Source organism: Equus caballus, chromosome 9 (assembly GCF_041296265.1).
Source record: "Equus caballus isolate H_3958 breed thoroughbred chromosome 9, TB-T2T, whole genome shotgun sequence".
NCBI classification, from domain to species: domain Eukaryota; kingdom Metazoa; phylum Chordata; class Mammalia; order Perissodactyla; family Equidae; genus Equus; species Equus caballus.
The window spans coordinates 11473450-11761807 of record NC_091692.1 but is presented as its reverse complement, the minus strand read 5'-3'; the positions used below and the strand labels follow the sequence as shown (position 1 = coordinate 11761807).

At 36.4% G+C, this 288358-nt stretch overlaps 1 protein-coding gene and 1 long non-coding RNA gene across 2 annotated transcripts; both read left to right on the top strand.

Annotated features, from left to right (window-relative positions):
* Positions 1-60075: 60075 nt before the first annotated feature.
* On the top strand, positions 60076-106922 carry CRISPLD1 (cysteine rich secretory protein LCCL domain containing 1). Its single transcript, XM_001491067.5, has 15 exons — positions 60076-60649; positions 61625-61944; positions 87037-87155; positions 87499-87631; positions 88653-88768; positions 89482-89582; positions 91177-91317; positions 91487-91547; positions 91657-91723; positions 91928-92058; positions 93763-93806; positions 93897-93969; positions 99275-99350; positions 103024-103154; positions 105818-106922. Exons 2-15 carry the CDS (start codon positions 61687-61689, stop codon positions 105867-105869), a joined length of 1503 nt encoding a protein of 500 aa, XP_001491117.1. The 5' UTR covers positions 60076-60649; positions 61625-61686; the 3' UTR covers positions 105870-106922.
* A 9202-nt stretch (positions 106923-116124) lies between these two features.
* LOC111774918 (uncharacterized) lies at positions 116125-242687 on the top strand. Its single transcript, XR_002810242.2, has 4 exons — positions 116125-116547; positions 118115-118273; positions 240861-240965; positions 242031-242687. It is a non-coding gene; the product is annotated as an uncharacterized lncRNA (long non-coding RNA).
* The last annotated feature ends 45671 nt before the right edge of the window (positions 242688-288358 follow it).

The window sequence follows — 288358 nt, the reverse complement described above, 5'->3', positions numbered from 1 at the left end:
GTTTTCCCCTCTGAGTCGTGTTTCGCTGACATCCAACTGCATCGAACGCACCCAGTTCAAGACCTTGTCTAACTCTCAGCACAGCTAACATGGGTTTAAAACTGTAAAGCTAATCAATTACTAGGTGAAGTTACGGTGGCATCCTTGGGGGAAACTATCAATGGGCTGTGGCTTTGTCAGAACCTCTGACCTAGGGTGTATTTTGATTATGGGAGAATAAAAACAGTGCTAAAAAGGAAGTCTATTAAAGAAGCGTTTTCATACAAAACGTTTGTGTCCACCTCTACTTGATATGGGAGGTATCTTAACTGTCCAGTATCAAACTCTGCCCAAAACTAACAAATAACTAAAAGAACGAATGTTTCTTAAAATTGCCAAAAAATATGCAGAGAAGAAACGTATTCTTTTCACACTTAGACATTCAACGATGACGTCAGGTTCTAAGTATGCAAAGTATTTTGATTTGATCGCTGTCTTTCTTTATGATTACATTTCAGGGGGAGGCTCTTAAGTCCGTCTTAAGTTTGTCTTAGTCACCTAGTGAAAGATCTCTTGGTTGCTTCCAGGTTTTGGCAATTACACATAAAGCTGCTGTAAACATTCATGCACAGGTCTGTGTGTGGGCATAAGTTTTCAGTTCAAATACCTAGGAGTGTGCTTACTGGGTTGTATCGTAAGGCTATGTTTACTTTTGTAAGAAACTGCCAAAATGTCTTACAAAATGCCTCTTTTACTTTATAACAGTTGCTTATTATTTAAATGCCACCTTAAATCACTTTTAATCCAGTCATTAGAAAATGTTTATTTTTATGTCTATTCTTTCTTTGTGAATTGCACAATCATATGTGTGCGTCATGTTGTGTGTGATACACTCCACACAGCCCCTCCTTCTCCCCTCCTCCCTTCCCCCTTCCAGATCCCTTCTTGCACCACAGCTGGAAAATGAACGTGCATCTTACACAATTATGTGTAATTGCCTAATTGTAACTGGTTACAATTAGGGAGAAGAAAATATGTAAATGAAACTCTTTCTCTCATAACTGATTACTTCTCACTTTAATAGCTGCTTGATTTAATTTATGGTTGCAGAACATTAGAATTATTAAACGGTTAACATTTTGTATGTTCAGCCTGACAAAGTGATTGGGCTTAATCAACATTTATTCAACAGCTACTTGATGATTTCCTACATGTCAAACATCATATATTTGTCCACCCTTTGATGCCTGAGATTAAATGCTAGGGTGTTGTAGGACTCTCTGTTAGTCTCCTACAAAGCAAAAATAATAATTATGATAAGTAGGGATACAGTCTACTCTACCAATTCAAAATGTAGTATTTTAAACCTGCATATAAGCATAGATACGCTGTAGTCTTGTATAATATACGAACAAAAGAAGTTTTGTTCACACTGTTCACACAATACACCCTGTGGTTATTTCAGTGGCATTAAAACATGTGGAAGTCATGGGTTTTCTTCTTGACACTTCCTCCTCTCTTGCTGTTGTCTCTCCCTTCCTCCGGCCACTCATCTGTGACGTTCGTTGGCCTCTCTTCCTCTGCCTCTTTTTAAATACGTATTGTGTTTCTCACAATTCTTCTCTTCGTATTTCTATTCTCTCTCTCAAGATGATCTTATCCATTTGTCCAAATTCTACTGCAGATGGAAGAGTCACTAGCTGCTTAAGTCTAGTTTCTTCCTCTTTCTCACCCTCTAGACTGGAATTCCATCTGCTCACTGAACATTTATGGCTGGAGGTCCTGTAAACAGCATATATTTAACTGGTCTAAAATTTAACTCATTACCTTCCTCCAGTGGCCACTTCTTTCCTTCCTCCCTCCCTCTCTTCCTTCCTCCCTTCCTTTTCTTTCACTCCTTTTTTCTTTAATAAATAGTTCGTAAATATGTTAAAAACAAAATGCAATCAATACAATGTAATTCTTCATTGGCAAAGATTCTTGACAGTTACTCGTGTATCCTCCCACATTCAATATAAATAAAAACCTGTATTTGTGTCTAAATAAATTTTATTTTTGCCACAAATTTATGCCACAGTTATGCCACCAATGATGACTTGTGCACAATGTCCTGCATCTTGCTTTTACTTATTGAATATATTTTGGAAATTTGTCCATGTCAATAAACACAGACTTGACTCATTGCTTTCAAGAAGTGTAAAAATGTACACAGTTACGTGGATATACATACCTATTGATGGACTTTTCAGTTGCTTCTGAGACTTGTTTCTATAAAAATGCTAAAATGAATGTTGAAATGCATGCTGTGCATTTATCTATAGGCTGAATGTATAGAAGCAAAATCATTAAGTCAAAGGGGAAGTCCATTTAAAGTTTTAACAGATATCGCTTAACTTGTCTCCAGTCTACAGCCGTACCCCGGTCAAAATGTTATTTTTGTCAATAATTTTTATTTTTTGCATATTTGATTAGAGAAAAATGATATTTTTGTTTCTCATCTTGAGGGTGGTTTTTAAAAGTAATAAAATAATTTAAAATGTTTATCTGTTTTCCTGTTTGGTTATTGATATTTTGGCTTCTACATTTGAATAACCTCTTTGATTATTAAAAATATTAGTTGTTTGTCTGGAATGTCTATTAAAAATGTCTTTTTTTCCAGTTTTTTGCAATTGTTTTTGGCATTGTTTTCATGCAGAACTTACTAAATTTTTATGAAATAAAACTTATTTTGCTATATTTTCATAGCTTTTAGTGCCAATATTATACTGGATTTATGAAAAAATGTGAGTTTTCTTTTTTGCAATACTCTGAAATCATGTAAATAATATAGAATTACCTATTTTAAAGTTTAGATAGGAATTATCTATTTTGCCATTCGGGCCTCTCATTTGTGGGAGAAGTAGCTCTTTAAATATTTTTTATGCAGTTCATGATATCTTTCAATTTGCCAGCTCTTCTTGGGTAGTTTTGGTTGAAAATCTTTACTAATTAAACTTTCTAATATAATTACATGACTTTGAGCAAGACAATATTTTATTCTTCTTTTAATTCCCGAGTGTATGTGATTACTCCTTATCATTTGTATTTTGTGTACTCGTGACACCTATGCTGTTAAGATTACCTATATTTTTAACATCTTTTGGCATTTTCAAAAACCACTCTTGGAATTATTATATTTTTGTTGCTTTTTAAATTCATTAATTCTATTTTTATCTTCACTTTTTCTTCTGTACTTTTTCTTGATTTTGTTATTTTTCCAAATCTTTTAGTTGAATTTTTAATTTTTATGCTTCTTTTATTTACATGAGTAATTAAAGCTATTAATTTTCTCTGATTTCACTGTATCTGTTAGGTTTTGATCTGTAGTTTTCATTATTGTCAAATTCTATTAGTTTCTTATTTAGTTTATTCCCACTTTTATGTATTATTTACGAGAACATTTTCTTTTAAAATTCCAAATGGAAGTCTGTGTATTATCTGTTTTATCTCACTTTGCTATTAATTCCTACTTCTATTTTCTTATGGTTAGAAGAATATGCATACTGTTTCTGTGCTTTGAAAAAATGTAAATTGTCTTTACCACCAATTTTTAATAATCTGTTGTGTGTAACTACTTAACAACTCTGATTTCTCCCCGAAAACCCCATTTCTTTCCCTCCAGCATGGGGTACGTAGGAGAATTATGATGTATCCTGAAATAATTGTGCATGGATGAGCAGAGTATCTGAAGAAGGTGCTATGAGTTGTTTTTCCTGACCTTCAGTAGGGTGAAGAACTGTCCTCTAAATCTTAACCATTAGTCATGGTCCTTAGTGTTCTTAGTGCATTTTTGTTGATATCCATAGTCTTGCCATGGTTTCCACCTGTTTTATTCACATATACTGTGACCTTTCTCATCCCCACTAAAGGATGTGATTGAAAGTGATTGATTTACTTGAAACAGCTAGTTTGCTTAAACATATATTCATTCAAGTATATATGTATATTCAAGTATGTATTTACATATATACAGTTTCAGCCTCTCTCTATATATATACATATATATATATATATATATATATACAGAGAGAGAATATATCATACAAATTGAAATAGAAACACATCAGTTCAATGGATTAATAAAGAAATATAAGTATGGATCCATAATGATACTTAAATACAATAGTTAACAGTTAGTATCTTTGCATTGAAGACACATTGTTTTTAGTAACCATGAAATATAGCCGTGGACAGAATAAACAAGAGCTCACAAACCCTTAAGAACTAAGTTGTGTTCAATCGGAGAAAAATAAAGAACAATTCTAACGGTTTAAGAGAGAAAAGTGTGGCTTTTTTCTATATGGATACTGATTTTTATGAAGAAAGCGGGAGTTCAACATGGCTCCTGTGCCAGAGTTGCTAAGTTTATGGGAGGTGTCTAGACCATGGGCTTACAAGTTTCAGCCTATGCCAGTAAATTGTAGGGAAAACCCTGGGGAACTCTAACACCCTTTGAGCAAGGTATGGAAATAGCTTTGAGAGCCAGTAGTGAAGAAGTAAGCACTCACTTGGAGAGAGGAAGATGTGTGACTCTAACGTGTGACTCCAGGAGGTGGGGTCTGTGGCAGGACTATGCACCTTGGTTGCAGAGGCACTGGGAATTGAGGTCACTGAGCAAGACGGGGGCGGTACAAGCTGAGACCAGCGAGGGTACGTGCGGACCACAGAATGGGCACACTTCCTTCGATGTCGGGGCAATTCACAAGCCACCCCATCTACCTCTCTGCTTCCTCACTAGGTTTCCTGAACCAGGAACCCAGATCATTCCCATCCCCTGGTAATAAGGGAAGGAGAAGAGGAAACTTGAGAAATCCTTAGAGAGTCCAAATAGTTACCCAAACGTGACTGAGATCTACTTGGGTCCTTTGAGTTACATTAGAATAGCAAGGTTACATTTTTATTAAAACTGGAATTGAAGTCTTATGAACAAACGTGATTTCAGTCATTGAGAAATAAAGAAAATTACCCCTAGCACATCTGAATTTCTGACTGTGTAAAGTATCCCCATGCCAACGCTCTGGGTGTGCCACCTGCTTTGGAGAAACACGTGTTCTATTGATCCTTTCAGATATATGCAGCCACGGAATTCTCTCTTCCACTTTCTTAGTTTCAGTTATATGGGTCACCAGCCTCTCAATTTCCCTTGTTAGAAAGCTTGGAATTATCCCAGAATATGTTCCTCATTCTCCACATCCAATTTTTCATGAAGTGTTACTGATTTTATCTCAGAAATATTTCCTGAATTGGATTTGTCTCTATTTCCACCGCCTCTGTGACCCTCATCATGCCTCAAAACTATTGCAACAGCTCTTTATTATTCTGCATTCCAAAATTCTTTCTCTTCTCTAGTTTGGTGCCAGGTATCTTTCCAAAAACTAAATTTAATTTTCTTTCTCCTCTGTTTACAACCCAAGCTAGCTTCTTACTGATCACAGCGTAAAGTTCCAACAGCGCACCGTGATATTCAAGGTCTGTCACCACCTGCTAGCTAGTCTCCCCAATCAACACCTTTTGATCCCGCTACAGGGAACATCTCATGTTCCTTGTCCACAAAATCTATTTTCATGACACCAGGGCTGAATATCCTCTGAGTTTTACATGGCTAATTGTCTGCACTATCTGTTCCGTTTATTTAACAGTTAGCCACAGTGACCAAGTGACCATATGTCTGAAGTTTGATAAAATGTTTAAGGAATTTTTATTTTTTTTTGGAATTTATTTTTACCAAAAATTTCATTTTACCAAATGTGGGCATTTGATGAAAAAGATGAACATCATTAAAAGGCTTATATTAAAACAAAACAGAACAAAATCCTTATGATCTTGCTCCACAGAGAGAACCACTTTTAACTTTCTTTTCTGTTATTACTGTTATTTACCTCCGTTTTTATATAACCCGGTGTAGTGACTTTCTGTTATGGAACACTTCCCTTTCCTGAATCATCAAGAAATAATTATATCACATGTTTTTGTTAGATGGAGACCAAATATATTCTTGTTATAATGTGAATGTTAAAAATGAGCATCAGATATATATATATAGTTACATTTTATTTCTTGTAAAACTACTTTATTATTTTATTGGTTTAATTTTTGATGCACCTAAAATTAATTCTTTAAATTATTCCAGGAGATCTGTCAAATGTCCAGCGATACGTTTTTCAAATAGTCCTATTCATCTGATAATCTCTTCTTTCTTCTTCCCCTCCTCCTTCCTCTTCCTGTTCCTGTTCCTGTTCCTCTTCTCTTCCTTCTCCTCCTCCTCTTCCTCCACTAGCACTTCCCCCCCCTCCTTCTGAGTCCCTGCCTCGCTCAGACCTTCACACATCGGCTCCATCCGGACTAGCTGCACTTTAAAACTGGCCCACTGTTTGCTTCTATAATGGTCTCGACTGTTCTCTGTATTCCACGACTGCCTTCTTCTTGCTTTATTAACGTATTTGTTGAAAAACTTATTCAAAAGCTTCTTATGAGAGTGCAGGAGAGGAATACTTTTTTGAGCGCCTGTATATTTTTTCTTGCATTTAGGTCCTTATTTTTCATCATTGATTTTTTCAGCTTTATTGGGATATAATTGACAAATGAAATTGGAAAATATTTAAAGTGTACAGCGTTTGTTTGGTATGCATATACGTTGTGAAAGTATTCCCAACATCAAGTTTGAGTTACTTAACTCGTCTATCCCCTAGCATATTTACTTTTTTTTTCTTTTTTTGTGAGAACGCAAGTTCTACTCTCTTAGTACATTTCAATTATGCGTTATATTATTATTAACTAAACAATCATGTTATACATTAGATCCTTGGACATTATTCATCTTATAACTGAAAGTTTGTCCTCTTTTACCAACCTTTCCCTATTTCCCTCAACTCCCAGCCCCTGACAACCACTATTCTGTTCTGTTTCACTGAATTTGACATTCTTTTTAAGTTCCACATAAAAGTAGTACTGTGCAATATTTATCTTTCCCTGTCTGGCTTATTTCACTTAGCATATGCCCTCCAGGTTTATCTATGTTGTCACAAATGCAGGATTTCCTTCTTTATATGGCTGATTAATATTCCATTGTACATATATATGTATCTCACATTTTCTTTATCCATTCGTCCATTGAAAAACACTCACGTTGTTTCCATACCATGGCTATTGTGAATAATGCTTCAACGAACACGAAAATGCAGATATCTCTTTGAGATAAATGATTTTATTTCTTTTGGATATATACCCAGAAGTGGGATTGCTGGATTGTATGGTAGTTCTGTGTTTAGTTTCTTCAAAAACCTCCGTATTGTTTTCCATAGCAGCTGCACCAGTTTGCATTCCCACCAGTGATTCACAAGGTTTCGCTTTTCCCCACCCTTGCTTATATCCTTGTTACTGCTTGACCTTTGGATAATAAACATCCTAAGAGGTGTGAGGTGATATCTCATTCTGGTTTTCACTTGCATTTCTCAGATTGTTAGTTATGTTGAGCACCTTTTCATATGCATGTTGGCCATCTGTATATCTTCTTTGGAAAAATGTCTGTTCAGGTCCTTTGCCCCTTTTTGAATTGAGTTATTTGGATTTTTTTTTTTTTTTTTTAGGAATATTAGCCCTGAGCGAACATCTGCTGCCAATCCTCCTCTTTTTGCTGAGGAAAACTGGCCCTGAGCTAACATCCGTGCCCATCTTCCCCTACTTTATACGTGGGACGCCTACCACAGCATGGCATGCCAAGCGGTGCCATGTCTGCACCTGGGATCCGAACCGGTGAACCCCAGGCCTCCGAAGCGGAACTTGCAAACTTAACTGCAGCACCACTGGGCTGGCCCCTATTTGGGTTTTTTTCCTATTGAGTTGTATAAGGTCTTCCTTGTATAATTTGGATATTAACCCCTCATGAGATATATGGTTTGCAGAGATTTTCTCCCATTCCATAGGTTGCCATTTTGTTGATGGTTTCCTTTGCTGTGCAGAAGCTATTTAGTTTGATGTAATCCCACATGTTTACTTTTGCTTTTATTGCCTTCCTTTTGGTATCAATTCCAAGAAAACATTGCTAAGAATGATGTCAAGGAGCTGGCTGCCTGTTTTCTTCTAGGAGTTTTATGGTTTCAGGTCCTACAGTCAAATATTTAATCCACTTTGAATTGATATTTGTGTATTGTGTAAGATAGGGGTCCGGTATCATTCTTTTGCTCGTGGCTGTCCAGTTTTCCCAACACCATTTGTTGAAGAGACTGTGCTTTCCCCATGGTATATTCTTGGCTCCTTTATCAAAGATTTATTGACCATATATGCATGGGTCAATTTCTGGCCTCTCTATTCTTGTTCCATTGATCCATATGTCTGTTTTTATGCCAGTAACAAACTACTTTGATTACTATAGCGTTCTTAAAAAGTTTGAAATCAGGAAGTGTGATGCCTCCACCTTTGTTCTTTCTCAAGATTACTTTGGCTATTCAGGGTCTTTTGTGGCTCCATATGCAGTTTATGATTGTTTCTTCTGTTTCTATGAAAAATGTCACTGGAATTTTGATAAGGATTTCATTGAATCTATAGCTCACTTTGGACAGTATGGACATTTTAGCAAGATTAATTCTTCTGATCCATTAATACTGAAAACTTTCCATTTTTGCATCTTCTTCAATTTGTTTCGTCAATGTTATATAGTTTTCAGTGTACACATCTTTCATTTCCTTGGTTAAATTTATTCCTAAGTATTTTATTCTTTTTTATGTTGTTGTAAATCACATTGTTTTCTTTTATTTTTCAGTTTTCCTTTATTGAGGTGACATTGGTTTATAACTTCATATAAATTTCAGGTGTGCATCATTATATTTCAATTTCTGTGTAGATTACATCATGTTCACCACCCAAAGACTAATTACCTTTCATCACCATACACATGTGCCCTGACACCCATTTTACCCTTCTCCCTCCTTTCTCCTCTGGTAACTACCAATCTAATCTCTGTATCTATGTGTTTTGTTGTTGTTTTTATCTTCTTCTTATGAGTGAAATCATACGGTATTTTAGTTTGTTCCTCTGTCTTACTTCACTTAGCATAATACCCTCAAGGTACCTCCATGTTGTTGCACATGGCAAGATTTCACCTTTTTTTATAGCTGAGTAGTAAACAATGGAGAAAGGAAAGTCTGTTCAATAAATGGTATTGGGAAAACTGGAGAGCCATATGCAAAAGAATGAAAGTAGACCATTATCTTATACCATACACAAAAATTAACTCAAAACGGATTAAATACTTGGATGTAAGACCTGAAACCATAGAACTTCTAGAAGAAAACATAGACATTACACTCTTCAACATCAGTTTTAGCAGCATCTTTTTTAATACGCTGTGTCATCAGGCAAAGGAAACGAAAGAAAAAATAAACGGGACTACATCAAACTAAAAAGTTTCTGTACAGCAAAGGAAACCATCAACAAAATAGAAAGACAATCTAACAATCAGGAGAAGATATTTGCAAACCATATATCTGATAAGGGGTTAATATTCAAAATATATAAAGAACTCATACATCTCAACAACAAAGAAACAACCTAATTAAAAAATGAGCAAAAGATCTGAACAGACATTTTTTTCAAAGAAGATATACAGATGGCCAAGAAGCACATGAAAAGATGTTCAACGTCACTAATTATTAGGAAAATGTAAATCAAAACTACAATGAGATATCACCTCATACCCGTCAGAATGACTGTAATTAAGAAGACAAGAGATAACAAGTGTTGGAGAAGATGTGGAGAGAAGAGAACCCTCCTACACTGCTGATGGGAATGTAAACTGGTGCAGCCACTCTGGAAAACACTATGGATATTCCTCAAAAAACTGAGAATAGAACTATCATATGATCCACCTATTCCACCACTGGGTAATTATCCAAAGAATATGAAAACATGAATGAGTAAAGATACACGCACCCCTATGTTCATGGCAACATTATTCATAATAGCCAAGACTTGGAAACAACCTAAATGCCCATCAACCGATGAATGGATAAAGAAAATATAGTATATATACACAATGACATTGTTTTCTTAATTTATGTTTCTGATAGTTTGTTGTTAGAGTACAGAAATACAACTGAATTTTGTATATTGATTTTGTATCCTGCCTATTACTGAATTCATTTATTAGTACTAATAGTTTTTTGGTGGAGTCTTTAGGGTTTCTGTATATACAATCATGTCATCTGTGAACAGAGACAATTTTTGTCCTTCCTTTCCTATTTGGATGCCTTCTATTTGTTTTTCTTGCCTAATTACTCTACGGCTTCCAGTAATGTGTTGAATAAAAGTGGCAAACGTGGGCATCCTTGTCTTGTTCCTGATCTTAGAGAAACAATTTTCAGCTTTCCACTGTTGAGTATGATGTTAGGTGTGGGCTTATCATATGCGGCTTTTACTATGCTGAGATACATCCCTTCTATATCTAATTTCTTAGGAATTTTTTTCATGAAAGGATGTGGAATTTTGTCAAATACTTTTTCTTCATCTATTAAGATGATCATAATTTTTATCCTCATTTTATAAGACAATTAGAAGACTGTATTTTTCTCTTCTAAGACTCCTTTTTCCTCTAAGAGTTCTCAAATGCTTGAAATTTTATAATCTTGTGCTGATGATAGAAGATCTAAGGACCTTGAGTGCCATAAATGCTTGAGATCTTGCTGCCTCTACTTCCCAAATATTCCATTTAGTCTGGTCTAGAAATATAGTGTTGTACAATTTTAATCTTTATAGTTAGACAGCTAAATAATTTAAACATACAATAATAATAATAGCATAAAAATGTTCTTTGTAAAGTTACTCTCTTTTAGAATCTTGCCTTCCAGGATTCTAAACATTAAATGAAATAACGTGTTTTAAGGATTAAACATGATGCCTCCTACATAGTGACTGAATAAATGATAGGAACTCTGTCTTTATGACCAAATCTTGATAGTCCACTGTACTCAGATGGAAATAGTAGATGGACTCTTTTGTCTCAATTGACCTATGAAGCAGAAACAAAGGCCAGTATTCGTGACATTGTATTTTTCTGAATTGGCTAAAGTACCTAGTCCTTTTGCTCACCTAGATCAAAAGTATTCAAGATAAAGTCATGTTGTTCAAAAACACATGAAGAAAAGTGCTTCTTTTCATAGAGTAGTATTTTTCAGGTGGAGATTTTTCACTAATAATTCTTGGAAGATTTGTTTTTAAATGATAGTTTACATTTTACTAACTTCTAACATCCACCCAGAGCATCGCTTCTCAAAACATTCTCCACTGAGAAAAACAGTGTTCCACGATGAAATGATTCTGGGAAATGCTCCACACTTTATCCCCACCTTGGATATAAACATCACACACTTAAAACCCGAGAAACTCTGCAGTTTAACTTTGATTAACTCAGTTTCAAAAAACTTATTTCACCATCAAATCTTTTCATGTAAACATTTTTTCACATTCTGATAATTTGGCACGTACTGGCTAAAGAGTATGTTTCAAATAAGCCAAACAGGGCAGCAAGATGTGGAGCAGAAGTAAGGGCCCAGGGAATAAGAGAGACTGTGTGGAGCCGTGAACACAGAGGTGCCTAGGAATTCAGCGAAGAGTGATTGGAAACTTAGGGAAGGAAACTGGGGACCAAGAATGGAAATATCTTCCATCTCCAAGGTTGCTGAGGGAGCCGAATGGAGAAATACGCTCAACCTTGGAACCGGAGTGTAAAAATCAACGTGTTCATAGCCAGAAAGTAATCCTGGAGGTCGTTTCTGAGAGGGTCTATGATTCACAACAGCTCCGGAAGCTATTTCAGTTCGGGAGTCTCATTATCCTTGAGTTTCAACCAAGTCAAATCAATGGTTGAAAGAACCGGAACTACAGGGCGTGTCTAGTGTCAGCCAGGAAGCCTGAGGCGACTTGTAAATTATCTTAGCAGGGCAATTCTGTGTTCTGTAAACTAGTGTTTTGTGTTTTTGTAAAATATTTTCTTTATTTCAATTTGTTTGCCTCACTGTTTCACTAGTAAAATCTTTTGAAAACTGCCAGTCTACCTAGCAATAAAAGGATATAATTTTTCTTTAATAAACTGACTCTAGAAATACTAAAGTATGTGATGTCATTAGCAGTGGACTTACCAATTTGATTCTCCCCAAAACTGGTAGAGCTCCGGGATATTTTTTATTGAATCCTTTAAATCTGAATTATTAGGAAGGGTTATCTGTCTTCCTCCCACAAGGATTGGTTTGCTGTATGTTTCTCTCTAACTTGTGGGTGAAGTACACACTTATATCCTCAGTTAAAAAGTATATAGCTGTGGAATATTATTTCACACATGCTGTGTAACTGAAAGTTTCTATGTTCCTACATGTTATGTCCTAAAGATAAAATTTTTTAACATGGAATATGTATTTTTAGTGCTAATCACACCTTTAGGTACCACATGTATTTAAATAAGACTAAAATAGAAGAACATATTTATTTCTCTGTCAATAGACGTCACAGAGTTTTTTTGAAAAATGCTCATACTTTTGGGGGAGAGAACCAAAAAGTGGAACTCCTTTTTATGTATAATAAGACTCTTGGAAAAATTATCCAATATAAGAAGAAAGTAAAAATAAATAAATAAATAACCCACACAACCTCCAATTTAAAAACGTACTAGTTTGATTTCCAATATAGAATTTGTGTTCATATCTTTATTTAGCAGCATTACGGTTGTTTTTTTCCATTTGCTGTCCTCATAATTTAGTAGTTAACCTTCTTGTTTTTAAAAAGAAGTTCTGCCAAAATATGCTGAGCAAGTTGTTTGTTTCTAAACCCCGAAAAATCAAAAGTAGCAAGTAAACTTTATTATTATGACATTTTAATTATGAGTGCATTTACGTATTTTTTCTTTTGATCTTTGGATCACCTTATGATTCTGGAGTTTAAATTTGTGAACTTAGCGGATCATAATCATTTAACTAAAGAGTAATGCTAACCCACGTTTATATATAAATAAAGTTATGTAAATAAAGCTATCCCTCTACTTTTCAAAATAATTTTAAACTTTACGTTTATGTTGTGTCAGGGTTTTCATATATATAATTTCATCTGATTACCCAATGGCTCCTGATCCTACCAGATCAAATATTGCTCTCCCCAGGGCTTCTTGTCCCTTTGGGTTGTTTGTTTGCTTGTTTGTCATTTACAAATAAGGAAACTGAAGCTTACAGATGGAAAATGATCTCTCCAGAGTCATACAAAATAGTAGGTGGCTGCTCTGGATCTAAAGCTAAAAATTCATCGCTCTTTCCATGACACTGGGCTCCCTCTCAGTATATAAACAGTTTAACTCCGAGTTGAAAAGAGTGGGATCAAAAATGTAACTGCTCTTTCTTAAGCTGGTTATTAACCAAAAGAAACCTTTTGAATGGGTGGCAGAAAGGAAACGAGCAGCCCTGTATTATAGGATGAGAAAGGAATGAGATGGAATCGTGGAACGTTGGTGCCATTTCTTTCTCAACAAATCATTTCCACAGGAGCCTGTTGAGTGAGCACTGTGCACCCAGCTGTATTCCATATGCTCAGGATAGAAAGATAATATGACACGAACCCTGGAATCGAGAGGGTCACACTCTACATAAATACAACCCATATGTGGATGAGTATCTATGATAACGTGGTAAGTTCTTTAGTCTCTACAAAGTTCTATGGGGCAGTAGCAGGACAGATCTGGTTTTGTCAAGTGTTCTGGTCTGAATGTTTGTGTCTCCCAAAAATGCGTACTTTGAAATCCTAACCCCCAATGTGATGATATTTGGAGGTAGGCCTTTGGGAGGTGATTAGGTCATGAGTGTGGGGTCCTCATGAATGGGATCAGTGCCCTTATAGAAGAGACCCCACAGAGCTCTCTCTCTCTGCCTTGTGAGAACATGATTAAGAAGAGAGCCGTTACCAGGAACCAAATGGGCCAGCACCTTGATCTTGGACTTCCCAGTCTCGAGAAATGTGAGAAATAAATGTCTGTTGTTTAGGTGACCCAGTATGTGGTACTTTTGTTACAACAGCCTGACCTGACTAAGACATGGGGTCCGGAGCTCATGCAGTCTGATGTGTGTATGGAAATGAGGGGAGGGAGTAAGAAAAAGACTACAAAACGGTAAATATAAAATGAGATACAGGGTCTTGGAAGGGGCCCGAGCAAAGGAAAGTGCCTGAGTTTAAGCTTCTTTAATGTCACAGGAATTGTAATAATAGAAGAGAGAGGAGCCTGGTGGAGACTTTTGAGCAGAGTTATCTAGAGGGAGAAGCTGGCCAAGTGGGAAGACCTGGCAGCAACTGCGGCTAGCAAGGACCCCAGCTGAGAATCCCAAGGAGAGGAAAGAAAACAAATCGGTCTCTCACAGAAAAGGCCTCAATGACTCTGTATACAGACCCCTAATGTGCTTCCCTGTCATAGAAATTATTCTATAATGTGTTTAAAATAAGATGGATAAATTTGAGCAACTACAACCATTTTCCCAGTTAAAAAAAAGGAATTTTTGCCACTATATGATAAGATATAGTTTTAAAAAGTGATATCCTCAAAAAGAATTTGTCTTTAAAATGTGAATTTAAAATAAGTGGGGATGGCTTGTATATAACAAAGAACAAAGTCTTGTTGCAAGAACATGATGAATGCAGCACAAATAGGTAGAGAATGTAGCACTGGGCGAGCAAGCAACTCTGAACCTATGACATTAACTCAAAAATAGAGCCGATAAAACGGAGAATATGGCGTTTCCTAATATTACTCCTAGTTAAGAATTCATTAGTTAATTTATTTGTTCAACAAATAGTCATTGAATGTTTACTAGGTGACATGAGCCCTTCTAAATGCTGGAGAAGCAATCTTGAAGAAAACATAGAAGAATAAAATCTTTGATTTCATGAAGCTTATGTTATGGACAGAAAACTGTATAAGGATAACAAATAAATGAGTAAAACATACAGTATGTTAGATAGTGATAAATACCTTAGAGGAGCACTAATAAATTAATCAATAAAGCAGAAATCGGGGTGAGAGTATGCCAGGAAGATGAGTGTTGCTATTTTAAAGAGCACAATTGGGGGAATCCTCATACATAGGAGAAGATTTGAAAAGAGGGAGTAAGCAAAGGGGCCATTCCAGGAGAGGGAACAGCTAGTGCCCACATGCTAGAGTGTCTTACAAATTCCATGGTAAGAACATTCTAAAAACAGAATGCCAATGCATTTAATTTGCGGCTTGATAGTTACATGTGTGTAGGTTATAAACATATTATAATACTGAATATAACTAATACTTTTTTATAATTATAATTGATTTGTATATTTTCATTTTTTTTAGTTACAACTGACAAATAAAATTGTAAGGTATTTACAGTGTACAATTTGATGATTTGATATATATACACACATTGTAAAAGGATTTCCCCCATCCGGTTGGTCAACACATCCATTTAAATGATCAGAAATGATTCAAGTCCAAATAGGTGAATTCCTTTAATCAGTCAAATTTATTAATTTGGTTGAATTATATTTAGCAACCTAGGAAATGTATTCCTTAAATTCCCCAAGTCTATCTCAAATTTTGTTTTATTCGGTGATGAATAGTTTAATAATAGAGACTCTCTTCCAGATATTTTAAATCTTTAAGTAATATGGATGTCCATTGGGGTCACTCTGTCCTTTAGGATTTATAAACAATTAGTTTAATTCTTTCTGCCATATTCCTTGGAGGGTTTGATCTCCCCAAATGTTACACACCTTGTGATCTTTCTCAAGGTCAGCTCGTTATTCAGCTTCAAGTCTCCCCGAGTTCCCAATCTGAATGGCGCCTCATTGATCCCACCAGCTGATTCCATTTTTTTCCCCCAAGACCAGATATGGTTCCCAATTGTCCCTTATGCTTGATTTCCCCAGACAACATTCACAGCAGGGATTTCCATGTCTATGAGACTCTATTACATTTTGGGACAGTAAGATTACCTTGAGGTGTTTTTAGAAATATTCAACACTGGAATTGCTCTATCTTGGTGTTTCTTCACAGATCTCCATGGCCACCCACCTCTTCATTAAACATGATGTTCATGGTCCCTCCTGTGTTATCCCACACCAACCTTCTTTCTTCCGTGCTCTCCTTCACTCCAAAATTTCCTTTTATTTTCTTTGTGCAGAGAAATTTAGTTCTCTTTGTTTTCCATTCTGCAAATTATCCCTTGAGTGTTTCATATTCTTTCTTCTATAGGTACAGATAAAATCCCCTGGAAAGAAATCATACACTCCCCATTTTCCTCTGTTTTGAATTTTAAAGATCATTTTTCTCCCTGTACACTTACTATAACTCTTCAAAACAAGAGTTATTATTTTTTGTTTGTTTTTCAGAGGTGAAATCTAAAGCTTGAAGGAGTTAAGTATTTTGTCCAAGGCCACACAGTGGAGTCTAAACTTGTCTGTTCCTGAGCCCCATGCCCTATCTGAACTCAACAGCACCATCTAGCAAAGCCATGGCCAAGCAAAATGGGCAGCATCCTTAGATAGGATGCTGGAAGAGAATATTCTTATTATTGTGCATCTGGAATATTCTGAGCAGGTCATGGATGGCATAAAACAACTGGACTCATTTTAGGGAAGTGTAATTAATATTATAAAATGGGTAAAGTGTTCTATGTATATGATATCAGGTTTTTTAAAACAGGATCCCTCAAAGTGCAAAAATTTCAGGGCATCAGTGATATAATCCAAGACTGTAAACTCAGAGATGCTATGAATTGCGAAAATTTCAGGGCATCAGTGATATAATCCAAGACTGTAAACTCAGAGATGCTATGAATTGCGTGGATGTTCTTTCCCACATTTGACCACTATGTGTTAAAATTAGTATATGGGAGTGGAGATAAATCTTGAGAAATTATATTTAGACCAAAATTTAAGGAATACTGTATTATATAGCAATTAATAACATTGATAGCCTCATGATTCCAAACAACAGTGCCATGGGCTTTCACTGCAGTTTTTAAACCTTTAAAGTAGTTTTGATTAAGGCTTGACATCACAATGTGCAACCTTCCTCTTCCAAAAAGCATTCCTAGAATGAATTTACTGTTCTGACCTGTGATTTCTTGTCCTTTTACATGTTATCATTAGATGGACACTATCATTTTTCACAAAAATTTTCTAATTTAATAAATATTTCAATACAGAAAAATCTTCTGCGACTGGCTAACAAATGCAGAGGTTTTAATGCATTTCATATAACACCTGGTGCTGTTGACAATAGATAATTATGCTGAAGTTAATTCAGACATGAAAATGAGCAGTGCTTTCTAGTATCTGGTTATTTACCAGAGTATCCTTAGGGTGTGAAATTCTTGTGGGTTATTCTGTGCCAAAAATTAAGCCAAGGCTGCCTTGGAAGTAAATGATAAATCTCAAACCTGAAACACATTTTCTCTAAGTCAGAGACGGTATTAGATATCTACTGATGCGTAACAAATCACCACAAACGTAGTGGCTTAAAACAACACACAGTTGTTATCTTACAACTTCTGGGGGTCAGGAGTCCAGGCACGGCTTAGCTGGGTTCTCTGCTTCAGGGTTTCTCACAGGCTGCAGTCAAGTTATCAGTCAGGCTGTGGTCTCCTAGAAGCCTTGACTAGGGAAGTACCTGCTTCCAAGCCTTTGTGGTTGTTGGCTGGATTAAGTTCCCTGAAGGCTGTTGAACTGAAGGCCTCATTTCCTTGCTGGGTGTTGGCTGGAGGGCATCCTCAGTTCCATATGCCCTCTCCATATGGCAGCTTACTTCATCAAAGCCAGCAAGGGAGACGGTCTGCCAGAGAGATGGAAGTTACTATCTTATGTCATCTATTCAAGAAATGGCATTCTGCCAGTTTTCCTATAATCTATTTGTTAGAAGCAAATCATTAGGCCAGTGCACACTCAAGTGGAAGGAGTTAGACACTGGGACCATTTGGGACCAGCTTAGTGTCTGGTCACTGAAGAGACATTGAAAGATAGAACTTGCACCATGACAATCATAAGAGGAAAGGCATTTCACACTCTTCTACTCTTATGCCATAGCCAGTTGAGGCTAGTTCTTGATATAAGTAAGATAATGATGTTCTGTGGAAGTAAGAAACGGAGCTGGGCAAGTCATAGACACCCAATAGTTGTTGGGTGGTTGGTTAGTTGCTTTTATATGTTGTAATTCTGAGATTTTAGAGGTTATCTGGTAGGCCTGATCTAAAAGCTACTTATCTCCTTTGAGATTTTGTTTCAATATCTTTTTGTTTTTGTTGCTATTGCTATTGTATCCTACTAAAACTCGTCTTGCAACTTTGACAAGTTATATCTTTCTGTGTCTTATTTTCTTAGTCTATATCTTTGTTAATTTTTTTTAAAAAACCCTTTCTTGTCTTATAGGAATATTAAGAATGAAGATGAGGTAAGATAAGTGAAATTAGGTTAAACTCAAAAGAGTGAGACACTATGTAAATACGAAGATCTCCTAGAGTATAATAAAAATTACAGTAAAAGTAACACCTACTTGAAATCATTTTAAAAGAGTGATGATAGTAAACCTCAAATGCACACTTAGGTCTCTATTCTGATATTGCTTACCTATGTATAGTGTAGTAAACACAAGGGTGACCTTTAAAAATGGTACTTGAGAGGAGAAAGACAAATTAACCACTGTGTGGTCATCAGCAGACTGCGCAGCCAGGAGCTGACACCCACACACTCACCGCCACCGCGGGGAACAAACACGGTTGAAGCTCTTTGTGCTCTGACTTTGGTCACTCTGGGGACAAATTCTATTAACAGCTTTGCCTTGGGCATGATGTTGGGTTGCAAGTACTGAACGCTGACTTGTCCCTAGTAAGGAGTTTTACTATGTCAACATTCTAATTAGCATCCACGAGGAAGGTGCTTGTTATCCTTGGCTTAGTTGCCTCTGTAATCCTGACAAACCATTCAATTGAAGAGTACTGTTGATGTAGTGTATAGCAGCCTGTGGCTTTCTTTGAAAGGGTATATTAAAGCTGGATCCAGATTACAAATGTTTAACCTGGCAAACAGCACTATGACCTCTAAAACAAATATTGTGTCATTAATATAGCAGTGTCCACAGCTGGGACAGGCAACCTAAAATGTGCTGTCTGTAAACATTTTCAAATTATATTTGAGGTCCTTAATTAACCCCATTAGGCTTACCGATTGGAACAACCACCCAATCAGTATAAAAGGACAACTGAATAAAGAGAGAGATATGGTTATTTTTATACATACATTATAAATTCTCTGGAGTCTTTGGTATTACATCAGATTTAATGTTACCTGAAAATTATCTTTTTTCCCTCTAAGTGGTCAAATTTTTTAACATGTCAGAACAAAATGGAATTAAGAATAATGACACCCATCATTGAATCATTTTAGAGTAAGTTTAGAGGAAGTGAGTTTCCATTGCATCTAAGGAAGTTACCTTAGAGCTCCTCTAATACCAATCCGCCTCAACTTACAGATGAGAAGACTGAGACCCAAAGTGGCTAAGGGACCCAGACACAAGTGGAAATCGAGACCCACAATTGTACTGCTATGCTCAATAAACTGTCAACATATATTAAAATTTTTTATCATGGACTTTTATATCAATGGGATAGTTTTCTTTCCAGCAATGAATGTAAGCCGATGTTTGGTACTTTAACCTAGTGTTATCTAAAATTATACTGAAGAAATAAGTCACATTATCATGAAAACTAGGGTTGTTGCTAAAAGTTCAAATCACCTATAGACAATTGCATGTCTTTGTTTTATGTTGCGCTTTCCATCTGAGACTGATGGACTGGATTTAATTGTGATCTCTCCACTGTTCAGAAGTGTTTTCCTCACTATGGTAAAGACTGTTAAAGTCCTCTGGTTTCTGGTAGTAGTTATTCATTTGCATAACCTGGCATCTTTTACAGTTCTGACTTTTTATCTGGACTCTCCAGTCTTGGCCTGCCCTGTGCTGGTCTCCAGCAGCGGTTTCCTTGCAGACTTTAATTATGGCCCAGGATATGAAGTTGTGCTTCAGTGTTTCTTTAAACAGTGGTTCTTTTCTCTGACTGCCCATCCTCCTTATGTCTGATAATGATTATTCACAATATAGCAGCTACCTGACGTCTCCTGCCATCTGTTATTCATAAATGTTTATATCAGGAGAATATTATTGCAGTGGGCTTTACCACAACAAAGTATAATGTATTACAGTTTAAATTTCTCTTACCGTTCATTCATTCATCTGTCATCCAGCCATTAAAAAAAAATTATGGGGCCCGGCCCTGTGGCAGAGTGGTTAAGTTCCTGCGCTCCACTCTGGTGGTCCAGGGTTTCACCAGTTTGGATCCTGGGCACAGACCTAGCACCGCTCATCAAGCCACGCTGAGGTGGCGTCCCACAAAGCATAACTAGAAGGACCTACAACTAAAATATACAACTATGTACTCGGGGCGCTTTGGGGAGAAAAAGAAGAAGAAAAAATAGAAGATTGATAACAGATGTTAGCTCAGGGCCAATCTTTAAAAAAAACATTAATGAGGATTTATACATTCTTGATCAAAGAATTACCAGGTTTAAACATCAGAGGAAGTGAGCCATGGTTGGGGGTATAGAAGACTATTAGATTGTCTAATAGGAAACACATGAAAAAGTCTCAACCCCTTCCTCCTTCTCTACATATCTCAACTTCTGGATTTCCCCTGCTTCATCTATTTTCTGAATCAGTTTGAACAATTGTCATGTCAACATATTACTTCAAATATTGTTGAAAAGGCAGTACTTGGGAGAATGTATTCCAGAGAAATCTGTTCCTTTAGCTTCCCCCATGCTCTCTCTGTATCTCCTTCTCAATATCTAGGTATAGCAAAACAAACAGCCAAAACCAAAACCAGCCAACGAAACGGAAAACCAAGCAACCCAAATAAAGTCCCTCAAGACAAGGAGCTCTCCATTTAGAAGGGGAGACAGCAAACTTGACACACAATTACACTACAAATGCACACATGAATGCAGAGGTCGCTACAGGAGCATGGCGGAGGAACTTCTTAAGGAAAGGGAGCAATAAGCCAAGTGGGCTTGACAGGAGCCTTCAACCACATGGAAAAAGAGGGACGGGCATTCCATGTATCTACAGAAATGTATACAAAGATACAGAGGCATGAAAAAGCACGGCATGTGTTCCGAGCAGGCTGGTATTGCCAAAGACGAGCGCATTATGGATAAGTAGAAACTTGAGTTGGAGAATTGGGCAATCGCCATAATGGCCTGGTGAGCAATGTTAAGCAATTTGAATTATATCCTGAAAGCAAAGGAAAACTATTAAAGGATGTTGAAACATTATTTTCTGATTTTATAAACTTTCTGATACATAAAACATTTACTGTAGAAATGCAGGGAAATACAGAAATGAGGAAATTGGGAAGTTTTATATTCTTGTGAGGTTGTTAAACATTTTGCCCAATAAGGAACTGTGCATTATTAGAAAAATCAAGACTGAAATTACTGAAGTAATTTTTTCCTAGGATTAAATGCATTTATCCTTTTTCATAGCTGATCATCCATTTCGAGAGTTCTTGCTAATTTTCCAGAATCTTCTTCAGATAGGAGATTTTCCGTTTTAATATAATCACATTTCACTCAGATGTGATTGTTCAAGGTCCAACTTCTTGAGTTCTAAATGAACTTGATTAGCTTCAAGGTAAAATTTCATTTCCCATGAATGCTATCTCCAGAACCAAAATTGAAGACGTAGAAATGCCAGAAATGCATTTTCCCTCCTTCTTTTATTTCTTTTCGTCCATTTGTTCATTGCGTAAGCCTTCTGACTGCTCTGTGTAGAATGGATGGTGTGAGCCCCCAGAGGCAGACTGGGCAGGAGGCAGTCGTAGGCGCCTTCGTTGTTCTTCTCCCAGTTCCTGGCAGGGAGTAGCATCGAAGCAGTGAAAATATTTAAAGAGCAAGAAGACGATCTTGTAACTGTTTAAACAACAGCACACCAATGTTTGTCTTCTGTACTCACCACGGGTCCTTTGAGCTACACCAAATAGTAAAAAGGATGAGCCGTGCGTGCCATTTTTTGTTTCCCCACCACAAAAATGCCCCAGGAGGACGTGGGTTTTTGTCTGTTCGGTTCCCTGATATATCCCAAGTGCCTGGGAGACTTTATGACACGTGGGGAGGCTCAATAGATACTAATTGAATTAACAAAAGGTTTTTATTTTGTGTCCTTTTTCTTTCTGAAACTTCTCTTTGCTTCTGACGACTTCTCTAATTTACCAAATGGGGCTGAAGTAGGTACCAAAGGTGGGAAAACTGTTGGAGCTGTCTTCCTGCCACCCCATAAGGACAGTTCCCAACAATGCTAGATCAAGACACACAGTGTCCTTTGCATTTGTGTATTAAGATTTCTGTCAGCTTAGGTAGCAAATAAATGCATTTATTCCCCATAGTGTTTGTTTATTTTTATTTTAACTACCATTGTTTTCTTTTTTCTTCCTTTATTTTTACTTTGACATCCTTTCCACAGATATCTCTCTTCTAGCCATTTTCTAAGATTCTTCTCTTAAACTTTTTTTCCCTCCACTCCACTTGAGGCCAGCAGCTTCAAAGGGTCTTGATTAGTTCCATATTGTCATTAAGAAGCCGTTTCCAGAGGTAGTGATTACAGAGAGAACCAAGCCTGTACATTGTTAACATGCTTCATTCTGTCTGGAGCCTTGCTAGAAAAGTTTCTGGTTCAATACTATAATTCTAACTTTAATCTCGGCGACCGGCAAAATCAATTACCTATAAGAAGTTAATGGTTAAAGGGAGGTAGCTATAAAGATGGTTAGGGAATTAAATGAGTCAAGGAAGCTCTATATTCAAAGCAATTAACCCAAAAAGGGTCATCTCAAATAACAACACCTTTAGTGCACCTACAGAGTGCAGGGTACTATGTTCAAAATGAGTGTGTATGTATGTTTCTGAGTTTAATTTTGGTAAGTTTGATTCTTTATATCTATATTTTTTAAAATTTAATTTTCTTTAGTTATTACTACCTACAAATAGAAATTGTTACATCTATCTTCGAGGCAATTATAATTCGTAGGTAAATAGGACACACACACACACAAACAGCCTTCCTTAAAAAAAAAGAAGGGGCCAGCCCCATGGTGTAGTGGCTAAGTTCACTCACTCTGCTTTGGTGACCCGGGATTCACAGGTTTGAATCCTGGGCACAGACCTACACACTGCTCATCAAGCCATGCTGTGGTGGCATCCCACATACAAAATAGAGGGAGATTGGCAGAGACATTAGCTTAGAGACAATCTTCCTCAAGCAAAAAGAGGAAGATTGACAACAGATGTTAGCTCAGGGACAATCTTCCTCACCAAAAAAAAAAAAAAGAAAGAAAAAATATTGAAAGCCAATGTTATCAAAGACATAGCAGAAGAGAGAATAAAAATATTTGAAATGCAAGAAACATGTCTGTAGAAAAATATTTCTTGAATCAAATTTCTGTAATAATTGGGTAAAATTGAAGATGAAATTATTTGGCCTTTCATGGTAAAATTAAGCATTTATTTGATAACAATAAGTTAAGAAGAAGTGTATCGTGAAGCGTAGATAACCAGTTTCACAAGCCACATGGCCACCACCCTGAGACTTGCTGGGAGTTCCTCTTGGGGAGCAGGAGAGACACATTTGGACTTTAACTCAAGCTCAAGTCATTCCTTGGGATCACTGAACTGATAGAAGAAGTTGTGATAAGAGGAGGATTAATTCGTCAGTAGTGTTGAGATGCCCCGGCTCCCTCCTCCCGACAAGAATACTAGGAATAGTTTTAGGGTTAGTGAGACAGGAGGAGCAGACGGAGAGGTCTGGGCACTGGTCCAAGAGAACATCTGAAATAAACACTGGGGATGAAGGCAGAAACCCAGCCAGACGGAATGGTCCTGATTATGATCTAATGGTCCTAATTAGTGTGGGTCAGACAGAGAAGCCACAATTGATGCTCTCACAGGTAATCTAGGATTGAATCCTTGTCACTACAACTACCTTTTAGGGATATTTGGTTTAGAAGTAGAGGACTGTCTCCAGACCCCTTTCAGCAGTAAGGAAGAGCCCCACATATCTGATCAGTTCTGATTTACATCAGAATGGTGCTCTGCCTTAATCATTATCATTGGCAGACGGACAGGACCGCAGTACACAGAGGCTGGCATTTGGGCAAGAGGTTGATATATGACGTACTGAAGGATTGTTGTAGAATCCACAATATTGAAGCTATAGTCCCTTCTATGTCAGTGTTGTGTTATAGTCCATGCTGTGAATACACTGCCATCTATTTTACCCCTTCCATTGATGGGCATCCAGCTTATTTTATTATTATTATTATTATTATTATTGTTAACGCTGCTCTGAAGACTCGTTACATGCTTCCCTGTGCACACGTGAAAGATTTTTTCCTAAACTAAGAGTCAAATTGCTGGGTTACAAGATGTATATATCTTTGCCTTTCAAGGTAATGGCAAATTGTTTCCAAAGTGGTCATCCAATTTGTACCCCCAAAAGTTGTGCACGAGTTCCTGTCGATCCACAATCTTACCTACACTTAATAGTGACAGATTCTTAATTACTTTTTCTAATCTGGTGTATAATAGTATTCCATTATCATCTAATAATTAATAATCTGCTGATTATTCTATATCCCTTATTACTATTACTAGCAGACTGAGCATCTTTTACACTTTTTTGTCATAAAAATGTTCTCCTATATTTTATCTAAAAGTTTCTAAGATTCACCTTTTATATTTAAGCCCTTGATCCCTTGACCCACCTGTAATTTATGTTTTTACTCCCTTTTCAAATTCCGGATTAAAATATCTCAAAGAATGAAACTTTAGAATTCAAAGACAATGTCAATATCTCATTATGAAATCTTCTAAATAATGCATCAGTCATTCCTATATTATGTGTGCAAAATAGTATCTGGCCTTGGCTTGATTGCTTGCAGTGACAGGAGCTCATCATTCCAACTATGATAAGGTTCTTCCCAAAGATTAGCTGATAGCTGTCTCTCTGCAATTCCCAACTGATTAGAGGTTTTTTTTATTTTTGGAGAAATCCCAGAGAAGGCTATGTTAGATTGCAAAAATTCCCCTGATCCTTCACACTTCCCTGTGTCTACATCTCCTATACCTCTTCCCATCAAGGAATGGGAACTATTTCCTGACCACTTAAATCTGGGCTGGTCTTGTGACTTACTTTGACAGGCAGAAAGTGCCAGAAGTGATGGTGTACCAATTCTGAGCCTTGACATTAAGAGGCTTTGTGTGCATTGGCCAGCTGTCATGGGACACCTCCCGGGCTGTGAGAAGAAACCCAAACTGGCATGCTAGAAGGTTAGAGACCACCTGGAACCGAGATGAGTCATCCCAGCTGAGCCCATCCTAGCCCATCAGCCTATAGCTAGTTATCGACACGTGAGGAAGTGTGGTGGCGATCACTGAAACCAGGAGAACTGCCTGTTTGAGACCAGCCTAAATTGACTGACAGAATTAAGAACTAAATAGTTGCTCTGAGCCACTAAATTTTGAAGTGGTTTATTATGCGGCTATCACTAACTGATATAAAGACAAATTTCCTTTCTCTATATCAATCTTTACACCTATGCTGCAAAAATATAATTCTATGGCGACTTTTCAGAAAACTACCCAATTCAACAGCATTACCTTTCAAATTTGATGATACTAACCTGTATTCGTCACCATGAACGTCTTTGAATGAATGATGTAATCGTCAATGATGAAATTTATGAATCAATGTCGAAATAAACTACCACCGTAACAATAAAATAAAATCAAGTTCCACAGATGAAGAATCAAAGAACACACTCAAAAGTAGTCAGACAAATATTAAACTTATAGAATTATTTAAAATAAAATATTGGAAATGTGGTGATTTAGATGTAATTCTAAAACTATGAGGTAGGTTGAACTGGTATCATCCATTTTACATGTGAGTTAACTCAGGTTTCAAGAGATTAAATAATGTGTAAAAGCTCACTGAGCTAACAAGAGAGCAGAGCACCAATCAAACCCCAAGCATCTCTGATCCCACAGTCCCTGGTCTTTACCACCATGACAGAGGTTCTCAGCCCTGGCTGCATATTAGAATCATTTGGCGAAGCTTTTTTAAATGTCAGTTCCTAGACCCCTTTCCAGAAAAATTAAGTCAGCAACTCGGGGGGCTGCAGGAAAATGGCCCTTTTTTCAAAACTCCTCAAATGATTCTAGAAATGAAGAGTTAAACTCCATTGAATTATACTTTGCATTTCTAATGAAATTGTTAATCCCTGATAGAGCCTAGATGACCCTTCATGGCTTAACCCCAGCCCATCTCGACCCTTATGTTGCATCTCTTCTCCACGCATGGATTATTAGCATTAACTAAATACAACTTTAATCTTTCAAGAAAAATCCAGCTGTGAGATGGATTTAGAATTCACACAAGGACCATTGAATCATGTTGATTCTACACTTGAATTTACCACAAACTTGCTTATGTAACCTCAAACAAGTCCCTTCATCCCACAAAGCCGCAGCATCCTCATGGACCCAGTCAGATGGGAGCTGTTTCTTATCCAAGACCTCACAGTATTTTAAAAACGTAATATGATTCTGAAGATATTCCACAATTTATGGGAGTTTTTAATTGGCAATAGACTAGCAGCTTACCACCGAAAGCAATCACGTAAGAATTCAAGACTCAGTGAATTTTTTGTATTTCACTGCCATCTGTTGGATTTCAGTTGTATCCGAGATGCTTTAGGTTTTTCACATACAGATCAATTCACATTTAACAGTCCCGTGCACCTTGGGGATGAAGGTATGTGCTCTGTTGAGTAAAATCAGATTTCCTTGCATCATCATCTAAGACTAAGCCTATTGGAAAGGCTAAATATTCTATTCAGGAAATATATCTACAGACTTCCATTCTTACTACCTGTGATAGTTATAAGTTCATTCACCAGAGACGACTCAGACCAAAATGATAGGATTACAAAAATTAAAAAAACACCAACCAAGTATCTTCCAGGTCAAGATCGAGCTGAAAGGTGTTAATAAGGTATTCGTATATTTAAGTTGTTAATAATTTAGGCAGACTTGCCAATATTGGCGCATAGATTTTTATTTGGGAGAAAGATGTAGGTAGGGGGCTAGAACTATGAACAATGGAAGGAATCAAAATATTGACAAACTATTTTTGAAAATCATTGCATACAGTTTTTCTGATGGGCTAGTGTATGCAACAGCTGTCTGCAAACAATTTGAGAGGTATCATGCAGTAATCTGGGGTCTCCATCGGAAGATAAACCAAAAAAAAAATTTATTTTCTTGCTGCACATTTTTTCCAAATTATAATACATTCTGAAGAAGAGAATTTATTCTTAACTGAAGATAGATTGTAGCTGATAGTCAGCATCAACTTTTTTCAGCATTATATGCAAAAAATTCAAACAATAGTTGAAAGACTTTTACAGTGAACATTTATCCATAACCTAGATTTAGACATTAATATTTTACTATACTTGATTTATCGCATATCCACTCCTTTATTCATCATTGCTCTATCGCATTTATCTCCTTTTGTTGATGCAGATATCAGTATGCTTCTCCCTAAATACTTCAGCATTGGTATTGTTAGCTGGAGTTCAAAATTTCCTTAAAATTATGGAAAATTTACATACAAAATGCACAAATATTAAGGGCAAATTTGCTAAGTTTTGACAAATGAATACACCAAGGTAATCCTATTCCTAACAAGATATAGAACATCGTGATAATACCAGGAAATTTCCTCAGTATCTTTCCCAGTCAGTCTTCAATCTTTACCCCAGAGAAAACCACTCTTTTGACTTTTCCATCTGAAATTGGTTGTGAATTATTTTTTAGAATTTCTCATAGAGACATACGGCGTATGTTATTTTATGTACTACTTAGTTCACTAAGCATGGTTTTGAGATTCACTCATGTTTGTTTTACGTATCAGTAGTTAGTTCCCTTTTTATTGCTTAATGCCATTCCACTGTATGATTATATTACAGTTTGTTTATGTATTTTCCTGTTGATGGACACGCTGGTTGTTTCCAGTTATGGGCTATTTTGACTAGAGCTGCTAGGAATGTTTTTGTACAAAACTTTTGTGAAAATGTAGTTTCATTTTTCTTGGGTAAATATATAGGAGTGAAATTGTTTAATATTAGGGAAAATGTAATTTTAGCTTTATAAGCCACTGCCTGGTTTTCTCAAAATGGTTGTATTATTTTATATTGCTACCAACAATGTATGAGTGTTCCAGTTGCTCTAAAACTTTGTCAAATATTTGACATTGTCAGTCTTTTAGATTTTAGCCTTTCTTATTATTGGGCTTGTGTTAGAATCTACAAGTCAATCTGGGGACAAGAGGATTGACATTTTAGTAATACTAATATTTCCAATCCATGATTGTGGTATGTCTCCATTTACTTAAGTTTTCTTTAATTTCTGTCAGTAATATTTTTATAGTTCTGAGCATGCAAGTCTTACACATATTTTGTTAAAATATTTATTCCCAGGGATTTTTAAATTTTATTTCCCTCCATTTTTTCTGCCATTATGAAAACAATAGATTTTCATATATTAACCTTGTATCTTGAAATTTTTCTACATTTACTTGTTCATTCTAGTAGTTCTGGAGTTATTACAGGAATTTGTATGCAAATAACTATTTGCTTTGCATGTGTAGACAGTTTTACTGCTTTTTTTCCTGATATTTATGATTAGCGTTTCTTTTCCTTGCCTTATTGCTATGGCTATGACCATGATGAATAAAAGCGATAATATCTACATAAAGTATCTGGAATTCTGCACAGGAGATTTGTCACTTTTCCCCTATTTATTAATTTATTAAATCATTTATTTATATAAGTACGGATTCACAGGTATTTATTTTATGTTTTAGGTTGTAACCTATAATACTTTATTTTGTTGCTTATATTGTTTCTGCCTTGGCCAATCTTTCAATTGGCTTCTGTCCCTCTTTACTATGCTTTCATCAATGTGGGAGTGTTTTTTTTTTTCCTTTGAGCACTTCCTTACTTTGTGGCATTACAAGATGATCCAGCTCAGCTTGTATATCTCCTGCTCCAGTTGTAGAATCATCCATTTCTCCTAGGTGTCCTGGTTTCTTTCATTGGAGAATACTCATAGAAACTGAAAGCTGGGTACTTGGTATATTCATCACTACTGGGAAGTTATTGATTTTAAGCCCTTGTTGCTACAGAACAAGGAAATATGTATGTTTATATAATCACTTGCCGATATACATACATGTATGAATATTCATATATGTAACTATCTATATCTCTGGTAAGCTAAACATGAGTTCATACTGATGTCTCTAATTCTAATATGTTACCACATGGATCATTCTAGATTTTTACCCTTGCTTATCTGGAGGCTAATTTTTTACATATTGCTGAAAACTGTTCCACTGTATGAATTGCCACAGTTTGTTTATCCGTTTAGCTATTGAAAGTCATCTTGGTTGCTTCCAGTTTTCAGTGGTTATAAATAACGCACATGCAGGGTTTTGGGTGGGTATAAGTATTCAAATCAGTTAGGTGAATACTTAAGTGCACAGTTTCTAGTTCGAACAATAAAAGTATCTTTAGTCTTGTAAGAATCTGATGAACTGTCTCCCAAAGTGGCTGTACCATTTTGCACTCTTACTCGCAACGAATGAGTGTTCTTATTGCTCCACATCTTTGTCAGCATTTAGTATTGTCAGTGTTTTGGATGTTAGCTATTCTGGGAGGACATATATCCACACAAAAACTTGTACATAAATTTTCATTGCAGTACTATTCATAATATCCAAAAAGTGCAAAAAACCCAAATGTCCTGACACTCATGAAAGGATAAATAAAATGTGGTATAGTGACACCATAGAATATCATTTAGGCATAAAAAGGAATAAAGTACTGATACATACTATGACATAGATGAACCTTGAAAACATTATGCTAAGTGAAAAAGCCAGACACAAAAGACCACAGAGTGTTTGATTCCACTCAAAGGAAATGTCCAAAATAGGTAAATCTGTAGAGACAGAAAGTATCTTGGTGTTTGTCATGGGATGAGAGAGGAAAAATTGAGAGTGACTCCTAACAGTTATGAATTTCTTTTCAGGGTGATGGAAATGTTCTGGAATTAAATAGTTGTGATGGTTGCACAACCTTGTGAATACCAAAAACCACTGAATTGCATACTTTAAAATGGTGAATTTTATGTAATGTAAATTTTATCTCAATTTTTTAAATAAAAAAATAAAAATATATTAGGGCCAGCCCGGTGGCACAGTGGTTAAATTCACATGTTCTGCTTCAGTGGCCTGGGGTTCGCCAGTTTGGATCCCGGGTGCGGACGTGGCACCACTTGACAAGCCATGCCGTGGCAGGCGTCCCACATGTAAAGTAGAGGAAGATGGGCTCAGATGTTAGCTCAGGGCCAGTCTTCCTTAGCAAAAAGAGGAGGATTGGCGTCAGATGTTAGCTCAGGGCCAATCTTCCTCAAAAAACAAAATATATATATGTATATAAAAATCAGGGAAATACAAATTAACCACAACACATGCTACTACACTTCCACTAGAATGGATAATTAAAGCACTGATTAATAATGATCACTGGCAATGATAAGGCTTTCTGGGAACTCCCACACATTGCTGGTGGGAGAGTAAACTTGCTCATATACTAGGAAAACTCTGACAGTATTTACTGAATATATAGATATGTGGATTACTATACACAGTAATAAGTCTAATAAAATATGTGAAAGATATTCATAGAGAAATGTATAAAACTTTACCTAAGAACATGAAAGTAAAACTTGAGAGAACACAGTATTATAAAGGTACTGACTCAAGTTCATTCAACCAACATAAAAGCACCAATACAATTTTTCATGTAAATTTAAAAACTAATTTTAAGATTCATATTAAAACAGACTTGACCAAAAACTATCAGGAAAATTTTGAAGAAGAATGAGAAGCAAGTACTTGGTCTACCAGAGAGTAAGACCCTAAAATTAGTAGTAATTAAAACAGGGTGATATTTGTGAAAGAAGAGGCAAATAGACCAATGAAATAGAAAAGAAGTTAATAAACAGATTCATAAATATATGTCAAAGATGATATTGTAAAATCGTAGGGAAAGGTTAAATGTATCAATTTCTAGATGTATTATACTACTAAGAATGAAAAATAAAAATTTAGGATGTTTAGAAAAAATTTCAAGAATTTGTTACTTTGAAATAGACCCCAAAAGCACAAATCGCAAAGGAAAAGATTGATGAATTGATTTCTTCTAAATGTAAAACCATCTGTACAATAAAGACATCACTAATTAACTTTAAAATGTGACAGACGGGGATAAAATATTTGCTGTATTTTTTAGGAAAAGTATTATTGTTTTAATACACATAAGAACTCATAAATATCATTCAGGGAAACACAAACGTCAATAGAACAATGCTACAAGTCAAAAATGAATATATGCCCAGCCTTACACTAGTAAGTAAATTTTTAAAAAATAGGGAAACAAAAGTTTGGCAATTCCAAATATTGGTATTCTTGTGAGGAAAGAAGGTCTCTACGACTGATGGGAGTGTAAATTGCTAAAACTCTTTGGAAATTAATTTTTCTACTATTGAAACGTTGAATGCCCTAAAACAAACTATTCCGCTTCTAAGAGGGTATCCTGGAAAAGTTCACACCCATGCCCAGAAGATGCATAAGAGAATGGTCATTGTTCTGTTCCTTCTAAGAATAAAAATCTGGAAACAATCTTCCTTCATTATAGGAAGAAGGAAGAGTGTATGGTTATTCCTGAAATGGAAGACAATAGAGCGATTAAAATGAATGAGTGAATGGTGCTACAGTTATCAGCAAGGAGAGATGTTAAGAATATAATATGTGGGAAAAAAAGCTGGTTACTCAAAGATATGTGCAGTGCATGATGACTTATGGAAAATTTTATATGATGAAACAACACCAAGTATAGTATTTAGATGCATATGTAAGTGTATAAATGACAAAAATCATGGATTTGAGAGCTACATATTAGTTAGAATTGCGGTTGCCCCTGAGGAATGAAGGAGGGGAATAGTGTTGGTAAGACTAGAAAAAGAACTTCACAAAAGGTTTTTGTAATTTTTTTTTAAAGGAATTCTTGGGGCTAGCCTGGTGGTGCAGTGGTTAAGTTTGTGTGCTCTGCTCCGTAGACCCGGGGTCTGCAGGTTTGGATCCCGGGTGCAAACCTACCCACCGCTCATCAAGCCATGCTGTGGTGGCATCCCACAAACAAAATAGAGGAAGATTGGCACAGATTTTAGGTCAGGGACAATCTTCCTCGCCAAAAAAAAAAAAAAAAAAAAAAAGGAATTCTTATTTTAATAAAAGCAGTTTCAATTGCATGGTAAAGCCGTGCTCTTTTACTTTTCCCTTGAACAGAGTAAACAGTGAAATCAGAGGCAAAAGCACACTTTCACTGCTAATAAGAAGTCTCACAAGGCAAACTGAGGTCATGTCTTTCAATAATTGAGCAACATAAGCAGATGAATAGACCAGCTGTGGCTGAGGTGGAGAAAAGCAGCTGGCAGATGTGAGAAACTGGAAGGACTCTGAAAAACACCTTGACGAGTGAAATATCAACGAATGGGCAAGATAAGTCCTAAGCAGGAATTTGTAAAAACAGGTAGAGATAGTTAGAAAATGCCCTCCTTGCTTTGAAAAAAGAAGGTCAATTTATTTGGAAAGTTGTCTATTTGTCAATCCCATAATTCCACACCTATTTGTCAGAAAAGAGCTTTTAACCATCTGGTTTTCATTTTTCCTGTCTGCCAAACGTTCTCAGTTCTCTTACTGAAGGCATCTCACGAGATGACCCATAAGCCTAACAACATATTGGTCTTCATTACATATTATTCTTTATTACTTTTTCACTATGTCACTGAAATCTCCTTATGGAACCCTTTGATCATGTGATTATAATAAACACATTTCTATGAAAGCAGATGGGGAACCACCGAAAGCCAGAAGAGGTTTGTTGGTAGCAGAGAGGTGAAAAAACACTATTCCACTCTCTCTCTCTGTTGTTGTCATCATTAGAACAGTTCCTTCCCATGAAATTCTGAAAAATAAAAAGCTGATTTCCTAGGACTTCAACGACCACCGTGAAAAGTTGAAAGCTCCCATTTAAGACAATGATTACTAAATGAAGGTAAAAAGTAAATATTATGAGTCATATACGCCCTCCCGCTGTTTAAAGTTGAAATGGGAACTCATAAAATTACTGCCAAAGAAAATAAAACCCGCATAAATGATGTTTTTACACCGATGCCACTGCATGAATGTCCTTCTGTAATTTTCAGATTATAAAATCTTTGCAAGGGACTAAAGAACTCAGTAAATATATGCATGTTTGCAGTAATGCAAAAGAAGCTGGTTTGTCACATCTGTAGCAAAGTCCTGTGGATTTTTAGGGAATTATCTTCATTTGATTGGAGTCAGCCAATTAATCAGGCTCTCTTTTTATTTTTATTCTCATCATTCCTTCCAAAGGACATTGGCCAAGACCTAAGGAACTCATACCACCACAGACTGCTAAGGATTCCCCCTTTGGGAGCAATCTTGGTTATGATGATTCAAAATGAGACTGCTCACACTTTTACGTGTAAGCACACCCTGGCGACATCTTCAATCCTTAGTGTGTTAACCGGGCATGCTATCTAGATTCCATTTACTACTGGGAAATTGTCTTTGTGTAACGTGCCCATAGAGCTTAATTTTTGGTACACTTTTCCATCTACATTTTCTGCCTTGAAGATCTCATCACATATGAATAGCATTAAATGTCATCTATTTTCTCGTAAGCTCAAAATTTGTATCTCCATCCTTGAACTCCTTGCTGACTCTTGGTTTATTTATTCAACTGCCTCCGCTTGGATGTGACATTTATAATTTAATAACTGAGCTCTATAACTGAGCTCCTAATATCTCCCCCAAACTGCTCTACCTTTTACCTTCCCGGTCTCAGTTGACTCTGTCGTTGAAGCTGCTCAAAACGGAAAACTTGGGGTCCATCTGGACTCATCTTCTTCACACATCCTACCTCCAAACTTCCAGGAAAATCTCATGACTCTACCATTGAAATACATCCAACATCTGACCAGTTCTTATCGCCTCCACTGTTGCTAACCTTGTCCAAACCATCATTACGTAAGGCCTGGTTCTCTGCCATTGCCTCCTACTGTATCCCCCAGCTTCTATCTTTATCTACCTGCAGTCCTTTTTAACACAGCAGTCAGAGTGGACCCTTTTAGTATCTAAGCCATGTCACGTTACTTCTTCCAAAACACTGCAACGTCTCCCCATTTCACTCAGGGTAAAGCCACAGTCTTTCAAAGGCTGACAGGGTCCTCAGGATTGGGCCTCTCTTCACTTGTCTTGTTCTCTCTTGCTTCTTCCTCCCGATGGGCTCTAGGCTCGTTTCCTCTTAGGACCTTTCCTCAGACTCTTCCCAATACCTACCCAGAATCCCTTTTCCACAAATGTCCATTAGATTAACCCGTCACCTCCTTAAACACTTTGCTCAAATCTCATGTCCTCAATGACGTCCACTTTATTAACCTATTTAATATTACAACTCGCTCCCTGAGCAGGACAGCTAGTCTTCCTATCCCTGATTTATGCTTTTTTTTAACATAACTTTTGTCTCTACCTAAAGTACTATATAATCGACTTATTATATTATTTATTATCTGTGTCTTTTTTTCTAGGATGTAATAATGTTGAAAGAAGTTAAATTTATCTGTTTTATTCAGTGCTGTAGCTCTAGGTTACTAGAGCAGTTCCTTGCATATGGTAGACATTCAATAACTATTTGATGAATGAATGAATGAGTAATCATCTCTATCCTGGTGCTCTCATAAAAGCAAATGTTTCTATCACAAATGCCATGAATCACTTAGCTCTATCATTGTCCAAATATCTGGCAATCTGTCCCTACTCAAATAGTAGATGTTCATTAATGGAGAATAATTACAAAGGGATGCATGACTAGGTTTAGGCACTGGAAAGACATAGAGTATCTGGAGAAGGACGAGCTGTTGAATGGCATCGGAAGTTACCTGCCCTACGCATACGCATGGGTATAATCTGAGAAGCCTTGGGTTGGGTTTCTGACCCAAATTATGTTCCTTCCCATTTTATAATTTCAAATACAATACTTACTAATCTCTTTATTTCTATATAAACACACATTTATTACGTGTTTATTATTTGCCATGTGCTATACAATCTACTGGAATGTGTATATATGTATATATATAGTATTGTTACCACTTTTTTAAGGAAGCTGTTATCTACATGATCTAATGAAGAAAACCAACAGGAACACCTGTTATCTGGCAGGTGCTTTCACAGTTTGTTTACTCCTCACCACAAACCATGAGGGTGTGATTTATTTTACCTATTTTACAAGAAGGAAAGTGAGGTACAGAAAACCCAGCTAGTAAATATAATACAGAACTGTGACCTTAAGTCAAACATCCTGACTCCAAGACCAGAGTCTCAGAGATGCTCTGGTACCATCCTCCACATTCTACCACCTAATTCCTCTCGTACTCCCATTGGAATGACGTGCAGTGGAAAGTAATAAATGATTACTCTGTTCCATTTAGTCGTCTCTTGTTAACCACACTAACAATAAAACCTTTCATGAAATGTTATAGTTGTTAACTCTTTGGGACTCTGATTTCCCATTATAATTAATAACTAACTCTCTAAGGGACCTCACACTGGAATAAATGTTACCTCATGCATGACTCAGAAATATATCAGAGAACATAAAAAAGATTATTAATAATATCTAAGACAGAAATGGTTTTCCTTCAAATTTTGGGGCACAATTCTAAATAAACACCAGCAAGTCCTGAACTGAGAAAAAAAGACTCAAAGCCAAGTAAAATTTATGATCAAAGTAGAAATATAGCATGGTAGTTTCAAGAGAAAAAATCAGGCTCTTTTATGATTAACTAATACACAGTTTTCCTAGAAATAATTCTTAGGTGGCGCTCTTTGAAATTTAAGTTATAAGAAGGTAAATTATAGAGCTGATTATCTTATCGGTTTCCAGAAATTTCCTCAGTCATCTCTGAGTGACGATGAATTTCTGCCTCCCTCTCCTGGGTGAAGTGAAAAAATGACCTACCTTGATTGCTGAACTTGAAGACATTTCAAAATACCTATTAAGTACTATACACTTTAAACAACAAATATTTCATACATTTTCTCTGAGTCCCCCACACTGTCTTGTAGGTTTGAACAACTATTCTGTCTAGTCATCCAAATACTTACAGAGCTTCCCTTAAACATTTCCAATTTTTGCTTTTCAACATTAACATAAACATAAAAATTGTCAATTCTTCTAACATTTAGAATCACTTGATAAGATCAAGATAATTTTGAGTATTTCAATCCATATTATCAAAGAATTTATCAAACAACATTTACTTGAGGATCCTAAAAAATTAAGATGAGCAGTTTTAAAAATAAATTTGGAAATAAATATATTTTTCAATATGCTATGATTGGAGTGATCTATCTTAAAGAAAATCTGATCCGTCAAAAGTTAAACATAAAATTATCATACAACCCAGAAGGAGATGCCCAGAATTAGATTTCTACCCAAGAGAAATGAAATGTGTGTTCACACAAAGACTCATATATGAATATTAATGGCAGCGTTATTCATAATCACCAAAAACTAGAAACAACCTACATGCCCATCAACTGGTGAATGGATAAATAAAATGTGGTATATCCATAAAATGAAATACTATTGAATAAGAAGAAAAGAATGGGTGATGGCCCTGTGGCCTAGCGGTTAAGTTTGCATGCTCCACTTTGGCTGCCCGGGGCTGTCCGGTTCGGATCCTGGGTATGGATCTAGAACCACTTGTCAAGCCGTGCTGTGATGGCATCCCACAGACAAAATAGAGGAAGGTTGACACAGATGTTAGCTCAGCAACAATGTTCCTCAAGCAAAAAAAGGAGGATTGGCAACAGATGTTAGCTCAGGGCCAATCCTTCTCACCAAAAAAAAAAAAAGAAAAGAAAAGAATGAATTATTGACACTTGTTACACCATGAATGAACTTCAAAACTATTGTAAGCAATGAACAAAGCTAGACACAAGAGACTACATCTTATATGAGTCCACCAGATGAAATGTCCAGGGAAGACAAATGTACAGAGACAAAGTAGATGAGTGGGTCTTGGGATGGGGATGGGAAGTGACTGTAGTTGAGCGTGAGGGATCTTACTGGGGGGGATGGAAGGATCTAAAACTGAGATAAGGCGACATCACTTGGTAAAGCTACTAAAAATCACGGAATCATACATTTAATGGGTGAATTTTATGACACGTAGAATATACCTCAATAAAAGCTGCTTTAAAACTCTGATCAATGAGTCTCAATTACTCTTAGAACACAGTTCAAATTCCTTCAAGTGACTGAGAGAGCCTCCAGCTTTCTCGTGTTACTCTGGGCCTTTTCTCCCACTCTTTTCATTTCTTTAACGTATGGTCCTCTTTAACCACTTAGCTTTCTTAAGAGGTATGCCCTCAGCTTGACATATGCTTCTCACTCCTATTTCCTTCATCGTCTGTTCTTATTTTGCTAAATTTGTAGGTTTCAGCTTGGATGTCACTTCCTCTTGTGTCAATAGCTCAAGACAGCAAGTACTAACACAGTTATTAAAGCATGGGAGATACTCAGCAAGTAATTGCTGAACAAATCAGTGACTGAATATATGATCATGTAGGTCATTTTTAAAGGATACTCTGTACATAAAGCTGCTTTGATGATGTGGATATAATAATGTTTGAATGTGTAAATTTGAAATTCTCTATAGTAGATGCTTGCACAATTTGCTCATATTTTAGCCGTCATTTTCTTTCAGAAAGATGTTGCACTGTGGTAAAGATATTTATACACAGCACCAATTAACAATTAACATGTTATTTCCTTTTCATCTTTTCTTTTCGGCAGAGCTTTTTTTTTTTGGAAGAAGTTGTCCAAACTCAAAAAGCTTTCCTTCACATATCACGATTTAAGATTATTATCTACGAACTAAAACGCAATATATTTGAAACACAAGCTGAGCTGTTGTTTTAGACCTTGTCCACCAACGTCTGCAATCCTGGGTGCCATTAATTCAATGAGTAGAAAGCTACCCTACAACAGAATTTATAGAGAATTGATGAGATATCCATTAAATTTGTTAAAATGGTATCTTTACCCTTAAGAGCAAGATATAGGAAAAAGAAGTGGCGATAGTGAAATCAAATGGAAAATTATTCTTTTCTTTCTTAAAACCTGAATTCTTCATTTCTCTATTTTATTCAAGGTGTTTAAAGCTCTCATGCTGAAGCTAGTTTAAGAATCCTGAAAGCCGTCACCTCTGGTCACATTACATGACCTTTAAATGGTAGAATTCCTCTGTATTGAGTCATAGGCCCTCTTCCCTTCTCATTTTACACACACACTGTTCACACTTCCCACACATGTTACATACAAGCTGTTCACACTTCCCACACGTTAAAGTCTCTATCCTTAAGCGATGCCATTATTCTTGAAACTTCAATTCTGTCTATGTATGCCCGTGACTGGGAATCAATCTAGGTGAGAATATTTTGAGTTCCAAGCCTTTCCATCGAACATTCTCCTACTCTCTTTTTCTCATCCCTCAAGATGAGGCAATAACAAATAGAACTTAGAAATTTTCCTAATCACTGTTGGAGCAGGAAACAACTAGAATTACATTTCATGTGAATATGAGAGAATTGGTGTCAATAGAACAGTACCAAATCTGAAAGTCAGATACTCATAGGCTGAGTAGATGCTCAGGAAACATTTGCTGAAGGAGTAAATGAATGGGCGGGCACCTAAATCACTATTGCCCATACCCTCTTGGCTATTTCTGCATGCTGGTTGAAAACTGGAGAAGAAAGTAGTTTCAGTTTGGTAAATTTCAAATTACATTAAAAAGTGACAAAACATGGTTCTTATAGAAAATGTAAGCTCTATAGTAGATTAACTCAGACAGAGAGGGTCCACTCTTTAATTCTGCCCCAAATCTAGGATTTGTTAAACAAGCGCCTATTTACTTAACTTTTTTCCAATTATCAAATGTGATCTACATATACTTATTGATAATATTTTCTTACTATAAAAGATAGCTTTTCAAAATATGTCCATCTTAATAAATATACCTTATTATAAGAAGTTAGGAATAGTCCAATGGCCTAAAGGGAAAAAAAATCCCCTAAAATTTGAAGCTAGCAATCCCTTTATACAATTTGGAAAAACAAAACTTACTTAAATGTAGTTTGGAAAATTAAGTGATTAGAGAGAACTTGAAGAAAGAAGCACAAGTCTTCAAAGCTTTTTAGCAATCCGAGGTTTCCATTCACACCATTCCATCATTTAACACCTGTGAGATAAGCAGATGGTGACAATTTTAAGTAAGGAAATGCAATATTTGTAGCACAAAGAAATCTATTGTCTCAACTTTTCTTGCCAAAGGTAAGCCTTTGTAATACTTCCAACATGTGTACTGATTCTGATTGGGATCACAGTGGTGAAAAGATGGTGGTTCCATGGGTGCCCTCTGATCTACCGTGTGCCCCATTCCAATACTTCTCACTACATCCCTTAGCCTAGAAATAGCAGGGGAGCCTTTTATCGACAAAGCAGAGTGTGCCAACACTAACATCCTTTTATGCATTGAGTAAAGGCAAGCTACCATACTGTCATTGTGTAGGGGAGGCAATTCTCAACATAACAAGCTGTTCTTGCTCCTTTCTTTAATTATAAAGAGAAAAAGAGAGAGAATATGTCACACATAAATGTAAGTTAATTGTAATATGTGGTTCAGCAACGGCTAGACAGCACTTAGTCCCTGTCTTTCTAAAAACATATTCAACGTTTCCTACTGTAAATTTCTCGCCTCTTTTGTCAGAAAGGCGAAGCATTACTCCAGTGGCTGCCTGTAAATTTATGAGTCTAATCCTGTATTTCAAAACTCTGAATTTTCCCTAAACGCACATGATGTCAAAACAATACCCTAAAGCACTGATTAATCTAGGAAAGGACAATAAATAGGCTGTGGAAATATGTGTTTCTTGAAGAGCAATGATGAGACAGCCATTACGACAGCATATGGTCTTGGCTTGAAGCTGTGGGTGTTTGCATCATGTGTAAAAGATATTGCAATCTGTATTTATACTGATGGTGAATGAAAAGAAAATCTTCCAGACACTCCGTTAGTATTCAATGATGGATAATTACATCAAAGCAGAGGATTCATTAGTTCACTTGAAAATAAAGTATGTAACAATTTTTTGAGGTTTTACAGGATAGTTTCAGATTTACAGAAAATTACAAGTGTTACGGAATAGTTTCAGATTCACAGAAAAGTTGCAAAGATTGTGGATAGAATTCCCACATATGCTTCAGTCAGTTTCCCCTAATGGTGACATTTTACATAAGCAAGGCACATTTGTCAAAACTAAGAAATTATCATTGACATAATGCTGTTAACTGAACCACAGGCTTCACTATTTGCATTTCCCCAGTTTTCCTGTAATGTCCTTTCTCTGTTCCGGGATCTTCCCCCAGGATACCATATTGTATTTACTCACCATATCTGCTTACTCTCCTCTCATCTGTGACAGGTTCAGTTTTTTCTTGATTTTTATGATTTTGAGAGTTTTATGATTTTGAGCTCTGATTATTCCGATCAGAGTACTAGTCAGATATTTTGTAGGATGTCTCTGTATTTGAGTTTGTGCAAAGTTTTCTCATGATTAAGTGGTATTATGGATTTTGGGGAAAAGTACCATGGGGGCGAAGTGCCCTTCTCATTGTGTCTTATCAGGAGGCACATGATATCAACATGATTTATCATTGGCGATGCTAACATTGATCAGTTGGTTAAGGTAATATATTCCAGGTTTCTCCACTGTTAAGTTATATTTTCCCCTTTCCACACTATTCTTTTGAAGCAAGTCACTAATTCCAGCTCACACTCAAGAGGAGAAGAGTTAAGCCCCACCTCATGGAAATGGGAACTACGTAAATATTTTATTGGGAATTTTTCTGTAAGGGAGATTTTCCCCTCTTACTCTCTTTTATTTATTTATTCGATAGTTTGCTTTAAAATTGTGAATATTTATTGTATTCTTTGAGTTATAATCCAATACTGTCATTATTTCATTGCTCGAATTGTCTTAGCTTTGGCAGCTGGGAGCTCTCTCGGGTTGGCTCCTGTGTCCTTCTGACATACTCTCATCTATATTTTGTTGTTGCTGTTGTTGTTGTTTGAGGGGAGTGCTTCCTTGCTTTCTGGAAAAACAAATGCCCCCAGTTCATCTTACATTTACCTTGTTCTAGCCTTTGATAAGCCATTTCTCCAAGAAGCCTTAATTCTTTGCATTGGATTACGTTATTTAGAAAATAAGATCTATAAATTAACATATTTTAAATAAACATTTTATTTAAGAAGAGTTATTTTTTAATTCAGGTATCATTGGTTCATAACATAGCAGTTTACTATGTGCAGGAGCACCCTCCACATTAAAGAATTTTTTAAGATCATGCATATCTTTCAAATACCTTTCTAGACTTTCGCATAAGTGAAAAGAAATCTGTTTATAATTATGTGAACTAGAATCTGTCTTTTTGATCAAAAACACAGAATTATTTTCACAGTTTTAGCATACACTGAGTTTTCCAGGAGTGCCACTACCATATAAAATGAGGTTTTATGTAAAATGAGGTTTGTGTGTGAATTGATCCTTGTTCATTTTCATTGTTGGTTATTATCCCACACATTTAGTTTTAACTTGAACATTTAATGATTAAAAATAAATATGGTGTCCTTGTTATAACAGCAAATAGAAATAAGAGGAAAGTAATTCATGATAAAACTCTGCATTCTCTCTCTCTCTCTTTTTCTTAAGAAACAAGGCCACACATAATGGTAAGGTTCTGAACTCAAGTTAAAAGACTAATGAACATGTAGGTGTAGTAAATGCAGCTGATTGAAGAAGTAATTGTTGTAACATCTGGAAGTAGAGACATGTTTTGTTTAGAAAAATACTTTGAGAGCTCATTTTGAATAAGGGCATTCATGGTTGTCTAGCATCCCTGGCCGCTGGCCACGCCAGGCCGGGAGCATCTTCCCCATCCCCTAAACAAACCATCTAACTAAATAATTCCTCAAACCCCAAACCGTAACAAATTTTGAGAAGGATCCTTTAGAGGGCGCCAGCCTTCTCACTACCTTAGAGCAGTGTTGGAGACAACAAACGGCTTTTACAAAACAAGACATTGCTTTCTCTGAAGTTCTTTATTCTGCTGACTCTGGGATGCTCACTTTGATCACCTTTTCCCCAAGGTTCTGGTCTTCTGCTGTCTTCATGCTATGCATGGGCCTTCTCTTACGGCTCTCCCAGTCCCTTTATTTCATAGCACACAGCACACTTCTCTTTTTTTGATGAGGAAGACTGGCCCTGAGCTAACATCTGTTGCCAATCTTCTGCTTTTTTGCCTGAGGAAGATTGTTGCTGAGCTAACATCTGTGGCAACCTTCCTCTATTTTGTATGTGGGACGCCGCCATAGCATGGCTTGAGGAATGGTGTGTAGGTCCGTGCCCAGGATCTGAACCTGCGAACCCTGGGTCACCAAATCAAAGCCTGCTACTAAACCACTACACCATCAGGCTGCCCACAGTGACTTTTAATCTGGTGTGTCTTTGCAAACTAAACCCTCAGGGTTATAGCTAGCTTTTCCTCCTCCACACAAGGTATTTCCCTGAATCTTCCCTCTTCATACCAAGTGTTAAAATAATAATTTCTCTTTTCTCCTACATTACATATTTGTTAGGCTTTTTAATAACTAGTAAAGAGGCTAACCACCATTTACAGCCTTGATTTTCTGAAAACAAGATTTACAAATTCCAAATCGATGATTTACAAATTGACTTTAGACACAGTTCGTTCATAAATGAACGACTCTCAGTAATGATCAAGAGTCTAACAAGACGGAGGTAGAAAAAAACAACAGAAAGTTCATTTCCATCGTTTGTTCTGAAGTGAGCACCTGGTTTGCTGTCTTTTGATTGTAACACGTTCTGTCACGTGATCCTCATTTCCTAATGTGCCCTGCTGAGCAAGAGGCGGAACTGAATAAATTAAACCTCAGGGGAAAGGGAGCCGTGGTAATATCTTCTTTTGGATCTCTTTATGAAGGCGCTGAAAAGCATATTTCTGCTTCAGTGGGTTCCTCTCTCATCTACCCCGCCCCCATACAGTGCTTACCAGACATCTCGAATTTCAACCTGAATCATAATCATATGCAAGAGTAGTGGCCAGAGAATAAGTAAAGTGTTTTTAGGGTAAAAAATCTTCACCAACCAAAGGCAAGAAAACTTAACGTTAGTCCTCAGAGATCCTATTTTAAAGCTACCCTCTAATGTCTCAGTTTGGGGCCTTTTCTAATTAATTGTAATATATTTTAGTTTACAGTAACATTTATTTCTTTGAATGATTCAAACTGCTCTAAACACAATGCCACACATTCAATATTTTATATTTGAAATATATTGATTTACCAGAAGAGGGAGCAATCTATCTAGTCTCTAACTACTCAATCGGTGTACCTTTCTGTAATTTGTATAAACATAAAACCTTTGAAAGCTAGCTACAGTTTTACTTGAATGTGTTTTGGCACTTTAAAATTTATTTTGTATTTAAATGAAAGGTAAGAAAAATTAGTGTTTGTAAATTGTATTAAGAAACTGCAATAAATTTTGGGGAACAAATCATTTTTTAATTACCTATCTTTTCTGAAGAAATTAAATGAGCTGTCGACACAGTTAGGATGGAACCATAGAAGGAAGAGAATGCCAAAATAGAGTTTAGTTACCTCAGGCTAGTTATTGCTGCTCATTTCTTTTGTCCATTGCACTGATGCCATTTTTACCATTTAACCATTAACAGATTGAGCAATGTTAGATGATGTTTTTGATCTTTCACTTCTTGTTTTTACGATATCTTAATAAATATAACAAGTGGAAATGGATTGATGACTGATATAAAATTATGTTGGACTATCCCCTTGAAGATTGGAAGAAAGCGATAATACCACATATAAATTTTCCTTATTTTTTTCACTTTTTATTGCCAATGATAATATTCAACATATAGTCTTAGATGAACTGGTCCAAAAACGAGTCAAGGATTATTTTTTAACTTAAATGATGATAAAAATACTTATTTCAGTCTGGTTTGTGTCATGCCTAGACTGTTGTCCATGGTAGATAAGATGCTTTTGAGATTAAATTTTTCTGTAAACGTCCTTAAAATAATGAATGGCCTGACTTTATTAGGTATTAGAATTACGGAAAATATATGAAATATAGAACCATCGATATACAGATGTAACATAAAATGCACCTGTTATATTTAAATGTAGAGCTGATTTTTCCAGAGGCTGTATTGTGGGAAGGTGAATTTTGATGACTGTCTGTCACGGCTATACTATCTACACCCGAGTCCTATGAATCCGGAAGAGCTAACGTGCCCTTCACAGTTGTCCACCTGGCTCCTCTGCCCACAAGAACCAAGAGCTTTGCCATAGTGCTGAATCTGTTCTTCAGAGTCTCTTTTCAGCAAAAAGGCACTCCTCAGCTCATTCAGTCTTGGGAGAGCGCCTTGGGAAGAATGGATGCAATCCAAGGGTGTTACTGGAATTAGGGCTCCACAGGGCCAGGTTAGTGTGAGCAGGGTTGTGGTTTGGTTTTAAGGTTGTTTTTGTTTTTTTTTTTTTAATTTTTTGAGTTGCCTTGTGAAGCTGTCCCCATTTGAACCTCCAGTTCCCTCTTCCTTGTGGCCTAGATGGAAAGGCAAAAGAGAGCTGGATTTTGCATTGAGCCCTATTTCCCTCTATGCCAAATATGCCCTGTGGTTATAAGAGCATATATGTTATGTCACTCGACAATGGCAACCTGGACAGACAGTGACTCTTTAAACCGCCAGGCTTCCGTGTCGCGCATGGAAAGAAATGTTAATGGTGACCCAGTAGGCAATCTGATTCACATGTGTTACATTCACAACCCACCCCCCCGTCAGTGCGCAGTTCAGTAACACAGAGTTTTAATAGTGCCAGTCAGACCTTTCTAGCCTCAGTGTTGAAGCATCTTCTGAATACTTTGTTGTGGAGTAACGAAATCCTCTCCAAAGGTAATAAAAGCCATTCTGTGAGGCTAAGTTACTTTAAACATCAACGAAATGGCATTTTGATTTTAATTTCTTTACCAGTGGGAGAGCATGAGTTTTGGCAGGAAGGTGGTGTTCTTCTCTACAATTTCCACTGGAGAGGAGACTTGAAATTCTGGCCTGTTGTCAGAGAGACTTGACAACTAAGATTATTAGGATGCCAACAGGAACTAACAGGACAAAGACCGATGCTCCTGTTCTCCCTGAGCCTTTATTACCAACTTCCTGATTTTGCACTCCCTCGGCATATCTTAGTGGGTGGGGGGCAAAGTGACTAGACTAGAAGAAGATCAAGCTTCAGGGTTTGTGACCTGCAAGAGCCCTTCCGGGAACCCAGGAAAGGCACTAGCAATGTGTCCACATGGTCATACGCTTCTATAAAATTTGCAAAAGATAGTACTTTGACTTGTATTCGATTAGTTAAGCTCTCATCTCCATCACACTTTTCCTCTCGCAAACGGATGTTGACGTGGTCTCAGGGATTGCTGGGTAAATAGGAGTTGAGTTGGGCAGTTATCCATCTGGTTTAAAAGAGAGGGGATATATTTATATAGTTCACAATCTCTTCTAGGTATGGTTAAATTATTGCCAGCTTTGTGCATTAGAAGTGGTTTCTTTGATCAGCCATCCTGGAGGAAAGACTAAATATCTTTCTATTATCTCTTTAGTAAATATTACAAGATTGTTGTCATATGAAGAGGCAATCAAAGACTATTCACCTAAAGATCAAAAGATTAAGTATTATAGAAGTGTTTCATATAGCAATTGATAAATGTATTATGTTATTTTTCTAGACTTTTTGATATTAGTGGTGTTTGTTAGTGGTGTTTTTTAAAATGGCATTTTGTTGTGGCTTCTAATTTATTTTCCAATTTTAAATAAATATTCACCATAGAATGATTTTTGTTTCATAATTTTGTTTTCTTTTTCTTAAATAAGGCCCTGAGATTTGTCTAAGCTGACAGTTTGTCACTAAAGCTGACTTGGGCCCTGATTCAGAGTCCCCAAGTGGACTCCTGACCTGGTGAACTGGCTGCCTCCTGTCAGAACTTGGGCACCTGTACCGTGCACCTTGTCACACCTAGGTATTTTTCTCCTGCCTATAACTTCATAGACTTCCTGATGTTTCTGGGTTTTCTCCAATGACAAGCGGGCAAGGAAGAAAAGCAAATAGGTGCATGATCTGTGTATCCTCCCAGTCCTGTCTTTTCCTCTCTCCCTGGGATCCTCATAGGCTCCCAGCAAGACATCCTTGGCTTGCTTCTACTTCCTTTCTATTAGAATGACTTTTAACAAACTCATATATGTCAACCTGGGATCCTTTACTTCTTTATAGGGTAACGTGTGTATATGGGACTTTGATAGAGACCTGCCAGTTCTGGTTGACTTCTAGGGTCCTGTGTGGACTAGTCAACAGCACCACCAACAAATGTTTATTGAATGCTTACTATGTTCAAGCACTGTGCTAGGCAATGGGAATTTGGGGATTGCTAATTCCTAATGAGAAGAAATTGTTTCTTTTTCTGAAGGAAACTCTCTGTAGCTTTGTATTGATAAAGTACATTATATTTAGCATGATATTTGACCCTCACAACTCTTCACAGTAGGTGTTACGATTTCTTCTAGAGATGAGGAGTAAACTAAGGCTCAGAGAGCCTTACAGAGCTTATGCATCATCTCCAAGTTCATGCTGCTAATAAATGGCAGACGTTGGACTGGACCTCCTGTCTGGACGCCACACCACATCCTTCCCTCTGTGCCACAGATGCTGCCTACCAGTGTGTCCCCTGGCTCAGTGTTAGTCATAGCTGGTGGAACGCCTTGCCAGAAAATTTTCTTGGAGCATATCAGAGTGGGGTTCTAATTCTGACTCCCTCTAATTGCTAGCTTTGAGCAAGGCAATGAACATCTCCCAGTTTCTGTTTCACTGTTGAGTGGAATAATAATAATTATCTTAACTTGCTGTGAGTATTTATGGAGATACTAAGACTGAGACTGCTAAGGTCAGAGGTTAGGAAGCTGCAGAAGGCACACAATCTAACAATTATTCTCTTGGCTCAGATCTCTCTCTCTCTCTCTTTCTCCCCACTCCTTCTCTGTTTTTCTCTCCCCCCACCCCCTCTCTATCTCTCAATTAAAATGTAACAGACAGACACAGACGAAGCTTCTTTGGAACTGTATTATCTGATTACATTCCTCTATTATCCTCCCTAAAGGCAACTGCTACTGGAAACTGGTGTTTATCATTCCCATGCATACTTTATAATTTAACTATATTTAAATTTGTGTCAGTAATAGTGTGTGCTTAGCAGAGTTTCTGGAAAATAGTAAGTCTCAATGTTAGTATAAGAGTCCCTCTTTTTCTGCATCCTGGTCAAATAATGATATTGCCAATACGATGAATTTAAAACGGTATTTATTATTTTAATTTGCATTTTCCTTATTACTAATGTGGTAATACATTTCATAAGTTTATTAGCCATTCAACTTTCTTCTTTTGTTCTTTGATCATGTTCTCTGGTTTTTCTTAATAATTTTTGAGGTTCTTTGGTTATTCTGAAAACAAATCTGTGAGTTATGCAAGATACAAATATCTTCTCTTAATCTCTGATGTCTTTTAATGTTATTAATGGTTCCTTTATAATATCAAAGCTATTTTTTACCATAGTTAATTGTATCAAGTTTTCTTTTAGATATTGCAGTTTTTCTATCTTGTTCAAGAAATTCTTTCCTCACCACGTATTAAAAAATTTTCCACTTCTACTTATTCTACAAGTTTCAAGCTCCCCCCAATAAATGTCTAATGAAAATAATGTTGTTTTAGTTTGTGATGTGAAATAAATATACAAATTCATTTTTCTACAATTTTCACAACACCATTTTTGAATGATCCAATCCCACTTCTTTATATACAATGCCACACCTGCTCTATGCCAAATTTCCAAATACGTATGAGCTTACTGTGTTCTGACCCATTGGTCAAACAGTCAATCCCTGAACCAACAGACATTTTTAATGACAGGTAGAGAGGACTTTCTTAATGGAATGTAACTAACAGGAGTCTCTGTAGCCAAACACCTGGACAGCATTGGATATTTTTCTTTCAGGTCACACTTAAAGCTCTTTACCTACCTCACTTCCACCGTGCAGAAATCATCACGGGATGCTAGCTACAAAGAGTGGCTCCCTGCCAACAGTGCCACCTTCGTGACTTGCTGACCACTTTAATGAGTATTAAAATCCTTTAAAAAGACACATGACAATGACCCAACTGAGCTGCCATATCACTGATTATGGCGCTCACTTATAGATGTGATCCCTGAAAGAAAGGTGAACTTGGAGAGAGAGAATCATAGAAAATTAGCTGGAAGTCGTCCTTATTAAAACAAATTCCACCAAGCTTTGCCAACCATGGTGTTCCCACTTGTAGCAGTAAGCGTTGCTTTTCATAATATCTAATTTTTTTGTAAATGTCTTGACCAGAAGATAAGTGTTCATTTAAGTTACCTCCTTTTGGTCATGACTGAGCTTGTTTTCTCCTTTTTCCAAAATCCAAAACTTCAAAATCTTCTGAATCTACAGCTAGAATCCTTCCATTTCTTCAAGGGTTGTCCTCAGGAGAGCTGGCGTGTGTGTAGATGTACTTTATCCTGCTCTGGGCTCAGAAGTTAAAAAGAATATGACTTTGCTGTGTGGAAGGTATTGAAATCCTCATACATTTATGAAACTTTCACCCCCGTAAACTAGGCTCAATAAAAAATAATGAAAATATATCTGAAAACCTTCCACCTAGATAGAGTAATGGAGTGGAACCTATTGGCTCCAGTTTTATAATCAGAGAGTTTATCCATCAACCTCATCGAAAACTGCAACCCTGCAGCAATGTTTCCACCCCTTCCCTTTACTGTGAGCACCTGTCGCAGGTGACGTGTCTGGCCCTGATAGTAGTCAAAAGGCCACCACTCTCTCAAGGCATGCCTAAGAACCTATCTAGCACAGCCTCGAGGACTAACACTCAGATTTTGTCCAACATAATGTAATAATTCCATTAGAAGCTCAATCAAGTGGAAGGTGACTAGAGTTCTAAGCATTTAACTTTTGGACAGAATAAATACAAAGTTGCTTATATTTGTAAACTTAGTCTTCTATTTAGAAAAGGAATACCTTGGCTATAAAAAATAAGAAAGTGTATAGACAATGTCCATGTGTGCTGAGTCCTCCATTTTTGTGAACTCATTCAGTTATGTTGGTTAAACTATAATTCTATCAGACTTGAGTCCAGAAGCAAAGGTTATTTCTTGTACTTGAAATCTAGAAATAGTTGTGAACTAAAAATATTAAACAGTCTTAGTAAAGTTGGAAAAATAGGTGGAAATATTATCTCAGGATGTGGAACCAGTGTTGTTAATTGTCCTTAGCAGGCGTGACGGCCTTTGAGTTTTCCATATTTAATTAAATGCATATAATAAGGAATTGATATTTTGAACACTTTTGTCTTTTGAGATATTATCTCCAATGGTTAAACCTCAAGACTAGACTGATCTTTGGCTTTTACTATTTTCTAATAGTCATGAAAGACATGATTCTTATATTTGAGAACAGACGAAGCCAAACCAAATTATGGCATTTTCCTGGCAGAAAACTTCTTAAGGTAGTGAAGTTTGAATTTTTAAAAATTGACAATGCTTTGCCAATAACTTAGCTTAGTAAATGTATATGCATAAACAACCGTAAATGATTATTTCTTTTACTTGAGCTTACTTTTCAATAAACGTGAATAAAGAAAATTCCTTTTAATATACCTTTTTATATATCATTATGCCAAGAATAATTTGAAGTTGCTCATTTTTATAATCACCCAAAGATATTTACTATATTATTATAAAACAGATGAGTAAGCGAAAACCAAACTAATAAATAAAATACACTTCCAGAGTTTGTTGAAGCTCTCTGTAAGTATTTTCATGGTGTTGATCACTGATGGAAAGCGACCAAAGTCATGTAGACTTATGAATCAGTAAGTCGTAATTACTGAGTATTCAGAAATGCCAAGACAGAGCTATTTCTGTTTAAGGATATTATATTCTCCCTTAGACAGCCACAGTAGTACAGCGACGCCAGGATTATGCCACAAACTGAAGATCAATGGCAAGGTATATTTTACCCAACTAAATAGCTCAAAAAAAAAAAAATCTGAAAGCGACTTTTAGTTAAATGCATGATTAAGATATAAACATGTTAATATTAAAAATAAAGTGGAATGTCACAAAAAGAAGTTGTCTTTTAGAAGAGATAGTAAAAAAGGGAATAACAGACAGAATAGCAAAAAGGGAAACAGTGAAAGAAAGAGTATATTGTACAACTTTGAATTATTTTTCTTCATGTGTGCATTCCTTTAATTCTATTCCTATCCTTTGGTTTAACAAAGGAAGCCAAAGGCATATTTTAAACAAATTGTGAGAAGCCAGAAGTGGAACAGGAAACCTGGTTTGATAAAGTGTAGGCAATTTGTGCAACATGTGGGAGCAGCTTCATCCTGTTAATAGATGGTCTGTGAGCTAAATTGTTACTAACAGATAAGCTATTAATTTAACATAGAAATTGAATCCATCTTATGGGATTTGCAGAAGTAATGGTTTTTCTTACATATTCCTTTCCAGATTTTTTTTTTTTTTAAATAACTACAGGCAATCTTAATTTTCAAATATTCCAAATGTATAATTAAAGTTAGTTTCACCTCAAATTCAAAATATTGAATCTTGAATAAACTTGGATAGACTGCTGCTTTGGCAAAATGAGAAACGTGTCTTGAATTCTTCTGATTCCTCCTTCTGCCGTCCTGTCTGCCATCTGGATAACAGCCATTCTTCACATCTCAAAGCACACACACCTACTTCTTCCTTCCTGGCACAAGCATGACCCTACTTTTCAGAACATAACTTCCTTTATAGAATATTGTGGAGGGCAGAAAGCTTTTGTCCTTCATTGTCCCTTTTCCAATATCAAGAAATATGTCTTACCTTGGACTTAAGCCTATACACTTCCTGTTGTTCATTTCTTCAGTCAACTGAATACACTTTTTTGCACCATCGGACTCTTTTAAACTCAAGAATCCTGCTCAGGATTGAACCAGTCTTTCAAGGCTGTTTTTCTATCATGTAGAAACACATGCTATCTTAAAAAATATAACATTATTATTTCTCAAACTATAACATTGTCCTGGGATTGACCAAGACAGAAATTTATCTAACGAATTTTTAAGTCAAGAAATTCTTTAGAGAAGTGATAGAATTCTTCAAAAGAAGAGCAATCTTTAATTTTAACTAATAGTGGAGCATCATGATAGCAGCTTTCATCGTGTTACTCTTAACATTTAAATCACATAGGCACTGCTACTTATACACATTTGCCCTTTTGTTAAGATACATCAATCAACATTTTGTCAAGTCTCACCAAAATGTGCTCATATGTTAAAAGTCACAAATGAGAGTATTTAGCCGCAAGCAAGAATTAGAAACTTCAAAACAAAATGCTTGGCACATGTGTTCTCTCTTGGTTTGCTACTTCTTATCTTCTGTTCCCTACTTCCAATTTTTGCATTTTCAAAAGATTCTTTACTTGCACCTGAAAAAAATAGGAGCAATGGTGGGCAGGGCCAGTGGAGTAGTGGTTAAGTTTGTGCACTCCACTTCAGCAGCCAGGGGTCTGTGGGTTCGAATCGTAGGCGTGGATGTACATGCCGCTCATTAAGCCATGCTGTGGCGGCATCCCACATACAAAATAGAGGAAGATTGGCAACAGATGTTAGCTCGGGGCCAGTCTTCCTCACGAAAAAAAAAAAAAGAAAAAATATAAGAGGAGTGGGGGTGGGTAGGCTTGGTGGCAGGGAGAGGGATGTCTTGGTAAGGACATTAGCCTTGAGGAAAAAATTTATCATCAAATTCTGTGCAGGTCACTTAACCTTTCTGAACCTCAATAATATATATTTCACAGGCTTGTTATAATGTTGATACAGTAAATATAAGTGTATTTATCAGTCTTTGGCTGTGATAGTTTTTTGCAGCACACAACATTAAAATCTTGGAGGTTATTGAAATATTTATTGGGTGTTCGGAGATCTGACGGATTGGCTCTGCCTTGGCTGGCCTCAGTTGGGTTAGGCTAGACTCCAGGGTTTAGATTGGGTCCGTCCTACTTAAACCAAAGGAGCAACAGCCGCATGGACAGGCTCTTCTCATAACAGAAAGCAGGAGCTCCAAGAGGGTAGGTGGAATTGCCAAGCCTCCAAAGGTCTTAGGTTCCACCCTCATTCTATTGAGCAAAGCAAGTCACATGGCCAAGGCCAAAGTTAATGGCAAGAGAAAGACTTCTGGGCAAATGATTCAATCTAACTAACACCAAGTGGAATATGCTTGGTTTTCAATGAGTGCTTTAAAAAAAAGAAAAGAAAATCCACTTCCTTAAAAATGTCACATTTTTACATCTAAATTCTAGCACAAATTAAATTTAATTTTGCTTACTATGAGTTTATAATGAGTTTAGATTGCCAAGTACGTCTTTTATATAAAAGAGTTTATATTCTAGAGATTCTAATATCTGAATCACCAGTGTAATTAACTCTTCCACTTAAAGAATAGGGTCTTCTCAAGTCTAAAAACATAACCTCGGCTTTCCTTCAAGGTTTTAGGGTCTAGGGAGATTTTAGAGTATAGATAGAACACTTCTATATGATGACAATTAGGACAATTTCTTGGTAGAATTAGAATTTGAGATAAAATCTTGAAAGGAAAGGGCAGAGAGTCACATGCAGCAATTGAGAACGATGCTATAATTTTGGGAAGAATTTGGGCAGAGGGCACAAAGACGGGAATATTTAGGAGGCAGTGACACGCCAAGAATGGATGCTCCAGCTAAGGGAACAGCATGAAGCAAGATAGGAGCAGAAGGGAAAGGCATCTTCTGTGAACAATGCAGTTACACACTATTGAGCTTATGAATGTTTCAGATCTGTTTGTGAAAGCTGTTCATTTAAACGTATTTCCCGTTTGTCCATGTGCTCTGTTTATTATTTATAAAGTCATTTGCCAAAGCTGTTATTTTGTAGTTTTATAAATATATATTTTTTAACCAAAGCATTTCTAAAATCTCTGTAAATTCTTGGGCTTGTTCTTAGGAGAATAGCTTGAGGTGACATATGGCAAATGAAAAGTTGCATATTTTCTTCCATATTTGCAGTGTTTTCCCCTACAACTTATTGAACAACATTAAATTTTCTTAGTCTTTCCCGCTGTCTAGTGATATAATGTGTTTAACGTTCAAATACTACACAAACATATATACATTTATATACTTTATATATATAATTTTTATATTTCATAATTATCTATCTACATTGTTTAATTGTGGAGGGCATGTATTTGCAGAAAAACACCAGAGATTTTAATTGTTTCACTTTTGTTAAGTATGATTCTTTAAAATTACCATTAAAGTATACTGCAGGGTTTTTGCCAACTATTTCTTTATGGATCAGCTACAGATAGTTGAGAAAGTTTCCATCTTCCTTATATTAGGCTGGAAAGCCTGTCTCTGACATTAATTCTGTAGATGAAAGAGTAAATACTTTTCCTTTGATAATGCTCGTCTTTCAACAGCGCTTCCTGCTAAACCTTAAAGGCGACCTCTAACCCAGACACGTGGTGAAGCACTTCCACAGATCTACAGGGAAAAGTCCAAAGATGATATCAAAAGAGGAAGCTGCAGCCAAATTCCTTGGTCTCCCCAAACGTGCTTCAGAGATGCATCTGTAATTTTAAAAGTTGTTAGCATTACCCACTGTTATGGGTATTCTGATTTAAAGAAATTAAAATACAGGGTTTCATCGTGAATGGAGAGTCTTATATCAACGAATAGCTCTTTTCAGTTTTATGTCGATGGCCCCTGCTGTGATTGGCAATGCTGCAGATGCTAACACGACACATGTGCCAGATCTTCATAGGAGCTATAAAGAGGCTCACGGGAATATAAGACATCGGTAGACAAAAATACACAGTAGAACATCAAGCAAGCAGAGCATCGCTCTGAAATGTAATTTTTAATACATATTTGACTTCCCTCTCCTTACTTTGGAAAACATTTTCCTATGAATGTTTAGAAATGATATATTGAAAAGAACAAATGATTTAGAAGTTGGTTACACTCTTCTTTTATTTAAAAAACAGTATATATACATAAATTTTTTCAATAAATGGCATAGGGCAGTACTCCTCAAACTTTTCCACTGAAGAACCACTAAGGGGAGTGGGTCTGGAGATATTGTAGAGAACAGTTGTGCCATGCTTGGTTTTCATTTTAAAATTAATCCCAATTGCCTGTCTGCTTTATAGATCATTTATGACATAAATGTTTTTCACTATGAGATACTTTCCCTCAAAAGAAAAATCTCCAGGTGAAAATCATCTCCAGCATGATGGGCTTTCTTTATTTTGCGGATTCTGGAGCTCCTGCCCCCAGGTTTGTGCATCCAGAGACATGTGTGTAGTCTTCTGAGAAATACAGAATATTCCAAAAATCCAAATTCAATTGTTCACTTAGCATACACTGTGGGTAATACAAAGGTCACGTACATGTGTTCTTTTGTATCAAGGAACTCTTAACATTGTTGGAGAGATAAGACAAGGACATAAATAGCTATAATTTATATAATAGAAATTGATAAGATTTAGAGGAAAATGAAATAGAGATAATGGCTGGCTGGATCAGTGAAAATCTTTGTGTAGAAGAATGGTGAGAGTGGGGATACTCAGAAAAGAATGAACGGAAGAAATTTCAAGCAGTGAAAACAGTATCAAGAAAGGCACAGGAGCACGTACGGAAATTATTGAAAAGTTTTTCAAGTGCATAGAGGGCAGCATTGGTGGTAGGAGATAACTTAAAAATGAATCACTGCATTTAGTGATTGCAGGTTAGTCAAACTTCAAATGGACAACAAAATAGGACTTCTGCCAATTTAAAAATAAGACTAAAATAATTACTTTCCTAGACATTAGGAAACAGGTTAAAGATTTCAAGTTATGGCATCAACATGGATCTAAACATTTACATTTTTTAAAAATCTGATTGAAACATCATAGTAATTCTAGATTAAAGAACAAAGACATTTTTCTATTTCTTAATTTTGAAACTTATACTTTTTCCAGAACAAATTCATAAACAGTTTTATAGTGATGATTACAGGAAAAGCAGGCTTTTAATATACTTATCGCAATCTTTCTTTAAAAATTCAATTACTCTCTTGTCATAACATAACACAAAAATCCATTCCAGATGGATCAAAGACCTGATTATAACATGCAAAATAATAAAGCTAGAAGATAATGTAGGAGATTTTTCTTCATGACTTTGAGATAGGCAAATATTTCTCCAACAGGTCGTACACATCACTGAACATAAAGAAAAGACTGAAAAATTGGACTTCATTAAAATTAGGACATTCTTTTCATCAAGAGACATGATCAAGAAAGTGAAAAGGCAAAGAAAGGAGAGGAATAAGAAATTTATAACATACTTTATATCTAAAAAGAACACACCCCCAACAGTTACAAAAATTCCTACAAATCAATGAGAAAAAGATATACAACCCAGTTTATCTACTCAGATTGTAACTAAGTATACGTTAGGACCTGGCAGTTATATTCCTAGATATACAGCCATTGAAAAAAGTGTGAATATGCGTACAAAAAGACATGTACAGAAAGGTTCTTAGTAGCATTATTTTTAACAGTCCTAAACTAGAAACAACTCTACCATTCGACAACAGAATGGGTAAATAAATTGCGGTATGTTCCTCAAAGGAGAACAACAAATTACTGTTACATACCACAGCATGGAGGAATCTCACAGACATATTAAATAAAGGAAACAGGACACAAAAGAAGCCAGGCAAGGGAATCATCTACTGTAAGATTCCATTTAAGCAAAGATTAAAAACAGAAAAAACTAATTTTATATAAGAAGTCAGAATATTCCTTACTTTTGTGAAGGACACATTGGGAAGGAGGCACAAAGGAACCTTCCAGGAGATGGTTGTGTTTTCTATCTAGACTGGAATGGTTTTCAAACAGGTGTGTTAACTTGATAACGTTTCATCAAGCTGTACATTAAGGCTTTTGCCTTAACTTTGATGTGTGTATGCTACATTTCAATAATAAAGTTTCAATAATAAATTACATACTTTTAGAGCAGACAGACTATCTGTGGCATTCATATATCTATATATCTATATCTATATCTTCAGATCTTGAGGCAGAGACAAATGGCTGCTTTGGATAAGAATGGAAACTGTGTCTACAGTAAGCAGAACAGAGTAATATATCAGCTATGAGGAAAATTCACTACACATTGCCAGAAATATTATAGATGGTTTTTTACCACATATATAGTCAGTTACTTCTATCTTCTATTTAAAAATTAAACTTTTTAACGGCACAGTACTTTGATTAAACCCCACTGAGCTTATAAAATAGCAACTATACAACCTCTACTTCAGTTCTTATAATAATAATATTTAACTCCTGTTGAGTACTCTCTATTTATACAATTTAAGTGCCTCCATGTATTAACACATCTTAATACACAAAGTGAAAAAATAAGATAGCTACTATTATTATTTCCCTTTAAAAAGGAAGGATCCAGGGCTCACAGAGGAGAGGTAGCATGCTCAAGGTCCCACGACCCACGACTAGTTACACATCCTGAAACTACCTTGGGCATCTTAACTTAAAATTACATGCTTTTCCACAACTAGAAGGACCCACAACTAAAATATACTTGTACTTGGGGGATTTGGGGAGAAAAAAAATTACATGATTTAAAACATTGCACTAGACTAATTCCACCTCCCAAAACACAACACAAATTCAATTCTTACATTCCCCAATGGAGGACAGACTTACCAACAATGTGGTGAGAGAATAGCCTGTTCTTCGGCTTGAGATTGAGGTTTGGGGTCATGAAACTATACAGTGGATAAAATGCCTAGAGGTGAATATAGACCCAATTTTGCAAGTACAGGATGTGTTATAGAAAAAACACATATGAATATATTTAAAGATGGCTCCTACGTATGCACAAGCAGAAAATAATAGCAGCAGTAGCATGGAGAAAATGCGACATTGCCAGAGGAAGGTATCTTCTTTGTAGAAATGTATCCGTTAGAATGCTTTGAGCTGCAAGTAAACGAAAAACCAAGTCAACGTGACTTAAACAATTCATTTATTATGTCTTATAGCCAGAAAAAGGGAGGCAAGGTGTTCAGTGACTGGTAATGGCAGGAGACTCAGGCACTGTCTGTCCTTCTGCTCAGCCAAGACGACAGGCCTCTGTCCTCAGGCCCGATGCTTGTCCTTGGCTGCATCTGTAAATTTCACAAACTAACCCATCAGCACCTGAAGAAGCATTTATTCTTTCTGTATCTCTTTATCACAAAACTCCTGCCAATCCTCCTCCTCACCCCCCAAAAGCAGATTTTTTCCTTCCTTTCAGGAGCCAAAGTTGTGCGGCATGTCCATGCTAAGGCAATCGCTGGTAGCAGAGATGGATTGTGAGGACTGGCTGTGACTAACCAATATTCACCTCCTAAGGAGACCAGTTTGACAGCATATGACAGGGTGAACATCACCAGGAAATTGGAGGCTGGGGGCTTGGAAGAAAGGGGTGGAAGGCTGGTTTTGGTTAGACAACCAACAACGTCTGCCACAAGAAAGTAGTACTGCTAAAAACAGCCTTGGCTTTGCAAGTAACAACCTTAGCCACACACCCAAGTGCCACTTTTACAAGAATTCTGTGTGGAGAGGACGTTTTCTTCTGTCTACAAACAGATTTCTCAACAACAAATAAAAATGTGAACAGTATCATCTTTGAGTATTCAAGAATACTGTTTGATTACTCTTCAAAATGGCATTTCCAGCATATATATTAAATCAAGTATGACAAACTGTATTATTGAAGTGTTAATGTTTAATATAGTGAATGTTCAAATCATTCTTTTATATAAAAAAATGACTCCCGATACCAAATTGGAAGCCAATAGAAACACTGAGAGAAGCAATATAAACTTTTTTTTCTTGCCAGGAGAAAGGTTTGGAAAGAAAACTTTAAAATCAAATCTTATTTTCTTTAATGTAAGCCTTCAGGTGTCTGATTTGTATATTGTGTGGAAAGGTTTATAATGGAAACATTCAAGAGTCAATGCATTTAACTTCATTTCCTTATCATCTTAATTCCCATCTTCCCAATTTAAATTCTCTTTGAAAATGTTTCAAGTAATGGTATTACTTTTAACAGTTTTTTATTTGATACTCAGTATAATTTTAAGTACCACATTAAAACTGGAGTATAGAAACATTTTCTTCATCTGCTGTGACAAATGATGGTCCTTTTATCACAAACTTTGGGGTATTCCATTAATTTCCAGGAAGATAAGCCAGTTTTCTGAACTCTGTAAGAGTTAATAACTACTTGAAAAGCACAAACGTGTAAGTCTTTTTGCACTTAAACTGCTATGAAATTTAAAATTACACCTTCTATGAAAGTCACATGTGCACCAAATCCTTTGACTTTCTATGCCCTTCATATAGGTGATGCTTCCGTTGTCTTCGGTGTGAGAGGAAGCAAGGTCTCATGTTCACCAGAGGCTTTGAGGTTTGATAAAGTGTAGCTGGGCGGTGGAAAGAGACAGGTAGCAGGTTGGGACGATTTGGGAGTTACTATCAGAATGTTTATTTGATCATATGCTATATACTCTAGCATTTAAAAATAGAGAAAATGGAAATCGTGCCTCACTACAGAAAGGAAGCGAAGATAAACGCTTCTCAATAAAAAACCTACCCATAGAAGCAGTATCCTGGGTGAGCCTCTGTGAATTTAAAATCAGAAATTTTCCTACTCCAGGTTATCACTTGGACAACCGAGAAACTGGCTCTCATTTCACTATCAACTCTAGAACTGGGTTTTGAGTTCCTGTCAACCTAATTGAAATTAATTGAGGGTGCCCTGTACATCAACTCCAAAGATGTCTACATCATTAGGAAAAAAAGGGCTGTGGCCACCATTGGAAGAGAATACCACGTATTTTATGGATCAAGTGGAACTCTCAACTGTCAAGCAATCCCGAGTCACAGATCACCCATCATTTAATAAAACCCCTTCCCCATCTGGTCATCAACAAGGTTTAACGGAGCCCAAAAGAACAACAACTCAATTCTAGACACGGGGCCCCGGAAACAGAAGCATCCCCTGGAGAAAATAAAAGGAAAAGCTTTTCTCTCTCTCTCCGTCCAACCCCCCACCCCAGTTCTCCAAGATCAAAGGTGTTAACCCCACCCCCTCCGCCCCATGCTCTCTGGGGCAGCTCCTTTTCTGTAAGGGTTGTTCACCTCCTTTCAGCATCTCGTGAGGAAGAAATTAGGAGGAGGATTTCTGAAAGCTGGGGAACTGTGGTGGGCGGGAGCAGATGGGGCCCTCCTTGCATTCACCTCCTCCAGGGTCCAGACCTTCCACTCCCGGGTCTCTGAAGCCCAAAACACGCCCACAAACGCCAAGCGTCCTGGCTTTGCTGGGCAGGGGGAGAAGCAGGGCGGTCCTCCGCGCTTCGGCGCCGGGCGGCAGGCCCGGGCTGGGTAGAGGTGGGGGTGGGCGAGGAGGGGCGCTCACGTCACGTGCGCGCGCGGGGACCGCAATAAATGCCCCGGAGCTCGCGGGAGCGGCGGAAACGCTCGGCGCCCGGCTCTGCGCATCGTGGCTGCACCAGCAGGAGCGCGAGGTCGCCCCAGCCCTTGCAGCCGAGCTCCGCTTCGTGTCCCCGCCCCTTGCTCCTGCAGAGGACGCTCGGAGCCTCCGGGCGCCCACCCTGGCAAGCTAACTGGGGATCTCCCTTTCGGCCCCAACTTCAGGCTTTAAGTTTGGAGCGCTCTGCCCGCTACTTCTTCCAGGTCCAAAAGGAGCCGCGGAGGCCGAGTCAGCACCCTCGTGGCCCAAGGACGCGCCTTGCCCTGGTCCTTGCCGAGCGGGGCTCTCTGTGCGCAGTCGTGTGTGGAGGCGGCGGGCGGCTGCGGGAGGCTGGCCGTCTTGTTTGGCCCGGCTCTCTTAGGGAACTTCACACTGGAGAGGTAAGAGCATTTCCCAAACGCAGCGCTGGGTCCTCGAGCTCCCACCTTTTCTTGTCTACCTTTTTCTTCTTAAACCTTGCTTTTAAAAAAAGCCAGCTTGTAAAGACCGGTCAGACAAGGAGGGTGGGCGGACTGCTCGGCCAGCAGCAGCGATGGAGATTAGCGGGAGCCTGCTCTTGTAAGTGACTTGTGGGTTTCACCTCCTTCTGTCGCCTGCTTTACGTTTGCATCCAGGGAACAGTGTGCGCCTGCGGCGTGTGGGAGGAAAAGCTCCAAAGTTGCTGGTGGACCGTTGGCTTTATCGAGTGCGGGCCACAGCTTAGGCACATACTTTCCAGGAAATAATGATTGAGTTCTTGACCTGCGCCTGCGTAAGAAGAGGCTTCCCCCAGTGCCTGGAACCACTCACTCGCACTGGTTCACTGGGCCCTCCAGATGTACCCCTGGCTAAATGTATAAATAACATTTTGTACTTCTTTAAAACATTCACCTGAATTGCAGAATGTTGTGGACATTCTGAATGCCTGTGAACTGGATATGGGACACCGGGATAAAATAATAATTTAAAACGTCGAAACGTGGACCTCTAGATTGATATACAATATTCTAGGTAGATAATACCATTTGCAAGCTGTATGTATTATGCGGGCACTTAAGGCCTCGTAATTCAGAAATTATTTTTTAACTCTGACTCTTCTGGGCTACTTTTGTTATTTATGTTTGGCCTCATGCATATTATCTTGGAAAATATGGTTGTCTGTTTTGTGGAAACAATGCATTGTGAAAAGTCGTCTGAAGGAAAAATTGGTTGTAGATAAGTTATTTCAAAAAGCGCATGTTCAAAACGTGAGAGTGCTATAATGTATAGACAGATCAAACTGGGACGCTCCCTTTGTAACTGTTGTTTTACTTTTGTTATTAGACAATTAATATCTGCCTAGATTTTCACCTTAATCACACTGCATGTCGTTATAGCCAAAAGGAGTGGAAGAGCCTGTCTTGGAGATTTTCCCGGGGAAATCCTGAGATCATTCATTATGAAGTGTACCGCGCGGGAGTGGCTCAGAGTAACCACAGTGCTATTCATGGCTAGAGCAATTCCAGCCATGGTGGTTCCCAATGCCACTTTATTGGAGAAACTTTTGGAAAAGTACATGGATGAGGATGGTGAGTGGTGGACGGCCAAGCAAAGAGGGAAAAGGGCCATCACAAACGATGACATGCAGAGTATCCTGGACCTTCATAATAAGTTGCGAAGTCAGGTGTATCCAACAGCGTCTAATATGGAGTATATGGTAAGGAAATTTTTCAGATGGTATGTACAAAGAAACGTTTGTTGATGCTTTTAGCCTCTGTCGTTAAATTCTCTCGTGCTATTATTTAATCTTTACTATTTGTCCTGTGTAAAATAAAAAAAAAAGATTTTCTTCGAGAGTATCTTCCTCTGCATATTCTTTTGTTAGTGTTCTTTTCATTTTAAGAGCTCTTCAAATTTCAGGGTAGAATTAAACGCCTTAGATGCAATATTCCTACTAAGTGCTGTAAATTCTACTCTTACCAGGAAGATTCCTATCCTGAGAATGCTGAACAGCTGGTGTGTTTACTTTTAAATGATTTAGTAGAACACTTACTTCCTACTTCCTAACTGATGGAACCTTCTTATGACCGGTGGATCTGAAAAATGAGGGACCAATAATTTGAAGAAGCTTTCTGGATTGCTGACTTTACATACACACACACACACACGCACACACACACGCCGGTATACATATAAATATATAGTTTCTAATGGGCCCTTCTTTCTTACAAATATGTAAATAACATACTGTAAAGGGTACATTTCTCTGGTTGCTTTATGTTAAGGAATGCATTGGCAATGGTTTTTTTTTCTCTTCTGGATTTATTTGTGAACCTTTAAGTATGAAAATAAGCCTGGGCAAAGGATTAAATGAAAATATGTGACTTATCCTTAATAACCTTATACTTACTCTTAGAGCAAATTACCAAGTTGGGGCAACCATATTACTTTTTTAAGACTATTAGCGTCCAACTCATTAATATACTACTTCATACCCTAAGTTACGTAGAAAATTTTTCAAAAATCTATTTTACTACTTGCATGAATTAGGAATGCACTAGCAAAGACTGATAATAAATAGTCATTGGTGATAGCAGACTTATTTAATGAACATTGGGAATAACGTTTCTCCTTTGGATACATTGCAGGGTGCAGTTAATGCGTGCTAGTTTTTCTTTTTTTCTGCCTTCACATTAGTTTTGATGGATATTGTCTATTTAAATCCTTTCATGAAACGTGGAAGTTCTATGTTCACATTACCCTTGACAAAATATGGCATTATATTATTTTAACTTTTACTGGAAAAATGTTTTACCTTAAAGAAAGTAGGTGGTACTCAAGAGAACTCATCAGAGGTTAAGATTTGAGGCCTGGTGGTCAGGCTGTCTGAGTTTAAATTCTGGTGTTGATACCCACTAGCTATGGGGCTTGGGGCAACTTATTAATTTCTCTCTGCTTCGGTCTCCTCCTGTCTAGCGTATGTACTCACCTGACAGGTTGCTCTGAGGGTTGAATGAGATAACCTATGTAAAGTTTAGCTCATTATCAGGCATATTGCAAAGTCCTAGTAAATGTCACTAAGACATACAACTAATTTTATGTCTCCTCCTACTGTTTAAATAGATCATTTGAGGAAATTTAGCTCTTTTCAAAACTGTGTGCAGGATATGACATCTGTAATGTCTCATATTTCTGCTTTTTGTGTATTTTAAAGTGTTTGTCCAAAGGAAAAAATTCTATGACTTCTTCATCTGTGAGCTTTCAAACAGAGCCAATTCTGGAGACTTTCCAACTAGGCCACTCTGTGCTTATTCCATGTGGATAGGTATTCAATTGCTTTTTATTTAAAATAAGGAAGAACGTAGGAGTTCAAACCCACAAAAAGAAATCTTAGAATATTTGTGTGTGTTTTAAGTAATATGGAAATAATGAAAGCACAGTTCTGTGATTCGTTTTCGTGTTTGGCTTCCAAAGAAAATAACTGCCTATTGTATGATGTCTGGTCTGGGGTGTGTTTATATGAGTTTCTTTTTAGTTTCACTGGTTTTATTTTATCCTTGAAAAGTAGATTCAGAAACCAGTCAGGGTTTACGTTGTGTTGCCCTTAGATACTATTAACACTGGAACCGCATCTTGGCCATTACCTGGGCTGCAGAGGAGTTCATTGCCCAACTGTAATACTGGAGCACATTTTCTAGAATACACATTTAAGGGGAAGTCTGAAAGAACAATACTATTTTATTTGAAATCCTGTTGATTTATGCATTGCCTAATAATATAAGTACAGATGTTGATCAACCTTGTGAAAACATTTATTCAAATAGTTATTTAAGATGTGTTTATTCTGAGAAAACAAAATTAAAAACTGGTGAAGAACTGTTTCCTATAAAATCTGCAAAGCCGTATGATAAGTGCCACCACTTTGGGCCAGTTGTATACTGTATGTCACATTACACTACATCTGGTGCTTATTTTAGTCTATTCCTTGCCCTGAGCCTGGGGCAGCCAAGCCACATCCACATTTATTAACATTACATCCCTACACCGACCCATGTATGCATTTGATTAAGAGGGTTGAAAATTGATTCTGGAAAGCCACATCTTTCCTTGAAGAGCTTATGGTCTGATTGAGAAGGAAGAAGAGACATATTTGAAAATGTTCAAGTAAGCAAGGACACAAAATTCTTTGTTTATGTGTACGAATAATGCCAAGGGAGCTCAGGATAATGGAATATTCCCAAAGGGGAGAGTTAATCCATCGGTAAGATGAGGTCTGTGTTGTTCCTGGAAGGTCAGGACCGTGAATGGTGGCGAAGAGTGGAGGGCATATGTCATTTAGAGGAAGAGAAATGGACAAATCTGGGGTGGCTGGCTGGTTGTAGGAACTAGAAGGAGATTAGGTTGATGAAAGCACAGACCTGTGGCAGAGTCAGGAAGGAGAGAAATGAGCTATTTATTATAGAAAATCAGTGATCCAAAGGAAAGAGAGTACCCGCATTTAATTTAGGGTAAATTGAGAAACTGGAACTTGTAGGTCATCGGATGCAGCAGCTGTTGCTGAAGAGGCACTGGATTTTAGAGGAAAAAATACTAGCTTTGCGCCTAGATAGCTGCAGGTTCACATTTTATCTCTGCTGTTTACCGGTACAAACTGACAGTTGGCAACCTTTTTGGGCATTGTTTTTCTTATTGGTGAAATCGGAGTAAACATATAAACCTCACAGGCTGTAATGAGATGAGAGATTTGAGACTGTTGAGCATATTCTTTTTCTTCAAGCCTTTCTTTTCCATGGCTTTTAATCCCATTGCTTGGTTCTTTCCTTATTCTGCATATTTTGTCAACACGTTCTTGTTTCCTGCTCATCTCTTAAAAGTTGGTTCCTCACGTTTTTACTTTGGGCCTTCTTCCTTCCCACAGGACCTTCTCTACGCCTTTGGCTTTAAATACCCTCCGTATATTGATGGCTCCATAGTCGACGTCTCCATCCAACAGTCCTCTTTGAGCTTCATTTTCGTATTTCCTACTGGGTCTTCTCTGTAACGTTATGCCACAGTTACTTCAAGCTTAAGATGTCTGAAAAGAAAATGAACTGCTTTACCTTTTCCCTCCACCTTTTCCTTGATCCTGCTTCCCTTCCTGGATTCTTTCTCAGTGAATGTCATCAACATCTGCTCAGTCCTCTCTAAGCAAAAACACCCCAGAAAATTGGGCATGTTCCCAATTCCCGCCTTGCTTTCATTCCCTCTGCCCACTTCCCCATAACGTACACACGCAAACATACATATACAGTTCCTTGCAAAATTCTGTAGACTCTGTCCCAGAAATATCTTTTGAATCCTCTCTTTTGTTTCATCCTCACCTTTGCCCATTATCTCACACCTAGATTGGTACCCACCCAGCACACTATACCCGTCTAGTCCTACTTTATTTCTACTTTAGTCTGCCTTCCTCACTGTAATGAAATCTGTCTTTTCCCTCAAACAGATATGTGGTGGGTACTCAACTGCACGAAACTTCTGTTAACTCCTGGCTGCTCAACCTTGATTAACTTATAAAGCCCACCTTGATTAACTTGAGGCATGTCCGGTCCAATACACCCCATAGCTCTCAACTCCATGCATATATTTGAATCTGTGTTCACATTGAACTAACTACTCACTCTTCTTAGAGATGGCCGTGCTTCCTCATGCTTCTGTGCTTGTCTGCGCATTCAGTTTTCTCTGTGCCCAGAATGCTCATGCTTCCTGTCTCCTCCTGACAAACTCTTACTCAAGAGTCAGCTCGAATGTTCTCTTTCTGTAAAGCTTTCTCTGGTGCACCCATTCCCCTGCCCCACTCCTTCTGTGCTCCTAAAATATTTTATTCAAGCCTATTTATAGTATTAAAATTTTATTGCAGTTAAATATTTATATGTCTCTTTTTTCCCCCAAGACTTTGGATTCCTGGAAGGGTAAGGGTTGTACTTTATTTATCTTCATAACCCCGCGCCTGATGCATAGCAGTATTACTAAGTAAATATTTATTGATTGAGTATTAGTGAATGCTCAATAAATATGTGTTGAATTAAGGGATGGATGGAAGAATAGGTAAGATTATATATGAGATAAGTATGAAGGACAGGTAAGAAAAGGAATTAAAATAATAAAAGTTCTGGAAGGTAGGCTCTCACCAACAGCAAAGATACTAACATAGAAATTGGAAATACTAGAGATGAAGGAATAAATGCTTGAAAAATTCAGGATTTTTTTTCTGTTTTTTAAAATATTCATTGTATACTAAAAATTTTCCTGTAATGTAGAGCTACTGAGATAATAATCAAGATATTCAAATATCCTGGAATTTAAATAATAAAATGAATTAGTGGGTATTTACCTCTTTTTATAAATTTTTAACATAGAGCCTCTAAAACATTATAGATTGACTAAAATACAAAATAGTTCACTGTGATACAAAGTGTACCTAAGTCTAGAATGTGCTTCAGCAACCAGGACACTTTACCCAAAAGAACACATGGGCCAACTGTATAAGCCATTTTCCACTATTGTGACTATTTCCATGTCTTTTAGAGAACTGTTGACAGACACTTTCTGGGAGGGTTGATGGCTGTGCCTGCTTGCTCTCACCTGACATATGGGTGAGACTGTGGGCAGAACCTTGGCACAGCACTTTTCCAAATGTAGAACAAAACACATCTGGATGCCTCTCCTTTTGCTACGCGACCACAGGCTCTGAGCCAAACAACCGGTGGTACCCTCGGTCCGTGGTGCATGTTGATGCAAACGATGGCTTGGTTCCAGTTTGTTACTTACCTTCTTTCTCACGCTTAACATTGGAAATCAAGTATTTTTTTCTTTTGTGCTTTAGTAACAGCAGATAATTTCAGAAACTGGACCTGGGACAACCTAGTTTGCTCAACAGGGTGCTGCTAGTCTGGATTCTGCCCTGTTTCCGACTGTCTGTAGTCTGAATCCAAACCTGAAAAAGTCATCTTTAGCTTCCACGTTGCTCTGGTTTACTCTCATAAATCCATGTTTTCTGATGTTATTTGCCACCAGTGACATATCCAGAGTAAACGCAGGTAATGAAATGATGATCTTATAACTCGTTTACCCCAAACTCAGTGTTTACACATTTCTTATCTTGCTAAAAATGTCAGGAATTCACCGCAATTAAGTTTTATTGCAACTCTTGATTCCTAAAACGATGGTTTTCTCTCTGCATACTGGCGCTTGCCTGGTAATTTTAAAAAATTAATTATTTACATTTTTTATTGGTATGCAGTATAATCCACATGCACTTAAGGGTACATAAGATATCTTTCTTGGTTCAAAGAATATTACCACTGTTTAAAGTTATTAAGCTTTCTTTATTCTGTATTTAAAATAGCTTATTTAATTTTCGTGGAGTGTTTTTATTTTACTTTAATAATATTGTTTAGATCCAATAAAGTTATGTTTTGTTTTAAGTATCTTGGTCTACAGAGTTTAAAAGTTTGCAAAACTTTAATTTGAATAGATAGTTGGTTTTTTAAAAAAGACGTTGACACTTCAAATTAATATATTTTTCTTTTTGGCAGTTGCACTGTAGATGGCAATACCCATAGGGGGAAAGTGACATTGCAGCCCAATTCGATTGAATTTAGTAATTACCCTGGAGTTCTGGGAGATTAAAGATTCCTCCTTAAATGTAAGCAGCAAATCTAGGATCTTAGAAAGGCAAGAGAAGAGAAGTAGTTTCCATAGGAGAAATGAAGTACCCAAAGCCTGAAAAATGCTGCAAAATTTTGAAATTGCTATTGTTCTTTCTTCCTTCATTAAACAGGTATTAGGAGTTTACCATATGCCAGGCACAGCGTAAGGCCCAGCAGTAAACACAACAAGCATTCTTTCTTGCCTGGAATAGGTTTGAAGACCCTCAGTCTCCAAACACAGCAAGGGGACCCATGTGGCCAATACAGAGTGTTCATGGGAAGTAATATAGGAAATGAGGTCCAGGTCTGAGATTTAATTGAGGAGGACAGTTACAGGTTATTGTAAAGACTCATTTTCAGTCTAAGTGATAAGAGGCCATTTGAGCTGTTTGAATAGAAGAATAGCATGATTTTACTTATTCAGAGTCATTCTAGCTTTCTGAGAACAGACTTTAGGTGGTGGGAAGGGGGGCAAAGGTGTGAGCAGGGAGACGAGGCTATTACAATAATCCTTCCAACAGTTGTTGGTGGCTAGGAGTGGGGTGGTAGCCGTGAAAATGGTGAGAAGTGGCAAGAGGGTGAATATACTCTCAAATCCCTTTTTAATCAGCACATCTATCTTGAAAAATTCAAGGGAGCCTTTTGGCAAGATGAGTTGACTTGGCCAGCCCGGCAGCCAGTAGGCTGGGCGTTCCTTCATCTGGTGCAAGATCTAAATCCACTCAAGCCCTGGCTGCTGGTTTTTGAAAACTGGAGGGAGTTTCTATTCTGGTTTAAATATCAATGAGGAACTCTCAACTTGTAGTGACTTCCAGAATGGTTACAGAGATTCCAAAAGTCACCTCTTACTTCATGCTCATTTTGCCAACCCAACTCCAAGAGATTAGAGGAGGTGGAACCCACCTCTGCCTCCTCACTTCCCAGGATAAGAACGTCTGCTGTTTTCCCACGTGGTCTGCCTTCCCCTCCCCAAAGCCAGTCTACTCTCTCACTCTCTGCGTAAACAACAGAAGATGAGAACTTTAGCATGAGAAGCAGAACAGGACAGTGGCCCAGTTCCTGCCCAGTAATCACCAGTTGCACTATCATGGGGTATTTCATTGAGATTTTATTTCATTTTGGAGGTAATGCAGACATTTTGGATGTGGGATGTGGCTGTACAGGTTTTGCCTGAGGAACTGGAAATATTGGAGCTACCATTTTTTAAGATAGGAAAGAATGTGGCTAGACCAGCATTTGGTAGAGGAAGCTGGAGCTCAATTTTGGACATATTAAAGCTTAAGATTTAGCTTAAATATCCAAGTGAATTTGTCAAGTATGCAATTAGACATACGTGGTCTAATCTAGAACATAAAGTTAGGATTCATCAGCATTTGGATGGTATTGAAAGCCTTGAGGAGAAATGAGATCATCAAGAGAATGAGAATAGATAGAGAAGAGACATTTAGGAAGTGAGCTCTTGACACACTTTACAGTGGGAAGATGAGGAGGAAGAGCAAAGGGAATTGAGAATTAAAAAGAAAACCAGGGGAGCATGATGTCTTGGAAGCCAAATGAAGGAAGGCAGAAAGGATGATCAACTCTTATATACTTATAAAGCTTATCTAATCTTATAAAGCTCTTAATGCTGCTTCAAGATCAAGTAAAATGAGGGCCCTTGAATTTCACAATATGGAGGCCACGTTGGAGGTCTCATAAAACAGTTTGGGTGGAATCGTAGTGATCCAAGAGTGGTTCAGGAAGAATGGGATGGGAGAAATGAGCGTGCTTGTTCATCCACTTATTCATCAAACATGTACCATCCCCTGTGGGCCAGCTGGTATCTGTAATCTTAACCCTTCTCCAATTAAAAGTTTTTAATTTAGTTTTAGAAGAGGTAATTCAATTAGGGAACATACCCCAAATTTATAATGATAGGCAATAGGAAAATGCTATTTTTTTGCATGATTTTTGTAGTTACTTTTACTGAATGCCTTCATTCATTAAAAACAGAATATTCATTTATAGTTGTAGTTAACAATGCCATTTAGCTCAGGAACATTCTTGGCTATTATTCAGTTTATTCTTTCACATATTCCTTTCAGGAATTTATACAACCGAATAATTGTACATGATTTAAAATTTAAATTCTTTAAATCCATTAAATTTTTAATGATTTTTACTAATTCAGTTAAAGCCAGATGTTTACCAAACTAAGATATATATGTTTTATATACTCTTATGTATAATTTATACATGTATTATGTGTGACATATATATAATATTTAGTTTATTGGAAGAAAATATGAAAATTCAAGCGGTAGTAAATTGTCTGATGAAGGTATTATAGTAAGTATGTCTAAATAACTCCTTATTTTCCTGAATATTTGTTGCCTTCATAATTTTAAGGAGTTACAGAAAGGCTTTTATAATTGATTAAAACAATTTGTTAGTCTCATTAATAAATTTGTGTTTAAGAGAGCATTTAATTCAACGCTGATTGAGCGTTTTTTGTGCCAGGCACTGTTCTTGATGCTGGAGAATACATATGTGTGTAAAAAGTTCAACAAGTTAATGAAAATAAGCAGAGAGATGATAGAGAATGATAGAGGTGGAGCTAATCATATTGGGTAGTTGGGTAAGACTTCTCTGAGTGGGTTGCTTTTGACCGAGAACTGAATTGCAAGACAGACTCAGCTAAACAAAGATACATAGATGTAGGCAGAAGGAATACTAGGCACAAAGTCTTTAAATCAGGAATGAGGGTGGGAGTTTTCATGGATTATAAAGAAGGCTAGTGTGGCTGAGTTTTATTCAGTAATGAGGAAAGTGTTAGAAAATGAAGTAGACATATAAGCGTGAGCCAGAATTCCTTTTGGGCCTTATGGGTGAGGAAAAGTTTGTATTTTATTTTGAGTGAAATAGAAAGCCACTGGAAAATTTCTTGCAGAGGATTGACCTGGTCTTATTTCCAGTTTCCTTTAATTACTCCATGTTATGGAGAGTGGTCTGAAAGAGGACTAAGGCTGAAAGCAGAGAAACAGTTAGGAAGCCATTGCTATGTTCTCAAGGAGAGATGGTGGTGGCCGGGACCGGGGTGACAGTGGTAAAGATGGAGACACATGCGTGGTTTCAGGGTATGTTTTCATGGCATTGCTGATGGTTTTGTTGATTGCTTTAAAGTGCAGGGTGAAGGATAAGGAAGAATCTGGGTTGCTCTTAGGTTTTTACTTAAGCACGTTAGTGAATAGTTGAACGTTTGTTGAAACAGGAGGAGAAACACAAGGGGAGGTAAGGATAAACTCAGGGGTTTCTTTTTGACCAAGCTTAGTCTGTGCTGTCATATCATCCTCAATTGAGTTTAATGGTCAGTAGGGAGGTAGCATTTGAGATAAAAATTTGGAAATCGTGTAGGTGTTATTAGGAACTGTCTTACTGACTGAACAAAGTCACCCAAGGAGATTTTCATGGACGAGGGTTGAATGCTTTGGTGTGAGCCCTGGGCTCCAGCAGTATGTGGAAGTTAAGCAGGAAGGAGAAGCTAGCAAAGGAAGTGGAGAACAAGTGCTCACCAAGGTTGGAGGAAAAGACAGGATAGACTAGTGTCTCAGAAGCTGGGAGAAAAAGAGTTCAACAGGGGAGAAGTCAATGCTTCAGTATTGCTGAGAAGATGAATAAGATGAAGAAGAAAAGTCAACAATGGTTTTGTCAACATGGAGTTTGTTGGTGACTTTGCTAAAAGTGATTTCAGTTGTAGTGTATGACTGAAAGTCTTACTGAAGTGGGAGGAAAAGAACGGTAGGTGAGGAAGTAGAGAAGTAACTAGGTAACTCCTCAAGATGATGTTGCCGTGAAGGAGATCAGAGAAATGGAGCTAGCTATTGCTAAAGGAGAATATGAGAATGCTTTTGGTTTGGTTTTGTAAAGAGCATATTTGTAGGTTGACGGGAATGAATGAGTTGAGAAAGCACTCAGAAGAAGAGGAGAAAATATCCCTGCAAAGTCGGTTTATTTATTCTAACAAGAAAGACTGAGGCTGTAGGTGCAGAAGCAGGTAGTTTGGTGTATTTGATGAGGTAAAGAGAAGAGAATTTTCATGTGGATGCTTCTGTGTTACCCAGTGAAGTACAAAGCAGCTGAGATGAGGGGACAGGGAAAAAGGGATGTGAAGACGGACATTTATGAAATGATAATTTTGGATATCCTGCATGGGGATCTTTGTGGAGTCAGACATATGGGACGTTTTGAGGTGCTTTAAGTTCACTTGGTTCAAAATGCTTTCAGTTAAAAAATCTAACAGATGTGGAAGAGGTTTGCTATAGAAAGTCAAGGTATTTCCAAAAATCAGGCAGATTTAACGTAATGATCCTCCTCTGGTTTCCCATATGTCACAGCACTCTTTCCAGCCACTTCATGTGGGGTCACCTGCTTGGCCTCTGAAGACATTTCACTAACAGCTCCTGGAGATGAGAAAGAGATAATCAAAGACACGTTAGTGGGGATTTGATTTTTCAAGTATTCAGATATTAGATAATACAGAACACGTACAGATATAGATACAGATCAGATAGTGTGTTTGGGGTTCAAATTGCAAACTAAATGCTAAATACAGATAGTTGTATAGGAACTCAAAAAATTAAGTTATGGAACTTTTGACCAAATATGTAACTTGAACTAGTGGGTGACCAAACTTCCCAAAGAGAAGAATCTGGAATTATGATCTGGTGAATCTTACTTTTCTTTTTTCTTTCTTTTAACTATTTAAAAATCGATAAGATGCCATTAAATCAACTACTTATGTGTAGTATATTAGGGAAAAGGCAACACATTTTTTTATATTGATAGCTCATCAGCCTCAAGGGAAAAATATGAATATGGACACAATCAGTTTAGTAGGTTATGCATACTTTATATCTTCAGTTTGTAGGCAAAGAAAATTTTGGAATCAATCATCAGAATATTAAAGATAGTAAGTATTTTTCATGGAAAAGCAGCTAGGTATGATTTGGGGGGTTGAAGTAAAGGGTGTTTTAGTTCAGCGCAACTCGAACTTTAATGTGCATATGAATCCCCTGGGAATCTTGTTACAATACAGATTTTAATTCAGTAGGTCTGGGGTAGGCCCCAGTATTCTGTCTTCCTAACGGGAGCTCCCAGGTGATGTGGCAGCTGCTGTCTGGGAACCCACTTTAAGCAGAAGACTTTACGCTTCTTGGGAAGTGAGGTCTAAATTGAGACATGAATAATTGTTGACTGTAGAATTCAGGTCCTTTTTCCCATCCTCAGCTGTCGCATTCACCTTCTCCCTTTTTTTGTAAGGTAGCACCTATAACTATTAGTGCAGGAAAACAGAAACAACTTTTACTCCCTTTCGAGAAGAACTTAGAAACCAAAATGATGAAGAAGCTTGAACAATAAGATTCCTCAAGGCCTAGTGTTTAAATTTACTGACTTAGAGGAGGAGTGGAAAATGAAATCTCAAAATTAGCTAAAGGCACAGTTCTGCTGGAAAGTGAAAAGTGAAATGCAATCAAGGACAGGATAAACTCAAAAGGCCCTGTGAGTGAGAAGGGAAGAAGTATGGGGGATGGGTGACTGGATAATAGGATAATGAGCTGTTAGATAAGAGCCAGGAATGAGCATGAGCGGAGTTACTATTGAGAGACCCTGCCCTGTATGTTGCAACTCCAGCAACACAAAGTAACCACGTGAACAGGGGACCATCCAATAAAGGTGATGGGAGTAAACGTGAAACTATGTCTTATACTTTCTCAAGACATGGCAAATCCATGTCTGAAATACTGAATGATTGACTGATATGCTCAAGGAAACTACAGTGAGATCCAGTGTTGTCTGGAGAAAGGAAACCAAAGAGATAAAAGAGAAGTGTTGGGGGCAGGGAGGCTGCTGAATGAAGAGGGACTAAGACATCAGAACTCCTGTCTAGAGAGAAAGGGTTGACAGGTCTGCTAACCAAGAGTTCTCTGAACACAGTGAGTACGACCTAAAGTAATAAACAGGACCATCTATTCCACAGGACCATCCATGCGGTTATTCCGCATGCCATGGGAGTTTTGATGCTGTAGGAATCTTGCGAAACTCGCTTGCCTTTGCAGATGTTAGAATGCTTTGTGCCCTCCTTGTTTTCACTTTAATGAATTTCTCCTCTTCCTTCAAAACTCACCTTCCATATAAAGTTAGGCCCACTCCCACCCCAGTTCCCTGGCTTCCAGGGCATTTTATGCTTGCTTCCGCCTCTGTTATTTACATCCTTGTCCCTTTCTGTAGCCTTGCCTTCCTTTGTGGGAAGGGACTGTATTTTAGCTATTTTTGCCTTCCCCCGCTGAGTGGCTGACAGATACTTTAAGCTCAATTTATGCTCCTTGGAAGGGAAAAAAATGGAATGAATGGATGAAAAAATGAAAAGATGACTAGGTTTTCAACAACAATTTTCAAGTGGGCAGAATGAAAAAGGATTTCATTAATTCTGTTTTGCCGAAAAATGCTATTAAAAAATTTGCAAAAGCATTCTTTTCAGTGAGGTATTGTGTTTGTTTTACTTAATTTTATATTTTTAAGTACAGTAGCATTTTGGTTGGATACAATCATTCTTTAATAAGTGCGACAGGAGGCTAAATTAGCATCGTATTTCAGTGACATTGGGTAACGGACATCTCTGTCTCATGAAGTGGGATGCCCCAGACCCCTCAGCGGATAGAGAGACTCTTCCAGGAGATACTGTGGTCTGAATGGTAAGGCTTTTGCTGGAGAACTGTTTCCAAGCTGTAAATCACAATGTGGTAAGAAATGCAAATTAATATATGTTAAACTACGTATAAATCTAAAATAAAGTTCAGAATAAAGCAGTAACCAGGAAAGGCTTCTGAGATGAAGCACATTTTGAAATAGTATTTGAAGGAAGGTATAGTCATTGTGTGGTGGGAAATGTGGATGATGAGACTCTTGTTGATAAGATGTTGATATGAAAATCTGTGTACAGCTGTTTGGAAAGGGAGCACGTGGCAGTCACGATCTCTGAAAACTGATAAAAAGATGAAACGATGAAAAGAACCTTGTTCTATCAAATGTGGCTCATGGCAGACTTGAGCAGTGTAGCCCTATTCATTTTTCTTCTCTGCATACCTATAGAAATGTTTCATTTGACATAATTTGGCAGTATTAGTTTGAGTTTTGTGAGTGAAACAGTTATTACAAAGGATTTCCAAACTTTGGGTTTACTAACACTTTTTAAACTATTCCTCTGTGTGTATGTATATATGTATATATCAATATATAAATATTGTTGTCGCCTAAACCACAGGAGTACTCACTTAGAGGCTAGAGTGGAAATATCATCTTGGAAATTTAATGTGAGAAAAAGTCTTAAATTAGAGCGTTTATTGTCAATAGATTCAAAGCAAAGCTGGGAATGACTTACTCTGAAGTTTGTTTTGCAATTAATTTTGTGAACTCTAAGAAAGTTACTTTTTCATTGAAACTTTAAGGGGCAGTGATTATCTTATTTTTTAATCATTCAAAATTTTGGATTTGGATTTCCTCCCTCGTCACATGAATATCAGCAATGTTCCATAAAAAGGCTCTGTGAATCACAGGAAATCAAGCGGATTCTTAAAGTCCCAGGGGAATAAGAGAACTTTCCTTAAGATCTAATAGGTATCAGGTAATGTGTTAGGCAGTTTGCTAATACAAATTCTGTGAGATATTTTTATTCTGAGATATTATTTCTCATCAGGAAACAAATGACACAATAACAAAGGTTCAACAGAAAAAAACTAATGAGTCTGTATGCAGAGCTGTGGACAGGGCTGAGGCCAGCCTCAAGGGATAGGCGACATGGTAACTTGAATGGTAGTATCACAGCCTGGGGAGGATGAGAGCTGGCTATAGGGCCGTGTGAAAGGACACAGTCACCATCACAGTGAGGCAGCATACTCAGAGGGGATGCGTGGGAACGAAGAGGGGTAATACATACCTAAATTCACCTCTCACCCTCTGACTTCCTGTCCATGTCTTGCATTGGCCAAATTCAACTGGAATCCAGGAGCCAGGAGAGCCCGAAGTAACTCAGTACGTAGAGTTGAGCCTTTTGGGTCCTAGAGTATGGCAGCAAGGGGCTGAGAATGACTGTGTGGGAACAAATGAAGAATATAGAGCACAATATTCCTTCTCAGATTTTCAAATAAGGACTTGAAAACCATATATTTTTTTAAATCATCGTCTCAGTCATTGTTTGAAAGAGACAAAGCTAAAGGCATATTCAAAAAGGACACAAAAATCTGATTGAGTACATGATGGTTATTAAACTGGCGGAGCTTCCTGGTAGCCAAGGAAACCATATGATGTACATAACTCTCAGTAACTGTTTGGAAGCCTAACAATTTAGCATTCTTGAGGCAGGAATTATTGTGAAAACTTAACACCGAATTCTCAATGTAGGAACAATGAGCAACTTAATATAACAATTTCCTTAGAAGTATGTAGACATATGCATTTGAATATTTTCTGTATTAGTTTTGGCTTAAATGGAAGTTATGGTGTTAAATTGTAGGTTTTGTTTCTATTTGTTCATAAGCTTTACTAATTTGTTAAGAAAGTTTTTCATTTGTTAACCCTTCTTTTTAGCTTTTTTAAAATTAAAAAGATATCCCCAAGTACAATAAATAAAATCAACTAATATTTTATTTACTTTCAAAACTTCCTTTTATTTTGATTTTTAAATATAAAATATAAATTACAGTCATGCACCACGTGACTGTAATGTACATTGCTATTACTGTAATGTAATGACGTTTGGTCAACGACGGACTGCATATGTGACAGCGGTCCCATAAGATTAGTACAATATAGCCGAGGTATGAGTAGGCTATACCACCTCGGTTTGTTTGACTTGTAGGGGAAGTGGGAGAATCCCCCCCAACACCTTTCCCTTAAGGTTCTTATGGCTGGTCAAATAACTGAAAAGGCAGGTTAGCAGGAGAAAATCAAAGTTTAATAACGTGTACATGGGAGAAACTCGGGAACAACTGAGTAACTGCCATCTGGCTGAGGCTGCCTGTTTAAACATCTTCAGCCATAGACAAGGAGGATGTTGGGGGTGATGATTTGGGATTTCAGAGGGGAGGAAGACAATTTACATGGAAATGGAAATGCAAATGTTTGTTAAACAGATTTTGCTGGGCCAAAAATATGGGTTTGTTGGTGTCTTTCTACCACACCTATTTTTCATTAGACTGTAGCTATCTATGGTTTGAGCTCCTTCCCGGAACAGGCCTTCTATGTTTAATTGTTTCAGGCAGTTCGTAGAGGAGATGAGGGGGTGGGGGAGGGGGGAAAAATCAAATATTCTTCCTGAGTCTTCTGAGCCTTTGTCTTTAGCTCAAAATAATCCATATACCAGAGTGGTGCATCTTGGGGCAGCCTGCCCCGAACCCCATCAGAGTACACTCTCTGATGTTTGCACGATCCTGAAATGGCCTAATGACACATTTCTCAGAACCTATTCCTGTTGTTAAGTGATGGATGGCTGTAAAGCATAAGTAAATACTGTAAAGTGATTCATTATGAGAGTTTGTCTACCCTATCATGCATTGTTCTAGGCCTGGTGTTTAGATCAATCATGCATCTAGCCAAAATTTTCAGGCCTTAGAAGAAACAGAGTAAAATGGTTACCAGGGGATGGGGGGATAAGAGAGATGGTGTTTACGGGTAGCAACCTGTAATGAATCGTAAGTAAGCCGTAGAGATCTAATGCACAGTATAATGAATATAGACAACATATTGTACTGTAATTATGTGATGTAATTATCGCTACATTGGCAATCATTATATAAATGTATCAAATTAACACGCCATACACCCTAAACTTATATAGTGTTACACGTCAAGTTTATTGAATTAAAATAAAATTTATGGCCTGTAAACTAAAACACAGGTGCTCATTCTTATAAATGGACCCAGTATCCATAGATCAAGACTTAAAGAACTAATAGATGGTACTTTTACTAAAGGATTTCCTTAAATATTGAGATCTCCTCAAACATCCAGAATATAGTCTTGAAGCATAACTACTCCTCTCCTAAATGATAATAAAATAATGAAAGCAATGGGGCCTGCCCCGTGGCATAGTGGTTAAGTTTGCGCGCTCCACTTTGGTGGCCTGGGGTCCACAGGGTCGGATCCTGGGCACAGACCTACACACCGCTCATTCAAGCCCCCATGCTGTGTTGGTGTCCCACATGCAAAAAATAGAGGAAAATTGGCAACAGATGTTAGCTCAGGAACAATCTTCCTCACCAAAAAAAAAAAAAAGAAGTTAAAGGATTATAGTCTTAGATTTATCAGAAAGTCAATACAAAACTATGACATTTACAAAAATAATCCAAGTTCAACTTTTCAAGGATTTACCTCTTGTTTAGTCTAGGTATATTGTGAATCCCCTTTTCACCTTAGTTTATATCACACGTGTAAGTTTGAGGCAGAGAATTTAGGCTCCTGCATCTCTAATCCAAGTTATTGCCCAGGCCAGGCCAGCTGTGAGAGTAGAGATAATCAGTGAGTGCATATTGGCAATGTATTATATGCCAAGTTTTATATTGGTGACATGGGAAACACACAAAAAGTACGAGACACAGGTTTTGATTTAAAATTCTAGTTTGGGAATTAAGATCCAGAGCAATAGAGAAGATCCAGGAGAGCAGACGTAATTTGTGAATGGTGTGTTTAAGATGGTTCAGAGATGGGGGAGATAAATGGAGTTTTGTAGATGGAATGACTTCCAAGAGGAGAGAGAGTGTGAACAGGACTTTGGTGAAAGGATAAAGTTTAAGTAACCAAGGAGGGGAGGCGAGAAAGAACAATCTGGTTGGGGACAATTCTGATGGATTCAGTGACTGAGAAATAGGAATGGACAGGTGCTAGAACTTTGTTCCTCAAAGCGTGGCTATTCAGTGTAGGGTCCTGGCACCAGGTGTTAGAAATGTCCTCGCTTGGATTTCTCTTAACCCACGAGATCAGGTTCTGCATTTTAACCAGATCGCCTGGTGATTTATAAGCACTTTAAAGTTCCAGAGAGTCAGCAGTGGCGAGCTCGTGTTGAGGAGGGGTGGGCCAGAAGTGAGGTAGGTAAGTGATGGCCAGACTCGGAAGGTCCTTGGCAGGGCATAAGATGAGCTGAATCAGTAGGCATTCTGTAGAAATGCAAGGATTTTGTCAAATTAATGATTGTGCTGCCCCACAAGGACAGTCTGCCCTCCGTGATGCAGTCCATCTAGCTGCATAGTATTGAAACGGCGGGTTTACTTGAAATCATCTCAGTTTATCCACACATTAAATTTTTGTGTCGAAAATTGTTTTAATAAAATGAAGAACCAATTCCCTAAATTATTAGGTGGCTACTTTTTTAAGGCTCTATTTTAAAGTCGATTTCAAGGGAAGCACTGCCCCATTTGCCTCACATCCCTGTGACTTCCAGGAGACCCTAATATGTGCATTGCCCAGAGGTAATGCTGCTGTCTGAGTACCTGTCAAGGCTTTATGCCCGGTGACACAGGTGTTCCTTTGAAATCGGAGCCTCATGCATTTTCTCTGTAACTACAAAGTCCTTTCATAACAGGTGAAGCACAGAAATTAAACACCTGAGGTAATTTCCAGGTTGTAAGGAATGAACTGCTGTTTTCCACAGTGCTTTTTATGCCAGATGACTTTGTCACAAAGCGTCATCTATTCTTCAGCATAGATTGATTTGCTTATTTGTTTGTTCCATCGATGTTTGTTTCTTTCTTGTAGTTCTGATAATACCACCAATAGGGAGGAAAGAAAGTGGCTTTAAAGGCTTCATAATGAGGCCTTGTATTTGGAATTTGAATCTCAAGTCTCCTGAACTGTCGAGTGTGTTACTTTCATGGAATAAAAAGTTCTTTCTTGGAGGTTAAGTTATTGCTATTGAAAGGATTCCATTGACAACTCACTCCATCGCATTTTTGGATTGCACTTTCTGATTTAAATAGGAAAACACAACAGTGATTTGTGGAGGGATTAATTTTGACGGATAATGAATAATTTATAAACCTATTTTTCCAGTAGTGGTGGCACAGCAAGAATTATCTTTTGAAGGTGGTGTTTAGAAAGAGATAACTCTAGATATGTTTCATTTTCTTCAACCACTGCTACATTCATGAGCTGACTCAAAAATCCTAGTGTTCCTTTTCACCATGCAGAAAAATTACCTGGAGAAGCCTATGCCTTATTTCAGAGGTTTTACCGTTGAGTTTTCAGGACGAAGCTGAAGAGAGGCTTGGTTTTAGCTTTTTATTGAGAATATCTTCTTGTCTTATTCAATTAATTTAAAGTTTTACTCAAGGTTCTCAGTTCTGTTTATCTGTTTTGGACAATATTAAAACTTTCTCGAATAGAGAGAATTCAGAAACCATTGAGCTCTCCTCCAGGTTCATAGAAGATCTGAGACCTTGGTTTTGCAATCTTGAAAATCACAAAACAACTTTCAGTTCTTCATTAAGAAATGCCTTTAATTGTCACCAGAGGTATTATTTTACAGTTTGTAAATTCTTATGAGGTTCTGCAAGCTATACAGGGAATTCTATAAGAGACTACAAGTACAAAATAATAGAATTTTAAAGCTAAAAGAAGTTTAAGAGACTTATTCCAGCTTTCTAATGTTACAGATAAGGAAAAAGAAACCAAATTTGACATAATCAGAGACAAATTTTAAAATACACAATTTAAATAGGAAAGAAGACTCTTCCAGGGTGTATCATGTATTTTAATTACTCACAGTTTGAGTAATTTGAACAAGTGCAAGCTTACTTTTATCTCTAGCTATACTATGTAAGAAAATGAGAGGAAATTGATCACTAACGACCTCGTTTGCATACGTCCAGAAGACCTAGCACTAGCAACTGGGTGTTTCCAATACCCCTGAAAGCTAGAGTGTGGTTTTTGTTTCTGACAGCCATTGACTGCTGGGAACTGAGGTGGGCTTTGGAGATAGGAGGCTGGTATTCCTAGTTAAGTATGCGGATGCGTATGTCTCGAAAGAAGAAGGATTGTAGAATTCATTTTTCAAAATTGATGGTAAATGCTTAGTTTTTAAAAGTAATTTCATCGTGTTATTTATAGTTTTCAGTGGTAGGAAGGTAAAAACAGAGCTTCCTGCATAGATCCGGGCTTCCAGTGTGACTGCCATTTCAACACCACTGAGCCTTCACAAGGTTATTACTTTGCCAGAGAGCAGCGCATATTTTAAAAGTCCATGTTAAATTGCAAATCGTGTCATGGACTGGTGTTTGTCATTTAATTAGGATACCTAGTAGTCTGATTGTCAAAGACCGGTTATTTTTTGCATTTTTCTTGGAAATTCATTAAAACTATACCAATTTTACAAAAGGGCATAATGAATTAAAACGTTATTTCTATACTATTTAGATGCTCTTTCGAATGGTTAGATAATTAACTACAACATTAATTCCTATTTTCCAATTTTTTGGGGAAAAAAGTTTATCTTAGCTATTTAAAGACATTTTTCTCAGCCTGTCGTTGAAAAGATCTATTGTAGTTTCATCCACTTAGATGAGGTTTTCTAGAATGGTAGAAAATCTTGCAATCCTATTTCTCCCTAATTATTAAATTCTGTGAGAGGTTCCAGTCAGTAGATTATTTCTGTGTGCATTTAAAGATGTTAGAGCATGCCAGACAATTTCCTATTAAAATTTCTTTATTTACTCATTTGTGTATTTTCTTCATTGTTGAATGTAACTCTATTAAAAAAACTACTTAACTTCAGTGTCCCCTAAGGTATTCCCTTTGGTAGACTAATTATGATACCTTCGCTAATAAGTGCTTACCAATAACTGTGGATAAATGGATGCCTATCATCACCATCCCCACCACCACCAATCTTTGAGGTAATTTATGCGTGAAGAGTCTTAATCACACACATTTCCATTAAGCAGATACAGGCACACCTTGGAGATTTAGTGTTGGGTTCCAGACCACTGTGATAATCAAATATTGCAATAAAGCGAGTCACATGAATGTTTTGGTTTCCCAGTGTGTATAAAAGTTACGTTTACACTGTAGTCTATTAAGTGTGTAATAGCATTATGTCTAAGAAAACAATGTACACACCTTAATTTAAAAATAGCTTATTGCTAAAAAATGCTAACCTTTGCTTGAGCCTCCAGCATTAATAGACTTGCTTGACGCAGGATTGTCACAAACCTTCAATTTGCAAAAAACATGGTGTCTGTGAAGCACGATAAAGTGAAGCATGGTAAAAAGAGGTATGCCTGTAATGTCACAAAACTTTACTCCAGCTTCTTTAATACAACCACAAGCAATAATGATTTAGTTTTTTGTACTAATATCTTTGAAGCCTCAGTTCTAGGAAAATACTCCTCAGACAAATTCTTACTGACCAATTAACATTGGCCTTTGGCTCTTGTTTAATGTACTACAATAATAATTTTGAAACTATAAAGGTTAAACAATTCCCAGGATGTGAATTTTCAAACTATGTGAATCTGGAAAAAGCTGTAACTTTACTATGGTCAAGAAAATATATTTGAAAATATTTGATTCTTTTTGAGAGAGAGATTTCTCAGTATCAAAGAGAAAGAAAAAGTTAACATTACTAGTGACTGCTTTTGCCTAAAGTACAGCTAGCAATGCTAACTTTGTAAAAATCTAAATTCTTGAGTGATTTCCAGCTGTTATTGACTGTCCATTACTGGAGCAGAATAGAGGCACTCTGGTAGGAGTAAGAATTGTGTATGCTCATTCATGTTTCCCAAAGGATAGCAATCAATGGAATTTTCTGTACGTGTCTAGATAGCTACATAATTTCCAATTTCAACAAGTACAGTATTTTAGGGCCAAAATTACTATATATTTCTAAGTTTCCTTTTGAAAGTCCTTTGTCATGATTTAAGATTTCTCATATGCGCGCATGAGTGTGCGCGCGCGCACACACACACACACACACACACACACACACACACACAGGAAATGATAGATCCTCCATGTTGAACTAGCTTAAAAATAGCATCGGAGACCAAGTATGTCAATAATACTCTAAATGTTCCTTTTAGTAATAAAACTCCATTGATGACTCTAGTATGCTCTAAGAAGGAACGGCTTAAGGATGTAGTTGGAAAACAGCATGGTTTTCATTTCTATACACCTCAAGAACCCATTTTATAAAGAAATGGTAATTTTAAGTGTGGTTTGGCTTTAAATTAGTGCTGGGTGAAGAGTTCAGAGAGAAACGATGCCAGTTAGGCCATCTTGATTTAATTTACAAACCTGAATTTAAACAGAAGTGTGTGGAGACTAACGTACATTTAAATCAGATGAATATGAATTATTGGCAGGCCTAATACCTGAATTAATATGTTGTAGCATAAAAATATACCTTCTGTGCTGTTGTAATGTGATGGTATTTCTTCCAGGACAGCTATGTTTTCAGTAAGTTTTTTTTAAAGAATCTTCTGGATTTGTGTTATTAAACTTGACCTAAACACCTATGCTTGATTAGATACTTTAAATAATTACTTTTAAAATTGTCACTAGTGTTTATTGATAGTAAATCTTAGTTGCATGCCCGTCTGCCTCAGTTTTTATATTAAAATAATATATTTACCTATTTTAGCATTATTATAGTTTGCTTAATATGCTTCCCCCCCATTTTTAATGGATTAAGTAGAAAACTTGTCATGCTGTAAAAACAGCTTGTCTATAATATGTACTCAATAATTGACTTTTAGTTCATGAAAGGTACTGAGTTATCATCTATTTCAACTAACACATTTTACAAATGAGAAAAACTAGCCTCTAAAGCATTTGAATGATATGCTTTAGATTTTATTCCAGCTTCTAAACAACAGATGTATAAAGGAACTTTTAAAATACAACATATTTGTGAATTTGGAACCGGTTATATATCCTCTCTAAAAAAGATCCATCTTCAATTCATGGGAAAAACTGACATGTAACCTTGTAGAATTGTGTAAAAAAAGAGTAAATTGATCTTGAATAAAGGTCCTGAGGACTCTTGCAAGGGCTCAGCTGGGTGGTTCTCACTCTGGGTCTCTCACAGCTTTGCAGTGACCTAGACGTGCAGAGTCACAAGTCTCCCGCCTGGGTGAGGAGAACTCCAGCAGCGGGAACTCCTCCATCCCTCTCTGTCTCTCTCTGGTCTTTCCACAGTATCTATCTGTGTCTCCACAGTATCTTTTTATTACCCTGAAGAGGTAGCTGGCCTCCTCATTTGTTGGCTCAGTTTGTCAAGATATATGTCTTAAAAGAGAAAGAGCCAGATAGGAAGTGTATTTCCTAACCTAGCCTTGGAAGTTTCACGGGGTCATTCTGTTTATCAGAAGGAAGTCACTCTCCAGCTCAAATTGAACAGGAGAGGGAAGTCAGTTCCACCTTTTGTGCGAAAAGTGTTTTTAAAGCCTTCACAGTGATTTCAAGGCATTTTTGTTTTTTTAGCGTCTAGGAACTGTTTATGTTTTTCTTCTGGTTCCTGGCTGCTCTTTGAGTATGAGGTTGCTAGATTAGAAACCTCTGGATAAGTGTAGTTTCGCTGTGCGTGTGACTGAAGTACTGTGCAAGAACCTCACATCCAAATTGAAGACAAGAATTTGTTTGTCACTTAAGGACAACCTACTTTTGAGGGAATTCTACCTGCAAACATACTTGCTTTTGAGAGATGACTATCTCCAACCTCTGGAGAAAATTAGCATCTTGATCGTTTTCTGTGTACCTATGTTCGGGTAAACAATGGTAGCAACTTGAATTATACCTTTGTATAATTATATAAAATATGTAATTGTAGAATTAGGTCTAATTTAAGCAATGAATTTAGTTAATGGTTTGTCCGTATTTGGCAAATAAAGTGCTTACCTGATAAATATTTATTTATAGCAAACGTTTCCGATGTTTATCTCACAAAACCAGTCCTCTTGAATATTTGATATTAATTCAAAGTAAAATTAAAGCTTTTGTGAAAATCAGCTACTTTTGCTGCTCTTAATTTTTTAGTTGCATGTAAATATACTTTTTTGTAGTTTTGCTAGGTAATAAAGATGCACTGTAATAAGAATATACTTATTCTAATTTTGCATACGTTTTACTTTTTGGCTTTGAAAACATGATTTTATGTATTTCAGATCCACAACTGAATGACGAGGAATGTTCCTTTGTAAAATATTATGTGAATGAATGAACTTCCCCTCCGCACACACACCATTTTTTGTTTTGTTTTGTTTTGGTACTTCTTTCTGCATACTGTCTTTTCTTTTCGGCCTATAATCATGATTAGGTTTTTCCATCCTTTAAAAAATCAAAGCAAGCAAATGGATTCTCCCTAGAGCCTGGCATCTTACCTTTCTAAGCTTTTGTCCCATCTTTGTTCTTTGTCTCTAAAGTATTAACAAAGTAACGCACACTCGCTGTCTCTATTTCTCTTTCCAGTCACTTATTAACCCTCTGTGTTCTGATTTTCTACGTAGCATTGATCTGAAATTGAAATTGCTCTTAATCCTGAATTAAAACTTAACCAATCTCATCTTTCTTGACTTCTCTGTGGCATTGGAACCGCCTGCCCACTCTCTACTCTTGGAATCTCTTCTCTTATCACTTCTATAATGTAATCCTCTTTCAGTTTTCCCTTAATCTTTCTGGTCTCATTTTCCCTAGTCTATTTTACTCACTCATTGTTTTTTTTCCCCTTCAATTTTGATAACCCCAGAATTTTCTTTTCGTTCCTCTTCTCATTCTGTATCATCTTCTTGAAGAAATTCTTCTCTAGGTGAATAACTTCAAAATTCCTATTTCAGAGCATATCTCTTTCCCCAGAACCCTGGTCATATACTTCCACTCTCCACTTGGCTTAGATACTGCAAGTACCACAGACACCTCACACATCACCCTTGAACTATGCATAGAAATAGGTAGACAAAAATTGGTACAGCAATCTATTTCTTTTTCACCTTGTTTTTTCTTTTACCACCTGCCTCAGTCATCCATCAACTTCTAGGAATTTAAATTTCCAAACATTATTTTGGTCTGTCTGCTCTTCTCCAGTTCATTGCTATCACCTCAGGTTGTGTCCTCATGTTTTAGTTCCAGGACTATTTTTCTATTCTCTTAACGTGCTCACAGCCCCGTAATTGTGCCGAGATTGAACCCAGTTCTACCTAACTGTATATTTTCCCACCACACTTACTACTCTGCCTGTTTCTCAAATTAGCAAATTGAATATTAAATCCAAGACATGCAAAACTGTAGCAGTAATAAATTTGTAATTTTAAATATTTCTTTATAAATTATTTTAAAAGTATGAATTAATCACCCTCATTGAAATTTGTATATAAAATTCATATATATTTTTTAGGACTCAGATTGTTAATCATTCATGTATTCAACAAACATTTATTAACCACCTTGTCCATATGACAGAGCCAGAAAATAGGCCGAAAATGCCAGCATGAAATAAATATCTGCACCCAAATAATGCACAATGCCGTGAAAGAGCTAGACATGTAGACAGATACTAACACTGCAGTGTCATAGCTGCTAAACAAAGGAGCATAACAAAGCTTGAAGAGCCCCAAGCAAGGAATAGCTTACAAGTGAGAGAATTGAAAAGGTGTCAAGAATGTGTTATGTAAAGCTGGGGTCGGACAAATACTTGGGAGAAGGATGTTTTAGGCAAAGGAAACATTGCCAACAAGAACAAGGAATAGCATGTTTTATGACAGGGAACAGTGGGACCAAGGATCTTGGACCTTATGTGTATGGGGATTTGCTGGATTAGGCAGAGGACTCACTCAAGCATCTTTGTGCCCACTTAGGTAATTCCAAACACTTGTGGGGCGGATTGGAGGGGTGAGAGATGGAGGCAACGAGATTAATCAGGGGTCTAATGCAAAAATCTAGGTGAGAGATGGTGAGAACCCAAACTAAGATGTTGACTTGGCAAAGAAGAAAGAAGGGAGAAAACATGAGAACTGAGCAACACTATATTCTGCAGAAATGTCCAGACTCAACATATGCGTTATGCGTTTGTATCTGTATTTTGTTTTTGTCTTAAACTGTAGACATGGGACGTAGAACTGGAAAGATCTGCAGAATCTTGGGCTGAAAATTGTTTGTGGGAACATGGACCTTCAAGCTTGCTTCCATCAATTGGACAGAATTTGGGAGCACACTGGGGAAGGTAATTTAATGTGTAATTCCTTGTTTCTGAAAACATAGGTGTCTGAAATGAAATACTTATTAATCCATCACTGCAAAATTTCAGAGGCTTGGTGCCTAAAAAAAAAAAGAGTAATCAAACCAACAGACATAATAAAAAATAAATGTCGTACCAGAATGATAAACAGTATTTTAGACTTATTTTTGTTTTAACTCTTCATTGGTGTATTAGTATTGTAATGGGCATAAGTATTTAGGATTTGTAACTTACACAAAAATGTATCTCTATCGGTGTGTTTTGCTATATCCAGTTTTACGTTTTCTCCAACTTTACGCGTTATTTGTGGTTATTTTCTTTCAAATAGATATAGGCCCCCAACATTTCACGTACAAGCATGGTATGATGAAGTGAAAGACTTCAGCTACCCATACGAACATGAATGCAACCCATATTGTCCATTCAGATGTTCTGGTCCTGTATGTACGCATTATACACAGGTATGTTTTGGGTATATTACATTTCATTCCTTTAAGTTGAGTTTGTATAACTATGGGAGAACTTAGGCTACTGAACATGTTTCTTTCTTATGTCGTTTGGTATAGTTATTAAAAAAAAAATCTCATAGGTAGTGATTTATGTAGGCTAGGCTTAACAAATTTCTGTAAACAATGAAATTAATTATCAGAAAAAAGTCAAAACATCTACTTAAAAATACATTATTTCAGTGATTTTACATGTGAAACATTTTTAATATGGCCCCAATAAATGCAAATGGGGAGAAATTTACCATCTTCAGAGTCAGGTGTTGTAATTTTTTATTTTCGAAAGAATAAAAATATAGTTTTATTTAACAATGACATTATTTATCTGTGTGCAGCATTTATCTCTTTTTTTTAATATTCGGTGTTTGTATTTGGTAATGAATATGTTCTAAACGTCTAAATCAAACAACTGAAGTCAGATTCAAATAGTTAAATGTCACCGCAGATCTGAGTTCCTAGAATTTCTGTGGCCGATTATTAGGGAATGTAAAGCAGATAAATTGTTCTGTGTGCCTTTGCATGTGACAAGATTAAGATCAGCACTGATGTCCCTAATAACCAGTAGCACAATGAAAATATCATGTTGTGTAAGAAATCTGAACACCTAAATTTTTGCTCCAGTCCTTTGTGTTTGAGATGAGAACTGTTCCTTTGTTGGGTAAGTTTCTTCATAGACACATTAAGGCAGCATTTAGGTTTGTGTGGATGTAACTCTGAATATTTAGTAAATTTGTATTTTGAAGATGCTCACAATTTATATCCAGAAAGAGTTATTTACCTGTGGATCTCTTCTTTTATTTGAATTAAGCACTTTCCAAAGTCTCAGAAAAAAATATCCTTTTGACATCGTTTCATGTTGTTTTAAATGATGAGTGTTTGTTTCTCGAGTTCAGATTTTCTACATTTTTCTCCCAGATATTTTGTCTTATTTCGTCTTGGCCTGCCTTTTCTGAGCCTTTTCTTTTCTCTAATGTAGGTGGTGTGGGCAACAAGTAGCAGAATAGGCTGTGCCATTAATTTGTGCCATAACATGAACATCTGGGGGCAGATATGGCCCAAAGCTGTCTACTTGGTGTGCAATTATTCCCCGAAGTGAGTACATGAAACATTACTCTCAGATGTAAATTTGTCTTAACAACATAAGTATGACTTCATATTCCTGATTTTTTTTTCATTTTTACTGTGTATTATTGAGTAGTGTATTGTTTTAACTCACTTTATTTAATATGGTAACTATTATGGTTGCCTGATGCATAAAATCAATGCTTAAAAGGAATATGAAAAATAAAAATACGATCTTTGTGAAGACAGGAATCATATTTTTACATCTTCAGTTTTACTCATTACACTATTATTTTTATAAATATCTAATAATTTCGATTTATTAGGGATGAGCAACTATAAACTGAGAAATGTATTTTCACCTGTGCAAAGACCACTTGAATGATTGTTGAAAATAGTACACAACCGTACGTAGGATCAAATCCTAGTCTACAATCTGTTCTATTAAAACAAACGGAATATAAATGAATATCCCATAGCAAATTTTGATGTTCTGCAGAAGTTTGATTTTGTCATTTTTAACAATATACATTGCAAATTACTTAGAATATTTTCAAAAGAATGAGGCAGCCATTCTATATCTAAACCCAGTAGTCAAAAGGACTCTGTGATGAAAGATAGAAATGTCTTAAGTCTACACACCAAAATCATTATTTTGAAGAGTCTTATATAGTAATATTTTGCAATGTCTTATAAGTTATGCTATTAGACTACCTCTTAATAGAGTGGATCATCTCTTTAAGGGGAAACTGGTGGGGCCACGCCCCCTACAAACATGGACGCCCCTGTTCTGCTTGCCCACCTAGTTTTGGAGGGGGCTGTAGAGAAAATCTATGCTACAAAGGTATGTGCTATTGTGTTGTAATATTCAGTTTCATTTATACTTCAATCCAACTTCTGAATTAACTTGTGTTAAAAAAAAGTGAAAAGCACATTTAATTATTACCTGAAAAGGTTCCAGAACTTTATTTTAAATATTTGGAAGAAGCCATTTAAAATATATTTTAAATATTTATAATATTAATAAGTCTACTATACCAATATGTATTTACAGGAAAGTTTCATGATTATTCCAGAAACCGCTTCTAATTCTGCTTTGAGATTATCCCAGAGTGACAAGTATATTTACATTCTTAAAAGCCATCTTGGTGTATTGTTGACCAAAGTTATTTCCATAACTGTCATTGCTTCTGAAGGATTTAGCAGTTTAACACAATTTATTTTCAGCACTTTAAAAGTTTCTGCCAAAGTACCTATCCATGAATCTTACTGAACCATGCGAGGTGGATTATACTGATCCTCTGCTTCTCACTGCAGAGTGTACAATTTCTTATGCCAAAGAAAAAAACTATAATAGTGTTATAAAACTCTTGTAAAAGGAGTGCTCTCAAATGTGTTTGATGTCCTAAATATGTTGTCCTGTTTATAGCACATATAGATAAGATGAATAAGGCGAAGCTTTGTGAAACTCTTGCTCTTTTTGGACACCCAAGGGAACAATTTTTACTCCCTTGCACTTTTCACTTAATGATGATTAAATGAACATTAATTCAGACTAAATGTATTAGAAAATATATGAATAAATGCAGCCCTTTTGCAGTACTCATAGAGAGATGTGTCTTTTTTTCCTTAATGACTGAATGCTCATTAGCTATAAAGAGCAGACAAGAAATGACCATATATTTCATTATATCATATGAGCCATTTTTAATTCCTGGAAGCATTTGCAGCATTTTTCATTCTGTATGAGTCTCTCTGTTTTCTGTCCTCCTAACCCCCAAACTTCCAACCTACCTGCCCCTTCACGAGTGGCCATTGTATTTTACTTAAAGCTGACTTTCCTCTGCCTTCATACTTCCCTTTTCTAGGTTCTGAGTTCTTGGACACACATGAAAATAACACACCTCTCCAAAATGTGGCACTGTCAAGCCCTTGATATAAGTCAACCTAGAAAAAAATATTAAATTCAAAGTTTGAAATTATTCTCCATTTTCAAGTTTAAATTTCTGCACATTGAATTTGCTTCTGAAAGAGAAAAACCTGTCCATGGAAACCAATATTGTAGTAAATAACAGGGCCTGTCCTTCTTTAGGCTGAATTTCCTTTCGGGAGAATTTTAAATATGATTCTCCTGAAAGTGTTCAGAATATGGTTTCATTTTGGAAAGCAAATTCAAATTCACTAAGCCCTGACTTCATTAGATCACTGTGCAGACTTCATGGTGTCATTATGAAAACCAACCCCTGATACCACATTGAAATATAAGCAAAGTTTAGAAATGACTCTATTTAATTCTAGCCAAACAGGTAACATAAATGAATCACGGGCTGAACGGCTTATGTGTGTGTTTCTTTTACTCCTTAAAGTATATCATTGTTCAATAATTTGCGCACATTGAAGATGGAATTCATGCTTCTTAAATCCATTCTCTCTTACAGAAGGATCAGACAGGTATTACACTCCTCAAGAAGAAGAAACAAATGAAATTGAGCGACAGCAGTCACAAGTCCATGACACCCACGCTCGGGCAATAGCAGATGACAGTAACAGAAACGAAGTCATCAGCATGCAGCAAATGTGTAAGACGTCTGCAATATTTACCAAAATTTTAAAGTTTACATAGATAGTGTCTCCGGCTATATTTTATTAATTTGAACATTTTTAGAATGGCAGAAGCTTGGCATTAGACTATATGTGATGGATCATAGCAGCCTAGATATTATCTAAATTATTTTCTTTTTGTTTTAGCCCAAATTGTTTCTTGTGAAGTAAGATTAAGAGATCAGTGCAAAGGAACAACCTGCAACAGGTAATATTTATTCTTATTATTAAAATTAACTCACAAACTATAAGAAATATTTTCATTTTGTACTGGCATTCAAAGAAACTAAATTTTGTTTGCAATTTCTTTCTTTTAGATATGAATGCCCTGCTGGCTGTTTGGATAGTAAAGCTAAGGTTATTGGCAGTGTACATTATGAAATGGTAAGTATTATAAGTGTAATTATTTGGGCATAGAGTCCTTTCATATCATATTTGATTTTTTAATGTGAAAAATAATTGACATAGGTATAGACATTTTTCTCAGAAATGTTTGATTAATTAAAGTTGTATAAATAATAACTAGTCCTGTCCTATGCAGAACTCTGAATTTTTTTAACATCCTTTTCTCCCCTCCTCTTCTCCAAGCAATCCAGCATCTGTAGAGCTGCAATTCATTATGGCATAATAGACAATGATGGCGGGTGGGTAGATATCACTAGACAAGGAAGAAAACATTATTTCATCAAATCCAAAAGAAATGGTGTTCAAACAATTGGGTAAGTATCCGAATGATCCTTTGGACCAGAGATTTTACGTTGGAACAATGAGTTAACATATTTTTTTTTAAAGCAAAACATAGAAGAATTTAATTTATAAAGAGAGAAAGTCATTTTTAAGGCTCATTTCAACTACATAATTTCCATTGACAAAAAGAAGGAAAAATGTTTAAATTCAAAGTTGATCCCTTTTGCTTAAAAAGAGTATGCTAAAACTCCAAATTTTCTAGAGTTTTATTAATAATGCACAAGTTTACAGTTTTTCCCAATGTGGGGTAATAAATTTTTCAACTATGACACAAAATACCCCAGAGAAGGCTAATTGATTTGCATATTCTTCCTGTGCTGTTTAGGGGAGAATAGTTTATTTCATGCAACAGTAACTTCGTTAATAAGATAAATTAGATTACTAGATAAAAGAGCATTTTGAAAAGTCTCTAAATATGTAATATACTATGTCACCTGTCTTTAGTTCATTAAGTGTAATTTAACCTAACGTAAAAGCATTGATTTACTGTTGAAATGTTTCTCACATTAAATATACAAACTATTATTCTAAAGCACTATATACTTTCATATATACTCTATAAAAAGTAGAAAAATATGGGCTTTTGAAATATCTTTGTAGTGTCTCTTTCTTCTATGTAAAAAAATAAAATTTTCTTAGGAAATATGACATAGTCTCTTTACTTTGTGACCATACAATTGCATGAAACTCCACAGTAGGGAATTTATAATGATAAGAAAGAATTTATTAAATATCCTTGCAAATTTACTGGAATGACTTCCTAAGTATACAATTTTGTTCGAAGGCTTGATGCCTGGTTTTCAGACGTTAGCGATTACTCTCTTAAGTAAAAGCTTATAGAAACATTTATTGATTAACTTATTCATTCAGCCAATGTTTATTATTGCCTTCAATAAATAATAAATATTAGTTATTAGCATAAGTAAGCCAAACACTGGATGTTGCATTAAAGAACATTTATCTTATTATTTACTTTTGTTCTCTTAACTTAGTTTTTTATTGTGTTTATTGTAGAAACTCTCTTGAAACTTGAAGACCGTTTCATATTAAAGTACCATCACAAATTACCTTTTGCAATAGAATTTTTTCTGAAAATCTGGGTATAGATAAATCGATTAAAATTTTGATATGCAGTGATATATCTATTCTTATATTCTTGCTTTTTAACAATGCATATAATGAGAAAAAAATCATTCATTTCTTGTAGACATTTTACTAGATACTAGGGGGAACAAAAAAATGAATAATGTGTACTCCTTTAAGGTACTTATTATCTGGTAGTCTTTTTACACTACCTATATTTACTATTGTGAAAGCTTAAATAGTTTGGTTCTGTGGTGACAGGTAATTAATATATTGAGAGTTTCAATTTTAACAGGAAACAAATATATAGATACAAATATGTATTATTTTATGATATCTATAAATTTTTGAGATTAATAGTGGAAAGAGATCATTCTCGAATATCAAGAATGGTGTTGATTTGGTTCATACTTGAAGATAATATGGATTTAGCATAAAATAGATGATATATTCTTACACTCCTACATATCTAGATATTTAAATGAGTGTTTAAGAAGAAATAAAGTATTCATAGACCTAAAGAGATACCAGAAACTACGTGGGTGATGATGCATATAAGAAAATGATTGACATTTTTATGTTTTTATCTTCAGCAAATATCAGTCTGCTAATTCCTTCACAGTCTCTAAAGTCACAGGTTAGCACTTTTTTCATGTTTTCTTACTACTGTGTTGCATGTTATTGTTTCCAAAGGATTTGCTTATTGTTTTGTGTTTCAATTCTTCAGTTCAGGCTGTCACTTGTGAAACAACTGTGGAACAGCTCTGTCCATTTCATAAGCCTGCTTCACATTGCCCAAGGTAATGTTTTCAGATTTTCTCCTCCTTTTTTCCATCAGTGAATATATGTGGGGCTTTGCCCTGTGATAACTGTTTTTGCCTGAAATTGTGACATCCCTAAGGTTCAGAGGGTGTATGTTCTTGATTTGCTCAGCAGCAGGGAGCAATGGGGCGTCACAAAATCCATGCCTCCAGGCACTCCTCCTGCGCATTCTCCAAAAAAATTATTTTTTGTCTCTATAATAATTTTTATTTTAACATTTAAAACAAAGAATCAATGTTCACGCTGACTGCTTTGCCAGGCTTGGCCTGGCAACAAGTTCCACACACACTCAGGTACTCGTCCTGTCATTGCACAGCTCTGTAACTGATCCACTGAGGGCACTGCAGCCCGTTTCCCAGCAGTCAGACTCTGAGTTCATCTTCCACATCGATGCCTTACCCGAAACAGGCTGTGGGGCGCCTGCACTTGGACTTGCCTCCACATTCTGAAACGAGTAAAGTTAGCACAATTCTCGTGGCGACTTTCACCTCAGAGTGTCATGTTTATTGAAGTGGGACTTTGAATGGGGAGGTGGAGGTACTGTCTGCTCTGTAAAAAATTGACATCTTCCGTAGCTCTCTAGATTGCATGCAGTCAGAAGTAAAATAAAGTTCAGCAGTGAGCACTTCCTCCTGTTCCCTCATAGCAGGGCTTGTGCATCCACTCTGTCTGTTCACATGTGTTGGGAAGGGTTCTGTCTTCGTCCGCTTGGGCTGCGCTTACAAATACCCCGGACTGGGTGGTGTAAACAACAGAAATTTATTTTCTCACAGTTCTGGAGGCTAGAAGCCTGAGACCAAGGTGTTGGCAGGTTTGGTTTCTTCTGAAGCCTGTCCTTGTTGCAGGTGGCTGCCTTCTCTCCGTGTCCTCACGAGGAGGGGAAGGCTGGGGAGGAGGGGAGGGAGTGGAGAGAGGAAGAGAAAGAACACTCTTCTCTCTCCTGGGATCAGGCCCCACCCTTCTGACCTCATTTAACCTTAATTACCTCCCTAAAGGCCCTATCTGCAAATACGGTCACGCTGGGGATTGGCCTTCAACATATGAATTTTGGGGACACAAACATTCAGTCTATAATAAGTTCTTACTATAGAAACTAAAATGACATAATTCATATTTTTAAGGATTGTCATCTAATTCCTAAATTAGATAAATCTTGTTATGATTGGTGAGTCAAAAAGCCCATCTTCTGCCTTTATTTTTATTTTTGTTCTGTATACGCTTTTTAAAAAACTTATAATGGAGTTTATCTGCTATAAAATAATGAAAAATGTTTCATTTATCTTGACCGAGCTAAGGTGAAAACAGTTAGAAGTATCATGGCCGTCGCCATAACCAAGAGTGAAGTGTGTTCCTACACACCCAGACTTAATTCCGGCCACACCACCTCCGTTAATGCAAAGAAACCCCATTTTAACTCTAAAAACCAGTAATGAGATTTAGAGATATAATCAGAATGGATCAACTATAGTTACTAAAAAATTAAGAGAGCTCACTTTTTATGGAAAAGTTTATTTACTTTGGAAAAGGTTCATCATTTGCCCTTTGAAAAATGAAGCGGTGTTTCACTTAAAGAGTAAGATTGGTTGTTCCCGAGGTAATAATGACTGTGATGTTGATATAAGGAGTAAGTACTTCATTTTCTATCTCATTTAAGGAGTTTCTTGATTACAAATGCGATGATAAAACCAATCAGTTCCTTCACTTAGAAATAACTAACCTGTTTCCTTCTAAAAACCAAATCTGCTTATTTCTACTCTAATGCAAAAATACTGTTGTAATATTTTTGGTCGGCTAACTTGGTACATGCTGATTTGAAGACTTTTAAATTCTTCCACATTTATTTTTACTGGAATCAGTGCGTTACACAATGTGTAGGATAGTTTGAGTTTCCCCTGCTGTTTGAAGTGCAGCTCGTATGTTTTTACCATCTGGTCACTGATGAATTATGCCAAATACTTTTGTATAAAAATGTAATCTCCTCTTACTGGAGCTTCACTAATTATGCCCTTATAAGGCTCACAGATTTAATTAAAGTCGTGGTTTGTTTTATAATCTTAGAAAATTTTGTAAAATTTTTTTTTCCAGATTTCTCAAACCCCTCTGCTTACACATTGTATTTTTATAGAGAGAAGAGACATATTGCTAGTTGAGACTGTTAATTTTAGCATTGTGATATGGTGAAAAAAAGCAAGAATTTTAGAATTATCCATTTATAAATATTTATTAAATACCTGCTATATACCGTATTATGGTAGGCCCTAGCCGTGTGACTAGGCTTCTGAGGACTAATTTCTGGGGATAATCTCTGTGAAGCATTCCAGTAGAAAGCTTCTGTCTAGTAGATACTCAGTAAACGGTAACTTTAATATCTATGGGATCTATAGCGATATTGTTCAAAGAGGGAAAAAACCATTTGAGTAAAATATTGATAAATGTTTCCTATTTATTGGCTTATTCCGGGAAGGGAAATATTCCTTTAAAAGGGAAATATCTAAGTGTTTTAAATTTAATTTTAACTTTTACTGTCACCAATGTAACAAATCAGTGCAAATAATGATTTATACATAGTTTTGACCTTAAGTGGTCTGGAAAGCTCCCTCCTGTTTTCTTTTATAGATTAAATGAAGCAAAAGTTATCTTTTCTTTTGTCATATAAAACTTTTAATAGTTTCATAAATTAGGTTATAGTAGTAGTATTTATATGAAAATTTCCAGTTTTTAGGAAACCGTATGGTTGGTGCATCTGTTTTAGAATTTCTTATCATTTAAATAAGTTGAGACATAAATCTATTCTGGAGAAAGATGCCAAGAGCAAATAAATGGAAGAAAGTAAGCGCAGGACGAGCAGGAAGAAACAAGATTTTCTTGTACAGTCTTGTCCTTGAAAGGTTCCATAGCTGGTAGTACCGCCCAAAATAAACTCTCTCTATTATTTAGGACCATAACCTTGTAAAAATTGTGTGTGTGTTTGCGCGTGCTATTGGAAATCTTTTTTTTTTTTCCAACTTGGGGATGAGGTATAGGCAGGTGGAAATCTTATCCTGATATTTAGAAACAATTAGATCTTTAAAATCGATTGAATGCTCAAGATGTAAAAGCAGGTGTCATTAAAATGTGTCAACATTTTTATTCAAAGCTTAGAAGCAAATTGTTGATAAAGGAATGTTTACTCCATCACTATCTACATTCTCAGGAGTCTGTAACACGATGTTCAAATCAGACATTAGAACACAAACAAGCCAAAACCTCCTCCAGTCTTTCTTTGACCGGAATTTACCTAAGTAGAAATGAACTCGGTTTCGAGCTGCTGACCTTGGCTTTTCACAAACCAAGTATTACATATGGTCAAGGTGGAGCCACACAGCATGATCCTAAGGGCAGAGCACGTGGTTTTACTACCACTGGAGGGATGGGGCATGGCCAGCAGTTCTCAAATACAAGGAGAAGATTTTACAGTCGACGGGGACACCCTTCCTCCTCCTACAGAAACCTTTGACAGCATCTCTTATAAAAATCAACCCTTTAATTTAATGTTATAAAAACTCAGATTCATTTATTAGTTATATTTAAATGGCTCTGGTTTCGATATAAGAAGTATATGTACTCTCTATATAGAGTGTTATATAAATTTTATCAATAGAATTTTTTTTTTTTTTAAAGATTGGCACCTGAGCTAACAACTGTTGCCAATCTTTTTTTTTTTCTGCTTTATCTCCACAAACTCCCCCGTACATAGTTGTGTATCTTAGTTGTGGATCCTTTTAGTTGTGGCATGTGGGACGCCACCTCAACGTGACCTGATGAGCAGTGCCATGTCCGAGCCCAGGATCCGAACCCTGCACCACCTCAGGGGAGGGCGAGAACTTAACCACTCGGCCACGGGGCCGGACCCCAATAGAAATTTAAATAAGAAACATAGCTATTTTTTACAAGCTATCTTTAGGAAGAGCTGCTTCAGTTGGTAAAGGTAGTTGCAACTGAAGTTGTTTTAGAATGCTTTTAGGAAAATTATTGATGCCTTCATTAAACAATGATTTTCGTGTAGTCATTTTGTTGAGACTCTGGTTTATAATGTAAAATGCATTGTGTTTTCTTCAGTGTTAGTTTTTAATTTCCTTTTAGTGAATGAGAGTGTGTGTGTATGTGTATGTGTGTACGTGTGTGAATTCAGAACAGCCAATTAATTAAAAAAACGTACTGGGCGCTGACCCCGTGGCCAAGCCGTTAAGGTTCTGTGTGCTCCGCTTTGGTGGCCCCACGTTCCTGCGTTCAGATCCCAGGTGTGGACCTACTCCGCTCATCAGCCATGCTGTGGAGGCATCATCCCACATGCAAAATAGGGGAAGATTGGCACAGATGTTAGCTCAGGGACAGTCTTCCTCAAGCAGAAAAAAGAGGAAGATTGGCAATGATGTTAGCTCAGGGCGAATCCGCCTCACCAAAACAAACAAACAAAAGTACCACTTGACAGTTTCTTAAACTCTGGGAGTGGATTTTTTGAAATATCATTGATTGATTGAACACTGATAATTGGATCTTATGTTTAAATAAAAAGTTTTTGGAACCTTTAAGCCAGTCAGATGTCAGCAAGGCAATAAGATATCTGGAGAAAGAGCATTCCATGCAGAGAACAAGCTAAGCGCCAAGGCCCTGAGGAGGCGCCTATTTTGTATGTGTGAGAAATACATTAGGCCAGTGTGACCAGAGCTGGGTGAGGAAGTGGAAGAGGAGTAGGTTATAGTCAGAGAGGTAATGGGCGGACAGAGTGTGCAGGGCTTATTGGCCGTTGGAAGGATCTTGTCATTTATCGTAAATGAGATGGGAAGCCACTGGAGCATTTGGAGCAGAGCAACGATGAGATTGGACTTGTGTGCTTCACTGTAAGTGTGTGGAAAAAATAGTTTGGAGGGAGCAAAGTTGGAAGCAGAGAAATCAGAGGAGAGCCTATTGCAGTGAGCCAGACATACTGAGAAAGGCGTCCTGATGTTTCTTTCAGCTATAAATCCCCAAATTAGAAAGCTTCCTGGCTAAATTAAAAAGCTCAAAGAATTTAAAAAAAAAATAAAAAGAAAAGAAACATTTGTGCTAAAAGCTGGAAGTGGATAAAGTAAGCAGAAGCAGTTGTGTCCACTGCCTGGCTTATACAATTGAGCTATTTCAGGAAAAAAAAATGGGTAGGGTCTAGAAGGCTGAGTTTACTTTTGTGTATGCATATCTATGGTCTTCTTAATAAGAAAGACTGAAGTAACCAGCGACTGAATATTTTTATGTATATTTTTTCAGAGTCTACTGTCCTCGTAACTGTATGCAGGCAAATCCACATTATGCTCGTGTAATTGGAACTCGAGTTTATTCTGATGTAAGTATCTTAATTTATGCAGCTCTCAGTATTCATGTGGGTGTGTATATTTATACACACACATATATATATATAAGCCTATGTATACATATACATTTAAGTGTATATATGTACACTTATATTGAGAATAAGGAAACAGATTCTCTGTTGACGTACATAGTCTCAGAAGAGTTAATCATCAGTAACACTGAAAAATGAATACCCATATATGCAAATATGAGTGCATAATAATTTGACTAAATTTTTCTTCATATCCTACCCATATATCTTATATCAGACACGTAATGAAATGGTCTGGAGGCATTCTTGAGAAGGAAAATGCATTTTGCTTTTCTTTAATCCTCCTTTGGCTTCTTCAGTATTCGAAGAGTAAATTGGATAATTAAGAAATTGTCAAATATATGAACAGCATCTTCACCGCCAAAGGAGCATTTAAAAAGTAGCAGAGAATCAAGAACAGATAAAACATTAAAATACGTACAGAAGGAAACCAGTTGAGGGATGTTGCAGTGGATGACATTACTGGGGTTGGACAAGGAATATTAGCTGTGAGGGCTTCAGTACGTATAAGCGCTTTTTGAGCCAGGTTTCAAATGTGGGTTGGTAGAGAGGATTAGGGAACACATCTAGGTGGGATGACCGGCATCTGCAAAGATAGGGAGGTGAGAGCAAGAGAGCTGTATGCAGGCATCACATGGTTTGCTTGTCTCTGAGCTGGTGAGAATTGAAGCTAAAAGGGGCTGTGGCCAATTTTGAGTGAGGGGTGAAGGGATCCAGCTCTTGAAACCTGTGAATGGAGGGTCTGAATGCATGCTGATGAGTTTAGATTTTATATAGCAGTCCTTTAGAAACCATCACAAATTCCTAAGCCAGAGAGTTACAGAAACAAATCAGGAAATATACTCTTGATACACAATGCAGTAGAATACTATGGAAATATGATTGTGGAAAGATACCTGAAATATGTGTCTTACCACCCTGTTTCTCTTGGTGAAGTTCATTGAGGTCCAGGTTTTTGCAGTTCAGCTTTACCTTTGAGGTCATTCTCCAAATCTGAGTCTCTCCCAAGCTTCAGCTTTGCTACATTCTTATCTGTACGTTCATCATACTACTGGTATCTTAATTTGCTGGTCCTCATGTTTGTGCTTATCTTCTTGTCTCTATTTGAAGACGTCCTTTTTCTAATTTCTCTGTGTGTTAAAATCATGATCATTCTTCAGATCCTAAACTATTGCCACTTTGTGAACTGTCTTGCTGGATCTCCTAATGCAAGTCTGACGTCACCCTTCTTTCAACCCCTATACCTTTGTAGCGCTTAGCGACTTCTGTTAGGTACTATGATTGTTTCCCCACCTCTTTTATTCATTTTTAAGTTTCTTGAGGGCAGCAGCTGGGCAATTCATGCATCATTTTTTCATCAACAATTTGATGGGTGCCAGGCTATGAACATGACAGGCTTGCTTCCTGCCTTAACAGAACTTAATAGCACACAGTGACATCGGACATTAAGCACATAGGTGTTTGTTGAAAAAACGAATAAATAAATGTGTCTGAATGAGCATATCTAGAATCACAGAGATTTCCAAAGAAATCATTCCTTCTAGATTGTCCCTTTAAGCACCCAAACTTTTAATTTTAGTCACGTGTGGTGAAAATCTTTCAAAATACCCTACACATTTCTATACTTATAAGCCATCTCCTTGCTAGAGTTAGGTTTTGTTAGAATTTATATCCTGAGGTCATTATATTTTCCTACCTCAGTGAAATGGGTAGGTAATTATGTATTATTATATGGATCCTTCTAAAAGTAAGTTGGAAATATAAAGTTTACTATTAAATAGTAAGTACAGAGTCAGAGATTCAGTCATTGACTGACAATCTTCCAACCCCCTAAAACGTCCATTATCTTTTTAAGTACAAGATATGAAAAGATGAGGACCAATCTACCAAATTCCCCCCTTCTCTTTCCTTCCCTCCCCTTTCCTGTGTGTGTGTGTGTGTGTGTGTCTCTCTCTCCATTTACAGAGTTACAATTTGTACATTCTCTTGCTTTGAACTTTTATTTCTCATTTGTTACAGATAAAGTTAATTTCTGCATTCATTTAAAATGTTCCACTGCTTTCGCAGATAAATTCTTCTTTCTTTAATTCATAATATATTAATTCTTGTCAAGCCTGTGTATGAAAAGAAAATCTCTTCTGACCTTTGAACTCAAATAGGAATGCCTGCTGACTGCATAGTTATGGGCCAAACAATAGTTTCAAAACATATTAAGTGCTTGGATTTAGTGAATGTTACATCTAAGCACTTTTCCTGCCTTCGGAAAAATGCTGATAATAGTCCTTTAACAAAGTAAGATAAATACTTGAAATATGTACAGAATTATTTTTAATTCCATCTGTTATGAACCATATTGGATACAAATGTTAATTTAGTGAGAGACTTTAAATGGTGAATAAAATGCTTCCTCAGAGTAAGGAAACGAGGTTCTAGATATATGGCATTTTGTGATATAGAAAACATGAGAAGGATTAAACAGCTTGGCATTCGGGCTCTCTGATCTAATAAATACTGACTGAAGCCACAAAGTTCAGAGCACAGTAATAAAGCAAGGTCATATAAGAGGCACATGCTTATGTGAATGTAAAAAAGCACATTAAGTCACTCACATGTGCATAGAGATAAGAAAAGAACAGACCAGTGGGATCAGAAAAAACCCATGGGGCTATGAGGTGGATTGCTTTCTACTGAAACAGTTCAAGTGTTTCATTTTGTAGGATTTCCTCAGGCTATACTCAGCTTTGGACAAATTTTCGTAGAACGTTCGGATTAAAGCAAATGTTAAAATCTAGAGAAGACTTGCATGGGCCAAAAGAAAAGAGTTGACTTCTAGAAGTCAGTAGTTTTAAAAACATGAGAGTGTTGTACTTGAAACAATAATTTTCTCCTCCTTAGAAATCCCATTCAATTCAGATTATGTAACTGGTACATTGTAATCATAGAATTTTCCTAGTGCTTCATGTCAGACCATTCAAACCAGGGTGAGAGGCACTGTAAATCGAGGTAGCGGTTATGACTATTTGCCATGTTTCTCTTCTTGGGGTCATTCTTTCAGGCAAGTTTTCTGGGCATAGATTATATTATTTAATAGGAAAAAAACTCCCCCATTTAATATAATCCTATATTTTTGGGAAAGGGATGGTAGACATAAACAGAACTGTTTGAATTTTTTCTAAGTCAGAACTGAGCATAAACGAGGTGCAGATAATCCCATCGTGAACATTCGGCCAGAGTGGCTCAGGAGGGACTAGCAAAAGCTGAAATTTAAGAGTGATAATCAGGCCCTTGAAGAGATAAAAAGAGCTGATTTGCCCCTTATTGCCTCCACAATAGAAAAAGCCTGCTGTTTGGATAGGCAAGTACTTGCTGGATTAGATGGTGAAGGGGTTTTACATGGCAGCCACCCTTAAGATGGCCCTTCAGACTTGCTTAGCAGTGGCTTTGACTTTGTGACTTTGGAAACTTTCCTTCATGCACAAAACATCATCCAGTAGCTGCTCACTGAGTATCCATATAGAGACAGATGGCAGCGACTTCTTTCCAGTAGAAGAGTAGGCTGGACAAGCTCAGCAGAAATTTCCTATTAACGGCAGGTTTTTCCTTGCTCCCTCAGCTGTCCAGTATCTGCAGAGCAGCGGTCCATGCTGGTGTGGTTCAAAATCAGGGTGGTTATGTTGACATTATGCCTGTGGACAAAAGGAAGACTTACACTGCTTCTTTTCAGAATGGAATCTTCTCAGAAAGGTAAATTAAAAAAAAAGAATGTGTGTATTTATATACTCATATATATACATGTATATACCATCTATCCCTTTATGCTTGCGTTACAACCAACTCACTTTAGTATGGATTTGAAGTCATGTGGCTGAGCCAGTCTGTTTCCTTAGCACACCGTGTAATAGTCGGTCCTCCAGGGATGGGGGAAGCTGCAGTACCAGAGGCGCCTGTCTGCTGCAGGCTTATAAAAATCAACATGAAAATCGGATTACGAGTCAGAACCACTCTTTTGTTAATTGATTTTATAATGAGCAAATTTCTTTCATCCTCTTTTGGATTTTCTAGATTAGTTTTTATATGTAATTCTTTCTAGGTAAGCAAGGCACAGAGTATTTCTCTAATCCAGTTATTTGACAAAGTATTTGACCAAAACAATGAGTCTGATTTTCCCCTGAACCAAATTCTCTTTTTGATTGGAAGTTGGATGCCTAGTATGATATAAATGAACTCTTTCTGGTCATCTCATACTACTTCGTCCATTAGTATCATATATTTTACTGGTTTGGGAAAATTCATGTGACTTACTTTATCAACTATTAATAAAAGTTAGGAGAAGAGAACCTGTAGTCATTTTTCAAATCATTGGTACTTGTGGAACAAATATTCAGTCCCGTGTATTTTGTATGGATACAGAAAAATCCCTAGCTTTTAGACTTTTACTGGGTTCTTCAAAATGTCAATGGAGGGTTGACATATACAGTAAAGTTTCTCTAAAGGACACCAAAGGATGTGACATGCAGGGTATCCAGACGACCTTCCACTTAACCATCTGGGTTCCATCTTCACAAAAAGACAGACTTGTATTTAGCATCTATTTTCAGATGAGACTACATCAAGCCATCATTATTAAGAAGCTGAGTTCTCTACCGCCTGCCTCTTCTGGCTCATAGCACTACTCTAGATTACTAACTTATTATTTCCTAAGTCTGACAAAATTTAAATTCTATTGCTATCACACTTATTAATACTTTTAAACATCTGTGGTTTCAAGAAAAATTTTAGAAAGTAAATTTAATGGTCAAATCTGAAAGATCCTAAGAATTTCTTCACTGAAACACATACACACACATACGGAGCTCTCAATATATATGACTGACATATATATATGTAAAAAATATTGTATGATATTTAAAATAGATATGCTGTATAAAATAGATCCTTCAGTTATAGAGTCTGATATGCAATTCTATAAGCTAAACTGAGTGATGTGGTTTCATTTACTTGTCATATTTCTTAAATTTATTCCAAAACTATAAGATGACAGATGATATCGTACAAAAACTGGGAGCACCTACCATGAATTTTCCAGATACTGCTAGGCACTTTAAGTGTATTGTCTCCACCAACAGCTCTATAAAGTTGATTCCATAAACCCGAACTTAATAGATGTGTTAACTGAGGCTCAAAGAGGTTAAATGATGTGCCCAAGGTCATCTAACTTGTCCGTCTCAGAGCTTGGGTTCAGCTCTAGGTCCGTAGGCTCAGAAATACGCATTTTTCCCAGTGCCTCACTGTGTTCAAAGAAGACACACCACCAAACACATTCACTTTCTAGGGCACTTTGTGAATCTGTTGCCTACAAAAAAAGTGGCTTCGACTGGCTATCTCCTTGTATGAAACCTGGTGCATGTGTGTGTTTATTGTGTGCATGTCATGTGTGCACACTTGTGATCTTCATACTTCTTTCACTCTAACACTTTCCCCTTTCTTTTCTTGTACATGAACAAATATATAAGACGAACTCTACCTTGTCTCCTCTTAGCATTTATGGTGTTATCTCCAAAAGCCTTTTATTATTCTTAGGAAAATAAAACTTTGTGCAAAAATGTAAAGACTTCAAAGTTTACATTGGATTAGAATAAATAATGATTAATGGCATTATCAGTCTGTTTTAACTTTTAGGCACTTAAATGAAACATACCTTGATTGATATTGCCAAATGAAATATAAATAATTTAGGAAAGAATAAAGTATATGATTTTGCATTGCTTTTAACTTCCGTTTTGAAATACTTCCAAAATGAGATTGAGCGCTTCTCTGTGTGTTTCCATTTCAGTGAAGAAATTCTTAGGACCTTTCAGATTTGACCAAATTTCCTCAGTAAAATTTTTCTTGAAACCGTGGATGTTAAAAGTATTAATAAGCATAATAGCAATATAATTTAAATTTTGTCAAACTTATGAAATAATAATAAGTTAGTAATCTAGAGTTTTGCTGAACTCTGTCTTTTTAACTTGCAGTTAACTTTTAACCATGCCAGTCAGTTGTAAATCTGGATCTCAGTATTCCCCAGGAAAATGGAATGATAGCTGCCTAATTCTGCTTTATTAGAACCAACGGTGGTAATATATGAAAACATGATCTAGAATCTGTGAAGTTCTATACAAAATACTGTTATTACCACTCTGCCTCTTAAATTTCTTTGGTAAACTTACAGCCCAGCATACAACCAAGGTTTAAGGAATTATGTCATTTTCACTCAAGCTTTCCAATAACAATAAATTATAGTGACCTAAGAATTGACCATCTGGATTCACAGAGCTGCTTTCTTGACTGTCATAAGAAAATACGATTTATTTGAAGGATTATATATGTAGATGACATCAGTATACTTTTTGTATTTTTTGCAGTTTACAGAATCCTCCAGGAGGAAAGGCATTCAGAGTATTTGCTGTTATGTGAAATGGAACACTTGGAACACGTAAAGACTATTCCAAATGCCATATTTCTGAAGTTTGTATAGAACTGTAACATTACTGTACAGAAGATATCAACTATTTTCAGCCCCCCCCAAAAGTGCCAAATGCATATAAATCTTGATAGACAAATTCTGTAAAATAAAACATGGGACATTAGTAGCTTTGGGAAAAGTAATGAATATGTAATGGTTTTAGAAATCCTGTGTTAAATATTGCTATATTTTCTTAGCAGTTATTTCTACAGTTAATTACATAGTCATGATTGTTCTACATTTCATATATTATATTTTATGGTGCTTTGTATATGCCACTAATAAAATGAATCTAAATATTGAATGTGAATGGCCCTCAGAAAATCATCTGGTGCATTTAAAAATAATCATCTAAAAAGATGAAGGAAACTATATTATCACGTTTTCCCCAGTTCAGTACTATGCTCTTACGTCCAAATAATCTCAAATTATTTTCCACTTAATATCTGTATAGTTTTTCTCTTCTGTTAAGTTGGGGCTTATAGAATATTAAGTCCTGATATTGCACTTCTTATTTTGTATAAAATAATTCCTTAATATCTAAATGAATCTGTTAAAATGTTTGATTCCTTGGGAACGGCCTTATAGTAAATGGAATGAAGTCAGAGTAGTGGTATGAAAACATTTGTAGTGATCATATAGTAAATATAGGGTTAAGCGTGGGCAGCCAGAACTTTGTATTGTTGAAACTGAGGTCACACATTTTCTTTCGTATCCTGGCAAATACTCCTGCAGGCCAGGAAGTATAATAGCAGAAAGTTTAACAAAGATAAACTAATGTATTGCATCACCATTGCTACTGATTTTCTTAATGGTAAATGGCCTTGTGTATAAATGTTGCCATATTGTGGTACCTATGATGGTTATATATTAGTTTCTATGAAAAATATATTGTGCTTTGAGACTAAAAATATATAAAATTTTAGTTTTGGTATTTTTTTTTCCCTGCTGATGAATTTACTCTTTCCCTGTAAACATATTAAAATTAATCATGTTTCAAAATATTCTTTTCAGTCCCCTTTGCATCTTTATTTTGATTTAGAAATCATTTTAAATTAACAGAATTATTGTAAGTCTTTTAAATGTGGGTTATTGACATTAATATAAATAGCATCCTTAATACCAGAAATCTGCAAAATCAACTTGATTATTTAGGTATTTGTATATGAACAAGAAGATGGACAATCATATATTTAGAAGCATTATATGAAGGGAAAATTTGAATAAAAAGAGATTAATTTATAAACAAGAAGGAAAGAATCTGAAAGATATAAAGTGATGATAAAAGAATTGACAAAACAATAAATACTTCAAATATTTTTAGAAAGTAAAAGAGTAGGTGTTTAGGAGCAGATAAAAGAGTGATAAATTACAGGCAGGGACTGGGCAAAGTAAGAGAGCTGGATAAAACAGAAAATGAAAAGAAAAGGTGGGGCTCACATAACAGCTGCTGGAGAGCAAATTGTGAAGAAACTAACATCAGGATCAGTTCTCAAGTATTGGCCAGGAATTAAACAGTCTGAAATATAGGTAACCAAAACTTAACCATTTATACATAAAAAGTTTCCAAATTTAAAGCAAATTTTGTGGGAACATTTTTTTCCAAAAGCCACCTTACACCTTCTTAAAGAGTATGATTGAAATTCATGTTCTGTTCCTCACTGGCCCCCAAATGGGGAAGCCCCATCAATTCTGTCAGTATAAGGATTCACGAATTTGCCCCTAGTTTAGCTATTCATCGCTGGTTTCCCTTACTATTGCAGTGTCTCCAGCTGGAGCCTCCTCATTTGTTCTTCTCCATTCCTTTTCAGTGCCTCCTTAATTTTTTCACTGGAATTGCTCTCTTCCATAACTTGCCGTTATTTAATAAAACCAAATCATCTTAGAAAAGCATTTAAGAACCTTGTTTTGTTCCATATTCCTCGTCTGTGCTCTTCTGCACAAGATGTGGCCTTGAATAAGTCGCTTAACTTTCTATGCTTCTATTACCCCACCTGAAAAAATGGGGCAAATAATACCTCATTAGGGATTGCTCTAAGAATTAATTGAGATATTCTGTATAATATACTGAAAAGAACATCAAACACATAGTATGTGGTCAATATATATTTTTATTAACATCATTATAATCATTTTTGTTATTACCTTGGGGAAACTATGCATCTATTATACTACACTGCTGATCCTTCAGCATTTAACTAAGTGTGAAATCCTCTAGGAATTTTCCTGCAATTCTCCTGGTAAGAATTAAATAATGCTCTCTAATACGCCCTTTCAATTTGACCATATTAAATTTTTAATTTTGCCTTGTATTATATTTAGTTCTTTAAAACTTAAGGATAAGCTCCTTGAGATGTTAATACTCTTATCTATCCCTCTACCCCAGAGATACAGTGATTTTTACCCTGTATAAACAGTGGGTCAACATCGCTAAATGAATATTCTAGCAATCCCTAGTTTTATTCGTGATGACAAAAGTGACTGTAGTTGTATATTATCACAGCATAAGATAAAATACACCTAATGAAAACAGCTTATTGGTAAACAATTCTAAATGTGGACTTAGAGGTTAATGCTTGTAAAATAGTATTCATATCATTATTTTAGCTTTCAAAGTTTATCAGACTACGTGTTAATTATTTCTTTAATGTTCTGCATCTAATAAAAGTAATCCGTGTATTTCAAGCAAAGCAGAGTTCTCCAAAGAAAAATCTCTCCTAATCTGTTAGATAATGGGCATTTACAATGTATGCTTTTCCATTCGATGTTGAATATTTTGAAATCTTGACTGTTCTTTAGCATTTCTAAAATGTTTTTAAAAGAAATGTAAAGTCTTTTGAAGAGCAGGGTGAGCTAAAGCAAAGAAACAGAGCTATCATTTTTGTAAACATACCAAACTTCAGATTTGGGGTTCAAGCTAATTTATTACACAAAGAATTACATTGTTTAGGTTGATTTAAAGCACTTATGTGAGTTGATATTTCAGCCCTGGCCCCATAATATTCAAAAACTGAAGAAATAGTTTAGCCAAATAATCTGATCCTCTTTCACTAATTTGTTGGAATTAAAGGCTAAATTATATCAGTCTGAGATTTTTTAAAAGGCTAGCAAACTCTTTAGAACTCTGCTATTATGCTTAGCAATTAGATAGTCTCTTTTCCTCTTATCTTCCAATCCTTATGTCATGTTTCACAAAATAGAGTGCAAAACAATGCCTATAAGCAAACATCTTTGTACTAGGCCATTAAATTGTGAAAACTAATTTTTCAATGATTACTAAAAAGTGTTTTCTAATTAAAACCAGAATTAATTGTTAATTACATTTATGAATATGCTGATGAAGATGAAAAGCAGAGAGCCTATACAAGGCTGTATCTGCTAAGCTCAATTTTAAAAAGGAGCATGTATAGAAGATGAAATGGAAATCGAAGATAAATATTTAAAAGTGCCTGAAGTGACCTAAAATAATATCAGAAATGTTCAACCCCAACCTGATTGAGCTCTTAACTTATACTAATACAAAGATTTTTTTAAAGCTGTAAAAGAACAACTTGGATAGGAACAATATAGTGAAAACTACAAATAAACAAACAAATAATAGCCCCTCCTGAAGCTTGAAGGTTTCATTCATTCCAAAAATACCGCATTCCTACAATTTGCTGTGGATCGTTGTAGATACACTTATAAGCAAAATGCCTTCAGGAAATTAGAATCTAGTGAACAAGAGAGATATTAATTAAATAATCAAGCAAATAATATGACTACAAACCATGAAGGTTGTAGAAGTGCGTAGTTACAAAGAAAATGTTTATAGTACAATAAGAGTATTTAAAAGTGGGACTTGACCTACTGGAGAGAGGAAAGATGACTTTCCTGAGGAATTGACATTAAAGCTTAGATCTTAAGTATGAGTAGGAGTAACTAGGAAGAGGAAGAATTCCTTGCAGAAAGAACAGAATGTGCAAATGCCTTACTGCAGAAACATTCCAGCGACAACAGCAACAAAAAGCCAAAAGTCAGTCTATCTCGAGGGCAAAGCAGCAGAGATGTGATACAGTGTGAGTCGAGAGAAGTCTGGGAACAGAGCAGGGTGGACAGGCTCTCTTTAAGATTCAAATGCACTGCTGGAGTTCAAAGAGATGCCCAAATTGAATAATACTATGACATGACACATTAATGTGCTCGAAAGACACTCAGGCATTCAGAGTTTGAGCAGAGAAGAAAACGTATTGAATACATTCTATAATGATATCAAGCTTAGAGTTTTATAGCAGTTTACAATAAGTACTTTACTTTAATACCCATGAGATCTAGAGAGCTTGATTGTCTTGATTTAGGCACAATTAACATGTGTAAAGCAATGGATTGCAGATGAGTGTATGAGAGAGGGGAGAGGGGATGACGTATTGAGCACCAACTATGTGTTGGAAACAGTGCTTTACATTTCATATATATATATCATTTAAATCTCACAACAAGCCTGCGAGACAAGATTATTTTCCCAAACTTGTGTACTAGAACACAGGCTATAAAAAGTTAAACAACATTGTCTAGGGGCTGGAGTTCAAGAAATGTAATTCAAGTCTCTATCTGTCCGACTCTAAAGACCGTGCTCCTGCTGTCAGATCACCCCTGCTAGGCATTTCCATGGAGACTGAATAATTTCACTAATTCTTCGCACACTGAATTAAGAAGTACTCTGGTACAAATTTTTTTTTTTTAAACAGGATCTGATTATCTTTTTTTTAATACATAGTTTTAGGAGTCTTCTCTTCTGCTTTATTTAAGAGATTTGGCACCAGAGCTAACATCTGTTGCTAATCTTCCTTTTGTTTTTCTTCTTCACCCCAAAGCCCCCCAGTACATAGTTGTATATTCTAGTTGTAGGTCCCTCTGGCTCTGCTGTGTGGGACGCCACCTCAGCATGGCCTGATGAGCAGTGCCATGTCCACACCCAGCTCCAAACCAGCGAAACCCTGGGCCTCCAAAGCGGACTGCACAACCCAACTACTCGGCCACAGGGCTGGCCCTTTGTACAAAATCTTATAATTCTTGAATATGACATAAATTTGTTAGATGTAGGAAGATCTGTGGAAGAGAGTAGAGATTTAGTTTTCCTTAGAAGTGGCCTATAAGATAAAAAAGAACATTGGTTCAGGGAACACCAGAAAAGAAGGAGGTTTATGTTCCATAGATTTTGAGCTACTGGACTACTCTTTCAAGGCAATAGATCAAATTAGTTCCCTTCCCCCAATTCATTAAAAGGATAATAAAGAGGAAGAAAAATAAAAGCATGAACGTCCTGAAAATGGACGGCAGTTGGAATCATAGTGATGACTGATTCAGAGAACATGGGCCCTCAGTTCAGAGCCTGCGTAAGTGAAGGCTGCAGTTGAGGAGAGGGCTTTTCTTAATGGTAGAGCTGTGAACCAAAGAGATTGAAGAATGAGCTTGCTAACTTCCATTCAGGTGGCCTCCTGACTTGATTCTTTACTCTCCAACCCAACCTGCCCACCTACCTTCAAATGTGTCCAACTCAACATACCACCACACACGAAGAACTTGAAGTCAGACATCTGTCATTCAGGCAACAGATTGACAATAAGAGATGCCTGAGTTAATCAATCCAGTTCTTCAAACTTATATATGAACAGACAAAAAGGATCATCAGACGTATGCAAAGATAAGCAAATATCACATCAACTGACACCAGACGTTTCAGAGAAAAGAAGAGTAACTCTAAAAATATTATCATTAATATCCCCAATGGGAGTTTAGAAGATGCTATACCCGTAAAACAAGAACAGGCTAATATAGGAAAGAAACAGAGAAGAAGAAAAGTAACAGGTCTTAGAATAGATTAGAGTACCTAAGACTTAGCTATTGGACTCTGGGAGGTGAGAAAGAAGACATGCTTCAAAGTTGTGATGCGGACTAAAAGTAGGAATTTTAAGAGATGTATAGAAATGGAAAACATAATGGAAAATTTGCTGTTACAGATAAAAATGTAAAATGTGTATAGCTGTCCATATGTATTATAACATCTGATACTATCAACAATCATGTAAAATTAGATGTAAGCTTGATATAATCTATTGGGAAATTTTGGGTTTCCATGCCAGCTCTGCCTCTTTCTAGTTGGACACTGCCAGACAAGTTTTATTAAATGTCCCTTAGCTCATATGTAATGCAGGAATTATAATAACTTTCTTAGAAGGTTCGTGTGAGAAATAGATTAAATGAAAGAACATGTCTGAAATCGCCTAGCACTTGCTGAACACTAGTTAAATGATAGTGTATATATATCTATGTGGACACGTGACTATTGTGTGCTCTCAGAGGTTACATGGATTTTTATTGCAGATATTAATGAACTAGACTCAATCACTTTAAATCAGATTTATTGAGGTGTAATTTACATGCAATAAAATGTATGCATTCATTATCCACTTTGAATAGTTGTGTTAGTTTCCTATGCCTGCTATAATGAAGTACCACAAAATAAGTGGGTTAAACAACAGAAATTTATTGTTTCACAGTTCTGAAGGCTAGAAGTCTGAGACCTAGGTGTTGGCAGGGTCATGCTCCCTCTGAAGGAAGAAGGAATGATTTGTTCCATGCCTCTCTCCTATCTTCTATTGGTTTGCTGGCATTTTTGTGCATTCCTTGGCTTGTGGCATAAATCCAATATTCACATGGCATTTTCTTTTGTGTGTGTATTTGTGTCCAAATTTTCCTTTTTATAAGCACACCAGTCATATTGCATTAGGGGCCCACCTTACTCCAGTATGACCTTATCATAACTGATTACATTAGCAATAAATCTATTTCCAAATAAGGTCACATTATGAGGTTCTGAGGATTAGGATTTAAACATATGAATTTTGGGGGACATAGTTCAACCCCTAACATGAGTGTTGACAAATTTATTCATTTGTATATACTACCATCATACTCAAGACATAAAACATTTCCACAAGCCACCAAAATGCCTGTGGTGCTTATATCCATTCAGTCCTCCAAATGCCCCAGATTCAGGCAATCACTGTTGTGCTGTTGTCACTATTAGATTTTTCTTTTCTAGGGTTTCTTATAAATATAATTATACAATATGAACTGTTTTGTGTCTGGCTTATTTTGCTCAGCATAATTCTTTTAAGTTTTATTCATGCTGTTACATTTATCAGTAATTTTTCCTTTTATCATTGACTAGCACTTCACTGTATGAATATCCATCACTTTACCTATCCATTCACCTATTGCTAGACATTAAAATTGTTCAATGCTTTAGCTTATATGAATAAAACTGCTATGAATATTCATGTACAAGGCTTTGTCTATACATATATTTGCATTTCTTTTAGGTAAATAGGTAGAAGAATTGCTGAGTTATGTGGTAAATATATGTTTAACCTTAAGGGATTTTTACCCAACTTTTTTCAAAGTGGTTGTATCATTTTTCATTCCCACAAGTAATGTGTGAGAGCTCTCAGTTGCTCCACGTGTTTGGCAAACTTGATTATTTTTAATCTTTCTAATTTTTGCTGTTAAACGTGTGCATGCTATCTCATTGTGGTTTTACTTTGCATTTTACCTGGTGAATAATACTGTTGAGCATCTTTCATGTAGCATTTGCCTACCCCCATTTTTAACTTAGATTGTCTTTTTATTATTGAATTATAAAAGTTTTAAAAATATCCTGGATACAAGGCCTTTGCCTCTATGTATGTGTGTATATATATATATACATGTTTCAAGATATATATCAAGAAATATGTATTTTAAGCAGTATATACATAAATATAAATATATATCTTTTTTAATGGTGTCTTTTGAAGAGAAGTTTTAAATTTTATAGAGTCTAATTTTTAAATTTTTTTTTATGTCGTTTACGCATTATGTCATATCTACGAACTCTTTGGCTACATCAGGTTGCAAGGATTTTCTCCTATAGTTTCTTCTAAGAGTTCTACAGCTTAAGTCTATGATCCATTTGAGTTAATTTTTGTGCATTGCTTGAGTTCATGGTGGAAGTTTATTTTTTTCTCCAGATGGATATTCAGTTTTCCAAGCACCATTCATTAAAAAAAAGTATCCTTTCCCTTTGAATTACCATGATATCTCTGTTAAAAGTCAATCGATCATATGTATGTGGATCAATTTCTGGACACTATATTCCAGCATTGTCCAACAGAAATTTAATGTGAGCCACATATATGATCTTAAATTTTCTAATAACCACAATAATAGAAGAAAAAAATGATTAAGCTCATTTTAACAATTCATTTAACCCAATGTATCCAAAAGATGATCATTTCAACATGTAATCTATATAAAAATATCTGGTAATAATTTTGTCCAGAAGACTTTATTTGATATTAATATCACCACTTCAGATTGCCATCCATCTGTTTACTTTCTTGATTCCCGCACAAATTTATTATTACAAGTATTTTTCAAAAGTATTTTGTTTTCATTTTTGAGGAGCATTTTCACTGGATATAGAATTTTACGTTGACAGATGTTTGCTTTTAACATTTTAAAGATGTCATTTCATTGACTTCCGGCTTATGTATTTTCTGAAGAGGGCTCTGAAATCATTCTATTTGTATTTGTCTCTACACGATGGTTCTTCCTTCTTTGGTACCTTTTAAGATTTTCTCTTTACTTCTACGTAGAGACAGTTTAGTCTCATCCTAAGGTCTGGCCTATCTGGGGTCTCTGTTAAGTGTTCCCAGTGATACTCGAGGAATCTGCACGGGGTTTGTCAGAGCTTGATTGTTTCCTAGGTCTGAGTGAGCTCTAATGGTTCAATTTATTCTCCTCTGATTGCTCTTTTTCAGTCTCTTGGAGTTTTACTTTATGTATGAATAGGTTGGTATGAAGCAAACACTCGCGGGGAGCCCATGAAAATTTCTGAAGCTGGGTGGGCCCAGGCCAGCAGGCCATCTTCCTGGGACCAGCGTTTTCTTTCACTGCACCGCACTCCTGATGTGGAGCTGGGAAGGTTGTTTGAGTCAGACCCCTATGGCCCTGTGCCATAGAGGGACACAGGGCCTCTGTCTAAGCCAGATCTCCCAGGTGTCTCTCAGCAGCAGACTTCCCAGCACTGCCTGGGATGCAAGACTAAAGCTTTCCCGTGACATCTGGCTTCAGGGGAACAGACATCTGTTTTGGAGCAGGCTGGATATTAGCAGGGCAGTGCGTCCCCCAGAAGTCCCCATCTGAGGTCCCATTTATCCCTACAAGATTCAGACCAGGAATGGAACCCAGGGAGCCTGAGTCCTACTACAGAACATGCATGTGCAGTTAGCTCCCACGCACCTGCCTTCAGGCATCAGGTGCTCTTGACCTGTTGGATAGGGGTTGCCCTCTTCCACTGGGAGATCCTCCCGGGGTCAGTGGTTCCCCGACTCACCCATTGACTCAGAGTCTGGAAAGGTGGTTGTCGTCATACCTCATATGGTCCTGCTGACTTTATGGGACTTGGGGCCTGTCTGGCAATCACGATTCTAAGGTGTCTCTCATCTCTTCTAGCCCTAGAATGGTCCGCAATAGCTCCTGAGAACCCGTGAGACTTGGCTTCAGGAGAATCAGCAACTCTTGCCTGGAGCAGTATGGACCTTGGTAGCCCAGGGTGTCCCCTAGAAGTCCTCACCTTTGTCGCGGTCTACCCCTACACAGCCCAAACCCAGGGACTGAACAAAGGGAGCCTGAATGCTGACTCATGCAGCACATCCATGTGCAATAAGCTCCTGCACACCTGCCCTCGGGTATCAGGCCCACTGGACCTACTGGACAAGAACTGTCCTATTCCACCAGGCCATCTTCCTGGGGACACTATGTCCCCACACTTTGACACTGAGAAGGAAGTTTGAATGGTGGTTACTGTTAGACCTCATATGGCCCTGCTGTCCTTATGGGATTTGGGGCCTGTCTGGCAATCCCGATTCACAGGCATCTCCCACCTCGTGTAGCTCTGGCGGCTAGGAATGGTTTCCGAGTTCTTGCAAGATGTGGCTCAGAGATCCTGTGAGATCTGGCTTCAGGGGATTCGGCAACTCTGTTCTGGAGTGGGATGGACCCTGTCAGTCCAGGGGGCATCCCCAAGAAATCCCTGCCTGTGGCCGACCAATCCCTGCACGTCCCAGACTCCGGTGGGATCCCAGGGAGCCTGAACAGGAAGTCGGCAGGACACGCATGCTCAGTTTGGCAGTTCGCGCCCCTCCCTTGCCCTCAGGCGTCCAGGAACTCTAGGCCTGTAGGTCAGGGGTCAGCCCGCTCCGCAGGACATCTTCCCAGGACCCGGCGGTTCCCCCACTGCACTCCTGAAGTGGAAAGAGGAAGGTCGTTTGAGCCGGCCCCTTTGGGCCCTGTGGCGGGAAGACACCCAGGGCCTCTGGGGAGTCCGGTCTCCGGGGCGTCTGTCCTCTGAGGCCCTCCCTACACCGCCCTGGATGCAAGGGGTGCAAAACTAGAGAGCTCGCCGGAGATCTGGCTTCAGGGGCACAGGCGTCTCGGTTAGGGGCGTGCTGAACCTTGGCAGCGGAGTGCGTTTCCCAAAGCCCCAGCCTTGGACCTTGCAGTAATAAAAATCAGCCAGATCGTGTATCTGCACAAAGCTGAGAGGTGAGTGTTCGTGTATAGCTGTTAAATACAAATAATCTTTATTTTAACTTACAGAATTCCACCAGAAGTCTTTAATTGACTTCAATTATCATACATGAGAGGAAGAAAAGAATTGGAGACTGTTGTTACTGCTTAATAATACGAGTTTTGGACCTACTTGGCATATGTCTCTGGCACTGCTGAGATGTTCAATGGAAGGAAATAATTATGATAATATTATCCAGAACAGATGTGCTGGAAATTGTCCCATAACGTTGATATGGTTTTAATCGACAAAACAAAAAAAAATCCTGGCCTTCTTTAAGAACTATAGTTGGACAGCCTCTGCTTGTGTTGTGTGTGAGTTTGTGTGTGAGTATAAATTTACATTTTTCTCAGATTGATAAATGTCTTAGTGTTCATCTAACTACCATTCATTCTCTCACTTTGCAGATGGAAAAAATTGAATATGCACTGACTTGGCCAAAGTCACATAGAGCTGTGGCTAATTTTAGATAAGTTCTTCAGATTTCCAATCATATTTTTTGTATTTCCCTAAATAAAGCCAGGAATAAGAGCAGAAACCAAATGTTAAAGTCCTGATGCCTAAATACTTTGAAATTTTGTTGTTAGTGTCTTTGAGTGGATTCTGACTCCTAGCGCCCTGTGTACAGCAGAGCAAAACGCTGCCCGGTCTTTTTGCTCCATCCTCTCACCTTCTGGCACTGTATCAGACAGTGCTCTCTGCTATTCATGGGATTTTCATGGCCAACTTTTTTGGAAGTGGGTGGCCAGGTCCTTCTTCCTAGTCTGTCTAGTCTGGAAGCCCTGCTGAAACCTGTCCACCGTGGGTGACCCTGCTGGTATTTGAAATAGCAGTGGCATGGCTTTCAGCATCACAGCAACATGCAGCGGCCACAGTATAATAACCGACAGATGGCTGCTGTGGTTCCCTGACTGGGAAACTCACCCGGGCCAACGGCAATGGAGCCGAATCTTAACCTCTAGACCACCAGAGCTTTAAATACATCCTCACAAACTTCAGAAAGTGTAAAGTCAGTGATTATATTACAAACACTCTACTTGTAAGGGTGAGCACCACACTAATAAGAAATAAACCTAATTCGGCAGTTTAATGTGTCAGTTTTGAAGCATGGTGTGGTTTGTTGCATCAGAACTTATTTTTTAAAAAGTAAAAAACATCTTTTTACAACATATACACTCTAAGACAGTAAAAAAGACAACTGGTACTTCTGTGTGAAATGCTCAGAAGCCTAACTGATGTTTTTAATAAATAGTACTAATAATAGATATTTTCATATAGTGCTTATTTTGTGCCAGGTGCTCTCCTAAGCAGTTTATACATAAACTCACACAATCTACACTGTAATCCAGTGAGGAGAGTCCTGTTATTATCATGTTCATTGTATAGATGATATGAGTTCAGTAACTTCCTGAAAATCACCTGGAAAATAAATATTGGAGCCAGGATTTGAACTCTTAAAATATAACTGTAGATTCACAGCCAGCATCTTTTTCGATAGGTGTATAGACTAATATCTGTGTGCAAATATATTTTTCAAAATAGGTACAAAGTGTGAAGATATTTTTGTGATAAGCAGATGCCCTGAAGAAGTCACCTGCTGCAGAGGAGGCTTCCAATAACCAGACAGACAAGCTCACCACCAGACTGCTAAGGGACATCACCTAGACACCCACGTCTCCTCTGCCATCTCCTGGCCCCTTGGTAATGTTCCCTTGTCTTTCTCCCCCACACCTGAGCCTCTGATCAGTGTCATGTTGTGAGGGACCTCCCTGCATGCAAACCTGTCAAAATGTTGCCTGGCACAGTGTGTATGTGTGTTCCTGCCACCTGGTGGTGATATGTTTTGCCTTGATCAGCTCTGATGTTCCTTGAGCCCTTACAGTTGGTACATATTTTCCATTTGCCCATCTGTTTTTCATTCCTTTATTCTTCCTTTCTGTTCTTCTTTTGGGTGAATCAGGTATATTTAATTATTCCACTTTTTCCTTCTCCATTTCGTTTTTCGCTATTTTATTTTTCATACAGTGGTAATTTCCGGAGACTGTAATATGCATTTTTAAATATATTGCTGTCTACCTCTAATTAGCACATTTGTCACTTCTCAACGCAGGCACCTTCAAACAGTTTGACTTCATTTACCCACTCCTGCCGTTTGTGCTGGTGTTGTCATAAATTGTAGTTTTATGTTTGTGATCTTCCTTACAAGACATTATTTTTGTTCATTGAAGTAGTCAATATTTATTTATATTTACCGCTTCCAATGTTTGTCTTTCTTTCTTTTTTTTTTTAAAGATTTTATTTTTTCCTTTTTCTCCCCAAAGTCCCCCCGGTACATAGTTGTATATTCTTCGTTGTGGGTCCTTCTAGTTGTGGCATGTGGGACGCTGCCTCAGCGTGGTTTGATGAGCAGTGCCATGTCCGTGCCTGGGATTCGAACCAACGAAACCCTGGGCCGCCTGCAGCGGAACGTGGGAACTTAACCATGCGGCCACAGGGCCAGCCCCTGTTTGTCTTTATTTCTGAAGTTCTGTTTCCATATGGTGTCGTGTTTATTTACTATGAGGAACTATCTTATCCTGTAGAGCAGGCCTACTGGTTGTGTATTTGCTCAACTTTCGTTTATTTAACAGATCCTGACTTCACCTTCATTTTTGAAGAATATTTTTACTAGAGAGAATTCTAGGTCAATTGTCCTTTTCTCTTTGATCACTTTAAAGAGATTCCATTGTCTTCTGCCTTCCATTCTAATGATGACCATTAAGCTGTAAGTTTTATTTTTTGCTCCTTTGAAAGCAAAGTATGATTTTTCTTTAGCTGCTCTTAAAATTTTCTCTTTCTCTTTATTTTTTGGCAACCTGACTGACAACTAACCGATGTCTAAAATATCTAAATCACCTGTAGATTACTCTTTTTCTTTCTTATTTTTCTTTGATTTTTGTTCATTTGTTTCTTTGCTTTTCACATGCCTCAGATGTTTGGCCTGGATGAAAAACTGTAGAAATTCTAAATGGTGTTATCTTCCTCCAGGTGGGCTAGATTTTCTTTTGGAAAACAGTCAGAGCACATTTGGAATCACCTATTAAGGCTTGGTTTTAATTTTTGTTGGGGCTAGTTATTTTATTTTCATCTTTATTCCCAAGGTGTGGCCCTTACTATTGAAGCGTAACCCTCCTGGGGTCTCAGATTAAGGTCTTGGGTGCTTACCAAACCACCCCACCTTGGCAGGGTTGAGCTCCAACTTTTCTCCCAACGCCGTGTGGCTGCTGCCATCTCTGCTTTAGCATTTTAACCTCCCAGATGCTATTTCTACTAAGTTTTGAGAAATTTTTTGAGTCTTGTCCTATGAGTGCACAGTTTAGAAGTCAGCCAATGATTTAGGGGAGATTTGTTGACTAATGTTGAACTCGGTCTCTGAGGTTTCCTGGTCTCCTGGTGTTTGCCCTTTAAATCCCAGCCAGTATGGCAGCCTCCAAATATGGCCTCGGGCTTCTCAGCACAGTAAGACTTGCACTTCCTGCTTATGCTCTACTTTCCTTGTCTGATCTCTGGAGAATGACTTCAATGAAAAGGCCAGAGAGAATGTAAATCTCACATGATGCGCTTCCCTTCTCTCGAGAATTTTAGACCTTCAAGCCCTGCCTATATTGGATGCCTTGCATAACCTTCAAATCCATGTTTTATAAATTTTCCAGCTTTTATAGTTGTTTTGCACGGAAAGGTGAGTCCAAAACAAGCTATTCTACTATGGCTGGAACCAGAAAGCTACAAGCGTTTATTTTTATAAGCTGTATTTTATTTAGAAAAGGTAATGTAACCCATGACAACAGTAAAAAAAAATCCAGAAGTTCGAAAGCTATACAATGAAAAGTGCATTACCTGGACCCCTAGTTTCCCTTTATAAATTCGTCTAAGCTTTGTATGCATTTACAATCACAGATATGCATGTCTTTGTATGTATTTATGAATTTGTGAATACATGCACGTGAACTCTTAACCGTTATGCTACTCTATCTAATTAAGAAATTGACACTTCCTTATTAATTTAAAATACTTTGCCAGTCATTTTTCTTTTCATTTTTAAACTCTGTATTTGTGTGTTGTTAATTTTATCAAATCTTTTCCTTAAGGATTTTTGAATTTTGTGTCATCCTGCTTGGAAGGGCCATTCTTACTCCAGGCGTACATTAAAAAACTTCCAAGTTTTCAAGCACTTTAAGATTTTCATTTATTATGTTTAAATGTTGGATCAATCTAAAATTTATTTTGGTGTAAGGGCTGAGGAAGCAGAAATCCAACTAGATTTTTCCAAGTGGCTATCCATTTTTCCTACACTGTTTTTTGAATAATTCATCTTGTCTACATAAATGTGAAAATACTACCTTATTTGAATTAAATTTCTGTAAATATTTGGTATAATGATGGGCTCTATCTTCTGACCTATTGTTCTAGCTATCTATCAGTCAGTACTAACATGTTTTATTATTTTGCATTATTTTAATGTTTGGTGTGGCTTACTACTTAATGTTTTTAAAAAATTTCCCAGCTATTCTTTAAAACATAAAATATGAAATGTGTTTATGTTTTCATAGGAAGTGTAAAAAGTCATTTTTTTTGTTGGTTGAATAGTCTAGTTTGAGAAACACAGGTATAATATCAGATGTCCTATGCTTTTGCTTTTGGTTATAATTACAGTTTCCTGCTACCATAATTTCTATACTTTTTACTAAATTGGATTAGTGGTATACCTAGAGCTATGACCTGAAGTCCTATGTCAAATGCACTCTCTGGTGTCGTGGCATGCCCTTACCCCCTCGTATGCATCCTTGGCTCCCAGCAGAGTCCTTCCGGAAGGGGTCGTCTTTTTCTCTTTCTGTCTCCTGCTACAAAACTAACCCTAGTCCATCTAAGTACCACTTAGATGACATAAATGTGCAATACATATCACAAAGAAGTACTTGATGTAAATAGACAAGTTGTAATCAACACCAAAAAGAATAACATAACAAAATATGTGTTTCAACATTGAGCTGTGAATGAACTTACATGATATTCTCACCTAATTTGTAACTGTCATTCTATCAGCTATAACTATTCATGGCATTGCTGTAAATAGTAATTCTTCATACAATGCTGAATATACACAAATTCTAAAAATTTTAAATTATGATTCCAACCTATATTTTACAAAAGCAATAAATACTATAAAGCTCATTTAGTATTAACACAACTTTCTCTTACATCTCTTAATAGATGAAAATTATCTTAAATTTTTGTTATGCTGATAAAAATGTCACATAATAATTCCTGAAATTCCAATAGTGTCTTATAATTTATAAACTTTTTTCACATATACACCCATGTGTTGCTTAATGATGGGGATGCATTCTGAGAAATGTGTTGTTAGGCAATTTGGTCATTGTGCAAACATCACAGAATGAACTGACACAAACCTAGATGGTATAACCTACTACACACCTAGACCATATGGTACTAATCTTATGGGGCGACCATCATATATGTGGTCCATTGTTGACCGTAATGCTGTTTTGTGGCGCATGACTGTAGTATTTAATTTGAGTTTGCAAAAGCTCCATGAAGTAGATGTTTGTATTCCCATTCTTACGACTGGGAAAAGCAAAAGGCAGAGATGTTAAATGATTTTAGACTCAAACTCCATTCGCTGCTCTCTAAAATTATTTGAAAATAAAATACTTTTGCTTTAAATATCATTCCTATTAATTTTGTTTGTTAAAAAATTTATTAAGAACCTATGGAGGGGATTCTAAAATTCTCCCTGCATTTATTGAAATAGCGAAATGACATACAAATTTTTTTTTTACCTATTATTATCAGAATATTTTATTACCACAGGAAGTTCAAAGATATCACTTTTTCCCCAATTTAAAGCCTATGATATTTTTTTCTGCCCAAATCCCCAGTGCATGGTTGTATATCCTAGTAGTAAGTCCTTCTAGTTCTTCTGTGTGAGCCGCCACCACAGCATGGCAACTGACAGATGGGTCATGTGGTTCCACAACCAGGAAACGAACCCTGGCTGCTGAAGCAGTAACAACACTGAACCCTAACCACGAGGCCATCAGGGCTGGCTCGAAAGCTTATGAATTTTTTTACATCAAAAGAATAAATCATTAATAAACACAAGGACATAGAAAAGTACTTCATTCATACGTTCTTAAAGGAGAAACTAAATATTTCTGTCATTTACCACTTTAATCGAAATGTCAAACAATTTAATAAGGAGAAATTCCTAACATAATTTTTAAAATGCATGTTGAACCTTGGAGAAGATTTCTAGCCTTGACTCATGTACCAAAAAAAAAATCATATGGGGCTTAAGGGTTTATATTGGATTCTAGTTCAAATTTTATTTTATGCTTATTGTATAATCTAAAATCATTAGAAATAGTTCATTCAGAAATGGTTAAATGAAATACGGTGGATAAAAAATGAGCAGAAGACAACTTTGGAGAAAAGAGAGGAGCAGAGGCTTAGAAAAGGCTACTTTTATAAATGATTGGAAGGCAAGGGACTCCTGGTATATTAGTTTTTTCTGAGTTAACAGATTTATATTAGAGACTATTTTAAATACCCATCTCTGTTTGGAGGATAATCCTCGTTCATTTGGTTGATGCCAGGCTGAATCACAGGGCTATTGCAGTCACGTAAGTAGGACAGACACTTAGGATCAAAAGTCAGTGAGTCCTCCACTTGGTTGATACCAAGCTGAGTTGAGAGCTTTCATAGTTTCTGGTCATTGAGGGAATCCAAGATCTGGAAGATCAAAAATGATGGGAATCAGGTCTTGCTTGATAAATTAGACTGGAGTCTGGAATACATAAAGTTAGTGATGCAAGACAAACATAACAGAAAAATGAAAACAATGAGAATGCAGGAGAGTTTAAGAGGCTGAACAGGTTTATCATCTGTGATTTCAAAGAGAACCGTGTGGTACAGCTGCCTTGGAGGCTTGTGGAGGAGCCATACAACAAAGCTCTCTATGTTAATGTAGATATTGTGTACATTACTCTAGGAGAGTTTCTCACCACACCTTTCCTTGTTGAAATTGTATTATAAACTGAAATGCCTGACCTTCTAACTGCTTTACGTAAAACAGAAGTAGTAATGCATGTCCTCTGGGATGGGCCCACTAAGATTATCAAAGGGGATGTTAGTCCATTGTAATGCAAGATCCACTTTGAATGTATTACAGCCTTTAAGAGACTTGTTGCTTTATAAATCTGGGTTTCATTAACTACTGACATATTTATATCATTTAAAAATATTTTTTATTCATAGAATAGTGTCCAGAAATACTTGTGCATTTTTTTAATTTATGTACAAGAATGCACACACTCATAGTATTTGCATATTAAGAACCATTTATGTTGGTCACAATTGGTTTGTTTCTTATATGTACATTATTTCTTTTTATCTTCGCATACTCTATGCCCTCACAATACCACAGATGATAAAGTGTTAAAATTATAGCATTTGGCATGTAATACATTAAATGTGAGGATTTTATAAACATTTGGAAACCAGAATGTGAATCAGGAAATCCTTTATGTGCTCTTTACTAATGGGTATTACTAAGTTTAAACTTTATTGCATATATTGAATTGTCTTTTTTCTTTATACAAGTCATCTTGTTTATACCATTTAAACGTTTTCCTTATGTTAATTGAAGAAATGTTAACAGTTCTGGAAGGGAAGAAGAAATGTTTCTCCACGGTAAAAAAAAAATTAACCCACAGATAATTTCTGCTGGTTCTAATGGCTCTTCCCCAGCTCTTTTGGTCAATGTGACATTCTGTTCGACAGTAGCCTTCAGTGTAGCACTGCCAGAGAAAGCTAGCCTGGGCATGCACCAGCCAAATATTCTTCCACGTCCTCACACGCTGAGTAAATCTTTGCTTACTGGCAGCCTTGCCCACTGGTTGGAGCACTTGACTGGAAAGGAGAAACAGATATAGACGTGAAAACGGGCTAGGGTGAAAGAGGAGAAATGGAAAAGTTCAGGACAAAACAAGGGAAAAGGATTGAAGAATTCTTTTCCATAAAAATAAAAAATTAAAATTTTTAGGATGATCAATCAAAATGAGAAATGTTCATATGTAATTCATAGCCACCCAACTATTGCTTCCAACACAATACAATGAAAAAATTGTTGAGATAAAAATCTCCATAGTATTGATCTCTTACAAGTTCTTTACACTTAGAAGAAGCACAGTTCTTACAGGAGCGAGAAGAAGGTTTACATCCAGGGAAACACGCCGCCGTAATAGACAAGGAAGTCCTGTCTTTGTTCTCATTATTTTTGAGTCAAAATTTAATGGTTATGCTGTCATCCTTCTGAGTCTTCTTTGGATGTATACAGATAAATATAGGCTGGCCATCATTTTCATTTATTTCTGTAGAAGAAACAAGTTGCTTATTTCACTTTGCTAAAAATTGTCAGAGATCCAGCTCTTAGTTTCATTGATGCTTTCTATTGTTTTTTTTAGCCTCTATTTCATTTATTTTGGCTCTGGTTTTTATTATTTCCTTCCTTCTACTAACTTTGAGCTTTGTTTGTTCTTTTTCTAGTTCTTTTAGGTATAGTGTTAGATTGTTTATTTGAGATATAAACAGACATTTTTTCCAAAGAAGATATACAGATGCCAACAGGCACATTAAAAAATTTTTACCATCACTAATTATTAGGGAAATGCAAATCAAAACTACAGTGAAGTATCACCTCACACCTGTCAGAATGGCTATTATTGAAAAGACAAGAAATAACAGGTGTTGGAGAAGATGTGGAGAAAAAGGAACTCTCGTACACTGCTGGTGGGAATGCATACACAAGCATATACCAGTGGGAAACTGGTACAGCCACTATAAAAAAAAACAGTGCTGGGAGTCCTCAAAAGATTATAAATAGAAATACCATATGATCCAGCTATTCCGCTTCTGGGTATTTATCCAAAGAACATGAAAACAGTAATTCAGAAGGATATATGCACCCCTGTATGTTCATTGCAACATTATTCACAATAGTCAAGACTTAGAAGCAACCCAAGTGCCCGTCAATGGATGAATGGATAAAGAAGATGCAGTATATATATGCAATGGAATACTACTCAGCCATAAAAAAGATGAAATTGTGCCCTTTGGAGCAACATAGGTAGATTTTGAGGGTATTATGTTAAGTGAAATAAACCAGACAGAGAAAGACAAGTATTGTATGATTTCACTTATATGTAGAAGATAAACAAACAAACACACACATAGATAAGGAGAACAGATTGGTGGTTACCAGAAGGGAAGGGGCGGGGGGGTGGGCGACAGAGATAAAGGGACACCTATGTATGGCAATGGGTGGAAACTAGACTTTTGGTGGTGAACACAATGCAGTGTATACACAAGCTGAAATATAATGATGTACACCTGAAATTTACACAATGTTATAAACCAGTATGACCTTGATTAAAAAAATGTGTCAGACTGAGAGGACTTGGTAGTTGAGCAGACATTGGAAAACATTTTTTTTCTATTTCCAAAATCCTGACACTCACAAAATAAATTTTTTTAAAAAGTATTCATTTAAAAATAAAGATTTAAATTTGTCTGCATTAAGAATATTTAATTATAGGGTAATAAACTAAGTAAAGCATAATTGAATTCCTAAGAATAATATAACCATAGCTAACATAACACAAATATTTTTTTTAACTTTTTATTAAGATTATGATAGTTTACAACCTTGTGAAATTTCAGTTGTACATTATTGTTAGTCATGTTGTAGGTGCACTACTTCACCCTTTGTGCCCTCCCCCCACACCACCCCCATTCCCCTGGTAACCACCAATCAGTTCTCTTTGTTTATAGGTTTAACTCCCATCTATAAGTGGAGTCATACAGAGTTCATCTTTCTCTGTCTGGCTTATTTCACTTAACATAATTCCCTCAAGGGTCCATCCATGTTGTTGTGAATGGGATGCTTTTATCCTTTTTTATGGCTGAGTAGTATTCCATTGTATGTATATACCATATCTTCTTTATCCAGTCATCAGTTGATGGGCACTTAGGTTGCTTCCCCGTCTTGGCTATTGTAAATAATGCTGTGGTGAACATAGGGGTGCATGGGACTTTTGGAATTGCTGATTTCAAGTTCTTTGGATAGATACCCAGTAGTGGGATGGCTGGGTCATATCGTATTTCTATTTTTAATTTTTTGAGAAATCTCCATACTGCATAACACAAATATTTTAATGATAAATAAAATTTATTGAGTGTTTGTTATGTTCCAGGTGCATATAATTTCTCCTATACCTTATACACTGAAATGGATAAAACCTAAAAGTTTTCATTATTGAAAAGATGACAGTGAGGATCAGGAACAAATCAGTCCTTGGAAGAAAAATATGTTTTCAAGAACACCACTGAAAATAGCTACAAATACAGATTAAAATATTTAGGATTGTTAATGCCATCATGCTTCCTGTCCTACAGCCATTTTTAAGTGAACTCCTTTCATAGGTAGAATGTATCCAGGTAATTGAATTTGTGTCAGGATAGAACAACAAACCACTGTGTCTCACAGTATCAACAGATGACTGCACGTCTATGAATAGGAAAGATATGAAAGCTTTCTAATAACTCTTAACTCAGACTTGTCCAGGAGAGGATAGATATGTTAATTTTCATAAGCATCAGGTGTTCAAGGAAAAGTGCAGATATCTTAGAAGAGCTGGGTGTGTCATGTGAAGGGTTAAAACAAGGCAAAATATTACAAGAAGAAATTAGGATTAATAGAACAAGAAGGCATAAAATAAAAGGATGTCCATGATGTAGGTGAGTTGCATTGAAGGCAGGACAGACATAGAAAGCAAATGAGAGTAATGGCACAGGTACCAAGGGGTTAAAGATCATGGTCTGAAATTGGGTAGCTGGGAGATCAATGAATCTGTGGTCACTAATAGTAAGATCGATGTAGCTGGAGAATGAATGAGTCGAGAGATCAAATTAAGGAACTGTCCCTCTGCAGCAAGATAATATAAAATAATAGAAACCATACAGGGAATGCTAAGAGAAAGTAAGGCCAGAAATAGACGTATGTAGATAAATCCACACAGAAGCTTCAGAAAGAGAGAAAAATAACAGTAGAAAATATTTGAAGAAATGATTAATATGAAGTTTCCCAGGATTGAAAAAAAGATGAAAGACTTGAGGTTGCAAGTATTCAGAGAGTACAAAACAAGAGAGAGAAAAATTGTACCTAGTGTAGTGAATTTTGAGAATATCAAAGTCAAAGAGAAAATTCTAAATGTTTTCAGAGAGAAAGAAAAGACCTACAAGAGAATAAATTTCAGATGAATATCAGGCATTTCAGTAGCACCACTGCATGCAAAATATCAAAGGGAAGACTGTGTCTCAATTTCTTACAAAACTAAACATACTCTTGCCATGACTCAACAGTCACACTCCTTGGTATTTACCAGAATGAGCTGAAAACTTATGTCCACACAAAAACCTGCACATGGATGTTTATAGCAGAATTGCCAAAACTTGGAAGAAACCAAGATGTCCTTCAGTAGATGAATAGGTAAATAAATTATATACATCCAGACAAAGGAATATTATTCAGTGCTAAGGAATCGATGAGAAAAGAATGGATTGTTTAGTAGAAGATGGTAGGAGGACTGATTTACAATGTGAAGAAAATGAAAAATGCATTTCAACCTAACGCAACATTCACAAGTGAATGTCAGATGAATACATGTCAGAGTCCTAAATATGAAAGGTAAAATATTAAAGATAATAAAACTAAAGGAGAGAACTTATCTTTGCAAGCTGGAAGGGAAAAGGGCTTCTTAAAACCTTAAAATCACAAACAAAATTGATTATTTTAATCATACCTAAATTAACATTTTTATTTAAAAAGGAATACCATGGGAAAAAACTGATAACTATCAGAATGAGAGAAATTATTTTCAATGTGTAGAATCTGTAAGGGATAACTATCTAGAACACACAAGAATCCTTACAAAAATTATATAAAATACGACAATCCCAATGGAAAAAACAGGCAAAAGATTGAGAGAATTTACGAAAGAGGAAATCCAAATGGCCAAGAAAAATATGAAGACACACTCTGACTCGTAAGTGAGAAATACGTATTACAACAATGCTGAGCTATCACCTTACAGCTATTGGACTGGAAAAAAAGGAAAACTGGAAAATGGCGAGCGGGCAAGAATGGGGATAAGGGACCTCTAGTGGTGCAAAGACTGCCTTCTGTAGAGCAATCTGGCAGTGCTTAGTTAAAATATGTATATGTCTACCTTAGCCATCCATTCACCCTGAGAGATTGTAACTTGCCCATTTAGAGTTGGGGTGCTGGTTGTCCTAATTTGGTAAGCCTTATGAATTAAGGGACATTGCATGTTTTCCATTGGGTGTTTACTCAACTTCTTTTTGCTTTCTTTCTCCCTGTCTTTCCACCCTGCCTCACCCCAATAAGACGTGCAACTGCTACATTCATTTATTTTGCTTTAATGGAATATTAATGTTAAATCTTTGTTAGGAGAATATTGTAAGTGCGTGGTACAAAACAAACCTGGTCAGTGGTAACGTGACCTTGTTGCTTGGTTTCAGATTAAAAACCATTTATTTAAGGTAAGTAAGATCATGTGAAAACTATTTCCAAAATAAGAGAGGCTGCAAAAATCTCAGTTTCTCTTTAGATTCAGCAATGTATGGAACTATGTGCCATTCCTGTTCTGGAGATTGAGAGGCTAAAACCTGTAGTGGTTGTTTGTAGTTTGCTCTGATAAGTATAAATGAGCAGAGTAGACTGAGTTCTTAGATTCTTGCATCATGTAAGTTTATAGTCATTATAACAAGAAGTCATATGGTTTTTAAAAGAAAGAGAAAAATATGGGGCCGCAGACCCTATATTGATGTTGATGTTACTCCTACTTGATGTTGATCCTACTTTTAAGAATAGTATAGAGGCGGGGCCGCTCCAGGGCAGAGTAGTTCTCCCCCCGCTACTTCGTTCAAGGACCGGGGTTCCTGCTGTGTTCTTGTTGCTTTGCTCTCTTCTTGGATGTTTTCCCCATCTGTATAGTGAGATCTATGTCACTGCTATGAACACATTGCAGCCCATCTGAAGAGGAAGGGACAATGAGTAGGATAAGTCTTTCAAATGATGATAACTAGGACATTTTCCCCATTACTTTTGTTCACCTCCCATTAGTCTGGATGTTCTCACATAGTCACCCCTAACCTCATGGAAACTGGGAAATGTAGTGTTTATCTGGATGGCCATATACCTGGCTAAATCTCTCTATTATGTGTGGCAGAGACTGGCCAGCTGTTCAGCAAACCCAGTTCCTAATTTTAATTCACTATGGAAAAGGGGAAAACAGATTGTAGATGTGGGGCAACTAGTATCTGAAATTCCTTACATTATTCACTGTCAGATTGAATATAAAAGCAAATTCAAAGCACCTGTAAGAAACCCACTTTAAATGTACACAAATCTATTAAAGGTAAATGGATGGAAAATGACACTTCATGAATACACTAATCAAAATATAGCCAGAATGGCTACATTAATATCTGATAAAGTAAACTTTAGAACAAGGAATATCAGTATTCATATAGTATGAAAAAGACATTTCATACTGATAAAGGGACCAATTCTTGAAGAGATAATAGAAATCCTAAATGTGTACTCAACTAATTCATTTTGAGTTGATTTTTGTGTATGGTGTGAGATAAAGGATCCAATTTTATTTTTCTGAATCTGGATATCTAGATTTCCCAACACCCTTTATTGAAGAGACTGTCCTTTCTCCTTTGTGTGTTCTTGGCACCGTTCAAAGATTGACTGTAAATGTGTGGATTTATGTTTGTCCTCTATTTTCTTTTACATTGGTCTATATGTCTGTTTTTATGCCAGTACAATGGGGTTTTGATTACTAAAGCTTTGTAGTATATTTTGAAATCAATGTGATGCCTCCAGCTTTGTTCTTTTTGCTCAAGATTGCTTTGGCTATAATGAGGGATAAAAGGCATATGATCATCTCAATAGATGCAGAAGAAGAATTTCACAAAATGTGATAAAAACTCTCAACACATTGAAAACTCTCAGGTATAGAAGAAATGTACCTCAACATAATAAAAGCCATTTATGACAAGCCCACAACTAACATCATACTCAAGGGTAAACAGCTGAAAGATTTTCCTCTAAGATTAGGAACAAGACAAGGCTGCCCACTCTCACCAATTCTATTCAAGATAGTCCTAGAATGTCCTGGTCAGAGCAATCAAGCAAGAAAAAGAAATAAAAGGCATTCAAATCAGAAAGGAAGAAGTGAAATTGTCTGTGTTTACAGATGACATATCATATATGTAGAACATTCTAAAGACTCCACCAAAAAACTCTGAGAACTAATAAACGAATTTAGTAGACTTGTAAGATACAAAATCAACACACAAAAATCACTCACGTTTCTATGCGCTACCAATGAACTATTGAAAAAGAAATTAAGAAAACAATCCCATTTACAGTAGCATCCAAAAAAAAAAATACTTATGAGTAAATTTAACCATGGAGATGAAAGATCTATATACACTGTAAACTTAAAACATTGATGAAAGAAATTGAAGAAGACACAAAGAAATGGAAAGATGTCCTGTGTTCATGGGTTAGAAGAATCAATTTCCTCTTAATCACTTTTTCCAGCTACCCTGATAAAGAAATTGAAAGAAAATAGTGTTTGAACTAGGCTGCTTTGTTTTTGATGGTCTTTAACCACTGGACATTTCCTTTTCTTGTCTTATTTCTTAGAACATGATTTAAAAACTCTCTTTTATGTAGGGAGTTTTAAAAGTTAATCTTAAGTGATCCTGTGTTCAGTTTTATTCACAATATTCTTATATGTTCATGATTTTTTCCCCCAGTTTATCATGGTTTAAAGATCCTTCTTTCTATCTTTCGAATACATTGAACAACATCTTTATTTATCTTAATTTTCTGGCTCTCTCAATTGTCAACCTGCAGTGACATTTTTTTACAAGAAAATTCACTTTCTGAACAAAATTGATGAAACTAAGATGAATGATTATTCAAATATTGAAACTGTAGAGTATGGGGTGCCCCAAAGCCTCTCTTTTAAAAATTAGGGGAGGGGAACACTTTGGCAGGAAAGCCCCATGCAAAGCAATTCTTTCTTCCTGGAAAACTGTGGGTATTAGCAATTTTGATGTTTTCATTAGTTGAAAGAAAATACCAAAGTCATCCTTCTGTGGTTTTGTCTTTTTTAACTTGAATCTGAGTTTCCATTTTTCTGGGCAGCAGTTTCTTGCTCCTCAGTCCTTTATACTGGCAGAACGCTAGGCCTCTGAAGAAAATTTTGAATGAAACTTCTTGAGTATTAGATAACCAGAGGGCAGGTAATCCTGTTACTAAACTAATTCATGAGTGGTTCTTTTGAACTGTATACCTGGCCCCTCAGGGCAGTGTTATCCACAATGCCAAGCAGTTTTACTAAGATCCGTTATATCACTTCCTTGCTTAAAACTCTAAGGCTCTCTATTGCCTGTGGGGTGTTCCAAGCTCCTTCTTAATCCATGTAACGCTTTCTGTCTCCATGAAATGGGTTCTTCTCTCCAGTTAGCCTCATTATTTACAACTCTGACCTCAGAATTTATGGTCCAACTACACCAACTCAGGTACCTCTCCACAATTTACATGATGATTTTTTTTCTGCTTGTTGGTTTAGGAAGGTTTCCTCACTGCAATAAAAAAACCCTATATTAATTGAAGTCATCCATTTCAATCCACAGGATATTTGAATAAACTAGGCTCAAGCCCACAGATCTATACTCTGCTTCTGTATGTGTAAGCTGGGGGCAGTATTTCAGTCTTTTCACTTAGATTGCTGTACATTCCCAGGGTCTTATTTTTTATGTTGACTCTGGATCCCAGTTCCTGGTCCTGTTGAATCCTCAGTTTCACTCATGTCTCACTTCCTGGGTCTGTTCTCTTCTCTTTGCTCTGTACCAGTACAGATGTAGAAAAAAATCACTTTACTTGAGTTTCCTAAAACCCAAGTATTTGTATGTAAAGGAGGCCTTATCTTAGTCTAGGGTAATGAAAAGCATTTAAATTGATACAACAAAAATGATTCAAAATTGATTGTGTTTCTATTATTTAATAGTCCTTAGTATCCTATCACTTGAACTTCCCAGTGTGTATCTTTTCCCCACGGACTTCAACACCAGCCATGTTGCTTTACACTTTCCCACCTTCTTATTTCTTCAATACCTTTCCTGGGCCCTCTACTCCACCAGGAGACTCGAATCCTCTCCCCTTAGGATGTAAAGTGATTTCCACATAAGACTCAGAATGGCTTCTCATGAGTTAATTTAGTTAAACAAACGGACTTAGAGTTTTAAAGTTTAGACTCATTTTTTCCCCTTCCCTCAACAAATCTCTGTGTATCAAAGTATAAACCTGTATATTCCATTTGCTATGAATTAGGCTAGCTCACATAGAAGCACAGAGGAGAAACAGTACATTTAGGATTTAAAATAACTATCTCTCTCCTTTCTACCCACCCTTAAACATATACCCTTGCGCTCTAAGCACGCATTCTGACACACCTCTCAGCGTGGTGGAAAGCTCCCTGAAGGCAGGGTGTTCTGTCTGTTTTGTTCACCGTATTTCAAGTGCTCGAATATTGTCTGATGTATAGTGGGAATTAATACGTATTTTTAATTACGTTAAATTTTGGCTAGTTGCTGCATTTTTCTGGAAGTTTTTGCTTCTTGAAGTCATCCCAATGCTTGAGTTTTTTAATTTTTTTATTTTTTTCCTTTTTCTCCCCAAAGCCCCCCGGTACATAGTTGTATATTCTTCGTTGTGGGTCCTTCTAGTTGTGGCATGTGGGGCACCGCCTCAGCGTGGTTTGATGAGCAGTGCCATGTCCGTGCCCAGGATTCAAACTGACGAAACACTGGGCCGCCTGCAACAGAGCGCGTGAACTTAATCACTCGGCCACAGGGCCAGCCCCCCAATGCTTGAGTTTAATGGCAGTTTAATTGTATTAATTAATATCATCTTTTATTTATATAGTACTTTAGAGTTCTCAAAGCACTCTGATGTAAATTCATTTTGTTTAATCCTTACATGGACTTCGTGGAGAAGATAGAATAGATAATATTATTCTTGTTTTGCAGATAAGGACACTGAGAAACAAAGATCTTATTGTTTTTCTAAACTAGTAAGTTGGACTCCAAATTTTGATTCATGTCTTTGTTTAGTATTTTATTTTTTCTTGAGAAAGATTGGCCCTGAGCTAACATCCGTGCCAGTCTTCCTCTAGTTTATATGTGGCGCACCACCACAGCATGGCTTGATCAGTGGTGTGTATGTCTGCGCCCTGGATCTGAACCCGCTACCCCTGGGCTGCTGCTGGACGGAGCATGTGAACTTCACTATGCCACCGAGCTGGCCCCTATTTAGTATTTTTTCTAACAATAAAGGGTATATGCAAATGCATTTTTTGTTAGATTGGAATGTCTGATTTTTGCCTGTAAATTACTCTGGTGGATGAGGAAATTATCAACAATGCTATTTTATAAAAGCACACATCAAAGCAGGGATGCTCTTTTCAATTAATATTTTTAAATGGAACTTTTCTGAGGTTACCAATTTTTAAAAATTTATTGATGTGGAAGTCACATAACCTAAAAATTAACCATTTTAAAATGAATAATTCAGTGGCATTTAATACAATCATAACGTTGTGCAACCACCTATCTAGTTCCAAAACATTTTCATCACCCCTAAATAAAATCCTATGCACATTAAACTGTTTCTCCCCATTCTCCCTTATCCCTAGCCCTTGGCAACCACCAGTCTTCTTTCTGTCCCTATGAATTTACCCAGCCTGGATAGTTCATATAAATGGAATCATACAATACGTGACCCTTATGTTTGGCTTCTTTCACTTAGCATAATATTTTATAATGTTTTCAGGGTTCATCCATGGTGTAGCATGTGTCAGCATTTCATTCTTTTTCATGGCTGAATAATTGTCCATTGCATATATATACCACAATTTGTTTATCCATGTAGCCATTGAGGGACACTGGGGCTGTTTCCACCTTTTGGCTATTTTGATAGTGATGTGATGGACATATGTGTGTATGTGTTTGTTTGAGTCCCTGTTTTCAATTATTTTGGGTACATGTATACCTAGGAGTAGAGTTTGTGGGTCACATCATAATTCTCTATCTAACATTTTGAGTAACTGCCAAAGTGTTTTCTACCACAGCTGACCCATTGTACACTCCCACCAGGGATGTACAGGTGTTCCAGTTTCTCATGTCCTTGCCAGTCCTGGCTATTTTTCGCTTTTCTGATTATAGCCATTCTAGTGAGTGTGAAGTGATACCTCATGGGGTTTTAATTTTTTTTCCCTACTGATCAGTGATGCTAAGCGTCTTTTTATATGTTTGTTGGTTATTAGTATATCTTCTTTGAAAAAAATGTCTATTCAACTCTTTTGCCCATATTTTAATTGGGTTGTGTACCTTGTGCTTGTTGAGTTGTAAGAATTCTTTATATATACTGGATGCTAGGCAGTTATCGGATACATGATTTGCAAATACTTTCTCCCATTCTGTAGATTGACTTTTCACTTTCCTGTTAATGTCTTCTGATGCACAAAAGCTTTTAATTTCAATTAAGTTCAATTTGTCTATTCTTTGTTTTGTTGTTCATGCTTTTGGTGATATATATAAGTATATATATAAATATATACATATGCATATATGATGAAAAACAAAAATATATATATGTATTCTAAAGTCAAGCACACTAGCTTTCACAGGTGTATGTGTCTGTGTGTGTGAGTTTTCTGTTTTATAGAAGCATTTATTGTGTATTATTATGTAATAGGCACCATCCTAGTCCCTATAAATACAGAAAAGTTCCTTACTCTTTTTGAGCTCTTTTTCTAATGATAGAAGGCAAAGAAGAAATATATTGACAAAAATATCTAAACTATATAAGAAGAAATAATATATATGGGAAATGTTTGATACATGTTTTAAAAACAAAATTCAAAATGAAACTCATTTGGTCTCATTTTGAGGGAGAAGCTTGCAGGCCCCCAATTCAAGCCACAGTCTAGCAAACTTGGTGGTTAGTGGCTTTCAATACATAACTTGTTTTTTGCATCAACTTCTTATAACTGAATTGAAACTAAGTAGCTGGCAGAGCTAAGGTGTGACATTATCACAAGCACAATGGCAACAGCGTTATTTTGTGTTTCATCGCAGCGGCTCGTACTTCTGGCCAAGGGAGTGATATGTGCCTACTTAGAACTGAATCATCTTTTGTCAAACTAGGAAAGAAAGCACTGGTGCAGCCAGGAGTTCCTCCGGGCAGACGTCATTTGGGTTCTCTAATTTAATAGGGTGCAAATAGATCCTAAAATTAAAAACCCAGTTCTCTGTTTATTTCTTCTGTTTGGGAAGCAGTCAATAAACTCCACAAAACATGAGTTCTGTGCTATGTTTCCAATGTCAGCTGGTCCTGTAGCCAACTTTTGCTTGCTATGAAAGGATTCCATTGACTTGCACCAACCAAAAACACAGGAGACTGACTATCCAGGAACCCCACTTTATTTTCAGTTATGGCTTCTTCTGTTTCCATATTTAAAAACAAAAAGTCTTTCTTACCTCTGGTTTTCCAGTTTAACCAGGTCTTCAATTTTACTAACAATAATGTGTTTATATGGTGTTTCAACCCAAAGGAAGCCCCAATTCCTTATGTGAATATATACATAGTCTTTCCTTCTTTTTACCTTCTCATCCCCCAACCCTATCCACACAAATCACGTCATTCATGAAATATGACCTCTCAAGGGTAGAGTATGGTTGATGCTGAAACAACATATAAAATTGGATAATATGACTGACTTGGTATGGGCTTCTGAAAGACCAATGGGCAGGAAAAAAGGAAAGAAAGAAAAATCCATTGGAATTAGAACAAGGCAAGGAACTAAAAAGAAAAATCTATTTTCTAGTTTAGGATTCAAAGAGGAATTATTAGCTAAGGATTAAAAATAAGAATGAAAAGAGGAAATAGTCTCATTAACTGGCATAAATAGCATAAAAACTATACTTTTGTAACTGTGGCAGGCAATATAAAATTTGAGGAAAATATATTTCAATTATGAACTGTTTCCTGGAACTTTAGATTAAGTAGATAGATAATGTGTCCTATGGCTGCCAAAGGAGTTGAATTTGATTCTGATTGGAATTCTAGAAATGTGAAGGAAAGCAATTAGTAAGAGAGGTAATGAAAATTCAACAAAGCAACTTTTAATAACAAGGAATTATACTGGATTCCTAATTATAACACTGATTTTTGAATTTGTGTAGTGAAGGCATTAAAATAAACACAGACCCTTCTGGCAATTTTTGGAATAAAGATTCTCAGACAGGGCCCAACACAGAGATACACAGGCGTGTGTGCACATACATGCACACACAGATGTCAAGCAAACACTCTCCTTAAACAGTGAGAAAGCCACAAGGAGAGATTATTCCTGTACATTCCTCCTTGCTCAACAGTAAGCACAACAATAAAATGTAACTGCTACAAAAGTAACAAAGGGGAAAAAGAAATTTAGATTTATCTTCCTAAGTACAACTTCAGTTACATCCAAATGCTTGTCAAAAACGTCAGCGACTACTTAGTGTAAATCAAAATGAATAAAACGTTTTCATGCTAGCAATTAAGCTTCCTCATATTATGGCATAATTTATTTTTCTTGTGTGATCTCCCACTCTTCTTGACTCCCTTCGTGCCATTAAAAAGAAAAAAAATCTTACCCTGCATGCTACGAAACCAAATGGCAGTTCTACTCACCTTATGTGCTTTTTTTTTTTTGGAGGAAGATTAGCGCTGAGCTAACATCTGCTGCCAATCCTCCTCTTTTTGCTGAGGAAGACTGGCCCTGAGCTACCATTCATGCCCATCTTCCTCTACTTTCTATCTGGGATGCCTACCACAGCATGGCATGCCAAGCGGTGCCATGTCCACACCCGGGATCCGAACTGTTGAACCCCGGGCCGCCGAAGCAGAACATGTAAACTTAATTGCTGCTCCACCGGGCTGGCCCTTACACGCTTTGTTTTTAATAAGTTGCTCTGTCTCACAATTCAGTTTCGCATCTGGTATCTATTTTGTTATGCCTCAGCTAAAATTTTTATTTAGCATTTTAACATTAACATTTCAGAAAGTCACAGACCCACAGCATCTTAGTTCTTTATGTGTACTCAAGAGCTTAGAGGGCATTAAGTTCAGCTCTCTTATAGGTGAAGTAAAGTCCAGAGAGGGCAAATACTTTCCCAAGATCACACAGTAAATTAGGGCAGCTGTGATTTATCAAGTGTCTAATGTAACGTATACGTATGTGTGCTTACGTGAAGATTTGTATTCTCTGAACTGGATATAATGAATTTTGTATATTTAATTTTGTATAATTTTTAGTAATAATTTTAATTATTTTATTATTAAACTATTAATAATTTTAATAATTTTTATAAATAATTTTGTATATTTAATGAAGGCAATGAGTATTTTTTCTTCTTTAGACTCCTGTATTTTTTACATTTTCTATCACAGAAATGTTATTACTTTTTGATTCGAAAAATAGAAGCTTTAAAATGATTTTTCTTTTTCTATAATATGAGAGAAATAGCTAATAGGAACATAAAAGCTTGTTTACTGATGAAAGACATCAATTATTTTTAGACACTCTTCTTGAGTGTGGGTATTTTCAAAACCTGTGTGTTCTTAGCTTTGGGTCAGGCAGGGATCTTACAGTAGGCCAACAAAAATAGGGGAAATCATCTGTTTCCCTAGCCCAGGAAGAGACTCACATGGTGCAGGGTTGACTCCCATAGAAGTGTCAAAAAGTCCAAATCATAGTGTTGGCAGGACTGTGGTGAGCTCCTGTCTGAACAGCGCTGAGACCGATAGCCACTTGTTCCTAACTTTGTTGAGCGTAGCAGGAGTTAGGAGCCGTGGTGATACTAATATAATGCACTTAACTCGGTCCTGACTCCAGGTAAGTCTGGGTTAAAGCAGGCCCCACACCATGACTTAGAGGAGAGACAGGCAGTAGAGTACATCTTAGGAAAGGGAAAACTGTCGTAAAAGTGAAATGGTGACATGATAGAAAACACGGAGATGACTAGCACCGCTCTCCCTGCCCTTTCCTTCCTCCTTAACCCAACCCCTCAGTCAGTGCAAATCGTGGATTTAGGGCAGGCCTCCAACCCCAGAGGGCAGAGCAGTCCAAAGGTTTGGACAAACATTGAGAGGTGTGGGGACAGAGAAGGATTTGGAGGCCTGCAACCGTGGCAGGAAAATCCAGGTCAGGGAGCCACACCAACCTTGCCAGGTGGTAGGCTTCGGTGCCAGACCTCACCTGTTGGAGAACATGCAAGTCCTTTTGTACTGGCAGGCTGGGTTATTTTGGTTTATGTCCCGAGCAAGGCTTTGCCTGCAGGTTGAAGAACTTCAGTTCTTGTATTTTGACAAAAATGAGAAGATAAGGCCTACTGATACGACGGGATTGTTTCTTAAATGCAAAGGCAGGTTACCCAGTGACTAAGTCGATATTGTTTCACTGTTATATAAAGAGAAGTGAACGTTTGAGATGAAAGGTCTTTCTTAAAGTTGTCTTTTATTCAGTTCATGTTGTGTACATCTCTATAGTATATAATGTACATATGCATATACATAAACATATAATATACATATACAAGTGTTGAAATATAAATTCACCGAAAAGCACTTGTCTCTAGGCACAGTTGTTTCTGTTTGAAGAACTAAAAGAAATAGTTACTAAAACTATTGTTTTTGACCTGGTAAAAAGCTTTCAATCTGAGGAGTGTTATAAGCAAAATCATATTGAATGTGCTATCACAGGCAACATTAAATAGCTAATATTTCTACGTTTCTAACATGTATTATGCACATTTGTGCATATTAGCCTATTAAATCTTTGCAAGTATCCTGAGGGTCATTTTTAGTGTAGTCACTTCACAAGTGAGGAAACTGAAATTTAAAGAGATTGTCAGGAATGTACAGCCAGTTTATCTTGCATTTTGAACTTCAAGCAAGTTCTCTTGCCTCTAAATAACAACTTAACATAAAAAAAAAAATCGATCTTTCTAGATATACGACCCTTCCTAGCTAATGCCTTCTTTCCTATTCCAGATAGAAGCGTCCATTAAAAAAATCAATAGGTGGAAACATTTTTTAGTAAATACAAGTATATTTCCATCTTCGCTTGGTTCCTAAAACTCAAACAGGTTATTCAAGGAAGACAAATTTAACCTGAACGTGCTCAAGCTTCACCAAATTGTGGGTACAAATGAGCCTCTATACGCACAATTTCCTTGTTCATTATCCCTTTAGTTTACACAGCTTCTGAGTCATCAGCCTCCATCAAAACATTTCCGAGATGTCCCAGAAATATATTCAGGAACAAAGCCCTGCATACTTGGTGCCGCGAGAATTCTCTCCTCGGAGCCAAAGCCGTGCTGTGCGCTGCTCAGAGGTGAAGGCAGTTCTCGTCCTCCTGCCCTCATTCTCAGGGTGGGCTCGGCCTACATCACCCTGCATACATTTCTACAGTAGCATGTTTTGTGCTTTTGTAAATGTGAGCTAGGGTCTTAATGCCATCCTAAACAGTGATGTATATTGAGAAGAATGTCACACCTAAAGTCAGAATATCCGGGTCAATTTGCAACATTTTCCCTGGGGGATTTTAAGCAAGATAGTTTATCTCTGAGCCTCAATTTATTCATCTTTAAAATTGGAGTAGTAATAATGCCAATCACAGGAGATAATTTGGGGATTTAAAAGAGACAGCGAATGTGACAGAACGTGGATCCTGTACACTTTAATGTAGGTTTATTGCATTAGATGGGCCTTTTTTGGTTTCGAGTGGCAAAACACCTTTCATCCTGACTGAAATAAACTGGAATGCGTTGTACGTCTAAATGCAGCAATCTTGCCTTGACTCTGTTTCTCCGTGTGTCTTGCCTCTCTTCTTAGCCGTGTTCTGCTGCTTTGCATGTGCTCTCCCCACACAGAGGACACGGTAGTAGCTGACAGGCTTACAGCTTGAGATCTAAAAGGAAGAAGGACCCTCTGTCACCCTGTGTTTAGGTGGAACATTTCAAGAAAACGTTCTGATCGGCTCTAGTTGAATTACCTGTCCAATTCTTGGGCTGATTTCTGTACACAGCCTGGGTCACATGGCTGTGGTTAAGGGAAAGCATCCCAGAATCCATGGGCTGAGGGAAGGGCAGTTTTGCTCCGGAAAGTGGAGCGCTGAGCAGAGAAGAGACAGTTGCCCACTATAACTCTGCAACTAGTGGATATTAAAATCTGCCGCATAGCTTTTCTTTACTGCTTTAGCCCTCATTGTTCTTCATTCCCATTGATGGCATTCAGCACTAATCTACCAAACGCTTATCGAACATCTGCTCACTCCTGCTACTGATGCCACGAACTGGGAAGACAAAGATGAAAAGACCTGGGGCTGGCCCAGTGGCTCAGCGGTTAAGTGCGCATGTTCCTGCTTCGGCGGCCCTGGGTTCACTGGTTCGGATCCCAGGTGTGGACATGGCACTGCTCAACAGCCATGCTGTGCTAGGCGTCCCACATATAAAGTAGAGGAAGATGGGCATGGATGTTAGCTCAGGGCCAGTCTTCCTCAGCAGAAAGAGGAGGATTGGCAGCAGATGTTAGCTCAGGCCTAATCTTCCTTAAAAAAAAAAAAAAAACATGAAAAGACCTGGCCCTCAATAGCTCACTGCCTAGTTGGGGAGACCCTGGTGATACAGTGTGACTTCTGCTGTATCAGAGATAAGCATGCAGTGCAATGAAATACCACCTGATGTAGTGTAGGGCTGGGTCGAGAGTGGTGTGGCAGATTGGGCCATGCCTCCAAAAGGACCTGTGTGTAAAATAGATCTTAAAGGATAAATAAGAATTAGCCAGGCGAAAATGGTGAGAAAGAACATTCCTGTACAGTTTAACCGTCTGGTATTCCTTGCTACATAATTTAGTCTTCTCCATTTTTTTCCCCCCTGAGGAAGACTAGCCCTGAGCTAACATCTGTTGCTAATCTTCTTTTTTGGCTTGAGAAAGATTAGCCCTGAGCTAACATCTGTACCAGTCTTCCTCCACTTTAATGTGGGTTGCTGCCACAACGTGGCTGACAAGTGGTATAGGTCTGTGCTGGAGATCTGAACCTGCAAACACGAGCTGCTGAAGCGGAGTGCATCGAACCTAACCACTATTCCCTGGGGCCAGCCTCTAGCCTTCTCCAACTTTGATTGCAAGTTTCTTGATAATGATCACGTATAATTCTTCTATACTATTGACAGTGTTTGCACAGTGCTAACTACCTTATTCACTCTGGCTGTCTAATATATTTGATGTTGGTGATTATTTATTTCATCGTTCGTCATCTGGAACACTTTTTTCCTCCTTAGGAAAATGAGCTTAATCATGAATAGTGAAGGAATGGCGTATAAAACAGTGTCAGTTTTCCTAGAGAAATTTTCAAATTTCACCAGGTTTTTATTTTTTTCACTCAAGAATTCTTAATGTAACTCTAGTAGCACAATTTCATACAATTTAAGAACCTACAGCCATTCATCCCTGACATCACCAAAACGATGCCTCCTCTGAACCACCCCCTCAACTGAGAAAAGAAAATCTAATTTTGCCAACTGCTTTGTTCAAAAAATATATGAATTTAGGAAAATAACATCATATAGGTAGGCCATGCCAGTAAAAATACCACCATGTCCAGAAAATACATTTGTGGGTGGCGTGATTTGCTTAGAACACCTAATTAAATTTTCTCTTCCCTCCCCCCAGTGACACATTCACATTCACCCATTGGTTGCTGGTAATAAATGTGTCTCCAAAACCACTGATCTCGGATTTAATTCACGTGCAAGACTTAGCTGCAAGAAAAATAAACTCACTTTGAGTGAACCCAGAGTCAAATTTTTCCCTCTGTGTATGTTTATCTATCTACATTTGATGTGAGTGGCTTTAGATATATGCATCCATAGGCTGACCAAAAGATTTATTCTTAATATATTGGACATTAGGAATATTTTTATGTTTAAATATATCAACTGACTCAACCTCCCCATGTGGTTTGGGGAATACAGATATTTTCTCTGTGAGTGTGAGGTAATTCTCACTTCTTTTGGACTTTGGATATGGGAAGAGAATGAGCAATAGTGACATGCCATCCTTGGAAACTGTCTGGCAGCATTTACATTTTCCAGGCCTGCTTTACCGATTCCACTTCTAATCCTGTGAAATTTGTTTTATGCACTTATTTTTCATACAAAGAAATATGGACATGATCATATTCATTGACTCCAAGGAGTAGTTGGTAGAAAAACCTTTCTTTGAAATCCTCGTTCAGTTCAGTTACATTCAAGATATTTTTTGAAATGTCAAAGGGGATTTTTTTCTCTTCTCTGGGACAAATAGGTGGTCCAGTGGTCTTTCCTTGGCTGGAATGTGGAAACAGAGTGACATTGACCTCTGTGGTATGAGCACAAGAAAACCTGAAAAGATAAAATGAAATGTTGATAAGAAAAGGCAGAGTGAACATGACCCTGGGGCCCAAAACATGACAAGCAGAGGGACAAGTTCTGAGGCGAGAAGACAGCCTCAGGTTCAGGTTGTTAGGTTGCCTGGTGTGTGTCCCTGAATCAAGAGGAAGGTGTTAGGAATAGTCTCGCAGTACAGAACTTTTTCATGAATCGTGTGAGGTCAGGTTTCCCCTCATGGATGAATGCTTCTAATACACCTGGCGTCATTCTCAAGAGAAGAGGCCTGTTCCCACAATTGCTTCTCTGGACCAGGCTTTTCCCAGTGGGATAGGCAGTAGGCCAGCCATGAAATCATAGGGTGTTTTACAGAGCCTCCCTCAATTTGACCTCCAGGAAAGGGTACTGGCATTCAGAGTCAAGAGTAGGGTCTCTGTGGCTGAGAGCAACAGACAGAGATGAAATATCTAAGGAATTCCCTTGGATGGAGGTTGAAGAAGTCAGAAAACATCATAATGAAAAAGCCCTGGGAGCCATTTTCCTGCTTCTCACTGGTCAGATTATACATGTAATGTAAAGAGGGTCAGATGGTACCTTCCACTTAAATGTCTTCCTGTTTGGCTTTATGCCAGTCAGTGCAGTTATTATATGGTGTTTGCCTCATCCCTACCTATTGTACAAAAATAATCCTGAGTAACCTATATTTTGCTTGGGTTTTGATTAACTGTCAAAATTTTAGGGCTCATGGGGAAGTTGCATTGGGTAGAAATGCTAAGTGCAATTAAAGGGGGCTATTTTAGATGGAGAAGGGCAGTAACACAGGCTAGAAAGGTAAAACAGTTGTGCTGTTAATAAGAAAGATGTCCTTTCTGCACAGTGATGGACTTCTCTCTTTAGACATTTGCCTGTGGATTGTGGGCAGTGGAATGTGGACTTGGACTTGGAGAATATGAAGTTCCTTCAATTCCAGGAGCCTATTGAGACCCGTGGGTGGGGAACTGATGATTGTAGAAATGGTTCATGTCCCAGATGGGGACTGTGTGAGTGTATAGTAGCTGTCTCAGGAGTGGCTCATGGACCTCCACTGAAGTTTGTGTCTTGGCTGGAAGCTTGGAAAGGAAATGTGCCTGCTTTGGGAGCGTACAGGCACCAACTTCTTGGAACCAATTTAATTGCAGCCTTCCTCATACAAACATACAGTTCTTGGCACATAGATATTTGTTGAATTCTATTAAAATTAAGTTGCAACCAAAACATTTTACTCTAAATCTTATGTTTATTCCAGCACTGATTCTAGAGGCTTAAATGATGCTTTTAATCACTCTTTCCATTCATGTCTCGTATTTACTTGTCTATGAAAGGCTCTGTAAATTGGTCTAATTTCCTCTTATTATCCTATAGCTGGGTGAGATGTCAACAAACATCTCCAGACTTATTCCTTTCAGCATATTAGCCCCATGAGGAAAGTCTTCCCTGCTATCTCTAACAGGAATTTTCTGAGCAGATCACTGTTTGGATAGACTTGGGTCAATGGCCATTCCTGAACTGGCCACGCCCTGATTGGCCAGACTTAGGTAATGTGCTCATTGCATGGTTGCTGGGGAACAGAGGGCTGTGATTGACAGCTCTACTTAAACCTCATGGAGTTGGGGAGGAGTTCTCCAAAAGAAAAAGGTTACTGTTTCCAGTAGAAAGAGAATGATAAGGCATCTTGAGTAAATAAAACAAAAGCTAGCATAGTCTACTACATATGTGCTATCCCTTAAAACTGGAAGATTTATACTTAGAATAAACAAAAGGAAATTCAGAAGTTCTCTTTATGCAAAATTCTAATATAAGCTAATTTACTATTGTTTATTTCATCCAGCTATTATAGGCAATTGGCAATTAGTACTTTTCAAGAAAACTTAAATTTAACTAGGAAAAAGATAAAGCCAAACATTATAAGAACATGGTAAAGGTTAATGAAATCATGGAAAGTAAACTCAGGCTTTGTAATTGTACCATATGAAAACCGAGGATCTGGTACCTCAAAAAATAGAGCAAGAGAACTGGAAATCAGGAGATGAAGCCTAGTGAGCAGCAGGATTATGATAGCAACAACTTTTGAGTCTAGAATTTCCCTAGTTCAAGCCCTAATTATCTTTAAAGCAAGCCCTAGTTATCTTTAAACTTGATAATCCAAATAGACTTTTAAATAGTCTCCTTGCCTTCAGTTTGTCCTCTGTCCAGTGAATTTGTCATTGTTACCAGTGATGTTGTTGTTGTTAGTTCCATGTTGAGTCTGACCCCTAGTATAGTAGAGCTGAAGACTGCCTGTTCTTTTTGCCCCATCCTCTCACCTTTCAGAGCTCTATCAGCCACTGTTCCACTGCTTTTCATAGACTTTTCATGGTCAACTTGTTCAGAAGTGGGTGGCCAGGTCCTTCTTCCTAGTCTGCCTTAGTCTGGAAGCTCTGCTGAAACCTCTCTACAATGGGTGACCCTGTGGTATTTGAAATACTGATGGCATAACTTTCAGCATCACAGCAATACACAGCCGCCACAGTATGACAACTGATAGACAGGTGTTGTGGTTCCCTGACTGAGAAATGAATCCCGGCCATGGTGGTGAGAGTGCCACATCTTAACCACTAGACCACCAGGGCTGGCTACCAACATTATTGATCAAATACAAATTTAGGATGATTATAATGCCTTGAAAGGCTGTGTGGATGGAAGTATTAACTATAGTGAGAAATAGCAAACTGGCTTGTCCTAGTAACTGACTCCGAGAGGCAGAGGAGCGATCTAAGAGAGCGCTACAGTCAGGCAGAACAGGTACTGAGAGGATTGGGATGAGACAAGTCTTTCTAAGGCACGTAAATGACATTAGGCAGGACCATAGTGACAGCAGTATGCCCTAGTAATGAAATAAAGATATCAATGGAAAATATTGAAACAAGAATACTGAAAAAATGTGCCAGTGAGTATCAGGTATCATAATCTCATGGCAAGGTGAGTGTTATAGTTAATAGTTGAAGTGAGTTCATAATCCTAAAGGTTCATGGAGAGACCTGAGGGGGCCTCGGAAAAATTGATATGCAGAATTTAATGTGTATGTGGCCCATAACTTTCACCAGTTTTTTAATGCTCCGTATCACTCCCCAAATGTTCACACTGCAAACAAGTTTCTTATTCTATTTTCTTTTAATGTATCAGAACTTATTTGATTTATTTATGAAATATTTAGAAAAAAGTACCATTCAAATTACAGACATAATATTTGTTCAGTATTTATATGTGATTTTTAAACTAGATTAAACTTTTATATTCCAGTTTGTGTGACAATCATAGTTTAACACCATGAATGTTTTTCCCACTCTAAATTTTGTTTTTATTTTCTAATTTTGGTATATTTGGAAAACAAACGTTTTTATCAAATGCATGATTAATCATTCCATTTGGAAGTTTCACTATGAAAAATTTTTCTCTCATACATCTTAAAACAAAAACATTCTAGAAGACATACTTTTTCTTAGGATCATAGGATATCATACAGACATCTGCAACTGTTTTTAACCTTAAATTTGTCCCCACTGCTAGTCATTTTTTATTGGCTGGGTTAATAGATTCAACTTGGTGCTTCCAGACTCTCACTCTAGAGAATGACTTGCATAATGATTGACATGTAGTGGTTGTTCAACAAATATTTGTTGAACTGAATTGACATGAATCGAGTGGTGAATTTTTCTGGTCACATGAGTGAAATTAAGAAATATACAACTTTTCTTGGTTGAGTTTAGGAGCTATTCTGATACTAATAATTAAACATTTGCCTGTGGACCAAATTTTGAAGCTTGAGTTGAGATCATTTACCACACATAACCTGTTTCTTTCTGGAATAGATGATGAAAAATGTCAACTCCTTGCCAACTCATTTTTGGAAAGGGAATATGTGGATCTAATAAATGTAGAGAAAGCAGTATTTTACCCATTTTAAAACTATTGATTCCTAATTAAAATATTGCATATTAAAAATTGTCAGCATTTACTCACTGCAATACAATGCCATAAGGCACTATCTGGAAGACACAAGAATTCTTAAAATCAAAATGTTGTACTCTACAGTGGATCAAAGATCATATACCCTACACGGGTAAAACACTCCCCAGGTGCATTCAGTCTGATTTGTTCAAATTCTGTAGTCAACAAACAGCCTTAAGTTCATTTTATTTCTTAGGCGTCTAATTGATGCTGGGAAGCGCTATCTTTCTTTATACAAATAAATATTCTGGTCATTAGTGTGGCATTATAAATGAGGAAATTAAAATTCAGTCATTTCATTTACTGTTTACTGTTAGATGATATACATATAAATCTGATCACCTGAGCTGTGGTATCTTCTTTGAGGAAAGAGATGAAGTCTATAAAGCTGAGGGTCAGGTCCTGGAGCAGTAGTTGGCCTCCTGAGACAAAATTACTAAGAGAAACAGAATTTCAAGAAGCTAATATCCAGGGCTGGCCCCGTGGCCGAGTGGTTAAGTTCGCGCGCTCCGCTTCGGCAGTCCAGGATTTCGCCGGTTCAGATCCTGGGCACGGACATGGCACTGCTCATCAAACTACGTTGAGGTGGCATCCCACATGCCACAACTAGAAGGACCCACAACTAAAAAAACTATGCAATTATGTACCAGAGGGTGGGGGGAGTTTTGGGAAGAAAAAGGAAAAATAAAATCTTTAAAGAAGCTAATACCCTCTCTTGATATTCTGAGCTACAATGTTTTTCTTATAGAATGACTTTTACCAAAAATTGAAAGTTAATAAAGGCTGCTTATTAGTGAGGAACTCTTCTTCTTTATGTGTCTATTCTTAGATTAGTGAATTTGGAATGAGGCTTTCTCTGGTGAACTTTTGAAACAGTAATGCCAACATCAGACTGTATTGTTGTCAATGAAGCATTTTTAGGTGAAACAATCACAGCCTGTCCAAAGAGCCCTCAAGACTTTAACTTGTCTATCCTCGGAGCATAAACAGCTGTACAATCTAAGCCGAGTGCTTATCCAATTCAATCTCTGAACTTAATATACCTCAAAGGTGAAAAAATTCATTTGTTTACATGGGGAAAAAGTAGAGCAATCCAATACGAAATTATAGAATGGAAAGCTTGTAACGGCCTCAGCTTTATACTCCACCATCTTGGCATGAGGTCAGCTTTGCTTATTGTGATTGGCGTAGGCAGTAGACTGGCAAGTTAGCCTAGTGAGACTGGAGTAAATCTAGCTGTTTACATCATGAAATTTTGAATGATGGCATATTTTTACTTTTTTTTGCCAGCTTTACCTTTGATAAATAATTCTTAGGATCAATAATTTGTTAGCTGTGATGGTCAGGAATGAATCCAGAGAAACAAATTCCATATTATTTATTTTACACCAAATTCTCAAACCCTCCTAGGGGGACTCTGAGTTATTAGTGTGTATTAAAAGCAAAAACTGAATACAGTGGATTTCCAGTGAGCACTGAGTTTACTCCAAAAGCTTATATAAATGTCCTCATTAAGCTGTAGCTCTACAGTTCTATTAGAGAACTGTTTTATTTAATTCCAAGGCAGCCTTTCCAATGGTTGGCGTATCTGTCCCGGAGCTCAGGCCTTAAGGTCAATTTTACACCTTTAACAACCTAATTAAAAAGACAAAATAAACCTCCCCCACCCCATCCTCCAAAAATCGTTCATTAAAGCAATGAGTCCTATCGGAACTTTAGATTGCACTGGTGAGGTTAACAAAAAAGAGAACTGAAAAATGCCCTCAATTTCATAAATCTAACTGGAAAAAAATTGTTGGCTTTTAAATCAGATAAATGGAGGTTTGACTCCTAGCCCTGCTACTTCTTGGCTGTGTGATTTTGGACAAATTACTTATCTTCTCTGAGTCTCAATTTCTACCTCCCAATGTTGTTCTGAGTATAAGTAAAACACAGTACGAAATTGCCTAATAAAGAGCATGGCGTAATGTAGATATTTTATTTTGTTTACTGTCAGTTCATCCCCATGATAATGTGGTTTACTTGAATACAGAGCTTTCCATCTTTCTGGTTAAATGTTGTAGTCGAATGCCATGAGAGTTCTGCTCAGTATTTGTTGAACAGGATAAGTCTCAGTTTCTTCATTGCTAAAATGGAAGGAGGAAATAACTTGCTACATATATTCTAATTTAAAGCTATATCATAATTATCTTTTTCCTATTATGGGTAATTTAATTTATTTCCAAAATTTTAGGACATGTGTACACATGTGCATGTTTTGTGACTCAGACTTTTGAATCCTATTTCAGATGATTACTTAAATATAAATTATTTTCTGTAGAATTATTGCATCAAAATGAAGCAATATTTTAAAGCTCTTAATACATGCAACAAAATGTATTTCCAAAAGTCTGTATTGACAAATAAAAATGGTAAGTAATAGGATATATTGGAATATATGAGGAAGCCATTTTGTGTAAACCTAATTCGGCCTGACCTTGTCTTTCCAAAAGGGCCTGACCGAGGTGGTTGAGCATGCATTGTATATCTGCTTTAGAGATTCCCTATGGCAAGAACAAAGGCCCTTGAGATAAAGGTGCAACTTCCCTCCCCCTCCCAACCTTGGCGTCTCCTTAAGGATTAAGTATCTTTCCTTAGGCTAGAAACTGATTGCTGTGCTCACCTGTGACCGCCCAGCTCAAGACAATAGACTTGCCTCCTGCTACGCCCACCAAGATAGCAGACCCACTACCTGCTGTGTCCATCAAGCACTGTGCAGAAGGGGCGATCTTGTGACTGTTGTGGGAGGGACATTTCAATCATATGTGAGACACCCTCTTTGAGGGTATATAACCACCCTGTGTACCCCCACTTCTTTGGAGTGCTCTGTTCCTTTGTGGAAAGACTCTCCCAGGTTATAATCCTAAAATTTAAGCTCAGAATAAACTCACTCAAATTTTCATTTATAGATTGGTTATGGATTATTTTCATCGACAGTATCAATTTAGGCCCTCAAAATGGTGCATGAGGATATCTCACCACACTGTCATCAGAAATGAGTATTCTCATTTTAAAAAATTTTGCTAATGTTAAAGACAATTTAATTTCATTGTCTCTAGCCATCTTTGATTATATAAAATAACGGTGCAGTCTTGCAAAGAAGTTATCTGAGCTAACTCATGAGTTTTGACCACTGGTAATTAAAAAAGTCCTAACTATCTAATCAGTGCTCAGTAAGCAGTGTCAGAATGGGTGAGTGAGTGAATTACTGCAGCCTCAGCATGGGTCTTACATCAGCAACTTTAAAACACTAGATTTTTCATACATAATCTTCTCCAATTAGAGTTGTTCCTTTCTATGCATTATGAATATTATGTATTGTGAATATTATACTCATAATCCTTTTGAGTATTTCTCATAAAGATGGGATGTGATAAGCACTATAGTAGGAATTAAACAATGTGCTATTGGAGAAAGGAAAGGCCTAGGAGGATGGAAATATGAGCTTTAATCTGGACCTTGAAGTAAGGTCACAGTGGTAAAAATGTTCACTAGGAGAGAAAAGGACTTCCTTGAAAGATAAAACAAACATGTCAGGTTAGGAGCAAGTTATGAAAGATTCACTTGTTAGACTAAATGTATAGGTTTGTTTTAAGCAACAAACAACCATCAAAGTTATTTTGTCACAGTGTGGACTTTATCATTTATGGTTTTCCAAAAGTAACTATGGCAACAGTGTATAGGAAGATACAGGGCTGATAATTGTTAAGGAGAGAGCCTGAATGTGTGAGTGAAACAGGAGATGGATTTAACTTTCTAGCTCAAGTTAAGGGAGTCTTTTCTACCTTAATCCTCCCTTTATTCATGTGACAATGTGAAAAAGAGGCTACTGGAGATTACCAGCTGCCCTTAATCTTCAAGATTATTTATAAGCAATATGCAAATATTCTTATAACATTTTGCTATAAAGTTAACGGGTATCCTAAATTTGGACCTGAATCAGAGTGAAAAATATGTGATTTTAGGCTATCACAACCTTTATATTTTCTAACAATTTATAGCTTGTCCTGAGAATTCTATTTTCTCCTTTGATAATAAGAGCAAAAATACCTTTAAAACCTCACAAATATGTAGTTATAGCGTTTATGTAAGAAGTCATTTGGAGTACTCTCTTAGATTTTCCCATTCGTGTCATAAAAATAATTTTTAATAAAATCCCCTAAATTTCCACATTCGAAATCCTTATCACTTTGTCCTACTCTTTCTCTGTATCTTGTAGATCTCTATATCAAAGTAGATTTTTATGTATTCAACTGTCTGTGTAGTTTAAATACATAATTAAGGAGGAATAAATTTCAACAACTTGTCATTTTGGGGGGAAATCATTTTCGAGCAAGTTTGCTGTACATGACTATGTAAACACAGACGTAGGATACACGCTGCTCTACAAAAACATATTTTGTTAGTTTGTAGGGTGGCCACACAGGTTGGCCTGCCTTAAATGACTGGAAAATAAACCCTTCTTGTTGTTAACAGATCTGCACTGGTTTGGCGTAATAAGCTCGTTAGTAGTATTAAAAAACAGAATAGGCTTTCCAGTTCATCACCTAACTTGATTTCACGTTTTCTCTGCTCCTTGATTTTAGTCTCTTGGGAGGGGGGCCTTTCTTTTTTGCTGATATCCAAGTCGCCTACTCTCCAAGCAATGTGAATAAGGACCTTTCTGTAGTGCCTTTCAAACAAGGATTCCCATGAGTCCATGTGAAGTACTCATAGGCGTCTTTTACAGCACAGGAAATGCAAGCAAACGGAGAGGTTAAGGAAATCGCTCAAGGACATTCGGCAAGTTGGAGTCAAAGTCAGGAATAGTAAACAGGCCTTCTCACTCCAAGTCCTTGGCACAACTGCCAGGTTTCAGTCACTTTCTGATGGTGAGAGAATGAGCCATCCTGGCACCATTCACTTCCATTAGTCTTGCTGCTTAAGAAAGTAAGTGTATAACACCAGGCTTTACAAGGAAATATGTTGTATGCCTGACAATAATATAATGTTGTATGTCAATTATATCTCAATAAATAAAATAAAATAAAAAACAAATAAACATAAAAAGAAAATAAAGCCCAGAGCAAAAGTTACTGTTAAACTTGAATTTAATTCTTACCCTTCTGTAATCTCTTCTGTTCTCAATAGTCTGTTAAGGAACCAAAGTTAGATTGAGGGAAAATTTAAAATGGTACAGGTGGGATGGCGGTAGTATTATTATTGCATGATGCTTTATAATTACTGCGTTGGTATTATTATTTAATTTATTCAACTCAGTTCAACACATATGCCTGAAATATTTACCTGCTCCCAGGAACTGCATGAAAGGGGCAAACGTGGTTTAGACATTGACTCTGTCTTTTAGGAGCTAACAGTCTATCAGGAGAGACAGATGTATAAACACATATGTGCTGTAAAGTCTATGAAGCGTGAATATCCAGGAGTGTATAGAGAATTAAAGAAGCTTCAAGAAGGGGTTCAGAATTTAAAGCAAGCTGTGGGTTCAGGGAATGCTCTCTTAGGAAAAGCATGCTTGGATTGAACTTTGAAGGATTCTGGTGTTGGCCAAAGGAAAAGTCAGAAGGGAATCACAAGCAAAAGGAATAATATTCATGAATGCAAAGAGATGTGAATTACAAATGTTATGCAAGGAATTATAGTTGAATAGTCTGAGCCTGTGGAGGAAGGGAGTTGTGAGAGCTGAAGCTAGAGAGGTGGGAAGAGAGTACAAAAGGCTTTGTATGATATGCTAAAGATCTTGCTAAAATCCTTTTAGGAATGGGAGCCAGAGGAGGCTATAAACAGTCATATGGTATGGTTTTTTTAATTTAATTTTATTTTTTTCCTTTTTCTCCCCAAAGCCCCCCAGTACATAATTGTATATTATTCGTTGTGGGTCCTTCTAGTTGTGGCATGTGGGACGCTGCCTCAGTGTGGCTTGATGAGCAGTGCCATGTCCGTGCCCAGGATTCAAACCAACGAAACACTGGGCCACCTGCAGCGGAGCACGCGAACTTAACCACTCGGCCACGGGGCCAGCCCCTGGTATGGTTTTCTTGTTAGATAGATTCTCCTGGTTGCAGAATAGAAGATGAGTTTAAAGAGGACATAATGCACTTTTCCAGAAAGGGCTGATGAGGCAATGAGGAAGAAAGTAGTAATCAGGATGGTGAGGAGAAGACAGATTAAAAGGAGATGCAAAGGAATCTAGACACAGACCTTACACTTTTCACAAGAGTGACATCAAAATGGATCATAGACCTAAATGTAAAATTCAAAACTATAAAACTTCCAGAAGATAACATAGGAGAAAATCTAGGTGACCTTGGGTGTGGTGACAGCTTTTTAGATATGTCACCAAAGGCACAAGAGAAAGAATTGATAAACTGAACTTCATTAAAATTAAAACTTTCTGCCCTGTGAAAGACAATGTCAAGAGAATGAGAAGGTAGACCACAGATTGGGAAAAAATAGTCGCAAAAGACACATTTGATAAGGAACTGTTATCCAAAATATACAAAGAACTCTTAAAAGCCAGCAATGAGAAAATGAACAACTTGATTAGAAAATGGACCAAAGATCTGAACAGACACCTCTCCAAAGGAGATATATAGATAGCAATTAATCATATGAAAAGATGCTTCACATCATATGTCATCAGGAAATTGCAAATTAAAACAACAATGAGATACCACTACACACCTATTAGAAAGGCCAAAATCCAGAACACTGACACCACCAAATGCTGGCGAGGATGTGGAGCAACAGGAACTCTCATTCATTGTGGGTATGAATGCAAAATGGATGCAAAACTTTGGAAGACAGTTTGGTGGTTTCTTATAAAGCTAACACACTCTTACTAGACAATCTAGCAATTGTGCTCCCTGGTATTTACCTAAAGGAATTGAAAACTTATATCCATGCAAAAATCTGCACAGATGTTTATTATAACACCTTATTCATAATTGCCAAAACTTGGAATCAGTCAATATGTCCTTCAGTAGCTGAATGGATAAATAGGCTATGGTACATATGGACAATGGGATATTATTCAGTGCCAACAAGAAATGATCTATCAAGTCATGAAAAGACATGGAGGAATTTTAAATGCATATTACTAAATGAAAGAAACCAATCTGGAGAGCCTACATACTGTATGATTCCAACTGTATGACATTCTGGAAAAAGCAAGACTATGGAGACAGTAAAAAGATCAGTGGTTTCCAGGGGATGGCAAGGAAGGAGAGATGAATAAATATAGCTTAGAAGATTTTTTGGACAGTGAAACTATTCTGTATGATACTACAGTAGTGGATAAATGATATTATGCATTTGTCAAAACCCATAGAATTTACACCACCAAAAGTGAGCCTAATGTAAACTATAAACTGGGTTATAAGGATGTGTCAAGGGATTTTCATGGACTGTAACAAATATTCCACTGTGGTACAGGATGTCAGTAGTGGGTGAGATATGGTGGGGGGTGGGGAACAGGGTAGTTGGAATTCCCTGTTTTCCCCTCAATTTTTCTGTGAACCTAAAATCCCTTTAAAAATCAAGTTTATTAGTTTAAAAAAAAGAGATAAATCATAAGAATGTAGTGATTGGTTGGCTATGGAGTGTGAGGAAAAGGGAGGAACCTAAAGGTTTCTGACTTGGATAACTGCATAGACCATGGAACTCCCAACTTTACTCAAGAATATAGGAATAAAAGTTTTGGGGAAGGTGACAAATTAACTTGGGATTTTGGGGGACACACCATTGACTGTATTCTTTAGGTAGCTCAAGATGTGACTCTGAACCTCAGAAAATATGTCAGAGCTGGAAATATTTCAGACTTCTAAGTATATAAAAGGCATTTAAAATCTTGAGAATAGAAGGAATAAACCAAGAGATGGGACTGAGGAAAAATAATAGTGAGCCAGGAGTGAATCTTGAGATACATCTGAGATTAAGATTCTGATAGAAAAAGAAAGAAACATGAAAGAGATAAATAAAGAATGGTGAGAGAAGCAAGTGTATAAATTAATCACTTAAATAACATAATAATCTTTGTCTAGTAATTTATTTTTTCCAAAGAATTTTCTCATCAGAAATTTTACTTGCTTCTTAAATTGAATTGAATAGGAGAGGTAAGAGGCCAGTTGTTGTAGTTTTTACAGGTCCTTTTTAGAAATTAAGAAACTGATCATTTCTTCATAATGTCCTTCACAGATTCTTTTTCTTTGGTGCAACCTTAAATGATGGTATGATCTTTTTTTCTACATCATAAATTGTTTTCATCTATTCTAATTGTTTCATTTTTTCTTTAAATTATTTACCCAAATCATTCTCCTTAGTACAAAGACTTGCATATCCAGCTCTTTATTGAACATCTTTATCTGGATATTCCATAAAGTTTTCCTCCTGGGTTTTCATCTCTGTCAGTGGCCACATTGTTAATCCAATTATCAAAGTCAGAAACTAAGAAATCACACTGGGCCTTCCTTCTCCCTCAGTCCCCACAGAAGTCAATTACCAAAGCCTGTCACTTCTCCTTCTAACCTTTCAAGTCTTGCCTGGGTTTCCATTCCATCAGTGCCTATAAGTTAGGACACCATTTTTTCTTCCATAAAGTATTAAAACCATTTTCTCATTCGGCCTTTCCCCTTATTTAGTCCATTGTCAACACTGCAGACAGATTGGAGCACGTCATTCCCTGATGCTTAAAACCTCCCTATTTTCCTACCTGTGCCCTCAGGATAAATTCTGAAGCTCTTTCAGGGCGTATGTGGCTCGTCAAAATCTGGTCATTCTTACTCCTAAATTCATAACTCATCTCTTACCGTATCCCACATTCCCACTACACCGAAGCATCTACAGATCTCTCAACAAGCATGTTTATTCTCGATCTCTCTCTCTCTCTCCCCTGAGTTTTCAATTCTATTTCTTGTCACACCCTTATTTTTTTCTCTTTTACAGCTTCCAACAGGTACGCACTCTAATAGTGGATGGATACACTGGTGCTCCTTCAGATTTTCCCTTTGGCAGTACTCACCCATAAATCTTCCCGTGTAACTCTCCATCTCAAAGGGTGTTTCCGGGCAGCCCAATCTAAGATGCAGTTTATCTTTGCGTGTCAAGTTAGGAAGTCTCCCCTGATTAACCAAGACTTACGAGTGAGCCTGCTTTGAGATACTTAGAGAACCTATAATTAGCCTTATCTGCTATTTACCAACTATAATTGTTATCAGGCAGTAAGCAACTCGAGGACAGACTTTGTCTTTAATTGTGGTATTCCCATGTCTAGCACTAAGGCACTCGATAATTACTTTTTTGAATGGATGGATAGTATGCCCAAGGTCATTCGAATATTTGGTAACTTAAAGGTGCCTAAGATCCAGGTCTCCTGAGAACAAGTCCTAGTGTACATAGCAGCAAAACACATAGCACTAGTTACTCAATAATATATGGGAGGAAAAACACAGGGAAATATTTTTTGCGGTTTTGCTATGCCCTTATCAGGTGTTGCTGAATTCTTGGACAGAGATCTGAATTCTTGAAAAGACAATGGAAATATACAAAATTAAACATGAGAAAGATTACACTAGAGATCCTCCCTCTTTTAGAAAGCTCCCCATATTATGATATTAATTTCAGAGGCAAATCATAGGTGGTATAAAGACTATATTGTAATCCTAGTATGTAGTCCTGCATACAGGGGAATTGGAATAGATTTACTTTCAAGAAATATATATTTTCAAGCATACAGGTCATTGTCCAAGATTGGTTCTGAACATGCCTTTAGAACTTCTTTTGACTTCATATTTACATATACGTAAGCAGGTACTTTTCAGTTATCTAAAATCAGACAAGGGTCTCTGACAATGAAAAGTTAAAATTCAAAGTCCTACGTTTCCTGTCTGTAGGCCACAAAATTATCACTAATTAAGATAAAAAAGAAGTTTTGTTAGGTTTTCTGCATGAAAAATTAAAACAATAAGATACAAGAAAATTGCATGTCAGAACAAAATTATTTGAGTGGAAATGAGGAATGTTGGGAGGAATGTGCTGAAAATAATGTAATTCAAGCCAGAGAAAGGCCAGCTAAATTGACTGCTGTTAAAAATAGCATCATTATTTTCAGTTATTGTTCTATGTAAAGTTCCTTCTATTCAAAATTGTGTCTTGGACAATTTCTTATACATATGCGATACTGCCTGACAATTTCAACATAGAAATGATTTTCATAGTATAGATACATGTAAGAAAAAAACATGTTTTCCTTTCACTTTTGACTATTGTTGCCATTTTTATAGCCGGTTACTATTTATGGTTCTATTTATTTTCTCAATCTCTTATTTTAACATGCTGGTTGCCTTCTTTTAGTGTTTCTCAGAAACCAATGCTCATTACCAAGGCTCTGTGCCTGAAATACTTCTTTAACGTAGGAATCACATGCCTATTTCCAGTGCTCTCACATACCAGCCTTGCATATGCTAATCTTGTTCATTGTTCCTCACCCTCAACAAACCCATTTTAAATCATTTTCAAGGTAGATTAATTTTCTAGAGGTAGATTGAGAAATATGTGAGGATAACACTGACTTCTTACTTAATGCCTGAATGTAGTTAAGCCATTAAAAATGCTGGATATACTATCTGTGGTAGTTTAGTTACAGATATTTGAAAACAATTACAGAGCTACAGAATTTCATTTAATCTGAAGCTTGATTATATTTTGGCGACTGTCTAAGGACATACCGATCTCATTTCCAATTTGCATGTTATTTTCTAGCTCTCCTTTAACTGTCAATTTTGGTGTAATATTGTTTTGAGTATATATGACTAGATTGTAATTGATTTTTTTAAGTGATTCTTTTTGTATTTGTATTCGTCTCAATTTGTATGGATATGCCAATAGTTGCTTAAAATAGACTTTTTGGAATAATATGTGAAATAGTCGATTGTTGGGCAGCATTGTGTTAAAAAAAAAGTTGTTGACGTAGTTGAGATATAGGAAACTTTCCAATGTCTGCTGATGAATTAAAATGAAAATGAACTTGTCCAATGATCTTTCTGTGACATGGCAAAGCAGTAGATCTCAAAGTGTAGTTCCCTGACAAGCAGCATCAGCATCAATCGGGAAGTCATTCAAAATGCCACTTCTCAAGACTCATTCTAGACCTAATGAATCAGCAACTCAAGGACTGGGACCCAGCTGTCTGTTTCAGCAGGCCCTCTGGGTGATTCAGGTGCACAGTGGACTTGAGAGCCAGTCCTAAATTATCCATCAGAATAAATCTATGGAGGCTTTGGAAGATCTATATCGTAAGGGGAGATAATTTATCGAGACTTACTACAATGCCTTACTGTTATGCTCACGCTGGAAGTTATTCAGATACCTTTCTGCATTGATATTTTTCTCATCCAATTAATACTTGAGTCACTCAGGAGTTTCAGCTATTTTATGTGAAAAACACACAGTTTTCTTTATCTTGCTGGTAGATTGATCCTTTTCTCATTGTATAATATACCTCTTTATTTCTAATGATTTTCTTTGCTCTGAAGTCTACTTTATCTGAAATCAAGAAAGACACTTTTTTTTTTCTGATTAACATTTTTTCCGTCCTTTTACTTTCAGCCTACCCATGTCATTGTATTTAAGTGAGTTTCCTGTAGACGGCATACTTTTGGATCATGTTTGTTGTTTTTTCATCCACTCTGCCAATGTCTGTTTTTAAACTGTGTAGATGATGCAGATGTAAGGAAATTGTTGCTATGTTAAGGATTAGGTTTGAGTTTTATTTGTTTTCTGTTTCCTCTGTTTATCGTTCCTCTGGTTCTCTCTCTTTCTTTTTTACCTTCCTGAGTTATTTGAACATTTTTTAGGATTCCTTCCTGATTTATTTATCATGTTCTTGAGTGTATCTCCTTGCATAGTTTTCTTAGCGATTACTCCAGGCACTACAATATATAATCCGCTGGGATTGACGATTTGCCTCTTGAGAGTGAGGTGTAGAAAACTTACTTCCACTCGATCCTCTTACCCTTCCCCTTTTAAAAACATACTTGTCTGAAGTATTTCCTCTACATACATTGAGTGTCACATCAGGCATGTTATACTTTTGCTTTGACAATCAGGTGTTAAGAAACTCATGAGCAGTAGGAGAGTCCCCGGATGTTCAACATTGCTTTCGGAAGTTCCAAGCCTTCGCTTACCGTTTCCTCTGTGTTCTGAGAATTTCTTTAAAGGCAGCTTTGCTAGCAACAAATCCTCTTAGGTTATTTTTGGTAGCCTTTCTTTGGAAATAAATTCATGAAGAAATTAGAAGTATGGCTTAATATTGATTCAACAGCATTCAAAAACATTGTATTCAACTGAGACAAAGGATTTCAAAGCTGGGCTTGAAAGGCATCTGGAGGCAGGCCGCCTGGTTTCTAAATCCCAGCTCCACCGTTTACTAGCTCTGTGAACTTGGGCAAGTGACTTAAACTCCCTATGCCTCAGTTTCCTATCTTTAAACGCTACTAATGGTATCTTCCTTAAAAGGATTAACTGAGTTAATATATGGAAAGTACATAGAATGATGGCTGGGTGTGTTTGAGAAGTAATGTCAGCCATTGTTGTTATTAGTGATTAGGGAGCTGGACGTGTGCCACCACATCTGAATTGTTCAATTCCCTCTCTTCTGATTCCAGGCTGACGTATAATTTTGTTATGTATGTAGAACTGGCAAATTGTGGGTAACGTACTAATTATGTGAAAACATATTTCAAGGTAGTAGAATAACTATTTTTGAGAGTTTTGCTTCACTTCCCACTTCACTCCTCAGCAAAACTTTGGCAAGTTCCTTGACTTCTCAAACCTGGTTATCTTCATCAGTAAATAAATATGATAATGCCAACTCCTAAGGCTGATGTAAGGATTAAGTGAAACAGTGTGTATAATCTTCTTAGCCCAGAGCTTGATGCCTGGTGGCCATTCAAAATAGGAAGGCTTGTTTCTGTTACTATGGCTTGGGTAACACGTATATTCGACATCCTAGATTGTCTCTTACAATCCTAAATATTTTGAGTTAAAGTCCCCAAGTCCGGTCAATTCTGGGAATCTAGACAGATCAAATTTCTTGCTCTGCAACGTCAAGAACCCAATCACAGACTATGGAAATTTCACTGGGTCAAATACCACCAATGCCAGATATTGTTTAATTCTCAGTACCATCCCTACACTTCCAGACACCAGACACTTCCCTGTCCTGCTGAAGATGAAAGATTGGAAACTAGACTCTTTGCCAGCAGGATTCCAATTAGATTCCACCAACAGGAGACATCCATGTGAACTGAGGGAGTAGCCCCATATTCTCTGGCAGAAGCTGTAGACAGGCATCTGGGGGCTGGCAGAAGTACACTGAGGGAGATTGTGGCTTCCAAAGCCCTCCAGAGAATCGCTCGTTTTGGTATTACAGTCAGCCGCAATTCTTGATGATTTCTTCACTTCTGAATTTTCTGAAAGCAACTTTCCTGATCTCATTTCCCTAGTTCTTCCAGTGGCTTTATAAGCCACACATTTCCTGTTTTACTCTGCTACTAAAACATCCAGACTGGCCTCGGTTATCCTGACTAGACCTGTCTGGTACAATGACCCATGACCCCTATTGGTAGGGATTCCTATGATTTCTGATTATACGAGTTTCACATAGTGATCCACCAAACTACAACAATAATTCCAGTGTAATAACATTTCCAGTAGCAACATGAATGTAACACTATGGGGACAGAGCATATCATTTCAGAGCTGCGAGCATCAGAGCTGCAACCAAATATACTTACGGGCCTGTATCTGCACCCATCCTAAGATTCTCATTGTACCAAGAGCAAGGCTGCTCTTCTTCCTAAGGCTAAGCCCTCCTTTGCGTTTTGTCTCACATCTCCTCTTGTCTTGTCAAGAAGCTTTTATCATTATCTGTTCTTAGTCTTGTATTTATCAAATGCTCCTTCTCAATGGAATCTTGCCATTACCTTTAAAAAAATTATAATTTACATTCAATAAAATTCACCAATTTAAGTCCAATATGTTTTGACAACTGCATATAGTCTTGGAAACCACTACCACAATCGAGATAGAGAATATTTCCCTCATCTCAAAGAATTACCCCATGTCTCTTTGCAGGTGATTCCCTTCTCTATATCAGCCTCTGGGAACCACTGGTCTACTTTCTGTCACTATAGTTTACTTTCTAGAATTCCTTATCATTGGAATTAAATAGTACATAATCTTTTTATGTCTCACTTCTTTCACTTAGCATAACGTTCTCAAGATTCCTTCATATTTGTATGTGTCAGTATTCCCTCTCTTTTAATTTTTGAGTAGTATTTCATTGTTTGAATATATGACGATTTAATTATCCATTCACTAGTCTATAGACATTTGGTTTATTTCATGTTTTGGCTATTATGGACAAAGTTGCTGTGAATATTTACATACATTTTGTGTGAATATATGTTTTAATATTTCATAGTTAAATACCTGGAAATATAATGGCTGGCTTACACATTAAGTGTATATATAACTTTTTAAGAAAATGCCAGACTTTTCCAAAATCAACTTACTATTTTGCATTTTCATCAGCAACATGAGAGTTCAGCTGCTCCACCTCCTCACCAAAACTTGTTAATTTTAGCCATTTTAGTGAGTGTAGTAAAACCTTCAGTTTCTCTGTTGATATTCTGTACCTCTTCACGTGCTTGTTGGCTGTTTTTAGTCTGTTTTTAGTGAGGTGTCCAAATCTGTGGTCCGTTTATTTATTGGATTGTTTGTCTTTTAATTGTTATGCTCTAATAGTTCTGTCTATATTCTGAAAACAAATTCTTTATCAGATATGTGTTGAGCAAATATTTTCTCTGAATCCATAGTTTATCTTTTCATTTTGTTAAGAGTGTTTTTCAAAGAGCAGATTTTAATCTTTTTCTCAATCCAACCCATAGTTGAGCTGGGTCTGGATTTTTGTTGATTTAGTTTCCATGGGTGACCCACAAGCCTCAAATTCCTCTAGTGGTGGACTGAAGCCACCTTGCCCTCAGGTTGAGGGCTTCAAAGCTGTAGTGTGTTTCTCAATATTTCTGCTACAGCCTCACCTTTAAGTAGACTCTGCCAACTGTGCCACACAGGGTCTCTATCATCGTGTCTCTCCCCTAGTGGCAGCCAGTTGCTTGTTATTTGGTGTAAGGCTCAAGATCCTGTGAATGTGTGTATTTCCTGTGCCTGCGGGTGGCTTTACCCAGTGTCAGGGCAGGCTGCTGGACTGGAAGAAGCTTTTCTACCCCTTCCTTCCCCAGTGGCAGCAGACATCTGCTTGGGATTGGGGGCAGAAGCATTTCCTGCCCTTATCCCGGTGCTAGAGACTGTCTCTCTTTAAGTATTATCAGGCCCAGGAAAGGACTGGTTTCTTGCTCTTCCTCCAAGAGCAGGTGGCTTTCCCTTTGTATCTGAGAAGTGTCAGCAGTTCAGGTGGCTTTCAAACCTGTGGACTAGTGGCCTCTGGTATCCCCTTGGGACTCGCCAGGCCCAGGCCTTGGGTGGGCTTCTCCGGGTTCACCTGCTCCACCCTCCATCCTTGGCAGGTCTTGCCCACCTGCACCACCAACTCTCTTGGCGTTTTCCTTACCCCTAGTCTTCCTCCCAGGCACCTGGGGAGGCTGGTGGAAAGTGGGCCATGGGTGAGGACTCCCCTTGCATCTGGGGCTCCCAGGTGTTCTAAGCTGTCATGTGTGCAAAATAGCCTTTAAGAAGCTGTTTAAAATTTTAATTCTTTCTTCTTGCTTTCTTGATTGCCTCCTCTTCCTCTCATAGTCTGTTGAGGTGAAGTAGTTTGTATGCCCTATCTCCCCTTGGAGGGACTTGTCATGCTTTGGAATTCAAATCACTTGGTTGATTGTGGCCTAGGTCTGATAGGCTTCAAAAGTTATGATTTTCATGACTATATACATTTTTCCTTAAGGTGGGAGACACATTCTTTTATGGTTGTTTACATTCTAAGTCCCATTCACTTTAAAAAAGTGTCTCCTAAAAAAAAAATTCTCCAATCCCACATCTTCTAGCCAATGACCTGTATCTCTCATCCTTTCACAGCCATATGCTTTTATTATTTTGTGGAGATTAAATGAAGAAAAAAGTGTGTAAAAATCTAGCAAACAGTTAATGGCAGCTTTCATAGCACTGTTAAATAGTGGACTAGGTTTAAACAAAATTAACCCTGTTTACATGGCCTTTCCAATTCAGAACGTAGAATCATTCTTGTTATATGCATTTTTTGTTTTACTACTTATACAGATCATTAAATTGAAATGTAACAGTATAGGAAAAATTAATATCAAACAAAAATATATGATTACACTTGATCTTTACAATAAGACAGCAGGTATTGTTGGGTAAACATTAACATTAGGGAAATGTGTGGACTCTAATATTCACATTGATAAAAGATGTACACTTTTTAAGAAAAAATTTATTCATGCCTTAAGGAACATATCTCAAAGAGAAGCTGGAAAAACTTGCACAACTAAAGATTTGCTGAAGTAAAATGTTTTCTTTGGAATGAAATGTTAGCCAGACTGTTTATCTCTAGGAACAATGCTCAATATGAAATAATAAAATGCAAATTTTATGTCTATAATCCATTCAGAATTTGGAGGTTTGGTTTTGGACATATTCAAATGTTTAATTAGAAAGGAAATTTTCAAACATCAGCTTTTTGTTTTTTAATAGCCATTTCTGTTTCATTTGGCAACGTAGAGAATTTTTTCCTTTTTACCAAGGCAGCTAAATCTGGTTTCCAAACTCTATTCCAGAGAATTATTTTAGGCATAAGTTCCTGTAACTTTTAAATTTTTTTGATGAAAAAGTCTCAATTCAAAATTTTAGAAAGCTAGGAAAAAGTTTACGGTGTAGTTTTCATATAGAAATCATAATAGATATCTGGAAGCTTTTGAATTATCAACCATAATCCCATAGCTCTCAATTTAGAGATGATTGTCTTCATTTATGGAAATGGTTCTCTCTCTCAAACTTGAATGAAATTATAGTTTGGTAATTTATTGAAGGACAAAAATAATTCAACATATATTTTTTACCTGTAGGGTGTAAGAAGCATTTGGGTCCATTACATTTCTGTAATGTCAAATTAGAAACTGTATTTCAAATAGATACATTTCTTAAATGAATTTTTTAAAAAGAGAGAAGTCCGTGTATGTATGACTTTTTGTAAACTCTTTTTCTCGTTTAGTCAGTTTAAATAATTAGAGGTCAAATATTCTGCCCTGAATAAAGTCTTATGCATTGAATGAAACAATTTCTTCCTTTATGTGGAGGTTTCATAATATTTATAAAATACATTTTTTAAAGGAGTTGTTTTATGTTTTTTGTTTTCCTTGTTGCTTTATTTAAAACACTAAATTCAGATTGCTTTTAACAAGTTTTAACCAAATTTTAAGTTCTCAACTGATTATAATTGTTAATGAGAATTGATATTGGAACAAAATATTCTCTCTAATATTCATTAGGTTTGTCTTTATTATTCATTCATAATAGGAAAAAATCCAACCTCAAAATTTCTTAGGTAGAATTCCCCTTTTTATTTTCTTCATCCAAAGAATTCCTAATATGTTAGCTCCTTGAATTTATTCTGACTGTCATTTAAGTCTCAGTTCACTTGATACTCAGGGTCAATAGGTTTATGCTGTTACGTTTATTTTTACTGTTATTGTCATGTGCTATATGCCAATAAGTTTGTATTAGATTTAAATTATGTATTCTTACAGGTCCATCCGTGTTGTGGCAAAAGGTAGGATTTCCTTCTGTTTTAAGGCTGAATAACATTCCATTGTATGTATATACCTCATTTTTTTACCCATTCATCTGTTGGTGGACCTGGAAGATGTTATGCTAAGTAGATTAAGTCAGTCACAGAAAAACACATACTGCCGGATTCCTCTTATATGAGGCGTCTGAAATAGTCAGAGGTATGGAAGTAGACAATAGAATGGTGATTGTCAAGGGATGAGAGTAGGAGGATAATGGAGAGTTGTTCAGTGGGTACAAAGTTATATAAGATAAGGTCCAGAGATCTGTGGTACAACATAATGCCTGTGGTTAACAGTAAGATGTTATGTGCTTCAACATTTATTAAGAGAGTAGATGTCATGTTAAGTTCTTACTACAAAAGACAAACAAAAGGCAACAAAGAGACACAGGAAACTTTTGAAGGTGATGGTTATGTTTATTTCCTGAATGGTGCTGATGGTAACATGAGTGTATACATATGTCTAAACTCGCCAATTGTAAACATAATTATATGCAGCTTTTTGAGTACCAATTATATCTCAATAAAGCTGGGGAAAAATAACTTATTCATTCTTAGACTCTGAAACATCCACGGCATGCCTGTCATGGTGTAAGTATTAGACCAGTGGCTTTCAGATTAGTTACTTCACTCAATTTCTCAGGAACATATTAATGCAGTTCTGTTTTGTAAGCAAAAGAAATCAGTGGCAATCACTTGTTTGACCAGCATTTATCAATTACTTCCCATGGACTGGAGATAAAGGCTGGATGTGATGCTCTGAAATATTATGCATTCAGAAAAAAAGGCAGTTATCGAAACTGGATTGCTTCTCTGTTCCTTCTTGAATTGACCTTTCATGAAATAAAGCTTCTGCTTGGTCTTGGACTAGCTGAATTAATTAAGGCAAATTAGGGTCTCCTAGTTCAATGAAGCTCCTGTTCTTCAAGAAGCGTGATTCTGGGGCCAGCCCGGTGGCACAGCAGTTAAGTTCGCATGTTCTGCTTTGGCGGCCCAGTTGCCAGTTTGCCAGTTTGGATCCCACGTGCAGACCTACGCACTGCCTGGCAAGCCATGCTGTGGCAGGTGTCCCACATGTAAAGTAGAGGGAGATGGGCATGGATGTTACCTCAGAGCCAGTCTTCCTCAGCAAAAAGAGGAGAATTGGCAGCAGATGTTAGCTCAGGGCTAATCTTCCTCAAAAAGAAAAAAAAAAGGCATGATTCTTCCTTGTACAGATTTCCTGAACCATTCACTGTACTGCCATTCTTATAACTTGACTTATGAATGTACTACATAGCAAAGCCTAGGATTCCTTTGATCAATTCTGGTATGGATAATAATTCCTGTGATAATGACCTCTTCCCTAACATTTTCTCACCCCACCAGGAAAGTGGGCGTATCTTGGACTGAGATTCTGCTCTCTTACACAATCACCATTTTATATTCCTTTTCATAATGAGAAATAAGCAGAGCTTAAGGTCAACAATATGGCAATTACAATGGTATTGACACGAATAAATGCCAGCAGCTAGTTCAGAGAGAGGCTTGGGGACAAGAAGTGGAAGTCCATTTTATCTGATCTGAGTAAAGATTCTTGGGAAGCAAGTCTATTTCAGAGCCTAGGAAGTTCCTAGAGGTGTTTTTACGGAGGGGTAGGAAAAGAATAAATAATGTTGATAGCACTATTAAATTAATACAAAATCATTTTTTCTATTGCTTTTATTTATTTAATAAATTTTTCACTAGACCATCACAATTTTTTGTCATTTTCATAACTATTGCATTACTTTTTCTTTTTTTTAAAGCAAAAGTTAGCTGTTGGATAATAACCTGAGAAGGAAAATCTGGACACTTTAACCTTACCTCTGTCATCCACATAAGTGGAAAACATTTGGATGTTTTCTCTATGTTCTTTATCCTTCAGAGCTTCTAATGTGGTTGCTTCATCTCTGACCTAAGTCTTAAGGAATATTTTAAAGCAAAGTTGCATTGTGAAGTACTGATTTTGGAAAAACGAAAAGCCTAATGGTTTCAGTGGTTATTGACTTCCAGATAATTCTTTTATATGTAAAATCCTGAAATAGAGTATCTTAGATACGTAACACAGAAAGATTAACAATTAATTTATTCAGTAAAAATATTCAGCCAGTATTTACTGAATATCTTTTATATGTGAACCAGGGGCAAGCCTAGGCTTTGTGGGGCCTGAAGCTCATGCTATTTGAGTTGTCTCCCAAAGATAAAGGATGCAAAAATATGACTGCTAAGTTAAGGACAAAAGTGAATGTTTTATTTAGAATAAAAATTATATTAAAATAAGTTCAAAAGCTTGCAAATACCACAAACATTCCAAAATCCAGAAAAACATTTTATTAATTTCATAACACATTTCCATAATACTTTTCTTATACTTTTGACTGCATACACTTTAATAGCCTCTTTATATAATGGTTATTTTATATCATTCTCAGTAGAGAAAAAAAGAACATAATTCTGTTTTTTCTCTAGCCTGGTAGATCAATTTTTAAAATTTTGATAATTTAGAACACTTTATTTGGGCCTCACAAATCACTCTTTTTTTTTTTTTTTAATTTTTATTGAGTTAATGATAGGTTACAGTCTTTCACAAATCATTCTTAATAATTTCATAGAAAATTTTATAGTTGTTGTCACCCTGGGGAAACCTCAATTAAGTTTCTTTCACATGTCCCATTAAACCCAGACTAAATGTCTTTCAAACTCAAAGTCCCCTTCAAAGAATTTTAAAAATACTCCCAGCTGCTCTGTCACAACCTGACGGAAGAAATGTGATAGAGAAAAAGCAGACTGGGAGGAGAAAGTGTTCTTAACCAATTGTGGTCAAGACATCTTCATTTTGCAAATTTAAGAGTGACTGAGTGGATGCATTGTTGGGGCCTCTCCCATAGTCTCGGAAAGGATGTGAGTGAAGGCCCTGAGCTGGAGCGTCGTCAGCTTCCTGGTAAACTTCCCCTGATAGGCACTTGCTAGGTGAACAGTGACTCCAGTGAGGAACCAGATGAGTTCCTAACTCTGTATATTTTGCATTCTACTGGGAAAGAGAAAATAAGCATATTTAAAAAAAATAGATAATGGTAAGTGTAATGAGAAAAAGAAAAGACAGATACAACAGTGCGTTACTTTATATAGGATGATCTAGAGAGTTCTCAAAGGAGGTAAAATTAGGCTTAGGGGACACCATAGCCGTTGAAGCAATTCCAACAACAACCTCATGAGGACTTTATTTAAAATTACAGTTTCATTGAGAAATAATTCACAGCCATGCAGTTCACCCTTGGTAAGTGTACAATCAGTGACTTTTAATGTATTCACAGAATTGCCTATCAATGACTATGTTCTAATTCCAGAATATTTTTATTACCCACCCCTAAGAAAACCCCATAGTCATTAGCAATCACTCCCTTTGCCGCCCTAACCCCGGCGCCTGGTGACCACTATTCTGCTTTCTGTCTCTGGTTTTGCCTGTTCTAGACATTCTATATAAATAGGACCATATGTGGCCTTTGAGTTTGGATTCTTTCACTTAGCATAATAGTTTCAAGTTTCATCCATTTTTTAGCATGTGTAATAACTTTTTTCTTTTTATGCCCAAATAATATTTTACTGTATGGACATGCTACATTTTTATTTATCCATTTACCAATTGGTGGAACTTTGTGTAGTTTCCACTTTTTGGAGTGTTATGAATAACGTTATGAATATTTGTGTACAAGTTTTTGGGTGGGCATATGTTTTCAGCTCTCTTAGAATTACTGAAACATATTGCAACTCTACGTTTAATATTTTGAGGAAATACTAATCTATTTTCCAAAGCCGCTTCATCATTCTATATACCCTTTGTAATGTATGAGGGTTCCAGTTGCTCACTGCCTCACCAACGCTTATTATCTGGCTTTGATTACAGCCATCAAAGTGGGAATGCAGTGGTAACTCATTGTGGTTTTGAGTTGTATGTCCCTGATGGTTAATGATATTGAGCCACTTTCCATGTGCTTCTTCACCACTTGTATTTCTTCTCTTGATGAAATGGCTGTTTAAAAACTTTACCCTTGACATTTTTAACCCATTTTTAAAATTGGGTTATTTGTCTTCTTATTGTTGAGCTGTTAAGAGTTCTTTATATATTCTGGATACAAATACCTTATCAGATATAGGATATGCAAATATTTTCTCCCATTCTATGGAGCGTCTTTCTCTTTTCTTAAAGATATCCTTTGACACACAACAGTTTTTAATTTTGATCAACTATTCTTTATCTGTATTTTTTTCTTTTGTTGTTTGTGCTTTTGGTGTCATATCTAAGAAACAGTTGCCTACCGAAAGTCATAAAGATTTATTCCTATTTTATTCTGAGTATTATGGTTTTATCTGTTACTTTTAGGTTTTTGATCCATTTTGAGGTAATTTTTGTGTACAGTGTGAGGCAGGGGTCCAAGTTCACTCTTTTGTATGTAGATATCCCATTGTCCCATCGTCATTTGTTGAAAAGACTATCATTTCCACACCGAAATGTCTTTGCACCCATGTGAAAAATCAACTGATCGTGCTATAAGGATTTATTGATTTGAGATCTTTCTTATTCTTTAATATAAGTATTTACAGCTATATATTTCCCTCTAAGCATTGATTTAGCTACATACCAGAAGTTTTTGGAAGTAGTGTTATTTTTATTCATCTAAAAGTATTTTTCTAATTTCTCTTAAGATTTTTATTATCATTGTTTATGTGAGTGTGTTGATTAACTTCCACTTATTTGTGAATTTCCCACATTTCTTTCTGTAATTGATTTCTAATTTCATTCTATTATGGTTGGAGAACAGACTCTGTTATCATTTCAATCCTTTAAATTTGATTTTATCTCATTTTATGGCCCAACATAACATATCGTCTCCCTAGAGAATGTTCCATGTGCACTTGAGAAGAATGTTTATTCTGCCTATATTGGGTGAATGTCTGTTAGGTCTAGTTGGTTTATAGCATTGTTTACTACTTCCTTGCTAATCTTCTGTCTAGTTTTACTCTCCATTATTAAAAGTATGATGTTGAAGTCTCCAGGAATTAGTATTGAATTGACTATTTCTCTTTTCAATTCTGTCAGTGTGTGATTCATGCATTTTGGGGCTCTCTTTTTAGGTGCATATTTTTTTAATAATTATGTCTTCGTAATGTGTTGATTCTTTTTATCATTATAATTTATCACTTTGTCTCTATTCTAGTAACATTTTTATCTTTAAAGTCTGTTTTATCTCAAATTTATATAGCCACTCTGGCTCTCTTTTGGGTATTGTTTGCAATACCATCCTTTCTTCAACTTTTTGATTTCAGCCTGTTTGTGTCTTTGAATCTAAAGTGTGTTTCTTCTGGATAGCGTAGAGTAGGATCATGTTTTTTAATCCATTCTGCCAATCTCTACCTTTTGATTGGAGTGTTAAGTCCACTCACATTTAGTAGAATTATTAACGAAGTAGGTTTTATATCAGCCATTTTGCTATCTGTGTTCTGAATGTCTTATGAATTTCAGTTCCTATATTTCACCTTTATTGCCTTTTTTGGGTATTAAATATTTTCTTTTATACTATTTTAATACCCTTTTTGCTTCTTTTCTATACATTTGAGTTATTTTTTTGATGGTTGCCCTGAGGATTATAATTAACTCTTAACTTAAAACAATCTAGTTTGGAGTAATGCCAACTTAATTTCAATGTTATATAAAAACTTTGCTCCGTCCCCTTCCCTCCCTTTGTGCTCACACAAGTTACACATTCATGTATTATAAGCCAATCAATGGTTTGATAATTATTGCTTTATGTAGTTGTGCTTTAAATCAGATAAGAGAAGAAGAGAGTTATAAAGAAGCACATTTTACTATCTTTTACATTTACTTACATATTTACCTTTACTGGTTCTCTTCATTTTTCATGTGGATTTGAGTTGCTGTCTAGTGTCTTTTCATTTCAGCCTGAAGAATTTCCTTTAGTAATTCTTGTAGGGCAAGTTTGCTAGTGATAAATTCTCTCAGTTTTTGTTTATCTAGGAGTGTCTAAATGTCTCTTTTGTTTTTGAGGTAAAATATTGCAACTTAAGAGTTCTAAGGTCCCAAAGGTACAACCGGCCATTCATTTGACAATTTTTCTGGGGAAATTTTAAAACCCAAGTAAAAACCTATTCAGGAAAGCTATTTTCTGTAAAAATTTAAATCAACTTTATTGAGGTATAAGTGACATACAATAAGTTGTGTGCATTTAAAGTGCAGAATTCAGTGAGTTTGACGGATGAATACATCTTTAAAAACATCCCATGAGTCACTAGTTTCCTCCTTTTTATTGCTGAGTAGCATTCCATTGTATGATCAGTCACATTCTGTTTATCCGTTCACCTGCTGATGGACGTTTGGGTTTTTCCAGTCTTGGGCTGGTGTTAAGAAGGCTCCAATGAACATTTGTGTGCAAGACTTTGTGTGGCATATGTTCTCAGCTCTCTTTGATACACACCTTCGAGTGGAGTGCCTTGGTCTTATGGCAAGTTATATTGGCTTGATGAGTGGTGCTGTGTCCTCACCCAGAATCCGAACCTGTCAACCCCAGGCCACCAAAGCAGAGCACACAAACTTAACCACTATGCCACCGGGCCAGCCCCTATAATTACAATTAATTATTATAAGTAAGTTTTTATACTTACATCTGTGCTCCATTTTAAATTCATTCTAGTGACTTGTGTGATATAAGGGTGAACTTCCCCCCTAAGAATATCCAGTTGTTCTAACACCATTTGTTGAAAAGGTTTTTTATTCCTTATTGAGCTATCTTGGTGATTTAGTTGATCAGTTGACTGTCTCTGTGCTGTTTTATTTCTGAACTCTATTCTGTTAACTGCTTTGTCTCTACACGTGTCTCCTTTAGCCTGGGCCACACAGTCTTCATTACTGTAGCTTTGTTGTAAGTCTTGGAATCAGTCATAAATCCTCCATGTTTGTTTTTCTTCTTTTAAAATTTGTCAGTTCTAATGCTTGTTTTATTTAGATTATTTAGAATTTTCTACATAAAAATTGGGTTCTCTGCAAATTGAGATGGCAATACTTCTTTATTTCCGATCTTTATACACATTTCTTTTTATTGCCCTATTGCAATAGCTGGCCCTTTAGTACAATGTCAATACAAATATAGAGAGGAGAGTGGCATCCTTGTCTTCTTCCAAATTAAAAAGAGTTGAATATTTCACCATTACATATGACATTAGTTATAGATTTTTTTCATAGATATTGATTATCGGATTAAGGAAGCTCCCTTCTATTTATAATTTGTTGATAATTTTTATCATAAATTGGTGTCGAAGTTTGTTAAATGCTTTTTCTGCATCTACTGAAGTGATCCTATGGTTTTTCTTCCTTTTCTGCTTAATATGGTGAGTTGTACTGATTGATTTTTGAAAATTAAGCCAGCCTGAATCCCCGGCACAAATCTTGCTTAGTCATGATGTATTAAACTTTTTATATATTTTTGGATTCAGTTTTATAATTTTTTTTATATTTATGGGGGATATTGATCTGTGATAGTCTTTGTTAATATATATGTGTGTATAGGTATATTTGGTAATTTCTTTGCTGGGTTTTGGTATTAGGATTATGCTGGCCTGATAAAACAAAGCTAACTGGAAAACATTTCCTTCTGAATGAATTTTTGCAAAATTGCTCTTTGATATACTGTTTCTAATAGAAATAATGAGTTATTGTATCAATGGACTCCTTCTTACATAGGAACAGCAGGGGAGATATAATTGACGGGCTTCACATCCGTTTCAGAGCGGATGGAAGTTTTGTAGATATCTAAACATCTTTGGATGAAATTCAACAATAAAGCTTCACCCCTCTCTCTGTTCTCTCACTTTCTTCTTTCATCTCTACTTTCCTCTCTCCATAATTCTTTCACTTACTAGACAAATATGAAACAAGCCATTTCGTGGTTCAAGAAGGTTGATCAATTTAAATGTTGATTGGAAGGTTCAGATAAGCAGTGAGAGATCAAAGATATAGGAAAGGAATTATGTTTAGTTTCTGAGAAGGGATTGGGATGTAATTCAGAGCATAGGTGGAGCAGTTGGTGAAAGACACAGAATTCTTAAGTTTTGAGGCCCAGACTTGCCTCAGCTTTTTTTAATCAGAAAAAAGGATAAATTCACTTGGAGAGGATGATGAACATTTTCACACTTTCCCCTCACTTTCTGTAGACATGGCCAGAAACTTTTTTTCTGAGCTATTCCATCTATTATTCCCCCGGAGTCTTTTCTAAATGAACCAAGAAGTTAAATGGAATATGGATAAATATGGGAAAATCATGTTTTTGAATAGAGACTAGATCTTGAGGGAATAAATTCAAGGAACTGATAATTATTTGCGGAACAGTTCAAAGTCAGTCCTTGTTATAAAGTCCCTATTTTAGGCAGAAAATAATATGAGCAGAAAGAAGTGGGAGACAAGTCAGAAGGTCTTAACAAGATTACCCTTGAAGTTAAGATTATTTAAACCAGTTCTGAAAATCACTAAATTTCTCTGTCAAAACGTTGTATAGATGGTGTTACCAAGTGTCACCAGAAAAAGTGCTTCCACTTTCAGTGACGATTCAGTTACTCACTCCCAGATATATACAAGACAAAGAAGTTCCTTGCTCCCAATTAGTACTTCGTTGTTGTTTATATCATTATTGAAGGACATAAATACGAGCTGTTAAGCCACTTTCGGTAATGGTTTGTGATACCTGTAACTAATTTTGCGATCTCAACAAGTCATACAATTGCTCTAAACCTTAGATTCCTCTCTCACTAAAATAAGAAATGTATACAATGATCTCTAAGGTTTCCTTGGCATGTAAAATTGTGTGTTTCTGAGTTAATAATGAACTCTCTCCATGGGAACATGACACACCTATAAGACTCAATGAAGAAATCCTTCTCTCTAGAGAGAGTTTCTTGTTGATGGTTGGGAGGCAATGAGGAGACTGGACATCAGCTGTACCAAAACCAGCAGATGGAGTTTATTTCCCAGACACTCCATGAATACATTCAGAGTTCAGAACTGAGCTAAACCAAAGAGGGGAGGACTAATAAGCTGCCAAATTAAAGACAAAAGAAGATTCAGAAAGCAAAGGTGTGAAGAGCCAAGGGAGAAAAGAGCCCAAGACAATGGGCAGGGAGAGTAAGTGGTGGATAGACTCTGTGCCGTATCTAACAAAATTTCTGCCTGTGTCTGTATTTTATCTATTTATTGAGGCATCGTGTTTGGAGGGATTTTAGTGTTTAAATGGTGGACTCTTGCAACATTCGGTTCTAAAATACACACTAGATTACAGACTGTTCAAGAGTGGGACACAATAACCAAAAAGAAACACCATATATGTCAGTTCAGAATCTCTTCTAGAGGTAGATTGCAGAAAAAGCAATTCAAACTGAATTTAAAAGTGAAATTACTGACTTAAGTAACTGAAAGCTCGGGATTAAGGCTAGTTTTAGACAAAGCACAAATTAGAGCCTTAAAAAAATGTCACTCTGGGTCTTTTTAGCCCTTGTCGCCTTCTCCAACTTGACTGTTGGGCAGGGAATGAGGAATCACCCAAAGCCAATCAGCTTCCTATCAATGCAAGAGGGGAAATGGAGGCCCAAGGGCAAACAACCAGTATTTCCTACATATGACAATTGTCGCTGTTCACTCCCTTCCCACACCTGCTCAAGGTGTCTTATCTTGTTTCAGTTCATCCCCAGTGTACAGACACAGAATTGCCTTCCTTTTTGCCTCAATTGATGTCCCATGGTGTCCTCTGGGCCCAGGCATAGAAAAGGAAAATATGCCCACGGAATGGCCAAATCCTTGAGTGCTTGGACTTAAAGCACTGGTAAGATGCTGCTTCTGCACTCAGGATTTCAGGACAATTGCTGGCCTAGGCTATAAGGCATATGTAGGACAGTATTTATTCCTGCCCAGGGGCAGCCTGTCCAGGTGAGTTATCTTCCAGTCTATAGAGGTGGAGTCAGTTCTCTTCACCATTCTCATGACGTTCATCTCTGTGGTTCTTCTTCTGACCTTCTTCTGGTTCCTGGACCTGGAACTTTTGGGGTCAGGATGTTATTTGTGGCAATAATCTTGGGAATGAGCAGCACATTTCTGAACCTCACGATTTATCTTTAATTTCCACACCTTCCTCCTAGTCTATCTCCATGGATGCCTTCTTTTCTCAAAGAGGAACTTTGAACCACAACTACTCCCATGCCCCCAGCAAACGAAAAAAGAGCTGATCTTGAAATCTTTTCCATCCAATGCTTTTTTCAAAGGGAAATTACATTATTCTATCCAATTTAAAGGAGTCAAAACTAAATAAAAATTTAATCTCAAGTAGGAATGCTGTTGCGTATGCCCAAATGAGAAGAATAAAATAAGAAAATTCCAGACTAATGATTTGGGAGTCTGAAATGATGTTATGTAACATCTATATGCCCATTTTTCCTTAACAGTCTTCAGCTCACTAGAGAAATGTCAGAGAGTAAATCTTGATGATTAAAATAATTGACTTGGATGTTAGATGTGAATTTGGAGATAATGGTACCTCAAAGAGTTGTTTTGTGTTTTTTAAATGAAATATTGACAAAGTACTGATTCTGTTTTTAGAACACAGTAAATTATTAACTAATGATCCATGTGATGTTGGTGATGAAATATTGCCAAAATAGACTCAGTTCCTTGGCTAATCCATAAAAGCTTATTTAATCCATTAAAGAACTGATGATGCGGTTGCAGAAGTACAGAGGAGAATTTAAGTCATCTCTGCTTCCATCCTTTGAAATTTTTAGAAATAAATTTCTATACTGGAAACCTTTTTACTTTGTGGTGTCAATAGCTGATCCAAAACTTTGCACGTTATCATGAAAATGCAAATGCCTAAGAGGCAGCAAGGAAGAGGGCAGTGGGGGTGATTTTGTTTGCTAAGTGGGATAGTTTAATTGCTACCCTTGTCCCCTGCCCTTCAAAGTCATACTTCATTGACATGCACTTGTCCTGCCCCCTAAGTTCACACTCTCCTAATTCCTTAGGGCTAGCAGGCAAGATCAGCTGGAAATGAAGAAGCTGAGATAAGAGAAGGGAGATAAGATAAGAGAGTCTACATGTGACTTTCAGATTTGGGCAAGAAGAATATAAAATTGCATATGCCACTCCAGTGTCCAACACATCTGCCACCCTGAAAATAATCTTTTTCCTTTTCTAAAAATAAAGAAAGTATGAGAGTGAGGGAAATAATATTTTTTAAGTACTTATTATATATCAGGCACCAATTAGGATAATTTATGTGTGTTGCTTTATTTAATCCTCAAAGAAGTTAAATACTATAATTTCACATCACCATTTAATTTTATAACTGCTCAGAAAGTGCTCCTGAAACATATTAATGATATGATGCAGGCGTTATTCATACCCTTATTTTAATGATAAAGAAACCGAAACTAAGTCAATTTATTAACTAGGTTAACTTTCAGTAACTTTGGACAATGTGGTTAATCTAGAGCCTCAGCATCTTCATTTTACGATGGGACCAACCTTTCCAAGAGTGATGAAGAGGAAACGTGAGGGGGCAGGTGAAGCATTTGTCTGTACAATGGCTGCACGTAGTACACTCTCGAGAAAAGTTCGCTCTGATTTTCCGGTGAGGATAAATGGCTCACTCAATACCACAAAGCCAGAATGTGGCAGGAGCTAAACTCAAAGCAATTCTTCTACCTCCAAGCACATTATACTACATCCTGCCTCTTGAATGAAAAGACGAACATCGAGAATTCCATTGTCCTCAGCCTGCCTAACATTCCTGAGTTTTACACAGATTACACATGCACACATCATGACCTGCTACCTCTCACATGGGCCTTCACATTTTTCAGTCCTATTATTTTTATGCAGTCGTCTAAACACCTCCTACAGTAGGCAGAATATAGCCTCCCAAAGATGTCTACATCCTCGTCCTTGAAACCTGAGAATATGTTACCTTACATGGCGAAAGGGACTTTGCAGATATGATTAAGGATCTTGAGATGGGGAATTTATCCTGAATTCTCCAGCGAGGGCCCAGTGCAATCATAAAGGTCCTTATAAGAGAGAGGCAGGAGTATCCTAGTCAAGAAAGAGAGGTGATGACAGAAGCAGAAGGAAGACAGTCCTGCTGACACCTTCAGTTTAGCCCGGTAAAACTGATTTCAGACTTTGGATCTCCAGAACAGTCAAATAATAAATTTGTTTTGCTTTAAGCCACTAAGTTTGTGGTAATTTGTTATAGCTGCAGTAGGAAACTAATACACCTCCATTCTTCTTTACCGTCCTTCTCCCTGCTAATCTGCTCAGATACCTTGGTGTCAAAGACCAAGTAATTATTTGTATTTGTAATAATAGCAAACATTTATATTTTGTTCTTTGCTTGTGTTATTCCATTTAATGTTCATATGGCAGTGGTACACATGTCAGCAGTCTGGGTGTCCCTAAAGTCTCTGACCTTCTGGGGTTACCCTTTCTTTTAATATTTGAAATAAATTGACTACAAAATAAATACAATCTCAGTAATTTGAAAAATGTAGCATTCATTTAGTATCCTTGTGGGTTATCTGGGAATTTCATTATTTAATTATCTTCTGCATTAAATGCTTTTTTTATTTTTTGCAGAATTATTGACTTCCTCTCTAAAATTTTGCTCCCTGAGTAGAATGGTGGCTGTCAGAGGCTAGAGAGTGGGGGAAATTGGGAGATGTTGGTCACTGGGTACAAACTTCTAGTTGTAAAATGACTAAGTTCTGGGATCTAATGTACAGCACGGTGACTATAGTTAACAAAACTGTACGGTATACATGAATTGCTGAGAGAGTAGATCTTAAATGTTGTCACCACATACACAAAAATGGTAATTATGTGAGGTGATGGCTATATTAACTAATCTTATTGTGGTAAGCCTTTCACAATATAGACATGTATCAAATCATCACATTGTACACCTTACACTTATGCGATGTCATATGTGTCAGTTGCATCTCAATAAAACTAGAAAAAAATTTCACTCCCTGTGGCTACAGTTCTTTTCCCTCTGTACCGTGTCAAACTAAATGTGAGACACAGACCCCCATTTGCCTCTACTCACTATCTATTTAGTTTATGCAGAAAGTAAATTAGTAGTAGTATGAGGTCCTGTGCATAGCAAGACTTTTGCAAAAGTTGCAGTAAACATAGTGGGTTGATGTTACAAGCTAGCAATGTATATTTAATATTAACTTGTCAATTGGAAAATGTCTTTGCTTGTTTGCAACCATGGGGATTTCTTACTGGGTCTCCACTCCCACCCCTCATGTTAATGGATTCTGTGTCTCTTCCTAGATTCCGCCTCATTTACCTAGTCTGCCACTGTCCATTAAAGAATTATTTTCTCTCATCTAGAATTTGTCGAAGCTCTCTTACAGCCACCTCCAGGGAAAGTGGTTTGATGTGAAACTCCCTGAGCAAAAAGAATTTCAGTTTGAAGGAGTATATCAAAAGGTGAGAGTTAGGGAAGGGTTTTTATAGGGTTTTGAGGGTTGGAGTGTTAGTCATTTGATGGTGTTAGGGCAGAAGTTAGGTAGAAAGATCTAATAAACTAAGAAATTTGCTGGAACAGCCAGTGGTCTTATTTTGGGAACATATTCGTCCTTATAGGGTTACTCTGAAATCATTTTGTCTTTGGTCTTATACTGGAACACAAGGGTCTGAAGTAGCTGCTATTAAAAAAACTTTAAGCTTTTAACTCTCTGCTCCAAACTGTTTCAAGGTCTGTTTTGTACATGCCAAAACTCTTTTAAGGACTTTCTAAAACAAAGACCACTTCCCATTGTTCCTCCACACTGTATCAGCATAAAGCATTTCCAGAAGCATTGAAATTATAACCCTTCCTTAAAGTAGCTAAATTCTTAGAAATGGTGTCTCTCTTTCCTGGTTCTGTGAGGGACAAAAAAAAAATATGCCACCCGGTTGGAAGCAGAATCAAAAGAGTAAGTTTCTTTCGTTTTAAGTCTCTTGTTTTCCTTCCTGTGACATTGTAAAGTGGGTTTTATTCTTTTTATTATTCTCAGTTTTTAGGTGAGGAAATCAGTGCTCAAAGATGATAAGTAACTTGCCTAAGGTGTCACCTAGAGCTTGATACCTCTAGGCTGTCAGAGCTATGATTTGTTGAGAACTTCCTACGAGAAATCACACAACACGCACGACCCTTGCACACTCTATTCCTTCACTTCTCCAGGCTTTGGAATTTTTTTGTGGGTAAACTATACTATGGATTTATGTTTATGTCTTTGTCAGGACAAAAATGCAATTAATAATAATTCTGAAGTGTAAAAATTTTTAGCATAAAATGCTTCCCAGAGTGAACTCTCCTAACATTTGCCTGGGGGGAAAGCAGAAGTGACCTATGGTTTACCCTGTTTGTAAGGAGCTGATGAGAAATCGTGAGAAAAATTTCTGTCTATCCATCCACTCTCCTCATCCTCACTCTCACCTGGGATCTGTCTGTGCTGCACCCCAGTGCTTGAGGAAGAAACATGCGTGGGAGCATACTTCTCTTTTTCTGTCAGACCAGCTCCTGAGTCTATAAGATCAGCTGCAACACGACCGACCACTTTACTGAATGTTTACATTGTGACTGTCACCCTGCTGGAATGTGGTATCTTGACATGTGTCCCTGCCACAGCTGAGTGGGCGTGCAAGTATAATACATTATCAGACAGGATGCAACCCTCTTTTTTACGTGCTGATTCTCCTGGGTTGCAGTGCCCTGTATTATCTCTTATCCTACCCTCCAATTTCTCCAGAAATTCAAACATGTCCTTTAAAAGGTAGTGAAAGTCACACAGTGGTCAGATTTATAGACCACAGAAAGGGGAGAAAAGTGCTCTGGTTTTGCTGGTGGCAAAAATCCATTCCTGGTACATAACAGATAATCAAAGACTTATGGAAACTTAAATGAATCATCATTTAAGTCAATATATAAAAATTAATCTTTATTTTGAAAAATCTCTTAACGCTTTCAAGGTTGAATGAAAAACTCTGCTGTCTTTAGTCGTGTTTAAAGGTGGCTTTTCTTGTTTGAAAACTCAGGAAGATAATATTGTTTGTGAAGTTAAAATTTAGTCACTCATGAGGTGGAATTTACCATGTAAATTATGTAGGTCATGTAAACATTGTTTCTGGCTTTCAGAAAATATTGAGGACTTCACCATTTCCAATTGGAAAATAAAGCCAAGCAAATGGAAATCAGGAAAGAGGATTACAGAACACACAGTGTTCCCTTCAGCTGGCTCCTCTCTCTGCTTACTCATTACAGCCATTATGTTTACAGAACAATTAAAGCAAGGAAAATTATCGTCAGGAAACCTCCTAGACACTCCTGGAACTGCTCATTGAATCCAGGAGATGTTATTATTACCGTCATTATCTCAGAGGCAAGACAACCTAATGTTTACATATGTTTACAAAAAGATGGCTTACTTTACTTAGTAAATAAAGAATTATTATTTTCCATTAAATACATCGTATGTCACTAGTAAGTTCTAAGTCATTAGCGTTTTCTTCCTGCCTGCATCAAAATGATCAGTCCACATAGCTTAGTTCTGTTTCCTTAGTCCCATGTTTCTCCATTTTAGCGTGCTCAGCATGTGGTAAGCAAAGAGTGCAGGACCCCGCCCCCAGAGAATCTGATTCAGCAAGCCTGAGTTTGGCTCCAAGTATTTGCATTCTGCTTTTGTAAAAAGTTCCCAAGTGCTCCTGATGCTAGTGGTCTGGGGACCACACTCAGGTGACCACTGTTTTGAACTGTGAGGAAACCGTTAAGAAGTAAAGGATCATTTAAAAATAAAGACTTAGTATTTTTTGGAGAAATATTACTGCATCAACATTTTCAAACAGCTGCTTTATTTCTCACAAAGTGTACTTCTCCAGGTAGAATATAGAAGACTTTCTAGAACTTCCCAAATTTGTACCAGAAATTCTCACAGCTACAGGAGATATTTTAACGTGAAGAAGAGAGGATGAAGGGGAAATAAGGTCTTCAAATATTCATAAGATGTCATATAGAAAAGAGAATACACTGTCTGTGTTCTCCTACAGGCAGACTTAAGATAAATAAATAACAGTCAAGAGAAGTCGGATTCTGGCATACATGAGGACTTTTGAACGGGGTACCATTGTGCAATAGGAGTTTTCTGTCAATGGAAATATCCAGTCAGTACTTGAATGACCACCTTGCAGAAAAATCCTTGAGAGGATTCCTACTCTAGACTTCTTCTGACTTTCAAATCTATAAGTCTATACTTTTTAATACCTAATACAGGATTTTTAAAAATACAGTTGAGGGGTACAACATCTAGAGAAATAGAAATAAAGCCTTAATACACTTAAACTCCTTTTAGAAGTAGTATTTAGACATTCAGATGTCATATATGGTGAGGAAGACTAGCCTCTTCTCAATCTGTTCCCCTGTTTTTCCCAGGAAAATGGCTCCTCAGCCAGATGATATTTCTCATCTTCCCTTGTCACTGGGCAAGGCCAATAGGATATAAATGGAAGTAATGTGTACAACATCCACGTCACTTAATGAGAAGGCCCTTGCAGTGTACTAACTCTTTCTCTTTCCTTCTTCCTTCAGAAGGACTGCTCCTGCATAAATTTCAGCAACACGCAATCTGAACTAAAATTATGGCTTCTATCTCCTGATGATATTATAAGAAAAGATAAAAGTCTCTAAAAAGGGCATTTGCAATATAACACAAGTTTTGAAAAGGTTGAACATTAGGTTTCTCATTCATATATCAGGTGGTGTAGAAAATGTATGCATTTTACAATTCTAAACAATAGATAAAATAGTTAGATAATTCAGTGGAATTTTTAGCATAAAACAAGAATTTAATAATTTCTTTATTTTTATTTTATTAATTGTACAATTAATAATTTATAAAACTTAACTTTTGTGTGTGCTAACACAGAATTATCCCACCTTATTATCCTCATTATCTCTATCATTATATCGGTTTACCTAAGAGGAATCTGAAATACACAGAGTGGCTTTTCTGAAGTCACACAGCTAGTTAGTAACAGAGCCATAGCTTTGACCCTTGTATGGGAATGGCTCAGTTTTGTTTAGATTCCCACTAATTACACCACCTCAGTGAATTTAGTTGGCTTTTACGGTAGATTGTTGCAATGATGGCCCCCACTGGATAATGCCTACACTTGTGTAGTCTCATTGATCTGGGGTTGTCTGTGTGGCTTGCTTTGGCCCATGGACATTAGTAAATGAGATGCCAGCAGACATGTGAAAGCCCTTCTGAACTGGGGCTTGGGCTGTCTTGCTCTTGGTAACACTGCCGCCATTTAGAAGTCTGGGCTAGCCCACTTGAGGGCAAGACCACGTGGAGCAGACAGGAGCCTTCCCAGCTGAGGCCCCAGGTTGGCCTATCAGTGATTGTAGCCATGTGAGTGACTGCAGACAAGACCAGCCAGAGAACCAGCAAGCCCCACCTAGCTCAAATCATAAGCAAATAAAATGATCATGTTTTTAAGTCACCAAGTTTCCAGATGGTTTAATTCACAGTGATAGGTAACTCATATAACTTGCAATTTGAGGCAATTGTGCCATGTCATCATATAATATGGGTAGTTTTCCACGACTTTAGAATATGGTCATCTGTTGATAAAATTTCCATCTCATTCTTTCTCGCTCTCCCATGCTCCCTCTGAGGCTCCATTCAATAGATTGTGAGTTTCATTATTTGTTTTTTAACTTGTTTGATTTGAAATCTTTCAAAAACTTAGAACGAACTTAGTAGTGACGAGAGGGTTGATACAGGTCTTATAATTGCTTACTTAATTCATTGAGGTCTACATCCCTTATATGTATACTTTTCTAGACAGATATTTTACTTCATAAAAAGAAAGGAAAAAAGCTTGTCTAGAGGGTAATCAGAACAAGAAAATTTGGTACAACATTCACTAAACCAGAGGTTGGGTAGCTTTCAAGAGATGTGTCATGGTTTTAGCCTGAGGATGGTTTATTTATTTATTTGCCAACTTGAGGAAGACGAGGCCGCCAAACTGGTTCTTGACAGAGAGTAAAGAATATGTGAGCCTCAATTTTCCTAACAGGAGCTGTCACAAGAAGTATAAAGGAAACCGTGTAGGTGGGATGCACTATTACCCCCTCCACTGCTGGCGTGCTGTCTTTGGCACATACATCATAGGACCTTGATTACTGCACTGAATCCTAAAATATAAAGTGGAGCTGTGGGAGACTGTGTTTTGAAAAGTTTACAGGGCAGCATGATTTTAATTTAATGTCTTTTTTTAAAAAGAAAATTACATGCTACATAACAGTGATGAAAAGTTAGTGGGGTATGGGGTTAGTTTTGGGAGCCTAGCTCCTGATAGCTCTTACTTGGAATGCCTTTCCAGGCCTGTCAACATATAGCAACTCTGGCACAAAACGGTTGGATAGTTTATTTTCTTTTAAAGTCAAAGATGGTCACGTCTACCCATGTTCAAACTGTACATGGCATACACGTCTAATGAGATTTGAGCCATTTCACCGAATGTATTCACAATAACATGTCATTTGATAAATACATAAATGTAAGAATGAATCAATAATGAAATGTACCTTAACCATATTTTGTCTTTCTCTTTGATTTGCTTCCTCTGTAATTTTCTCTATATAATACCAATTTTTAGTGTGTATGGCTTAAGTGAACACTGACTTAAAAACAGACCATATCATTTTGAGCCAAATAACTGCAATTGTAATAGAATTATCTGCAGATTGCAGTGGTCTTTTGCATATATTACAGTAAACATTTAACATGTGTTATTATTGTTATTATTATATGTATAATCATATGTTATTATCATTATCTTTCTGTAGATGAGGAAACAAATTCAGAGGGTTAAACGACTTGTCCAGATTCCCACATCTAGTAAGTGGAAGAAATGGTAGTCAAATCCAGGCCTTGTGCTCCCAAGTCACATGGCTATTTTTCCTTAATTCTTTCTTTGTGGGGTGGCTGCCATAGAACCCTGCCCAGATCCACCTCTACCTTCTCCCCGAACTAAGCCACTCATTTTCTCAGCTGCTGGGAGTGTTGATGGCTGGCAGCTCCCAGCTGAGTCAGCAAGTCTTCTTTGGGCCTTGCTCTAGTCCAAGAGTGTGGCCTAACCCATGGTAACACACTTTGGGGGGATGTCAGTCTGCATCCAGTTACTAGCTGATACAAGAGTATAAAAGCCTGTCACTCTCCTCAGCCCTGAAGAACTCATAAGAACCATTCCAGCTCTAGAGCTTCCCTGGTAGGATCAGCTGATGCCTTTGTTGCAAATGCATCACGGTTCAACTCCCCTCGCTGGCCAATCCACGTCTTCATCCCAAGAGCACCTGCCCATGAACTCACAGTGTGCAAATTTCTGTCTTAGAGTCTGCTTCCTGGGGAACCCAACAAGTGAACTTTGTGTGTAGCATTGTTTTCTTTTTAAATGTATTTTATGCTCCTTAGAACTGTATTCAGTCAATCAACAAAAATTGATTGTGGACAGATCAGTCAGAAATGAATTATGAAAAGCAGAAACCACTCGATTTTCAGCAACAATGGATTTAATACAAGGAATTGGACCCTTCCAAGTGATTGGAATGGCTTGGCCCCCGTGACTGACTGCCATCTCTGCCACAATAAAAAAGATAGCGGTCAAATCATCATGTTGTACACCTTAAATATATACAATTTTTATTTATTTTTTAAATTGTAAAAAGAGAAGATGGAGAATCAGGAAGACTTCTAATTGATGAGTACAGATCTCAGAAACTTAGCTATAATTCCAAGATCAGAAAGCAACTGCTAGAACCATTGGCTTCAAAGGCGCATCAGACCTGCTAGAGCAGTACCAGCAAAATGGATGCCTTGTATGGTCTCTGCTTCTTTCTCCATCTAACGTAATTCCAAATTCAAATAGATGCATACATATGATTCGAGAACATATGGCACATCTGGAAACTTACCTGGAATGTGTTCTGAGAAAGTTTTTTTTTTTAGCTTTCTGGCTTTTGCAGTATAGGAAGTCACCCAGAAGGAAGCTGGGACAGATGAAGTATGAGCCGGTCTACTGTATCTACCACACACAGTTCTTGCCTTCACCAGGGTTACATTTTAGACAAAATATAAGACAAAAAGTATACACATAAGGCAGACAGTAACACTCTCAGACAATGTTATTAGAAGATCAATAAACTTTAAAAATGGAAAATGTTTAGATTTAACAGCAGTCAACACACTTTGTTCTTTATAGCAATTCATGTAATAGTGCCAGTGTGATACACTTAATTAAAATATTCCATTTGGCAAAGGTGGCATGAATTGATTTGAGCCTTAAAGGACAGTTTGCAAGTTTAGACACGTACTATGACTTTTGAAAGAATTCTACTGGACTCAGCAAAACTGATTAATTAAATTTTGAGAATTTGTGCTGTAGAAATTAAACTTGATCAGAGCTTGACCTAACTCACATTTCTCCAGATTTTAGATGTGAACCGGTTAACACTGAAGAGTACAGAATATAGATTATTCTATCCAAGAGGTTCATATTTTGACCAAAGGAAAGAAAGGAAGGAAGCTCTTTTTGCTGAGTGAGCCTAAGGAAAATAATACAAAGTTGAGTCTAGAACACAGGTGCTTAAACTGTAATTGGTGAGAGAGCCCTTTGAGAATCTAGTAAAAGCTCTAAACTTGTTATATTCCAGAACTGCAGAAATGTATACATATATGCATATGCAAGATATGTCACAAATATCAGCTGGTTCACAGACCCACTAAACTCCTGAAATCTCCTAAAGTCCTTGGGTCTTGGCTTAAGCAGTTCTAGTCTAGAGTGGCATGCTTTCTTAAATTTCTGAGGATTTTGTGAGTTTTCAGTTCTCAAAAAAGTGGTAATACGTGTATATGCGTGATACACATATATGATATAATATATCACATATGTATATATAATATATAAAATGTACATATATTATACGCACACACACATATATATAAATGAAATATATGCTGCTAAATATGCTGGCGAAGTGTAGCCTAAGTCAGTTGTCTCAAAAATTGTTACTATGCACCTCCACCAGTAAAATGTTTCTGAGAATATTCTGCTACCCAGTTTTCCAGGGACTAGAAAATTACTCCATTTCTTTCTCTATTTACCTCTATCACACACTAAAAACATAGAGGCAGATTATCTCATACCAACTGGATAGTGGTGTGGTCTTGAGCAAGTCATGGATCTCTTTTAGTCTTCATCTATAAATTTCTTTTGTAATGTGATTTATATCATGTTCAGTGCTAAGATTTTGTAATTCTTTCAAATGCAACAAAATATGGGATTGTGTGGACCGGATTGTTCTTGATAGATGTGGACAATATATGCATCAGAGCAGGTCCTGCTGCACATTATGACTCAACAATGTGAAATACTAAACTGAAGGAAAAGGGAAATTTCTTATGCTCTAATTCCAACACACAAAATGAATCAATGAATGTGCTTCTCTTTAGGAACAAATACAACCTCTTTAACTGATGGTAAAGAAGCTATCATGGGGTCTCTGAGCTGAGTCCCAGGGTGCTCAGAACAGCATAGATAGTGATAATGCCCCACAGGACCCAGTCTGTTTGTGTTTCATCCTAAATTTGCTAAAGGAGTGGAGTGGATAAGGGCCTGAAATAGAATGGCTGTGGCTAAATGTGCTTAGGCATGGAATTGTCTGAGGTGGGTCCTCGAAGACACCAACTAGCCAGAAAAGTATTACTAATCAGAGTGACTATAATAAAGTTAGCTCAGGACATGGCTAACAGTGTGCAAAGCTAAAGAATATCTATCCCTGCATCTAGGGAGTAGAGTTAGAAAACTTGGTTTGTTTTATTATTATTATGGGACAGAGGGCTTGAAATGAACATGTTAGGTCGCCAATCCAAGGGGAGGGTGCTGGAATGAGTAACAGTATATTTGATAACAGGGCAGAGTGATAACAGGGCACTGGTGGCTTTATAATTTGCTGTTTGATTTCTGTGTTTGGCTTCTGCTGCAACCAGCTGGCATGAAGGTCTCTCTGGTGTTTTGACTCAAGAAAGGGACTAAAACTCACTCAGGCTTCACTACCATTAACCTGAACATTTTGAGTTTGGTTCATGGCAAGAGAAATGTGTACTTTGGATTTATTTTTTCATAGTCATGGTATATTGGCTGCGTTGATCTCCTTTATGACTTGGGAATTTCTTTATGAAGTAGCACCTGGGTTTACGAATGGCAATATATGTCTACAGAAGGAAATTTTCATCTCATCTGAAAATAATTGGCATCTACAAAAAATGGCTCCTTAAGACAAAAATATCTCTTGGCAAGTAATAGAAACTGTTGAATTTTGATTGAAAGATTAAGCCTTTCCTCTTTCTTTTAGCTTCACCCTGATCTACTTAGATTGGGTTTGTTACTTGAATTTAGAGTCATTGTTATACGATCGTGCAAAAGAAAATGTCATACATCCTTTGTCTATGAAGTGTCGTCTGCGTTTTCTTTATTTTTTCTATTGATGTGTATTGCATAACAAATAAATTTATATGTATGTAAAACCTTGTGTTCATCTCAGTTATTTTTATATATTAATCACACCTTTGTAACCACAGATCAAGATGTACTATGTTATTAGAAGCGTCCCTTGGACTCTCCTAGCCATCACCCTCCCCTCAGCCTCCAAAAGAGAGCAAGTGTTTTGACTTCCATCACACAGATTGTTTCGCCTGTTTGGGACCTTTATATAAGTGCAATAATGTAATATATTTTTTTGTGTCTGACTTCTCTGACTCAATGCCATGTCTGTGAGACTGTGCATGTTGTTGCTGGTAGTGGCAATTACTCATGTTCATTGCCAGGAAATATTCCATTGTATCAATAGTCTAAAACTATATACATTCTTCTATTCAGGGATATTTTTGTTTTCTCCAGTTTTTCACTGTATTGAATAATGATGTTAATTTTTTTGTACAAGTCTTTCAGTGCAAATATATACAGATTTTCAATATCTAGTGTGTTTACTGTGTCATAAGGTATTTGTACGTTTTGCTGTAGGAGAAACTGTCAGATGGCTTTCCAAAGAGATTGTACCAATTTCTACTCTCACTAGCAGTACTTGCCCCCAGCATTTCTGGTAGATGTATAGTGGTGTCAGTGTGTGTGTGTGTATGTTTTCATTTAATCTTTTTTTTTAAGACTAATTTGTTTAGAGCAGTTTTAGGTTTACAGCAAAACAGGAAGAAGGTACCGAGATTTCCCATATATCCTCGTCTTCTACCAGAGTGGTTAATTTATTATTACTGAAAACCTACATTGACACGTCATAATCACTCAAAAGCGATAGTTTACCTTAAGGTTCACTCTTGGTGTTGTACATTCTATGGTTTTGGACAAATGTATGATGACATGTATCCATCATTATAATATAGTGTAGATCATTTTCACTGCCTTGAAAATCCTCTGTGCCCTGCTTCTTTATCCCTACCCCCTCAACCCCTGGTAACCAGTGATCTTTTTACTGTTTTCATAATTTTGCCTTTTCCAGAATGTCATATTGTTGGAATTGTACAGGATGTAGTCTTTTCAGATGGACTTCCTTACTTAGTAATATGCATTTCAGGTCCCTCCATGTCTGTTCATGGCTTGATAGCTCAATTCTTGTTAGCACTGAGTACTATTGCATTGTCTAGATGTATCACAGTTTATTAACCCGTTCACCTACTGAAGGACATCTTGGTTGCTTCCAAATTTTTGGCAGTTCTAGATAAAGCTGCTGTAAACAACTGTGTGCAGGTTTTTGTGTGGACGTAAGTCCTCAACTCCTTTGGATATTTACCAAGGAGAACAATTGCTGGATCATATGGTAAGAGTATGTTAGTTTTTTATGAAACCACCAAACTGTCTTCTAAAGTGTCTGTACCATTTTGCATTCCCATTGGCAGTGAACGAGAATTCCTATTGCTCCACATCCTTGCCATCATTTGGTGTTGTCAGTGTTCCAGATTTTGGCCATTCTAACAGGTGTGTAGTGATATCTCACTGTTGTTTTAATTTTCATCTCTCTGATGACATATGATATTGAGCATCTTTTCATATGCTTGCTTACCATCTGTATATCTTCTTTGGAGATGCATCTGTTCACACCTTTGGCCCATGTTTTAATCAGTGGTTCATTTTCTTATAGTTGGATTTTAAGAGTTCTTTGTATATTTTGGATAATAGTCCTTTATCAGATGTGTCTTTTGCAAATATTTTCTCCCAGCCTGTGGCTTGTATTCTTAGTCTCTTGACATTTCCTTCCACAGAAGTTTTAATTTTAATGAGGTCCAGGTTATCAATTATTTCTTTTATGGATTGTGCCTTTGGTGGTGTATCTAAAAAGTCATCACCATATCCAAGATCATCCAGGTTTTCTACTATGTTATTCTCTAGGAATTTTATGGTTTTGCATTTTACCTTTCGGTTTGTGATCCAGTTTAGTTTAATTTTTGTGAGGGGTGTAAGAGCTATGTCTAGATTCATTTTTTTGATGACACTAGATTCCTCATTCATCAACATGTGAGTACTCAGTAGTTCCAGCAACATTTCTTGAAAAAACTCCTCTTTGCTCTGTTGTATTTCCTTTGCCCTTTTGTCAAAAGTCAGTTGACTGTATTTATGTGGGTCTATTTCTGGGCTTGCTATTCTGTTCCGTTGATCTACTTGTCTGTTCTTTCATTGGTGTCACATTGTGTATTGACTACTGTGGCTTTACAGTAAGTCTCAAAGTCGGGTAGTGTGAGTCCCCTGACTTTGTTCTCCCTCAATATTATATTGGCTATTCTCGGTCTTTTCCTCTTCATCTAAACTTTAGAATCAGGTTGTCAATATCCATTAAATAACTGGCTGAGATTTTGATTGGGATTGCATTGAATCTATAGATCAAGTTGGGAAGAACTGACATCTTGACAATACTGAGTCTTTCTATCTATGAACATGGAATATCTCCCCATTTACTTAGTTCTTCCTTGATTTCATTCATAAAATATTTATAGTTTTCCTCATGAATATCTTGTACATACTGTATTTGTTACGTGGTGTATGTACTTGATAGCTAATGGTGTTGATCACTTTTACATGTGTTTATTAGCCATTTGGATATCCTCTTTGTGAGATACCTGTCAAATGTTTTGCGTATTTTTTTCTATTGGGTCATCTATCTTCTTTTTTCTTGAGTTGTAGAAGTTTTTTATATACTCTTTATTTTTCTGTGTAAAATATATATAGGAAGTATTTTCTCCCACTCTACCTTTTAAACTGTCTTATTTCTATGAAGTACAAATTACTAGTGTAATCTCTGGCTAGTGCTTTTTGTTTCCTCTTTAAGAAAACTTTACTATTCTAGGCACAAAGCTATTCACATATATTATCTTCTACAACATTCGTTGCTTTCATTTAGATCTGCACTCTATCTGGAACCAATTTTGGTGTATTAAGGATATAAGGATTAAGATTCATTAACCTAGCTTTTCCTCCCACTGCAATGCAATGTCACCTTTATCATAAGTTGATGGCTGTATATATGACTCTGTTTCTGGACTCTATATTGTATGCCATTGGTCGCTTTTTCTATTCTTGTGTCCATATCATAAAGTCTTAATTATTGTGATTTTTTGATAAGTTGATATCTGACAGTGTCAATACTCTGACTTTGTTTTTGTTCAAGATTGCCCTACCTCATCTTGGCCCTTTTGCATTTCCAAATAAATTTTAAAATAAACTCAACAATGTCTTTGAAAGAGTGTTGTGACTTTAATTGGGATTTCTCTGAATCTGTATGTAATTTGGGGAAAAACTGATAATATTTACAATCTTCTTTAATTTTTTTCAGTAATATTTTGTAATTTTATGCACAAAGATTTTGCACAATTTTCATCCGATATGGATCTAGGAATTTGATTTGCCTGATGCTAAAATTAATGCTTCCTTTTAAAAATTTTATTTTCTAATTGTTTTTATGTAGCAGTTGTGCTAAATTTACATATTTATTTTAGCACTTTATAAATGCTTTTGGATTTTTTGCGTGCACAATCATGCCATTTGCAAACTATTTATTTATTCCTTTCCAAACCTTATAATTTTTATTTCTTTTTATGATATTATTGCACAGGCTAAGGCATCCAGTAGAAAGTTGAATAGAAGTGATGATATCAGACTTCCTTATCTTGTTCCCAGTCTTTATGGGAATTTTTTGATATGTCTTTATTAAATATAATGTTTGCTATATATAGACTTTTGTAGATATCCTTTATCAGATCAAGAAGATTCTCCTCTATTCCTAGTTTGCTGATTGTTTTTATCATGAAATAATACTGAATTTTATCAAAAGCTGTTCCTGCATCTGTTGAGGTAATTATGCCATTTCCCCCCTTTATTCTGTCAATGTGATCAATTAGATTGATTGTTTTCTGAATGTTAAACTTCTGTTACAGACCTAAAATAAACCCTACTTAATGTTGTTATATTATCTCTTTCATGATTTGATTTGCTCACCTTTTGTTTAGGAATTTTCACCTATGTTCCTGAACAAAACATCTCTGTAATTTTCCTTTCTTATAATGTCCTTTTTATGCTTTAGAGTAAAGGCTATGCTGACCCCATAAGGTGAGCTGGGGACTGTTCCTTGTTTTTCTCTTCTCTGAAAGTGTTGTGTAGAATTCTTATTTCTTCCTAAATGTGTAGAGGAATTCAGTAGTGAAGCCATCTGAGCCAGGGGTTTTTTTAGGATGCAAGTTTTTAATACCATATTCAATTGCTTTAGCAGATAATGGGATGATCTGAATTTTTATTTATTTTTTCTCTCACCTTTGATATTTTTTATTATTTTCCCCCTGGGGAATGTTTTTCCATTTTATTTAAATTAGAAAAAAAAGTAGAACCATATTTCATTATACATAGCAAAATCTCTTTTTACAAATTTCATCAATTATATCAAATATATTAAATGTTATGTAATTTTAATAAGATATTATACCAATTGGTAAACCTTCCTATGCTACTTTGATTAAATGTCTTTGTTTTCCAGTGATATATTAGATTAAAATAAGAATATGTTTTTGATAAATATTATTGGTAACCCATGTCCTGTGCATTTCAAAAACTATAAAAGCAAAAAAAAAAAAAAAAAAACTATAAAAGCTACATAATTCCAACAAAGCCCAGTACTTTTGTTTGCTGTTAGATGATCTTAAGAGTTCTTTTCTGTTTTCTTGACCATGCTTCTTTTTAAGGTTAAAGTGCTTGCTACCATGAAAGGCTTCTTAACAATTGGAAGTTGAATTATTTATAAAATTTATGGCTTCATTGTCTGTCACTATTTCATAGATACACTGTGCTGTATCTATTGCCTATACCCTAGCTACTGTCTACAATTTCAGACAGTTTTTATTGCTTGTGTGTTTATTTTTCTCAAACATTTGGATTAAAAAACACACACACAAAGATTATAAATTTGGTCAAGTTTTTTCAAGAGAATTAATACAGATTCCGGTCCCTCCAGAAATATCACCCTAGGCTGTAAAATCCCCTCAGGGCTATTTACCTTTCTCTCCTTAGAAATGGGTTCAGAGTAGAGCAAACCACAGGTAAACTCCTAGAGTTTTAGTAGTGATGGTGACATGAGGTGAGGAATACTAAGGGCAACGTTCAGGATCCAGGTCAAGAATATTAGTGAGGGCCCCACCAATTCAAATTTAGGGTAACTTGTCTGAAGTCCAGAGGCAAGGACTACACAGGCTGCCTTTATTAGGAGTTTGGTTATACAAGCTCTGGGTCAGCTCCCATTCTTTGTGGCTATCCAGGCAAGCCATCTCACCTATTTAGCATGGCCGGGTGGACCAAGGAAAGCACTGACAACTGGGTGCTTTTCATTGCTAATCCTGGCCTTGACTCACTCCGTGACCTCTCTTGGTGTGTTTCTTCAGCTGGAAAGTGGAGATAATAATAATGACCTATTTAACAAGGGATGTTGTGTGGATTAACAGTTAATAACATGTTTCACAAGACAAGGCAGCATTGAGCTTGTAAATACTAATAGAAAGTTTCTCCACACTACAAAGCTAAGTTAGTGCTTCTCTTGAAGAAAACCCAATATGCCAGAGCATGAACATACGAAGCAGTTGAAATAAGGTGAATTTTTACTTGCAGAAGTAACTTCATTTTCCAAAAGAATACTCCACAATTTTCCTTTTGGTAGTTGATTCGCCCTTGTGCATTTAAAAGCTGTTATAAAATTTATTCATACCTACTCTATTATTTTAGCATTTAGTACTTAGAACACATTTTTGGTATGCTTGGATATAATTGTTTTTCCCAAAAATTCAACTAAGAATAAATATTATGCAGCTTGTCACCTGTATATAACCATAACGCATCTGTGAAGTCAACTTGACTTCCATAAGCCATTTTGTTACTTTGGCTGCTTCATCATGAAGGATTCTTGTATTACTTGGGGAAATTGTGTTAAACTTAATGAATCTGAATTTATGTGTAGCTTTCTAGGACTCTGTAACATCTCATCAGGTAATTTACTTCCAATAGTTTAGCATTGAGTCAGCTGTGTGCAGCAAAATTACATATGTCTGCCAAACTAATTCTCCATACAATACATTCCATTTACTTTGTGTCTAATTGTTGTGTTATTCACAAAGGTGAGAAAAGTCACAGATGGAAATGTAAGAAAACTATGAGATACTTTATTAAAAGAAAATCAAAAGATAGTAATAATTTCTCACCGATAAAAAGTACTTACTAAATTCTTGAATTTTTGTTGACATTACCAAGGTGAGGTCAAATGCAAGGACAAAAAATTATGCTGATAAAAGAATCTGGAAATATAAAAATTGAACCCTGTGTTTAGTAAGTATTATTAAAATAATTTGAAAAACATGGAAAAGAATGACTAGGCATTTAGTTGAAATTTCAGCCAGGCTATGACCTAATGCTTTCTTATAGTGCTATTAAAAATTGTGGTCTTTTTGTACATTTATGGATATTTTAATGGGGATTTGAGAGGATTTATGTAATACACACTTTATTTGATCTTTGCAAATAAACTACTTCTAAACTCATTAGTTCACTTGGTCTTTATCAGCGTCTTGAGTCATGTGAAGAGTATATTTAATCCTCTTATTTCTATAGGAGAAAAATAAGACTCTGACAGTTCACTTATTCTTTTCATTTTCTCTGAAAAAGGTTGTGAAGCCTTGCCCGTAGTCACAAAACTAGCTGAAAATTATGCTAAAGTTATCTTTGAAATGTCAGTCAAGTCCCCTTTGCTATGCCATATTGCTTCCATTTTTTTTACCATGTAGATTATCTTTGCTCATTTTTCAATTGTTTTGTTTTACTTCTAACTTCTTTCTACCACCCAGCAATATATAGAGAGAGAAAGAGAGAGATTGCCTTATATTGATGTAGTAAGAAACTTTCTTTGTATTTTTTGTGAAGAAGGTTGGCCCCCGAGCTAACATCTGTTGCTAATGCTCCTCTTTTTGCCTGAGGAAGGTTGTTGCTGAGCTAACATCTGTGCCAGTCTTCCTCTGTTTCATGTGGGATGCTGCCACAGCGCGGCCTGAGGAGTGGGGCTAGGTCCGCACCCAGGATCCAAACCTGTTAACCCAGGGCCACTGAAGCAGAGTGCATGAACTTATCCACTATGCCACCAGGCCGGTCCCACTACTTGTTTATTTTTTGTTGATGATTCATTAAAATGTCCCACCTAGAATTAGATATCAATTTTCTAAAGACAACATGAATTAAGATAAACCACAAAATTATGGGAAATTTGTGCTCCTCTCACCAAATGTAGTGCTTGGCCTTTGCAAATGGAAAGGAATATTGGGATCAGGTCTTTGCAGAAAAGATTCTGCCAGAGCTTGTATCTACCAGGTATGTAATTTTGAAATTAATTTCTGCCATGAGGTAATTCTTAAATTTTAAGTAATATTCTACTCCCATTAGACATTAAGTGCAATAAAATAGAGATTTGGTTTTATTCACAACTGCTCTGCTCCACTGTCCGTAAGAGTCCAATATTTTCAACACTATTTTGAAATGAGTCTATATAAAATTAAGGAGGTGAGGACTATGAACAGAGGGACTTCCTCAAGGACCACCACACAAATTTCATGACTCTGATCCAGGGCATGGGCAGTTGGGGAGCATATTAATTCTACAACTTAAAGTACGGCCCGTGACACAGAAGAGTATCTGGCCCAAAATGTTGATAGTGCCAAAGTAGATAGTTGAGAAACTGTAGTCTAGAGTGAAAGAGATACCAATGCTTCCTTTATTATGTAATGAAATATTTAAAAAATAATAATAAATGTCTTTTCATCAGCAGAACATATTTCTAGATAAACTTATCTGATTTTTGCGTTACTTTCTTTTATAACTGTAATTGTATGACATAGGCATTTGAAGTGGTTTCACTTACAAGGTCACAAGTAGACAAATGTCGTATTTGGTCATCTTTAATCCGTGGTCGTTTTTATGCTTTGGTTTGATGGCTGGCATCATTGAATTAGCGTGTCATACAGCACAATGTCATCTCCTGCAGATCACACTTATCATAATGGCTCCCACACTTACCAGCAATGTGAGATTGCTGTGAATATCACATGTGAAATCTCTTTGTAATTACATCTGTAAAATGGATATAATGCCTCACTCATAGAATTTCTTAGTATTAAACAAGATAATAAAGGTAAATAGAAAAGTACACTAACTGATTTATAGAAAGCAACTAACATATATTAGCCATTATTATTATTATTCATTATATAAGTTTCATTTTCCTGGTCTTAGAATTTTACCTGCAATTTACCCAGCTTTCACTAGATGTTGATGGTGTTTTATTATGATACACAAAACAAAATCTCAGGAAAAACTGATAGGAATTCCAGGGTCCATCTGATAAAAAAAAAAAATAACCTTAATTATGGCATCAGAATGAACATCAGATTATACTCCATAAGAAAATCATATAAAATGAGAAATTATCATGTTTTCTTTTACTTTGCATACCTTGTATGAACTGTATGTGCCTGCTCCATCATTTACTGGGTTTCTAAGGGCCGTGTGTCTCTAGTTCACGCAATTTGAGTGTTAGATGGCACTCTTGTGTCTCTGATTAAATGCACACGATTATACTTTTTAGTGTTCTCAAACTAATTAGGGCCAATGTTCAAACCTTTAGTCAACTGGATTTCATAGGAAAATTTGACACACTCTAGCTTTGTTTCTGTGATGTACTAACCTAAGTGAAATATGCATATCCAGGACTCAGGGCACACATAGACTTTCACCTACTATAAGATTTACCAATGAAGTAACTTAATCTCTTTTGTTTGAAAGGCTGCTGTAGATTAGTTTTAATTTGACTGTACCTCTAAAACCTTAGATAATACACCTATCTGGGAAGATCTTCTTTCCTCGAGTAAGATTCAAGAAAAATTAGCTCTGTTGTGATTATTTTTCCCGGAGAGCCTAATACCTTAAGATGTTTCATATTCTATGACAAAATATAAACACACAGACACACACACACACAGAGGAAGAGAAGAACACCTACATTAATAAAATAAATGCATTTATTAAGACTATTTCTGAGGGACCATGCAAACTCTTTTTAAATATACATACTCATTAAATGCTCACAACAACTCCCATTTTACAAATGAAAAAAAAAAGGCTCAGAGAGACTAAGGAATTTGTCCAATGTCACGTAGCTTGTAAAGAGCGCAGCCCCTGCTCTGAGCCCAGACTGTGACAATAGAGCGGAGATGCTTCACCGTTATGTTAGAAGGTCTTCCACTGTGTTGATCTTGCACTGTGCTCGATACGATGGCACAACTTTTCTCTTCTATCTAGCCGGTAATATCCACCATTAAAATATTGGCTTTGGCATACTCAGAGCTCATTTGGGTATTGCTATGATCATGGCAACTGTAAAGTAACATTTTTGAGATAACTGGAGATGGTTTTAAGGAATTATTGATTTTTTTTGGAAGTGATGTTGGCATTGTGGTTATGTTAAAATGTATTTATTATTTAGAACTGTCTGCTGAAGTATTTATAATAGGTGAAATTATGACTTGTTTGGGATATGCTTTAAAATGCTCCAGAAAAATGGGATGGGGTGATAGAATAAATAAAACTAGCAAAATATTGATAATTGTGGATGTGACACGATGGCTACATGAGAGTTCATTGTGTTATTTTTCTAATTTTGTGAATGTTTGAAAAGTTTCATGATAAAAATTTAAAAGGAAATATTTATCGGTTCAAGGTACAAAAATCATCTCAAGAAATCACTATTAAAAAAAATAGATGTGTTAGGGCTGGCCCAGTAGCATAGTGGTTAAGTTTGTGCACTCTGCTTTGGCGACTGGGGGTTCACAGGTGCAGATCCTGGGTGCAGGCCTACACACTGCTCATGAAGCCATGCTATGGCAGTGTCCCACATACAAAATTGAGGAAGATTGTCACAGATGTTAGCTCAGGGCAAACCTTCCTCAAGCAGAAGGAGGAAGATTGGCAACAGACGTTAGCTCAGGGCCAATCACCAAATAAATAAATAAAATAGATGTGGTCAACTTTAAAGAGTTTGAAACATAAACCTTTGCTTTCTACAGTGAACTCATTCCATAGAAATGTTGCATTGGGTTGTTAGATTAAAAAGCTGTTATCTTAGGAATTAGAGAGGAGTATATCACTGATTTCAGAACAGTAAGTTTTGATGAGAATCAGGGGGTGTAAAGAAGGAGGAAGTTGATCAGGGGATCTGTTGAGAGAAGACATCTGGATGTAACAGCGGACAGAAGCACCATGAGCCTGTCAGTCTCTGAGGAACTGAATGGACAAAAAGTGTAGAAAGTGGAAAATGCAGCAATACATCTTTATTTCACCATAATTTTGTTCATGGCATATGTCCAGTGATTTTGGGTACTATAAAGAAAAACAACTATGTCTTAAGTTGTTGATTATTAACTCAATCAAAATCTGTATAAAAATAGCCACAAAACATATTATAGTAATGAGTTTGTAGGTAGATAAACTTAAAGAAATATATAATAGGAGCATTCTAAGAGAATGGAGAAGAGTGAGCTATCTGTAGATAATACTTATATGGGGAGAACTAGATACTCAAGAATGAATTTTGTTCGTATCATAATAAATGATATTTCTACTTTGGCAAAATGTTTGCCTTGACTAATTTGACCTTAATCAAGTCACAAAATCTGTTAGTCTAATTTATGCTCATTAATGCCTTGCACAGTTTCAATATGGAAGCTCACTATGTAAATATGTGTTGAATGAGTAATTGAACAAATGAATATATGAATCAGAATATAAGTGATGTATATACATCGGTGACACAAATGCTAGCTGGTCATTCTACAGACCAAAAGAATAAGTTTGATTTTATATTTAGTAAAATATCATTAATTTTAAATGAGTCATGAGAGAGATGAGTCATGAGACGAATAGTTCATAGAATTATTTAAGTTAACTCTGGAAAGAGGATAAGTGGAACCTACTGCTTTCCTTGGATATGTGGTTCTCTTTCAGATAAATCCATTTTTTCTATTCTCTTGAGTGTATTTTGAAGTTAAGCAGTAGACATTCTTTTCTATTTTAGAAGAAAACTTCGAGGATGCAGTAAACATATTTTGCCTCTTTCTTTTTTTTTTTCATTTCAAAAACTTTTTCTGACAGTCCAAACAGAAGAGAGTCAATGAATAAATCCTTATTCCAGGCACAATATATAAATGTCATAGGCTTTTTGGAGACATTAAACATTAGAGCCTCTATTAATTATAAACAACATTTCTCTAGTCATAATTGCGTTACAAAAGCAATATGGGGTCTTTTTAGAGCAAGAAAAAAACACTACTTAGTGAAATCCATACGGTTCCTCCAGAAGTCTTTTTCTCCCCAGGTAGTTATTAAAATGTCAATAAGAAGTAAGCAAATTCGGCGTATTAGAAAAATTTAAAAGATTGAATATAATTTTGATCAAGTAACAGTAGTCTTAGAGAGTTTTTAGTGTGGTGTGTTTTATTTTTACTTCATAACTTTGCTCATTACTTTAGAACTTTTTTTAGAAGATGATGGTATATATCAAACTCTAAAATTACTTTCATATCTCATACAGTGGATGTCATAAAAGCAGAATATTATTCTTTATTTCCATGTTTACAGGTAATGAAGTGTTAAGTAATAAATCTAATCAAAAGGCAGAAGTCTGTCGTTCCAAGATCTAGGATTTCACTTATTTTACAGAAGGTGATAGAAAGTAAATTAAATATCCAAGTCCATTTTATTATAGATAAATAATTGGGTTAAATTTTTTGTTTTTATTTGTAACTCCGGAGAGTATTTACTAGGTTAAGAAGAAACAAGATTGGAACCTATTATTCAGTATAAAATCCATGAATTTTTCAGAAATAACAGTTAAATTTGTAATTTAAAAATCAATACATGGATATTGAGAAATGTTCCATAATTTGATTTTTAAAATTAAAGAAACAAAATTGAAAAAAACATAGACTATCTATCCATTGCTACTGCTTAGTCCTCCTCTTTGGAGATGAATGCTCCACCCTAAATTAACCTCTTCTGACATTAGCTCTCTTTTGGCTTGTCCCTTTGTTTAGCTTCCTCAAATGAAAAAGCAAATCAATAAAGGCCTGGATCCTGGGAGACCTCCTGAGAGTAAAAAAGCATTAAAGAACAAAACTTAATTTCTCGAAAACTATGAAGATACTTTTAAAAATCTATTTTATCTTCCTTTGCTCAATAGTGACTAAATATTACGGAAGGTGTTTTGTTTTGTTTTTTAACATATCCCCTATCATAAACAGGGAATAATATCTAGTTAAAGTTTTGTGGAGTTGGCCAAAAGAACAAACAAATGAGAATGAATATGTCTATAAAGAAATCCTTAGTAAGAATAGATCAACTAGAAACTAATTCATCTTCTGTTTTTGGAAACAATGTAACTAATGGTCCAATCATTTTTTTACCTCTGGATGTGTATACCCAAGTGAAAGTGACAGAAATGCAGTACTTGCATTACCTGAGTTCAGCTTGAAGATGGATTCATAAAACATAAATTCTCAAAAATTACTGTTATGTTGTACATAGAGAGAGAATTGGTGATTATAGAGTCACAGAATTACCAGGATTGAAAGGAACCCTAAAGATCATTTTGATAGCAAAGTACGTGGTGTGTGTCTATGGAACATATTTCTTTAAATCTTGCTCCTATAACCCTTCACGTGTGCACCACAGAATTTAATGTTTATAGGTTTTTGAAAGAAAGGATATTTGTGGAAGAAGAGTAACTAGAACGTCTGTTTTCCTTTACAACTCCCATTAGTCCATATTGCCTCACAGATCCCTCAACAGATAGTAGCATTTTCCTCGTAGCAGCTAACAGAATTTTCAGAATAGTTTCTAGGAAAACAGAATTAGACTCAGATTTCCTAATTTCAAACTAAGTAAAAATTCAACAAAAATGGTTTTAGCTAAATCTCAGTGGTTACTAAATGCTTCTTAATCTACCTCTGGTGTTTTCCCAGGACTAAGTGGCAGATTTTCCTTTGTTAGGAACAAAACATTGAGTAGAGACCAATTGTATTTTCTTGTACAGCAAAGTAACATGAACCACTGAAGTCTAAAAGATTGACTTTTTTGCACTGATGTCCTCTGCTTTACCATGAGCAACAAGTTGTAGTTATATTTCCAGATGATGAAGTTTAACTTCCCACTAAAGATAGACTTCCAATCTCTTTAGTTCCTATTTGTGACTCAAATTGGGAGGGGTAAGAAAGCCCTCTCCCCAAATACAGAATATTTTCGATGGAATGGGCCACAAAATATTAAATATTGTCTATTGGCGATACTGTGAAACTTTTCCTCTCTTAAACGCCTTTTACTTTTGCATATAAATGCTTATGGTCACTCATTAACCATACGAGCTATCTTTTTGTATTTTGCCTCTTGAAAATTTTAAACACATCTAAAGAAAACTCCAGTAATTTTTTCACAGATGCATTGAAAACTGTTGGAGGTTATTATGACAGTGAAGTGACATTACTCTTTAGACATATGTGACATTTTTTCTGATTAGCAAATATGTAGTGATAAAATCTAAGAAAGCTCATCCATTCATCTCTGTGATTATAATTTCCCCTGCATAACTTATAGAATAAGCCTAGAAAGAGTCCTCCCACGTGTGTTGGAGTAAATAGCCAACAGGGACATTAGCTGAAATACAAAATTTTATTAATTGAAAGAATTTGGCAGCAATAAACCAACTTTCCACACTGTCTTAAATGTCAATAAGTGTTCATACAAAGCCTTGTGTAAGTGAGAAAAATAGCAATCTTCAAATGTGAAGCGAAATGTGAACATGGGAAGGGCAGTGAAATTAATCAGTGGAATCTCAAAGGGCCTATGAAGTTATTTGTCTCGATCGTTTGCTTTATTTAATTTCCTGTTTCATCTTTTATGCCACTTTTAAAGTAATATAAGTACTTTAAAAGTATTACTATTGAATATTGTATAGTGAAAGCGAAATTGCTTATGTTGTATTTGTTTCAGCGTCTCAGAAAATGGGCCTTGAATTCAAGAAAGACTTGTCAGAGTCTAGCAAGATTCTAGATTCCGTACATAGCAGCTGTAATAATTTGGAGTGAAGCAAACCTCCAAATTATGTCTGTTCAAAGAGATTATAATGAAATATAAACAAGGAAAGAGACAACATAATTTAATAAATCTGATATCCTGATAGCATAACAACAAAAGTAGAGAATTGATACTGTTTACCTAGAGATCCTTCTGTTGCCCACTTTGTCTTTTGTTCTGAGAGATCTCGTGACCTGTGTTGTCATTAGACGCTCCTGGCGCTTTATTCCCATCAGTCTCTGTCCATAAATGCTATCCATAAATTGCCTCTAATAGACACCACAACACTTCGGATCAAACTTCAGATTTTCCAAATTTATGTACCAGATAGGTAAAATAGATATTCTCTACATGTTTTTCCTAAATCTGTGTTTACAAAGAGCTATAACTGTGTCCAAGAGTTGGAGCCAATCTAACAGAAGAGTTCTCACTAGGGGGACCATATGTCCTCATCTCCCTAATGTGAGTGAAGTTTCAAAACAGAGCAGTGTTTATCTTTACCATCTCCAACATTCATACCATCACTTAAAACTTCTCTAGCACAATCTTTAATTTTCCTAGAATTTCTAATAGAAGACCATAAAAATATGTCTATTCGTGACTCAATATTCCTTGCAGACAGTTCCAAGAAAAGAACTTTTTATTTTGGAAGAAAAGTAAGACGTGTTTGAGTAGTCATAATGATTTTAAAAGGTCATGTCTAAATATTTGCCTTGTAATATAATCTGCATTTAGGATGTCCACTGGATCTTCCTTGGAAAATTATAGGCCTTTAGAATTGGAAGGAACCATTCCGTGATTTCTTTTAGACCGTGTTTTCCCAGGTCCACTTCTGAGAAGGTGTTTCAGGATCTCCTGTGAATGATGAGAATAAATTGTATTGTTTTTATACCTTTTAAATTATTTTAAATTGGTAAAGGAAAACTATAATAAGATACATATACCAAATCTTATTTCATAAAAATATCCAAAGACATTGATACCAAAAATATTTACCTGGGCAATAATATTGACTCATTTTTATGTAGTCCTTTAGTAAGTTTTTTTTTTCTTTATTTTACAAATATATTTGGGAGCCAGCCCTGGGGCCTAGTGGTTAAGTTCAGTGCACTCCACTTCAGCAGCCTGGGTTTGGTCTCCAGGCGCTAAACTATACCACTCATCAGCAGCTATGGTGGCAGAGACCCACATACAAAATAGAGGACGGTTGTCACAGATGTTAGCTCAGGGCAAATCTTCCTCAAGCAAAAAGAGTAAGATTGGCAACAGGGCAACAGATCTTAGCTCAGGGATCAAAGGTATCCACTCTGAGAAGGTTCTTTTTTTTGGTGAGGAAGATTGGCCCTGAACTAACATCTGTTGCCAATCTTCCTCCTTTTGCTTTAGGATGATTGACCTTGTGCTAACATCTGTGCCAGTCTTGCTCTGTGTTTTTGTATGTGGGTCAGCACCACAGCATGGCTTGATGAGTGGTATAGGTCTGTGCCCGGGATCCGAACCCATGAACCCAGGCCACTGAAGTGGAGCACTACAGACTTAACCACTATACCACTGGGCTGGCCCTATGAGCAGGTTCTTAACATGCAGTGATGAGTAACAAGTAAAATGCAAATATGTGTTTCATGATAGTGTTCCACCAATGTGAGTTCTTGGTACAAATATCACAACTGGGACAAAAAATATATGTGTTTTGAGAAGTATACTCCATTTGCTAAATATTTGTTGAATAAATATAACAGTTTAAGGTTTTTTCTGATTTCTTTAACAACCAAACAACTTTAATTTGCTTCTTCAGAATCTGTAACAATGTTACCACATCACAAGAAAAGACAAGTGTCTTTGTTTTCAGTAAAATGGAAAAACTGTCTTAAATAGTTGAATATTTGACAAAGATACCCTTCTTTCCTGAAAGATAACTGAGATGGTTGTAAATCATACCTCTAACTCTCTCAATGAAAATTCTGTCAGAAGAGAAGATTTAAACTGGATAATGAGCATGTTCGGTGATTTTTTCCATATCTAACAAATTAAAGAATGACAGCAGTTGTTAGATATTGTTAGTGATTCAGATTTGACCACATTACACGGTCTTCTCTTGAGCGGATCCGTGTGAAGAGCAGCTCATGTTGGATGCAGTTCAAGAACCTGGACTCTGGAGCCAGTTTTCCTGTGTTCAAATCCGGCTCTGTATCCTTGGACAAATTACTTAACTTCAGCCTAGTTTCCTCATCTGTGCAACAGAGATAATGGATCACAGGGCTCTTATGGTGATTAATGAATTAATGTTAATAAAACGTAGGGAACAGGGTTGAGTAGGAAAAACTCACTTCCCCTCCTGTGTGTTTTTCCCTTACTACTCAGACAAAATACTTGCCTTCTGACACTTTTGGTCACCAAATATGGGGGTTGGGAGTTCCTCCCACCAAGCAATTCTCGGCAACACCAGCTAGGAGTCCTATAATTTGATTAGATTCTGATAGTGTTTACCTGGAGTTGGCGTTAGATCCCACAAATTATGGGCTCAGTCCCACAAGTCTGACCCTCCCCATGTGACATGCCAATTGCAAGTCCCAGGTTGTCCTCTATACTTCTGACCCAATGGCTATAAATCAGGATTCCCATAACTCCCTCTTTGGGTTCAATAATTTTCTAGAATGGCTCACAAAACTCAGAGAAACATTTTTTATTTACCATATTACTGGTTTGTTAGAAGGGAATATAATTCAGGAACAGCCAGGTGGAAGAGATGAAGAAGGCAAGGCAAGGGGAAAGGGCACAGGGTTTCCATGCCTTCTGCGCATGCCACTCCCCCCATCTCTACGTGTTCAGCAACATGCAAGCTCTCCTACCTGGGGATTTTTATGGAGGCTTCATCACGAAGCCATGATGGATCATTAAATACATTTCCAACCCTGCTCCCCTTTCTAGAGAATGAGGGGTGGGGCTGAAAATTCCAAGCTTCTAATCATGGCTGGGTCTTTTTCTTATCACTTAGGAAATTATAAGGATTTTGGAGCTCTGTGACAATATATTTATATTTATTTATATATTTATATATACTTTCTATTATCAATACCAATATATTTATATATACTTTCTATTATCTCACAAGGGTCTACACATAGTAAGTGCTATACAAGTGTTTGTTATTTAAGCAAAAATAAATAAATATAGAATCTTGAATGGGTATTGAAATTGCAGGGTAAGGTTAAATATTTTTATATTTGCACTGCTTATTTTTACAAACCAATGTTTTCTCACATACTTCTAGTGATTGCATCATTTTGCATATTTGGTTTTTTCACATGAAAACCCTTTATGTGCTGTAAAGTCGAGTCCAATGCATGAGCCAAAGCACAGCTATTTTACATTTGGACCAAATAAACATGACACTTACCTTTATACGTATAACATTACAATTACGCTGTCTAAAAAAGACAGACCTCATAAAATTTCTCCTCTTATGTTAGTAAATATCAGGTGACAGGTTTTCTTTACCTTTTCATTCAACAGGTTATAGAAATTCTCAAATGTTAAGTATCCTATACTCAAACGTACATAAATTGAGGGAAAATGTGCATAATCCTGGCACTCGGAACTTGCTCTTGTCAAAAGTTTTTGACCTTGAACTGTACAACAAGAGCTTTGAAAGTTTTCAAGTACAAAACACAACTTTTTATAATGAAGAACTGTAATGTTAGTATTCAAAAATCCTCTCCGATTATCTTGGTTTGAGTCGTATTTAAGTTTAGTTTTGTGATTCTTTTACTCAAATTATACTTAAACTTTGAAATAACAGGATGTGCTTGAATATTCAGAAGCACATTATTATCTCTGCCTCTTTAAAGAAGTTGGAGGGTTTTTTTTCCTCAGAATCTGACCTGTCAATCACTCAACGGACCTTTTTTCCTGTTCTTCTGTGCCAAAATCCACTGCTTTTAGGTTGTTTGGCTCTCGGTTAGCCCTCACAAGCTGAAATCCTGCACTGAATAAACCATCAATATTTATTTTATGAAGTTTCCTACTTTTATATCAGAAAGGTGGATCATGCAGTGGAGGCGTGAAATCTCAAAAACACTAATTAAATATGAAGAACCCAAACCTATATAAGATGCAGTTTTCTAAATGGCGCACTTCAGATGGCCTTGAACTCCTTAATGTTTCCAGATTCACTACTTCGGAACCCCTTTGTCCTCTCGAATGTCCAAGAAGTCCTGTGGCAGACCCATAAGCAACACGTCAGCTGCCAAGTGAGTTCTGAGTGGGCTGTACGAGAAAACATCAGCCACGGCCCTGTCTCTCCTTCAGCTCAGAAGTTCCTGTTGCTTGTGTTCTGCAGCTCTCTGGAGCGTGCTATCCATAGAAAGCCAAAGTATGCAAACAAGCCTGCTTTAATGGGCTCCAGGAGTTGATTTGGGGTTACTTTCCCTTACTTCATCATTTCTAAAAGGTACACGTTGAAACTCCATGAAATTGAATGAATGTTTTGCTCAATTTTGGTTAAAAAGAAGTGGTTTACTTTAGACAAGTGGGCCCCAGCTCGACCGTAGTTAGAAGGATGTAGAGTACATTAACACCAGACTCGCCGGGGAGGGGAGGTGAAACCCTAGCTTTTCAGTAAGTCTGTGTGTGTGTGTGTGTGTGTGAGCATCTTAAGTCTTTGTTTTTGTTTTTCCCAGGTTTTAACTGTTAATTTGCTACTGACTCAACTCATAATTTCATTAAGGTATTTGAATTTAACCTTCAGGCAAATTGTTACTTTAAATTATCTTAAGTATCTTATAAATATATTTTTGTAGTGATAATGAGGATCATGAGCAGAGTAATAACTTCATAAAGAATTTAAATGCCTAAATTGAACTAATAAACATGAGTTTGCCATTATTAGTTGGATAGATAACATAGAGTTTGTAGATATATCTTCTGCTACTTATTTAATTTTTAAGATATGTCAACAGAAAAATCACATTTTCCATATTTTATTTATACTATTATCTATCCCTTAGAAAACACCTCACTCCCATTTTAGATTGTCTATATATTCTGTCTTTATGCTATATACAGTATATTTTATAAATGTAAATTTATATTTTTATTTATAAGGGATAGGTAACTTGCCTAAACTTGGGTGAATGACAAGAACTTTCATTCTGTTTTTTTTTTTTTTTGAGGAAGATTAGCCCTGAGCTAACTGTTGCCAATCCTCCTCTTTTTCTGAGGAAGACTGGCCCTGAGCTAACATCCATGCCCATTTTCCTCTACTTTATACGTGGGACGCCTACCACAGCATGGCCTGCCAAGCGGTGCCACTTCCGCACCTGAGATCTGAACCAACGAACCCCAGGCCGCCAAAGTGGGACATGCGCACTTAACCGCTGTGCCACCGGGCCGACCCCAGAACTTTCATTCTTGAATGGGCACTGGGAGTGGGGAAATTTGGTTCCTAATCTCAACTTTGCTGCAAAGCAATTGTTTGACCAATAGGAATTCATACACCATGGTCACCATCATCATTATACCTCCGTGCAGGTTCGCTCTCTGACCGAACTGCTTCACATGTGTCCTCACACATGAAAATTCTCCCCAGCTCTCCTCTTTCAGAACCTTCTCTTCCTTTGATGCTTTTTTCAACCACTGATCTCTCCATTTTACAAATTGATAGAATCATAACACAGTGATATCAAAAATTTCTTACGAAACAAAATGGGGCGACATCCCACTTAAAACAGTCATCCATGCAATCACTTCCACAATAGATAATCACACTGTGCTTGAATACTGGCATCGAAAAGGAGTTCAGTAAATCAGGAGAAACCCCATTTTAATCTCTAGAAAACTCAGCTATTAGGAACTTCACATTCAGGTGGCCCAAATTCTGTAGCAGAGCTGAAAGGAAAGTCAATACACTGTGTAAGTGGAAACATGCAAATGTTCAAGCCAAACATATTTTTCTTTACATTAACAAAACCACTTTACTCTCCCCGGAGAATGTCTACCTCTAGACCGCAAATATACGCCTTGTCTGAGAGTGCAGAATGTATTTGGCTGGTAGCCAATTGGATCTTTGCACTGTAAGGAGGCATTTCCACTCCTTCAGAGTGGGAGCAGTGAGGGAAGCAGGACATCTGCCTTACACACACACACACACACACACACACACACACACAAGCACACACACCCTTAAACCTACTTCTCTGCTTTAACTTTGTAAAGCCAGTCCAAGTTGCGAGGAAGGATGTAGGAATTAACTTATTCACTCTGCTTTTATAAAATATGTACTTAGAAAGGATGGAAAATAAATCCTAATTGATGACAGAGTTTCCCAATAATGAAAATGTCCCCAACAAGCTCACCAAGTCACCCGTGTCGTAGAATAGCTTGTGTTTTATTTTCAGATTCCAACAGAAATAGTGGTGAATCCAAATTGCTGCTTTTCCCTGGTTCTTGATCAAACAGATGGAAACAGTGGGATAAAACAGAAAGTCCTTACTCGGATAGATGAAAAGGAAACTCATAGTATATCCGTGTAACAAGTATTGTGAAAAATTCTCTTTCAAATCTAATTAATGATATACTTTTGGTATAATCAAACACTCTATCCTATTAAGATCTTCAAAATATATTTTAAAACTCTTGACTAAGGGATTTTTGTTTGTCTAATTTTAGTAACTTTAATTAGGTTTTGTTTTCCCAAACTTTTATAGAAATGCTCCTGATTCTGCCAGTTTGTACTGGTAAATTTGGAGATACTTTTTCCAAAAGAAAACCTGTCTTTGATTTTTATGAGTAAGGGTTTTCCCAGGACTTGGCAAAGGGACTCCAGTCATTCAACAAAATTACTTTGCGAGGAAAAATGAACACATTAGCAAATTAAATCATGACACAAACCTGTAATGCTGAGAAAAAAGTCATTGTATCTTATTACCCGTTTTATCTTGTCTTACTAAAAATATTTGCCTTTGTGATGTAAAAGCAAAGAGAAGAAGTTCTCTCTAAAAATTATAGGGATCAGTAAAAATACAGTTTTATCTTTGGGGATTTTTATTTTTTATAAAAATAATACAGGATGAAAAATAATTTGCAGTCATCTAGCACAATAAAAAAATGTTCATGCCTTGCAACCCAGAATTTATAATTCTAGGAAAACTTCAGATATGTGCACAAAAGCATATGTTCAAAAATGTTTATTGCAGTATTACTGGTAAAAATAAAAAAGAATGGTTACAAACTAAATGTCCATCAATAGGAGAGAGATAAAATATGTTATATTTATAAGCTGGATATAACATAGCAGTTAAAATGACTGAACTAAAATTAATGTATCAACAATAAATCTCAAAACATAATGATAAAAGAATTATAAAATGAGAAGATGATACAAAAATGTATGGTACCATTTATGTATATTTATAACAAAAGACAAAAATACTACATGCTATTCAAGAATACATGTACATGTATATGCAAATGTGTCAAAAAGATTGCAAGTACATATACTAAATTCATGATAATATTTATCTCCGGGAAGAGAAAATGACTTGTTGGAGGTGAGGCATTTGAAATTTATATGTAATATATATTAGTGATTGTATAAAAATATATAAAACAAGTAGGACTTAATTATAACAATATTAAATTCTGCTTGGTGGGCACATGGTTATGCTTTATGTTTTCTTTTAATATTTCTTCATTTTAGAATTTCTCAACAATAACCACAAGAAAACACAGGCAATGGATTTAGCAAAATGGTAGTTGTTTAAGTAAAGATAATCATCCCCTTTATTGATCATACATTAGGCAGCCTTTATGTAGCAAGATTTGAAGGGATTCTTCTAGCCTGTATGTATTCAGAATCAGAAGACTTTCAAGCCACTTTATCCCAGACTTCTAGATCTGAGTTCATTTATGAGCGTACTGAGTTTAGTGATGAAGCCAGAGGTAGATCCCAGGATTCTTTGAAACATTGGCTCAGAGAAGACAATAGCATGAACCCTCTCTTTCTACTAATATGCTATTCTGCCTCTAGATCCTACTTACTGCTTGAGGAAAAACATGTTATTTTTCAGAAATCACCAAAAAGAGCTATACTGTTTTGAAATGCCTATAACACTTAACCCTTTTTTAGTCCGTAAATTGAGATTTGGAGTTCTCCCCAAATTTTGATTTGAAATTGATTGAACTTGAACACACCTAAGTGTTTCCGGTCCGTGTTCCCCAAGCCCACATGGGGAACTTATGAGGCACGGTGACAAATGCAGTGCGTCCCCATCCACCAGCTCCTCCAGCACTTTCCTTGTGTGGAATTACTCATCCACCATGTGGGCTCTTGGTTAAGGGGTGATTCCCAGTACCTACCTCCCCTGTGGAAGATGAAGAGGCTTTATCCTTCAGCTAGGATGCTAGTACCTGTCTGAAGCTCCGCCAATAAGACACCTTTGCCAGGCACTGTAAATACTGAACATGTGGCTCCAGGCAGGGTCAATGGAAGGGTAAGATCATTGTAGAAGGTTTGGTGGTACCAGTGACACTTCTGGTAGCAGCAAGAGTCTCAATAAAGCCTGCAGCTGCAGCAAATTGGCTGCATAGTGCCAGTAACAGCAACCCCTTGGACTGTCCTGTCTGTTTATGAGCCAAGTTCTTCGGCCTCAATTCTGTGAGCTAACTAAATAATTTTTCTGCTGAAATTACTCAGAATTGCTATCTGCTGCTTGCAACTGAAAAGTCTGATCTACTGAACATTCAAGGTGAATGAATCCCCCAAAAAAGCCAAAATTAAAAGCCTGTTTATATACATTTTGAACAAAAATGTAGGGAAAAGTACAAATTTCACTTTGAAATAGAATCTTGGATACATATTTTGTCTATCTTTAAACAAATAGGCATTATACTGGTAAGTGTCAAACATTTTTCTTTTTAATTCACTGCACAAAGATGAGTCCACTTATCACCAAGAATGTGACTACATTTAAAAATGTTTTCCATTTCTGTCTGTGCTAAATAGGCTTCAAGTTTTCATGCTAGATCCACGATATGAGAGGGATGTGCAGGGAAGAGCGTTGTGCTGGTCTCCGTGTCACTGGGATGTCATTGGCAGAGTGGAAACTCGCCAAATCAAAGTGGCTAATGCTGTCTTAAAAAATGAAAATTAGGAAAACACAGGTTAATTTCTCAATACCAGAGAAATTGGTAATTATTATTTAATATTTAACTCATAGACATATCAAGAAAGCAACTAAATATTATGTAATAGGATAAAATAAAATGTTAGGCAATGTATCAATTTTTTCCTTGCTTTTTGACTCTTGGATATGTCAGTGTATGGTGGTTAATTCTCCTATTAGGGAAAGGGCAGGTTTCTATTTAGGAAATTAAGCCCTTTCTACTTTTTTAATATTAAAATGTGTGTTATTTTGTGATAGGATGTTGATTGTAGGAGGTAACTTTTTGTTCTTTCGTTGATGTTAATTTCCTTTACCTAATAAAATAACAAGTTTATAACCATCTGTCATGATTGGTAAGAGAAATTTAACCACCTAGGAACCCAGAACTAAATTAATCTCCACAGAGGTTGGCTGTGTAAGAAACAAGCAATAATAAAACTTAGTGGGTTCATTTGGGAAATTAAAAAAAAAAGAAGTGTAGCTCAGCTTCCTACTTCTTTGCCCACTTATAAGAGACACAAATGGGAAAAAATATGTTGGTAGCAAAATGATAGTCAAAGAGTTTGAAGGAAGGAAAAAAAATAGTATAAGGTAGAATTTATCAGAATATTCTTAATTCCTACTTCATGAAATAGTTGTGCTTTGACTTAGAATTACTTGATTTCCAATTAAATTAAAAGAGATGATATGTAGCAAGTCGACTTGTTCTGTGTCCTGTATATAATGGACATTCAATAAATGTTAGACTTATTCCCTCCTTCTCTTATGTAAACATTTAGGAAACATAAAACTTAAAGAAATTCTTTAGTGAGAAGAAAAGAAAAATGTTTTTAAAAGTATGTTTAGGTAATATGAACATGGTTATTTTAAGTATTTGGACGTATTAAGCCATAAAGAGCAGTATGCAGAAGAAGATAGATGAGCGAGCTCATGGGTTATATTTAGGTGCAGATAAAGGCTGTTTGAAAATGTGTATAAATAATTTGAATTTCATATGCAAAGAAATACTGTCTTTGAAGGGTTTGAAGAAGGGAGTAATGTGGGCAAAGCAATGCATTTGAGAGATGATTTTGGCAGAAATGTCTGGCATCATGTTATGGAAACACAAAGATGTGGAGGAGAAGTGAGGCTGTGGAAGGTGGGGAGGTGAGATGAAATCAACCAGATGTGCAGGATGTCACTGTAGAAACAGAGAAAAGGATGTTATGAAGGAACTAACACTGACAGAATTTCTTCAGTTTGGGTCCAAAATAATGCTAGGTGGTTGATTTTAGGATATGGAGTCTTTAAAAAAAACATAGGGATGGAATAATAAAGAACCACAGGGCAGAAAGATACAAATACCAACATTTGGTAACATAAAGGAAATATTTTGAATAAAATAGGTAATTTATTTACATTGTAGAAAGTTTAAAAGTTAAACATGAGAAAAAATGTTATTTACTTCTCATTTCTCAACCCAAGATTGTTAATTTTTTGGCATATGTACTTCACGCATATACACACACACATTTATATAGTTTCATATAAAATCTATATACCTTTTTATGATATGTTTTAATTAACTATACATTTTGAATATTTGCCACAACATTAAATATTCTGCAACATCATTTATCATACATTATTCTGCTAACCTTTATTCCATAATGCCTGAATAAATTATCTATAAAAGTAGGATTCCAGGATCAAATTAAATTTAGAAGCATTCATACAATATCTCTTGCATTCTTCTATGTGGAGAAACACAACCAATGCTAGAATATTAACATATCTGAGAATTAGGGACACTGAACTTTCTATAATTTCACAGATTCTAAGTATTTGGTTTTCCATAGAATATATTCCAGACACTAGCATTTCTTAATACAAATTTGGTAAATATTGTTCTATGTTAGTGTCTGTATTTTATTCCATTCTATAGATATGGTATATTTAATCCATTCGCTATCATTGAACTTTAAGATTGTTTCAGTTTTTTTTTATATTGAGTTAAGATGGAATATCCTTGTATTTATAACTTTTAGTACTTGATTATTTTCCTATGGTGCTTTTCTATCAGTGGACTTTTTAGAGAAAGAGTATACAAATAACTATAGCTTTACAGGTACTGTTGTATCATCCTTCGGAAAGTATATACTAATTTATTTTCCTATCAGCATTGTTTGAGTATCTTCAAATTTGGTAATCAATTACAAATTGATTTTGAAAAATGAGCATTTGTCTAAGCTGTATTTATGGCATAAATGTGGATATTTTTATTTAAGAAATGTTGCTTTAATGTTAAATTATTTTTTTGTTGTTTTGATAAAATAAAGTTGGGGAAAATATCTTTACACTTGGAATTAGAGATGGAAGAGATTTCCCCAAAGTCACATAGTAACAGTGCTGGTTCTAGAACATAAGTCTCCTTAGTCTCCATTCCGTTCTTTAAACCACTAAACAACTCTCCCTCAAGAAAGAATTCCCCTGTCATGGACTGAAATGCAGCCAATTACAGGGAAAGTGCCAAATCCTGGTCACCACGCCACTGCAGTCAAGAAATCTAGGTTTTATTTCCAGCTCTATTATTTCCCAATTGTATGAACTTGGACACTCAGCTTATTAAGAATTTGATTTCCTTTTGTGTAAAATAGAATGGGTCCCTTGTACAAACATTTTATAATACTGAATGTGAATAAAAATATTTTCCCTTCTTAGATGTAAATTTCTTTAAATTATTTATGACTGCATCACTCCTTTTACTTTTGAATAGGCTTCTTTTGTTTTTATAAATTTTGGACTTAAGTACTTACTCTATTTACTGTAAATAATGTTTATCATTTTATTTCAGACTATTATTAGTTGGCTTCCTCTACTAAACAGAATCAAGAATGGAAGAAAAAATAGAAAAATAAACTTTGAAGAAGTGTAGATAATTATTAGTGGAAAAGGAACTAATGTAGTTCTGAGAAAATAAATATTTATGAACTAATTAAACCCATCGTTATTTAAACTTTTTTTCAAAATAATTTCTGATTTACAGAAAAGTTGCAAGAATAGTACATAGAATTCCTGGACACCTTTCACCTACATTCCCTAAATGCTAACATATTACTGTATTTGCTTTATCATTTTTATAGGTAAATTGATGGACAGAAAATTTTTCTCTGACCTATTCAAAAGTAACTTGCAGACATGATGTCCCTTTACCATAAACATTTTAATATTTATTTTCAAGAGAGCATAACCACAGTGCAGTTTTCAAAAAAGGAAATTAATATCAATGCAAGGCTTTACTGTGATTTCACCAACATCTGTATTAATGTCCTTTGAGCAAAAGAAAATCCAAAATTATGTGATATCACTTTAGGCTCCTTTAATTTGGAAGAATTTATGATTTTTTTTTTGCATTTTATGACATTGACAGTTTTGAAGGATAGAAGATAGTTACTTCTTACAATATCCCTCAATTTGAGTTTGTCTGGTATTATCTCGAGAATATGCACTTTTGATAGAAATACCACAGAACTGATATTGAAGTCTCAGTGTATTATACTTGGAACAGTGTGTTATACTTGGGGCTGTCAGTTTTTCTCATTACTGGCAATGTTGATTTGATCATTGGCTTAAGGTAGTTTCTGTCAAACTTCTCCTCGTAAAGTTACTGTTTTACATTTTGTGATTATTAAGTATCTTGTGAGGAGATATGCCAAGATATTGTAAATAGCTCATTACTCTTTATGTACTAATTATTAGAATCCATTGATGATTGTTGATGGAATCAATTATTAGAATGAAGAAAATTATTATAATGATGGTTGGCAAGTGGTGATTTCAAATGCCATCATTCTTGTACATTTATTAGTTAGCATGTTATTGAAAAGAAGTAGTTTCTCTTCTCCCCAGTTATGTATTCACTTATTTATATCACTATGAATTGTAGAACCCTATTTTATAGAATATAATCTCTTGCTATAAGTATTTATTTTGATAGTCAAGTTGTGATGCTAGTAAGAGCTCCTTCAAGTTGACTGCGCTTTTTGTCATTCCTCCATCATTCCTTGTGCATTTCCTTATATTCTGGCCCAGAATTATTTCAGGATTATCTTGTAGTTTCCCCTCCCCAGACCTGGAATCAGCCATTTTCCCAAGGATTCCTGGTTCCTTTAACAGGAGAGTGGTATTTAGAAACCAAAATCCAGATATTGTGTGTGCTCACTGCTCCTGGGGAACCTTCCTTCTGTGTATTTTTAGAGTACAGAAACAGAGAGTTATCACACTGATATTGCCACACCCCATCCAAACCCACAGGCCTCATCCTATTTTTTTTTAATTACATATTTGTTTCTCCTTTCTCTGAGTGAAAAACCTGTCTCCTATTTCCACAAAGTTTTTACTATGTGATCAGTCTTAGAAAGTGATTTCAAAACTGCCTATTCATGCTTTTATCATTAATGAAGGCTTCTACTTGGATTTCAATTTATTTTGAGTGTTTTCAGAAGGTAGGTTTTTCTTTTTTCTTTAGCTTGAGGGCATATAGTCTAACCACTGTCTTAAAAGTGACTCGATTTTGACCTCAATCATCCTCCTTTCCAGTTGTAATGTTCATTTGAATACAGTTAAAGTTAATATATTTCTGTTGTGTATCCAACTTAGGGTTTTGGGAATTTAATTTTTATAAGTATATGGAACATTAACATGACTATGAAAATCAGATATACCAAAAGGTATATTCAGAGAATATACCAACATACCATTTCTACCCACTCTCTGAAAATAACCAATCTCCTTAGTATCTAGTTTATTCTTTGTGTGTTTCTTTGTACTTAAAGTAAATACATGCAAATATTTTATTCTCCCCTCTTTCTTACACAAAAGGTAACATACTCTTATGCACTTAGCCTTTTCCACTTAACAATATATATTCTCCATGTCACTCCATATCAGTTCTTATTTATTCATTTTTACACTTGCTAGTACTCTATCAGATGCACCATAAAGATACATCTGAGTTTATTCAATCAGTCCTGTATGTATGGACATTTATGTAGTGTCTAATATTTTGCAATAATGAATGACATTGCAGTGATTATCCTTCAGCATATCATGTGTATTTCCGTGTTGCTGGAAATGTAGCTTTAGGTAAATTTCTAAAATTGGGATTACTGAATCAATAATCAAATGTGTGTGTATTTTTTTGTGGGTTTTTCCAAATTCTCCTCCACAAGGTTTGTATAAATTTGTGTTCCCATCAGCAATATATGAGAGTCTGTTTCCCTAGTCCCACCAATAGATGTGTTTTATGTTTTAATTTTTTCCAATTAGGTAGGTGAAAATAGTGTCTCAGTGCTTTTAAATTGCTTTATTTTAATTATGTGTGATGTTAAACATGCTTTTATATGGTTAAGGATAATTTCATGTTTTGGGAATTATTCATTTGCATTTTTTGTCTATTCTGCTTTCAAGCTTTTGTAAATTTTCTCTCACTTTTTGAGTTCTTTATATATTAGAATGATTAACTCTGTATCTGTGATATGTGTTGCAAATATTATCTCCCAGTTTGTCAGTTATAGTTTTATTTCATTTATGGTGTTTTTGTCATGCCAATTTTAAAAAAAATTATGTGGTCAATTAATAATTTTTTTCGTTTTCTTTCTTTTTTTTTTTTGGTGAGGAAGATTGGCCCTGAGATAAAATTTGTGCCAGTCTTCCTCCATTCTTTATGTGGGACATGACCACAGCATGGCTTGACAAGTGGTGTGTAGGTCTGTGCCCAGGATCCAAATTGGCAAACCCCAGGCAGCAGAAGCAAAGCACATGAACTTAACCACTACACCACCAGGCTGGCCCCCATTCTTTTCTTTTATAGCCTCCAGACTTTTAGTCATAATTGGAAAGCCTTTCCCTACACCCAAATTAAAAAAGAATCTACCCATATTTTCTTTTGTACTTGTTCAATCTTCACTTTATATTAATCAGTGTCATTCTATTTTCACTGAAGTTTTTGTTTCTCAATTTAGCTATTGACTGTTAGATATTTAAGTATACTTCAAATATTTTTTACCATTTTTTTAGTAGAGTTGATATTAGTTTACTTGCTGTTAGACAATAGTGTATAATCTGTTTTGGGAGATAAATGTCTACTATTGAAATTAGTAATTCTTTGTTATAGAATATCAAAACTTTAGACATTAAAAGGATTTATGGAGCTGTCTGGCAGCATGTTAAGAAATTCATGATGACTTAAAGATGCCAAATTGTTTAATTAAAAATGGTAATTAATGAAGCTAATGAAATATCAGGCACTAAATCCCTTAAGACCTTACAAGATGTCCTCCCGAATGTGGACTAATTCCTAAGGGCCCAAAGGATTGTTTGTAGGCTTTTAATTACTGAAGTGACAAGACCATTGTGTTAAGATATGGTGGCTCTAATGTGAATAAGGGATGAGAGAAGGTAAAAAGCTTGAAGAAAAGAACCAAATTAAGATACTGAAATATAACGGTGGTTTGAACAATATTTAGCTGTCAAAAAAAAAAAAAAAACAATAGAAGAGAGATAAGAGAGGGACTTAGAAAGGTGAGAAGAGATGCTAAGTTGAATCTTTGAAATGTTGAGTTGTAGATGACTACGGGACCTGAAAGTAGACGTTCGTGAGTCGTTGGCTATATGGATCCGATTCTCAAGAGACTTTTCTTGGCTAAAGTTAATCATTTAAACATCTTTAACGCAGAAGAGGATGAGTTTTCTTCAGTAAATTGAGGAAGTACTGTAATCATAGTTACTCAAAGTGACATCGTAGGTGGGAAAATGGACAAAAATTAAAAGAAAAGTTTCTTTCATCATAATATTATATATACAGATGCATTTCAATGAATCTATTCATTTCAACAGAAACTCTGGGGATGTTGGGCTTGGAAAGAAAGTTTCAAACAGTTTGTGGGTAGGTGTAGCTTGAGGCCAGATTTTCTGGTCAACCAGCTAGGACAGTTATAGATGCAAAGGTCTCCTTTACTGATGACATTTTTTTTTTTAAGCAAGGCCAATACGCCACAGGGTTTTCATTAAACAGAAACAGTTCTTGACCTGCCTTCCTCTGAAACCTTACAAAGCAACAATGGGCGATAGGAGAGGGAAGATAGCAAATGTATGTAAACTCACACAGAATAACTGTATCTAAACTCGCACAGGATAATTGTTGATGCTTAATGCAGGGGTCTGCGGCAACACAAAGCTTCTGATCTACATACTACACAGTGTTTTAAAATCCTGTATCTGCTGAACCTTTGTGAACTTTGAAGACATAACACAGTAATGTATTTGAAATAGTTAATGAGGGAAGTCAAGAGCAATAAAGGATCACAAGACAAGAAGGTCAGTCTAGCCAAAGAAAATGGTGATAAATTGTAACCAGGTGTCTTTGTTTCCTGACTCCTCAAGTACTGCACACTCAGCTTTCTCTGCTAGAAAGGGCAGCTTGTGAAATTCCATACTGCCTTTGTCAGCTTTAATAATTCCTTGCAAGTTCTCAGAATTATTTGCTTTAATCTTAACTACCTCAGCGGCAGATGAGACAACCATTTGAAAATTATATATGTAGTAAAAGAAAAGCTGATGTTCATTGTGATTTAGGAAATTCATAAGAATACCTTATTGCTGTCCTGATGTTTGTCTGCTGTAATCATTTAGGACAAAGTTAGATCTGATTGTGGCATTGCTCGTGTACACGGGTCAAAAGCCGAATTGTGAAGCATTCCATAATTATATGCTGACTTTTGCAACACAAATACTAAAATTCCTGTGAATGTATTTCATACATTATTTATGCTCTGAGTTTCTTCACAAGGCCAACTTTTCCTTAATTGCACGCTGTGCTATTTGTAATAGCCTATGTTTTTGTATTGGTATTTTTGGGGGGTTATGTTATTTCACTGGACTGTATGGATAGAAAACACTCAAAAGACTCTTCAATCAAAGGGAAAAAGGTAAGGCAAAGCCCAAGCTTAAGATACAGAAGAGAGAAACCATCTGAGAAAAGGCAGGCAAAGTGTGAGAACAGTTTCTGGCACTGGACCTAGAAAATAGACTGACGAGAATAGGCAAGAAACAGGCCTTTGTCACCCACAGGGATACAATGCAGGATTTTTACCTCCCATCCCAGGTTCGAGGAAAGGGATGAAATGATAGAAAAATCCATTGTATCCAAAATATCAGTACAGAATAAGGAAGAACATAGGAAGATGCTTGTTCCTGTGTCAGCATTTTCGTGGAGCTGTTCATAAAAATATAGACCTCCAAAGTTACTTTCCTCCAGGTGTTTCATTCTTCAGACATGGAGCCTCAGGGACCATGGGTATATTGGAGCCATATTGACCAGTGGGTAATTAACCCATGATGTCTTGGAAGATGCAGATGCTTTGGAAAGGGGCAAGTAGCCTTTTCGTGTCTGACAGTTCAATACTAATAGACGATTTGAGCCAGCAGTGGACAAGGGATTCATTTTTTTTAATGCTTAAATGTAATACATTCAGAGTTTTTTGAATAAAAACACGTATACATTTCTTTTATTCTTTTCTATTAAGTATACTAGAGAAAAGACATTAGAATAAACGAGTTTTCAAATTAGGTCCCCTTATTTCAGAAGATGTCTTTTATTTCAAAAATAGTAGTGACCTTAAGGTGGGAAAAGTAAGTCACTCTGCCATGATCTAGTTATTTTCTATAATTTTTTTAAAAAGGAGAAAGCAAATAGAGTCCATTTATGATCTAAGAAATTGCAAAAATGGCCATCTGTTACTAAATGACTGAGTTTGAGATATTTCAAGGAATTATTTTTTTAGAGGTAAGAAGATATGCTCCTAGATGGGGATAAATAAATACAGCAGTAGGTATTTACAGAGGCGGGCAGGGATAAGTAGTTTGGAGCATCCTACAACTCATCATCTGATAACATTCCTGGAACTAGAGAGTTTGCACCCACCCATATCAAAGAATAAAAGTTTCAGTTATTAAATATGAATAATAAAAAGAAACAAACTGATGCTAAAACTGGGAAGCAACCAAGATGCCCTTCAGTAGATGAATGGATAAATGCACGGTGGTACATTCAGGCAATGGGCTATCAGTCAGCTCTAAAAAGAAACGAGCTATCAATGAAATGAGAAGATATAGAAGAAACTTAAATGCACATTACTAAGTGAAAGAAACCAATCTGAAAAGGCTACATACTGTATGATTTACAACTATATGACATTCTGGAAAAGGCAAAACTATCGGGAAAGTAAAAAAATCAGTGGCTGTCAGGATTAGTGGGAGTTGGGGTGCAGAAATGGATAGGCAGAGCACAGAAGATTTTTAAGGTAGTGAAACTACTATGTATAACATTATATTGGTGGATCATGTCATTGTACCTTTGTCCAAACCCATAGAATCTACAACGCCAAGAGTGAACCCTCATATAAACTATGAACTTTGGGTGATTATGATGTGTCAATGTAGATTCATCTAATTGTAAAAAATGTACTACTCTAGTGGGGAACATCAGTAATGGCGGGGCTGTACATGTGTGTTGGGGGTATATGGGAAATCTCTGTACCTTCTGCTCAGTGTTGCTGTGAACCTAAAATTGCTCTAAAAAAAAGTCTATTAAAAAAAGAAAAATAAATGAGCTATCAAACCATGAAAAGATATAGAGTAAATGTGAATACATATTATTATGTGAAAGAAGTGAATCTGCAATGCCTGCACACTGTATGATTCCATGTACATGACATTCTGGAAAAGGCAGAGCTATGGAGACAGTAAAAAGATCACTGGTTGCTAGGGGAGAGGGAGAGATGAATAGACAGAGCACAGAGGATTTTTAGGGCAGTGAAATTATTCCGTATGATGCTATTGATGGATACTTCTCATTATGCATTGGTACAAACCCATAAAAGGTACTACACCTAGAATTCTAATGTGAAATCTGGACTTTGGATGATAATGATGTGTTAATATAGATTCATTAATTATAATAAATGTACCGCTCTGCTGGGGGATGTTGTTAGTCGGGAAGGCTGTGCATGTCTGCAGATGAGTATATGGGAACTCTCTGTACTTTCCACTTGACCTTTGTATGAACCTAAAACTGCTCTAAAAAATAAAGTCCATTAAAAAAAAAAAAAGAAAGAAACAAAGTGAAACTCAACCAAACCGAAATTCAAAGAAGTGACTCATATTAAAAAGATACCCAGAACCAAACCAGAGGAAAAATCCTTGGGCTAGTCTGAAGCTTAATGACATTCAAATTGTCCATTTGAATAAAAGAGGAACTCACTACCCACACTTTTGGATATTTTCTGATTGGAATGCAGGATATTTTATAGGAACATTTCAAACAATGCATTACTTAAAGACAAAAATGCAATGAATGTTGATCTGTTTGATGAGCCCCATCTCAAGAATAAAAACTAATAGCCAGGAAAAATTGTGTAGGAGCCTAAAATTTTAATTTTAGAAAGAAAAACTAATTATTTTTCAGGAACCATGAAGTAAAGGAAATTTATAATTTTGACAACTTGTTTGTAATCAGTTTTATGAAGTCTTGTTTTTTCCTTTTAGTGATTAGCAGGAAAGTCCACTGGTTTGTTTATTTTTAGTGACAACAAAGAAAAGAAAAAAGAAGGGAGGCAGCATCCCCATTTCACTTCAAGTTTTGGGGAAGAGAAATCTCCAAAGAATAGATTGGTTGGTTCCAACCACTAATGTAGAAATAAGGAAAAATTAGTCCTTTTAGCAAAGTGGAGAAGCAAGAAAAAAGGGGAGGTGCCTGTAGTGGAGTTGAGGATGAGTCCTGGGGCAACACATGTAAAAGGCCTTTGAACATCTGTAGCAACAATTCATCATGTAATTTCCAAATAACATTAGCATCTTATCAACATTTGGAAGAAAAGAAAATAATGCTTGTTTTTCTTGATGAGGATACTAGAAAGAAGAAGCTAAGTTCAAGTGAGAACAAATTTTAAAATAGAACGTTGTTTGTTATTTAGATAAGGATAATTTCCAATAATCATTATAATTTGTCACTGGTAAGGTGAAATGTAGAGCCAGCTGCTCACTATTTTTTTTTTTTTTTAGTTGCACGGCAAATGGATATATTAGTACTAAACTACATCTTACTAACTTCTTTGCCTCAGCTATTGACACGACAAGTTGTTTTTATCTTGAAACTGTGCTAAAATACACTTGACTTTGCCAAGTTGCTAAAATGGCTCACTGTTTTCTTGCCAGAAAACAAGAAACTAGCAATTTTTAAAATGGATAATAATTTATGTTCTAATGACCTACACCTACCTCATTTTGGGTAATATACTGCTGTTTCATTTAAATGTTTTAATGTATTCAAACAATTTATTACTAGTAAAAACTACTCAGTTGACATTCACAAGACTGAACCCCTTTGTCTGTAAGTACATAACAGGTACAGAAGGGGTATAATTTGGTCATATAAAATGCTCTCCTTGATTGTACAGCACATCTACCTTGTGTTTGATGGAATGGAAATCTCCAACTTCGGGACTGAATATTATTTTTTTCAAGTTTCACCTTATTGGTTATAATGCATTAATAACAATGTAAATTTCATTCTAGGTATCATAATATGTGTATTTGATTATTGAGGGAGATAATTATAATAGTAAATAATAAGATAACTTTCTTGCTCATCACACAGAATTCAGTCTAAATAAAATAGGTTAAGAGCATAAGCCAAACAGAAATAAAAAATTAAAAGACAAAGATCTTCCAGGTAACTGAAGACAATGTCAACTGTCTACGTCTACATCGTTCAATATATTCTCCCCAAACAATTCAGAAATATAAGAGGAAAAACAACATAAAACGATGACGACAACAGCAAAAACTATACCAAAAAAATGCCTTAAGCATGACTTGAAGACAAAGAATGACCAAACTTCAAAATAAGAGTAAATAAAAGAAGAAAAACATCAAATCCCAGGAAACAATCTTCACAGGATAAGACCACGGTAAGCCTTTACCACAAGCAAGAACAGGCCAAGAGAATTGTCGGGGAAAATAGAAGAGAGAGGAATTTTGGGGGCAATTGGATAACAAAGAAGAAGATTTTTGTCTCTTACCAGACAAAAGCGAACCAGATGTCAGAGACACATGACCTCCTCCCCAACCACAAAAAGAGAAGTAACAAAGCCAACTAAAGGTCTAGATATTTATCTATTTTGATGTACTGACAAGAGAGGATGTCATTGAACTAGAAATTCTGTAAAACACCCAAAGTTCACACAAATGGACAAAAGAAAACTCAGTAAATCTATACAGAATTATTATAGAAATCAGAAAACAAAATTCAATGAACTTTCCATCTCTCCAAAAAATAACAAAAAACAGCTGTAAGGCAACACTTCAAACTTAGTTAAATATACTCAAACAAGCATTTAGGGGTATGAAATAGCCCCTTGAATTATAAATTTAAAAATTAAGAGCAGAAAAAGAGAGAAAGCAATGAAGGAAGGCAGATTAAATTCAGGAAGGAAATGGAAGACACTGAAAAAATTATCTCTGAAATAAAAACAAACACATGATGCCCAAGAAAGACCAAAATTAAATAAAAGCCTCATAAAAATAATTTAGGAAAGGCAGAACAACCAGGAATGCAAAAATTAAAGAAGTGAAAAGATGCAGTAAGAACATGGTAGAAATGGAAGACAGGCAAAGAAAGAATAATATTTGTATAATTGGAGTCCCTGAAGACAAAAACAGCACATTGGTACAAAACTAATGTTTGTAATTGCAATTGAAGAAAAGTTTCCAAAAGTAGAAAGCCTAAATCTGTATATTGAAAGGCCAACTCAGAAACTGAGAAAATTATCTGGAATCATGAACCTTGAGAAATATGCTAGTAAAATGATTAGACTTTGAAGATAAAGAAAAATGATTCTTAAGGATTCCACAAATAAGATCAAACAAATTACAAGAAAACATAGTTAGACTGGAAGCAGAATTTTCAAAATCATGATACAAAGCCTTTCTGTCCTTTTCTTTCCGAGTGTTCTTCAGTTTATTTTGGAAAGTGTCCAGGAATACTTGGGAGATAAATTAACCTTAGTGACCAATGAATGTGAATTATGAAATAGACTAGAGGGCTAAACTTTTCTGATGAAATAAACACGATAGAAGTATAATTAATGACAACTTTAGGCAGCCCCACTCAAGAAAGTTCAAAATGCTCATAATGAAGGTTCTGGTCCAAAGGACGTAAAAATGGTCTCAGAAAAGTTCAGCTTGCTCTGTTTCCTCTGTTTCTCCCCAGTCCTCTGACAAGCCCATGGCTCCTCACATGCAGTAACTTCCCCAAGAGCTTTTAATCTTTATCGGGTCAATTCTTCTGTTATTTCATTCCCAGGACCATGTAGCTGAGGATCCAGACCAGAGTGACTATGATGGATTCAAAATAATTTCTAATGTTGCAAAACAGAAAGAATTTTAGAATTGTTTCATCTCCATTTTGGGTAACTTAGGTCATTGCAAAATGACCTCTTAGTTAAGTTTTTCTTTTGTAGTCGTTATCTGAACCAAAGAAGCATCTCTAAGTCAGTGAATTGCATATCAGGAGCAAAGGAGGACTTCTGTGTTAACAATAGGAAGAAAATTGTTTCACTAAAGTGTGCAGGATTGTTTTTGGAGCTTCTCGTATCACTTCCACCTGGGAAGTATAATTATTTTTAAAACTTGAAAGTGAAGCTTCCTTGGGGAAAATAGATGGATAAATTCTCATCTGATATAATTATTTGGTATTATTGAATATTCCTTGAGATATAGGTCTCTGTCTTTTAACATTTCCTATTCTTATAAGTTAAAATTTTTAAGAAACTTTTTCTCAGAACCTTGAGTACATTATTTATAAAGGGGAATATGTGATCCATATTATTTATATATATAAATAATTTGAAATAATTAAGTAGTTTGAAATTATATCTATATAAAATTTCAACAGAAAATAAAAAATATAATTTTAAATACTCTGTCATTGCTTTCTCTCTTCCTTCCCTCCTTACTTCTTTCCTTCCTTCTTGAATAAATCAGTCCAAGATCTACTCAGTAGGGCTGAGTAACTGTAGGTATTCCCACAGGTAGAGGGAGGGCCCCAGTACAGGATGTCATCATCCAAGAGGTTGGCAAGGTCATCCATTTGCGAATGGGAAAGGCTATGCTGGAGGCTGCCCAGTTTGGGGTATCAAAGCCCAAGTGAGTAAGCAGAGCATCTGCGTGAGGCATGGATGCAGCAGTCATCCAACAAAGCGTGTGGGAGCTGAAGAGGAGTGAAGAAAGCACCGCACTGAGTAGCAGCGGTGCTGAAATGAGATGGCTCACATTCAGAGGAGATTGATCAAATTAAAAAAAGCTTTGAAAATAATTGGAACCAGATTTTGTACTCAAGTTCAAGGCCCAGGAGACTCATAGATTGGTCCTCTCTACCTGCACGTCCACCCAGAGGCCCATGCACTGCAATGGCTCCCACAGGTTTACTGCTGAAGACAAGAATCCCAAATAAGTAAAGGGAGAAAACAAGAATGAACCCTGTGAATATTGTGCACTGCCTGATAATATGCAGGGTGAAGCACACACCATCACTTTAGTAAAATTGCCACCAAAACGTGAATATCTGACTCTAATCATGAGAACACATCATAAACCCAAATTGAGAATAATTCTAGAAAATAACTGACCTGGAATCTTCTCAGGTCAAAATCATGAAAGTCAAGGAAAATCTGAGAAATTGTTTCAGATTGAATGCGGCTAAAAGAAACATGGCAACTAAATGGAAAAGTGATCCTAGACGAGTGAATTCCAGACATTATTGGCAAAGTTGACTGGACTCTGTAGATTACAGGTGGTAATGTATCAGTATTGGTTGTATTGTGGTTACATAAGAGAATACCCTTGTTCGTAGGAATTACACATTGACGTATTTTCAGGATTGGGGCATTATACTGGTAACTTACTCTCAAATGATTCAGGAAATAAAGGTTTTTTTTATACTATTCTTGCAAGTTTTTATAAATTTAATATTATGTCAAAAGAAAAAATCCCACATTGTAAAACATTTAATTATATTTAAGAAGAAACTCAGTTATTTGTAAAATCTAGTAAAAACAGTTATTATTTAACTGAAAAATCATTTAGGAAAGAAGCTAAATTCTGAATTAAATGTTAAGGTAGAGAGATTCTTCACAAGGATTTATTAATTTTAGCAATCAGTTTAAACAATTTTTGCCTGAATAGGATAAATAAAACATTGATAAACAAAATAGAGTCAACAAAACACAATTTGTAAAATCACATGTAAAATATTTAAAAGAATAATTTAGCAGATAAATTGCATTGCATTCAATGAGAGGAATTCTTCTATAGCTATGTGCTCATTATGTTAAGGAAAATTTACTGTTTCGTGAGATAAATATAAAATCTGTGAAAATTCACTCTTGAATAGGATAAAAACTCAAGACTTAAAAAAAAATCACTTTAAAGAAAATATTTCTAGCTATAATTCTGTTGTAACTCTCATCATTGCTTGTATATTTAAGTAATTTTTTTAACAATCTACACTTTTTTCTCTTAAATGTATCGTTCAGCTTTCTAAGTAAGGTAGAACAATTAAGAAGTCAGAGTTTGAAAAGCAAACTAAAATATCTTACAAAGATGAACATTTCTAGTTCAATGACTTGAAGTTGAGTTATTATTTGTGGTAATTTTTCAACTCTCAAAATAATTAACTATACTGAGTTATCAGTTCTAGTGGAATGAAGATTTCCAAGAATAAAACCATTACAAAAGTGTGATTGCAGCTTTGCTTTTTCCTCTTGGATCCTGTGATTTCTGAATGAAAACTTACTCTTCCTCCCTCTATTTATATCCCCTGCTGACATTGGCAGAGACAGAATCCTGAAGAGATTCTCAGAATTCAGATTCCTGACCTTCACTGATCCTCTCTGACTCTGACTCAAACACACTGAGCTCTGTCAGCCAGGCCTCTAATGAATGATCTTTTGAGACAGCGATAAACAGGGCTTGTTAAGTGTGGCCCATTTTTATTTGCTTTAGCCTTCTTTCTCCCTGATGATAACTCCTTGGCCTCTGTGACTTGGTTCTTCATCGTCTCTTCTGCAGACACTGCCCCACACTTGCCAGTTGGCTCAAAGAGACTTTTGAGTCCTATAGTTCATTGATGCCCATATTTTCCCTGCTGCATAGACAATTTAGCCATCATCTCACATACAGTTCTGTGATTGGGGATAATGTCCCCAATCTACTTTAAGGCAAATTCCTTCAGAGATTGGCAGGGGGCTTCCTTACATTGGAAGAATTTAAGACAATCTGTACATCAATACTGAGAAAGTGTACTAGGACCACACAAAGGGGATTTTGAACTTTATAGATGCCCTATTCTGTTGGTCCTCTCATTGGTATACATCAGATTGGATGCTAAAATCAAGATTTGTCTGGAACCTTAAAATTTTAATTTCACTGAGATCCTCTGGCTATATGAGTTACCTGTTCATTACGTGGAGACTAAAAGTTTTCACATATTACTGCTGCTCACATCACATTGGCCACGAAGTCAAATGGCTACACACAATTGCAAAGGAGGCTGAGAAATAAAGTCTTTACTCTAAATAGCCTGTGCCTTTGTAATAATTCTATTAAATTGGAAGAAATGGAAAAAAGATTTGGGTGACAAATCATGCCCTTTGTTACACCACCTCAAACTATTGTTTTCCAAGGTAGGATGCAAACAGAAGATATTCTGGGAAAATCCTCCTGATTTGCTTTTCCTGAGAGTTTTGCACCTTGTAATGAGAAATCCTTTAGATGATCAGACTGTTGACTTACAGAAAATGTTTTTATAATGTTATATTTTGCTTTTTGGATTTTTATTTTGAATTAATGTTTGGTGATGGGTGGGAGAGTTAGGTGTATTATGTGATATTATATGATATCATATCCCCATTTAGTGTCACTAGAAAGAGATGCATTCAGCCTCCAGGCAACTTGCCATTGAGGGAAAATGGTTGGTCTAAGGTGTCACTACTGTAAGGGTTAGGACATTCTGATGGACTGGAAGATGCTGACCTAACAGACTAATACATCTGTGAGCCTCTCTTTCCTTTCCACTGCTATCTGTAATACCATACCACCAAAAATGTCAGACACTAGGATGGGACCTCTGTCCAGAGACCCCTTCCCATCTGCTGCCAACTGTCCTCCAGCAGCCCCCTTCCTTTCTGGGGTAAGGGGTGATGAGAGAGAAAAAAAATTTAATATGTCTATTTAACCTAAAAAATATTTGAAATGGGTTTGCTCCTTTTTTTAAACACAATTAAAATTTGACTAACTCTGGACATCTCCACTTTATTTCCCTGTTTCCTTCAAGGAAATTTTCCAGTGTAGTTTCCCTCTTGATCATTTAGCTTAGGGTCAGCAAACTCCTGTCTGCTGCCTCTTTTTGTATGGCCAGTGAGTTAAGAATAGGTTTTACAAATTGTGTTAGTCAATTTATAGCTGCTTTAACAAACTATCACAGACTGGGTAACTTAAACAACAGAAATGTATTTTCTCCAGTGCTGGAGGCTAGAAATCTAAGATCAAGGTGTTGGCAGGTTGGTTTCTGGTGAGGACTCTCTTCCTGGCTTGCAGACGGCTGCCTTCTCGCTATGTCCTCTCACAGTCTTTCTATGTGCTCATCATCCCTGGTGTCTTAGGACACCAGTCTTATCAGATTAAAGACCCACCCTGTGCCCTCACTTAACCTTTTTTACATCCTTATAGGCCCTATCTCCAAATATAGTCATATTCAAGGTTATGACTTTAGCATATGAATTTTGAGAAGACAAAATTCAGTATACAAATTAGCACAATTCATAACACAAACGAACATTTACAATCAACTTGATGATAGGGAACAATGACTTTGAACTCTAATTAAGCAAAATCTTATCCCCTCAAGAAAGAATTCCATTCTTTTTATTGGTAGACTTTTATTACAAAAAAAAGGAAACTGTACTCAATTATTACTTTTATATTATGAATTTTGTCAGTAAAATTTTCATGGAATTATTTTCTCTCTTGTTATGAAATTACCTACATTATATTCTTGAGTTTTACCTCTTGACCTGCAAAGGCTGAAATACCTATTACCTCTCCCGTGACGGAAAATGTTTGTCCACCCCTATGTGGCCCAGGCAGGGTTGACTGATTCATTTCCAGTCCTCAAGCTTTTGTCTAAACTACAGACATCTGCCCAGGAAAATATTTGCTGCTTCTGATCTCTAGGTTTTTGCTAGAATTTCCTATTTTACTTTAGCTCTCCTCCCACGGAGATCCATCTCTTCCCATAAGCTTATTTTATAGACTCCCCCAAACTGTTTTGACCAGCATGGCATTAGCTTGTTTAAAGCTCAGTTCTGTTTCAAGTGTTTTAGGATTATAGAGGCATTCTAAAAAAAAAAAAATCCACAGACTCAATTTATCAAGGGAATTTTCCCACAGTTAGCTGGGGGGGCCCCCAGATTCCTAAATGCCTTCAGTACTAGGAATGTTTAATCCAGATCTGGGTGCCAGGCACACCGGGGAGAGACTGGAGCAGGCTGTTCTTTTCACTGCATCCACCTGAATTTTTCTAGACCATTGTAGATTTGCCATAATAGAGGGGATAGCAGTGACTTTTGTATACAAATCCAATATGCTGGTTAGTTTTTTGCTCTGAATAATATATCCAGAAAATCTTGCACGGAGAGGGCCTATGATTTCATAGAGTAGTGTACCTTTACCTTACCGAATATATTTAAACAATAATAATAGCAAAATAATAATAACTGAAATTTGCTGAGCATTTACTATGTAGTAGTACTTGTCTTAACAATATATTTAGGATATAGATGCTAATATGATCCCTAATGTGCCAGTGAGAAAATTAGTCTTAGAATATGTATATAGCTTATCAAAGTTCACACACAGTTACCAACTGGGAGAATTATATCTCAACCCCAAGGCTGTTTGACATTAAATCTATGTTTCAACCACTCTGTTAGACTGCCTCCATGTACACTTTTCATTTGAAAGCTATTCTAAGCAAGAATTAGAGAAGCAGTCTTATTATCCCTCTCTGCAGTAATATGACTATACTCTGGCTCATTGGTACAAATTACTGTAAAAAAATCACGGTATACAATGTCTGAACTTCCCCAATGGTGAGCATCAGCATTGTCACTCCTGAGAAAGAGCAAAGAGATCATTCTTCCTACATTATGTCTATTCCAACCATGTTTCAGTGTATTGGAGGAGGCAGTGCTGCTGCTCTTATACCTGACTCCACAGACATTTATCTCACATCTCAAAAATACCACAGGCTGTCTGGTCAGAATGGGTTCAGGTATTAGCCAGACCCACCACTTACCAGCAATGTGCCAGGATATTATTTGTTGTAGTTTATGGTGGCTTTTCTCCTGGAAATCCATGATCTCTTCTTTAAATCTCACCTCTGTTGGGCTTCCTGGTATTTTCCTGAATATCAGGGGTGGGAAGGTCCAATTACTTTTCAGTCAACAAGTATCCCACACCTGATATAAATCAGTGGATGAAAAATAATAAATGAGAGGAGGGGTTTGCCCCCCCCAATCAGTAGCATGAGTTCAGTTCATGCCCATTCAATATGGCCTATTACCTAAGCATGAGGAAAGATATTTTCATGTATGCTTAAAACACCATTATGGAACCACAAGAAAAATAAAAAAGACAAGGCGTTGTTAGTATCTCTGATTAAGTGTGATTATTCATTCTAATTATTGAGAATTTAGGAATGTTTTTAATGGTTATATGTCTCCCATGCTTAGAAACAAGTGGATATGCTGCTGTTTAAGGTTGGCAAGGTAAACTCATGCATTGTGTCTGCTCTCTCCCAGAATGTCAGCACCATAATGATAAAGTAATCTGTTAATGAATCAACCCCCCCAAAAAATTAAAAGGAAGTATAGAAGCTTGAAAATGCTAAATTGATAACTAATCAGCAGACCCTAAGAAGCTGCCGGACATTTAACCTCTAGGCAGAAGACTAGAAGTTCTTTCTTTAGGAAATTTAACTGGAACAACAAACAAAACAAACGGAAAATAAATCTAAAGATACTCACGTAGGAGATTCTCCAAGGAATTGGCCCAGCTAGTTTATTCTACAATAGAATTCAAAGTCAGACAGTCCTATAAACTTAGACAAAGCTTCCAGACAGCTTTTTAAATCTCCTACTCTTAAACACAAGCACACAATCAAACGTGACTTAAGGAAAGTCTCATCCGAAAAGAAAAGAATAAAACAATAAACATAGAAGACGCAGAAAACATGGAAGGAATGGAAACAAAAGTAAAAAATAAGCAACATTGTTTTCTCAGAGAGAAATAAACACATCTATAGAAAACACTGAAGATGCTATTTCAAAAAGTAGGAGACAATAGTTACGGGTAAAAAAAGAACTCAACATAGTAGCCAAAAGAGATAGAAAGTCATGTTGAAGAAATAGCATATAAAATAAATCCAACTGAAAAATGAGTAGAAAATATAAGAACGTTAAAGAACAAATCCAGGAATTCCAACATCTAAGTAACTGAAGCCACAAAGAGAGATAAATGTGGAAAATTGAGGTAAGAAAATTATAAAAAAATAAGTCAAGAAAATTTTTCGGCCCTAGGACCTAAATTTGCAGAAAGAGATTATGAACAGCCAAGCAAAATGGATAAAAACCTATAAACAAGGCACATTAAATCAATGTGAAAACCTAAAATGCTGCACACAATGAAAATATGCTGTGAGTTTCCAGTAAAGAGAAAAAAATCTTTCATTACAAAGGATCAAGTATCAGGATTGTATCAGGCTTCTCACCAGCAACACCAAAGACTAGAATACAACTTTCTTTCATGAATCTGATAAATGATATTCAGCTCAGAATCCTATACTGAGCCAAACTATTGGTCTAGTGTGAGAGTAGAATAAATACATTTTTAGGCAGGAAAGAGCTCAAATATTTGACTCATATGGACTTTTTTAAGGAAGAAAATCCTGTCAAATGAGAGAGTAGACCAAGAAAGAGAAAAACATGGGATCTAGAAACAGAAGTATAATCAAAGGGAGAGACCTAAGGAGCAACCAGTCTTGATTGGAGCATTATGTCAGAAGATGTGGGAAGATTTTCTTCAAGATTGAGTTGATGGAACCAAAGAGAATATGGGTTAAGCCAAAGAAAGGAGACAAGAGAAGAGGAGAGGAAAGGAAAGAAAGAAAGAGAGAGAGAGAGAGAGAGAGATAGGCAATCCAATTAGATAAGACAAAATGAAGCACAGAAAAGGAAAGATAATTATAATATCATTTATGACTTACCTGTGAAGTGTATTTTATTATAATAATATACACCTTATATGCACATTATATATTATAATATGCCTTTAACCAAAGTTTTGATACAATGCTGTTGGGAAGATGGGAGAATGGGAAGTATGTATGGAAGAGGCTGGGTACAGAGGAGTGAAAGAGAATGAAATCCATAGTGAAAGGCAATACAAAAATTGAAATTGCAAGATGTGTCAATATAAAACCATTCTTTGTTGTTAGAAATATGGAGGAAGTTACCAAGAGAAGTGGCAAAAGGATTGAAATGAATTGCCCTTTGAGAGTGAGTAAATTGGAGGGTCGGTGGAATGCTGCTGTTTTCCCTACAAGACTCGTAAAACTATATGATTTTCTAAATGATGTTCTTCTATCACCTAGATAAAAGTAAAAATTATATTAGAAACAAGTGAGTAGTTTATTAAAATATTTTTGCACCTATGGGCTTCCCGTGCTTTGTTGTGAGTACTGTCAGTACTGTAAGTAAACCTGCAACATCACCTCTTTTGGAGAGTTAAGGTGATTTTTAGTTGTATTTTATAGAATCCATCCAAATTCACTTCCATCCCCATCTCAAATATAGCTTTGAGAATGTAAAACAGAGGAACCTAATCCCATGTGAAAGATCATGAGGGGTTTTCCTGAGGAATATATAATTTTTCTTGGTGTTGAAGGATGAGAAACATTAAGCAGCAAAGAAGGAGGGAATAGCATGTGAAAAGGTTCTGAAGAGAAAGAAACTTGGATCTGAATTCAGCAGACACGGGGGTAAGGGAGTGGTGGAAAAGCAGAGTCAAGACTGCTGGGGGTAGGGACCAAGGGCCAAATGGCTCATCCTGAGGCTGGAGAGACAGCAGGAGCAAGATCATTGAGGGCCTTGGGAGTCATGTCAAGGATTTCAGTTCAGAAAGTTTTAGAAGATTTTCTTTAAGAAGATGAAATTAGTGTAACCAAGGAGAATGTAGGTTAAGAAAAAGAAAAACAGGAAGAGAGAAAAGAAACAAACCAATGATTTAATGCCAAGACAAACAAAATCAAGCAAAGAAAAGGAAAAATTATCACAATGTAATTTATGACAGCTATGAAGTACATTTTGTGGTTGTAGTAAAGTTACAAAATTTTGATACAATTCTTTGGGGGAGAAATAGAAGAAGAGAAGCAGCACTGTTTAAAAAGCGGAGAAACATTTTCACTGTTTTCCTTGTGTGGGTTTCTTGAGGAGGGAAGCTGGAAAATTTGAAGGAAAAGCTAAAGATGAAACTTATTTATTTTTATGCACACATAATAGCCATAAATGGCATTATTTAAAATTTTGAGAAGAAAGTCTTATCAAGGGCAATAACCGTTGTTAGTCTATGAAATATTTTGCTTTCTTACAACCTTTTCATGGTCTCATTCTCCATGTATTACATTTACCAAAATGGTATTGAGAATGGTATCAAATCTGCTCTAGGAAAGCAAGATGATTTATAAGGTGAGAAAATTTCCTTAGTTATCAAACATTTTACTTGGATTCTTAGCTTTGGGTAACAAAATATTTAAGAATAAATTCATTTCTATATTTCCAGGCAGGCTGGAAGGTTTTCTATTAACTTCAAAAATTCACTTAGGATGGGCATTGAAGAGTCTGTTCTCAATCAGAATGTCTGGTTTGGGCTCATGAGTATTAAATGGCTTGTCTGCCCATGTGATGCAGCCTGGAACAGATATTTAAATATAGCCCAAGTAAGTTAAAAAATATTTGGTGGATTTTGTGTGTCAAACCTTTTAGATCTGACTGAGGAATGCAATGATTCAAAAAGCTGTGTTGAATAAGGAAGAATATTTTTAAAGGAGTGCTTCTTAACAGACAATGACAATTTTAAGCACTTTCTCAATAGAGAAAAATAAAAAATGGAAAACATCAGAAATGCAGTAGGTGGAATATAGAAGTAAGAGTAAAAACAGCCAAAAACACTGCTATAGAAGATTAGCCAAATTTTGCCTTGTGAAACTCTTGTCACTGAAGAAGTAAACTCATACCAGCAGTCTGATCCAGGAAACTCTTAGAGCATGCTTTAAACAGGCTAGTACACATTTCTAAAATGTGAAAAACTTTAATGTCACATTCATACAGGATTTCTCCAAGAGATTCTGAAGTTTCTGATTTAAATTCCTGATACTGGAGGAAAAAGTGCTTCCTGTGATTGACACTTATTGTGATTTTGGATTAAATTCTAGACATCACTCAAATGTCCACTTTGTTGTGAGGAGAAAAAAGGTAAAGAGAACATGAGAAAATGAGAGTATGAGAGAAGGAGAGGGAGGAAGGAAGGGAGGGAGAGTGAGAGAGAGGAAGAAAGAAAGGAAGAAAGGAAAGAAGGAAGGAGGGAGGGAGGAAGGGAGAAAGATAAGAGAAGATGATGATGACAATGATGATAAAGAAGCTTCAGACAAGCCTAAGAACCAGGAACATCTGACAATCCCAGACCTTTCCCCAGAATCCATGCTGTTCTCCTTGTCTGACGAGGGAATTTCAATGCAGTCATATAATAGAGTTGTAGCCTGATGTCAGGGGCCACATTCCAGACCTGGTCTTCCTATCCCAGACCATTATTTATAATTCAGAAACAGAGGCCAAGGCAAATACCATAAAGCAAAACCCTAGAGGGATAGGCAGGCCTGTTGCTAAGAGAGAAAGGGAATACTGGGCCCAGATTTTAAAATGATCATCTGACACTATTTTTAGTGTTCGGTACTAATTGATTTCCTCCAAAAAGAAATTGATAGATAGACAACTGTGACCTCAAAGGACTCATGTGGGTTTTTATTGTGTCTGATTTCAAAAGGGGGAGAGAAGGCCATGTTTGCTCAAGCCCTGTAGCAATTTCCAGTCCCTGCCCCCACAAACAGGAAGTAGGCTGCTCATTTTGTGCAAGCCACAGCTGCAGAGACTGCTTGTGAAGGTAAGCTCCTGTAACGGGCAGGACCTGTGACAAACAGAGTGATTGACAGGTCAGTCCAATTCCAAGGAATGAGTCCTTATTAGCCCTATTCAGTGGGATGTGTGTATGTCATGGATTGTTGACTACTGCATATTGCTTTCCCTTTTTACTTTTTCTAAAATGAAAAGTTATTTTTTTCTTTTAATTTTATCTTCAGCATCATTTGATTTCAGTCACTTCAGGTGTATTAAGAGTGATTACAATTGCCTTTAATCACACAGGTTTGTAGAGTCACAGCTAAGTATAGCAGTTGAAAGAAATAAAAATCATTAAGAAATCCTGATCCTTGAGCTGGGTGCAAGTTTCAGTTGCCAGACTTTTTCCTTATTAACAAAACCTGAATTTTGTATAAGGCAGCAATCTGCCCAGCTAGAAAGCTACATTTTCGAGCAGTCTTTGAAGACCTTGTTTATCACCCATGTGTTACAGTTTAGGCCAATATAATGCAAACTGAAATTTTATAGTTACTTCCATGAAAATTTTGCTTTTCTGATACTGGCTTCATCCTCCCACTTTTTCACTTTTTTTCTTTTTCTTAATAGCGTTGTGTTTGTGACGCTGAAATTGTACAAGGCAAGTCACAGATTCAAGTGATTCAATTTACAGACATAGGAGAATGAAAGCCACATGTTAAAGATGGTAAAGACAAATATAAACGGCACCTAGGATATTGATGACAACATGGAGATGTTATATTAGCTCTGAATTGTCTAACTCTGGATTCTTCATTGGGTGAGAAAAACAACTCACCATTATGTGGATAAACCACTGTGAATGGATCTTGTTGATGCAGGGACCTTTCCGGAATTGTGAAAAGGGTAGGGGGCTGGGGAGAGTGTAGGGTATATGAAAGGGGTTTGGAGTGTGTTCTGGGGTGTCAAAGGTTTATTGTAGGGCAAATTTATTGTTTACTCCTCTGTTTCCTTTCTTTTCCTTTGAAAATATCCTCTCCCTTTTGAGACATTACTCTCTTTCCCACTTCGAAATTACACATTCCACTTCAAAATTTCAGAATAGAAGCCACCATTTCTGAAATAACTTGTTTGCATACTCATGGTGATTAGTGGAGTCATGAGCCATGGAAGCGAATGATTACATTCATGATACCTCCAGCCTCTAGCCTTAGGAATTGGTGCAGGAATGAGCCAGAGTCATGCTGGGCAATCACACTCCTTCTTGGGAATTGTCAAATTGGAGTAAAGAGAAAGAAAAGCCCTTTTCTCTCTTGTCGGAAGTTTGAGGATGTGAACTTGAAACTTCCATAATCCTGTGAAGAGGGGATATTGAATTTAACCCAGTGAGAGAATCAAAGATGAGAGACATTGAGAATTCTACTGCAAATGAGTCTGTGGAACCATTTTTCTCTGCCCTTATCGTGGCTCCATAAGCCGATTAATCCTCTGTTTGCTTAAGTTAGATCAAGTTAGATATATTTCACTCACAGTCTAAAGAGTTTTGATGCTATAAGGAACAGGCACCAGTTTTTATTTCTGACTATTTTAAAATTAAAACACTAACTAATTTCAAATTTGTTATCTCAGCTTTAATGAGGTTACATGGCCTCTCATTAACGGATATTATTCTTTGACAGAAATATGTAAAGTATAATCATTACTCATTTAAAAATGCCCTGTGATTGAAATCAAAACCAATTAGTTAACAGATTTAAATTCATTAGAGAACCCAGACGCAGTTGTGACTAGTAGCACTTTCTGTAAAGTTGTAGCTCATAATCAGTAAATGTGATGACTTTGAAAATTCATATTTTTCCCTCCACTGTTTGCATTTCTATTTGATGGTTCAGGGTTTTGAACAGCCGGTCTAGTTATATCAAACAAACTTAGTTAATAAGTCCTCCAAGATAGTTTACTCCCAAGAACATTTCTCTTGGATAAAATTTATAGTTCTTAAAGATTTTGCTTTCTCATTGTTGTTGTTATAAATCAGTGTTCTTTAAACTTCAGCAACAACAAAAACAAACAAACTAAAACTTTTGAAAGGAAAACATCTTTGGATACCCAGTATTAACTGGAATAGTTTTATTTAAAATATGTATATAATATTATAACTACCTACACATTAACTTATGCACAAGTTTTGTACCATGACACAAAGTCAACAAAACTGCAAAATTTATAATTTTCAAAATAATTATATTTTAATGTAATAAATCATGTGCTCTTTAATAAAAGCCAAGAAACTATCAAGAGCTGATATATGACGCTGACTGCTGTGGATTCTTTTGTCACGAGTGTACTGCACCTGTGCTGTGACTGACTCAGTTCTCTCGCCATTATTATCTAGCTGAACCATGCAATCTTTATTTACACAGTACAGGAAATCATTCTGATGTCATTTGATACAAAACTTCTTTTACACATTAAGCTTATCTCTTCTTTCTTGTCATTAGCCTAGTAATATATAGTGCAAAACGTGGTGGCATTCTCATGAGGTTAAAAACTTATTAAGAAACTAGTTTCTTCTATAAGAGTGTACATCACCTACGAATTATATCTAAGAAAACTATTTTTTCTTTCTAATTGTAAAGAAAGTTCACAAAGATGCAAACAGATTTGAGGCAATTATTGCCATTTTGATTTTAGATCAATCTAGTGTAATCAAATATGAAACATTTTGGGGGAAGGTGATTACTCTGTACCCATATTACGGACACAAAAGAAAAGGTGAGCACCAAAATTGTATGGGTCATAAAATGATAGCAAATGTGTTGAATATTGTTTTTAGATTACTAGCAATGTGAGGTGAACAAACTGCATTTCTGGCCATGATGATGTCATTGAGACTGGAATTGGCTTCTTGTGTAAATAAGTAGAAACTTGAAAAAATGCAGAATAAAATTATTTTCTGACGTTGGTCAAAATCAGCACAGAAACAGGATCTCTGATAGGAGGGAGGTAAACAAGGTAAACGCTAAAACTGCCCTAAATTTCTGGCTGCAGGAACTTTCCACATAGCAGGAGATGAAAGGAGATCGCGAAAAGGTCATGGCAGTTTTACCGATCTTAAAAAAAAAAAAAAGAAATCCTGAGGACTTATACCACCTGATTTCAAGACTTGCTATAGAGTTGCTGCAATCAACTGTGTAAAATTGGTCCAAGGATACATCAGCGGATTATTGGAACCAGCCACACAGTTCAGGAATAGACCCAAACACAAACATTCGATTAATGTTTTAAAGGAATACTTTCGTTCTTGAAGAATACTTTCACTGGATATGGGATTTTGATTAATACTTATTTTATTTCAGCACTCTAAAGAGATTGCTCCAACTGTCTTCTAGCCTCTACAGTTTCTGATGAGAAGTTTGCTAGTATTCAATTTCTTCTTCCTTTCTATGTAATTAATGTGTCACTTTTCACTGACTGACTTCAGGATTTTCAGCAGATTAACTATGATGATCCTAGGTATGGTTTTCTTTGATTGTATCATATTTGGGTTTACTAAGTTTCTTGAATCTATAAATGCATGTCTTTCATTAAATTTTGACAGTTTTTCAGACATTATTTTTTCAACTATTGTTTTCTGCCCACTCCTCGTTCCTCTTTACCTTCTACTTCAATGCTCATAGAATTGGCTTTTTGAAATTTTTCCGCAGATCTCTGAGGGTCTGCTTATTTATTTTGTTCAATCTCTTTTCTGCTCTGTTCTTCAGATTGTGTAATTTTGATCTATCTTCATTATCTTTTGCCTCTATCATTCCCATTTTCCTATTGAGCCTGTCCAGTGAATTTACTTTGAGATATTGCATATTTTAATTCTAAAATTTATTTGTGTTATTTTTTGATAGTTTACATGTCTTTTATGAGACTTTGTCTTTTCATTCATAATGAGCATGTTTGCTTTTATCTTGCTAAGCAGAGTTAAAATGGCTGTTTTGAAGTCTTTCTCCTATAATTTTTAGCATCTCTGTTACCTTTGGGTTGGCATCTTTTGATTGCCTTTTTTCTTGAGGTTGGGTCTCATTTTCCTGGTTTGATTTATGTTAAGTAATTTTCTTGTGTGTCCTAAACATTGTGAATATGATGTTGTATAGATTCTAGATTATATTATAGGTTCCAAAGTATTGATATATTTGTTTTTATGGGGCAATTAACTTGGTTCGATGTAATTCTGGGCAGCAAGTCAGATGTAATTTCTGTTCTTCAAGCCTTAGTTGTTACCTGCTTGAAGTTTACCCCAAATAGAAGTGGTTCGTGGAGCAGCATGGACTTAAGGTAAATTTATGCATGAAATTAGATACCTCTAGGTGTCTTTTCTGCAGCCTCTCTCTCAATCTTCAGAGGCTGTTGTTGCCCCGGGAGTCCTTCCTCTAGTTCCAGAAAGATGGTGAAATTTTCTATCAGAATTGAGTTGCTTCACATTATACTCAAGATCAAACAGCATATACCCTCAGTATAGAGAAATAAAGAAAAAAGAAACTCACACTGTTGGATGTTTTCTCCAAGTTTCGACCCTTGCTTTCACTCAGTGTCCAGAGCCTTCAAATAATTTTTGTTGTTGTTGTTCGCTGTCTAGATTTATGGCTTTTATTTATGGGGTAATCAGTTTTTTAGGAACTAACCTCTCTAAGCCAGTTGACTATTACATTCTAATGGAGAAAAACGCAGAGAAACTTTGTGACATATTGCAGTTGGGACCCTAGTGGAAAGTTCTTACATCTTACATTTAGAAAGGAAGTAGCAAATATGTCCACCTGCAAAGCTTGAGAATTTTTCCTGATTCCTTCATTTAAGTGAAATATGAAGACTGGTAACATGAGTTCTGTAACGTGAAGAAGGGGCACAAAATTGTGCGTTAACTCTCCGTTGACCGACACACTATATTTCCATTGTCCTTCTGTTCTCTCGGTCCCGCCCAGGTTGCGGTTTGCTTGGTTCTTTTTTCTTCTCTCTCAAATACACAGTTTAATATTTCTTGATAGTGCCAGTGCTTCTCCAGCCAAACATAACCTGTTTCTTGCCAGGCGTTGTTCTGCTATCACAGGCTATGTTCCAGAAAACAAAATTCTTTCTTCAACACCATAAATAGAGCTGACTATTCACTTTTCACATCTTCCTTCCTTTCTTCAAAATCACAGACTGGAGGAGGAGATACGAATACACCATGAAATTCAATTGAAATGAAAATGCCTTAAATTTCTTATTCAGAGGTTTAAAATGTTTTATTTATCCCTTCCTACTTTTTCTTCCTTTTTTTTATTTTGCTGTTTATTTTATGGATCTGGAGAAATGAGCAGTAGAGGAATTTGATGGATATTGTCAGGCATCTTGCCGCGTTTTGCTCTGTGTCTCTTGGAAAGAGTCCCGTGCACTGGAAGTGCTCCATCAGAAGGTGGGTGACATTCTTTCAGGGATATTTTAGAAGAGATTCCTACCCTAATGTAAACTTAGATTTAATGTCCCCAAGGATGCTTTTAACTCTAAGGTGCAATGTTATCACATCACATTGGAAAGGAGCTATTATTTTTACTTAACTGTGTATTGTAGAACTAATAAGCCCTCTTAATACATAAAAATTACTCAAAGAAAGGTACATCTTTTCACGCTATTCTAAAAATCACAAAATTAAAGGAACCTAGGTTAATAATAAGGGGCTGATTTATTGCTTTACTATACAAGAACTCTGCCATGAACCTAACAGAGGCTCCACACAGAAAACTTATTCTGTAGGGGAAGAAGCCAAAAAGAAAATTAGCCCTGTGTTGAAAGAGAACCCATGATGGCTGATTTGATGATATTAATGGCATTTTCCCTCCTTTGCAGTATTATAAAATCTAAACCATTTAATGGTGCTCTTTTCCTTGCCTGGAAGGGAAAAATGACATTGCTCTAAACCCTTTGTAAATTTTAGAGCATATGCTATATAGTAATTTGATGCTCAAACGTTACTGAGTTTAGGAGCTTCATTCCTTTGATCAGAAGCTGTGAAGCGAGAGCCACTCGGGCTCCAGGTCCTGTGTGCCAACCACTGGCCTTCATGATAGTTCATGCTGCCAAGTGGACAGAGACTGATTATTTTCTGGTTCCCAATTTCTGAGTCCTGCACTGTAGGTTAGACGAGCCCATAAAGTTGACTTTGTGTATACAGTACTCTGAAATGGCATAATCAACACATTTTTCTTCCTGCACATGGCAGCAGAAGAGAAGAACATGCTGTATTAATTGATCTGCTGAAACCTTGGTCTACAGGGAAATAAATCTTTCAACCATTGAGTTATAAGGACTGTAGTTTTCCTAGGGCAATGTGGATCTTTTAATTTGATTTTCTGTGTAAAGCCAAACCTTAGTTTTCAGTACTCCCATATATTCAGAAACACTAGAAATCATTTTTATCTACCTACTATTTTAATAATGATTATACTTCCTAATATTAGCTTCTCCTATTTTGCTTGCCCAGGATGCATATCTACAACATTTAGAAGAATAGTAAAAGTACAGCAAATTAAGGATGTATACCTGTTCTTCAGTCTTAACCAACACACCAGTTACTCAGCACTTCTGTTACTGAAAACAATTGAGAATCAAATTATAAATAGAATTAAAAAGATGCCTGTGGCAAATTGAATTATTGTGTCTTAATTATTCATCACTCTCTGTATTCATACGCTTTGTCACATAATTTTGTAACCTCCTACAGAAGGTGGGCTCTACTTTTCTCCCCCTTTGGGCTTAGCCAATGGATATGAGTGAAGGTGACACAACTGATGGCAAAGAACATGACCAATGGGCTCGCTCTCTTGCATTTCTGCCATCAAGAGAAGAGCATCCTGCTGTCCCTCTGGTCCAAGGAGATGAGACAAACTTGAGGAAGAGCTACATGGCTGGCCTGAAAACCTACAGCTTGAGGGGTAGATTCAGCTCAGGTCAGCTGATTCTCAACTGAAACGCAGACTCATCAGCTATCAGTTAAGTGGCGCGGCCAATTTTCAGTCAGACACAGTGGCAAAGATTTATGAGAAAATGCTTTTTTCCTATAAGTTTGTGATATTTTATTATAGAAAATATCTTATTGATGCTTTATACCTGTGATTAAAGTAATTATCACAAGTTCGCATTTACTAAGTCTATGTCTTTAACTCATGGTGGATCTCCTTAATGCTCTTTTCAGAAAGACAGTTACCTTAATCATCCGTAATTCTAAAAATGTGGTCATAAAATAAAAATATAAAAATTTTGATGCATGAAAGATATAGCCTCAATTCTTTAGAAAATTAAAAGGCCCAGAATAACTCATTTTCCTGGAATTACATACCGTTAAACACCCCCTGAAAAGTAATTAAAGCATTCAGTGGAAGATGACTTATATTAAGATCCTGGAAAAACTTGGTTTAGATTATAAGTAGGAGTGATATGTGTCTATATAGAACACCTCATTCAGTAAAGAGTTCACCACTGCCACTGTGCATCATCGGTCGTTACAAGACCCAGTGTGGCGCTAGAAGAAAGATAGGCTTATTTTAGCTGATGGGAGTCTCAAGGGCATGTGTTGATTTAGAGATAAAAGAAATAGTGGAAATGATTTTGGTGTTGAATATTAAATGAAAGCACTTCAACTTTAAGGGGAAATTCCTCATGTCTGTGGTCACCAAAAAGTATTTGTGGCTTACTGATTTTACATCCTGAGAGATAAACTTTTTATGTCCACCTACTCTACTTTAAAACTTATACCGTTTTGTTAAGGGTTTACTCATCTGTGTATTCTCATTTGGAGGAACCTGGGTCTGCAGCTCAATGCTTTACATACTTAGCACCAAGGAAAGGCCATGCTTGGATGTAGTGGCTGTCGTCAGTCTCCACTGAACAGTAAGGATCACCAAGAATAATGAATTCTCCTCATGGTGAAGGCAATTTTGCTGCAGTGGCAGAACAACTTTTTTCCAAAGTTCTGTTTGTAAACCAGAAGATGCCTTTTTGTTTTCTTTATCTGACCAAGTTTTGTCTATTTGTGAGTGTTCTAGCTCATGTAAATTTCTGTGATTCTCTCTCCAGCCCCATTCTACAGAATCATTGCCAAACTTATTGGTAATCATGCTTTCAGTTTATGACATTCTCTGCACTTCCTGGTTGTTAGCCACCAGACCCTTCTCCTGGAACCGGGGAACTTTTGATACCTAGCGTGATCATTTTCTTCACACCCTAACACTTGCCTTTTCTCACTTCCACTTGAGAAACTTCTACGTGCTGTGGTTATGTAAATAAAGAGCAGCTTAGGCAGATATCTAACAGGAAACGCTCAGGTAGGTAGAAGTTGAACAAAATGAGATTTCTGTCCACATAATCCTACCTGGTGATGGAGGGCAGAGAGAAAGTAACATTTAGCCAAAATGACATTTCAAAGATGAAGTTAACTAAGCTAGTGAAAAATTCCGGGTGCAAAATTTTCCCTCAGAGAAGAGAGCACCCTGAGCCTGGTAGGAAGATGGGCTGTATCAGTTTCCTGTGGCTGCTGGAACAAAGTCCCACAAATTGAGTGAGTGGATTAAGACAACAGAAATGTATTCTCTCACAGTGCGGCAGATGTGGGGAGAAATACAAGTCAACTTTAGAGTTGGTTAGAAAGACAAGAAAATTTGGGCCTGCATGCAAAAAAGTATGCATTTTTTACATTTACATTTTTACATTTTACGTTTACATTTGCATTTACATTTTCTGCCTACCCCTAAAATAATACAAGGATAAGGTTGAAGTACAAATCTAAGAACATTTTTATCAAAATAATACAAGGATAAGGTTGAAGTACAAATCTAAGAACATTTTTATCAATCTAACTGTTGTTAGTAAAGAGAAGAAAAATAGCATAGTAAACATAAAACCTTAATAATGTGGTGAAAGTAAGTCCAAATATATCATAAGCCACATGAATATTATTCTTGCCTACTAAAACACTGAAACTCTCAGATAATATTATTTTTAAAGTGTTCACTCTGGTTAGCATTACAAAGGAAGGATGTGTTATGGGAGTTGAAGATGGATTGGAAGGGAGAAAGTGTAAAGGGCAAGAAAATTTCAGAGATTATTTCAATATTGGTGGTAGGAATAGAAATGGAGTAAAATAGATATATTAATGAGATATTTAGAAAGTAGGTTGAATAGTTTATCATATGATCCAAGGGTTAGAAGCTCATGTATTCCAAAATCTTACAACTCTCTGAAGTTACCTTTACCACTGAACTTTTAAAATAACTGACTATAGGTCCCAGGCCCCCAAACTGAGAAATCTATTTCCCCCTTTCTGTTCGCACTATTTCTCAAGATTCTTGTGTAACTGGTAGGTCTCTTAGTGATCTGATACTTACATCCTGTCTCTTCTGAATTCTCAGTCTTTATTATACATTAAATGTCCTATGACTTTCTGTCCCATCTTCCATCAAATGTGTCATAAAATTCTTTGTTTCTTGTAACCAGTAATATCATAAAGCATTGTAGTATATCAGACTTTTATTCAAAATGGTGAGTCATAGAAGAATGTAACAGAATAGCATCAAGTTTAGAGTATTAGTCATCCTTTATCTTAAGACTTCCTCAGCCTTCCCTGCCATCATGAGTTTATTCCTGGTTTTCATTATTCTGCAGCTATGTCCCTAAACCATGTGATTTGATCTTATCTTTTCCCTTCTTACATCTAACCCTCCTTCCACTTTTTTTTATAGTGCTGCTCACTACACACTGCTTTCTTAAAAAAGAAAAGCACAATTTAAAATGAATTCCTTTCCTTTTTTTTTAATACAAGCAATTGCATCCTTCATTTGTACTGCCCCTTCATTCTAGGTCATGAACTGATCATGAGCTGAACATGAACTGAATGGGAGCAGTCTTTTAACATTCAATTAGGCCATAAAGACGTGTTGTAAAATAAATAACACTTTTCTTCCTAAAAGGAAATCTGAAGTTCAAGGATGATTCCTGGGTTTCTAGCTGGTACCATTTATTGATCTGGAAACAGAACAGGGCCAGTATTTGGGGGGTTAGAGGGAGAATTGGAATTGTGAGTTCCATTTTGAGTATTCTGAGTTTAAAGTACCCGAGGAAAACCCATTTGAACTGAAAGTCGAGGAAGAAGCTAAGCATACAACATTGTAGCTCAGAGAATTATATATTCTAAGAATCCTTTCCATATAAATAATAATTGAAGCCATGGGAATCTCTGTGGTGAACACAGAAGATAGGATAGAATGAAAGAAGAGCATTTAGTAAGCCATAATAACTCCAACATTCAGAGTTTGAATAGATGAAGAGCAAGAGAGACCGACCAAGAATTTGCCAGAGAGATAGAATGAAATCCAGGGGTTTCTAGTGATCTTGGAAGCCAAATGAGGTAGAGGTGGGAGAAAGTATTTTTCAAGAAAGTTGTGATCAACAGCATATTTCAAATGTTTCCATGGGGTCCAACAAAAATATATCCAAGATAATCCATGGGTCATAATTAGCAACGTTTAATAATAGTTTCATTGGAATCATATGGGTGGGAATCAGATCGGAATGGTTTTATGCAGCAAGTAAGTGGGGTTGTAGAGACTGTCAGTGTGTTTAAAGTTTTTGAGAAGTTTAGCTTTGAGCAGAGGAGTGGGTAGTTGGAGGGAAAGTTGGAACCAAGGAAGAAGGGTTTTACTTTTCTTAAAATGGGAAAGACTTGATCATGTTTGTTTAGTATTTGTTTTTCGTTCATGTTTAAAAGCTGATGCAAGGAAAGGAGTGGGGAGGTTGATGAAAATAATCTGGGAGGAAAGGGATGAGTGAAGCCCCTGACAGAAAGGATGCCATCAGGGGCTGTAGACTGAGCAAGCCTTAATATTCATTTGAGTAAAATCAAAATAAAAGGCTTACACACAGAAAACCCATAGACCCCGGTATTGAATTCCTGCCATTAATTCAGTTACACAGGAGCACAGATTAGTAAAAGGCAAATTATCTTGGAGAAAGTTTCCAAACTTTGTGTTTTAATTTTTTTGCAGTAAAACACATTGTAAGTTAGAAAACGTAATTCAACAATTTTCGTTACTGGTGTCCTGAATAGAGTAATACATTTCTCTTCTAAATTGTCTCGTATCTTGTTTTTAATGCTTATATTTTCCATTTCATTTCTGTACAAAATATGCTCTGAAAGACTGTTGTTTTCATTCAGAGAAAAAGCGTTGATCCAGAAATGTTCGCACATAATTTAAACAAAAATGCGGTGCTAAATTCCTTACAGCCTTTTGACCATGTTTCTATCAGCAGCTTTAAAACTAATGAGCACCCTTGGGAAGTGAGAAATAGGAAAGATTGCTTGACAATCACAATCAATGGATAAATTCCTCTTTAGAATGTGTTTGTATAAAGAAGTCTTGGAATTCAAAATATATTTCCAGCACCGGTTGAAGAGAATTTTATTAAGTCATTATCACAATAAAGACATTGTGCCAAGTATAGGGGATCAAAGATGGACAACCCTCTAGGACCTTCTAGGGTAAGGTTTCAGGATCACCATTCTAACCAACACTTTGTCTGTGTGGGTGATGGAAATACCATTGAAACTATAACCAAGACTTTACAGATTGGCATCACATTTTAGGAACCACTCTCCAGATAGCATCCTCACTCCAAAAAATTATAAAATAAACTGAAAAAGGAATTCCAAAATTGGTTTGCACTTCCAGAAAGACATTAAATGAGATAAAGTCCATAGACCCCGACATCATTTTTCATATGCACGTCTCTCCTTCTCGGCTCCCTCTCACATCCATACGCGTCAGATCTTCTCATTCACTGTTATGTACAAAGAACAGTCAACCTGCCACTCAACCGTCTCAGTCTCTTCCATTTACCTCTCCTCATTTTCCCCACTCTTACGGTCCACCCGCAAACACAGTCTCCATACGTGATTCTACATTCAGAACGTCCAGTGTCCCTACCTTGCTTTGCTGACTATTTTGCCTTGCAGAAGATAGGGGAAAAAATCATGAGGCAAAATATTTACGACAATTGTTTCAAGTTGTCTTTCCCCTTGACAATTGTTTGAAATCCAGCCCATAGCCCAGACCACAGGGCAAAATGTTCTGGGATCTTTTCTTCATTCTATCCCTGATTGTTTACTGTGTGATAATTTTATGTTGTTTATATACATATGTTGTTTATATATATGGTATATGTTCATTTATATATTGTAAATAATATATATATTAAATTACGTGTTTATTTTACAGCAATATCTGTTTTGCATTTGGGTAATGTTTTGATATTCTACAAAATATTGAGTGATGGCATTTTTAACTGTTTTCTCCTTTGGACTATCTTATCTTTCTCATAATTTAGGCTTCCTGGTTTCAGCTTTTAAATCATACCATTTTAAAATTAGCTATTATTTATATTCTCGTTTTTATCACTTGATTTGAAATAAATATTTTATTTTGTCTTGTGCATCTTTAACTTTCTAATATCTTTGGATTTTTATTTCTTTATTTTAATATTCATTCTTTAGATTTATGTATTATTATCTATTTTAATTTATTCCTAAAGCTCTTTAAAAGTTACAACTTTAAAAAAAAACTATTATTTTATTTCTTACCTTATTTCTTTTGTTTTATCCCTTTTACAGTCACAAGCTTAGCAGTCTTAAGTTTTTGCCTTATGGATTTTATTGTTATAATTTTGGCCTTGCTGTAACTACACATTTTTATACTTCTGTTTTAATATTCTTCTACTCTTCTGATTTTTAAGTTTTTACATCTAATTTTAACCTTTCTTCTAACTTGAATCTTGAGTTTTGCTCTATAATTTTAACACTGTTTACTTATTCTCATTCTTTTAAAGTCAGTGTAAAATTTAACAATTTCATAGTTTCTGTGATAGATGTGGAAACTCCAAATGATGGCCAAGACACTTTTTTGGATATAGCACAATACCACAACGGGGATATATCGAACAGGAAGCCCTTAATTCCGGCTGATGGAACATAGAAAGACAGCAGAGGAAATGGCATTTCAAGTACAAAAGAGAGCTGACTTCACTGAGGTCTTTCTAGGTGTCCAGCGTGATGAGAGTGCTTAACTCTAATAAATCCCTTTATCTTCCCAACAATCAAGCAATAGCTGGTATTACTATATCCACTTTACAAAGGACTCAACTGAAGTTTCATGAAGACTAATTTTTCCTGGATTGTCTGGCTAGTAAAAGATAGAAACCATGTCCATCTGACTAATTCTTCAGTCCTTTGCATCGCATATGCTTATTGACATGGTGTGCCAGGCAATGACAGGGAGACACTTTGGACATAATTACTACGGACTGAGCAGAACCAGAACCATCTAATGTACCAACTGTGAAGAGATCGACATTCTTCATAAAAACGTCATGAAATAACACGAATGAAGTCTGCTTACTCTTTCAAGGTGGTGATGAAAGGTAGATAAGGGGCTTTACATTTTATAATTTACTACAGACAATGTATTTTTATGCTGAAAAGGAAAAATGCAGAGAGGCTGTCTTCTAGTGACTCCCTTTTTACTCTCTTCAGAATTTAAATGTTTAAATTTCATCCACTAACATGAATAGAAAATTTATTTCTACTTAGTAAAGTAATTGTTAATTGACATCTAAATACCTTGAAAATATATTCATGGGAAACATATGGCCATTTCATGAAATCACTGGATTTGTTATAAATTTTTGTTTAGAATTAAACCAGTACTACTCTGTTCTTTAAGCTTTCCACTACTTTATAAACACTCTTGTTGGCCACAGAGTATTTATAGAGTATATGCCAAACTTAATTCAACTAAGAGCCTGGATTTGTTTTTCACTGTTTGGAAAACTGCATAAATTTTGATGATTGACACTCAGGGTGTGATTCTTTTTCCTGGACTGAAAAATAAATGAAATCTTTCTACTTTTGAATAATAAACACCCACAATTTAAACGGAATAAGAGGGCTTTGGTTATTTGTTTTTCAAAGTGCATTCGCTATTAGAAAGTAGACCTAGAAGAAGCAACCTTTTATATTCATTTAATTTTAAAATTTCTCTGGAAAGATACTAGTGACTTGTATTAATACTCTTATAGTTTCTCTAAAATCATCAATGAATTCCTTCTTGACCAAATCAGTTAAACTCAGCATCCTTACTAGTGTGGGTTCAAAGTTTTTCTGATATTACCATGTGGGTTAACTCGTCAAGTAGACAGCATATGTGACTTTGGCTATTAAGTTATTAAGTCGGTACGACTATGTAATCTTATCTATGTCCTATGGATTGATAATTGAATTTTTGAACATTTTGGTTATTACTGACAGCCTTCATCTTCAGAATGTTGAGATCATAAAACATTTTAGATAATTAATAGCTTTCTTAATTTTTCATTGGCAAGCAGATGCCAAAATTTTTAATAATGCTTTAAAAAAATCCATACATGGCAGGTAGTAAAAGCCATATGCAGTTTAAGTAAAGCAATAAGGACTGTCAAAAATAATGAAAAATCACAAATATTATGATAGTAAGTCCTGAAAAGAAATACCTGTCTATAATAGTATAAACCACATGTTGAAAACAAATCATATTTCATTAGATAAAAAGGCTACCCGATTTTTGTTTCAGCCAGGAAGTTAACTTTCTGTTCAATCACAGTTTGTCTTAGTTTAGGGTTCAGGTAACTGCCCCAGATATCCTTTCATTACTTCACTTTTTTCTCTTTATTTTTGCTTTTTTTGTAATATTTTTGCCCATCTATTCTCTGAGTTGGCTCTCAGAGAATCAGAGGGGAAATTGCTTGTGAAAAAATCATCACTCCTTTCAGTACAAATTAGGATTAGCCAAATGAGCAGTATTACGCTACTCATTAAAAACAAAAAAGTCCTGAATAGGCTACTACACAAAAAGGAAGGTAGAGAAATAATGAGTCATCTGCCATCCACCACCTATCCAATTTCTCACTCCTGGTCCCTAATTAGAATAATCCCAGAAGACAGATAGCTGGCAAATGGATACATCATTAGTTATTTTTTCCAGATAGTGATTTGACTTCACCAGGTATCTTCTTCAATCTCTTGTTTTGAGGTTCATGTGGAGTGTGGTGTGGACAGTGAATATTGGTGATAATGTGGGTGTCAGGCATCATCTCAATAAGTAAAGTGTAAATGGAGCAATCTGAGCCCCTTTCTGGATTTCAGCTCTGCCATTGTGCTCGCCCAATGCCTTCTGCTCTCCATCAGGCCTTCGCTGTAAGGTCATTGGATGAGAACTGGGGAGAGAAGACCTGTGAGGTGGATTCATCAGGATTGGCCCTTTGTTATGATGTTGGTCCATTGTGGTTTGATTTTTCATTTGTAAATGATAGAAAACCAAACTAGCTTCCACCTTCCCCCTCAATTGTTACTCACAGATCAGGGTGACTCATTTCAGCGTGGCAGCATCCAGGGATTCAAATAACAGGACTCTTTCTCCAGCTCTAGGCTCTGCGTTCCTTTGTGTTGGCTTCATTTTTAAGTAAAAATGATCACCCACAGTTTGAGACTTACGTCACCTTTACAGTAATGGTCCCAAATCAAATGGAATGCCATTTCTCAATTATTCCAAAGAATCTGTGAGGATGACTGATAGTTCTAATTTGAATCATATGCCCATCCATGTCCTAATGTCTATGTTCATGTAAATGGAGTACTCTGATTGGTCAGTTCATGGTATATACCCAAACTTGCATAGATCAGGGGAGCCCTCCACAATTAAAATAAACACCACAAAAAAGAGAGATACTCTTTTACAAAAACGGGTGACTACACATGCTGTGCAGACACAAATAACTAGTGTCCTATAAAAATATTGAAAAATTTGTAAAAGTTTTCAAAATAGAGATTTTTGTAGAAAATTTGAGATAGATTAGAATATAACTAAGGGAATCTTCTGAGAGAGAAACACTGGGAATAATTTTTATGAGTCTGTTTTGTGTGTGTGTGTGTGTATTTTAACAGTTGAGCTCAAGTTGGATGAGTGAGTTCATAGCTATTTTTCCATTTACTATTATGACAACTAGTTGTCTGTGTTACTAAAAACACTTTTATAAAAATTCAATGGCTCTATAATATATTTTTAAAGGGATATAACATTATTTACAGCCATTTCCTTATTTTTGTTTAAGTTGATTTTTTTCATTGTTTTTAATGATACACATTTTCAAGCATTGGGTTATTTCTGAATTAAGGATTAGTCTTGTAGATAAATTCCTAAAGTCATACTTTTGCATTAAAGTGTCTGAATGTTTGTGTATCTCTTAATTTATATTGACAAATTTATTTCCTGAATTGCCCTGTTTTTAAATATTCTCTTAGGTTCTCTTTTTGTCTCACTATACACATTCTCCCATGGCAAACTAATATACTCCCATGATTTAATTACCATCTTTAGTCGAATGGTTGGTGAATCTGCATATCTAAATTGAGGATCACCTCCTGAGTTCCTGACCTGGAAATCCAACAGCAAATTGACATTTCCACTGGGATGTCTCACTCGGCCTCAAATGCAACATGTATAGAAACCACCCACTGCCGTATCTCCATCCTAAAGTGTGGGTTATGTTGGATTTGATTTTCCTTCTCCTTTTTTTTCTCGGGAGTCCTCTCTTTAATGCCTCTAATAAATGAAATCACAAGATTTCCACAGAAGTCATCAGGCAGCCTAGCCCAGCTTTCCCCCTAACAGTTCTTTACCTCTTTCTGAAGTAGAATTTACATTTAAGAGTATAATAAAAATGCATGCTGTGCATCTGCCTTTTTGACAATTCCGGTCATCAAAATAATGAAACAGTATATGAAGTCTTTCATTTTGACTTAAAAGAATCATTTATAAGTAACATCTTAATACTGAAGAGATTAATAAGTGAAATTATAAAAATCAAAATATAAAATAAAGAAGTACTGTTTTGTAAATTCAGATAACTTGTCTTAGTGTACAAAGACATCTCCGGCTCCCCCAAATAAAAATTAAATTAAATCAGAATGCCAAAGGAAAAGAAAGCAAAGACGGTAAACAAAAGAATTGAATTTCCTATATAGGCACATCTTGGGATACTCATAAATGTAAAATGTTTCCTGCTAAATACTGTGGTCATAGCATAGAACTTAATCTAATACCAATCTAGAAAGCCACACATTCCTATAGAATTATTTTATGGTTTTGGTGATTATTTGATGTCTTTATATATATAAATTTGTTAAATATTCTTTTAGAATGGAGGCATCTCATCTTATCTAGTTTTTCTTAATGGTCATTGGAAAAGGAACAGCCAAAATAATGTTTCTCATGAACATTGGCACTGATGTCGGTTGCAATATTTTTTATGTACTGAATTTGCAAAGAGCCATTTATTCATTTACTGAATAATAATGGCAAACCCAAAGAAATATTCTAAAAATTTTGAAATGGCCTCTCTTTCTTAACTCATTAATTCTTCAAGGATACTGAACTCTTGGTATTGCTCATGATTCCATACGTCTTATGGCTCAACTGGCTAGGAGAATTCAGGAGCTTGATTAATGCTTCTTCTGAAATACATCTGCTGACTGGTCTGTCAGCAACAGTAGAGAAAAACTGGGCAGCTTAAGTTCTAATTTTCTTTTTTATGCAAACAATGGAAGACAGAGAATACAGTCTGCTTATCTAAAATCACAGCCTTCTTCCTTATAGTTATTTCATGTTTATAGAGTTGTATTTCCTATCAAATATAGGGCTGTATGAACAATTAAATCATTCCCTCTGGGTTGTCAGAGACCTGTAACAAACTGATGGCAAACAGTGCAGGAATTTCTCAATGTAAGATGAAACAAGTGAAAACTTAACATAAACACTTATATATTTACCTGGAATAATGTATCAAAATCCCATTTTTATATTCATGGCAGCCTTCAAATTTGGAGTCTCTTTGTACAGTTATTTGACAGAAAACGATCAGTAAAGAGGAGAGAGGTATTTGGTAACATTGCATTTCAATCCATTACTTCTAAGGAAACAACATACTTGGACTTAGTTTTTAAATATTACATGAAATTTTATATAATTGGACGACCAAAAGCTGGGGCCTGAATTGTACTCTTAAGGAGTTAAATAAATAAGTAAACAAATACATATTATTATTGCTAAAATCATTACCTTTGATCTCTCTTAAAAAATCTACTATGACTAAGTCTTGAGAGTAAAAGTTGGTGTTTTTCATTATCTCATCGTTGAACACTCTCTTCTGAGTCAGCTATGCTGGGATTCACACGGAGCAATGCCAATGACAGTGTCCTTTCAGAATTTCTACACCCTGGCCTTATGGGAGAGAATGGTTCTTAATGGATAATGCAGAACACATGGTCCAAGTCCAATAAATCCATCCTGAGTACATTTTCCCATATGGTAAAGCACATGTATTATTTTATTCAAACTTTGGGCATGTTGTTTTAATTTATGACCTACAAAAACTATTTAAAGTACATTTTTAATATATGACTATTGTGGTAAGTAGTATAGCAGCTGATGTTTGCCTTTCTAGAAGAAACCACAAAGTTTTGGATGGAACCATTTGAAACTAAAAATCAACATGATGATGCTATCAGTACTGACTGGTGATGGCATCAGGAACAATAGAGAATATATCATTTCAGAGTTATCAATCTCACAGCCAACTAGAAAGAAGTCATAGATCGAAACTTCAAGGAAATTAGCAGGACTAACCATGGATTATACACAATGTTGAACTAAATTGAAGTAGTTCTTGTGAATGGATACCTTGCTTCACTTTTCTTTTCTTTCTCTGGTAGCTTGGAAGAAAGTAACGTTCTTTCTGTTGGCAAGGAGACTCCACATGTAAGGCAATTTCTCCTGGCCTTGAGACCACCAGTAATGGGATCTCAAAAACAGGGTATACATGTACCTGGTTGCTAAAGTTTCGATGCCACTAAGATTCACAGAAACCTGAGATAATGTGTTGAAATAATGGCTGGTGGATACAAAGTATTTGAACTACAAAGTCCTGAAGTTAGTACAATATCAGAGAGACATTTTTGTTTTGAAGGACAAGGCAAAAAAAGTTATAAAAGAAATAAATTGTAAAAATTTACTACTGTTTAGCAGTACCTCCATTTCTATATTCATTTAAAACCTGTTTTGCATGCTATAAAGTTATATTTTATACTGAAAACTTCAATGTCCATGAGAGATGATGACTAATATGCTTGAGTCATCTAGAGATGATCCAGGTAATAATCTACGTAAACCAAATGTCAGGTGAGTCGTGAAAACTAAAGGTTCCTGATTCAGGAAGTCCATGACCCCCAGTGTGTGTCTTCTGCTGTAGGTACTTTCATAGTTGTCACAAAATAATTTTTAAAGTGTCAAAATTCTCGACTTCTATGAAATCTCAAAAAAAGGATATTAAAACCTGAGCCAATGTAAAATTATTGCATTTTGTATATAAATGGGTTTTTTTTGTTTTTTCCCCTTAATGATGCTTAGCGAGTGAAGAACAAAAATATAAAGATGTTTCTATTTTTACAACTTTATTTTAGGTTGAAAACGATCAATCTCATTAGAAATTACTAGCTAAGCAACAAAGGAAAAGCAAAATTATTTATCGAAACAACAGCTTAAAATGTAACACGGTAAACAACAAAAGTGTAATTAAGTTGCATAATACATATCTTTTTTTAATCCTAACCTAGTATGCTAGATATCTCCTCTTTTTTCATCCTGTTGTGTGTCCTGGGACCCAACCTACATGCACTAAACTAACAGGCTCTCTGAATCTCAGTTGGTACAGCCTGCGGGAGCATCATCAGAAGTCAGACACTGAGGAGGGCCAGTGAGGTCAGGGTATTTATTCCTTGCTGCCTCCCTTCAGGGTCACTGCAGGCTGGCTAGGGGCAGCACTTGAAGGTCACAGCAAGTCACACAGCTCCCTCAACCCAGTTTTCTCTTGCCCCGTGCTCATTATCATCTCCACCCTTATCCTTAAATGGAATAATGGCTCCCAGCTCTTTAAGCCCCTGAAGTACTATCCTTGTGTTTTTCGTAAAGACTACCCATCCCTTAGCAAACAGTCACTTTTTAAAAATCTCCTCGAATGTATCTGTGACATTTATTTCTTTCCAGGACTCTCACTGATACACAATTAACAGGTATCCAGATATCTGGTGGCCATTCTTATTACCAAACAGGGAAATAATATGTACTAGTATCTACTCAAAATTTAGTCTACATGGAATATAACCTAAGATTCATGGAATATAACCTGAGAGTCTCTGTGCAAAGAGTATTCTTTAGAAAAAAACGTATAATATTGTAAAAAAATAAATAAAAGTCAAGAATCATCTTTTCTAGGATTTGGATGACTTAGTACTTCCCCACTCTTCCCAGAGTTTGTCAAAATACTATTAGACTCATCATGTTTACGAAATCTTCATTCAGTGACCTAAATGAAATTTAGTAAGAGGAAGCCTCACTATATAGACTTTCCAATTTCCAAACAAAAATTTATTTTGCTTCTTGGCCAGTTGACTTTGCAAGTGCATAAATATCTTGGCCATTCTCGGATTTCACTAAAATTTGAACTTTGCCAAAACATACATTTGATCTAAACCTGTATTATTTCCTTTTTTTAAGGTTGAGGTTAAATGACATTTTTGCTTCCATTTTATCTTTATATTATTCATCTCTTTACCTGAAAAGTAAGTGTTTTTTTATTTTTCTTTTTGCAGGTTGCTTTTCATTATTTGATGTCACTGTATTCCTATGAAAGTACTTATAAAGTTGTTTATAATAAGTGTTTCAAATCAAGCGTGTTCGTTTCTCTTTATTTTATTAAAGGTGAAAATTCAACGCGAAGAAATTAATTCATTTGGGCTATTATTACTATCATCAATGTCACCTATCTGCACATGAATCTCTGTAACGTTGCCTGACTTTTCGTCTAGTTCACCCTTCTGAAGCAACTCTCTCTTTTCCTGACCTTACATAATACATAATCCTCATTTTTATATCTCTTTTCACTTTTCTCCCAGTCACTTTAGGACATGATGTTCTGAGGTGGCCAGTCTGGGCAGAGCCCTGAATCTGCTATTTGTCTGAGAGAGGAATCTGAATTTAGACAAGCTTTAACTGGGTACCTACCATGAGTTATACTAGACATCAGGGCAGCATTGCAGCTGGCCTATTAGCTCCTTTTTGCAATTTAGAGAAAGTCTTCCTTTTCGTCTAGTTGTCACAGCTCTTTCATAGGGCACACACATTGGGTTTCAGCCACCAGTGACCACTTTGCCTGGGTGCCTTTGAACAGTGTACACACAGCACAACCATACATGACCAGTGCCACACTGAGGATAAAAGAGATAAATTAGACACTGGCTTTGCTTTTGAGGAGCTCGTAACTGATTTGGGGAGACAAAAATGTATGAAAAAAATGTAATGTTAAAAATACTAAGTCTATAATCAAGGTATGAAAAATCTGTGCTATGGAAACCCATCAAATAAAGCTAATAATTTAAAGGGTTAACAAATTTCTACAACTCTTATGTAACAAAGAATTGCAAGCCTAGGGCCTAAATTGCTGTGGTTTTGAAAAATTCAAGACCACCGATGTACTTTTCCTGGGCTTTCTTACTCTCAGCGGACTTTTTGTGAGTACTGAGAACAATTAACTAGTCTAGTGCCCCCTTATGTGTGTGTAACATATAAACCTCTGCTCCCTGCCAGAGAGAAAACACACTCCCACTTTCAGATAGACCGTCATGCTAACAGCAAAGCAAGCTGTCTTTTTTTCTCACCTGTTTTCTGGTAGTTGCCCTCTTAAGAGCCTGAATATAATACTGCTTCACGGCGTCAGTAAGGTTTTCACAGAGAAGATGTACTTTACATATTGCAGAATTTCAGGCCAAGAGATTTCTGCGTAATGAGAGTGGATAAAGTGACAGGTGAGTATTCTGCATGGAAAAAACACTATACTCAAATGCTCTGAACTGCAAAGGCACGAAAGGATGCAGCATATTCAGCAAGGAGCTCTGACTTGCTGCAACCCGGAAAGTGTATATGAGCAGTCATGGAGAAAGAAGGTGAAGAAGATAGGTAAGTAAACAAACAATTAAAAAACATAGGACTTGTGGGGAATATGGATTTTTCTTAAAAGTCAGTTGAGAATCAGGAGAAGTCTTTAAAGGAACAGATAGACATAATCAGATGTGGTTTTTAGAAGACAATGTAGGCAATAGTGTGGAGCAGGGGAAAGTGGCACAAGTCTAATAATGGTGAGAACATGCTTGCAGTCATTGCCACATATGGGTCAAGGGTTCTCAACCTGGGATGATTTTGTCCCATAGGAAACATTTGTCGATGCCTGGAGAAAGTCAGAGGGGGAGTAGGCTTCTGGAATCTATAGGCTGAGAATGCTGCTGAACCCTACAATGGATAACACAGTCCCCAACGACAAAGACTTATCCTGACCAAAATGTCCACGGTGCTGAGAGAACCTGCTTTAAGCAGGCTGTTAGTGTGTAGTATCACATTGAGGGTTTAATTTATCTTTCAATGTCGAGCATCTTTTCCTGTGTTCAACTAATACTGTTGAGCATCTTTTCAACCTTTCATTTCTTGGAGATATCTTCTTTAGTGAAGCATCTGTTTAAATCATTCGCACATTTTTAAAACTTGGGTTATGTTCTTATGTATTTTGAGAGGTCCTTATATATTTGAAATACTAGTTCTTTATCAGAAATGTGTTTTGCAAATATGTTCTCCCAATCTCTTGTTTGCTTATTTATTCTCTTAATTATATCTTTTAAAGAGCAGAAGGCTTTATTTTTTATGAGGTCTAATTTTCCAGCTTTTTCTTTTATGGATCATGCTCTTGATTTATATCTAGGAAATTTATGCCTAATTCAAGGCCCCAAAGATCTTCTCCTATGTTGTTTTATAGTTTTAAATTTACATTTAAATCACTGATACATTTTTAACTATTTTTTCTAAATGGTACAAGGGATGGATCAAAGTTCTTTTTTGGTGTTGGCTTTTTTTTTTTTTTCTGGATATAGATATCTGATTGTTCCATAAAAATTTGTTGAAAAGAGTACCCTTTTTTCTCTGGGTGCCTATGAAACTTTGTAACAAGAGCAATCGATCATGTATAGATGGACCTATTTCCAGACTCTCTGTTTTGTTTCATTGATCTGTCTTTATGCCAATACCACATTGTCTTAATTATATGGCATTATAATAAATTTGAAGTCAGATAGTGAAACTCGTTCAACTTTATTCTTTTTTTAAAAGTTCTTTGTCTCTTCTATATCCTTTGCATTCTCATATGAATTTTAGAATTAGCTTGTCAATTTCTATAAAAACTATGCTGATGTTTTGAATGGGATTTTGTGGATCTATTGATCTATATGAGAGAATTTTTACCTCAAAATATTGAGTCTCTTGAGTCATGAGTGTAGAATGTATTTCCATTTATTTAAGTCTTTTTAAAATTCTCTCAACAAGTTTTGTAAATTGTTGTGTAGAGGTCCTGCCATGTTTTGTCAGATTTATCTCTAAATATTTCATGTATTTGGTATTATCATAATTGGAATTTTTTTTTTAATTTCAGTTTCCAATTGTTCTTTGCTATTCTAATGAAGTACAAGTTGTTTTTTTTCGATTGATCATATATTCTACCACCCTGATCAGGTCAGTTATTGTTTCTAGAAGCTTTTTTGTGGTCTGCAAATAGACACAGTTTTAGTGCTTCCGTTCCAACTTGGATGCTTTTCTTGCCTCCTTGCTCTGGAGTGAATGTATGAATTGGTATTTAATTTAGAAAATTAGGCAATTTTTCTTATATGTTAATGTTACTGCTATCTAACTTACTTCCATTGTGGTCAGATAGTATACTTTGTATGAGATGAACTCTTTTATATTTATTGAGATGTTTTATAGCTCAGAATATGGAACATATTGTTAAGTGTTTCATGTGCACTTGAAACTATCTAAACTGACTGGTTTTCTGTACATGTTCTATCAATGATTGTGAAAGGCATGTTGAAATATATGACCATAGCTTTGGTTTTGTTTATTTCTCCTTACAGTTAATTAGTTTTTGATTCATATATTTTGAATTCTGTTTTTAGTATATAAACATTTAGGATTATTATATCCTCTTGAAGAATTGACCTATTATTATGAAGGGACCTCATTTATTCCTGGTAATATTTTTTCTCTAAAATCTTCATTTTCTGATATTAATTTAGCCACTCCAGCTTTATTTTGACTAGTTAATATGATATATTTTTCCCATGCTTTTACTTTTAATCTATTTGTGTCTTTATGTTTAAAGGGGTTTTATAAGCTTGGATCTTTCTTTTTTATTCCGACTCCGACTTTTAACTGGAGTTTTAAGGCCATTTTATATTTATTGTCCTTAATGATATTGTTGGAATTAAATCTTTCATCTAGTTGCTGGTTTTCTATGCGTCCAATCTGTTCTTTGTTCACCTTATTTTCCATTTTTTTTAATTAATTGAATTTTTTCATGATTCTATTTCATCTCCTTTGCTAGCTAATTAGATATAACTTTTCTTCTTATTTTAGTGTTTGCTTTAGAATTTGTAGTATAGCTGCTTAATTTTTACATTCTGCCTTCATTTGATATTATACTGCTTCACAAAGAGTATAAGAAACTTATGATGTATTTTCATTTCTGCCCCTTGACCTCCATACTATTATTGTCATGCATTTTACTTCTATATGTTATAAATATCACAATGCATTTTTATTATTTTTCCTTTGAATAGTTAAAGTAGTTAGGAAAAATGTCTCACTTGCAAAGATGGTACCATTTCTGAAGTTCTTCATTTTTTTTTTTTTTTTTTTTGAGGAAGATTAGCCCTGAGCTAACATCTGCTGCAAAGCCTCCTCTTTTTTGCTGAGGAAGACTGGCCCTGAGCTAACATCCGTGCCCATCTTCCTCTACTTTAGATGTGGGATGCCTACCACACAGCCAGGCTTGCCAAACAGTGCCATGTCCGCACCGGGGATCCGAACTGGTGAACCTCGGGCCACCGAAGCAGAACCTGTGAACTTAACTGCTGTGCCACCGGGCTGGCCCCCAGAAGTTCTTCATTTTAATCTGGTATAATTTTCCTTCTGCCTGAAGGGTTTTCTTTAATATTTCTTGGATTACAGGTCTACTGGTAATGAAATTGTTCAGCTCTTGTATGTCTAGAAAAGCCTATTTCTCTTTCATTTTTCAAAGGTAATTCGACTGGTTAGAGAATTTCAGGTTGAGAATACAGCAAAAATATTTTCCCCCTGTGTTCTCAGTGGCTTTGTTTCCAATGAAAAATCTGCTGCCATTTTTATCTTTGTTGTCTATGTTATGTCATTTTCTTATAGCTGCTTTTAACATTTTTCTTCTTTGCTCCTTTTAATTAATTTGATTATGATATACCTTAGTGTAGTTCTCTTCTTCTTTTTGTGCTTAGAGCTCCTTGAGTATCTTGGATCTATGGAGTTATACCTTTCATCAAATTTGGAACATGTTTGGCCTTTGTTTCCTCAAATATTTTTGCTCTACTTTCTATTCATTCCCCTCCTTCAGGAACTATAATTGCACATTTGTTTGACTATATCGAGTTTCCTAAATCTCTGTCCAATTTTTCAACCTTTTTTCTTTCTGTGTTTTATTTTGGTTGGTTTCAATTACTATATGTTCAAGTTCAACAATCCTTCCTTCTGCAATGTCTCACCTACCATTAATCCTGTTTAATGTGTTTTAGTCTCTATCATTTGAATTTTCATTTTTAGAAATTTGATTTGGGTATTTTTTATATCTCACATCTCTACTTATATATCTCATATTTCCTCTCGCTTCTTGAACATATGTAATACAATTATAATAACTATTTTAATGTCCTTGTCTACTAATTTTATCATGTACCATTTCTAAGTAGGTTTCAATTAGTTAATTTTTCATGTCCTAATGGTTTCTACTTTTCAGCTTCTTTGAATGGTAATTTTTGATTGGATGTCAGATGTTATTTTTACTTTGTTGGATGCCATCTGTGTTTATACTTCTACAAATATTCTTGTGCTTTGTTCTGGAATATGTTAAAGTTACTTGGAAGTAATTTGGCTCTTTGGGGTCTTGCTTTGTAAGCTTTGTTATGTGAGGCCAGAGCAGTGTTTAGTCTCGGTCAGTGGCTCTCTATTAGAGGTGATTTTTGTCCCCCAAGGTATATTTGGCAATATCTGGAGATATTTTTTATTTTCACTACGTGTTGGTGGTGATGGTGGGAGGTGCTTCTAGCATCTAGTGAGTAGAAGCCCGTGATGCCACTAAACATCTTGCAACATACAAGACAGCTCCTCCTACCTCAGTAAAGAATCATACAGCTCAAAACATCAATAGTGCTGAGACTGAGAAACACCAGTCTTTGAAAATCGTGAGTTTGTATACTAAGGGATTGGCATGATAAGGAGAGAAAAGCCCAAATTTACAATCATTTATTAGGCTAAATAAACAGCATTAGACTCCCAATTGCATGAATATTCAAGAGAGAAGTCACTGATGAAAAAAACAAATATTTTTTTCTTGTGAAAGTGAATGCTTATGATTTCATTAATTTGGACCAAGAACTCTGAGAAAAAAGGTTTTAAGAGAAAATAAAGAAAAATTAAACCAGAGAAAATTATCTCTTCTCCTGACAGGTTTGGTGAATGTGGAAGAAAGCTAGCAAAACTTCAGTGGCCACAGTTAGAGCAGTTGGTGATTTCAGGCCACTGTGCAACCACAGAAAATGTCTGTGAAAATGAAGTGGAAAAACTTCTAAAATAAGTTCCATTTGTTTTTTTTAATTTTTTGATTTTTGTTTTTTGGTGCATGATTTATTGATATGTCATGTTGTGCATTCAAACATTATGATATCTGGGACTTGTTGGGATCAAGGTTCATGTTCCAACATGCAGGGTTCATATATCTCCTGCTGTCCTTGAATACCACCTGCAATGAAAGGAATGGTGAGGTGGTACCGTCTTAATAGTAAATTGTTACGTAAAACTTCCTTTGACCTTCTCATCTGCCTATATATCAGTGTGTGAATGTAAGAATGTTATCGAAATAAGACACTTGCTTACTATGACCAAATATAAAGCTATCCTGATAAAATATTCAGGAGAAATTTCTTTTCCCAAAAGAAATATCATGAATTAATGTTGGACCCTTTAAGTTCAAGGTCATCTAGACTGGAAATATTCATTAGGAAGCTGAAATGCAGATACTGAGTTTGGTAAAAAGGATCAGGCTAAGGATACAGCTAACACGTAAGTGGAAACTTGAAGATGGCAGACAACATCCAGGGAAAGTGTGCAAAGCAAGAAAAAGAATGATCTGAGGAAAAGAAATTGGATGAATTTTAATATAAGATGGGAAGCTCCTAAAACACAGAAGTTCGTACGATTGTTTCCTTATATAAACTATCAACTAGCAAAACCTTAAGTTTTTTATGTCTTAATTAAATCAAGGGCAAAAAGGAGTTTTAAATTGTTTTCTGATATATCTATAAACATAAACATCGTGTGAATGGAAACTTAGTAAAGTAGAAAAAGGCTACAAAATTTTATAATAGATTATTTTACAAAGGTGTATAGGAAAATTTAACATGATATGAAGTAATTGTTGCACAGTGATTTTAATAAACCATTTTTCTTCTTTGTCTAGTTTTGTCCTCTTTTTCCTGAGAGAAACAGTAGACATTTGCAGTTGAAATGGACACCAAAAATCAAGATGGCTTGTATATGTTAATTCTTGAGATTATGGCATGAATTCTTCTAGAATTCCTTACTTGTCCATTGTGACATCATAAACATTTATTTAAAACCTTTGTAATAACTGCCATTAAGAGGACAAATAAAAACTACTAACAAAATCTCTTGGAGAGCAGGTTGTCACTGAAACCCCCATTAACTAAGGAGTCCTGCAAGCATGTTATCAGTCTCCTTTCTCCCTTCAGCTTTGACAGTTTTGGATCTCTTAGTTAATAAACAGTGTTCTCCCTTAACACCTAGAAGTTGTTTTTTCTCTAAAGCAGAAAAGTAAACTTGTTTAAAAAATACTTACATTACAAAATAAAGTAAGATTTATTTTTCCTATGGCAAAAAGCATTAAAGATGTCGAACAGAGGAATTCTTGATTTTAGTGTTACCATCTGTCTGCCCACCAGCGTTTCCTCGCTGATTAAGACTATGAAGAAAGGCGTTATTAAGAATGTGAAGTATCATTACTGAGAAATTTTCTGGGAAAATTGATATATTGTGTGGGCTCAACCAGAATTTTCAAATATTTTAAAGTAGACTCAGTAGTATGCTTATGCCTGGAATTCTCTTAAAAATCAAATATTAAGCAGAATTTGGAACATTGTGTTCTTTTATCATATTTGCAAAAATGTCTCCTTATGAAAATTAACATTTTTAGACTTCACAGTACACATTTTCCTAAACAACTGAGCATATTTTATGGGACATGTACTCTTTCATACAACAAAAGTTTAGAAAGTTTCTGACATGTAGTAGTAATAATGATACAGAAATAATAACGTTTTTAATGGTGCTTACAAAGTAAAATACATTGATATAAAAGGGGAAACATATAGTTTGGGGAGGATAACACATTGACTCAAAAATGTTTACTGTTGTCTATTGTTTTATCATCTCTAGGTATAAAATGGTGAACAACTGAGCCATTAAGAAAAGCAGCAACCAGCAGAAAGGGGAAAGATGGGTTGGATAGATGGTTACCACTCCACAGCAGTGTTTTATTGCTTTTGCTGTTGTAAAGAGCCCTTTAATAAAAGAAAGCCAAAGGACAGTGCTTTGAATTTCACCTATGTCTTGATGGATCCTACTCCCAGTTACCTATATTCGTTCTCAGGACAATATTCTATAATAAATGATAACATCTTACTTTTAAGAGAAGCATCTATCTGCTACTAAATCTATATAAATTTTTGTCATTCTTTCTACATTCTTTTGAGAAAATTTGAGCACATACAATAGAGGTAAACCACAACCTTCTCTCTTCTCCAGTGTATTGTGAGTGAGAAAGAAGTGAAGGCAGCTAGCCTGTGGTCCATTTTCTCCCTTTTCCAAAAGAACGCTCCTGGGGTAGTGGTGAGGGAGCAGGGGAGAAGGTAGATGACCTGGCCCAATCTCCTTTTCAGCTGGACCTCCGGGTAAGAAAAACAATGAAATTTCCTAAAGAAAAGAGCTATTTATAGAATGCTCTTAGCAGAATGTTCCTGGCTAAAAATTACTTATGGTAAATAAACCTAGTGTCTATGGATTTATGATACATGGGTCTCTGGAGAATGTCGTAGAAACTATACAACTCTCTGGAGTGTAAAATGGAGATGTTTTACAACTTAAATCTTTCCTGATGAGTAAGGGAAATCTCAGTCACCTCACTTGGAGACCTCATCTATTATTAGAGGCCAAAGACCACTCCTAGGTAGGAAAAAAGAACAGTGGGGCGGGCTGGGGTGGGGAGCGGTGACAGGATGTCCCAGACCTCTCTTTGCTTCACTTATGTTCCTTGAAGATCTCTGTCCTTGGGATTATTAGTAAAGCTTGACGATGAATAAGATATCTGATTTATGTGAATCTAATTTGACGATCTGATCCTTCATGATTTCTTGGTGAGCAATAAAGAGAAGTGACTGGTATTTAGTTCTTTTCTACCAAGCACAGTGCCATAGAACATGTTCAAGAAATATTATTACTTAGATGTATTTCAATTCAGTAAAACATTATGAAATCGGATTCTATTACTTTAAAACTGGGAATAAATTATACATGGTCTGAATTGCTGTTTGCCTTTTCTGGCTAAGTATTTATATATTTGTAAAAATGTCAAGGGGAGAAATTTAAAAAAATTACGGCCAGGATTTAAAACTTCTGTTAAAAAGTTAAATTTTCTTCTTTAATCATTAAGCTGGCAGTTTAAAAATCTCAAATAGAAAATAGTTGAGTGAATAAGCTTTGCTTCAAATGTATCAGTCCTAAATTTTATAATATATTAAAGTGCTTATCTAGCCTAATAACCTCCCAAAACAGTAAACCCTTCCGTCATGTCCATGGAAAATTGTCATTTTATCTCTGTTTAAATCCTTCCATGGTTAATCTATATAGTCATGTTTTGGTGAACTTTAAATTCAATCAAGTAAATTACAGTTTTTTCCTAACAAATTTAAAACAAATTACATCACCTGAAGGGGAGGTTAAAGAGAAAAGGGAATGACCTGATGACGCAGCTTGACAGTTCTGCCGCTATGGGGACAAATGAAGAAAAAGATCCTTGATAGAGACTGACAGGAAACAGACAGAAACTCAGAAGGATGACAGAGAGAGTGTAGCATCCCAGAAGAAAGGAAAGAAGAAAATTTTGAGAAGGAAGTATTGTTATCAGTACTAAAACTCCCAAAGAGAAATAAGGAAAAAAAAGTAGTATACAAGAGGTCTATATTATTGCATTCCCTGACTCTTATGAAGAAACTTCAGTAGAGTGATCAAAGTTAAAAATCAATTGAAAATGACCCTGACCTCAAGCAGCGCACGGGCTAGTGGAGGAGACCCACTTCCCCAGGTAGCTATGATACCTATCATCCAATATGACGGGTATTAAAACAGAGACGCATACCAGATGTTTTAGGAGTGGATATAAATAAGTAATCAACTCTGCTGGGTAGAGGGAACAAGAGCTTTTAGAAATGCAGTGACATTTGAACTGGGCAAATGGATAAAGACATACATTTTGTACAAAGGAAATACTCTAGTTCTGACCTGTCGGAGTTTAATGTCATGTGTGGAATAGTAGCACTTTGGTGGATTGGTCAGTTCTCACAGCTCCATCTAGAGATGTGATCTTTCTTTTTTTTTTTTTTTTTTTTTTTTTTTCCTTTTTCTCCCCAAAGCCCCCCGGTACATAGTTGTATATTCTTCGTTGTGGGTCCTTCTAGTTGTGGCATGTGGGACGCTGCCTCAGCGTGGTTTGATGAGCAGTGCCATGTCCGCACCCAGGATTCGAACTGACGAAACACTGGGCCGCCTGCAGCGGAGCGCATGCACTTAACCACTCGGCCACGGGGCCAGCCCCTAGAGATGTGATCTTTCTGACATCTGTTATGAACCTGCCACTTAAGTCATCCTCCCTTTTCTTAAGAATAGCAAAACGTATTTATTAATAACAGTATGTGAGTATTGTTATAAGTGTTAATTATTAGTGTAATACATAGTAACAGTATCTCAGTATAATAATATTGGTGTATTACTATTACTCTAAGCCAGCCCTGGTGAGTTGGTGGTTAAGATTCGGCATTCTCACCACCATGCCTGAGTTCATTTCCTGGCTAGGGAGCCACAGCATCATCTGCCTGTTGTCATAGTGTGGTGGCTGCATGTTGCTGTGAAGCTGAAAGCTATGCCACTGGTATTTGAAATGCTAGCAGGGTCACCCATGGTGGACAGGTTTCAGTGGGGCTTCCAGACTAAGCCAGACTAGGAAGAAGGACCTGGCCATCTACTTCCAAAAAAACTGGCCATGAAAACCCCATGAATAGCAGCGGAACATTTTCTGATGCAGCACCAGAGGGTGAGAGGATGGTGCAGAAAAAGACCTGGCAGGATTTACTACAGGGTCACCAGGAGTCGGAATCGATTCCACAGCACTAAGAAAAACTATTACTCTACAGAAACCCAATATTCAAAAGAAAATTAACTGAAATACTATTCCTCTACTTATTTTACAAATTCAATAAATTATCATCATGTATTTATCATCTACTTCAGCCAGTATTTATTCTAGATGAACAACAATACACCTTCCCTCAAGGAAATTACGAACTAGAGGAAATGACGTTGAATAAGTTATCTCAAGTGCACTAAGTGTTGGAAAAGAGCTGTACAGTGTGCTATGGATGCATAGAGTGAAATCACTAACCTTATCTTAGTGGCTAGGGGATGTTTATGGAAGAAATTAATTTAGGATGAGGCCTGAAAAGGAGTAGGGTGTATATCGGTGAAAGTGTTTGTAGGAGTGGAAAGAAATAGGGAACTGCTCTTGGCAGAGGAAAGACTATGTGCAGAGACTATGAAGCAAGAAAGAATATTTGAAATAATAGCCCTATGCCTGAAAGGTAGAGCATGAAAGGAGAAGTGGAAGGTGATGAAAATGGAGGGGTAAGCATAAAGTGGATTCCGTTAGGACTGGTAAGCCATGTGAAGTGCTTTGGTCCTTATCCTGGGGCAAAGGACGTTCAACAGGGAAACCATATAACTGGATTTGCTTTCCTAGAAGACTGTTCTGTCTGCATTTCTCACTGCATGGATTAAAATGAAGCAAGAACGAATGCTCAGAGAACTGGTAGAAGGTTCCTGCTGTACTAGACTGGGAAGTAGATGATGATGTCTTAGACTACAGTAAAGATCGTGAGCTAGGTGCCACAATTACAGGGGTAGGGCTTTATATCAGCAACAATATAACTTTTGAAAAGGTGCAAAGGATAAAATGTGATGGAAATTCGTCAAATTATAAGTATTTCAAATTATACTAATGATTTTTTGATCAAATGACTAATCAAATAATTTAGACCAGAGTTTGGCAAACTACAGCCCATGGGTCAAATCTGGCTCACCACCTATTTTTTTAAATAAAGTTTTATTGATGCATAGCCATCTGTTTACATACTGACTATGACTGTTTTCATGACACAATGGCAGACTTGTGCAGTTGCAACAGAAACCATATGTGGCCCACAAAGCCTATAATATTTACCATCTAGCTGAGTCCTAATTCAGACAGTCTCCATTTTTTATCTCAATGTACTATAATAATCACAATAATTCAATTATGATTGTTTAGCTCTTTATAACTTATTAAGCATTTTGTCATAATGTATACCTTTCAAGATAGATAAGAATGATTTTATTAGTCTTCCAATTTAATAAGAAAGTAAATTCATAGCCTATATTAATTTATTCATATTTAAACTGATGATTGTATGTTAGAGTGTATGCCTTTAAAAATCAAAATATAGAAAAAGCACTAGTGTGCAATCCTTAATTATGATGCAACTTCCAATGGTAAAAAAATGGAAGGAAATGATTAATATGATATAAGAACTGAACTGAATATTATGCAGTCATTAACTATTTTAATTATGAAAAAGATTCAGCAACATGAAAAAAAATCTATGGTAGCATGTTACACAAAACAAATAAATATCAAAGAGATGTACATTATGAATATAATTATCTATAATGGCACATTTATAAAGACAAAGGAAATACACAAAATTATAATAATTATGTTAGAGTAACGGGGTGTGATAGTCTGTTGACGTGTTTGATGTGTCCACTTGGCTAAGCTGTAGTTCCAAATTATTTAATTAAACAAAAATTTAGATATAGATGTGAAGGTATTTTGTAGATATGATTAAAGGCCATAGTCAGTTGACTTTAAGTAAAAGAGATTATCCTATATAATCTGGCTGGGCTTGATTCAATCTGTTGAAAAGCCATAAAAGTAGAGCTCATCAGTCTTAGCAGCATATTTTCATGTACCGTGTCTGACCAGACAAGGGAAACAATAGAAAAAAATAAACAAGTGGGACTACCTCAAACTAAAAAGCTGCTGCACAGCAAAGGAAACCATCAACAAAACAAAAAAACAGCCTAACAATTGGGAGAAGATATTTGCAGACCATATATCTTAGGGATCTAAGGGATTAATATCCAAAATATACAAAGAACTCATACATCTCAACAACAAACAAACCAACAGCCCAGTTAAAAAATGGGCAAAATGTCTGAACAGACATTTCTCCAAGGAAGATGTACAGATGGCCAACTGGCACACGAAAAGATGTTCAACATCATTAACTATCAGGGAAATGCAAATGAAAACTACAATGAGATATTGCCTCACTCCTGTCAGAATGGCTGTAATTAACAAGACAGGAAACAACAAATGTTGGAGAGGATGTGTAGAGATGGGAACCCTTGTACACTGCTGGTGGGAGTGCAAGCTGGTGTAGCCACTATGGAAAACAGTATGGAGATTCCTAAAAAATTTAAGAATAGATATACCATATGATCCTGCTATTCCACTACTGGGTATTTATCCAAAGAACATGAAAACACAAATGCATAAAGATACGCGCACCCCTATATTCATTGCAGCACTAGTTACAATAGCCAAGACTTGGAAGCAACCTAGGTGCCCGTCAAGGGACGAATGGATAAAGAAGATGTGGTATTTATACACTATGGAGTACTATTCAGCCATACGAAATGATGAAATCCAGCCATTTGTGACAACATGGATGGAGCTTGAGGGTATTATGCTAAGTGAAGTATCTCAGAGGGAGAAAGTCAAATATTGTATGATCTCACTCATAAGTAGAAGATAAAAACAAGAAATTGGATTGGTTGTTTAGAGGGGAAGGGGGGAAGGAGGAGGGAAAAAGAAAGAGATTGTCCTGGATTATCTAAAATAATCCAGTAATGTAATTACAAGGGACCTTTAAATGCTAAAGGAGGAGAGATCTTTAAATATAGAAGAGTCAGTGACAGACTGATGTGATGAGAGAAAAACCACTGTTGGCTTTGAACATGAAATGGGGAACTATCGAGGAAACACAGATAGTCTCTACAAGTTGGAAAAGGCAAAAAAACCACATTCTTCCCTAGAGCCTTCAGAAAGTAATGTAATCATGCTAACACTTTGGTTTCAGCCCAATGAGACCCATTTCAGACCATGACCTGCAGAACCAAAAGATAACAAATTTGTGTTGGTTTAAACCACTAAGTTTGTGGTAATTTGTTGTATCTCAATAGGAATGTAATACAAAGTTTTAGGGGTAAACTTTTTCTTATTATTTTTCTTTTCCAGACTCTCTGTAATGTCTATTTTATCTTTTCAGTTAAAAATATTAATTTTTTTCTCAATTTCAGAAAAGATTGGAAATTTTCCCAATATTCCTAAGCTTGCAGATCGAAGACCAAGAATTAAAACCTATGGCTTCTAACTTATCTATATTCTATCTCCTCTACCTAAATATGATGAAACAGTGAAAAAATAAAAGGAAAATAGCCTGGATGCCATTTTCCAGATTTATACATTCAGCCAACATTGATTGTGCTTCTTGTAGGAGCTGGCTTTATGGAAAGAATTGACAATACAAAGCTACTAAGAGATTGCCTGCTCTATAGAAGCAAAATGTTAAAATATATGAAAATTAGAAAGTCTAAAGTTGCTGAGATGTGATAGTCACCTTTTTACAGTTATGGAAAGACTTATTAGGTAAGGATGTATGTTGAGGAGTCAAGGGAAATAAGTTCTGATATGCGGGGTGGGATCATATTCTAAGAGAGCTTACATATCAGACAGAGGACATTCACACTGATGTGGTAGCAAAAAAATCACTAGAGATGCACTGGTTTGAGAAAACCATAATGAAACTATTATTTAAACAAGATCGATCTGGTAGGTTTATAGAAGGAGGTTCCAAAAAGGAAACAGAGTAAGAGATGCTAATTAAGAAACTGTTGTAGTAATTCAGATTCAAGGCCATGAGTGATTAATCCAAGAAATGACAATAGAAACAGAGGAAAAGCAATGAATGTGAATGATTTTTCAAGGGAAATACTGATAGGTCGTCATAACTCTTTGACCTGATAAAATAAAGAAGAAATAGTTATTGTGACTCTGTATTTACAATCTCTGAGGCATGAAATCACATCAGACCCAGCACTGGATCCAGTCTGTATGCATCGATGTCTAAAGCAGAAAAGCTCAACCCAGTAGGGTTCTCTGGGAGTAAAAGCAAACTTTAAAAAAAAACATGGTTTGGGGGAAACCAGGCCAGGAAATGGCATCTAGTCTGTTATAGGTAACGTTTGCAAGATAGGGAGTAGGCAATAGTCTGTGAAAACAAAAATAAGATGAATCCTAGGGATTTGAGGAAGAAAGAATATGGGGGCAAATACCCAATGTTTAAAAGAAGAGATGGACCTGGGTTTAATCAAAAGAAGATCCTAAGAGGATTCGTCAACAACCAACAGGCAGATGGAGGAAATAGTTTTAGGTAATTGGCCTTACCTCAGATATACCGCAAGGCTGTCACCTGGCACTGAATTCCTAGAGAATATGATTGGACTGATGTCTCATTATATGTTTAGCAAATTGACAGCTATGGAATTGCACTATATACCTTTTTAAAGTACCTAATGTTGGTGTTAATACAAATCTTTGAATTTTATAATGAAAAAAATCCATGCTTTTAAAATGTGACGGTTGGTAAATGTATTAGGATAAAAAATAAAGTGTGACTTCTACCTTCAACAAACTTAAAATCTGCCTTCCTTGTTTCCTCATTGATTCAGAGTCAAATGCATTGCTATATTTAAAAATCTGGTCTTGGGGGAAAACTCCTAAATATTGAAAATTGGCTGAAAAGTGACTTTTAAGTGAATGTACTCATTTTAAATTGTTTAAATATTTATATTTCAATGATAATAACTGAAATATAAATGGGGCTCCATTTTCCTATTTCTTAGATAAAATTTGACTGCTTTCCACGGTAATGAACAGTCCTTAGTTTTAAAGAAAAATGTGCCAGAGGTTGTGTGCCCTCTAGTGGCCACAAAGTATATCTTTACATCTTGCCATAAGGGTCAGTGGTTTTGTCAAGAATGCATTTCAGCTGTCAGACATATTAATTTAACTAACACCACATTTTAAATTTTCATGAACCCTTACTAAATATTAACTATAATAGTTCAAATTCCAACCTTTTAGTATACAAGAAAATATATCCTATAAGTTTTCTAGAGAACATTTATTTTCAAACAACAGAAAATTTTGTAAAAGTAACACAGTAAGGGCCACATTCACTAAAAGCAAAAGAAAAAACGTAAATTAAATTATCCCCAAAACATTTATATAGTTCATATTGCCCATTACGCTGTGCTAATGTGGGCCAAAACAAGAACAGAGAACATCAGGATACTAAGTTGCTGTATTAGTCAAGATTCTACAGAGGAATAGCTAGGGAGACATCATCATGGTGACACAGGAGGATCCCTTTGTCTCTTCCCTATCATCTACAGCAAGTAAAATATCCATAACCCACCAAAGGATACGTTACCCAAGACACCAGGATGCCAGAGAGATCCACATATTGGTACATACAAAGGTCAGTGGATTGGAGCACATAGAGAAGGTGAACGAGGGGACTAGTGGAGGCTGTTCCCAGGATCTTGTTCATCCTGCCACAAAGGCTGAGCCAGCTGCCCCAGCCCCAGAGAACCCAGTGGGCAGCAGAGGAGGCATGTGCGTGATTCTAACCTCCCAGCTGTGGTGGCACCTGCAGCCATAGCATATAGAACAGCAGTGCAGGTGGATCCCCATGATCCTAGGTCCCTGGCCACAGCTCAGAACCTAGTAGCAGCAGTGGAGGCATGCATAAAACTCTGCCCTCCCAGCTGCAGCAGCACCTGGGGCCACAAGGAAATGGGCAACAGTAGAGGTGAAGCACCGTGAACCTGGCTCCCTGTCCACCCTCCCTCTCCGCCAACCTTGTTGGTGGAGCTTCTGACACAAGTTATTCTGGATGTGGTGGAAGTGTCAGCCATCCCTGGTGGTGAAGCCAGAGACTACAGTGACACTGAGAACAACAAGGCATCAGTGACTCCTAGAGGCACAGGTGGTAATGACAAGAGTATTGGCAACAAAACTAATAGAGGCGATGGATGATGGAACAAGCCCACTGGCAAATACAGCCAGAGGCAGCTCAGTTAAGAAAGTCAAAAACTAGAGCTATAGCATGACCTATGAGAAACGAAAGAAAGGCCTCCACTCTCCAACTGATTGAATAATTAGAATCAAAACAAGCAAAGCTATACCTAAATAAGAAAAGTGTTTGCTAAGAGAAATGTGCAGGCAGAAGAATAACTTCTTATCTCTTTTTGCATAGGCTATTAGCATAAAAAGGACTGTCTTATCTATGAGACCTTTTATACAATCCTCATAGTAACCAGAAAACAAAAGTTCAGAGCAGAGACATGAAAAACAAAAAAAAGAAGAAACAGAAAAACATCACAGAAAAATCACCAAAATGAAATGGCAGACAGAAACACAAGGAAAAAAGAAATAATGGAAATATAGAGCAACCAGAAAGAAAGGGGTGAAATGGCAGGCATTCAGTCCTCATATATCAACAATCACCTTAAATGTAAATGGATTGAATTTAACAATCAGAAGACACAAAGTGACCGATGGATTAAAAAATAAGACCAAACAATGTGCTCCCTCCAGGAGACCCAGCTCAGCTGTAAAGACAAACAGAGGCTCAAAGTGAAGGGATGGAAGACGACAGTCCAAGCAAACATCAACCAAAAGAAAGCAGGTGTGGCCACACTCATATTGGACGAAACAGACTTCCAGCCAAAAAGGATAAAAGAGACAAAGATAGACATTCTATAATGATAAAGGGAACAGCCCATCAAGAAGAGATAACATTTCTTAATATATATGCCCCTGACATAAGAGCATCAAAATATATAAAGCAATTATTAACAGACCTAAAGGGAGAAATCGACAGCAAGACAATAGTAGTGGGGGACTTTAACGCTCCACTTACATTAATGGATAGGTCATCCAGAGAGAAAGTCAACAAGGAAACAGTGGTCTTAGACGAAACACTAGACCAGATGGACTCAACATATATATATATAGAGAGAGAGAGAACATTCCATCGAAAAGCAGCAGAATACACATTCTTCTCAAGTTCTCATGGAATATTCTCAAGGATAGACCACATGTTTGGAACAAAACAGGTCTCAAGAAATTTAAGAAAATTGAAATCATATTAAGCATCTTTTACGACCACAACAGTATGAAACAGAAAATCAACTACAAGAAGAAGGCTGGAAAAGTCACAAATATGTGGAGACTAAACAACATGCTACTGAACAACTATTGGATCAACAAAGAAATCAAAGGAGAAATCAAAAAATACTTAAAAAAAAAATGAAGATGAAAACACAAGATACCAAAATTTGGGGATGCAGCAAAAGCAGTACTAAAAGGGAAGTTTACAGCAATACAGGCCTACCTGAAGAACCAAGAAAATCTCAAATAAACTATCTAATATTACAACAAAAGGAACTAGAAAAAAAGAAGAACAAAAAAAGTGCAAAGTCAGTAGAAGGAAGGAAATAATAATCAGAGCAGAACTAAATGGAACAGAAACTAAAAAGACAATAGAAAAGAGCAATGAAACTAAGAGCTGGTTCTTTAAAATGATAAACAAAATAGACAAACCTTTAGCTATACTTACGAAGAAAAGAAGACAGAAGGCTTAAATAAATAAAATAAAAAATGAAAGAGGAATTATAATGGATCTCACAGAAATACAAAGGTTTATAACAGAATACTATGAAAAGCTATGTGCCAACAAATTGGATAACCTAGAAAAAAAATGGATAAATTCTTAGAATCATACAATTCTTCCAAAACTGAATCAAGAAGAAATAGAGAATCTGAATAGATCAATCAGTAGTAAGGAGATTGAAACAGTAATCAAAACCCTCTCAAAAAACAAAAGCCCAGGACCAGATGGCTTCTCTGGTGAATTACACCAAAGATTCGAAGAAGATTTAATACTGATCCTTCTCAAGAGCCTCCAAAAAATTGAAGAGGGGGCAACACTTCCTAACTCATTTTACATGACAAGCATTACTCTGATAATAAAACCACACAGGGACAACACAAAGGAAGAACATTACAGGCTAATATTACTGATGAACATAGATGCAAAAATCCTCGACAAAATATTAGCAAACTAAACAACAATACGTTAAAAGGACCATTCACCACAATTAAGTGGGATTTATCTCAGGCATACAAGGATGTTTCAACATCCACAAATCAACGTGATACCACATTAATGATACTAAAAATAAAAATCACATGATAATATCAAAAGATGCAGAGAATGTATTTGACGAGATTCAGCATCTATTTATTTTAAAAATTCTGAATAGAATGGGTATAGAAAGAAAGCACCTCAACGTATTAAAGCTCATATATGATAAACCCTCAGTTAACATCATATTCAATGGTGAAAAACTGAAAGCTATACTTCTAAGTACAAGAACAAGACAAAGATGCCCACTCTCACCACTTTTACTCAGCATGGTATTGGAAGTCCTAGCCTGAGCAGTTAGGCAATAAAAAAAATAAAAGTTATCCAAGTTGGAAAGTAAGAAGTAAAGCTCACTGTTTATGGATGACATGATTTTGTATATAGAAAACCCCAAGGAATAGATCAGAAACCTATTAGAAGTAATAAATGAATATAGTGAAGTTGCAGGGTACAAAATCAACATACAAAAATCAGTTGCATTTCTCTATATTAACAATGAACTAGCAGAAAGAAAAATCAAGAAAATAATCCCATTTACAGTTGCAACAAAAAGAATAAAATACCCGGGAATAAGTTTAACCAAGGAGGTGAAAGATCTGTACACTGAAACTATAAGACATTGTTGAAGGAAATTGAAGAAGACACCGAGAAGTACAAAGATATTCATGTTCATAGCTTGGAAGAATTAACATAGTAAAAATGTCCATATTACCTAAAGCAATCTACAGATTCAATGCAACCTCTATCAAAATCCCAATGTCATTTTTCGCGGAAATAGAGCAAAGTATCCTAAAATTAATATGGAAGAACAAAACACCGTGGATAGCCAAAGCAATACTAAGAAAAACGAACAAAGCTGGAGGTATCACACTTCCTGATTTCAAAATACACTACAAAGCTGTAGTTATCAAAACAGCATGGTGCTGGTAGAAAAACAGACACACAGATGAATGGAACAGAATTCAGAGCCCAGAAACAAATCCACACATATTTGGACAGCTAATTTTTGACTAAGGAGCCAAGAACATATAATAGAGAAAGGAAAGTCTCTTAAACAAATGGTGTTGGAAAAACTGGATAGCCACATGTGAAAGAATGAAAATAAACCATTATCTTACACCATACCCAAAAATCAACTCAAAATAGATTAAAGACTTGAATGTAAGATCTGAAATCATAAAACTCCTAGAAGAAAACATAAGCAGTATGTTCTTCAACATTGGTCCCAGTGATATCTTTTTGTATATTCTCCTCAGGCAAGGGAAACAAAAGCAAAAATAAGCAAATGGGACTATATCAAACTAAAATCTTCTGCACAACAAAAAACAGGACAACCTACCAATTTGGAAGAAATATTTGCAAATCATACATCTGATAAAGAGTTAATGTCTGAAATATATAAAGAACTCATATAACTCAATAACAACAAAACAACCCACCCAATTAAAAAATGGGCAGAGTGGGGCTGGCCTGGTTGCAAAGTGGTTAAATTCCTGTGCTCTACTTCAGTGGCCCAGGGTTTGTGGGTTCGGATCCCAGGTATGGACCTACACACTGCTCATCAAGCCATGCTGTGATGGTGTCCCACATATAAAATAGAGGAAGATTGGCACAAATGTTAGCTCAGGGACAGTCTTCCTCAAGTAAAAATAAGAGGATTGGAAACAGATGTTGGCTCAGGGACAATCTTGCTCACCCAAAAAAATAAAAATAAAAATGGACAGAGGATATTAAGAGACACTTTTCCAAGGAAGATATACAGATGGTCAACAGGTACCTGAAATGCTCAACATCACTAATTATTAGGGATGCAATAATTAAAACTACGTGCAAATCAAAACTACAATGAGATATCACCCCTGCCCATCAGAATGGCTATAATTAACAAGAAATAATGTGTTGGAGAGGATGTGAAGAAAAGGGAACCCTCGTACACTGCTGATTGGAATGCAAATTGGTGCAGCCACTGTGGAAAACAGTATAGAGATTTCTCAAAAATTTAACAGTAGAACTACCATCTGATCCAGCTGTTCTACTTCTGGGTATTTAGCCAAAAAATGTGAAAGCACTAATTCAAAAAGGTATAACAAAACCCTTTTGTTCATTGCAGCATTATTTACAATAGCCAAGACGTGGAAACAATCTATATGCCTAGTGATGAATGAATGGATAAAGAAGATGCGGTATATACATACAATGGAATACTAGTCAGCTATAAAAAAGATGAAATCTTGCCATTTGCAACATCATGGATGGACCTTGAGGGTATTATGCTAAGCAAAATAAGTCAGATGGAGAAAGACAAATACCATATGATTTCACTCCTATGTGGAAGATAGAAAAAAACAGCAACAAGCCAACACATAGATACAGAGAAAAGACTGGAGGTTACCAGAGGGGAAGAGGCATGGGAGGAGGGTGAAAGAGGTAAAGGGGGACATTTGTACGGTGATGGTTGGAAACTAGATTTTTGGTGGGAACACAATGTGCTGTATACAGAAGTCAAAATATAATGAGGCACACTTGAAATGTATATATGGTTATAAATCAATGCTATAGCAACAAGAAAAATAGTTCTACAGAGAAACAGAACCGATGGGATATATAGAGAATGAGAGAGATCTATTTTAAGGAATTGGCTCACATGATTGTGGAGGCTGGCGAGTCTAAAATCTTTAGGGCAGGCCAGCAGGCTGGAAATTCATGTTAGAGTTAATGGTGCAGTCTGGAATCCAAAATCTGCAAGGCAGGACGGAAGACTGGGAACACAGGCAAGATTTTTATGCTGTAGCCTTAGGATAGAATTCCTCTTTCTCTAGAAAAACCTCAGCCTTTGTTTTCAAGGCCTTTAACTGATGGGATGAGGCCTACTTACGTTATGGGGGGTAATGAGCTTTGCTTAAAGTCTAGAGGTAGTTGGATTTTTTCTTTTCTTTTTTTTTTTTTTTGAGGAAGATTAGTCCTGAGCTAACATCTGCTACCAATCCTTGTCTTTTTGCTCAGGAAGACTGGCCCTGAGCTAACATCCATGCCCATCTTCCTCTACTTTATATCTGGGACGCCTACCACAGCATGGCATGCCAAGCGGTGCCAGGTCTGCACCTGGGATCGAACCGGCGAACCCCAGACTGCCGAAGTGGAACATGTGCACTTAACTGCTGTGCCACTGGTGGGGCCCACTAAAGTCTAGGGATTGTAAATGTTAATCACATCCACAAGTGCCTTCACAGCAACATCTAGACTAGTATTTGACCAACTCGGCACCATAGCCTAGCCAAGTTGACACATAATATAAATCAACACCATTGCCAAACACAATTTTAAGTACTTTAAATGTATTAACTCATTTTTTGTCCTCCTCACAATCCTACGAAGCAGGTGCTCTTAGTAACTCATTCAAAGGAAACTGAGGCACATATTGGTAAAGTAACTTGCCCAAAGGTCATAGCCACTAAGTGATGGAGCTGGGATCGAGCCAGAGTCCTTATTTTAAATACTAAATATTGATGTTTCAATGCATCTATATTCCATTTTTCATGATATATTTCACGTATACACAAAAAACAATAGTGGATATTGAACATCCTTGTAACTCCCAGTCAGCGTTGTCAAATTTTATTATTTGGCTTCATTATTTTTTGAATTTTGTAAAATAAATAAGCCATACAATACACAGTTGAGGTCAGTTATAGATGTCTCCTTAATCCTATAACTCACTCTCCCCCTTCAGAAGTAGCCACTATTCTGAATTTGGCATTTATCGTTACCATGAATGTTTTCTAGAAATTTTATACACAGATTTGTATCGAAAAGTATTACATTATGTTATTTTTCTTATTTTTAGCTTTAAATAAATGGTACAGTATGATGTGTAACATATTTTGTTGAGTTAAAAAATATATTTTTAGGATTTATCTATGTTGACATGTGAGGCTCGAGTTCATTCATTTTAAGTACTGTTTAGTACTTCATTGTTTAAATGTACCACAATTTCTTGTTCCATTCTCCTGCTAATAGGCATTTGGGTTATTTCCAGTTTTTCACTATTACAAATAATACTGCAATTAATATTCTATGCACATGTTCACATGTCTCTTGGGAGAGTTTCTCAGAATATATAAAGAAGAGCAATTACTAGTGGGGAGACAAACCCTAAGGTGAACTCCAAAGATTTTCCTTATCCTGGTGCCCACACCTTTGTGTAAGCCCCACCCCTTGAGTGGAGGGCAGCCCTGTAACTTGCTTCTAACCAATAGGGTATGGCAAAGGTAATGAGACATCACTCGCATGATTAGGGTATGATATTTAAGACTATGCCACAGCAGACTGGAGCAAGGGCTTCTCCTCACAGGCTTGATGAAGTGAAGGCTATGTTGGAGAAACCAATACAGCAAGGAACTGCAGGTGGCCTCTAGGACCTGAGGGATGCCTTCAGCCAATAGCCGGCAAAAATCAGGACCTTCAGTTGTGCAGTTATGGGAAAATTAATTTGGGCAACAATTTGAACTTGGAAGCTGTAGTAAGCAGAATAATGCCCCCCGAAGACACTCACCTCCTAATCCTCAGAACCTGTGAATGGACAGGGGAAAAGGGGCTTTGCAGATACGATAAAGGTTAAGGACCTTGCAGTGGAAAGAGCATCCTGGAGTATCCAGGCGAACCCAATCTAATGATAAGAGATTTTAAGAGGACAGAACTTTTCTGAAGTTTTTTTTTAGTAGTTAGAGAGGGAAAGAAGGGTCAGAGAGATGCAATGTTGCTGGCTTGTAAGACGGAGAAAGGGGATCACAAGCCAAGGAATATAGGTGGCTTCTAGAAGCTGGAAAGGTAAATTGAAGTCCATGATTGACATATCTGGTAAACTTTCCTTTTATCAAATGGAGTAAATATCTTTCTCTTGAGTAAAGATCCTAATATCCTTATTTTATCTAGTAACAACAGACTACTTGTCATTATAATGTGCCTAGTATAACTTTTTCCATCTATAATTTTTTTTCTTTTAAATAGACCTATTTTTTTAGAGAATTTTTAGGTTCACAACAGTAGTTAAGTGAAAAGTACAAAGAGTTCCTATAAATCTGTCTCCACACGTGACAACCTCCCCCACTGTCAACATGCCCTACCCAAGTGGTACATTTGTTGCAATGGATGAACCCACATTGAAGCACCATTATCCCCAAGGTCCAAAGTTCACATTAAGGTTCACTCTTGATAGTGTACATTCTATGGGTTTTGACAAATGTATGACATGATTCACTAATGTAATGTCGTACAGTATCATTTCACTGTCCTAAATATCTTCTGTTCTCTGCCTATTCGTGTCTGCCTCTCCCCTAACCCTCATAACCACTGATATTTTTACTGCCTCCATAGTTTGGCTTTTTCTAGAATGTCATATAGTTGGAATCATATTGGTAAGGAGTCCTTTCAGATTGGCGATGTTTACTTTGTAAGACTCATTTAAGGTTCTGCTATGTCTTTTCATGGCTTGATAACTCATTTCCTTTTTTTGTTCTTTGTTTTCTTTTCAGTTTTGACATTTGTATTTTTTAAATGCTTAAGGAATATATTTTTCTTTTCAAAGCATTTTATATTTGTATTTAGTTATGAAATAAAGAATAATAATAAATGATTAATAATAAACCATAATAAATGATAGGGAAAATTCCCTATCATTTAAATGGCTTAGTAAATAAGAGATGATTTTGATCTTACAAGGCAGTCACCAAATGGCTTCCTCTAGGACCTAATTAATCAAATCATTTGTTTTAAAACCATCAATAGGATATATGTATATATTTTTAAGTGACAGGCCTGTGATATAAAATAGCAGTTTAACACAGATTTCTAAACATTACATGATTCAAAAACTTAAAAGTTTATACTTTTCCTTGTTTTTATACACTAGCACTAGAAATTTTTGACAGAACTTTTGAAAGTTGGTGGAAAAGTTAAAAGCTGATCTGTGGTCTCTCTCTTCTTATGTGCAAGGATGCCATGATACTGACACTTGGCCAAGATAGGGATTAAATATACCAGCTAGCAATTTATAGTGTGTTGTTTAAAGTCCAAAACTCACCTAGAGGTACTTTGTATGAGTTTATCTATTTTGTTTACTGAAAATGTATAGATTAATGTTTCGTATCTATGTCACCTGTTTAAAACCAGTCTGGTTTTAGCTCTGTGACTAGTGGAGTATGAAAGATCCATCCAGTAAACTTATACCTTAGTTCTGCTGAATCATGATTTTCCACAGTTATCTTGGTGGTCATGATCCAAGATGCAGCATGTCCTGTGTCTGAGAAAAGAATCTGGAAACTGCAGCTGGAAATCTCCATTTTCTCTCATATTTGTCTATGCTTTTCTATCTCCTGCTGCTTTATATCTTTTACCCTTACTAAAGCTTTATGAGTGTACCCCGTGGTGTCTCATGAGTTTTTTCAATGATCTGACCCTGTGAAATTGCTGCAGTTGGTGTTCTGAGCAGGATACTTGAAGTGGCCCTTGGCTCCATAATTAAATGATGGATGAAGCTCTGTTTGGAAGAAAGGAAGATGAGGAAATGGGGTATGAAGGACATTTGATGCTAGGCTAGCTCCCCTAGGTTAGCCTCCAATTGAGTGACACGGTGACCATTGACAGCAGGATAAACACATCAAATTGGAAGTGGGTAGATCTGGAACTGAGGGAAATACCTAAATGAATGAAAAAAGAAATTCAGACAGAAGGGAAGTCAGTCAAGAATTCTTTGCCTTGGCTGCTTTTGGCTGCTTTGGCAAAAATGAGAGTAACTAAGAGAAAACATGAGGTTTCTGGCCTGCCAAGTTACCACCATTGAGTCTGTCTGTAACGGAAAGGGACGTGATGATAGCAGGGAGTAGTTCAAATATTTCTTTTGATCAGAATGGTACTCTGCCTGACTGATAATCACTCAAATGACAATAAAGGCTTTGGGTGTGGTGAAGAGGCAGGTGAGAATCAAGAGATTCCCCAAACCTGGGAACATTCAAAGAGTTCAGGCAGTGCACTTTCTGCAGAAATGTGGATGCCCTGATCCTTCGAGCTGGCGAAAGGCAGGGTTATGTAAAAAAACCTTGAGCCGGGGAATAGTTCGACTCCACCCTTATGTACTCAAGCGAATGATCTTGAGTGTGCTGAAATGTTGAAACTGCAAGCACCTTCACCTTCGGCTGGATTATATAATAATAAAGTGTGCTCCAATTTTAGGCCTTTTACCCAAGAAATGATTGTGATAAATGGGGTTTAAATGCTTGCGATTCTTGTGTACTGTCCTATTGGGAGGATAAAAGCACTTAAGAAAAGCTGCCACAGACCTACCAGCTCAACTCCTAAAGGGTTGAGTGAAACAATTAGGAATATTCAAGGAAAAAAAGGAACATAAAGATTAAAAAGGAAGAAAAAACCTCAGGACAATTAAACAAGGTAGGGTCATTCAGATGGTTAATTAAAAATGTCATGAAAAAGAAAGTCGTAAGTGGAATAACTACTAAAATTTTAATAGCTTGCTAGTGAGATTATGTGGCCCAGCTGCTCCACCAACTCCAAAAATTATAAAAAGATTTGTTTGATTTATCCTAAACACGATGAATTTTAAAAAATTTTATGGTGATACAAAAAAAAAAAAAAAAAGAAAGTAAAAAGGATCCTTGTATCCAGCGCTGATTGAAACAATGTGAGTTAAAGAAGATATGTCAGGTTGGTTCTAGGGTGGAGAGGGCCGTGCCGTCCACAGCAGGGTATCCGAGGCATTTGCATTGGTGTGGGTGAAATGTCATGGGTGTGACCAAGAGATTTTATTGAAATTGTTCTACACTGGCTCACAGTGTACCGTCATGCTGAAACCTGCTAATAAAAAGTCAAAAGGCAACATGATTAAGTTATGGGGATGTGGTGAATTGTCAATGACCTAAAATTGAAAATATGGCTTAAAGTAGAAATTTATGAACAAAGTTATTTGAGGTTGTGTGTCAACTCTACCAAAATGTATTATTGGAACGTATGTGACATCTTGAATGAGGGGGAGGGCAAGCTCTTCCCTTACTCACACAACTGGGGAAAGGGATGCTGTAAAATTCTGCTCTGTCTGCTGTTTTAATTGGGCATGCTAAATGGAAATCCTTGGAATGACCTTGCCTGCTCAAGGGATTAATTTAAAACAACATGGGAGACCTGGGTGTCATCAATAAATTCCCTATTTGATTAAGGATATGTTAGATGCAAGTATATTATCACCCACAAAATACCCTTTTTAATAATCTAGTATGGCTTGTGAGAAAAGCTGAAGAATCCTGGTGGTTAATTGTAGACTGCAGAGGACTGAATAAAATGGCTCCCCCAACAGCATCAGCCATGCCTCATAGGGTGGTAACAATTCAAGTTTGCATCAAGCTAAGGAGGATTGGTATTCTGTGATTGGTTTATCTAATGGTTTCTTCTTTTATTTCGATTATGGAAGAAAGCCAAAATCATTGTGCATTCATGGTGGACAGAATCCAGTACAGGTTTACTGAGTTTCCACAGGGATATTTAAATTCTCCTGCTTTCTGTCACAGCCTGTTGAAAGAGGTTTCGATTTAATTCCATAGAAATGTACTGCTATACATTATATTGATGATATAATGTTGATCTCAATCTGAAGATCAAGGTAAGACAATTAGAAATACTGGTTAATCAAATCACTACCACGGACTGGCTAATTAACCAGCTAAAACAGAGGTTCAAGAATACATGGTAACATTCAAAAATTACTTGGGCAAGAGACATAAGTGACGTTCTTCAAACAACTAAAAATAAGCCAGCTCAAAAATTGAAACAAAATTCATTGGTTTGTTTTCTTCCGTAAAATTAGCCCCTACTCACAAAGTTACCAGAAAAAAAACAACCCTGCATTTGACTGTGGCTCTGAACAGAAGCAGCTTATCTGGACATCAAAGAGCTGTACCCAGTGGATATCTTTTGGGTCACACAACCTCGATGGTGCTCAAATGACAGAAGTATCGGCGACTCCAACCATACTCCCTGAGGCTTTGGCCAAAAGCCCATTATTGCCTCCCAGTGGTAACACTGAGGTTTTGGACTAGAAGTTTTCCTGATGCAGTTCCATTACAGTCCCTTTGACAAGCAATTGTTGGCCTATTATTGTGCTCAAGTTAAATCTGCTTCCATTATAAAGGATGTAAAGTTATTTTGAGATCTGAAATCCCTATCATGGTGTGCATCAAGTAAAAAAACTTTCCAATAGGGAGAAAAGTCCAACAGGTACTCATCAAATGAAGATGGTATAATTCAAGACCATGAGACTGAGAGAACACTGCAATACATAAAAAGATGACTTTCCTGCCTTTGGGCTTTCACAGGATCCCTCTGAGGAGTCACCTAGCCCAACAGCCAAATGGGCCCCTCCCTATGATTAGTTCTCGGAGAATGACAAACAAGCAGCACTGTTTACAGATAGCAGTTCTAGGCTGGAAGGACTACGCTCAATCTGGAAACTATTTTGACAGATAATTCGTTATACTTTGAATAAAGCAGGTGAAGGTAAATCTGCTCAACGAATAGAATTAAGAATTGTCTTCCTGGTGGCATGGGAGGAACTAGACCACAGGAATAACATGATATGGACTTCTAGAAATTCTTGGGTAATACCCAATAAACTGCAAGTATGGCTGAGAAAAAAAGCCATGAGGAGTGGCAGACAAGAGGTACCTTTATGTGGGGTGCTACATTACCGAAAATTTTGATGGAGGAGGAAAATCCAAGTGGAACAAGTTGAAGACCATCAAAAAACCTTACAAATTCATAAAAAACTGGAACCAGAAATTGCATCTCCGCCTTTGGTCTTTGGAAGTGGCTTCGTTTAATCAAAGCAATGACGAGCAGTAAAACTGTATCCTACCGTCCCCTGTCTGACTGAGAAAGGATCCTGGGAGCTGCACTGGGAAGCCTCAGACCTCTGTAATGTTTGAATGTCCTTTGTTTCTACTGCTATATCGTATTATTTCATTTTATTTAAAGCTTTATATGACTATAACCTGTGGAGTCTTGAGAGTCCTATCAATCATGTGACTCTGTGTAATTAATGTAATCATACAAATCAAATTTTAAAACACTCTCAAACAATATTTCTATTTTTCAAAGATCATGATTATCTAATCTTTTTGTAGTTGAGTGTTCTAAATCTTATTTATGGTGGATTTTCCTTCATGTGCCTATTTATTATTTAGTTTCAAGTGTGTGTTAATCTTCGGTGGGGCTTTATGTAAAGTAGTCCTGTGCAGCGAGGGTGACATATACACAGAATATAACCCTAGAGTAGTTCTGTGTTTGCTTTTGCAAGGCATCTCAAGGATTCTACCCTGGGAGGATGACTTTTTCTATTAAGTTTAGAAATTTCCAGATCTCATTAATTTTGCAAATTTAATTAGAAAACGCATAACAAGATAGCATATACAACATAGCAAGAGTGAAGTCAGCTAAAATTGTGCAGCAGGGATCTCCAGGGGCCCATCCATGACCAGAAACACTGGAAAATTGGCAAATCTATCAGACTCAACCTTATAGGAACTCTGGAAGACAATCAAATATTTAAAGCAAAGTAGTGAAAGTTTAACCAGGAGAAAGATCACTGAAACATGGTAGGAGAGGTTTGTGGCATTTTAACTTACCTTTGCTCTACCCTCCTCTCCAGGATGTTGGCAGTCTTGAAAACTGCAGACCATGTTCCTGGTGTGGGTAGCTGGTTCCAGAAGGAGGAGAATGGATCTTGTTCCCAAGGAATTGTGTTTGTCTGTTTTGACCTGTCTGTAGGTTCCCCAAAGGACTGATGCAAGGAGTTGACCTTCGTTTCACCTAATTCAGAACTAAGTACAGAGAAGTGCCTATGTGGAACATCTTCATCAACAACACTGAGAGGCAAATGAACAACTTGTTCTGCCTGGGGAATTAAATAACAGGTATGGAAAACAATAGACATGCTAAAAGCCTGAGTGGAGTAGCTGGGAAATGTGATATGTTGGGGCATAAGGGCTTTGACGTCTTCCACACATACTGGAGAATCTAGAAAGGGATGTGCATGCACAAGGCATGTGCATGCTCAGAAATCACCCAAGAAGAGGAAATGCTTTCACTTCTGGCTGATCTTCAAGGTCAGTGAAAGCAAGTGAAGGAGCAAATGGAGAAATAGTTTTCTACCATCTTCCCCCGAAAGGCACTGATATTGGCAATCACTCATGTTTAAGAGTGCCTTTGTGGAAGTCCAGCAGTCCAGCAGAGAGGTTCAAGTGCACTATTAGAGAGAAAAAAAGCCCAGATTAGATGCAATGAAGAGGCTAAGAGGAAGAGTTTCACTTTACCCATGTCACTCCTCCCCCAAGGTTGCACAGCCCAGTGCCAAGAGAAACTCCCTGAGGCCCATGATTTTCCTATGCGGGAGAGAAAGAGCATGTGAGTGAGCACTTGGCTTCCTAGCTGTGTAGGACACTGGCAAGAGACCCATTTATTTCTCACCCCATCTAAAATACTGAGATGTGCTGCATGACTGGGGAGTGGGAGCAATTGAAATCATACCAATTATCTTTGCTGACCACAGTGGTATGAAAATAGTAATCAACAACAGGATGAACACTTGAAAATTCATGAAATGTGGAAATTAAAGAACATAATCCTGAACAACCAATGGGTCAAAGAAGAAATCAAAAAAATCTCAAAATAAATAAAGATGGAAACAACATGCCAAAACCTATGTGATGCAGCAAAAGCAGTTCTAAGAAGGAAGTTTAGGGCAATAAGCACTTACATTAAGAAAAAATAAACTCAAATAGAAAATCTAACTTTACACCTCAAGAAACTATGAAAAGAACACATGAGGCCTTTAGTTAGCAGAAGGAAGAAATAAGAAAGATCAGAGAAGAAATAGAGAGCAGAAAACTAATAGAAAATAAAAATGAAAATTAGAGGTGTTTTTTTGAAAAGATAAAAATGACAAACTTTCAGCTAGACTAAGGAAGAAAAAAGACAAAAGACTCAAATGAATAAAATCAGACGTGAAAGAGGAGACATTATAGCTGATACCACAGAAATACAAAGGATCATAACAGAATACTGTAAACCCGTTATACACCAAAAAATTGGAAAACCTGGAATAAATGGATAAAGGTCTAGAAACATACAATCACCAACACTTAATCATGAAGAAACGGAAAATCTGAACAGACCAATAATGAGTAAGGAGATTGAATCAGTAATCCAAAACCTCCCAATGAAGGAAGATCATTTCCAGATGGTTTCACTGGTTAATTCTACCAAACATTTGAAGAAGACTCAATACCAGTACTTGTCAAACTAGTCTGAAGTGCCAGAAAAAAAAGAATAAAGAACATTGAATAGAGGCTAAGACAATTGTGGGACACGATCAAGCATACAAACATACACATAATGAGAATCCCAGAAGAAAAGGAGAGAGAATGAGACAGAAACAGTATTTGAAGAAATAATGTCCAAAAGGTTCCCAAAGTTGATGAAAGATATGGATCTAGACCTCCAAGGAGCTCAACAAATTCCAAGTGGGATAAACTGAAGGAGATCCACCAACAGACACATTATAATCAAACCGTCAAAAGACAAGGAGAAATAGAGAATCTTGAAAGGCTCATGAGAAAAACAAATCATCATGTAAAAGAGAATCTTTAAGATTAACAGCTCATTTCTCATCAGAAACTATGGAGGCCCAAAGGCAGTGGGATTATATATTTCAAGCACTA

Coding starts and splice junctions, on each gene's coding strand:
- CRISPLD1 (XM_001491067.5), top strand. CDS start 61,687: ATGAAGTGTACCGCGCGGGAGTGGCTCAGAGTAACCACAGTGCTATTC. Junction 88,769..89,481: donor GTGTGCAATTATTCCCCGAA/GTGAGTACATGA, acceptor CATCTCTTTAAG/GGGAAACTGGTGGGGCCACG. Junction 103,155..105,817: donor AATGGAATCTTCTCAGAAAG/GTAAATTAAAAA, acceptor TATTTTTTGCAG/TTTACAGAATCCTCCAGGAG.